At 40.9% G+C, this 288,358-nt stretch overlaps 1 long non-coding RNA gene and 1 pseudogene across 2 annotated transcripts; one reads left to right on the top strand and one right to left on the bottom strand.

Annotated features, from left to right (window-relative positions):
- Window positions 1-129,660: 129,660 nt before the first annotated feature.
- LOC114277309 (cytokinin dehydrogenase 1-like) lies at window positions 129,661-133,932 on the bottom strand (annotated as a pseudogene).
- Window positions 133,933-134,035: 103 nt separating this feature from the next.
- LOC114322585 (uncharacterized) lies at window positions 134,036-137,892 on the top strand. Of its 2 annotated transcripts, XR_014365675.1 has the most exons (4): window positions 134,036-134,300; window positions 134,410-134,511; window positions 134,887-134,945; window positions 135,212-135,259. It is a non-coding gene; the product is annotated as an uncharacterized LOC114322585 (long non-coding RNA). The 2 variants fall into 2 exon arrangements; XR_003650814.2 differs by lacking the exons at window positions 134,887-134,945; window positions 135,212-135,259 and adding an exon at window positions 137,648-137,892.
- The last annotated feature ends 150,466 nt before the right edge of the window (window positions 137,893-288,358 follow it).

The raw sequence follows: 288,358 nt of genomic DNA, 5'->3' as shown, positions 1-288,358 counted from the left end.
CAATCCAAAAAAAGTAGACTTGAGAGGCATTTTCCTTGCTCCAACTTTTCTTAAAGTGTTTTTTATCTGTCATCTCTCACTTATAACTTGTCCCTATAAATGAATTTTAAAGGAGAAATATTATATATTACCGATTATTTATTACCATTTTGTATCGCCAAATAGTTATGAATAGTTAATTTATTTGAAATTAATTATTAAAAAATTAATATAAATAAATGATATCTTGTCATGTATTTAGGCTCGTGATATTAAAAAAAAAAAAAGTGATATATAGTGGTCCTTATTAAAAAGTATTGCTTGTAATTCACATAATTTTTAAGAAAATATGCACCTATCTTTATATCATGGCAAAATTATGAATTTTTTATAGTAAAAGTCACATAATTTGCAAAGTGTCTTATGTCACTTTTTGTAAAAATTATGAATGAACGAATTTGTGATGTATACTTAAAGTCAAAGTTACAAATTATTGTGATTATATTGTGACTGATAAGATGTAAATGGTACGAATTATTTGAGGCATTTTGAGTAATTGATTATGACAGCCTTTAAGAAGTCAAGTCCTCATTGATGAGTAAAACACGTTATGGGATCAAGCTTTGTAAACATCAATGAAGACCAATAATATGTTTGACTAATGCCTATATATAATTGAAATTTTTGTTGTATAATTGTATTGTTTCACTCCCATTCAGGCATTTTTGCGAAGTAGAACAAGAAACTTTTTATGGAGTGAATGATTGAATGAGCCAAAAAACAGTGTCAAGCAAAATGTGAGATGACTTGAAAGCAAACACTGATACTGATGCCACCACGAGGATATGCAATTTCTTCCGCGAGGATACGCAATTGCCACCAAAACAATAAAAAATATATAAAAATGAATAATATTAAGGATCATAAAAAATATATGATAAAATGTATTATGAAGATTTTTCATTCTTTAATTAGTGTGTGGTGTTTTATTGTGAATAATTCAAAGATTAAGAATCTTTTATAATAATTTTTATGAATTTTTTTTATAATCCTTATTATTATACTTTGAGGTTTTGACACTTTGACGTTTTCAAGGAGTAAATGAACGACAAATGGAGCATATGTCGCTTTGTACTATGACTGTGACATCAATCCGTGGACTCAGTCACTCCACAAATCTCACACTTTGACGTTTTCAATGAGTAAATGAACGACAAATGGAGTACCTGTACATGTCGCTTTGTATTATGACTGTGGCATCAATCCGCGGACCCACTCACTCGACCAACTTCTACAGTAGTTCAAAAAAAATCCTCACGCCCAAACAACCACCCTAATGTTCTAGAGTAATGTTAGAAAATTAAAAGTTGGATTTCTAAATTTATTTATAATGATGTAATAAGAGAGGAAGATCTTATATAATTGAATATATGACTAATTAAAAATTAATATATATTTTGTTACATCATTATAAATTAAATTGTAAAGAGTTTTTTATTATTATTTATGAGTATTAAATATTTTCCTATTTTAATACCAGCTATGACATCAATCTGTGTTTGACTCACTTACTTCACACACTTCTAAATTATGAAGCACATGTATTCTAAAAATATTATCGTACAAGTATTAGATATTCACCGAGTGATGATACTTATACTGGTATGACTACATGTGCACTGGGCATGCCGTATACGAATTGGGAAGTTGGGTAAGCCATGGGTACGCGGTGGGTACTCCATGGGTACTCCATGGGTACTCCACAGCCGCTAATTTATTTATTTTAATTTCATTACTACAAAAATAGTTAAAGATCACACTTTGACAAAAAAAAAGATCTCACTTTTATTGGAAGTGTGATAAAAAAAATTAGATCGATATTTTAATCACACTTAATTTGATTGAGTGTAATAATATTTATTTTTTATGTCACTTTTCAATTAAGTGTGATTATATATATATATATATTTTTAATCACACATTCTAATTAAAGTGTGATTATATATACACTACTACTATATATATTTTAATCACACATTCTAATTAAAGTGTGATTATTTATATCTTTTTTAATCACACCTTCTAATTAAAGTGTGATTATATATACACTACTACTTTTTAATCACACTTTTTAAATAGGTGTGATTATATATATATTTTTTAACCACACATGCTAATTAAAGTGTGATTATTTATATATTTTTTAATCACACCCTCTAATTAAAGTGTGATTATATATGCACTACTACTTTTTAATCACACTTTTTAAATAAGTGTGATTATATATATATATATATATATATATTTTAATCACACATTTTAATTAAAGTGTGATTATATATACATTACTAATTTTTAATCGCACTTTTTAAATAAGTGTAATTATATATATATATATATTTAATCACACTCCCTAAATAGGTGTGATTGTATAAAATATTTCAATTTGATTTTTATATAAAATATACAATTCCCAAATGGGCACCTCTATTCTACCCATGAATGATAGAGACGACTCACTACTAGAAAAGGAGGCTTTAGACACGGAACTTTTTCACCCATTTTTTCATCTTCCTATCTCTCTGTCTTTGTCTCTCTTCTCTCTCTCTCTCTCTCTCTCTCTCTCTCACTCGTCACTCTTCTCTGTCTGTCTGTCTATCTGTCTCTCTCTTTCTCTCTGTGTCTCTGTCTCTCTTATTTTTCTCTCTCTCACTCATCACTCTTCTCTGTCTGTCTGTCTCTTTCTTTCTGTGTCTCTCGTCCATCTCTTTTTTGTCTATCTCTCTCATCTCTCTTCTCTCTCTGTCTATTTTCTATATCTTTTTTCTCTTTATCTCTCTCGCTCATCTCTCTCTGTCTCTCTCTCGTTTATCTCTTTTCGCTCTTTTTTTTCTCTCTCTCTCTTTGTCTATATCTTTTCACCCATTTTTTCATCTTCCTCTCTCTCTTCTCTTTCTCTCTCTCACTCATCACTCTTTTCTTTCTGTCTATCTGTATTTCTCTCTCTGTGTCTTTCACGCATCTATCTCTTCTCTCATCTCTTTTCTCTCCTTGTCTCTTTCGCTCATCTCTCTTCTCTCTATCTCTCTCTATGTCTTTCTCGTTCATCTCTCTTCTCTCTCTGTCTCTCTCGTTCATTTCTCTTCTCTCTATGCATCTCTCTTTCTCTGTCTCTCTCACTCATCTCTGTTTTCTCTATCTCTCTCTCTGTCTCTTTCGTTCATCTCTCTTCTCTCTATGTCTCTCTCGCTCATCTGTCTTCTCTCTCTCTCTCGTTCATCTCTCTTCTCTCTCTGTCTCTTTTTCTGTCTCTCACTCTTTATCTCTTTACCTTTTTGTCTCTCTCTCTTTCTCTCTCTCCCCTACTGTGTTCGTGTTGCTCACTCTTTCCCTTCCGTCTTCTCTATTTACTGAGCTCCCTCTCAATTTATCTATCCACTATAAGAAAATGCACTTTTAGCAACCACTTTGTCTATCTCTCGCTCATCATCACTCTATCTTTGTCTCTCTCTCTCTCTCTCTCTCTCTTTCTCTCCTCTATCTGTCTCTCTTTCACCACCCATCTCTTTTACTACCTTCACCACTACTGCAAACGCCATTCCACTACCACCATTACTACCATTGTCGCCACTTCACCTCTACGATTACCATTCCTACTACCATTGCCACCACTACCACTACTGCCACTCCTACTTACATTACCTCTCCTTCACCCTTGCCACTTCAGCTACTCTACACTACAAGAAAAGTGGGCTTATGAGACGGAACTTCTTGCGACGGCACATTTGCCGTCGCAAAAAATATGACTTTTTAAGACAGCACAACTTGCTGTCGCAAAAAATGTGCCTTTTTGAGACGGCACAGCTTGCCGTCGCAAAAAAAAATGTGCCTTTTTGAGACGGTACAACTTGCCGTTGCGAAAAATGTGCCTTTTTGAGACGGCACAACTTGCCGTCGCAAAAAAATATGACTTTTTGATAAAAAAAAATAATAATATTTTTTTTCATTAAAATAAAAATAAAACAAATAAATTTTCAATCTATAACTAAAAAAAAAAAGATTTTTTTAAAAAAAAATTCATTAATTCCAAAAAAAAATTTATTTTAACAAAAAATAATTTTTTTTTTTGCGACGGCAACCCCTGTCGCAAAAAAAAAAAAAAGGTTAAACCACGTTTTGTTGTTTAAATTTCATTTGTGACCGAAATTTTTTTTTTTTTCATTCTCGCTATGTTTCCCCCCATTTTTTTTCCATTCCCGTTCTGTAACCCCCCCTAACCCAAACAAAAAATCCTCAATCTCAAACCACCCCGCCCAAAACCAAAAATCCCTAATCTCTTCTTACCCCCCTCTCTGTCTCTTTTCACCAATTTTTCATCTTCCTCTCTCTCTTCTCTTTCTCTCTTTCACTCATCACTCTTCTTTGTCTATCTGTCTATCTATTTGTCTCTCTTTCTCTCTATGTGTCTCTCACTCATCTATCTCTTCTTTCATCTCTTTTCTCTCTCTGTCTCTTTCGTTCATCTCTCTTCTCTCTATCTCTCTTGTTCATCTCTCTTCTCTCTCTGTCTATTTTTCTGTCTTTCACTCTTTATCTTTTTCTCTCTTTGTCTCTTTCTCTCTTCGCTTTCTCTCTCTAACTCATCATTATTCTCTGTCTGTCTGTCTCTGTCTCTTTCTCTCTTTGTCTCTCGCTTATCTCTCTTCTTTCTATCTCTCTCATCTATCTTCTCTCTTTGCCTCTCTCACTCATCTCTCATCTCTCTATCTCTCTCATCTCTTTTCTCTCTATGTCTCTCTCGCTCATTTCTATATATCTCTCTCTTGCTCATTTTTCTTCTCTCTCTATGTCTTTCTCTCGTTCATCTCTTTTGTTTTCTTTCTTTCTCTTTTTGTCTATCTCTCGCTCATCTCTTGTTTCTCTCTATTTTTCTGTCTCTTTCTCTCTCTCTCTCTTTCTCTCTCTGTCTCTCTGTCTCTCACTCTCTTTCACTCATCACTCTTCTCTCTCTCTTTTTCTCTCTATCTGCCTGTCTATTTGTCTCCCCCTCATTGTGTTCACCTTGCTTACTCCCCTCTCCATTCTTTTCTATTTACCAAGCTATCTTTCGATTTATCGAGACACTACAAGAAAATGCACTTTTGGTGACTACTTTGTCTTTCTATCGCTCATCACTCTGTCTCTGTCTCCATTTCTCTTCTCTATCTGTCTTTCACTCATTTCTCTCTCACCACCCATCTCCTCTACCACCTTCACCACTACTGCAAATGACATTCCACTACCACAATTACTACCGCTGTTGCCACTCCGCCTCTACGACCATTATTACTACCACCATCACCACCACTCCACTACCACCATTACCATTACCTCTCATCCACCACCACTACTCTATCTCCTCTACCACTACCACAACTTCACTACTAATCTCATTCGCTATCACCACCACCACCACTATCACCTCTTATCCACCACCTTCACCACTAATTTCATCGTTCATCTCTCTTATTTCTCTGTCACTTTTTCTGTGTCCCACTCTCTATCTCTCTTTCTGTTTCTCTTTCACTCATCACTTTTCTCTATCTGTCTATCTGTCTTTGTCTCTGTCTCTCTCTCTTTCTCTCTTTGTCTTTCGCTCATCTCTTTTCTCTCAATCTCTTTCTATCTCTCTTCTTTCTCTATCTCTCTCGCTCATCTCTCTTCTCTCTATCTCTGTCTTTGTCTCTCTCGCTTATCTCTCTTCTCTCTCTGTCTCTCTTTTTTTCTATGTCTTTCTCTCGATCATCTCTTTTCACTCCCTTTATCTCTCTCTTTGTCTATCTCTTGCTCATCTCTTATTTCTCTCTTTTTTTCTGTCTATCTGTCTCTATCTCTCTTTCTCTATATCTCTTTCTCTCTCTGTCTCTATTACCTTTTCTCCACCACCGCCACTCAATCTTCTCTACCACTACCACAACTTCACCACTAATCTCCTTTGCCATCACCACCACCACCATCACCTCTTATCCACCATCTTCACTACTATTGCCGCTCCCTCTTCTCTACCACAAAAAATTAGCTCTTGATTTTTAATAAAAAAAAAAAAAAATGGGTCACAAAAAAATATTTTTCATTGACCATAAAAAATTAAATTTATTTTCACAAAAAATATTTTTCATTAAAATATTATATCTACTTCTACCAAATAAAAAAAAATTATTAAAATAAAAATAAAACAAATTTTCCTTTTTTTCACTGACTCACCCAACGGCCCCGCCTAAACTTAATTTCCCTCATTTTTTTCCCTCCGCCTTTCCCCCCATTTTTTTCATTTCCTTTCAAGTTTGTAGAGCCCTTAGTTTCACAACATTGTTTCAAAACAGTGAGCAAACCTTAATCTGAGAGAGAGAAGATAGAGGGTTTGAAGAGAGACTGGGGTTGAAGGGGAAAGGTTTCAATCGGCGACAAGACTGGTTTAGCAGCGGCGAGACTAGTTCGGTGGCGAGACGGTACGCTTCTTTTGACTCTTCTTTCGACTCTCTCATTCCAGTCGGTTCCTCTATCGACTGGGTTGAAATGGTTCCTCTATATCTCTATGTTGCCCCCACCGCCATAGCTATAGCAGCTTGTTAGTGGTGGTGGTTGTTTTCTGCGAGCATCGGTAATGTCGCAGAAGCGGCAGCAAGAGGACTCCAAGGGTTGTTCGGAGGGCAATGGGTCCGGTGAAAAGCGTCGCAAACATCCTTCTTTCAGAAGGTCTCTCTCTCTCTCTCTCTCTCTCTCTGTGAAACAAATTGGAACATCATTATGTTTTGGATCATGAGACTCTGGGGTTGGGAAATCCAATATTCTCTCGAGATTTACCCGAAATGAGTTCTGCTTGGAGTCCAAATCCACGATCGGTGTTGAGTTCGCTACCAGATCTCTTTAGGTGAAGTTTCCCCCTTCTCTCTGATGCCCTCACTTTTTTTTTTTTTTTGGTCAATCGGGCTTGAATTTGATCTATCTAATTTGAATGTTTGTTTACAACATCTGACATTTCTGGGTTTTTTAATTTAATTGTTTGGTCTTAGTTTTTTTTTTTTTTTTTTGTGTGTGTGTGTGTGTGTGGATCCTCTGCACTTTGTCCTGCTGCAGCTATCCCACAAGAGATTTTCCAAAAATATGTTTATGAATATTGCACACATATGTATATAACTTTGTGCCTATGTTTATCTCACATTAAATTCTTTTTAACTATTAGTTGTTGCAAACTTGCAGTATGGCTATTTTCATTCATGTAGATTTACATCTTACATACTTCAAGTTTGAAATTTAATGCTGACACCATGTTGGTTGTAAGTTGTAGCACATTAGGTTTTGGTTTATTTGTTTTTAATAATCGGGTTTCCGGGTAAAACCCAACTAATCCCGAGACCCATGCAAAGTGCGGCCCCTCCATGTTGGTCGGCAAATCTTGGGCAGAAAAATAGAGCGGGTTTAGGGGTCAGTGAGGAAAAATTGCAAGTGTGAAATTCTAGTACTGAATGTCAAGAACTCAAGTAGAGTCTTTGGATGGTAAGTTCCACTTTAGGCTTAGATTCCTAAAGTGGAATTCTAGTACTGAAAATATTCCACTTTAAGTGTGAAATTCTTAAAAATCATGTGTTTGAAATTTATTTTTAATAGAAATTGTATTATGTTTAATTGTGATTTTAAAAATAATTGTCATGATACAATCAGGAGGGATACATGCCCTTAAATTTTAAAATTCTAGTATAGTTTTTTAGTTTCAAAAATATTTTCAATTTTGCCTTTTAAAATTTTATATATGTGCTCCCCTTAATTTTTCTTATTCTTCTTCCAACAAACTTGACACACCATTAACTAGAACACCGACACAATTGACTTCATATTTGTTCCACAGATAAATCAAAGAAAGTTTTTCATTTTTTTATCATGTGTTGTTTATTGGCATTTTCATTTTTATTTTTATTCCATTTCTTATTGCTTGAGAGTTGTATAGATTTGAATGCTATGATGTTTTGTATTGATATATATAATATTGGAATAGGTTTGAAATATTCATAATTGGTTTTTTTATTTTTATTTTTTTTATTATTAAAATGTCAAATTGAGCCTTGTGTCCCAAACCTACTGATCCGATAATTTATCTTAGTATTTGCTACCCTCAATCAAAATCGAGTTGTGCATTAGCTGGTATTAGTCGAGTTGTGCATTAGCTGGTGTGGACACCCGCTTATCAAAACATAATAATAATATATTGTCGGTAAATTTTTATTTTTTTATCCTATTCGAAGAAAATACAATGCTTTTAAAAATAAAAAAAAAAATTGCCCAAAGAAATAAAGCATAAAATGAAGTTAAATGTCTTTCCCTTGTGATTATGCATCAAGGACCTCTTTATGTTAGATACTGGATGTCTCAAAATGATGTGATGAGCTGTTGAGGTATATACTTCATGTTTGAAAGCACAAAATGACTGTTGAGACATTTTTGCTTCTAAAAAAAATGACAAGCCACACACACACACACATGTTACTTCACTTTACAAAGCTTATAGTATAATCTCTTTCTTATAGTTTGTACACAGCTACAAATATCAATGTATATAATACCCTTTTCATCACATTCAAATAGTGAAAAAGAAAAGAAAAGGGGAAAAAAATCATATATATCATAGTGTATGATAAACAATGTAGCAAAGGCAACAAAATTGCAAAAAAGCTTGAAGATGGTCGGTAGTGATAGTTCACATAGTGTATGATAAACAATGGAGGTTTCACCCTTGCTGCTATATACCCATCATGTTCCCATAGCAAGGCGTTAGTTGAGCTCACTTGTCTTGATTTACTATTTTTTCATATGTAGTCATGCTTGATATAGGCTGTGTTACTATTTCTCTTAATTGCTGTTTAATGAGACAGCAAAAGCATATCTAATCACTGTTTCAGATACTGGCATACATAATGGGAGGCTTTGCTTTATTTTTATTCATTCCATTATTATGAGGTTGGATGGATGACTAACAATTTCTATGTCGATGCATTTGGCAAGTCACTAACAATTTCATTACAAGATTTATTCTATATGACTAATATATTGGTTAACATAAGTTGGTTTCTGAGCTAGAAGCAAGAGGTTTGATGCAGAAATCTTATAAGAAATAAAATAAGGCACATCCAAAAGCAATTACAATTAGTTTCTCATGTTTCACAGGCTTGCTAGAATTGTCATTGTGAGCTAAGCATGTTGCATCAGAACAATTTAATTGACGATTTTGAGTAATTAGGACTGACCTTCTATTTTCAGTGACATAAGTGATATGTCGGGGTTTTAGATTGGTGTATTTTGTTGTCAAGAATTATTCCTAATGAACAGGAGAACATAGGCTCACTATTTAGAATGAGCAACAAAAGCTAATCACACCAGTTGATTCCGAGACAGCAGAAGGAAAATCCATAATCCCTCCTTCAACAAATAACTGAAAATAATCAATTACCGCAGATACTCGGTTGTTTGATCATAGCTATATTTGTAACTTGCTGGTTTTTAATTAGCGAAATCAGAAGCATGTACTTCTAGAACTTGTTTATGAGCATCAGAGTATTAGCATCCTCCCAATACATAATTCTTTCGGGATTAGAATTCCCGATGCAAATGACTGATGGTGGAAAGATTCTTGTGTTAAACTGTATGTCTGCTTGGTTGTGGGTTCAACATGTGTTTGTCTCTAGGAAGCTGAAGATAAGCTTTGTCTTCCCTTTGTTAACTTTTCAAATTAGTTTCTTCTTTGAGTAACTGATCTCAGGAAATGAAACGTAATTAGTTTATCACCATCACGCTTAAAGCCTTTTGAACATGTAGATTGAATCTGTGTTGTGTGCAGAATAAGCAATACTGCTATAGATAGAAGAAAGAAAAGCAAGTATGTAGCAGGTGAAATTATTCAAATATATGTCACAGACATATTTCAATTTCTTGGCAAGCGTGTCTGAATAAAAAAATCTGAAGGAAGTGGAAACTAGAGTGAGATAGAGATAGAGAAATACCATTAAGACCCAAAGTTGTTATTCACTTAATTTGATGTGTGTGATGTCTGTTAAAAATTGAATACAATGGTAAACCAGGGAATGTCCTTGTTTAGCAAATATCTTAATCCTTTCCATATGTTTTCATCTAATTCCTTAATATTCATAGCACTCTCTGTATCTCATATTAGTAACTTTGCATCCTTGTTCTCATCTTCATCATAGTCATCGTCATCTGTAAATTAATGCACTGCAGGAAATTTTTGTCATCCTGGTACTTTGATTGTTTCCTATCCTGTCTTCAGATTCATGGGCATGAGAAGTAGTCTTCCTTTTTTTTTTTGTGTGTGTGTGTGTGTGTGTGGCTCTTTTGGCTATTTTTTAACTTCCCAAACTTACCCTAAATATGACTGGCATTTGTGCTCCCCTGTTGCATGAGATGGATATTTAAATCTTAACAAGTAAATTTCTGTTTTGAAGTTGACCTAATTTCACCAATTGGGCCACATGCCACTAGTTCTATGACTCATGCTTTGTTAGTTTCTATGTGAGCACTGAAGAATGCATGTTGTTTTAGATATTCTACTGTAGCCTGTACATGATTTGTTTTGTCTATGGGCTTTAAGAAAAATATTTGGTTCCGTCATTGATCTTCTACTCCCCTAACTGCTAATTATATCCGGATTGCGAATCATATATCATTCATGTTCAATTTTACAATTAAGCAAATTTGCAAAATCCTTTCAGATTCTGTGTTGGGGTGAATTTACCTGAAAATATAATCTGTGTGATTGATCCATACGAGTCACAGGCTTAATGATGCGTCTCATTTTATTGTTCATGTTATTTCTTTTTTTAGGTTGATTTGCTCAGAGGTTAGAAATCAGATAAAGTTGATGTCACATTACAACGAGAAGAGTTGGAAGTAATGAACAATGTCTTGGCCAGGTATTTTGAGATAATAATGTATTTCCTTTATGATTTTTCATACGCTTGTGCCACCTGTTAGTGTTTGCACTTATTTTCCATGTGTCATGAACTTGTTCAGAAGCTTTGATTCCCTGTGGTGATGTGTCGTATTAGATCATTTATTTTTGGGGGGACAAACTTCACTTCAACACCCCATGGTTAATTCTACTTGTGGTTTACCCCTCTTGATATTTAGAAATAAGCATATAACCTTCCTATGATTTGGTGCACCATCAAAATTCCATCAAAATTAATAGCTTATGTGAAAACATGTGCTTGGAATGCGAATGGTTCTGTTAAAACACATTTCATACCCAAAAAGATGGCAAAAATGCCCGTAGTTTGCTCAATATTAAGGCTACTTCATAGGTATTTTGATCCTTTCACTAAAGTGTATAGACGGTGCACTTTAATCTACGAACCATAGAGGGTTATATGCTTATTTTAAACATCTGAGCGTAAACAACACATGGAGTAAACCATATGGGGTAAAGTAAATTTTGCCCTTTTTTCATTAACTTTTTTTAGTACTCTTTTAGGACTAAATGAAGGGCTTGGGTGTTTGTTTGAGCAAGGAGGAAATGACTTTGAGATATATGACTTAGAGAGAACAGTGGGTTATACAGGTCAGCTTTATATTTCAGTTTCTTATTGCATTATTAAATACCATGGACTTTTCTATTTCCATGGCATCTAGAGAACCAAATGCATCATTAGTATAGTGTCATTGCAAAGAAAGCTCCAATCAGACTGGGATGATTGCAAAACAGAATGGATCCATTTTTGAAAATAAATATAATTGGTGATATTCTCATACAATGCTGTAAATGATTTTTTTACATAAAATAGAGTACTTGTTTTAAATGCTATGGAAAACAAAATGGAAAAAATGTTGCAACTTCAAAAGAAATAGTTTCATTTGGATAATGCTGTAAAACAACATATATATACACATAATCCTCGTTTTAAATGATGCAATTGGGAGTTTCTAAACCCACCACACACCCGCCATGTTCATCTCTACACCTATATCCACAAATTTTTCTTCGTAACATAGAAGATATACAATGCATATAGTGAGTGTAGAGAGAAAATAAGCAAGTGTATTTAGAAGCTCCAATGAATTCTTTTCATAAATGCAGCCTCTGCTTCTCCAAAACCTGCTGCTGCTAGTGATAGTAACTGCAATGTATGTACTCCCTCCCTAAAAAAAAAAATGGAGTAAATTCTTGAGTATTTATTTATTTATTTATTTATGGGTACCTAGAATTATGGTTCAACAGTAATAATAATATACATTCACAAAAAGATCGTACACAAGCTGTATTGAGATTTATCATTTTTAAATACTGTGCTCATTAGTGACCTCCTAATTATAATGTCATTGACACTGAGCTACTATGGCATCTAATTGTTAACAGGGAAGTTACTTCCAAAAGGATTAAGATCAAGCAGAAATGATTAATATTCCTATTTTGGTTTGTTGAATTAACTTTTTAGTTTATTCATATGCATCAGCGGTTTCTGGATTTATTTGTGTTTTTATTTTTCAGGTCAGCAATTTTTTGGAGAGATGCAAAATATGGTCCAAGAATTAAAGAACTTAGTTTTTTAAGTTTTTTCATTTTTTTAATATATGTAAGCACAATTAATTTTTTTATTTAATTCCTTCGTATATGCTTTTGAATATTTAATTTTCATTTATGAAATATATGACGTTATTCCATTCAATATGTGGTTATGATTCAAAACATAGTATATAGTGTGTATTACATTTTTCAAATGTGCATACAAAAATAATATTGATTATTTTTCAAATATGTCGAACCCTTTTTTTATTACAGATTTTATTAGTTATTAATCACACTTAAAAGATGTGATCAAAATGTTATTAATCACACTTAAAAAGTGTGATTAAAAATGATCCTTTTTAATCACACTTAAAAGGTGTGATCTAAATGTTATTAATCACACTTAAAAGGTGATTAAAAATGACCCTTTTTAATCACACTTTCAAAGATCACACTTAAAAGGTGTGATCTAAATGTTATTAATCACACTTAAAAAGTGTGATTAAAAATGACCCTTTTTAATCACACTTCCAAAGATCACACTTAAAAGGTGTGATCTAAATATTTTTAATCACACTTAAAAAGTGTGATCTAAATGTTAATTAGCACACTTAAAATGTGTGATTAAAAATGACCACTTTTAATCACACTTCCAAAGATCACACTTTAATAAAATTAAAAAGGTGTGATTAAATAACATACATCACACAAAAAAAGTGTGATCTTTATCTATTTTTGTAGTAGTGTTTATTCTTTTTCAGAAGTTGGAATTTGATGCATTCCTATATGTCCTTATTCCTCTTTACTCACCTTCAAAAAATTTAGATAATTTGGAACCACCCACTCTTTATTGTCATTGAGTAACATTGCCTTCTTCTTCTTATTGTTGTATACGTAGTGGACAATTAGAATAATATATATATATATATATATATATAAATTATGTTTATATGAAAATTGAAAATTATATTGATGTTTCATTGTTACTTTCATAATATTGATCTTTTTAAATTGTTATTTGAATATTTTAAAATTATATATACTTGAATGAAGTGAAAGGATTCACAAATTATTGTCTTATTGGTTATAAGTGTTACGCCCCAAATTTTATTATCTGGATACATTACCAAAACCTTAAATTTTAGTTCAATTACATGACATGTATTGGAATAATAACTACACTTGAGTAAATAGAAAGTATTCCCTCTCGAATAAATACAATAATTATATGCCCAAGGTTTACATTGAAATATTTCAAAATAAATAATTACATGAGAAGATACTCATCAATCCCTAATCACAACATATCTTTCATCTATGCTTTATATAACAAATAGACACAAAGGACAATAGACTTCCTGAATCTTCAAACTGGTATTTTTTTGACTCTGTTTCTAAAAATGGTAAAAATAATGTGAGATGAACAAATATGTCTAGTAGGAATCTATAATGACTCTCAACAATAAGATCGATGGATATATGCGATCATGAATGCTAAAGAGTGATACATAGGTAAATAATGCACCTTTTATACTCAAAATAAAGTACACTTAAATAATACATTTCTCAAAAGAATCTGCTAACTTTTCTAACAAAACTCATTCTTTTATCTTCTTATCCTTCTTGCTTGATTCACATGTTCATATACTTACATTATAACGTAAACAAAACTTGCTTGTACACATTAACACAACAATTCATATCTCATGTAACCACATGGTCTCAATGCATACAAGCATTTACTTATCAAATGGATGTACCTTAAGTCTTTTCTAAACACCTTATGGCTCATTTGGATAAGTGTGTGAGTTATTAACTCGTACTCTGATACCACTCTGTCATGACCCATACCTGTTCCTATAGGATAATAACCGGTCAGTAATCATGAGATTACCTACGGCCTCAAACTAAAATCAACTCATATTTACTAATTGGGGGCCAGAAGTGGAAGGAGATTAATAAATTTTGTCCCATGAGCTATGCATATATGGCAAAATAAAAACCTTTCACATATATATAATAACTAACACATCACATACATAATCAAATTATACATGTCAAGGACCATTTAGAAACTGACAAACCAAAAACCAATGTTTATATACAGACCTGGTCTTACATGACCATCAAAAGTAAACAAGAGAAAATCAAAACAAAAGCCTCGTGCGTGAGGCAACCTTGGCTGACTCCAAAATCTCGGTACTCTTTCACAATTTCACTAAGGCTAGGGCTGGGCATCCCGCTGCTCACTTCCATACATATAAATACGGAGTGAGTTAATACCCAATGAATAATACCAAAAGTAAAAGGGTTATATGAATGAGATTTGAATATAAAGAAATTGTACTTATATGTACACATGTAATAGAACACAACGATCTCGGGTCCAATCCATTATGCTCAAGGCACATCCAAAGGGAAAAATGACATTGTGTCCAATATATTTATTCATAATCTGACCTTAGGTATAATGGATCCATACACAAATGACCACCGGTCCTCCATAACATATGTACTAAACGACCTCGGGCCCAACATTTCCATATTCTTGTTTATGCGCATATTCAAATTCATGATCATCTCACATTTAATGGATCCATACACAAATGACCACCAGTCCTTCAAAACATGTGTACAAAACAACTTTGGGTCCATAATTTCCAAATTCATATTCATGTGCATGTTTATATTCATGATTATGTTCACATTTGTATTCATATTCAAAACGACTTTTGATCCAATTAATTTTGCATTCATAATGACCTTTGGTCCATTTGAACAAACGTACAAAACGACCTTAGGTCCAATTCATATATGAAATGACCTTAGGTCCATCTTATCAATATGCTAAATGGCCTTGGGCCCATACCGTATTCATACCAAACAAACTTCGGTCTAATCATATAGTTTCGTACTTATCAAACACCTTCATGGATCAAACAGATAGAATACTCATTCATAGTACAAGCTCATGAGTTTAGAAAACTTACTACATAGGTAGTATTTAGAAAATAACATGGATGAAAATATCTATACTAAGATATTATTCACAGTGTTCAAATGCTTGGTTCACCCTCGTAGTTGACTTTACACAATTCATAACACATACAGAAATCGGGTCACAACATTATTCAATTCGTTCCATAACTTGTTTAATTCTCTTAGGTTTCTTTCTAACTTTTTAATTCATTTAGAATGTATGCCTAAGAATTCTCAAAAATGAAAAAGAACGAAAATCAAAACATAACATAACTTTTCAAAGTTTCCTGAAATAGGGTACTTCGCTCAAGTGCAACATTGGTCACTCGAGTAGACTGTAAAAGTATTGGATGCATGCAAAGTGTGTTCGAGAAACAGATTGCTCACTCAAGCGGTAAGGTAGAATTTTAGAATTTCCAGAACAGAGTTAAACTTCAAACACAGTTTCAAATCGTGAACTTGCATGGCTTATCCACAACTTCAAAGAACACTTAGGAACTCCTTCAAAAACATGGATTACAAGGTTCTTGCTCAAAGGATGAAACCCAATGTTCAAACCGAATGAATATTTCCTCTCTTTCCTATTCATTTACTTATGTTGTTTCTTAGCTTATTAATCCTTAATAAGTTATAATTCACACTGTAGACACCCCATTTTTGACCGTCCTCAAGACTTGGATGTTCTTGCAGGTACATCCGGTGATGAGTTTGATTGCTTGTCGAACGCTCGAAATCAGCGGTGGAATGCCACAGGTTTGAGCTTTCTAAACCCTGCATCCATTCTGTCTCATCTTTGGACCTTGTGTAGGCCCTTTTAGCATGTTGTTGTTCATGCACTGCCGGCCATGTTTGGGCACTGCCGGCCATGGATTTTGTCCTGTCGGCCATTGATGTGGCCTGTTGACCATCAATGAGCTCCTGCCGGCCATCATTGATGGCCGGCCAACCACCAATGTATTAGTAGATATTTTTAGATATTTTGTGCCAGCTGTTTGCACAGATTGAACCATCTAGTTGCACATGTATGGCTGGATCTCTTTGAGGGGATTTTGTGTCTTCTATATATAGAAGCCTTCCTCTTGCATGTGGAGGGTTGGAAATTTTGAAGACAAAAAAATTTCTTTGTCTCTCTCTCTCTCTCTAGAATCCTCTCTCTAAATATTTTGTGCCTTATAGCTTGAATTCTCTACACTCTTGCATATAAGCTCTTGATCAAACTTGATCACCATTGAGTTGAGGTTGCTTGAGGTCCTATTTGAGCTCTAGAAGAGGGTTTTGGCTTGGTTTGGCCTGATTTGGTGCTTAAAGTGTATCTTGTCTTCAAGAGGTAGAACACTTGTGTTTTAAGCTTATTTTAAACACTTGTTTTGCCATCTTTGCATATTGTTTTGAGGCTGGTTTGACCTTTGAAATCTGTATTTTTATGCACTAAAATGATGGTTTGAGGTTTGTTTGGAGTTAGGGGTTATATACCCTTCTTGTAGCGTACTTGTTAAATTGTTGTGCTATCTTTCAAAGCTTTCTAAAACAACTTTTTTGGCTCTTTTAACCACTGAATTCCAGGGGATTTTCAGTGGTAAAAACAATGTTTTGAGGCCCAAAATAGGAGGGGGTAGCCTCCCCTTCTTATGTCTTATTTGTAAGCCTAGATAGCCTAGCATGTGAGCATGATTTTCTAGCATTTGGTACCATAATATCAGCATGTTTTTGCTACTTTTTTGACTAACTTTAGCTCTGTTTTGAGCTGGTTTGGTCACTTGAGGCTTGCTTTGTATGCTTGTAGTGCAATTGTGCTTGCTAGTCTAGTTTGAGCTATGTGTTGGCCTCATTTTCTAGCTATTTTTAGCTTACTTCAAGCATGTTTTAGGACTCCTCTTAGACTATTTTAAGACTTTGTTGGAGTGTTTGTACCTTTAAAGCTTTGTATTGCATGCTTATAGTGTTGTGATCTTCACTAGTTTGGTGTTTTTGGCTTTTAAACATGTTTTGCATGAGTTGCTTGCATGTTGTAACATCATTTTGCATGCCATTTCAGCACTGAAATCTCTACAATCTCCCTCTATTCTTCACTATTCCTTTTGTTTTGAAAGTGGCTTTGAGCCTCTTGTTGGTTTGAGTGTGGAATTGAGGCCATCATGCCTAATGGTTTAATTCCTTCGGGAGTTCATTTCCAACAGCATGAGGCCTCTTTCACGCTCAAGGTACTTGTGGCTTAAGTTCTCTTTCCATTAGAGGAGTTTCACCATGGACTTAACCGGTTAAAGAATAGATCGGTAATTAAAATGTGTAAATAAAACATGACAAGTAAAACTGGAGCAAGTTAAGCATGTTATATTGCATTGCATGTGTTCAATCGGATGTTACATTGAACACAAGGTAGATTGGAGCATTTCATACTCAAAGTGATGAAATGAGCCAATCTCCTTGGTCTCCATTGTCTTTGATCATCCATGACATGGTAGTGGTCTAGAGTCTTGTTTTTGTGCATTTATTGAAATTGTACTCCTTGGATCTTTGGCCATCATGCATTGAAAATGCTTGATTGGTGGTGTAACAAGTCCGCGAGGGACCCCGCTACAGTTCGGACTCGATTTGTGTCACGGTTCTTAATCTTGAACCAAAGAGTCCAAATCTGGCAAATCGTTTTGAGAAACAGATTTTGAAAAAGTAGTGCCAAACATGGACTGCTTTGCCAAATACAGAGTCGCCACCTAAATATTTTTTTAAAACGGGGAAATTTAGGAAACCCTGACTCGGTGCCGAAGGCCACATGTCCGTCATCACCGGAGTTGTCTCGGCTCGGGAGCTTGGGTACGATCGGGGAAGGTCAGCTATGAGCACCCCCTTTCGCCCGGTCCGAAGACCGGCCTCTACTAACCATGATATCCGATTTTGAAGACGTTATGTGTTCTTATTCCATTTATTAGCCTAGAATTACTATGTTATGCGCGCAGCAAACAAGTATAGACTAGATTGCCTAATTTGGAAATAAGCATTGCATATCCGTTCGATTTTGAAAAGCGCTTTGGAATTTGATACTCGCAAGTAGGCTAAAATACGGATTTCAACGAGTTTTTCCAACTCAAACAATCCACCCTTCACCCACAGGCATTCAAACAGTTTAACACATAAGCACCTAGCCACATGGTAAACATACTGTTATGGTAGCATTCACACGCATGCGATATACTAAAGCATTAAAATACTTACATAGTACTCCGTGCCAATAAACTAGTTAGCAAACATGCATGTCCTAGTTCATGTTCAAAAATGGCTAATGCATCACATGCAAAAATGTAATTAGATAGGCTCGGCTAATCCTAAACATGGCATGTGAAATGCAATCAATCGATGCACGTATTCAATTTGGAATTGAAATACAAATGCAGTTAGCGTGATGTACCGAGCCTAATGCATGTAATACAAATGCATGGATGTGCGCATGCATAGCATAAGGTATGCTAAATTAAACGTGCCCTAATACTAACCATCAAAGCAGGTAAGTAAAAGGGAAGAAAGAAGTGGGGATTGGAAAACATACACACCACTCACACACACTTATTACAGATTTGCCTTCACTCGGAGGGACCGAATAAATATTACAAATTAATTAACTACGCAAGCTAATTAATGTTACAAATTGCCTAATTAATTAACAAATTAAATAAGCTAAGAAAAGTAGTAAATCGCCTCGGGAAACGTGCCACCATGCATGGGCTGCCTCTGTTTTCCTTCCTTCACTCCTCTGGAGGCTGTCAAAACCTCAGGACGGCTCCTCTGGACAATGAGGAGTGCCACCGGCTGAATGGAATTGCCACCGGCAGTGTGGTATGGCCATCGGCACAAAATGAAGCTGTCAGCAGAGAAATCATTGCCGGTCGGCACTTTACACTGCCGGTCGGCAGAGTGTTCCTGCAGAATCTGCAAATGACAGCAACAGAGGGCAAGACAAAGCATGGCAGCACAATTCAAGGCATATATGCACCAACCATGTCCCTTATCATGGTAATGACTCAAAGGGGCATGTGCCTCGATTCTCGGACCACCAATCACACATTTCCATGCATGATGGCCCAAGGAATCAAGTATGCAACTTTGATTTCAAATGCATGCAAACCAAATCAAACCAAAGTCCTAATCCCTATCACCAAATCAAGGGGCAAGGAATGCATGTTGATGCAATGCAACCTAAGCATGTTATCATTCATGCAATATGAACAATGCAATGTACTTATGCAAAGCATACAAGCAAACATGCAAGGTAAGCATGCAAACCAAATAGAGATGGTCTTAAACATGGTTTGGGCAGCTCTAATAAGGCCCAAAAACAGTGGCCAAAATGCCCAAAAATGGAGGCTAAACACACATGCACACATACACATGTTATGGTCCAAGCCTCAAGCATTAAACAAGCAACATTCAAGCACACTTGAAAAGAAATTTCATGGACAATTAGTATGCAACATGAGCTCTAAAATCATGCTATAAAATGATGCCAAATCATGTTAAACAAGATAAGCAAATGCATGCAAGCATGGTCCAAACACTTGAGGCAAGTCATGAAGCTTTGAAGCACATTTAGCACAACAATCATGGCGTGCATTAAACAACTAAAAACAGATTTTTTAGCATGTTAAAACAAGGCCAAAGGACTACTTAGATGGCATCTAAGTGACTCAAAACTTAGAGGCATGCACAATGGTCAAAACATGGAGCATACAACGCATGCTTCCAAAGCATTAAAGAGGCATGCAAGGCAGTCACACAAGCATGAAAATGGGACTAAAATAACATGTAGGATGATCCCAAATCACCAAATCAATGCAAAGATGCCATGCTATACATGCACACACTTAAGGCCAACAAGCCAAAATGCAAAGGGGCTATATGATGCATGCCAAAGCTGACCCAAATAACCTAGGACAGACCTAGAACATGGCAAAATATGCACATAATCTTCACAAGACTAAGCCTAAAACATGCTCCAACAAAGGCTAACAACCTAAGGCATATTAAGGCATAAACAAGGCATTACATGGCAACTATGCTAAGCATGCATGGAGTACCAAAACCAATTTAAAATCATGTTATATTATGGAAATATAAGCATGAAAAAACAGTCTACACATGCTCAACAAACACTCAAAGATAGGCTCCCTTTAGAGGCCAAAACATGCCCTTTTCAAGGACAACAAGGAGAGGGGGTGGCCCTCTCCTTCTAGAGACTTCAAGGCACCATCTCCACCACTGAAATCCCTCAAGATTTCAGTGGTGAAGAGGCCCAAACACCAAAGTCCCGAAACTAGCACAAAATAGCACAAAATGAGGCCTTTCAAGGCCTAAGAGGGGTCAAACACCCTCAAACCACAAAACACTCTTAATAAACAATAAAGAGGGCCTAAAAACAGAACTTTTTTGTATTATACACCAAGCTTAAAAATGAATTTAAGACAGGTAGAAATAAGGTGCAAAAATGGGGAATAAAGGAATGAAATTCTTACCCTTGAAGACCCCTTCACAAGTGATGCTCCAATGGCCTTCCTTGGCTTGAATCCAACACCAAAACTTCAAAATCAGTCCCTTAGAAGCTCAGTTTCAAGAGGAAGGTGAAACACTAGGTGTTTATGTGCAATAGTAAGACACAAAACACCTAGAGCACAAAAGAGAGGGAAAGAGAGATAGGATGTGTATGTAACTCAAACCCTAAAACCAGAGCTTAACAATGGCTGTCTAAGCTCTCAAAATATCCTAAGTCTCTAACCTAAGTGTCCCCCTTGCAACGAGAGAGAGAGCTTCTCTATATGGAACTTCTTGTCTTGTAAAGCTTACAAGACAAGCTTCATAAGAGGGAGATCCCTCCATACACGTGTATGGAGGGGAGCAAAAGCAAGACAGCTGTCTTAAAATATCTGCAAAAGCAGATGCACAGTAATCGGCCGGCCAAAAATGCTATTTTGGCAAAAAAGAGTGCCGGCTGGCAACAAACAGTGCCGACCTGCAACAAAATGTGCCGACCGGCAACAAATAGTGCCGATGGCAGCAAAAACCAACCGGTGGCCTCTAGCCACTGCCGGTGATGAGTGGGGATGCCTCACAAGGCATTCCCTGCCCCTCCAAGGCAAAACACAAGTGTTTGGTGTGAAACCAGACACTAAACGGTCGAGTTCGGAGATCTTGAAGCAAGGCGCGCGAGCCGATACCTCCGGGAACTCCAAACGAATACAAACATGGATAATCACCGAGTGTTCAAACGGTGACGTCCAAGTCTTGAAGACGGTCAAAAATGGGGTGTCTACAGTTGCCCCTCTTTGACAGAACTCGAAAGTCATAACAATGACGGGAGTGAATGTCAAAGCCCAGAGACGACCCATTTTTGACAAGGCCGAAGACTCAGACAAACATGCAAGACAAACAAGATATGCGCCCGAAGGCAGGGGCAAAATGCAAGACAATGCACGGAGCCGAGCATAACTTATGATCATGCAAAGAAAGCTGTAACGAAGCACACATGCGACAGTTTTAAGCTAGCATACACCAAACTACACTACAATGCAGAAAGGATGTAAGAGAATTATGCAATTCTCGATACGTCTCACTCGGAGGATACAATACCTGTGCGGCTCGTCTGGTTGCACCAGCCTCAAATGAACCGTACATACAATATTGTGCCTATGCGGCTCGTCTGGTTACACCAGCCTTAAATGAACCGTACATACAATATCGTGCCTGCAAAGAAAACAACTCAACAGGTACGATGTATATTAATGTATTTGAAAATGCGTGAAAACGCAAAGCAAGTGGGAAACATAACAATGTTGTGAAGGCACAGTGATGTGAGCGGAGCACGCGGTCTACGCGGGCAACGAAATTGGTCATAAACATGCGGTCTACGCAAGTAATGATATTGAACGTAAGCGTGCGGTCTACGCAGGTAATGAAATGATTACAAACATGCGGTCTACGCAAGTGATGTAATTAACATGCGGTCTACGCAAGTAAGGAAATTGATTACAAACATGCGGTCTACGTAGGTAATGTAATTAGCATGCGGTCTACGCAGGCAACACATGCGGTCTACGCAAGTAATGAAATAAACATGCGGTCTATGCAAGTAAAGAAATTGATTACAATTATGCGGTCTACGCAAGCAATACATGCGGTCTACGCAGGTAAAGAAATTGAACAATAAATATGCGGTCTACGCAAGGAAAGAAATTGATCAATTATGCAGTCTACGCAAGCAATACATGCGGTCTACGCAGGTAAAGAAATTGAACAATAAATATGCGGTCTACGCAAGGAAAGAAATTGAACAATTATGCGGTCTACGCAAGCAATACATGCGGTCTACGCAAGTAAAGAAATTGAACAATAGATATACGGTCTACGCAAGGAAAGAAATTGAACAATTATGCGGTCTACGCAAGCAATACATGCGGTCTATGCAGGTAAAGAAATTGAACAATAAATATGCGGTCTACGCAAGGAAAGAAATTGAACAATTATGCGGTCTACGCAAGCAATACATGTGGTCTACGTAGGTATTGAAATTGAACAATAATGCGGTCTACGCAAGGAAAGAAATTGAACAATTATGCGGTCTACGCAAGCAATACATGCGGTCTACGCAGGTAAAGAAATTGAACAATAAATATGCGGTCTACGCAATCAAAACATGCGGTCTACGCAGGTATTGAAATTAAATATGCGGTCTACGCAAGTAAGGAAATTGATTACAATTATGCGGTCTACGCAAGCAATACATGCGGTCTACGCAAGTAAAGAAATTGAACAATAGATATGCGGTCTACGCAAGGGAAGAAATTGAACAATTATGCAGTCTACGCAAGCAATACATGCGGTCTACGCAGGTAAAGAAATTGAGCAATAAATATGCGGTCTACGCAAGGAAAGAAATTGAACAATTATGCGGTCTACGCAAGCAATACATGCGGTCTACGCAGGTATTGAAATTGAACAATAAATATGCGGTCTACGCAAGTAAAACATGCGGTCTACGCAGGTAATGAAATTAATATGCGGTCTACGCAAGTAATGAATTTGAACAATTATGCATGACAATGCAAAAGTGGATGTGAGACAATGCAGGCCGTAAGGAATGTAAGACAATGCAAACGAGGCACACATGCCAATGCAAATGAGGCACGCATGCCGATGCAAATGAGGCACACATGCCGACGCGAATGGGGCACACGTGCCGATGCAAATAAGGCATACTTGCCGGTGCAAATGGGGCACACGTGCCGATGCGAAATAAGGCACATGTGCCAATGCGAAATAAGGCACACATGCCAATGCGAAATAATATAAATGAAATAAATGAGACACGCATGCCTTATAAGAAGCAAAATGATGCTCAGTGCGACACGTATGCCACACGGAATGTAAAAGGACTAAAATGCGTAACAACGCACGTGTTTTGGAATGCATGACAATGCATGGAATAAAAGTGCAATGACAATGCATGAGAGATGTTCATGACAATGCAAGGGGTGCGTGTTACAACGCATGTAGTATGTGCATAACAATGCAACTGTGAGGCGCATGACAGCGCGATGTAATGCACCGAAATAATGCGATGAACGTGTGCAACGCACATGAGACAACTTTTGAATTTAAAAGGATACAAAAAGGATACACCTTGCACAAATTTGAGTGCCACGCACAGGAGACACGACCCGAGGTCACAACGGAGGCCGGTTGAGCGTCGGAGATGCACTTTCTTGCACTTTCTTGAGATATGAAGACCACAAACTACTCATATGGCCTAAACAAGGCTGTGGGAACACCACCGGCCGGAAGGGGAGGCCACCGGCTGCAAAATAAATCCATCGGCACAATATACTGCCGGCCGGCACAATATACTGCCGGCCGGCACAAAATATTGCTGACCGGCAAACAGTTGCTGAGTCGGGGCAGTTTCGGCAATTCACTTCGGGTGTTTTAAAATAGGGTTTCACACCCTATTTCCTCACTTCCCCACTGCCGAAAACTCTCACTCTCTCTCTCTCTCTCTAGAGTGTTTTTCCCTCATTTTTCGCCCGCTTCTTCGCGTTCTACGCCCGTTTCGTCGTCGGATTCGCGATTTTCTTCGCGTTTCGGACATTTTCAACCGATCACATCTTTGTTTCGGTGCCTCGTTTGGCGTTCCCGCCTTTTCGGGGTTTGTTCCCCTTGTTTTCCTCTTCATTCCCGTGCCTTTTCACATTCCGGCCTTCCCGGCCATTTCCGACCCTCTCGGGAGTTGACTTTCCGGTTGACTCTTCGTATTCCGGCCCGGTTTTCCTTTTTCCGGCCATTTTCCATCATTCTCTACATGGCGGATGACATTCCACGTGGCGGGACTCCCCCGAACCACGAGATGGATCCCGGGGTCGAGCTCCTACCGTTGAGCGAGCGCCCGTTCGACCCGGCGACCTACCGACCGGTGGTCCATGTTCTGCCCCCCGACAGTCTGCGCCAGTTCCGGAGCTTCGAGAGGCACGTGGCGCCCGAGCTATTGCTGCGCGAGCCTACCTCCCATCTGTCATTCAGCACTTCCGAGGTAACTCTTCGTCTTCTGCTTTACTTTCCGCAATGTAGGATACAAAACTGCCGTAGTTAGTTGTACTCTTTAACTGCTTGAATCTGATATACCGTAGACTGTAGTTGACTGTAAACATACATACAACTGACATCTGTTTGAGATTGGCACATGCACACACACTGCGCTAACCCCGAATCACTCAAACACACGGCACACACTGTTTTTTTTTTTTTGCAAGCACACCGGTACCCGGTATTTGTCTGAATCTGTTAAATTTGCATACATGCTATATCTGTTCTGAACCCTTCAAACATGTTGACGTATCACACACTGTAGTTCACTGTAAGTACACCGGCACCTGGTATTTGTTAAAATCTGTCAAACTTGCACGCATGCTTTATCTGCTCGGAACCACCCAAACACGCTGACACATCACACGCTATAGTTCACTGTAAGCACACCGGCACCCGGTATTTGTCAAAATCTGTCAAACTTGCACACATGCTTTATCTGTATGCTTTTCAAAACTGCATTTTGAATGTTGCTTTGCAATTGTTATTTTCTGTTTGCAGGAGGGTTCCCATACCATCCGCGGGTATGGGAATACTGGTGCTCGGGAGTGGTATGATGAGCTCCCTGACGCAGTCCGATGTATAGTGGACCGAGCGGGCTTCGGCGCCTTCTGCCGAGGGCTCTCTAGGCTGTCCACATGCAGACCTCTCCTGGCCGCTCTGGCGGAGAGGTGGTGGGACACCACCGATTCTTTCCACTTTTCCGCAGCAGGGGACATGACGATGACCCCTTATGACTTCTCGATGCTCACAGGCATCGGGGTAGGGGGTGATCCGATCCCTTTTGACATAGATATGGACGAGTGGACCGTCGCTCAGGTCCATCTACTGGGGGAGGCCCCACCTCTTGCTCGTCCAGGCTTCGTGCGGTACTCCTGGTTCGAGGTACAGTTTAGGGTCCAGCCCGTGTTAGAGGAGGAGGCTCAGATGACCCCGGAGGACATGGAGAGGTACGCCCGCGGCTTCCTGATGTTCTTGTTCGGGACGACTATCTTCGCCGACCGGGCGAACACCGTGCCTCTCTGTCTTCTCAGCGCACTGGTGGACGTTCGGGACATTTTGCACTATGATTGGGGTGGCGCCGCTCTGGCCACCCTCTACGGGTACATGAGCTCGGCTTCGCGCGGCAGCGGCCAGCTCCTTGGAGGCTACTGGCGGGCTTGGGAGGTACATTTCTTCTTTGCTTTTCATTTCTGTTCTATCTTTTCTGTACTCTGTACACTGCACACACTGTAGTCTGCTCTATACTTGCTGTATACTGTACACGCGGTACACACATACATTCTGCTTCACACTGACTGCACACTGCTCACACTGTACACTGCACACAATACACTGCACAACACACGGCTCTGCCATTTCTGCTTTATTCCGTATTCTGCTTTTTCTGATGGTCATACTGACATCTGTTTTGCAGTTATGGGTTTACGCCTACTTTCCTAGGCTCGCACCCGTACCAGTTGCAGAGACCCCTTTGGTCGTCCCCTTCTCACGGCGCTTTGACAGGAGATGCACCCGGCGGCCGCGGGAGACTTTCGGCTTCTTCCGCCGGTACTTTGACACCATTACCTCGGCCGAGGTATGTTTTAATTGCAGTTTATTTAAGCTTCGTCTTTCCACTGCATATTTCAATAACAGTAGATAACAGACTGTCTGTCAGTTTCAGATCACTTGGCGGCCGTGGGCTCCATTGCCGGCGGTGATGCGGGACCGATTTACTGGCGCTGAGGAGACCTCACGTTTCCGGATCCTACTGGAGGGCCCGGTCTGTCGGGCTTGGTACCTGGGGGAGCGTTTCCTACGCCAGACCCTAGGGTTACCTGAGCAGATAGTCCCGGTTCACCCTCCTGCGGACATGAGGGAGACCGAGAGGCTCACCGCCGAGCAGCTGGATGATTATACCATCGGCTGGGAGGAGGTCGGCTTCTGAGGCACCGGCGACTATCGGGAGTACGTGCAGGCGTACCCGATGCGACCCCTGAGCTGTGGCCGTCGAGTGGAGGGGGCCAGGCCTGCGGCGCCAGCGGTTGGGGCTGGATCGGGGGCGGGAGCTGGATCTTCGAGGAGGGCCCGCGTCCGTGGCAGGGGCGGAGCTCAGGGAGGACGGGGGGCTGGTTGGCCCGCCCAGCCTGCTGTACTGACCTTCCAGGGGCAGGGTGGGGCGACCTATCAGATCCCCTTCGCCTCTCCGCCAGCTGATCACGAGTTCGTCGGTGTCCCCGACTTACCTCCGGTATGTATTACTGCATTTTTGTACAGTCATTTCATTTCAGTTTATTCGCTTATTCCATAGAATATTGACGCATCTGATACTTTTGTAGGCTTCTTCTGAGTACACCCGTCAGTCGTTGGCGATGAATGCCTCGATGATGGGGATGCTTCAGCGGACATTTGACCTCCTAGCCCTCTACAGCATACCGGTATGTTTTTCTGACACTGGCCTCAAACCGTTCATATACTGCTTTGCATAATCTGATTCATGGCACCACACCTGATACACTGATCTCACAGCATCTGATACACTGCATACACTGCATTCTGCACTGTTAAACTGCTCACGGCATCCACACACTGTACTCATACACTGCATTCTGCACTGACAAACTACTTTCAGCTTTCTCACACTGTACTCATACACTGCATTCTGCACCTTTAAACTGTTCACAATATACTGATGCATTTCCCTTTTTATGTACTTTTCAGCCTCCTTTCCAGATTCCTATGGCGGGAGGTACTCCAGCGGGACCTTCCGTCCCTGCCCGAGGGAGAGACGAGGAGGGCAGGATATTTCCCCGTACCAGGGGAGGGCGTACTCATGTCGGGAGTAGCTCGCGAGCTCCAGTCCCGGATGATGATGATGACGAGGAATCAGAGGCGGAGGCAAAGGCGGAGTCCGAGTCATCGGAGGAGGAGACCGGGGGCGGTTCTAGCTCGGGCTCCGACGATGACGCTGATGATACTCCTGGACCCTCGTCCAGGAAGAGGACCAGGACAGACTGATGGCCCTTGGGGTGCTCGACGCAGATGTGGATTTTTGTTTATTTTTTCTTTCCTTGTACTTTTCCTTTTTGATAGTTAGGGTACTTTGTACTGCCGCAGGCGGATTTTGTTTTCCTCAAAACTTTGTATTTGAAAAAGATTATGAAATGAACAGATTTTTGCTTAAAAAGTGTTACATTTACATATCTTGTGTATTGCATTGCATTCCATCGTGTTACACCTCAATGTAAATGGAATTGATTGATTGTCTGAAAATTGAACACTTGCAGTGTAATAATCAGATAACTAAACAGCCAACAGCAAAATATCCCACTTCCTGATTCTGGACACACAGCCCTTACTCTGTTGGGGATTAATCTGCATACAGCCCATAGCACAACATTCGATTCATTCTGCACACAGTAAACTTTAAACAAAACAGCCCAATCTGACAAGATGGAACTCAAAGACGGAACCGGTTGGGGTTGAATCATGCTCCAATGTAGAGAATGGCACAGCACTCTGAGTGCAAATGATTTTTGAAATTGAATGAGGGTTTTTCAAACCGGGGTATCGAGCCTACAACTGAACACAGTGAAAAAGACTCAATAACGAAAAACAAAAGGTAAACAACCTAAACACAACGAGACACGCTCGGAACCGACTCAAAGCAAGAGTTAAGGTAAACAAAACAAAAGACACGACACACAGACGCGTTATACGGAGACGGGGGACCTCAGACCACGAGGAGCCAGTTCAATCTGGGTATTGTTTCCCACCCCCTTCTGATTTGTGATTCTCACATCACTCGACTCTCAAGCTCGGATTTTCTCTCAAAACCCTTTTCCTCACTTTTCTCTCAACTTACACCTCTCTATTCTTCATTCTCTCATTTTTCATCCCTCCCCGGGGTGATTGATGGGTAAATAGAAAGGTGTGGGTTCATGCTCAACACCGTTAGCTCACGGCTATTTCTTCTGGCAGGTAGAGCGCTCTTCTGGCGAGTACGTTGATGACGGGGGAAAGACAGAACGCCTGACTCAACTGTGCCCCTAGTTCATCATTTTAACCATTCTTTTCGTTCTGGTTTTCTACTAAAACAAGTTTGATCAAAATGAGAGTCGGATTAACGTACTTGTTCGATTTTTGATTTGAAAACCGTGCAAGTCAGGCTGTAAGCACTGAAAATTTTCCTTTTTTTTTGGGTCCAAGACAATGGTCCAATTTTGGAAAATGAAATAGTTTTCGAGAAAATAGTCAACCTCAGTAAAAATTTTCAAAAACTATTTTTCAAACAGTCAATGCTCAACGAGCATGGAACTTACTCTTTGAGATGCGCAACCCCGGGTCGGAGGCAATGGAAAATTGCCCCTGGTTTGAAGGGGGGGACGGCAACGGAAAGTTGCCCCTGGTTTGAATGGTGCCTCGCGACGGCTCGTGGCAACGGAAAGTTGCCCCTTGTTTGGATGATGCCGCAGCAGTCTGCAAACAGTCTCCATTGGTGGTGGTCGAGCTCTTGGACACAGAGATGACGAAGACGGTCACAAAAAATATATGGACACAGTTGCCTTGGAAGCGTTGGCGACTAGACTTTGGGATGAAGTTGAAACCATTACATGGACTGAGGCGCTACGAAAGCGTTGGGGGCTGGACTTCATGATGAAGTTGCCTACGTATCCCAAACATGGGAATCAAGCCTTACGTAGTTCCGGTTAAGGTACACTCGGGTATTTTAACCTTCACTTTTCAGGCTCTAACTTTTGCTAAGGCGCCCGATGCGGGTTTTCGACCTTGCGAGCTTCTTTTCATTTTCTTTTTTTCTTTTGTTCATTTATTTTTTTTTTCTTCTTCTTCATTTTCTTTTTGCTTCTTTTGTATTTTTCTCTTGCTCTAACTTTTGCCTGGGTCGCCCTTCCGGGTTTTCGACCCAGCGAGCCTCTCAAGGGTAAAAGTGTAACAAGTCCATGCCAAATGGTTCTTGAAGTTGAAGCCTCTCTGTGTCTAGGAGACGGCTATTGCAATGTTTTGCAGGAGAATCCATCCCGGTTGCTCCACAAGCTTCTTCCGGCGAGATCTACTCTTTCTGATTCGGCTTGGGTGCCTCTTGCTCGAAGGCTGCTTCAGAATTGGCCATATAGACCTTACATGACGTTTGACCGTTGAACTTGCTGAACGGGTTCAAGGTCTGAAACAGACGGGTTGAATCTTGAGGCTGAGAGCGATCCTAGGCTACGCAATCTCAAGAGCGGTTCTACACAAGTCTTCACAGGGCCGTGTAAAACGTTTGTTTTTGAAAGTTTTTAAGAAAGCGACGAGTCGCTCGTGCCGAAGATAGTGTGGAACCAATCTGGATCAAGCAAGGGTCCTTCCCAGTACTCATGCCGACAAGCGTGGTTTCATTCATTTAAAAGGCTTAGCACGCCTCTCTCTCTCTCGAAATGATCAAAATTTTGAAAAACCCGAGGAATACCTTCCTCTTCGTTTTTATCACCGCAGTGCTCAAAAGAGGTTTCTGAAAAACTTAGGTTAATGCAATGAGTTTGGCGCGCAGGAGAGAAGGCGAGATGTACTGTCAGCCCAATCAAATCCTCTGACACTTATGTTGAAAGCAAGCATGAAAGTGAGATAGCAACGGCTGTTTCATTCAGGTTTGTGGATGTAACTGGCTCCACAGCAGAGACAGACTAAAAAAGATAGCAAAAAGGTTAAATACAAAACGGTGTTTCGAGGCAACAACCCCGGAATCACTCGACATCCTATACAATGGAACTGACTCGGTAGCACAAGACAGACCCAAAAAATAAAAACAAAAAGACTGACTCAAAGCAAAGAGGCAGACTCAAAACAAAACTGAGAACTGGCCCAAAACCCCAAGCCAGAAGCTACAAAACTGCATTTACGAATGCTCAAAAGGTGCGTGCCAAACGCCACATCTGAAATACAACGAGCGCCACCCGCAGGTGGTCCAACCCCCGATCACAAATTTGCAGTATCCTCGAAGTCCAACAGCTCAGTAGTGACGGAATTTGCCGAGGTAGGTGGAAGAATGACCTCATTATCGATCAGATCCTGCACTTCATGACGAAGGCGAAAACAACCATCGGTGCTGTGCCCTGACTGTTGGTGGTACGCACAGTACAAGGTAGCATCGTGCGTGGCGGGGAGATTCTTTGGGAGTGGCCGAGGCTCCAGGGGTTTAAGGTGCCCCTTTTTAGCCAATATTAGAAATGCCCTAGACAAAGGCATGTAGAGGGCGTGAAAGGCTCTGCGTCCTCGAGGCAGATACTTTGAAGTTTGAGGACTCTTGCTAGATGTGCTAGCGAAAGGGTCGGCTGGCACTGCCTTGGCTTTTTGATCTTTCCCGGGCGCAGGAGCGGGAATGGGAGGAACTGTCTTGGCATGACGGGGCCTATCCCGATTTTCTGGCTGGCTTGAACTACCCTCAGGTGGAGTGGGGAAAGCATCCTCCACAGCTTTGGCCACGACCGCAGATACATGTTGCTTGTTCATCCCCCCGGTTTTCAAAGCCTGGACTGCCCACAGCAGCTGTTCAATGGGATCGTCATCTGCCTTCATTTTGTCTTTTCTTCCGGCCTCAGCCTGGTCAAGGGTTTGGGTTGCTACTTCAGAGCGAAGCCCGGTTGTTGCTGACATGTCGTGGCTGTAGCTGGAAGCCACCTCTGGCTGACTGAGCTCTATCGCAATCTGCCCCAGCAGCGGGGGCTCCTGTGGTATGAAATTCCCGGCATATGGTGCCGCTGGGGGCGAAGCTGACATCCCATAGGCGAGATCCGCCACAGACCTTTGGAGATCACCTATCATCCCCATCAGTTCAAAGGTAGTAGGCTCGCGAGCCTGGTATAACTGGGGAGCCCAACACGGGTGTATAACAGGCGACCTAGGTGGATGTGACACATCAACGCCGGCCTCACCTTGCGGGGTGATCCCTTGCTCTAATGCAGTCGTCATAACTACAATCTCTTCTGAATTCTGCGTCATCGTTAGCCCCGCTGCGGCAAGGGAGACACTGACTATTCTGTACTGGCTCTGGATACTTTGAACTGAAAGGAGAAACAAACAACATTTCAGTTCAAAATGGATCAAACACTGGTGTAGCTGAACAACTGTACTCCATTGCTGATCACTGTTCCCAAAAATTACTGTCCCAAAACTGAACCGGATACCCACAGATAACTGATTCTCATAACTGACACTGATGCTGGTGCCCTCAGGTTTGATACTCAAACTTGTAAACTGATATATACTTTCCTTGTAGAAATACATTCTAAAAGCACATAGCAAGTAAAGAGAACCAAAACACCCCTATGTTGGGGTAGGGTTTCCTTGTCCTATTTTGTCAGGAGCTAGGGTTTCACTACGCACACAGCGGTTTCAAACAACTTAGCATCGGGTAAGCAACCTGTCCTAACTTGGAATGGTCACTATGGATCCGAATATGCACTAGGTCGAATGGTCGAAAAGGGTGCCCCGGTAAAACCGGGGTTTGTGTTCCCATGCTGTCAGAGCCTATAGCCGGTCAGCCTTATGGACATGCCTTGACAAGACAAGCCTCCGGCAAACCGTTCAGGAATGGCAGATGGCAAACACTGTGTTCCTAGGCGCACCAATGCACATGCAATGCAAAGAAACACATAAGTGTAATCAAAACAGGATATCACGAGTTCGAGTCAAGCTCTCTAATACTCCCCAGCAGAGTCGCCAGAAACTGTAACAAGTCCGCGAGGGACCCTGCTACAGTTCGGACTCGATTTGTGTCACGGTTCTTAATCTTGAACCATAGAGTCCAAATCTGGCAAATCGTTTTGAGAAACAGATTTTGAAAAAGTAGTGCCAAACATGGACTGCTTTGCCAGATACAGAGTCGCCACCTAAATATTTTTTTAAAACAGGGAAATTAAGGAAACCCTGACTCGGTGCCGAAGGCCACATGTCCGTCATCACCAGAGTTGTCTCGGCTCGGGAGCTTGGGTACGATCGGGGAAGGTCAGCTATGAGCACCCCCTTTCGCCCGGTCCGAAGACCAGCCTCTACTAACCATGATATCCGATTTTGAAGACGTTATGTGTTCTTATTCCATTTATTAGCCTAGAATTACTATGTTATGCGCGCAGCAAACAAGTATAGACTAGATTGCCTAATTTGGAAATAAGCATTGCATATCCGTTCGATTTTGAAAAGCGCTTTGGAATTTGCTACTCGCAAGTAGGCTAAAATACGGATTTCAACGAGTTTTTCCAACTCAAACAATCCACCCTTCACCCACAGGCATTCAAACAGTTTAACACATAAGCACCTAGCCACATGGTAAACATACTGTTATGGTAGCATTCACACGCATGCGATATACTAAAGCATTAAAATACTTACATAGTACTCCGTGCCAATAAACTAGTTAGCAAACATGCATGTCCTAGTTCATGTTAAAAAATGGCTAATGCATCACATGCAAAAATGTAATTAGATAGGCTCGGCTAATCCTAAACATGGCATGTGAAATGCAATCAATCGATGCACGTATTCAATTTGGAATTGAAATACAAATGCAGTTAGCGTGATGTACCGAGCCTAATGCATGTAATACAAATGCATGGATGCGCGCATGCATAGCATAAGGTATGCTAAATTAAACGTGCCCTAATACTAACCATCAAAGCAGGTAAGTAAAAGGGAAGAAAGAAGTGGGGATTGGAAAACATACACACCACTCACACACACTTATTACAGATTTGCCCTCACTCGGAGGGACCGAATAAATATTACAAATTAATTAACTACGCAAGCTAATTAATGTTACAAATTGCCTAATTAATTAACAAATTAAATAAGCTAAGAAAAGCAGTAAACCGCCTCGGGAAACGTGCCACCATGCATGGGCTACCTCTGTTTTCCTTCCTTCACTCCTCTGGAGGCTGTCAAAACCTCAGGACGGCTCCTCTGGACAATGAGGAGTGCCACCGGCTGAATGGAATTGCCACCGGCAGTGTGGTATGGCCATCGGCACAAAATGAAGCTGTCAGCAGAGAAATCATTGCCGGTCGGCACTTTACACTGCCGGTCGGCAGAGTGTTCCTGCAGAATCTGCAAATGACAGCAACAGAGGGCAAGACAAAGCATGGCAGCACAATTCAAGGCATATATGCACCAACCATGTCCCTTATCATGGTAATGACTCAAAGGGGCATGTGCCTCGATTCTCGGACCACCAATCACACATTTCCATGCATGATGGCCCAAGGAATCAAGTATGCAACTTTGATTTCAAATGCATGCAAACCAAATCAAACCAAAGTCCTAATCCCTATCACCAAATCAAGGGGCAAGGAATGCATGTTGATGCGATGCAACCTAAGCATGTTATCATTCATGCAATATGAACAATGCAATGTACTTATGCAAAGCATACAAGCAAACATGCAAGGTAAGCATGCAAACCAAATAGAGATGGTCTTAAACATGGTTTGGGCAGCTCTAATAAGGCCCAAAAACAGTGGCCAAAATGCCCAAAAATGGAGGCTAAACATACATGCACACATACACATGTTATGGTCCAAGCCTCAAGCATTAAACAAGCAACATTCAAGCACACTTGAAAAGAGATTTCATGGACAATTAGTATGCAACATGAGCTCTAAAATCATGCAATAAAATGATGCCAAATCATGTTAAACAAGATAAGCAAATGCATGCAAGCATGGTCCAAACACTTGAGGCAAGTCATGAAGCTTTGAAGCACATTTAGCACAACAATCATGGCGTGCATTAAACAACTAAAAACAGATTTTTTAGCATGTTAAAACAAGGCCAAAGGACTACTTAGATGGCATCTAAGTGACTCAAAACTTAGAGGCATGCACAATGGTCAAAACATGGAGCATACAACGCATGCTTCCAAAGCATTAAAGAGGCATGCAAGGCAGTCACACAAGCATGAAAATGGGACTGAAATAACATGTAGGATGGTCCCAAATCACCAAATCAATGCAAAGATGCCATGCTATACATGCACACACTTAAGGCCAACAAGCCAAAATGCAAAGGGGCTATATGATGCATGCCAAAGCTGACCCAAATAACCTAGGACAGACCTAGAACATGGCAAAATATGCACATAATCTTCACAAGACTAAGCCTAAAACATGCTCCAACAAAGGCTAACAACCTAAGGCTTATTAAGGCATAAACAAGGCATTACATGGCAACTATGCTAAGCATGCATGGAGTACCAAAACCAATTTAAAATCATGTTATATTATGGAAATATAAGCATGAAAAAATAGTCTACACATGCTCAACACACACTCAAACATAGGCTCCCTTTAGAGGCCAAAACATGCCCTTTTCAAGGACAACAAGGAGAGGGGGTGGCCCTCTCCTTCTAGAGACTTCAAGGCACCATCTCCACCACTGAAATCCCTCAAGATTTCAGTGGTGAAGAGGCCCAAACACCAAAGTCCCGAAGCTAGCACAAAATAGCACAAAATGAGGCCTTTCAAGGCCTAAGAGGGGTCAAACACCCTCAAACCACAAAACACTCTTAATAAACAATAAAGAGGGCTTAAAAACAGAACTTTTTTGTATTATACACCAAGCTTAAAAACGAATTTAAGACAGGTAGAAATAAGGTGCAAAAATGGGGAATAAAGGAATGAAATTCTTACCCTTGAAGACCCCTTCACAAGTGATGCTCCAATGGCCTTCCTTGGCTTGAATCCAACACCAAAACTTCAAAATTAGTCCCTTAGAAGCTCAGTTTCAAGAGGAAGGTGAAACACTAGGTGTTTATGTGCAATAGTAAGATACAAAACACCTAGAGCACAAAAGAGATGGAAAGAGAGATAGGATGTGTATGTAACTCAAACCCTAAAACCAGAGCTTAACAATGGCTGTCTAAGCTCTCAAAATATCCTAAGTCTCTAACCTAAGTGTCCCCCTTGCAACAAGAGAGAGAGCTTCTCTATATGGAACTTCTTGTCTTGTAAAGCTTACAAGACAAGCTTCATAAGAGGGAGATCCCTCCATACACGTGTATGGAGGGGAGCAAAAGCAAGACAGCTGTCTTAAAATATCTGCAAATGCAGATGCACAGTAATCGGCCGGCCAAAAATGCTATTTTGGCAAAAAAGAGTGCCGGCCGGCAACAAACAGTGCCGACCTGCAACAAAATGTGCCGATCGGCAACAAATAGTGCCGATGGCAGCAAAAACCAGCCGATGGCCTCTAGCCACTGCCGGTGATGAGTGGGGATGCCTCACAAGGCATTCCCTGCCCCTCCAAGGCAAAACACAAGTGTTTGGTGTGAAACCAGACACTAAACGGTCGAGTTCGGAGATCCTGAAGCAAGGCGCGCGAGCCGATACCTCCGGGAACTCCAAACGAACACAAACATGGATAATCACCGAGTGTTCAAACGGTGACGTCCAAGTCTTGAGGACGGTCAAAAATGGGGTGTCTACAGGTGGTTTTGGACCCAAGAGTGCCACTCCTTTGATGTTTTGAGATGACAAGGAGGGGCACAGGACAAACATACCCTTGGAAAACTCTCAATTTTCCTCTATTTGTGCTCTGTTGCAGTGTGATGACTCAGTGCATTAGTGGCCGACAGTGGCTTATTGTTGGCTGGTAGTGGTTCATTCTTGGTCGGCAAGGAACATTTTTGGCCGGCAGGGGGCCGGCAGCAAGCATTCATGGCTGGCAGGCCACTGGTGCAATCCTCAGCATTGATTTAGTAAGGTGGAGCAGAAAGATCCTGGTGTGTGGTCAACTCAGCAAACAGAGCCTGTCAACAGCCAAACCGGAGGGCTTTTTGGGATGAAAACTGCGTGCGTGCATCTTCTACTTCCCGAAGTAGAGTTGTAGCAACATAGTTTAATATGTTAATTACTTAGTTAATTTGCATTGATTGTTGTAATAATTAAGTGGCTTAGCTTAGCTATTTCTTTATTTTGTGTTGTAATAATTAGTAATTAGTTTACTAGTTATTCATTTGACTTGTAATAATTAGTCTAATTAATTTAATTAGATTAGTTTAGTTAGCTTAGCTTAGTGTAGCTTAGCTTATTCATTCGGACCCTCCTTCGCGAGGGCACAATGTTGTAATAAGTGTGCATGCGCGTGTGCATGTCTTCCAACGCCACGTCTTTCTCCTTTTATTTAACTGCTTTTGATAGTTAGATTAAGGACATATTTCGCTTAGCAAATCTTATGCTTGCATGTTTGCATCATTCATTTGTCTTGCACGCACCGAGGCTCGGCACATCATTCAAACTGTATCGTATTTCAATACACTTACTTGTATATGTGTTTATCGCATGTTGTTCAAGATGAATCATATGCCATATTAGTAGCCGAGCCTATTAATTGCATTATTGCATGTGTTGCATTAAGCATCTTGTATAGTTAGGATCATGCATTGTTTCTAACTAGTTTTTGTTTTGCCTTGGAGTACTCGGTGAGTTTTATGCTTTAGCATACTTGCATGAGTGCAATTGCAACGTTGCCATGATAGCATGCTTTCCATAAGGCTATTTGTTTAAATGATTAATTGCATGAGTGCTTGTGGATGAAGGCTTTGTTGCTTGAATTGGAACAATTCAACGAATGCGTGTTTTAAGCTCACTTTGCGAAGTGGCAAATCATGTTTTCATCCCACTATGTTTGGTGGCAAATCCATATTTCTAAGCCCACTTGAGGGTGGCAAATTCAAACCATTTTTGAAAGCAAACATGAGTTGAATTCGTTCCAAGTCTTGCGACTTAGTCTATACTTGCTTATGTGCGTGACATAGTAAAGTTAGCTAATAACCAGAATAAGAACACATGAGGTTTATAAAACAACATATCATGATTAGTAGAGGCCGATCTTTTGATCGGGCGAGCGGGGGTATTTATTTCAGGACCTTCCCCTCTCATACCCAAGTTCCCAAGCTGAGTCAACTTTAGTGATGATGGATAGGTGGCCTTTGGCACGATTCAGGGTTTCCTAAATTTCCCAAAATAAGATATTTAGGTGGCGACTCTGTAATCTGGCAAAACAATCCAGTTTTGGCATTTTTTGATTCAAAATTGATTTTCCAAAATGATTTTCTGGATTGGACTCTTTGGTGTTTATCAGTTTCACATTGCACTTATGAGACTAGATAACAGGAGTCCAAACTGTAGGACCAATTCGAGTTCTCTGAAAGGGGGCGAGAGAAAGGTGAGTCCACACACACCTAAGAATGTCTGGAAAAAGATGAGAATGAAGATATGAACTCAAAGCATCTTTTGAAAACATGTTCAAAATGAGCTGATGGATAGAGCAAACTTTTGGTCGCTATAGCCATCTGAAGACATAAACTAAGTTCGTTCGAGCCACCATTTGGTCGCTCAAGCCAACTTTCACAGAGTCAAAAATACTGGGAGCTCGCAATGTTGGCTCGAGCCACCACTTGGTCGCTCGAGCTATCTATGAAATTTCTGGGTTTCAAAACAGAAAGTTTGGCTTCCAAACACAAATTCAAAGCCTTGAGTCATGTTTAGCTCATTCAAAAACACAAAATTACTTTAGAATACATATATACATGACGCCTTAAAAACCATTTGCTTTAAAATCTGATCAATTTGGGAAAATTGAACTTAAAACCCTCATGTATTCAAGATTTTCAAACTCTTTTTTCAACACTCAACTCTGAGGTGTATAAGCTTGCATGTTTGAACCAAACTCTTGAAATTACATGGAAATACGTATGTATGAGCTCAACTTGAAACCATGAGCTCAAAAGTGTTATGAATTGCCAAAATTGAGATCAAAACTTCTATACATGCATCAATTCAACTTCAATTCCCTTCCAAGACTTTTAAAACATGGAATTAATCTTCAAAACTTCATAATTCATGAATGCATGTAAGGTATGATCCTTAATTTAAACATAGATGACAAAACTCATACTTAAAATGATGGAATACAACAAAATTATGCATGCATACAAGAATTAATTCTAAATACACCATCTTTAGTTCATTTCTTGCGCTCAATCACAATTTCCTCTTGAATTCTCATAATTAATGACTTAATCTTAGAAATCAAGGCTCAAAACTTACCTAGAGGCTTTGATTAACACTTGTATTAAGAAATTCTTGAGCTCTTCTCCTTAAATCTTCAAGTCTCCTAGTAATTCCTTCAAGATTAAGCTCTTTCTCTCTCTACACTTGAGAGTCTCTCTCTAAAGTCTAAATTTAGAATTTTGAGTGTAAGGATGAGTTTAGACTTTCATCTTAACATATATATAGGCTCAATTAGATTATTTAGCTAACCTAAGCTTAAGCTAAATAATTAGAGCTTAGGTTAATTAATCCAAAGCTTATTTAATTGATTTAAATTTAATTAATTCAGTATGAATCAAATTTTAATCAAATTTCACAATAGGCTCTAAAAATTATGTTGATCACACTAAATTGATCAATTTCAGTTTCTATTGCCTCTACGGCCCCCAATTTTAGATTATAGCAAACATTATAATAGGTTTTTCTACAATTAACAAATAGGCATCCAAAAATCACATAGAACACATAATTAGCATTTAGATTCATATTAGGCATATAAACACATATACAATTAACGAATTAAAAGCTTAAAATGGGATAGGGTTGTCACATATATTGTGAGTTGGAATTGTCAATATTTGAAACATATTGGAAGGGGGTTAAATAGCGTATGAGTCCGGGTTGTGAGTCGGGTCTTCATTTGAGTTATGTTATGTATTTTGGTCCCCCGGGTAAGGAGTCAAGCTACCCAATTGCCCTATCTTGTGCTTATCACCAGATGAATGTGGGAAAGGTTTTAGGGTGTCCACGAGCCTGCCATTTTTTGGAGTTGATAAATGTGGAGGAATGAGGTCTCAGGTGCCCAACGTTTGCCATTTTTGGAGTCGGCAAATGTGGGATAATATTTTCTATATACTTATATGCACATATTTTTGTACTTGCAGTTTATGGCTCTCGTATTTGGACATCATATCGTATTTATACCCTATGATTCTGAAAAAGAATAAGTTAGTCATGAACAATGTTTAATCTGATCTCCAAAGTTTTACAAAGGAACAAACATGGTTTTTCTTATGCATTGCAAGGCATGATCATATATATATATATATATATGATCATGCCTTGCAATGGATAATTAATTATTAATTAATTAATTTGTTAATAGTATTTCCTACTGGGCCCAAAACTAACAACCTTTCAGGGAATGATATAGATGCATTACCGAAGTGATTAACATGGAAAAGTAATTGTGGATGGGAGTACAGAGGCTCATTTTTATGCTAAGTGATGAAGCCATGGGCTACTTTTGTGAGGAGTCAGAACTCCATCTTTTGTGTGTTCATGGAAAATCCTTGAAAGATGTAAGCTCTTAGGACATTTTGTTTGTATTCTCTCTTATGCTTTGAACTATTGATTCATTTGATATCGTGTTTTAAACCATGATGTAACCATATTTACAATTCAAGGGAGAAGAGAAGACTATGATGCACATAATAGATATTTATAGTTTTACTTTGTCCTTATTTGTCATGATATTGTTGAATTAGCATCATGAATGGTTGTGAAATATCAGGGCATTACAAATTGGTATAAGAGCTAACTGAGTTTGAATATCTAGAGCTCGTGGGATGTTGCTTATGCCATAATGGGTTTATCATGTTGGGATAGGACGTTTGTGTCATATGTTATGTGTTATGTGACTATGTGGGTATGGGATTAAACTTCTAGGACACAACTTATGCTTATCACATTCATCAAAGCCCCTTTGGAAAGGCACTTGATCAATGCTTTTTTCCATTTGGAAGCCCTTGAGTGTTGTGGGACAATTTGATGTCTTAGAAGGGTGATCTATACGTGCTCTATGTGTTTCTATGCTTATGTGGTTTGTCTTATGCAAAATAGATATATAAATAGGGTTGAGATTTTTGGGGTGTGACGTGTGGATTGACGTGTGAGTATATAGATTTCTTGTTAATCCTACTTTATCTTTACTCTTGTATAGGATGTCTAGATGTGGCAGAGGATATGGTAGACCTTGCCGGGGTGGTCGAGGAATTCCAGCTTAGCAAGATCTTCCTCTACAAGACGAAGGGGTAGGACAAAACAATGTGGCCGTACCTCCGACCCAAGATGCAATGGGGGCATTGGCTTGAGAAATGACAGGGGCTCTTTAAGAGTTCATGGACATACCTCGAGCCGAGCAAGCGGCAAGAATTGTGGAGTGGGAATCTATGATCTTCGTTTTGAAGAAGGAGTTCTTTGGTTCTAATCCCATCGAATTTAGTGGCGGACCCAAACTTATGAAGGCCGATGAATGGTTAGAGCGAATCCTTAAGTTTTTTGAAATCTTGGATATTCGCAAGGGAGAGCTTCAGGTGGCGTTGACAGCTTATCAATTAAGGGGAGAAGCCGATAAGCGGTGGAAGACGGTTAAACACCGAGTATAGCACATTTGGGAGGCATTTACTCAAGCCTTCTAGGAGAAGCTTTTGCCTCCTACTGCTAGGGAGAGGTTGAAGAAGCATCTTGAGGAGCTTAGATAGTTAGATACACCGGTGGCAGAATTCAAAGCCACTTTCACTAGCTTGTCTCATTTTGCACCCAAGTTTGTGGCGACCGAGGAGCGCCAATGCTTGGAGTTTGAGAAAAGATTGGGGCAAATTTTTTTGATAAAGGTGTTGGACAACATGTTTAGGGAATATGATAGGCTTGTTGAAGCTGCGGCACATGTAGAAATCATGTTGGAAGCTGAGGAGTCTAGGAAAAGACATAAGAGGTCGGGCTATACGGAGTCCCGATGCGGCATGGGATCCTCCAAGAAATTGAGGAGTTCTTCTTTTTCCTTCCAATCATTACCTTAGCAAGTCAAGTCTTTAGGGTCTGTTTCTCTGAAGAGTTTGGGAAGTACTGGTCCGAGCCGTAGTACTTGCTTTAAATGTGGCCTATAAGGTCATAAAGCTTCTAAGTGTAGGTGGAGTATGGGCCAGCAACAATCGGTTCATTTTCAGAGACAATCTATTGGGTAGGGATAGTCAGCTGCATGTTATCATTGTGGGAAGTTGGGGCATATGAAGAGGTCTTGCCCTTATCTAGCTGGGAAAGTCGATGCCTTAAGATCCTGACAGGTGGAAGGTTATCAGGCAGGCTAGGGTCAGAGACAGACTCATCAGCTAGGCTAGTCTGAGCAGGTATCAAGAGTGGTGCATGGGGCCACCTCAGCATAGTTAATACAACCGACCTACTTTTGGAAGGGTGATCGGAGAGAGCATGGACCACAGGGACGAGTTTATGCTATTACTCCATATGAGCAGTCGTCGGGACCATTAGTAGTGAAAGGTACTTACATTATTTTCAATACTTGAGCCAATGTGTTGATAGATACCGGAGCATCTCACTCATTCATATCATTTGCATTTGTATCTATTCTAGGATTAGAGAGTGAACAACTAAAGTCTTTCCTTATGGTAGAGTCATTTGTTGAGGGTAAAGTTGTCTTGAATCGGGGATGTTGTGGGTGTATAATTGAAGTCACTGACCATCAATTTCCTTGCAATTTTGTGTTATTAGATATGTCACGTTTTGATGTTATCCTTATCATGGATTGGTTATCCTCCTACTGGGCTATCATTGACTGTTATCGTATGAGAGTTACTTTGTACATGTCGGGTAGTGACTATTTCTCGTTTATGGGGGATAGAACTGATAGATTATTACCGCTATTGTATGACCTACGCTGTTGAGGCAAACTTAGCTCTCTTTTTGCGATTTTCATTGATGATGGGAATGGTATGACTAAAAGTGTATTTCCCATAGTGATTTGCTGGTATTCCGAAGTCTTTCCAGAGGACCTTACGGAATTACCACCTCATCATGAGGTTGAGTTTTCTATAGACTTGGTGATTGGCACATCACCCATCTCCATGTCCCCCTATAGATTTTGAAGGAGCAATTACAAGAGTTGCTCGTCTTGAAGGAGCAATTACAAGAGTTATTAGACAAAGGCTTTATTCACCCAAGTATCTCACCATGGGGAGCACCGGTTCTCTTTGCTAAGAAGAATGATGGTTCGTTGTGGTTGTGTATCAACTACCACAAGTTTAATAGAGTCACGGTTAAGAATAAATATCCATTTCCTAGGATAGATGATATTTTTGATCAATTTAAGGGTCCCACTATTTCTCTAAAATTGATTTAAGGTCAGGCTATTACCAATTACAGGGTGAAAGAGGAGGACATGCAAAAACGGCCTTTTGTATGCGATATGGCCATTATGAGTTTCTTGTAATGCCATTTGGTTTGACCAATGGCCCAACCACTTTTCATGGATCTAATGAATTGGTTCTTCTGAGAGCATCTTGATAAGTTCGTAGTGGTTTTTGTAGACGACATCCTTGTTTATTCATATTCCGAGAAGAAGCATGAAGAGTGCCTCCGTATTGTTTTGCAATTGCTTAGAGAACACCAGTTGTATGTGAAGTATGAGAAGTGTAAGTTCTGGCTATTCAAGATGAAGTTTTTAGTTCATGTTGTTTCTGGGGATGGGGTCATAGTAGATTCTTCAAAGATCGAGGCAGTGTAGAATTGGGAATGACCTAAGAATGCGATTGAGATCCGCAGCTTTTTGGGCCTTGTTGGTTATTATAGGCGATTTGTGAAAGACTTCTCTACCTTAGCCTCCCCATTGACTAAGTTAACCCAAAAAGGGGTGAAGTTTGTTTAGAGTGAGTCTTGTGACAAATCCTTTTTGGAACTCAAAACTAGATTAACCACTACACCGATTCTAATAATTCTGGAGAGAGGGTTGGGTTACACAGTGTACTGTGATGCTTCTAGGGAAGGTTTGGAGTGTGTTTTGATGCAAGAGGGTAAAGTTGTGGGATATGGTTCACGTCAGTTAAAGACTCATGAGAGAAACTACCCAACTCATGACTTAGAGTTAGTCGCAGTCATCTTTGCTCTAAAAGTTTGGAGACACTACTTATATGGGGAGAAATTTGATGTATATTCGGATCATAAAAGCCTTAAGTAGCTATTTTTTCAAAAAGATTTGAACCTATGTCAAAGAAGATGGATGGAGTTCATGGAAGATTATGACTTTGAATTACATTATCATCTAGGAAAGGCTAATGTAGTGGCAGATGCCTTAAGCAGAAAATCTGTGAGCACCGTTGCTAGTCTTGCCATGAGGGAATGGGAGATGTTGGACAACTTAGGCCAATTTGACTTACACCTTAGCAAGTCTCCAGAACATGCTACTTTGTTTACAATCCTAGCACAACCAATGCTCGTAACACAGGTCATAGAAGCATAATAGAGTGATCCAGAGGTGGAGGTAATCCGAGGGAAAAGTATCCCGAGGAAAGGAGGAGAAGGGTTTGAGAGTACATTCTGATACTAGTGTTTAGTATCTAGATTGCCTTTTTGTGCCAGAAACTTGTAGAGAAGACGTCCTTCGGGAATTTCAGCATTCATGCCTTATAGTGCACATAGGAGGCACAAAAATGTACCGTAACCTTAGTAATCAATTTTGGTGGTGGGGTATGAAGCAAGATGCAGTTTTATTTGTGTCCAAATGTCTAACATGCCACAAGTCAAAGAAGAACATCAGAAGCCAGCCAGGTTGTTACAACCTTTATCTATAGCTAAGTGGAAATGGGAACACATTACCATGGATTTTGTCTGAGGCCTTCCTAGAACACAGAGGGGTAATGACACGCTCTAGGTGGTGGTGGTGGATTGATTAACCAATTTGGCCCATTTTCTTGCTATGTGCATGGGGATTCGGTGGATTTCTTAGCTGAGCTTTATATTTGTAAGATTGTCCATCTTTACGAGGTTACGGTGAGCATTATCTTAGATAGAGACCCTCGCTTCACTGCTCGGTTGTGGCAGAGCTTACAAAATGTTATGGGTATCCAATTGACTTTTAGCACCGCTTATCACCCTCAAATGGATGAGTAGTCAGAGCACACTATCCAAATTGTAGAAGATATATTGAGAGCTTACGTTTTAGACTTCAAGGGTTCTTGGGAGAGACATTTGTGTCTAGCAGAGTTTGCCTACCATAATAGTTTTCAAGCTAGCATTGGGATGGCCCCTTTTGAAGCCTTGTATGGGCGCCCGTGTAGATCAACGGTATGTTGGGCCGAGGTGGGGGATTTACCTATACTTGGACATAAGTTAGTTCACAAGACCACTGAGAAAGTGGCTATCATTCGAAAAAGATTGATCACGACTCGGAGCTAACAGAAGAGTTGTGTCAATCGGAGAAGAAGACCTCTATCTTTCGAAGTGGGTGATCATGTGTTCTTGAAGATATCACCTAGGAAGGGTTTGATGAGATTTGGGTAAAGTGGGAAATTTTCACCTAGGTTCATCAGTCCGGTTGATATTATAGAACAGGTGGGAGAAGTAGCATATTGCCTTGCCTTACCGCTACGACTATCCGGAGTACACAATGTGTTTCATGTTTCAATGCTTCGTAAATGAACACGACCCTTCCCACGTATTAAATTGGACTAGCTTAGAGGTGGATGAGAATGTTGCTTATGACAAGAGACCTGTGAGGATCTTAGACTCTCGTGAACAAGTTTTGAGAGGCAAAACCATCCCTCTAGTCAAGGTGTTGTGGCATCATCACGGGGTAGAAGAAGCTACTTGGGAACGGGAAGCCAAGGTTCGTGAGAAATACCCAAATTTGTTTAACGATGTGTAATTTTGTTAATCTATTGTTTGTCTTGACATTATGTATTTTGGTTAATAAAGTAATGAAGAAGGGTGTTACTTTCTTAGAAACTCACACTTCCTATCATTATTTGAATTAAGACTGGTTTTCATTCTTAGTTAGTGTTTTTGTCATTATTGGAATCATTATTTCTATAGTATTTCCTTTCCTTTGGGTTGTGGAACTACTGTTGATAGGAATCACGAAATTTTGGGGACAAAATTTTGTATGTCGTGTAGATTGTAACAATCTATCCTAGGAGACCGCTTGAGCGGTTAATCAGTCGCTAGAACGGAGATGCGGAGCTCCTAGTATCTTGCTTTTTTGTAGGTGAGATTGCTCGAGCAGTGAAGTGGTCGCTCGAGCGGTGAAGTGGTCACTCGAGCGTAGAAATGAGGTTCTTAGTATTTTCATTGTAGCTCTGCAAGACTTCTAGGACCATGCGTTTATCGCTCGAGCGGTTTGTTTAGGATAGCACACTTAAAAGTCAATCCAAACACCTTTTCTCTCACTTTTTCCATATCTTCTTTCCTTCTCTCACCCATTTCTGAAACCCTAGCTCCTAAACACTTGATTCCTCTTGATTTCTACCAATATTCACCTTGGATCTTCAAAGGGGGTTGAAGAACAAGTCTAGATCTAAAGTTCTATCGATTATTTTCTCATCTTTTGAAGTTTGAAGTTGGATATTCACCATTTGCCTTCAATCTTGAGGTATGGGTACTTTTAACTTGTTATAACTTTGATTTGGGAAGTATTTGTGGTGTTTTTCATTATAGTTATATAGATATTTAAAAGTATGAGACTTGATGTGTTATCTATTGGATTTTGGTTAAAAAAGGGAGTGGGGGGAGGACGGGGTCACTCCTTGTAAGTTTCTTGGAGGATTTGTGTTTGGTGCTGATGATTATGTTATACGTGATGAGAATTGACCTTTAAATACCATCAAAGGAAAAAGCCCCAATTTTCTTAAAACCCTAGTTTTCAAAGTTGTTCAACAAGGGGATTTTGGTCCATTTGGTCTTCTAATCATGAAATTGGAGGTATTGACTTGATTATTATGTTGAAACATGAAATGTTGGGAACTGCTTACGAAATCTTGAGATAATGGTGGGTATGACATGAGGAATTACCTTAATTAAAAATGTTTAAATTGTTGTATTATTGTGAATTAAAATCACCCTAGGGGAAATTGAGATTTTTGAACTCATACACCATATGCATTCATTAATTATATCAGGACTTGGAATTGTCAATATTTGAAACATATTAGAAGGGGTTAAATAGTGTATGAGTTTGGGTTGCAAGTCGGGTCTTGGTTTGAGTTGTGTTATGTATTTTGGTACTCACATGGGGAGTCAAGGTGCCCAATTGCCTTGTCATGTGCTTATCACTGGACGAATATGAGAATGGTTTTAGGGTATCCACGAGCTTGTCATTTTTAGAGTCGGCGAATGGGGAAAACATGATTTTGGGTGTCCACGAGCTTGCCGTCTCTGGAGTCGGTAAATCTGGAGGAATGAAGTCTTGGGTGCCAAACGTCCCGTCATTTCTAGAGTTGGCAAATGTGGGATTGTATTTTCTATATACTTATGTGCATGTATTTTCGTACTTGCAGCTTATGGCTCTCGTATCTGGACATCATAGCATATTTATACCCCATGATTGTGAAAAGGAATAAGTTAGTCATGAATAATGTTTAATCTGATCTCCAAAGTTTTACAATCTTTCTCATCCATTGCATGGCATGATGATATATATATATATATATATCTCAATTAATTATATAATTTATTAATAGTGTTTCCTATTAGGCAATTGCTTACCCTAAAACTAACAACCTTTCAGGGAATGATGTAGACTCATTACCGAAGTGATTAACATGGAGAAGTAATTGTAGATGGGAGTACAGAGGCTCCTTTTTATTCAAAGTGATGAAGCCATGCGCTACTTTTGTGCAGAGTTAGAACTCCATCTTTTGTGTGCTCAAGGAAAATCCTTGAAAGATGTAAGCCCTTAGGGAATTGTGTTTCTATTCTCTCTCATGCTTTGAACTATTGATTCACTTGATATCGTGTTTTAAACCATGATGTAACCATATTAATAGAAGAGAAGACTTTGATACATGTAACAAAAATTTAAAGTTTTACTTTGTCCTTATTTGTCATGATATTCTTGAATTAGCATCATGAATGACGGTGAAATATCAAGGTGTTACAATCACCCCCAACCCGAGGAGTTTCCACCAACTCAAGACATGCTTCACTCGAGCCTCACCACTACATACAGGAGACTCAGCACTCGTAAAAAGCACAACAAGGCACTTCTCAAACTTAACTCACATCCAAACCATTCTAAAGTCATTATTTGTCACCCCAAACTCAGATATCAACCAACCGACTAACTAAACAATAACTCTGTCCCGTGCACTCAAACACCTATACGTTGTCCTGTACCATTTACTCCGAGATAGAGCTCTAGACACCATTACACACTTTGCTATAATCTCACCAGATTTCTCAAACATATGCTGCAGTAGCACTGTTTCCAATAATCCTTGTCACTCTTATGTCAATATGGCAACACTCCCTTTTTAGCACAAAAAAAGACTTTTAAGGTCAATGGCAATCCACCTACTCCGAACACACAAAATAATCATCACCCACACTATATCCGTTACTTGAGAACACAACCTGTACTTCCTCTTGAGAGACACTTCTAGCATATAACCACCATGTTCCCTTCACATTCATGAACCCTATACAAGCCTTGACCATGCCACTCAATACTTAAATACCGAAAACCTCTTTGCACCCCCGCATAGCTACCAACTCTCAACAACCACTACACAACACTACCCTCATCATTAGGAGACATAAATCCCTCATCCCTTCCAAGTAATTCCATAACCTACTATGTAACTCAAATAGATCTCATACAATCCGAAGTTCCACCTCGTCATAACTATGCCCTCTTTAGAACTACACAACTCTATTCTTGCGAAATTCCAAAACTGATCTCACCAACATATAGCTCCCGCTTCTTGACAAACACTAATTCAAATTAAGGCTCATAAACTAATACGCACTTCATTCAGGAAAATAATAATAGTTACACAACAAAGTCAAGATTACAAATTCTCACAACACCTTCTAACATTGGCAAGTTCCAAAATTAATTACATACCTACACTGTTGGGTCACAAAAACATATATATACATACACAACATTCGTAGGCACAACACCCTCCATAAAAGAGAAGTTACATCACAGTACTAAGGCACAAAAACTCCACCATCACATAGCATCACTATTGTCCCTGCCTGGACTATTGAGAAGTACTCTACTTATGCGAAGGGCAATGGCACCTAGCATGGCCCAATTACCTACATTTGGAGCAAAAATGTGGTCCTCTGCTCTGTGACCAACTCGAGAAAACCTGAGTCAGATTGGATCTTCGAAAGGATGAACTTGATGAGGTAAAGCTAGATTGAGGCTAAGACTGGGCTTGTGATTGAGATTCTACTCTCCTTTGCCTCTTACTAGGTCTGGTGTGCTCTTGAACCAAATAACTTGCCAATATGGTCCTTTCTCCATCATCTCGGTCAATCCCAAAATTGGTTGCTTCCATGTGAGCTGCCGTTTCCACTAGTGTGTGATAGGTCCTATACATGTTCCCAACAACCTTCCATCGAATATCATCAGATAACGTCTCTTCAAACTCAATACAATGATGCTCCTCAGTTGCTACCAACTCTAAAGAAAATCAAGACAAACTGGTGAACCTCGGCTCAAACTATGCCAAATGACTAGTACCTTGGCGCAACTCCACAAATTATTTTCTTAGTCTTTCCCAAGCAGAAGGATGAAAGTATTTGGCCCAAAAGGCCTCAGTGAATGTAGCCCAGGTGGTGCCTATGGTAGGGCTTATATACTTCCACTAATACCCAATATCTTTCTTCAGTAGAAAACTCACTAATGCCACTCTTAGCCCCTCATGCGTGACTCTGAGCATATCAAGAGTCTTAGTGACCTACTCCAACAAGTTTTCTGCCTCTAACGGTTTTGGCCCTCCTGTGAACTCTGGTGGGTTAAAGCGAAAGAACTCCTTAGTGATCTTAAGGGCATGAGACTCGTCTCCCTCATTATGAGTTAAAGCATCCCTTATAGCTCTTACTATCTTGTGTGCAATCTCCTCACCCACAGCTAGTATTACAGGTGCATGTACTACTGGAACTGTTGTGCCCTTACTGGAACTCCTAGTCCCAACACGACCTCTACTAGCTTTCCCTGACATCTTATTAATGGCAACATCAAGCTTAGTGAATGAAACTCTAACCTTTCCCGAAGCACTTACTCTACACACACTAAGTTACAAAAGCCGCCTAGTATATAATCACATAACACACTAGCAATTTAAACACCCAACCACACAATCAAGTCAAGCCTACAAGGATGACTACTTGTCCTGGAACTCCCAAGGAACTCTCATCAAAAACCACATTGATCAGACACGTTTCCAATAAGATCTCGAAGCAAGTTAACCAGTTACAAGCGTTATCCTTGAAACTCAACACCATGCCCACACAATGAAACACATAATTTCCTACACCTTATACTTTCTACATGCAAACATCCTCACCAAGCACAGCCAACACATTATGGTAAAACCACTTCGCACAAGCTCAAGGTTTTCAAACCCAGTTAGCTCTGATACTAAATTGTCGCACCCCAAATTTCATTACCTAGATACGTCACCAAAACCTTTAATTTAAGTTCAGTTACATGACATTTATTGGAATAATAATTACACTTGAGTAAATACAAAGTGTTCCCTCTGGAATAAATACAACAATTATACATGCCCAAGGTTTACATTGAAATATTCCAAAATAAATAATTACATCAGAAGACACTCATCAATCCAAAATCATAATCTATCTCTCATTTACACTTTATATAACAAATACACACAAAGGACAATAAACTTCTTGAATCTTCAAACCGGTGTTTCCAACTCTGTTCCCCAAAATGGTAAAAATAATGTGTGATGGATAAATATGTCTAGTAGGGATCTACAATGCCTCTCAACAATAAGATCGATAGATATATGCGACCATGAATGCTAAAGAGTGATACATAGGTAAATAATGTGCTTTTTATACTCAAAATAAAGTAAACGTAAATAATACCTTTCTCATCAGAATCTGCAAACTTTTCTAAGAAAACTCATTCTTTTATCTTCTTCTCCTTCTTGTTTGATTTCAACAATTTTCTTAAAGACCCTTCTTTAACAATACAAAAGGATCTTAGGTCTATTAACCATGCATTGCTAATGATCAAACATCCTACTTTTTAATTCACAATTAACCATCACCTTACCTGCAGGAACCAAACCTGACCATATAGGTTTAGCACCATGACCGGCCAATAATCTTGAGATTACTTACGACCTCAATAAACAAAATCAATTTCAATATATTTTACGGAGCTTAGCGGAAGCAATATGAAACATAAGGATGAACCATTGAGCTGTGCATACATGAAAAAAAATCAGATAATAGCTGTGCAACCACTCTTACATATGTACATTCATCCAACATGGTAAATCTTTAGCACTTAGTACATAATTCAAACATCCATAGATACATCCATAGATTTAAGTTCATAATAACCCGCAAATAACAAAACAAAAATACAAAGTAAAAAGTGTATCACAATAGGGGTTTTGTCTTGCTTGGTTCCACTCAAGCTAAAGCTTACTCTAACCATGGAGCTTTCAAAACGGCTGACACAAGGGTAGACTCCGAGGCTTCTCTATCCTTGATTCTCAGTTTGCTCTCCTATATATACATATAAATAGTGAGCTAGGGCCCAGTGAGTAATAACATAATAAAGGAGTTAAATGAATGAAGTTCAATAATGTTTCAATATAATTCCTATGTTAATTCTATTCACAATGATCCAATAATAGCACTATAGCAATAGTCTTTTCATATGATACATCCAATAGAGTAATAACATTTTGATATCAATGGGACCGCAAATGTCGATCAATAGGACCATGGGGGTCAATCAATGGGACCATGAGGGTCAATCAATGTTCCATGGTCAATGTAACCATGAAGGTCTAACATCAGAAATCTCTACGTTTTAATTATCCAATGAGCCCTGGTATTGTTTCCCTCGGGCGAGGGCCAATGGGCCATGTATTGTTTCCCCTAGGCAAGGGCCAATTAATCAACAGGTCATGGTATTGTTTTCCCTAGGCGAGAGCCAATTAATCAATGGGCCATGGTATTGTTTTCCCCAAGCAAGGGCCTCACTATTGGATGCCACAGACATAATTCAAAGAAGAACTTCATTCATTAAAGGAAAGCAACATTCCCAATAGACCAATCATAAAACCATTTTGAAAGTAAATATAGTTTGAACATATCTTTATAGAGTTATTACTCATAGTGGGTTAAATCGACGCTAGGCCTCGGATGTCCACCTATACAAAATGCATAGCAAAAACACATTGAGGTTCCATTTCGATTTAACGTTTAATCTCAATTCAATTTGCTTCTTGAATGTTTCTACATCAATTCATTATTATTGATGTCTTAATCAATGTCTAAGAATGCTCTAATAAGCATGAGGATGCAACAATGCACTTATGAAAGCTTTTTTTGAATGTTGCTAAAAACAGGGTTTTTGCTCGAGTGCACACTTTGTTGTTCGAGCGGCTCATCAATATGAAAAGGGTTCGCTCGAGCCATTTGTAAAAACAACAAAAGTATTGGATGCTCGATTTTCACGTTTGACAGTTGCTCGAGTGCACACTTGGTCACTCAAGGCATTGTGTAATTGTCTACAAAACTACTGGGAGCTTAAAATGTACGCTCGAGCTACACTTCCATTGCTTGAGCGAACTGCTCGAATTCTAGAATTTCTAGAATTATGTTTGAAGTTCAAACTTGCACCTTAATGGTTCAAACTTCGTATGGTTTGGTACAAAAACCTGGTAAATCATTTTAGAACATGAAAACATAGTCAATTTGGAACCAATTACTCAAAATCATGCTCCAAATTCCAAATTCAAACTTAAACTATATGGTTGAAATCATGCAGGGCATTAATTGCACTCTTTTCTTTTCAAAAATGTCAAATATAGCTTCATGCATGTGGAAAATTTCATGGGATTCAAACTCAAACTGGTGATTCATGCCTGCATGTATACAATTATGCTCAATTCTTCCAAATTCATGTTAAATCTAGCTCCCTCTACACAATTACATGCAAATGAACTTAGGAGCTTGATGAATTCCACTTTTATATGTTTCATTTTCAAAGTTTAAGGATGAATTTCATACCTAGAGTTGAATTCAAGTGCAATCCTAGCTTAATTCTTCAAGCCTTCTACAAATCTCCAAAATTCTTACCTTTCTCTCTCTAAACGTTGAATTCTCAAGTCTCTCTCTTTAGTTTCAGCTCAAGAGTTGAAGAAAATGAGCTTCTAAACTCAATTAACACATATATATACAAGTTGATTAAGCCTCACTAATTACATGTGATTAAGACTGAACAATGGGGCTTAAATCTAATCAGTTAAGATTATTTTATTATGATTATTTTGATCCAAATCAAATTTTAATTAAAGTTGTCGTAAAATTTTAACTATTCTAACTAGCTTATTGGGATAGCCAATTTCGATTTCTAAAGCCATTAAGGCTCTCAATTTCTATCTCTAAGTCGGAAATGCTAACAGGTATTCCATGAACAAACAGATATTCACATTTAAACATATAATTAAGCAATTAAACTCATGCAAATAATATAAAACAATGATGTACACGTTGGGGTTGTCATAGTCTCTCCCCCTTAGAAAGTTTAGTCCTCCAAACTTAAGTTTCCTTCGTACGAAAACAAATGCGAGTATTGTTGTCGCATCTCATCTTCTTTTTCCCAAGTGGCTTCTTTCCCATAATGTTCTCTCAATTCTACTTTCACCATCGAAATCGATCTATGGCTCAACTGTTTCACCTATCTGTTAATAATTAGCACCGATCGTTCTTCGTAGATCATATCTTCATCTGGAGCAATTCGGTGATAATCAATTACATGAAATGGATCTCTAAGATAACCTCAAAGCATAGATAAATGAAATGCATTGTGTATCTATTCCAGTCCCTGTGGTAAAGCAATTTGGTAACAAGACCCAATCTTTCAAGGATCTGGAACGATCCGATGTAATGAGGAGTCAGTTTTCCTTTTCTACCGAATCTTTTATGCCCTTTCATCGGTGTTACTTTGATTAACACATGATCTCCCACTTCATACTCTTAATCTCTTCTTCACTGATCTACATAACTTTTTTATCGACTTTGTGCAGTTTTGAGCCGTTATTGAATGATCTTTATTTTTTCAGTTGTTTGCTGCACAAGTTCTATCCCATATATAGCCCTATCACCAACCTTAGTTCAGCAAACTGGGGATCTACACTTTCTAGTAGACAGTGCCTCATATGGTGCCATACAGATACTAGCGTGGAAACTGTTATTATAAGCAAATTTAGCTAAGGGAAAATACATTTCCCAGTTGCCTTGGAATTCCAACACACACATATGAAGCATGTCCTCTAAAGTATGAATAGTTCTCTCTGTTTGTCCGTCAGTTTGCAAATGAAAAGTTGCGCTAAACCTTAGCTTTGTTCCCATTGCATTTTGTAAACTATGCCAAAATCTAGAAACAAATTTAGGATCCCAATTTCTTATAATGGACATTGGAACCCCATGTAAATGGATAATCTCATCAATATAAGGTGTAGCAGGTTGAAGGGTCAACTCCACTTCCTTCGAGCAGTTTATTCTACGTAATTTTTATTCATAGTCTAGTCTTTTAGTGGTTGTGATAGACTTGTCAGGTGGTAGTAGTTTTTCTTCTTTGGTGTGTTGGTAGGTTATGTATAGCTTCTGTTAGCGCCTGGGGCATGCCCCTTGTATTAGTGTAACCTCTTGTTTTTAATTTATTACTTATTTATCCAAAAAAAGTCTATAGGCATTGAATGAGGTTTTTACAGCAAGAAAATGAGAAGACTTTGTCAACCTATCAACTATAACCCAAATAGCATTCAAACCTTTAGATATTTGAGGTAGACTGACGATGAGGTCCATGGTTATATGTTCCCATTTCCATTCCAGAATAGGGAAGGACTAAAATAAGCCTGCCTGTTTCTGATGATTCACTTTTACTTGTTGACAATGTAAACATTTGGTGTTGAATTCGGCAATCTTTCTTTTCATATTGGGCCACCGATACACTAACTTCAAATCTTCATACATTTTGGTATTCCCCAGGTGCATAGCAAACATTGACTTATGAGCTTCTTCTAGAATTCTTCTTTTTAGTTCTGTATCATTAGGAACATAGTCTCCCTTGAAATTTTAATACCGAGTCTTCAATTGTGAATCCTGGTTTAGGTTTAGCTACAAACTCTTCACCAATCTTTTTTAGAAACTCATCATTCATTTGCTTTTGTTTGATCCCTTTGATAATTGCCGGTTGTGCAGACATCGCGACTATCAAACCATTTTGGTCAAAAGGTATCACTTCTATTTCAAGCTTTTCAAATTCTTATAGAAGTCCTTTCTGATTTGTAAGCAAACAGGCTAAACCTCCCACATTCTTTCTGCTAAGTGCATCTGCCACGATATTGGGCTTGTTCGGGTGGTAATGAATTTGTAGATCATAGTGCTTGATCAATTCAAGCCATCGCCTCTATCGCATGTTTAATTCCTTTGCGTGAAAATGTACTTCAAGCTATTGTGATCTGTGTACACTTCACATTTAACCCCATTCAAGTAATGTTGCCATATTTTCAATGCAAACATAATAGCGGCAAGCTCTAAGTCATGTGTTCGGTAATTCTTCTCATGCGGTTTCAACTGTCGAGAGGCAGATGCAATCACTGCACCATTCTGTATTAGAACACAACCCAGACCCTTATAAGATGCATCACTATAAATGACAAATCCTTCGGTACTTGAGGTTATGGTAAGGATTGGAGCTATGGTCAATCTTGTTTTTAGTTTTTGAAAAGCTGATTCCCTTTGTTCTGTCCATACAAATGGTTTCCCTCTTTGAGTCAACTGGGTCAACAATACAACAATTTTTGAGAAGTCTTTAACAAATCTCTGATAATAGCCTGCTAATTCCATAAAACTGCGGACCTCGGTCACATTAGTCGGGGAAGGCCAATCAATAATTGCTTCTATCTATTGAGGGTCAACAGAGATACCATCTTTGTCAATGACATGTCCCAAAAATGCAATCTTATCTAACCAGAATTCACACTTTTTGAATTTCCCATACAATTATTTTTCTCTAATTCTCTAAAGGGTCATTCTCAAGTGTTGTTCATGGTCATTTCTACTTTTCGAATAGATCAAAATTTCATCAATAACCACAACAATGAGTTCATCTAAAAAGGGTTTAAAAATTCTATTCATCAAATCCATGAATGTTGAGGGTGCATTTGTGACTCCAAAATGCAGGACTAAAATCTCATAATCTCCGTACCTGGTTCAAAAAGTAGTCTTTTCAGTATCTTCAGCCCTTACCTTCAAGTGATGATATCTCGATCTCAAGTCAATTTTTGAAAAATCTGAGACCCCTACAACTAAACAAATAAATCGTCAATATGAGGCAACGGATATTCATTCTTCATGGTTACCTTATTGAGTTCTTGAGAGTCAATACGTAGACGAAGAGTACCACATTTCTTTTTCACAAAAAGGATTGGTGCACCCCACGGTGATGTACTTGGGCGAATTAACCCTTTGTTAAGCAATTCCTGCAGCTGAATTTTCAATTCTTTCATTTCTATAGTAGACATGCGGTATGGAGTTTTAGATATTGGTTGTGTACCCGGTATTATATCAATTGTGAATTCAATCTCCCTATCGACTAATTATCCGGGTAACTTATCTAGAAATACATCAGAAAAGTCCCTCACCATTGGTATACTGTCTAGGGTAATTTCCATGGCTTGTTCAATTGTTGCACTACATAAATACCCTTGACAACCCTTACTAATCAATTTTTGAGCTTTCATCGTAGATATAAGATATGGTGGTGGAACTACACCCTTTCCCTCAAAGTAAAATTCATCTCATCTGGGAGGTTAGAATATCACTCGTTTTAAAGCACAATCAATGGTTGCATGGTATTTAGATAGCCAATCCATACCCAAAATAATATCAAAATGTCTTATGTCTAAAGGTATTAAATCAGCATACAAAACAACATTCCTGAGTAATAATTCACATGTAGCATATACAGATGAACATAACATAGGTCCCCCCCTGGGTGATTGAACACACAATATATATCTCAATGTTTCCATAGGTCTATTTAGAGTTTCAGCAAACACCATAGAAACAAATGAATGTCTAGACCCTGAATCAATTAAGACATATACAGGTTGATCACAAACAAAAATTGTACTTGACACTACTATCTCCGTGTTCTGAGTATCCCCAAGTACAATAGCAAAACCTCTTCATTGTCTCAAATCATTTTTTGTTGTGGACGGTGTTGCGGCTAGTTTCGCTATTGGAACAGACCCAGTAGAACTAGTAGCACCTCGGTTACCACCCTGACGTGGCTGTGTACAATCTTTTGCCATATGTCCGATTTTTCTACACTGATAGCAAGCCCTTGCAGTACGATAACAAACACCTTGATGCTTCTTCCCGCACACAGTGCAAGTAGGTATTGAGTTGCCACTTTGGTTTGACCCGGACTTAATGGAAGTCCCAGACTTTGACTTCTTGTTTGTTGACGTTGTTCCCTTACTAAAATTTTGTCTTTTGCCTCTCTATTCAAACTTCTGATTATGGTTGGCCATGTTTGCTTCTGACATCAATGCCTTATTTAGTACATCCATATATTTGGCAATTGGAGCACATTAATCCTCTGTAGGATTGAATCACATAGGCCTCCCTTAAACTTCCTTGCCTTTCTATAGTTAGTGTCTATCATATGTGGCGCAAAAACGGGCCAATTCTGGAAATTGGGCCTCATACTCTGCAACTGACTTGTTTTCTTGCTTTAACTATTCAAACTATGACACTTTTCTATCTCTGACACACTGAGGAAAGTACTTCTCGTAGAAGATTTCTAGGAATCGACCTGAGCTGATATCTCTATTTTCTTCATGCACTAACATCCACCAACGCTTTGCTTCATCTTCTAAGGTGAATGCAACTAACAAGACTTTATGAGTCTCAGTACAAGGAAACACCTCAAACAGTTTTTCTATTCCAAGTACCCAGGCTTCAGCTTTAAGTGGTTCCATCCCCCCATGAAACAAGGGCAGTTTCATCATCTTGAATTCCTTAGTCAACACAATAGTACAATCACCAGTCTGATGCCTCGGCACTGGAGGTGGCATAGGCAATGGCAGTGGTGGTGGCGGTTGTTGTTGTTGCCACTATTGTTGTTGTTGTTGTCTGAGGCTCTTGGCCATGTCGTGCATCATCATTTCCATCCTCTCCAACCTTTAGGATGTCGATTCCTCTAGCTCATCACCTCTTGTTCTCACCATTCTCTATATGAAACTTTGTATTATAACAAACACAATATACTCACACACTCAAATTCATATATTCAATTATGCACAAGTTATCTTACTCTAATATTCAAATGCACAAGAATGAAATCCTTAAGTCTTTCTAGACTCCCTATAGCTCAACGGTCAAGTGAGTGAGATGTAACTCATGCTTTGATACCATTCTATCAGGAACCAAACACATCCCTATAGGTTTAGTATCATGACCGGCCAGTAATCTTGAGATTACCTACGGTCTCAATAAACAAAATCAATCTCAATATAATTTATGGGGCTTAATGGAAGCAATATGAAACATAAAGATGAACCATTGAGCTATGCATACAAGAAAAACCTTATATAATATTTATGCAGCCATTCTTACATATGACCATTCATCTAACACAGCAAATTTTTAGCACTTAGTACATAATTCAAACATCTATACATACATCCATAGATTTATGTTCATAATAACCCCCAAATAGAAAAACAAAAATACAAAGTAAAAAGTGTATCACAATAGGGGTTTTGTCTTGCTTGGTTCCACTCAAGCCAAAGCTTACTCTAACCAGGAAGCTTTCAAAACAACTGGCACAAGGGTAGACTCCAAGGCTTCTCTATCCTTGATGCTTAGTTTGCTCTCCTACATATACATATAAATAATGTACTAGGGCCCATCAAGTAATAACAAAATAAAGGAGTTAAATGAATGAAGTTTAATAATGTTTCAACACAATTCCCGTGTCAATCTATTCACAATGATTCAATAATAGCACAATAGCAATTGTCTTTTCAAATGATACATCTAATAGAGGAACAATATTTCGATATCAATGGGACCACAAGGTCGATCAATGGGGCCACGAGGGTCAATCAATGGGACCATGAGGGTCAATCAATGTTCCATGGTCAATGTGACCACGAAGGTCTAACATCAGAGATCTCTGCATTTCAATTATCTAATGAGCCATGGTATTGTTTCCCCCAGGCGAGGGCTAATGGGCCATGGTATTATTTCCCCCAGGAAAGGGCCAATTAATCAATGGGCCAAGGTATTGTTTTCCCCAGGCAAGAGCCAATTAGTCAATGCGCCATGGTATTGTTTCCCCCAGGCAAGGGCCTCACTATTGGATGCCACAAACACAATTCAAAGAAGAATTTCATTCATTAAAGGAAAGCAACATTCCTAATTGACCAATCATATAACCATTTCAAAAGTAAATATAGTTTGAACATATCTTTATAGAGTTACTACTCACAGTGGGCTAAATCGATGCTAGGCCTCGGACGTCCACCTATACAAAATACATGCCAAAAACACATTGAGGTTCCATTTCGATTTAACGTTTAATCTCAATTCAATTCACTTTTTGAATGTTTTTACATCAGTTCCTTATTATTGATGTCTTAATCAATGTCTTAGAATGCTCTAATAAGCATGAGGATGCAATGATGTACTTATGAAAGCTTTTTTCGGAAGTTGCTGAAAACAGAGTGTTCGCTCGAGCGCACACTTTGTTGCTCGAGCTGTCTGTAAAGACTGCAAAAGTATTGGATGCTCGATTTTCACGCTTAACGGTTGCTCGATAGTCACTCAAGCCAAGTACTGAGTAAAACGTGGATTCGCTTAAGCGCACACTTGGTTGCTCGAGCCATTGTGCAATTGTCTGCAAAACTGTTGGGAGCTTAAAATGTATGCTCGAGCGACACGTCCATTGCTCGAGCGAACTGCTCGAATTATGGAATTTCCAGAATTTTGTTTGAAGTTCAAACTTGCACATTAATGGTTCAAACTTTGCATGGCTAGTACAAAAACATGGTAAATCATTTTAGAACATAAAAACATAGTCAATTTGGAACAAATTACTCAAAATCATGCTCCAAATTCCAAATTCAAACTTAAACTATAAGGTTGAAACTATTTATGACATGAATTGCACTCTTTTCTTTTCAAAACTCCCACGTATGAGATGAGAAGTGTTAGAACTATGAAGGATCTTCAAAAATGTAAAATATAACTTCATGCATGCCGAAAATTTCATGGGATTCAAACTCAAATTGGTGATTCATGGCTACATGTATAAAATCATGCTCAATTCTTCCAAATTCATGGTAATTCTAGCTCCCTCAACGCAATTACATGCAAATGAATTTAAAAACTTGATGGATTCAACTTCTATATGTTTCATTTTCAAAGTTGAAGGATGAATTTCATACCTAGTGTTGAATTCAAGTACAATCATAGCTCAATTCTTCAGCCTTCTACAAATCTCCACAATTCTCACTTTTCTCTCTGTAAGCTTGTTGAATTCTCAAGTCTCTTTCTCTCTAGTTTCAGCTTAAGAGTTGAAGAAAATGAGCTCCTAAGCTCAATTAACACATATATATACAAGTTGATTATGCTTCACTATTTACATGTGATTAAGACTAAACAATGGGGTTCAAATCTAATCAATTAAGATTATTTTATTCTAATTATTTTGATCTGAATCAAATTTTAATTAAATTTTCCATAAAGTTCTAAATATTCTAATTAGCCGATTGGGCTAGCCAATTTCAATTTCAATTTCTAAAGCCGTTAAGGCTCTCAATTTCTCTCTCTAAATCGTCAATTCTAACAGGTATTCCATGAACAAATAGATATTCACACTTAAACGTATAATTAAGCAATTAACCTCATGCAAATAATATAAAACAATAATGTACATGTTGGGGTCATCACACTACCATAATGTGTAAAGCTCCAATATATATATATATATATATATTTATCTATTACAACACATATCACATAACTAATCCATATAAACAAATCAATTCATTTCCACCTTGTCTCACTTACATAGTTCAATTCTCAAATTCCGATTATTACATTCACACATACAAGTCTCATTATAATCATTCCATAAAAGTTCTCAAATCAACAACCGGCTCCATTACCAAGCATACTAACAAGCCACACACTTTTCTGGGCGCTACTCTAGAAGGAAGGTGGAACCTTTATCAAACGCAACGCTTTATCGGTCACAATTCAAAAGGAACACGGAACCTCCATATATCTCAGAAGACTACATGCTTTTTTGGGCACTACTCCAGAAGGAAGATGTAACCTCTATTAAGCGCTACGCTTTATCGGTCACAAGCAGAAAAGAAATGGACCCTTATGTCAATATCATCATCTATCAATTCATCAAGTCTTTCATCGTTTCAATTAAAAAGTTAAACCAAAAGCACAATGAGTAAAACTCCAACTTTAGCATTCAATTAAATTTGTTCCCCACAATATTCTATACATCTCAACATTAATTCCTTTTTATTCAATTTATATATCCCAATTAACATCCTACACTCCAAATGTCATTAACCCAAGTTCCATTATCAATTTCTCTAACATAACCCTTATAAACCATAATCCTTTTCACAACAATTAATTATCATGATTTATACTCATCTTAACCAATCATAACCTTAATTTCAAGAATTTAAGGCCAATTTAAATAATTCATCATTTTAAAAATAAAATCCATAACTAGGGTTTGATAAAAATTAGAGCTTTTTATTTTAAGGCACAAAATCATGTTCCAATTGTCCAAAACTTCTTTAAATCCCATATATCATATAGTCAACTCCCTTGATTTGGAGAACCCTTACTTCATCTATATGCTTTTTCAGAACATCTGTCAAATAAGGTTTTTATGCAATACAAACATACCATTCATCTATGTATAAGAAAATATTGAAGAGAAGCAAAGAAATCCCTACCTCTAGCAAGAAGAGGAAGAACCCCAAATTTCCATCGTCGATGAAAACACAATCCGCTCAGATTGATAGGAAGCACTCGTCGTGCTTTTCATTTTTATATAAGGAACATGGATGAGAATCTTACTCTAAAGAGATGAAATTCAAACTTTTGTGAGCTTGGAACTCAACAATGGCTGAATGGTGAGAGAAAAGAGAAAAATATACATGATAAGAATGAAGAAAAGTGGACCAAGATGGCTTTTGAAGATGCTAATCCAGAATAGACCGCTCGAGCGACCAATCTTGCGCTTGAGCATCAAAGACATGACATTGCTTGAGTGATGAAACCTTCGCTCGAGCACAAAACTTACCCTCACAGAACTTAGACCTGCAAAAATATTCGAAGCTTAGCAAGACCGCTCAGGCGATCAGTCCATCGCTCGAGCGATAAGAAGAAAAGAAATTTTCTGAAGTGCTACAATAGGAATATGAGTTCATCAGGTTAAGGATTTTACTTTAGTATTGTGCTATCATATCACTCGTGCTATGTACGGGCCGAAAAAATAATTTTAAAACTAAGTAGTAATATAAAATTGATTTAAAATGTACAGAAAAATAATTTGGAATGAATTAAATTTTAACCATTTCATTATAATATATATATATATACATTGCAATTGTTATGTTATTAATTGTACATTTTAAATTCTGAATAAGGAATAAATGTTATAATTTAATTGGTAAAGATAGAAAAAAATAGAATAAATTACAAAAGTTATATTTAAATACATGTCGTCCTATAAGTTTTTCAATTTTATTGTATTCTATATTAAAGTTTGGCCAATTATATATAACTAAAATTTTGATTCATATTTTCTATTTAAATATTTTCAAATTACAAATATATAAATTTTATTTGGACTCTTTTTTTAAATCTCAAATTAGATACAGTTTGAATATGGTTAAATTTTTATTTTTTTATTTATTTTCCATCTAGAAATTCTTAAATTTTAAAAAATAATTAGATAAACTAATAAAGTTATACCATGTATATTTTATGTTAGGCATTTTTAATTTAATATATATATACACATATATATGTATAAGGTTTAGATATGGTTAAAATATAAATTTAAAAAATATTTGTTTCCAAACATGGCACATGTATTTTTTGATGTGTCATAAAAATTTACATTACATGTGTGCTTTTTTAATTTATGTTTATATGTGTGATGCAAAATTTCTTTTTTAATTAATAAAGGTGCTCTAAATATTTTTTGGACACCACACGTATTGTTTAGTTTTCAAAAATAAAAATATAAAATTTTGAAGTAAATATGTTTAAAATTTGAAATTATATAAGACTAAAATTATATTTAGAATTTCCTTTGAAAGATTTTTAAATTACAAATTAGATATGAGTTAGATATACATTTAAAAAAAAAGCTTTCTGTAAAAATATTTTTAAATTCCAAAACCATAGATGTGATTAGAAGGACTAATATTTTAGTGTCATTTTCTAAAGGTTCACAAAATTTTAAAAAATTTAGAAATTTAAATTAATAGTTTGAAAGTAATAAAAAAATATGTTTTGCTTAATATGTAGCATAGATATAGATAGATTAGTCAATTCTACATAAGGTTCAACATAAAGTAGGGTTCAATTTGATATAATGATTTTTTTTTTTTAAAAAAAAAATTCAAATAAACTCAATAAATATGTGGCATGTTGTCTCTAACTATGTCAGGATTTTAAAAACCCTCATCACAGAACATTTTTTTAATGAAATTTGAGATGTTGGATGATTATTTTATATATTTTGAATGATATACATTTTGAGGGATGATTAACTTAAAATGAAGATAGTTAAGAAGGATTTCAAGAACAAATTTTCTAAAATAGTAGTGTATGGAGGATCAATCAATTAACCAAAGTAAATTGAACAATAATTTGAAAGCAAATGTATGAATATATTTTATAATATATTATATATAATCAACATCAAACATATACGTACATACAAAATGTATAAATTTACACATGCAAATATATTGTCATCACGTACATATATTATTATTTATAAATATATTAAATATAGATACATACATATGATCAACAATATATGTAGATAGTCAAAAGAAAAGGTTTAAAGAGAGAATATTAAATGAAGAGATATTCAAATATTCATTTAAATGTAAATATTCCATTTTTCAAAAATAAAAAAAGAGACAAACATATGAATAAGTACAAAACTAACCTCTTCTAAAATTCATGTTGTATTAGATTGCTTGATTGTGTAAGATTTTGCCTTCTTCGAAAATTGTAAATCAAAGTATAAAGAATGCAGCGGAAAAATATTTAGATCATACCTTTAGATGATAGAATCTCGTGGGTAAATCACGTGCTTCCAGAGTCTGATAAACCAACCCAGCAGTGAAGTGATATCACAGATTGAATATCACCCATAACAAATCACAGTGCAAATGACTTGATCGTTGTTCTTTGGGAGAGAGTCAGTATATGGGTAAAACTCATATCATACGTTGTTTCTCTCTCTTAATCACCCATAACCCATATACCAGATATATAATATTTTATTATTATCTATCCATATCAGTAATGGAGATAATATCTGTATCCTGAGTGGTTATCCTAAATAGGTTTGAATTCAATTCAAAACCTATTTGGATAAGATTCAAATTTAAATTTCAAATGGTCATGCCACATGGGCGCCCATTACTAACATCTCCCACTCGCACATGAGTTGGCATGACACTGCCATATCTCTATCTCAATCTCCCAAAAATAAACAATCTCATACTAGCCACTGCACCGTGCGACTGCTGAGAACACCTGCATGTGGGAGCTCTATACTAGAAACTCAAAATGAGCCAGCATAGAGACATCAACCCAAAAAGAATAGAAATAGTGTCTCATATACCCCAGACCCATCTAATTACACCGGTCCAAAAAACATCTCTAATCCCTCAAAAGGAGCATGTTTGACCCTCTTAATTCTTGCAATATATTCACACTCAATTCGCCTCTCATACAGAGCGATGTGAGTTGCCGGTAGTGAATATACAACAGTGGTGTAATACTAGATGATCTTCCCTTTGCACTCATGCCATTTAGTTTAGGATTGACCGCTTTCCCAGTAATGTCCCTTAAGGCCGAATCATGCATGACCGCAGGCAACATACCAAAGTAGCAGAACATCAACCCCTTACCTTATGACATAGTCAAAAGTCACAAAAGGGTACATAAATGAAAGTCATATCAATAATGACACGTAAGACTCACATGGTGAGGAAGCAGGGATCCATTCTCTCACCTCATTACTCGGTCGCCAAGCACATATAGTATGAATACATGCTACGGTGGAGTAACTCTTCCATAAAGAGTGACGTCATACTCGATACACCGTACAGATATTAGTCTAGTCGCTTTCTAGCGCCTAACCCGAATTCTCTATTTGCTCGCCTTCTAGGCGCCAAATGAGATCTCGCATCTGGCTAATCATAACAGGCACAACATGGAAAGTGGGTACTAACATCCATGTTTGGTCCTTAACACGACCTCATCTTGGTTATAACCAAGGCGACATACATAGTGGATGATTTAAGCCTCTCTTGGCTTCAAATAAAAATAAACTACCAGTCTCATCCTTGCTCGCTCCCAAGCGCCAAGGGCGATTGCTCGTGTGAGTGAGCCAATCTTGCCTACTGACATCATCATCTGCTAATCATTATGACACAAACCATAATAGTGTCAACATCCCATCATCTCAAAATAAGTGATCGATTTTAAAAAAAAATTGACCACAGCTTGCGCAATTATAGATTCCAAACTTAAGCCTTATCAGCACCTCTTGCGATAAGTATATACAACGGAATCCACCATGTGCGCCTCACATGAAATGATTTAAGATCACTACCTCTTGCGCAATAACCTCTCTAAAGATATTTTTGGTGACCAATTTGCGTTCATTCTTAATGCGCCCAACTAGCGCATTGAATTTTACAAGGAGCAAATTAATATGCTTCTAATAAAGCATTTTATCCACAGTCTAATGAGCAAGGTCAATGTCTAAACAACTCAGTTGACCATTTACCAAAGATAACACTTATCATGCCGAATACGCCCACATAGCGTACTTTAGGCTCCCACAACAAAGAAAATCAAGGAATATAGGTCCTCCCAAAGACAATCCGAGGATTCACTTAATAGCTAAGGCTCTGGCTTTTACCGATAGGTAAGTCAATGGATTTGCAATTTTGTATCTAGAATCATTCTAGGATATTCTCTATGTAAGTCATCGAAGACAAACCGAGAATTTTCCTAAAAACAATCCCTAAGGGTTGTACATCCGAGCATATAAATTACATCACCCATGTCCATCATATCTAAAATAGAGGACTGCTCACCCTAGGTGGCGACAACCTTATAAATTCCTGGCTCATAATGACTAAGTAAGGAAAAACTTCTTTTGGACCATTGATCATGCCACAGTGGTCTTCATCGATCATCGTTGCCCTATCATGGCTTGATGAAATCTAAGAACCACTGTTTGGATAACTGCTTTAGGTTGTAAAAGATTTATTGGAACTAGCAACCTTTTTGCGCTCCTAACTTTTCACCATAAAAGCATAATGTAAATCCCAATGGATCTACTTATCCAATTCTCTAATGAGAAATCGGGTCACAATGTCCACAAATCAATGTTCCGAACTTATGTCAATCATAGCCTAAGTCAAAATAACCTCACTCCCCAGGAGGAAGTCTTCTCATGGTCTACACTTTCCTCAATGGTGCGACTTTTCGGTATCTAGCGAGCCTTATGTCTCAACAATGACTATCCAAATTACGCATAACTTTATAATAGTTTTGCGTCATAATGGAAAGTCAACCAAATTATAAAAAATGGTTAATCCTCAAAGACTTTGTCTTAAACTGCACAGCATTGATCCACTTTCTAAAAATAGGGGACTAGAGCCTTAGGCATTATCCTAGGCTCTTTATCATCTTGCGGAGCAATCATGAATGTTTCCCTCTCAATCACCCAGTGATGACGTGGAAAATTTTCACATTTGCTACCACGCAACTAAGAATGTAGAGTATTCTTCTCTAATGGAGTAATCCATTAGTAGGCACATCGCTCCCACTGTCCCTAGGATATTGGAAATTTCTTTCCATTCTCAACTAGGCTACATAGAGCGCTATGCTTGGAATTCTCCATCTTATAGAGTTCCGAAAACTCTATTCACGTCACCTTTACTAATAAAACTTTATGTGACTTAGTTACACTACCACAAAGCTGCTTACCTATATGCACATGACCCGGAAGGTTTGCATGACCGCATACAATAATGCGCCACACGACCCTTTGTGTTTACAAGACAGCATACAATAATGCGCTATAGAACCCTAGGTCTTAACTTCACAATCTTATGAGAAGTAACATAAAGATAAGCTGCTTAACGGTTACAGATCGCCCATAGATGGCTCTCCACTAACCTATTACTCAAAATTGGAGTGTAAAAACTGATGTGGAGGGCTCTTAGTTAGGGATATAGGCAACAAACTAGTGCAATTTCCAATTGGGAAATATTTTGCGCCATTATCCACCTAACATTAACAATATTTAATTCCTTATTCTCTACTACACCATTGTGTTGTTGAATACTAGGAATAATCAATTTTCTAAGCATCCATCTTTCTTCATAGAGTTTTCTAAAAATAACTCAAATAGATACTCGTCACCTTGGTCAAAACTAAAAGCACAAAAGCTCTTATCTAATTGATCTCAACCTCATATGTGCAATGCCAAAAATCATCTCAAAACTTTTGACTTATGGGAGATCAAATAGTCTTGACTCAGATGCGTATCGTGATCTATAAATGTGTCGAGATTGAGGCTTAGCTATCATACCCTTACACATATCTAGTCACAAATATCATAGTGGACTAAATGCGCCAAAACAAATGACCTTCTGCGGCTTTCCTACTTACTTGTGCGCACCCATTGCAAACAAAGTTACACATTCACATGAGAGCAGGATGTCATAAGCGAGTGGGCCCAAGAAGGCCTACTCAAACCATCGTGCCATCATCTCATTAATGTGATTAAGTATAATAAGCCACTGGTTCATGACCAATGTCATAAACTAATTCCAATCATCTTAATGTGTGAGTTCTCAAAGATAAGTTTAAAAGGTTTAGGCCCAACTAGGTAATGACTCAGGACTAATTCATATTCATTAGATCATAAAAGGATGTCATGGAGATATCAAATGCGCCTAAGTCGCAAATTTAACTAGTAAGTGCTAATCCCCTACACCTTCAAGTCAATTTTATTCTCCATACACTTTAATACATCTAGTTGAAAGATGACGATACTCCTTTTGCCATATCTATTTCTCGCTTCATAGTTACTTGCAATTAATTCTACTATCCACAAGAAGGAGAGAATAAGCTATCAACTATGACAGCTCTTGAAGTAACTTAAGCGCGAATTAGGCTAAATAGTCTAATTCAACACAATGCTCTTTCTCTCATGAGCGATGCGTCAAATTCTTAGAGTCATAACAACCTTGTCAGCCTTGACCTTTTCATTACTATGCTGCAACGTTTGCGCTTAGTGGTAAATGTTATTCAAAACGTTAGCCTAGTAAAGGAATCACACAAAGAAACACCTCATCCATGTTTCACACTCAAGTGTGGAAACAGTAAGTGTCCAGACTTAGACAAGTTGACAATGCTAATAGATTTTGCAGCCACAAAGCGCTAATCTTTTCACTCAGTGTTAATAGATTTTGCAGCTTCTAAGCGCTAATCTTTTAACTTCACGTGATATTTCAACGCACACTATTATAGTGCATGAAATTTCGCTCAATCCACTCCCAATAATTGGGTAGAGAGCAAAACACTGCTCGTACTGGCTACTCATCTTACACTTAATGACTAATTTATTTAAGCTCGCATTTCTTGGATGACGTGACTCTTGAATGTTACTTCATCCAATGATGTAACATTATTTACAAGTCAAATTACAAAGTCAATCCGCGCAGCTCATTAGTCAAGATCATATACAGATCTATTGAGGGCTTACTAATTTCATAACTCCAAAATTCGCCAACCAAAACTACGTAGCGTGCCGCTAACCATAGTGCACACATTAGTTTTTATTATGTCAAACAAGGCAACAAAACCACGGCGACTTTGAGTCATGTTTGCTTATTTTGGCTCAATTAAGACTTGACCTAAAGTCTTCAAGACTTTTGCTCATCTAAAGAATGGGATTGGTTTGTTCACATTTGAACATCTCTACTAAGTCTAGGTCAACCAAATTAACTTCCATAAGCTAAATCAATTTAGAGAGAAATTCGCATTGGGATTAATTTGATTAGAATAATATAATTTTGCCGCAAAAATCTAAATTAAATAGTGACAATATTACACAAGTCGCAAGATCGAAAATCCGCTATGCTCGTAATCATCTCTTGTGCCACATGTGACAATTATCCAAAATTTAATTTAATTTATGCGCAAAATATTGGTTTTCGGGAGTTAATCTACAAAGATTTCTCTCAACCGAATAACCTCCCACTGACTATGGCATATACAAAGCATGATAAATTCCATACAATAGCATCTTAATGTAAATTTATAAATAACTCATGCTATATTCATTTAATAATGGAATTCAAATAAATAAATAAATAAATAATCATGCTTTTCTAATTACAACATATTAGAAACTCTAAAAAAAAATAATATGCTGTATTAAATATTCAAATTATGCCATAACAGAAAGTACATCATCCTGAAATTTTCTGGAATTTTTCTGGAATTTTAAATAACTAATTAACGCACATAAAATTAGAAATAAATATTCCAGAATCTGGTAAAATGCTACAATTATACCAGTAAACAGTAAACCATAACAGTAGTGTACAATAAAAAATTCAGCCACAAAAACTTAATCATGCAACACCAGATGCATTTTAAAACAAAAATAATGCATTATTATTTCAGGAAAAATATTTTTTTATTTTCATAAAATTTTCAAAATTTTACAGAAGATATAAAATTTAATTCTGAGTTTAACGGTACCAACCATGCTTAAAACAAAGTTATAACGAATAAATTATGGCCAATTAACGCAATTCAGAATTAAAAACAAGCAAACAGAGCCTTAGAGCCAAGCCAGCGCGAAAAAAACGGCTCGGCTCAGCTCGGCTCGCCGCCGCTCAGCGCAACTCGGCGCGAGTCGGCTCAAGGAGCGGCTCGGCGCCGCTCGGCGCGCGGCTCGGTGCGGCTCGGCGCACGGCTCAAACGCGGCTCGGCGCTCGGCTCCAGCACGCGGCGTGCGTGCGAGGCGCGGACGGCGTGTGCGTGGACAGCGCCGTTGACGCGCGCGTGACGGCGCGTGCAGGCGCGTCTGTAGGGCGTCTGGCGCGTGGGGGCGCGTGGGAGCACGTGGCAGCGGGTCACGGCGTCAGGTGGCGCGTGCATACCACGCGCCGCCTTCCAGGGTGTTTTCTGGTCCGATTTTTGTACTGCCGGACTCCTTTTTTCAAAATAAAACCGTTTATGGTATGAAAAAAGACATTAATGAACATAAAAAAAATATTTATGCTCTTAATCTAATCAAAGTAGATTTTTTTTCTCCTTTACAAACATTCATGTATATAATGTAAACATACACATGTAAAAATATACACATGATTAAAGGAAACACGAAAATATCCATCAATGGCTCTGATACCAATGTAAATCAAAGTATAAAGAATGCAGCGGAAAAATATTTAGATCATACCTTTAGATGATAGAACCTCGTGGGTAAATCACGTGCTTCCAGAGTCTGATAAACCAACCCAGCAGTGAAGTGATATCACAGATTGAATATCACCCATAACAAATCACAGTGCGAATGACTTGATCGTTGTTCTTTGGGAGAGAGTCAGTATATGGGTAAAACTCATATCATACGTTGTTTCTCTCTCTTAATCACCCATAACCAATATACCAGATATATAATATTTTATTATTATCTATCCATATCAGTAATGGAGATAATATTTGTATCCTGAGTGGTTATCCTAAATAGGTTTGAATTCAATTTCAAAACCTATTTGGATAAGATTCAAATTTAAATTTCAAATGGTCATGCCACATGGGCGCCCATTACTAACAAAAATACTTCTCATGTTGAATTGCCATGCATTGCTTACGGTTTTCAAAATTCTATGGTTTTAATTTTACTTTATTTAGAAATGTGGTGAGTGAGACAAATATATAGGATATGTGTATTCAAGTCTCCTAATAGGAGACTTTATGTGGCCCATATACACATAAATTTTATAAATTATATAGTACGCATTATTTGTATATTTATCCTTTCATGTGTATTTATCTTTGAAGGTCGTGGGTTATAATTATTAAGGTTACCTAAATACTAAGAAGTCTAGTAGTTTGGCTAAGGCTTATCAATTTCCACTAATTGATAAGTTTTTTTGATAGAAGGAAACTAATAAGGTTTATCTAATAAGGTAGCTATCTGGTAAGGGTCCCTAGCCTAGCATCTACAAATAGGTTTGTGATTTTCCATCAATGAGGCATTCAAGTTCTGCATAGGTTAGGAGACACTTATTCCTATAGTGTGAGTAAGTAATATAATATTGAGATATTCAGAAGATATACACACATCACATAACTTAATCAACAATGGTTGGAGGAGGTTAGTGTAATTTTATTCCACTGTATATCTATACACATATGATTGTGTTATATATGTGTATGATTTTTTTTCCCCTTACATTATGGTATTAGAGTTTACCTCTAACTCTATGTTGTTCAGTATACACAGATTTATTATATATTAGAAAACATAACATTAAATATATAATAGGTTTATGTAGATAGTCAGCATGAATTTGTGTGTTTGCATCCGATTAAAATTATACTATTAAATTTAGTTTTTGCTGACGTGTTGTCATTTTGAGATGCCTTGAAATCATAACTTGTGTTATTTAAATATTTTATATCACAAACAAAATTGTTTGTCTTCGGAAAGTTGCTAGTTTGATTATATATTTATTCTTGTCACGCCCCAACTTTTATTACTCAGATCATATTACCTTTTTTCCCTTTAAATCAGTCCATTTCAATCATAATAAACATCAAAGATATTTGTGAAGAAATAAATTACAATGTTCTCTCTTGTGTACATATAATAAAATACAATACATGCACATAGGCGTTACGTCATCAATTACAAAATAACGGAATATATGAAAGGGATTAACCTTTTTTACAACAGATTGGCATTTTGTCTGCATTTAAAAGGCTCCATGGCCAACAATTAACAGACTTCAAGTCTTGAGCAACTCTTTACTCCATACCTGAAAATGGATTAGGAACATGGGATGAACACAAAGGTTTAGTAGGAATCCCAATAATCCTAAACAATAGCAACATATAGATAGTTATGATCGTGAATGCTCCACACACACATATATATATATATATAGGATATGTGACATTTCATTCTTCAAAATATATACTTACATAAATACAATTTTCCAAAAGATCCTCTTTAACATAGCAAGAAAAAAAGACCAGTTCTGCCATGACCTGAACTTGCCCATAAAAGTTTGAATCATAATTGGTTGGTAATCACTTGATTACCTTCGGCTTCAAACAAACACACAGAGTAATTATAGTAATGGGGCCAAAAGAGGAAGTATACAACAAAAGAATGAGTCCATTGAGCTATGCCAATATGAGCAAAAATGTAACACATCCATTGCATTTACATGCCCATGCAAAGAAAATATAAGTATCAAAGGAAATTTGTGCATAACGTTTACAAACCCAAGACCATATTAGCAAAACAAAATAAAGTCAAAGCATGATGTGAATCAAAGATAAAACTCCATCTCAGAGGCGTGACTCGATTGGGTCTCAAAAAGAATGGCTCTTGAGGCTGACTCTAGGGGTGTGCTCTATACTTCGGATTACCTACATGTGCATACATAAAATTGGGTGAGCGAAACTCAATGAGTAATAATACAGTAAACAATGTAAATAGTTAATAATTATAAGATTCTCACAATATCCATAATCATATAAACAAAACGGCCTTAGGCCCAATCGCATTTCAAAACGGCCTTGGACCCAACATATAACAAAACGATCTCAGGCCCAATAGTTATTAAAACGGCCTCGGGCCCAGCATTTAACAAAACAGCCTTGGGCTCACATTGCACATGCCATATGATATTATAGAAGTTTCTCATTTCATATAAATCACAATGTCGGTACCAATCACCATTCATGGTTCGAGGTACACCATAAAAAACATATATGTATGATATTATTACTCATAATGGGATCGATCTTGTGGCGTTTCCTCTGGCACATGACCTGCAGCAAACATGTTACTTACGTATTCGATAAATAATTCGTTCATATCATATACACTTTCTTTTTGTGATTCATAACCCTTTTTAATGGTTCCTAATCATGATTTCACTCCCAAAAGGGTTTAAATAAGGTTGGAAATGTGTTTTGGAGGTTGGGAGCATCAATACAAAAAACAAAATTTTTCCCTCTGCCTAGCTGCACATGTGGCCGGTCCAATCGTTCGAGCGGTCTGGCTCCGCACGTACGAAAATTGCAACCGCTCAAGCACACAGTGTGACCCAATTTTAGTTTAAGGCATGGGTCGCTCATGCGGAGTCTGTGGCCACACAAACGTTCTGGACACACCCAGACAGTCCAAAAATAGCTCAAAGAAGCAAATATTTTCATCTCATTCCCAAGCCCAAATCCATGTAAAAACAACTCAAAAACATGATATATAAGCATGATACAAGTGTAATTCCATATTAAACATATCAATTTTGCATCAATAACAATTCCATGGGCTCATCTTTTCACAATTTCATGGTTTACATACACAAGTTCAAAAATACATATGTTCCTGATTGAATTTTCTCACCAAAGTTGTTTGTATGAACCATCTAGGGCTTGTTTCATGGATCAATCACAAGAATGAACTCAAATCAAACAAAGATGAAGAGATTAGGGTCCAATTTCTTACCTTTGACTCTAGTCACCACACAACTCAAACCCTATCTCAAAATTCCTAAATTCTTCATGATTTCTTGACAAAGATGAGTTAAAGACAAAGTTTGTAAGTAAATTTCCGTACCTGAGCTCAAATCTATAGTTTTCCTGTTGATTCTCTTGCAATCCCTAGCTCTTCTTCTTCTTCTGTGTAGCAATCTTGGTTTTGACCCGACCCTTACTGTATCCCAGACTCGGGTTTACTAGTTTCATACTATTGTTTAAATCTTGCTTCCTTTATATCTCCTTAAATTTGCTTTGGGACTGTTGTGGTTGTGTTTGGAACAGGTTGGTCGCTTGGTTTTCAAACCTTCTATTGCCCAGTTTTTTGGTCCTCCGCTCGAGCGGCACTTCTTGTGCTCGAGCGAGCTTTGCAAACTTTCAATACTTTTACAGGTCTACAAAACTACTGGAAGAGTGTGTTTATGCTTGAGCAGCGTGTCTTATGCTCGAGTAGCCTTTCTTGTGCTCAAGCGTTGGTCTGTTGTCTACAAATTACTGGATGTGTGTATTCTGCGCTCGAGCATCACTTCTTGAGCTCGAGTGATAATGCCCTTTTTCATTATGTCTTAGCACTTGAGCGCCACTTCTTGCGCTTGAGTGAAACAACATTTTGTGTCTGACGCTCAAGCATCACTTCTTGCGCTCGAGTAGACTGTGCATATATTAGTTCGCGAAATTGACTTTTTACATCACTTTTTCAAATCTCTCTCTCTACTTTTTCAAAACCCTAGATCTAAAGTCTCTCTCTCTAAAACTCACATTCTCTCTACATTTTCACCTAGATCTATCGATCTCCGTACTCGTGTGCCTTTGTTAAAAATATAGAGCACTTTAAGAGCATCGTTTTGATCCGAATAAACTTTGGTTTTGGCATCTTTGGAGTTTCTCCTTTGCTTCGCTTGTCTTCTCTATTTGAGTTAGGGATTTTCTACACTTTTATATAATTTTTAACTAAGTCATGGATTGTTGTGTAAACATGGTGGAATTTGGGTGTACTATGAACAAACCTAGGGCTTAGGTATTAAATCAAAAGGGGAGGTTTCTAAGTGAACGAGTTATAAATAGTTATGGGGTTAAATAAGAGGTTATATTGTGACAAAATAGTTGATTTTGGCATTTGGATCAGTATTTGGGAAAGAAGGAGTTTGCCCTAAAATGTTTCTAACATTTATTTTGTATAAATAAATGGGATTGGGATTGGAAACGTGAAATTGAATGGATGTGGACATAAATGGTGGAGAAGAATATGCATTATCTCTTACTTATGAAATTTTGAATGCATTATCTGTCTTAAGATTGAATATCTATTTAGAAATATCTGTATTGGGCTATCGGTGAAGGATAGCTATGATTATTGTAGAAATTGCATGAGGATTAGGTGAATTGAAAATAATCTCTTGTTCGTTGTCATTGAATATGACTGTGTTTTAAATACATTGTGTATGTATAATGTTTGGGAGGAGAAAGGGGATGGACTCCAGTGAATTAAGTTGGCCTGTGTGTTTAGGGTGAAAGTCCCAAAATCGTGCGTATACATGGGTGTCGACTCCTGTAGACGAAATTTTCATAAAATGGCAGATTGAAGTGTTTATGTGATTTATGTATTGATTTGAGAACCACTGAGTTATAGTCTTAGTTGGGTTGTCTAGAAATTAATGAAATTGGCTCATGTGTTGAGATGAAACGAATTGATGTGGATGGGATTATGATAACAAGGATTGAGATATAAAACTTGGCATATTATGATTTTGTAAAACATGAATGATTTTACTACGGATATGATATATGAACACTTTATTATATCTTTGTTAAGACTCATATATTGTGTTAGATTGTTTCTACTGGGCTTTGACTCACCTTACTTGGGAAACCATTTTTCAGGTGTTGGTGATATGTCTCCGCCAAGATAGTAGCTTGGAGGAATTTGGAGCAAGCTCTTCTATTTTTGCTGTATCTATTTTGTATAGCCAAGGGCTTTAAATATGTAATTGAGTTAGGCTTACTTTTGTTGTAACCAAGAATTATCTTGAAAAGATGTAAGCCATTAAAGCGAATGAGTACCTATGTAACGTTCTTTTCTTCTTATATCTATCTCTCATGTATATCCACTCTGATGAATGAAGGCATGTTAATTAGATTTTATTTCAGCTTATGAAATGGGTTTGGTGTATTTATTTTGGGGTGTTACATTCTCTCTCTAACTCACTCTCTAGAGCTCTTCAACAAAAATGAAAAACACAAGAGGCTATGCTCATATAACTCATAAATCTTAATTAATCATTACGAATTATAATTTTTCAAAATCACACCAAAGGCTCAAAAAATCATGGTAATCATAGCTATGAAGTCGATTTTGTTTTGCAACAGATTTTCCTACTTTCAACAGATATTTTTCCAAATTCACATATTTTCCATACTTAAACTTGCAAATTCATATCAAACACATAATCACATACATAACTAAGCATAGTACTGGTTAGGTTATCACAAGTTCTTACCTTTCAAAACTTTTCATTTGCATTTAAAGAAATCTTAACCATTCATCATATTACCACAATCTCCTAAGATTGATCTAAACAATATACTCGTCCTACATTCTAACTCATTATGGCTACAAGGACAATTACTATATATTATGGCCTTAAGCACAAGTATAAAATAAACCTTCACAAACACATATATGTGTATATATATATATATATATAAGCAACAATAGACTTGTCAATATGCATTACCATATTCTTTTGGTCACATGCACGAAAAGCCAATTATGCATCCCTTTTCATCACAACACAAGTATGAAGTTACACTACGTGTAATTAACACATAATGGACTCCGGTTTCGTCAAGCCATAACTACCATAACCCACATTACTGGGCACAAGTTGGAGGCGAGAGGAACCATTTCAAAGCGCCAAACTTTATCGGACCTTGAGCCGGAGGGGAGAGGAACCTATTCATACTTTACCGGGCGCGAACTGGAGGGGAGAGAAACCCATGTCAAAGTGCCAAACTTTACCAGGCTCAAATCCGGAGGGAGAGGAACCCATATCAAGGCGCACTTTCATTCAACTCAACAATTGACACATTATTCCAAGTTTCACAAATTATTTAACAACATCAATACCATCCTCTACCAATGGACATCCTCATAAACAACAGGTACTAAGTCCATGAATTCAATTTCATCCTCTTGATTTAGATTTTATTAACATTTATTCATTAAATAACTTTCATCTTTCAACTCCAATTCATTCAACTTCCAATTCACGCCGTTTTCAACACTCATAATTAAAGTCTGTTCCATCACTACCATCCCATCTTTACAAGTAGTATTTCGTCACGAATACAATTATTCACTTGTTTTAAAGAAAAAAAAAAAAAGAATCTCCAGCTCCTCTTACTTCTCATTTCACAAAAGTATATAAATGTTTTATTGATTTCTAAATTTTGTTTTCCCTTCTCTCTAAACTCCCAATACCCACAACAAATCGTCACAACTTTCTCATTAATTATCAAAACTCAACTAGTAATTTATTTTCATAATCCAATACATATGTAACACAAATTAATCCCATCTCCCAAACAAATAAATAACCAAATAATTTGGGACTTTTCATCACAACCCACATAAACGAGATCAACCAATCCAAAAATCTTTCATACACACAACATTTACCAACACCCTTTTTATTTCTCTGAAATTTCAATTTTTTGACAATTATTACAACTTAACAATTATAAAATCATAGATAACAGTTAACACAAATTAAATTTCATGATGACTTTCTTTATTTTCTTACATACCCATTTTCACATTTGTAACACACAATACCCCATCTGGTTCAAATAAAATCAAATCATCAATTTTTCTCCTTTCTCATAATCCATAAACAATTAATTTGGGCTTTTTACTCTAATTCTCTTAAATATTTTCCTCAAACATACAATCTCATATATTGACAATAAAACATAAGATTTAACTCTATATCATAAAATTCTAACCCTCATCACATGTTGTGACAGTTGAGTTCTTTGAACCACTCAAGCAATCATTTGGTCACTTGAGCGGAGATTTTCAGCATCCAGTAGTTTGTTGTTTTGCAGGCGGGATTGCTCGAGCGATGAAATTGTCGCTTGAGCATAGAATTCATGCTCCTAGTATTTTGGTTGTAGCTCTGCAAAACTTCTGAGACTTCTCATTTTTCGCTCGAGCGGTTGAATGATCGCTCGAGCGATCCCTTCGTAATTGTGATGTTCACTCGAGCGAAGGAGGTTGCACTTGAGTGGTTAGTTGGGACAGTAGATTGTAAAAAGTTGATTCTTACTCATTTTCATCCCACTTTTCATACTCTCTCTCTCTAACCTTACTTTTTTGCAAACCCTCATCCATAAACTCTAGATTTCTCTAATTTCAACCTAAGATCCACACAAAATCTTCCAAGAAAAGTTGAAAAGAGACTTAGATCAACTTTTTTATAGATTGTTTCACGAGTTCATGAACATTTCAAGTGTGGTTCTCAAGCCTAGCTTCCTATTTCGACGTAGGGGTGTCTTTAATTTGATATATCTTCAATTTGAATGACTTATGTGGTAATTTCATTGTTATTCATGTAGTATATATATCTATATATCTATATATATGTATGTATGTATGGATTGTGCTGTTAGTAAATGATTTGGGAATAAGTGGAAATTATTTTGTGATTACGGTTATTAATGATGATTATTGTAGTTGATGGTGTAAATTAACCTACAATTTTTTTAAGAGACAAAACCCCAAAATTTTCCATAAACCGTAGTTTTGAGTCTTGTTCAATAAAGAGGGGTTTCGCTCAACTGGTTTCAAAAACATGAAATTAAACATATTTACTTGACTTTAAGGCTAAAATATCATATTTGAAGCTTTTCTCTATATACACCTTGAGTTGATAAGGATTGTTGATGAGGTGTCATTCTTTGTTGATGCGAGAAGTATGGAATTTCTATGGTTTAAAATCATCTTAGGGAAATTAAAGCTTTACAAATTCATGCATCATATGCATTTTAAATACCTGTTAACATTATGATGAGGAAGATTGTTGAAAAATTGAAGGGGGCAAATAGTCTACGTGTCCGGGTAGTGAGTCGGGCTGAGTTTAAATTGTGTAATGTAATGTGTACCCGTGTGCAAAGTCAAGGTGCCCAATTGCCCTGTCTGTGCATATTGTTGGACGAATGTGGGAAAATGTTTTTGGGTGTCCATGAGCCCGCCGTTTCTAGAGCCAGCAAATATGGAAAAACATGGTTTTGGGTGTCCACGTCCCCGCCGTTTATAGAGTCGACAAATGTGGAAGGGAAAATGTTTTTGGGTGCCCATCGCCCCTCCGTTTCTGGAGTTGGCAAATGTGGGACTATTTTTAGTATACAAATCTATATCTATGTAAGTACATTTTGAATTTTGGCTCTTTCTTGGGACGTCATAAATATTTACCACCTAAGCATATTGTGAAAAGATGAAACAATTTCATGTATCGCGTATTTTCACTCACATACGTAGATGCTTCTATATTACTTCATCTATGTATTTCAAATGTTGCATTGCATGATCATGGGTTATTCAATTGGCTACATAACTTGTTAAATTCATCACCTACTCAGCTTATGCTCACCCCAAAGCTAACAAATTTCAAGAAAAGAAGATGAAGCACCTACCAAGTGATTGTTTTGATAAGAAGGAACCTTTTTGGAGCTTGATGGCATGTCTTGTGATATTTTGTTGAGCTTGTTTTACAAGGGTTGTAATTATATGTTGATATTTTGAAGACGTACATTTTGTAAGGAGGTTGATTTGCAATTTAAATGTTGTAGACATTTCTTACTCTCTAAACTGTTTTTGTTGTGTTATGTATGTAAGAAAGTGACATTGTAAATTTTTGGGAAATAGTTCAATGGGAAAGTGATGTAAAGAATGTTATAATCTTGTTATTATGTATGTTTTCATTTTGTATGTGTTGTGTGGTGGCAATGCCTAGGAGAACAAGATATGGAATGGTTCTTTTCAGGGCATTACAAATTGTTATTAGAGCTAACCGGGTTTGAACACCCGAAACTCGTGGGAAGGGGCTTAGCCGTATAGGGGTATCATGTTAAGAGAGGATGTTAGATTGTCTCATCGTCTTAATTGTTTGTGTGATTATGTGGGTATAGAGTTAAGCTCCTAGGATATGACTTGTATCTATTGCAATATCTGAAATCCTTTTGGAAAGATACCTGATCAATGCTTTTTCCTCTTGGAAATCTTTGAGTGCCATAGTGCTAGTCAAAGTCTTGAGAGAGTAACTTTTGTGAGCTCCATGTGCTTATGTAAATATGTGGTGTGCTTCATATGATATAGGTATTTACAAGAGTATGGTTAACTCGCATGTGTCTTGTGTGGGTTGATGTATGGTGTATGGGTTGTGAGTTAAATCTTTATTTCGTACCTTTATATAAGATGTCGGGAGGCGGTAGAGGTCATGGTAGGCCGTGCAGAGGTCATCGGGACATTCCGGGACAACAAGATCTTTCTCTCCAAGAATAAGGGGTGGGGCAATCTGCCGGCCCAAGATGCTATGTGGGCATTAGCCTGGGAGATAGTGGCGGCTCTCTGTGTATCCATGGAAATACTCTAAGTCGAGCAAGTGACGAGGACAATTAGAGGGGAAAATAGAGTCTCTTTCTTGAAGAAAGAATTTTTCCATTCTAATCTTGCAAAGTTTAGTGGTGGGCTTGACCCAATAAAGGAGAACAAATGGATGAAGTAGATTATTAAGTCATTCGAGATTCTAGATATCTGTGACGGAGAACTTTAGGTGGCATTGGCGGCTTATCAGTTAAAGGGGGAGGCTGGTCAATGGTGGAAATTTGTGAAGCCTAGAGTGGAGCATACTTGGGAGGCATTCACTCACGCTTTCCAGGAAAAGTTCTTGCCTCCCACGACAAGGGAGAGTTTGAGAAAGCAATTTGAAGAACTAAGGCAATTAAACACACTAGTAGTAGAATTTGAATCCACTTTTACTAGTTTACCACATTTTGAGCCCGAGCTTGTAGCAACTGAGGAGCGTCGGTGTTTAGAATTTGCGAAGAGGATAAGACCCAAAATTCTAATGAAAGTGATGGGTAATATGTATTGAGAGTATGATAGATTGGTGGAGGTTGCAGCCCATGTAGAGATTGTGCTAGAAGTTGAAGAAGCGAGGTAGAAGCACAAGAGGTTGAGTTACACCGAATCTAGAGGTGATACACGGTCTTTTAAGAGATCCAGGGGTTCATTTTCTTCATCCTCCGGGTCCACACCCTAACAAGCCAAATCATCCGGGTCCATTTCTATGAGAAGTTCGGGTAGTGCAGGTCTCTATCGTGTTACCTATTTCAGATGTGGCCAACAAGGTCACAAGGCATCAAATTGGAAATAGAATCCTAGTTATTAACAACCAACTCATTCTCAAAGTCAAGCCCAAGGGAGAGGCCAATGCTTGTGTGCTACCATTGCGGACGATTAGGTTAGATGATGAGATTTTGCTCATAATTGGTTGGAGCGGGGAGTACTTTGGGGTCTCAAAATTTTAGGAGTAATCAAACAAGTCAAGGGAAAAGGCAAAGCTATCAGCCAATTCAGTCCAGGCAAACATTGAGGGCAGTGCAAGGAGCCACATCAGCACAGTTAACACGACCAGCCAATACTTCGAGAGGTGATCGGGATGACAAAGACCTTAAGGACGAGTCTATACTATTACTACTCCTGAATAGTCATCCTGGCCATTGGTGATGCGAGGTACTTATCTTATCTATAACACGTGGGCCAACATATTGATAGATGTTAGGGCATCGCATTCATTCATTGCATCTGCATTTGCATCCACGTTGGGCTTAAAAGTAAAATGATTAGAATCTTCACTTATGGTAAAGTCACCAATTGGAGGTCAAGCTGTTTTGGATCGGGGATGTCGTGGATGTATAATTGAGGTAGCTGAACATCAGCTCATTTTTAATCTCGTGTGTTAGAAATGTCAGGCTTTGATGTCATTCTTGGTATGGATTGTTTGTCCTCTTATCGTGCTATTATAAATTGCTACCATGGAAGGGTTATGGTGTGTACCACAGGAGGGGACTATTTTTATTTTCTAGGGGATAGAACTCATGGAGGGTTGTCACCATTGTATGATCCAAGAACTCAGGGTAAGCTTAGTTTCCTTCTTGCAACCATCGTAGACGATGAGAACATTGTGGTTTGAGAGATGCTTCCTAAGGTACTCTATGAGTATCCAGATGTTTTTCCTGAGGATCTCACTGAGTTGCCGCCTCAGTGTGAAGTAGAATTTTCTACAGATTTAGTACCGAGAACAACATCTATCTCAATGTTACCATATAGTTTTGCCCTAGTGGAGTTGCTTATGTTAAAGGAGCAGTTACAAGAATTGTTAGACAAGGGTTTTATACGTCCTAGCACGTCACCATGGGGAGCATCGACCCTCTTCGCTAAGAAGAAAGATGGTTCATTCTAGCTATGCATCGACTATCGTAAGCTCAATAGGGTCACAATCAAGAACAAATACCCTCAACCTCGAATAGATGATCTTTTTGACCAACTTAAGGGTTTTTGGTGTTTCTCAAAGATAGATTTGAGATCGGGTTACCATCAGCTATGGGTAAAGAAGGAGGACATTCCCAAGACAGCTTTTCGTACCCGATATGGTCACTACGAATTTCTTGTAATCCCGTTTGGTTTGACCAATGCCCCTGCTACTTTCATTGATTTAATGAATCAAGTCTTCTGAGATTATCTTGATAAGTTCGTGGTAGTTTTCGTAGATGATATCCTTATTTATTCGCCTTCTAAAAAGGAACATGAGAAAGACCTTCGCATTGTCTTACAACTCCTTAAAGAACATCAATTGTATGCTAAATATGAGAAGTGTGAATTTTGGCTCTCAGAAGTGAAATTTTTGGGTCATGTGGTTTCGAAGGAGAGAGTTACGGTAGATTCTTCTAAGGTTGAAGCGGTGCAACAATGGGAATGACCTAGAAATGTTTTTGAGATTCGTAGTTTCTTAGGTCTTGTCGGGTTTTATTGGCGGTTTGTGAAGGATTTTTCCACTTTAGTGGCGCCTTTGACCAAATGAACTAAAAAAGGGGTGAAGTTTGTTTGGAATGAAGCATGCGAGAAATCCTTTTTAGAATTAAAGGCCAGATTAACTATTGCACCCATCTTGATTATTCTAGAAAGAGAAAGAGGTTATACAGTCTATTGTGATGCTTCTAGAGAGGGGTTGGGATGAGTTTTGATGCCAGAGGGTAAAGTTATAGCCTATGGTTCTCGCCAACTGAAAACCCATGAGAAGAACTACTCCACTCACGATCTTGAATTAGCTGCAGTCATCTCCGCTTTGAAACTTTGGAGACACTATCTTTATGAAGAGAAATTTGATGCATTTTTTGATCATAAGAGCCTCAAGTATTTGTTTTCTCAGAAAGATTTGAACCTGTGTCAGAGAAGGTGGATGAAGTACATAAAAAACTACGATTTTGAATTGCACGACCGCCCAGGAATGGCAAACGTAGTTGTTGATGCCTTGAGTAGAAAGTCTATGAGTACGGTTGTTAGCCTTGCTATGAGAGAGTGGAAGATGATGGGTGACTTAAAAGAGTTTGATGTACAACTTGGCAGACCACCTAGTCAAGCTGCCTTATTTTCAATTTTAGCTTAGCCAACACTAGTCACACAAGTTTTAGAAGCACAACAAAATGATCTAGAAGTAGAGGCTATTATTGAGAAAATCTTACAAGGAAAAAAAGAAAAATGGTTGAGGGTGCATTCTAACGTAGGTATTTGATATGTAGATCGCCTCTTCACTCCCTAATCTTGTAGAGATGACGTACTACGAGACTCCCATCACTCCCGTCTTGATGTTCATCCTGGAGGTACAAAAATGTATCGTGACTTATGCTATTAATTTTGGTGAAGAGGTATGAAAAAGGATGTAGCTCTATTTGTGTCTAAATGTCTAACTTGTCAACATGTTAAAGTGGAACATCAAAGACCGGTCGGGTTGTTACAATCCTTACCTGTAACTGAATGTAAATAGGAGCACATCACTATGGATTTTGTTTCAGGTCTCCCTAGAACTCAGAAGGGTAATGACGCCGTTTGGGTCATAGTACACCGACTAACCAAGTTGGCACATTTTCTTGCAATGTATGTGGCTGATTCAGTTGACTATCTTGCAAAACTTTATATGTTAGGGATATTATTTGATTCATGAAGTTTCGGAAAGTATTGTCTTGGACAGGGATTCTCGTTTCACCACACGGTTGTGGCAAACTTTACAAATAGCTGTGGGCACTCAATTGACCTTTAGCACTGCTTACCATCCTCAAACTGATGGTCAATTTGAACGTATATTTCAAATTTTAAAAGACATGTTAAGAGCTTGTGTGCTAGATTTCAAAGGGTTAAAGGAGAAATATTTACCACTAGCTGAATGCATATATTTTTTTTGGGTGAATAGCCGAATGCATATATAACAACAACTATCAAACTAGTATTGGGATAACACCTTTTGAGGCATTGTAGGGTGTCCATGTAGATCACTTGTGTGTTAGACTGAAGTAAGAGATTCACCCTTTGTAGACACCCTATTTTGATAGGCTTTAAGACTTGGGTGCCTCACTCTGAACACTTGATGATGAAATATTACGTTGTGCAACTGTTCAAATCATCAGCAAAAGAATTTAGTTTTGAGCTTCAAATCCAAACCTTGCACCCCATTTTGACCAAAATGTTTTAGACCTTTAACAATCCTCTTTTTAAAAATTAGATTCGGCCGTGGGTGTTTGAGTTGTGAGTAGTTAGAAGCGGCCAGATCTCATAGGTAGCAAGACCAATTGAACCAAGCAGGCCACTTTTTTGGTCGGCTGGCTATGTTTAGCGCAGAAAGATATTTTACAGCAGCCAGCTGTCCCTTTGCAAATATTTCCAACATGAGATGTTGTTTTTCTATAAATACAAGGTCCCCTTCTCATGGTTTGGAGTTAGGAAAAATCGTCTAAGAGCCATAGCTTGTCCAATATACTTCCTTCCTCCGTTGCAATATACATACACCATAGATACACCATACAAGTTAAAAACTTGAGGCTTTTGTTGAGATTCTTGAACATAATTTTAGACATTTGAGAGTGTTGAGCTTCTGGTTTGTGAACTAAGAAGCTTTTCCTCTCTTTCATGAGGTAAACTTTGTGCTCTTTTACCATATTTTGTCTCTTTTTTTTTTGCCTTTCCATACTGATTTCAGAGCTATTTTAAGCTTAAAAATGTGATTAAAACTTGGCTACTAGTGAGTGAGCTAGCCACTCTTTCATTGGCTAGCTCACTAGTTATGTACCCCTTTGTTTTTCTTCCATTTTTTTGCTTTCTTTTCACTTTATTTAGTAAATTTCATTACCTTTTTAGCACTATTTTTAGTTTGTTTTTGTGTGATATTAAATGAATAAGGGCTTATAAAAGGGTCCTCATCCTCCACACTACTTGTGCTCTTACTTCCTATGCTTTACATATCATATTTGTGTTGTTGTGAGTCCTCTCGGATTTGGCTTGTTTAGGATATAGCGCCAATGCGTTAAGTTAATCGTTTTTATCTTTCATTATGTAACTTGGAACCTTGTGGTCATGGGAGGATTATAGCTTAGCCTTAGCCACCTTGCCACAAGTTTACTTATCTAGTGTAAATTTCTTGCTTTCATATTATTGTTGTCCACCTTGAAGCCAGGTAGTAACTTCTGTGTTCAAAGTGTTGAAAGACTTTATTATCCATCATTTTTGACACATGGAAATGGATGTCTCATCCTTGTTCCATGAAAAGAGGTGTTGTTAACAACTTTGATTAGTTGTGTGTTTAAGCTTTGATAGGTAGCTTGCTTTTTGTTTTTTTATCCTTCCTTGCTTTGTGTCTCCTAAAGAGCTCTTTCATGAAAAGGTTGAAAATTCTCTCATAGTTTCACTTTGAAGAATGGAAAGGGATGTTTCATCCGTATTCCATAAGTAGGAAGATGAGTTGACAACACTCTTTGAGTTGTCACTTTTGTTCCTCTTTAGTTGCTTTATAATCATCATGTACTATCTGGTGACTTGATGATTTGTGAGTTAAGCATACTTACCTCTTCCTTGAATAGATTTCATGATAGGAAGGAGGTAAGGCGTGATACCCCTGTTCCGTAATATGCTAAATTGGTCCTTAATTTGAATATGATTATGTGCTTAGCATGATTTTATGTGCCATTATGTGAATATGTGTGACTCTGCAATTCTATCTGTTCACCGTAGGAATATCTGTTTGAATAATCCGCTTTGGAAATTAAATTGAGGGCCTTATCGGCTACAAAACCCAAAATTGATTACGCCTTTGTGATTAGCGTAATTTTTAGAGCCTACGGTAAAATTTAATTGAAAAATTGATTCGGGCCAGATTAAGTCGATTTAATTGATGAATTAGTGCCCAAATATTTTATATTGAAATATTATGTTAGTGGGCCTTGTTGTATGATAGCATTACATTCCCCTCTAGCCCTTACGAACTCAAAATCTGAGTTAGACTATTGAGAGGAAGAGAGAGCCGGCTGTAGAGAGGAGGAGAGAAGAGAATTTAGCAAACTTAGCTCAAAGCTTGGGAGCTTTGAAGATTATTCAAGTTTTGAGCATAGATTGGGAGAATCAAGCCTCTAGGTAAGTGAATTCATGGATATTAAGTTGTAATTTTGTGAATTCAAGTTGAAATAATGGTCAAGAACATGACTTAGTTTGATTATAAGGAAATTGAAGTGGTTTGGTTGAATTGAAGGCCATTATGTGCATGCATGTAAGAAAGTATCTTGAATTTGCATGTGTTTGTATAATCCATGTATAATTTTAATTGAAGCTCATGTTATAATCATCATTTGTGCCATCTACGTTGAGGATGTGGCTAATTCATCACATGCACGTACAATTTGAGAAGACATGAGCTTGAATGCATGAGTTTGTTATGTTGATGTTGAGTTTGACATGTTGTGAGACATGCATGTAGATAAATCAAGAAATTGAGCTCCATAATGTTATAATCTTGCATTGGTACCATGTTAGTATGATTATATTTGAGATTTGAGCCATTGCATGCAAGTATTGAGGCAGAGATTTCGAATTGGAGCTCAAGAACTCAATCTGGAATTTCCAGATTTTGATGTCTGCTCGAGCGGGGAAGTCCACGCTCGAGCGGGGAGCTACGTAGGATGGACTTCCGCTCAAGCGTCCTAGGTAACGCTCGAGCGTAAAAATGAGACATCCAGAACTTTTTGCAGGCATGGCTTCCGCTCGAGCGGGTAAGCTCGCGCTCGAGCGGGGAGCCATGTAAAGAGGCCTTCCGCTCGAGCGCCAGATTTAATGCTCGAGCGTAAATTTCCTATATCCAGTACTTTTGCAGGCCCCAGGGGTCTGCTCGAGCGGGGAAGTCCATGCTCGAGCGGGGACCCCGTTTTCTGAGATTCTATTTTTGCATTCTGAGTTCTGTTTTCCGTTCCCTTTCACTTGTAAGCACTCTTAGGCATATGTTAAGCATTGTAAATGAATTAATGAGATATGAATAAAGCCTAATGAGGAACATATGAAGCAAAGAATGGATTGAACTGTTAGTGACCCTTTTGTGTTCATGAAATGTGTAGGGTCAAGCTCCAGGGCAAATCCACAAGCCGATCACTGTGAGTAATATCAATATTTGAAAGCTTGTGAATGTCCAATTGTTATTCCCTTATAAGCCTTATGAATTTGTTAATTGGGATAGTGGACAAAAGTCTGATACGAACAAATGAATGGGCCGAAGGCCGTTTTGACACAAATGAATGGGCCGAAGGCCGTTTTGATATAAATGAATGGGCCAAAGGCCGTTTTGACACAAATGAATTGGGCCCAAGGCCGTTTGGAGTATGTTGTTCTACGTATTGTTTATATGACTTCTGTATTTGATATTATTCACTGGGCTATCGCTTATGCTCATTCATGTGTTTGTAGGTGAGCCAAGGGAAGTCCAAACCTAGCCCCAGTGAAGTCTGCTAGGAAAAATACGAGTTTTGAGGAAGTCAGCCTTGCGTCTCACTCTTGAGAGCTATCCTTGCCTTTTTCTTATGTAATTATATTTTGTCTTGCCAGTAAGGACTTTATGTATATTTGTAAATAGTCTGTCATGGGTTGACTTAATTAGATGATCCTGTTTGTAAAGAGTTTTATGGTACTATACTTTTGACGTGGGTTATTAACGTATATGAGTTTGGTTTGTTTTGAAGTGCATATAAGCACGACTCTATGGAAAAAGTTTTTGATTATTGCTTCCGTTTGGCCCCTCTACTCTGTTGACTTATGTCTATTTTGGTTTGAGGCCGTAGGTAATCTCAGGATTACTGCCCGGTTATGTCCTTAACCCATGGGGGCGGGTTCGAGTCGTGATAGAGTGGCATCAGAGTACGAGTTAATAACTCACACACTTGTCCAAAAAGAGCAATAAGCGTCTAGATAAGGTATAGGATGCATTCATGTGATAAATATGAATTTGGAAGCATTGATTATATGCTTAAATGTTTTGATATGAACAATTATAAGTTATGAGTTGTGAATTACTTGCATTGCAAATTACCTGAATATGTATGCTCCTTGTTACATGCATCTTTGTGTACCTTTTGTATAAAATATAATGCAAGTTTAATCAGATGGTAAGAACAGAGGAGATGAAATAGAAGAGTCCTCAACTGCCAGAATGGACAGGATGGAAAGACTGATACAGGAAATGGCAGAAGCTTTGAGACAGCAACAGGAGTGGCAACAACAGTGGCAGCAACCACACCCGCCACCTCCACCTCCGGCACCACTCGTGCCAGATCATCAGAATGATGACCGGATTATAGCTCTCACTAAGGAATTCAAGAAAATGACACCACCACAGTTTCACGGGGGATTAGATCAGTTGAAAGCCGAAGCGTGGGTCCTCAGCATTGAGAAATTATTCGCAGCGTTCCCCTATTCAGAGACTTAGAAAGTGCTTCTAGCCACTTTTATGCTAGAAGACGAGGCAAGAAGATGGTGGATGTTGATGCGAGAAAATCATAGGGATGTTAACTGGGTAAAGTTTCTAGAAATATTCTATGACAAGTACTTCCCGCAGTGTGTCCGGGATAGGAAAGTGGCAGAATTCATGGAACTCAAGCAAGACAGCATGACTGTAGCTGAGTATGAGGCCAAATTCACTGAATTGGCCAGGTTTGCACCACACGTAATTGACACGGACTATAAGAAAGCAAGACATTTTGAAGGTGGGCTCCGTAATGACATCCTAGAGAGGGTGAATGTCCTGAAATTGGAAACTTACATTGGGGTGCTTGACAGAGCCATCATATCAGAGGCTAACATAGCCAGACAAGCTAAGCCAGTGACAGAATAGAAAGGCAACAAAAGACAAGGTTTCCTTTCGAAGAAGAAATTTCTGAAAAAGCAAAACACAGACTCCTCAAATACTTCGAGTTCTTCCCGAGACGCAGCTCCCAAGTGCAATATTTGAAGCAAAAGGCACCGTGGAGTCTGTTACCGTGCATCAGAAGCCTGTTTCAAATGTGGGAAGCAAGGGCACATAGCCCGAGAATGTAATCAGAACAGTGGGAAATTAGCAGCTAGTTCCACTGCATCGATCCCGAAGCCGGGGAACACTTTGAAATCTGCTACTGCTGGGGATACAGTGAGACAGGGGAGAGTCTTTGCACTTGTTCCGGGCGATACACAGAATGCCAATGCCGTTGTCTCAAGTACTATTTCAATATGTAATCAGGATGCCTTTGTATTAATTGATTCTCGATCAACGCACTTATTTGTAACATATACATTTGCATCCAGACTGAATAGACCCCTAGAGTTATTGCCATATTTGTTATGTGTGTCCGCTCCATCGGGGGAGTCTGTGTTATGTGATTATATATATATCGGTTTTGTGACATGCATATCGAGGATGCTACCCTATATGTAGATTTGTTGCCTTGAACTTTAGACATTTCGATATAATTTTGGGCATGGATTGGCTGACCAAGTACTGTGCCACCATAGACTGTGTGACAAAAAGGGTTGTATTTAACCTACCAGAACAGAAAGAGATTGTGTTTATGGGTAACGGGGTAGTGCCTCCACCTTATTTGATATCCGCAATGAAAGCATGTAAACTGATTAGGAAAGGGTGCCAGGGTTATTTGTGCTACGTGTTATCTGAACAATCTGAGAATGTTGAATTGAATAATATTCCTATTGTTAGAGAATTTCCGGATGTGTTTCCGAATGAATTACCAGGGGGATTGGTAGACAGGGAGATCGAGTTTACCATTGAAACTATGCCAGGCACCCAGCCTATTTCTAAAACTCCCTACAGAATGGCTACTGCCAAAATGAAAGAATTAAAGGAACAGTTGCAAGACCTTCTTGATAAAGGGTTTATCCGACCTAGCACTTCGCCTTGAGGTGCACCAGTGTTATTTGTAAAGAAGAAGGATGGTACTTTGCGCCTGTGCATTGATTACCAGGAATTGAACAAGGTAACGATAAAGAACAAATATCCCTTACCCCATATTGACGACTTATTTGACCAGTTGCAGGGATCACAGGTGTTTTCTAAGATTGATTTGAGATCCGGGTATCATCAGCTGAAAGTTAAGGCAGAGGATGTTGAGAAAACCGCATTCAGAACGAGGTATGGTCATTTTGAGTTTCTTGTTATGCCGTTTGGAGTGACTAATGCTTCGACAGCATTTATGGACTTAATGAATAGAATTTTTAAAACCTGCCTTGATGAGTTTGTTGTAGTCTTCATCGATGATATTTTGATATACTCTAAAGATAGACTTGAACATGAACATCATTTGAGGACTGTTTTACAAATACTTCAGGAAAGGAAACTATTTGCTAAATTAAAGAAATGTGAGTTTTGGTTGGATGAGGTTGTTTTCTTAGGGCACATGATCAACAAGGAAGGAATTTCAGTGGACCCGCAGAAGATAGAGGCAATTGTGAATTGGCCTACACTGACCAATGTGACAGAAGTTCGTAACTTCATGGGCTTGGCGGGGTACTACAGGAGGTTTGTGAAGGACTTTTCGAAATTAGCAGTGCCTCTTACCCAACTGACACCCAAGGGGCAACCTTCTGAGTGGAACGAAGAAAGGGAATCTGCCTCTCATGAATTGACGACAAGATTGACTACTGCACCAATTTTAACACTACCTTTAGGTACGGAAAATTTCGTAATCTTTAGTGATGCATCTTATAAGGGTTTGGGTTGTGTGTTAATGCAGAACGGAAAGGTTATTGCTTACGCCTCCCGACAGTTGAGGCCATACGAGAAGAACTACCCAACACATGACCTTGAATTGGCCGCAGTCGTTTTTGCTTTGAAAATCTGGCGGCACTATTTGTATGGGGCAAAGTGTGAAGTCTACACGGATCATAAGAGCCTGAAATACTTCTTCACGCAGAAAGAGTTGAATATGCGTCAGAGAAGGTGGCTGGAACTAATAAAAGATTATGACCTAGAAATTCAGTACCACCCCGGGAAAGCTAATACAGTTGCTGATGCCTTAAGCAGAAAATCAATGGGGAGTATGGCCTGTTTGCTTACTGAACAGAGAGAGATCTTGCAAAATTTTGAGAAGTTTGAAATTGAAGTGGTAATGTGTGAACAGGGCGGATTGATAGCCGCTATTACAGCCGAGCCGGCGATCATTGATGAAATTAAACGGAAACAGAAAGAGGATGAGTACCTCAAGAAAGTGATTGATGAATTCGAGGCAAGCCTGAAAGCAGAATTCAGTATTGAGAATGAAATGTTGAAATTCTGAAATCGGATATGTGTCCCAGATATCCCAGAACTAAAGAAAAGGGTTTTAGATGAGGCCCATACGTCCATATTTGCTATGCATCCGGGTAACAATAAAATGTATTGGGATTTGAAACAAACCTATTGGTGGTCCAAAATAAAGAAAGAGATTGCAGAATATGTGTCCAAGTGCCTACAGTGTCAGCAAGTTAAGGCTGAACATTAGAAACCAGGCGGCCTACTTCAACCTCTCCCTATTCCTGAATGGAAGTGGGAACATGTGACTATGGATTTCGTTGTTGGCCTACCTCGGACTTCTCGAGGTATGGATTCTGTTTGGGTTGTAGTTGATAGACTGACTAAGTCTGCACATTTTCTGCCTGTCAAAACTACATTTACTGCTTATAGATTGGCTACCATTTATGTTGATGAGATTGTCCGTTTACACGGAGTTCCAGTATCTATTGTATCGGATAGAGATCCGAAATTTGTGTCTAGATTGTGAAAGAGTTTGCAGGAAGCTATGGGAACGGAACTAAGGTTCAGTACTGCATTTCACCCACAAACAGACGGGCAATCAGAACGAACGATTCAAACTTTGGAAGATATGCTTCGCATGTGTGCTTTGGATTTTCAAGGAAGTTGGGAAGATTATTTGCCACTTGCAGAATTTGCTTATAATAACAGCTTCCACTCTAGCATCGGTATGGCACAATACGAGGCTTTGTATGGTAGGAGGTGTAGATCACCTATCTGTTGGACAGAGGTCGGGGATAGAGCGTTGCTTGGGCCAGAAATTGTGCAAGACACATCTGAGAAAATCAAAACTATTCATCAAAGGCTCAAAACAGCTCAGAATCAGCAAAAGAATTATGCAGATGTTCGGAGAAGACCTCTTGAGTATGAGGTTGGTGACCATGTGTTCGTCCGTGTTTCTCCGATGAAAGGCCAAGTCAGATTTGGGAAAAAAGGCAAGTTGTCGCCCCGCTACATTGGGCCATTTCAGATTTTGGAAAGGCTTGGTCTAGTTGCTTATAGAGTTGCCTTGCCACCGGGATTTGAGCAAATCCATAATGTGTTTCACGTGTCGATGTTGAGGGGTTACCTCCGAGACCCGTTTCATGTGATTGATTATCACCGGGTTGCTATTGATGAAAACATGGAATATGCTGAATGGCCGGAACGGATTGTTGACAGGCAAGTGAAACAGTTGAGGAGCAAATCCATCCCAATGGTAAAAGTGGAATGGAAAGAACACTATGGGACAGATGCTACATGGGAAAAAGAGGAGGAAATGCGACCACGCTACCCACATTTGTTTCCTGGCAAAGGTAAATTAAGTTTGGAGGACCAAACTTCCTAAAGGGGGGGAGACTGTGATACCCCTATTCCGTAATATGCTAAATTGGTCCTTAATTTGAATATGATTATGTGTTTAGCATGATTTTATGTGCCATTATGTGAATATATGTGATTTTGCAATTATATCTGTTCACCGTAGGAATATCTGTTTGAATAATCCGCTTTGGAAATTAAATTGAGGGCCTTATTGGCTACAAAACCCGAAATTGATTACGCCTTTGTGATTAGCGCAATTTTTAGAGCCTACGGTAAAATTTAATTGAAAAATTGATTCGGGCCAGATTAAGTCGATTTAATTGATGAATTAGTGCCCAAATATTTTATATTGAAATATTATGTTAGTGGGCCTTGTTGTATGATAGCATTACACTCCCCTCTAGCCCTTATGAACTCAAAATCTGAGTTAGACTATTGAGAGGAAGAGGGAGCCGGCTGTAGAGAGGAGGAGATAAGAGAATTTAGGAAACTTAGCTCAAAGCTTGGGAGCCTTGAAGATTATTCAAGTTTTGAGCATAGATTGGGAGAATCAAGCCTCTAGGTAAGTGAATTCATGGATATTAAGTTGTAATTTTGTGAATTCAAGTTGAAATAATGGTCAAGAACATGACTTAGTTTGATTATGAGGAAATTGAAGTGGTTTGGTTGAATTGAAGGCCATTATGTGCATGCATGTAAGAAAGTACCTTGAATTTGCATGTTTTGTATAATCCATGTATAATTTTAATTGAAACTTATGTTATAATCATCATTTGTGCCATCTAAGTTGAGGATGTGGCTAATTTATCACAAGCATGTACAATTTGAGAAGACATGAGCTTGAATGCATGAGTTTGTTATGTTGATGTTGAGTTTGACACGGTGTGAGACATGCATGTAGATAAATCAAGAAATTGAGCTCCATAATGTTATAATCTTGCATTGGTACCATGTTAGTATGATTATATTTGAGATTTGAGCCATTGCATGCAAGTATTGAGGCTGAGATTTCGAATTGGAGCTTCAGAACTCAATCTGGAATTTCCAGATTTTGATGTCCGCTCGAGCGGGGGAATTGCCGCTCGAGCGGGAAATACATGCTCCCAGTATGTTTTCTGCAACCCTTGATGTCCGCTCGAGCGGGCAAGTCCACGCTCGAGCGGGGAGCTACGTAGGATGGACTTCCGCTCAAGCGTCCTAGGTAACGCTTGAGCGTAAAAATGAGACATCCAGAACTTTTTGCAGGCATGGCTTCCGCTCGAGCGGGTAAGTTCGCGCTTGAGCGGGGAGCCATGTAAAGAGGCCTTCCGCTCGAGCGCCAGATTTAACGCTCGAGCGTAAATTTCCTATATCCAGCACTTTTGCAGGCCCCAGGGGCCCGCTTGAGCGGGGAAGTCCATGCTCGAGCAGGGACCCTATTTTCTGAGATTCTGTTTTTGCATTCTGAGTCCTGTTTTCCGTTCCCTTTCACTTGTAAGCACTCTTGGGCATATGTTAAGCATTGTAAATGAATTAATGAGATATGAATAAAGCCTAATGAGGAACATATGAAGCAAAGAACGGATTGAACTGTTAGTGACCCTTTTGTCTTCATGAAATGTGTAGGGTCAAGCTCCAGGGCAAATCCACAAGCCGATCACTGTGAGCAATATCAATATTCGAAAGCATGTGAATGTCCAATTGTTATTCCCTTATAAGCCTTATGAATTTGCTAATTGGGATCATGGACAAAAGCTTGATACGAACAAATGAATGGGCTGAAGGCCGTTTTGACACAAATGAAAGGGCTGAAGGCCGTTTTGACACAAAAGAATAGGCCGAAGGCCGTTTTGATAGAAATGAATGGGCCGAAGGCCGTTTTGACACAAATGAATGGGCCGAAGGCCGTTTTGACACAAATGAATGGGCCGAAGGCCGTTTTGATATAAATGAATGGGCTAAAGGCCGTTTTGACACAAATGAATTGGACCCAAGGCCGTTTGGAGTATGTTGTTCTACGTATTGTTTATATGACTTCTGTATTTGATATTATTCACTGGGCTATCGCTTACGCTCATTCATGTGTTTGTAGGTGAGCCAAGGGAAGTCCAAACCCAGCCCCAGTGAAGTCTGCTAGGAAAAATACGAGTTTTGAGGAAGTCAGCCTTGCGTCTCACTCTTGAGAGCTATCCTTGCCTTTTTGTTATGTAATTATATTTTGTCTTACCAGCAAGGACTTTATGTATATTTGTAAATAGTCTGTCATGGGTTGACTTAATTAGATGATCCTGTCTGTAAAGAGTTTTATGGTACTGTACTTTTGACGTGGGTTATTAATGTATATGAGTTTGGTTTGTTTTGAAGTGCATATAAGCACGGCTCTATGGACAAAGTTTTTGATTATTGCTTCCGTTTGGCCCCTCTACTCTGTTGACTTATGTCTATTTTGGTTTGAGGCCGTAGGTAATCTCAGGATTACTGGCCGGTTACGTCCTTAACCCATGGGGGCGGGTTCGGGTCGTGACATAAGGAGAATAGCTTTGTTCTGTGTTTAGTTAAGTCTTTTCCTTTTGCTTTCAAAGATCATCATGCAACAACCTTGTTATGGTTGATGATTTAGGAAGCAAACGTAATCCCTCCTTGAAAATCCTCTTGACATGAGGAAGCAGGGAGGATGCAGAGCTTTTCGAAACCCTCTGTCTTGCTCTATTCCAGTTCTGCTGCTGCAGGGTATTCTCTAGAAACAGTGGCTGGTCGACCACAATCTTATAGGACTGACTAGTTTAATACGCCATCCGGCTACTTTGTTCGGCAAAACAAAGTAGGCACGACCATATTTTGTTAGAGCCCACCGAGCCTCATTATAGGCCAGCTGGGCTTCATAATGGGTAAACAACAGTCTATAATTGGCAAAGCAGAACAAATCTTGAGGCCAAAACAGAAATATTTTCAAGTTGTAAACAGAGCAGCTTTTGGCAGTGAGTAGAGAGAGGTTTCTAGAAGATGTTCTTGGATGTGCGCGCGCGATTTCCCGCCTTCAATTTATTTCCTTTAGATTAGTATTTGTAATTAATTAGTTTCTTTCATTTGGATGTGTACTAATTAATTAGTTCATTCACTTAATTAGTTAATTAGGACATTCATTCGAACCCTTTTGTGCGATGGCAAACTTGTAATATTTGTATGTCTTCCAACCCCCATTTCTTTCTCCCTTTTACTTACATGCTTACCCTGGTTGCATATAGTATCATGTTTTTGTTTCATAACTTTGCCATGCTTTATATCCATTTTTGTATGCATTGGGTTCGGTTCATCATTCTAATATCATTGTTATTTTCGTACTTTCTTGAATACGTATGTTACTGCATGCTTTGGGTTGATCCATATGACATGATAAATAAGCCGAACCTAGTAGTTGCATTTTGTATGTGTTGCATTAGTCACTTTGCATATTAGGAGCATGCATTTTTTCTAATTATTTTCTTTTCTTTTCTTTGGCTTGCCTCGGTTGAGTACTAGGTGAGTATTTTTTGCTTTAGCATATTGCACGTGCATTTGTGTTGTCATATCATGCATATTACCATAAGGCTAAGTGCTTATTTGAAATAATTGTTTGAATTCCTGTGGATGAAGGCTATTTCGCTTAAGTTGGGATGACTTTGATAAATGCACATATGAGCTTGCTTTTCAGAAGCACATATGCAAAACTCTTTTCAAACAAACATGAAATCAAAGCTTTCCAAAGTAAGTGACACGGTCTATACTTGTTTGCTTCGCACATAGTAATGTTTAGCATAGTAATCAGAACATGAGCATATAATGTACATAAAAATCACATCGTGATTAGTAGAGGCTGATCTTTGATCGGGTGAGTGAGGTGCTCAATTCATGACCTTCTCCTCTCATACCTAAATTCTGGAGCCAAGACACTTTGGTTATGACGGATAAGTGGCGTTTGGCACAAGTCACATGTTTCCTAAATTTCTCAAAAATATTTAGGTGACAACTATGAAATCTGACAATGTAGTCCATTTTTGGCATCTCTGATGATAAATGGATTTTCTAAAGATTTGTCAGATTTGAACTCTCATTTGTGTTTTTTTTTTTTTTTGTTTGACATTGCACTTGTGAAACCAGATTTATAGCCATGGGAGTCTGAACTGTAGGGCTGTCATATCCGAAGAGACTAAACCCCTTTGAGGTGCACGAAAAACCCGATACAATTTCTGGCGACTCTGCTGGGGAAATTAGAGAACTTGACTTGAACTTCATGATATGAAATTTTATCTACATGTATATGTTCTTTGCATTGCCTTTGCATGGTGCTCTTAAGTCAATGTGTTTTCCATCTCCTATTCCTAGACGGCCTGCTGGAGGCTTGCCCAAAAAGTTTGCCAAAAGGCTGGTTGGTTGTGGGCTCTACCATGTTGGAAACATAACCCTTGGATCTGGATTATTGCTGTACTGCCTGATCCTCCTTTCACTTCTCGGTGTTAGGTATAGGAGGTATATTAGGTAATCTTGCTGAGGTACCCTTTTGGACCAATCGACCTAGTGCATGTAGTGAGCTCTAGCGATTATTCAAAATAGGACAGGATGTTCACCCCTATTCAGGATTTTGTGAAACCACTCGCTTGAAGTGTTGAATCCCTAGATCATGCCAAAGCTATGACAGGGTAACCCTACTCCCTCATAGGGGTGTTTCGGCTCTTTTTATCTGCTATGTGCTCTGTAGTGGATTTGTACAGGGGTGCTTCATATTAGAGGTTCACAGGGGTGCTTCATATCAGAGGTTCAATTATATCAAATAATTCAGTAGGGGAGTATAGTCATTCAGCTATGATCACATCTATTCTAGTGAAATTGGGTTAAGGTGTTGTCTGTTTTCTCTTTTGCTAGGTAATCCTAGAACCATAGTTCAGATGGCTTTGATATCCCCTAGGTGCTCTGGACTCGTGTTGATAAACTTTGTGCAGTCAGAGATTCCGTTTAGGGGCAGTCGGTGTTTGCTTCGATGTCACTAGTTGCAAGGCTAAGAAAGGTCAAAAGGGTTCACCAGTTCCATTGTTTTGGCAATCACGCCCCAGATCACCTGTACTCAGTTCACCCCAAGCACAATCACCTATTTTTAGAATGGCACAATATCTATTATTAGATCTAGAGGACTTGCTAACCTGTCAGCAGCAATCAGTCGACTCGTTTCAGCATGACTTGGCCCGTTAAACCGAGGTCACGAATAGGTTGCAACAACAACAATAACAGCCAGCTGTGACTTCTGCTTTGCATACACCTAACGTAGCTACTCCTATGCCCGGTACCACTGCCAATGCTGCTACAGCTTCGGATCCACTGGCAGAAGGGGGTTCCTATTCTTCCCATCCAGGCAGATCCAATTCCAGTTCAGATGTCTAGAGCTCCAATTCACCAAACTGAGGCACCTTTTGAGTTCAAGTTTGACCCAACCTTGCTCAAAGTTAACAAACTTGAAAACTGTTGAAGAAGGCGCAGGGGGTTAACTCTATTCTGGATATTGAGGACGGGTACACTAAGTCTGCTGTTACTCTTCCAGAGCGGTTCAAAATGCCGCATATTGACTGCTTTGATGGCTTTGGAGATCCAATGGTGCATCTGCGCCTTTTCTATGATATTATGTGATTAATGGGATTAACGAGACTTCAGAAGCTATCACTATTTGGCTGAACCACGTCTAGTATAGCTGCCATCTGGTATGCTAAATTAGAGGACTTTGTGAAATAGAGTTAGGAGGAGTTGTCCGAATCTTTTGTTGCCTAGTATTCCTACAATACACAGATCGAGGTCACAACTCGTGATCTCGAGGCAACGCATCAGGAATCGAAGGAAGGCTTCTTAGAGTTTGTGACTAGGTACAGGGCCAAGGCATCGATGATGACTACCCGACCCTCAGAAAAGGACCAAACCTGAATGGTTGTCTGGAATCTTTATAGAAAGTTGCTATAGAAGATGATCATTCTCCCATTGTTCACTTTTAAGGAACTTCATGAAATGGGAGTTCAGATTGAGGACGCCATGAAGCAGGGGATTATGATAGATGAGGAGGCGGCTAAGAAGCCTTTTATTTGTAGTTCCAATGCTACCAGGAGTAACACAGCTGCAAGGCCTTCTGAGGTTAGTGCTGTCACCACTACCAAGACTGTCGAACATTTCGTCAGTATAAGCCCACAAACAACCTACCCAGCCCGAGTCTAACTTATAACTTTCCCTTCCTGACCCACTCTGAGCTAAGCATGACCCTATCTAATATTGTACATACTATCAGCAACATGACCATCACATTGACCATTGCTTTCGCTTTTGTCATGAGATCCAGGATCTCATCGACAATAAGACTATAGCTCCACTTCAAAAACCAAATGTAGCTAATAAACCATTTCCCGCTCATGATTGCGTACCTCTTCTTCCTTAAAATCTGAACCTAGTCCATACACTACCGTCCACTTACAACCACAATATATGTGTCACCCTAGTCCATTTACTCAGACTTGAGGTGTTCATTCCAGCAAACACAAACTTGTGTATGATGGATGCAGTTGAACCCCAATCATCTCAAACCCTAAAACTTGAACTCTATAATAGCCCAATTCCAGTCCAACCCACTCCAAAGAACCCAGCCCAACCAATTCATCAAGTCTAAGTCGATTATAATACACTGTAAGCACTAATGCCTAAACCCATTACTTATGAGCTGTTGAGCATGATTGAAGATCTTCAGAGAATTGTGGCAGATTTAGCCTTTGGGATTTTGGCTCCATCATTGACCACATTATATGCCAAAAATTTCACGTCAAAAAGCTTCCCAATCTTGAGGTGAGCAGCAGTTGGAAATGGCTAACCCGAAGCTATCTCAAGTCTGGGTGATGGCATGTCAACAATGAATGGACCTTGTCCCAATATAGCCATCCAATCCCTTGGCATAGTTGAAGCAAGTGACAAAAACAAGGTTGAGGCAAGTATTGATCCCTATACACATCTCCAATGGGCTATTTAGGCTTTGAAGGCCAAAAGGTTGAACAAACAGTAAGTACTTGCAGTTGTTGCAAAGACTGTGGATGACACTTTTGTCACTCAGGTTGATGACATTTTGAACTAGGGGGTAAACCATGAAAAGGGATACTGAACTAGAAACACCCCTTTCAACTTCTATTCTACACCTGTAGTAGGAGGTCTCCAAACCCAGTCGACACCTGCTGACCCCTCTGTCAATACTTCCAGGACTGGCAACCGCATATTTAATCCCCTAACCTTATCTAATGCTCTCCAAATCCTCATAGGACAAGGTCATCTCAAACCCCTTGACTCTCAGCCTCTCCCTGATCGCCTTCTAGCTACTCATGATGCTGCTCAGTATTGCACCTTCCATCAACAACCCGTCCATGATACTAACCATTGTTTTTGTCTTCGCCATGAAGTACAAGGCTTGATTGGCGACAAGGTCATCGCCTCACCAGGTCCTACAAAGTCTATCGGTGCTGGATCAATGAACTTGGAGGATAATGTGGCTAGTTTTGTGATCAGGGATGAGCTACCTACTGAAGGCTCATTTTACTTTAGACATGGTGGATGACACACACTGATTTCAGCAAATTGAAAATGTTGTTTATTTGATTTTACTTGCTAATTTGGGTGTTGAGTCGATCTTGTCACATTAGAGGCTGGTGATTTCGGGGGTGTTACCTCGGACATCACTACCTTGTTCTGTTTGTCTTTTCACTCTTTCTTTTGAGTCTGTTTCAATCTTTGAGACATAAATTCTGAATGAAATTGCAGTATTTTTCACATATTTCTCTTTTAAATCATTACATTGACCAAAGTTTTTCAAAACATTTTCCAAAACTGTGATGAAAACAAAGAGGGAGGAATTCCTCGGGATTTGCAAAATTTGATCGACTGAGAGGAAGAGAGGCATGCTAAGCCCTTAATGAATGAGATAATGTCTGTTAATATGGGTACTGAGAAGGATCCTGGCTTGGTCCAGATTGGTTCTACATTGTCTTTAGAGGGGCATGAGTGATTAGTCCTTTTATTAATAGATTTTTAAAATGTTTTTGTGTGGCCCTACAAAGATATGTTTGGAATTGATCTTGAGATTGTAGAACATAAGATCACTCTCGGCCTTGAGACTTGACCTCTTTGCTTTCAAACTTTGAACCTTGATTCAAAATGTTCAATGATCAACCAAAATATGAGACCTGCATAGCCGAATTGGAAGTAGCTCTTGAACTAGGGGCAATAAGGTTGGATGTGATCGAAGGAAGTTTGCATTGCTGGATAAGAAACAACCCTTGAACTGGGGGCAAAAACTGTCAGATTTGATTGAAGATTCAAAAGTGGGTCATTTCTCAAGCCAATGGAGATCGTCAAGAAAGCTAAATCCCAGAATTTGAAAGAAGAAAATTTATTGCTGAAGGATAATCAAGTTCCCATCTATGACACTAGGGGAAAATTTAGACCCAATTGGATAGGCCCTTGCATGATCAAGACTATTTGGCTAGGAACAACGACTATTCTCGTGGATTTAGATGGCTTAGAGATCTCACAACCGAGCAACATAGACAAGTTAAATTTTTTTATCATTGAGAGGCTCGCTGGGTCGAAAACTCGGAAGGGCAATCCAAACAAAAGTTAGAGCAAAAAAAAAAAAAGAAAAAAAAGAAAAAAGAAGAAAGAAAAGTGAAAATAAAATATAGAGCTCGCAATGTTAAAAACCCAAAAGGGCGGCTTTGGCAGAAGCTAGAGCTCAAAAGGAGAGAGATCATACCCGAGTGCATTTTACTCGGGAACTACGTAAAGCCTGATTCCCATCTTTGGGATACTTAGGTAACTTCATCCTGAAGTTCGGCCACAACCATTTTCAGCATGCTTGTCTGATCCATGTTGATTGACTTATCTTTACTCAACTTGGCTATCCTATCCATGTACAATTGGCTTATCTTCGTTCAACTTCAGTTGTCCTATTTTGTTAAAAGATTCAGTTACAAGACAAATCATGTTTGGATTTAGGGTTGTGCATCTCAATAGTTAATTCCATGCTGTTCGAGTGGTGACCATTTGCAAAAACTGTTTTGAGGATTTTTAGTGAAGTTGACTAGTTTTCTCAAAACTTATTTCATTTTTCCAAAATCAGACCTTTTCTTAGACCCAAAAAAAGAGGAAAGTTTTAAATGCTCACACCCTGACTTACATGATTTCAAAACAGAAACTCAGACAAGCATGTTAATCTAAACTCTTATGTTAGTCAAAATTGTTTCAGTAGAAAGCCAAAAACAAAAAAAATATATAGTCAAAAAGATGAACTAGGGGCACAGTCGAGTCAGGTTTTCTGTTTTTTCCCCGTTGATAATACACTTACTAGAAAGGGCACAACTAAAGCTAGCAATAGGGGCCAAAATCTCCTCCTCCAACCAATGAGGTATCGAGCCAAGTGCGAAGCATGAACTAGAAATCGAGTTGGATATTCAACTCCCTCATAGTGTCCACAACTTCCAGCTTATCCATCAGCCACACTTGGGAAGGGATAAAAAAAAAAGAGAGATTAAAGAATAGAGAGATGTGTGCTGAGTAAAAAAGTAAGGAAAGGGCTTTTTGGAGAAAAAGAGATTCAGTGCCAAAGTGATGTGAGAACCACAAATAAGAATGAGTGGGAAACAATACCTGGAAAAGCAGTGGGCTCCCCGTGAACTGAGAGGTCTTCCGTAAGTGGAAAGCAAACATCCAAGTGTGTGTTTGTTGTTTTTGTTCATTTTGTTATTGTTTTGAGTCATTTCAATTTCAGTTAGGTCGTTTTTACTTTCTTTTTCCTTTGCTGAGTTGTTTTGTAGTGTGGTTAGTTCTAGGCTCAATACCCTACTAAGAACTCATTCTCGGGTTCAATTTAAAAAATAAATAATTTTTGTGCTCAGAATGCCGTGCCATTCCCAACATGATGTGCAAAATAGAATGCTTTCTTTCATAAACCATAGGGTCCAACTTTGATCAAAAGAGAGAGAAGCAAAACTAAGACCTATCTGAAGCTACATAGGTTCTAGACTACAATGCAAAATAGAAAAGGGAAAATCAGAGCATTTGAGTTTGTTTCGACTTCCGAATATTTCGAGATTGCATTCTGAGTACACTTTCTCAGGTCTCACTATGAGTGTAGCTCGACCTTGAGTTCAATTTTGGTTTAAGTCAGAATGGAGATCAAAAGTGCTCTCCCTGAACACCATTCCCCACCAGAGGCGTCTTGGTTATGTTTGCAATGAGTTCTTAGGAGACCAACTGCGACTGTGGAAACTAGAGTTTGAATGGCAATGCCTAGAATACAAAGGTTTGGAATTTCCAAGACTAAAGTACGGTTTGAATACCTAGGTTGTGTCCTCGACTTGAAATCTGTATGGCAGCCCCATAGGTTAATGAGAAATATTAATATTGAGAGAGAGAGAGAGTGATTGAAAGACTAAACATAGACTTTTTTATTTCAATGACTTAAGCCTTACAATGCTACTCCATTATATAGGAGGTTTATACAATATGATCAGATGGAGGCCACGAGGCCACGAGGCCAAAAACACAAAACACAAACAAGCAGGCCACGAGGCCACTACATATTTAACTATACATTAATATATATTATATCTATATCAGCATACACTCACCGAAAGCATATGAATTAAATAAAGCATATGAATTAAATAATCACCGAAAGCAGAAAAGGGCTTGATGCATATGGCATCTGATGTGGCTTGATTTTCAACACTCCCCCTCAAGCAACGTTGTAGATGTTAATCATGCCCAATTTGTCCGTCAGATCTTCGAAGTTAACTCGAGCAAGAGCTTTGGTGAGAATGTCAGCTTTTTGACAGTTTGTTGGAGTGTAGCTGACTTGAAAAACTCCCTCTTCAATCTTTTCCTTGATAAAGTGTCGATCTATCTCCACGTGCTTAGTGCGATCATGATGAACAGGATTCTTAGCGATACTGATGGCGGCTTGGTTGTCGCAGTATAAAACCATGGGATGCTCAGATGGAACTCGTAATTCTTCTAACAGTCTGTTCAACCAGATTCCCTCACAGATACCTAGGGCCATAGCACGAAATTCTGCCTCAGCACTACTACGGGCGACCACTGACTGTTTCTTGCTTCGCCATGTAACCGCGTTCCCCCAAACAAATGAACAATAGCCAGAGGTTGATCTCCGATCAGTTACTGAACCTGCCCAATCTGCGTCTGAAAAAATCTCAATTTTTCTATTTGTTGTTCTTTGGAAGAAGAGACCCTTTCCCGGTGTCTTTTTTAGGTACCTCAATATTCTGGTCACAGCAGTCATGTGTTTGTCGGTAGGATTGTTCATGAATTGACTGACCACACTAACAGAGAAGCCGATGTCTGGCCTTGTATGAGAAAGATAAATGAGTTTTCCCACAAGACGTTGATATCTCCCTTTATCACTTGGTGCACTACCGTCACTTTCTTCCAATTTGATAGTTGTGTCCATAGGAGTTTCTGCCGGCTTGCATCCTAGCATCCCTGTTTCATTCAGTAAGTCTAGAACGTATTTACGTTGTGAGACGACTATACCTTTCTTTGACCTAGCAATTTCCATTCCAAGAAAGTACTTAAGATTTCCAAGATCTTTAATCTCAAATTCCTTTGTTAGGAATGTTTTAAGTAAGCCAATTTCCTCTTCATGATCACCTGTTAGAATTATGTCATCCACATAAACAATGATAATTGCCAATTTCCCTCCTAGGGAGTGCTTCACAAATAATGTATGATCGGATTGACATTGAACAAAACCGTACCCTTTTACTGCCTTAGTGAACCGTTCAAACCAGGCCCTGGGAGATTGTTTGAGACCATACAAGGATTTTCGGAGTCTGCAAACTTTGTTGAAATTTGATGTCGTCTCAAGTCCAGCCGGAATGTCCATGTAAACTTCTTCCGCTAAGTCACCATTGAGGAAGGCATTTTTTACATCAAGTTGGTGAAGTGACCAATCGAGATTAGCTGCCAAGGATAAAAGTACACGAACAGTGTTGAGCTTGGCAACCGGAGCAAAGGTTTCTTGATAGTCAATGCCATAGGATTGGGAGAATCCTTTGGCAACCAACCGAGCTTTATAACGTTCCACATTACCATCTGCCTTGTGTTTTACTGTGAAAATCCATTTACATCCAACGGGTTTCTTACCTCTTGGAAGATCAGTAATTTCCCAAGTACCATTCGTTTCCAGAGCCCGAACTTCCTCAATGACTGCTGCCTTCCACTGAGGAGACTTGAAGGCTTCCTGAATATTCCGAGGAATGTGTATCTCCGTGATGCTAGAAGTGAAGGCACGGAACGAAGGTGATAGATTATCATAAGAAATAAAGTTCCCAATGGGATGCTGAGTACATGATCTAACTCCTTTTCTCCAAGCTATGGGCATATTAAGAATACTGTTTTCGAACTCAGAATCAACAGTACTATCTGTGGTAAGAAGATTGTTACCTGGAATGTTGCTTGGATTAGAACCCGGTTCAGCCTCATGGGATTGTTGAGAAAGTGCTCCTTCCTCCATTTCCTCTTGGATGTGTTCATTATCCCGCAAGGCAACAATGAACTCGGAATTTTCGGCAGGTACAGATGGATTCAATGACTCAGGAGGTGTGGGATTTTTGGTGGTGATGGATGGCTCACTAAATGACTCAGGGGTCCAAAATTGATATTCCTGGGTTGGAGTCTCCCCCTGAATATCAATTTTAGGGTAGTAAGACTGGGTTTCAAAAAATGTGACATCCATGGAAGTGTAGAATTTCCTAGTGACCGGAGAGTAACACTTATACCCTTTCTGATGTGACGAATACCCAATGAAGACACACTTGAGCGACCGGGGATCAAGTTTACCTCGATACTGTGGATGGACATGAACAAAGACAGAACACCCGAAAATTTTGGGTGGGATGGTGGAGATGAGGCGAGTAGTGGGAAAGGATTTTAGGAGAAGTTGACAAGGAGTTTGGAATTGTAGTACCTTAGATGGCATCCTATTGATAAGATAGGCAGCTGTAAGAACAGCTTCCCCCCAGAAGAATTGTGGAACATTTGTGGAAAACATGAGTGATCTAGCAACATCTAACAAATGCCGATTTTTCCGTTCAGCGATGCCGTTTTGTTGTGGGGTGTCAACACATGAACTTAAGTGAACTATCCCTTTGTCTGCTAAAAAATCTCCTAGAATTGAGTTGAAATAGTCCCGAGCGTTATCAGACTTTAGAATTTGGATTTTTGACTGGAATTGTGTCTGAATCATAATTTGAAAATTTTTGAAGATTTGGCTCGTTTCAGATTTGTCTTTCATGAGGAAGACCCAGGTTAATCTAGTGTGATCATCTATGAATGTGACAAACCACCTAGTACCAGTTACATTTTTTATTCTGGATGGACCCCAGATATCACTATGAATTAGTGAGAATGGACGAGACGCTTTATAGGATTGAATGGGAAAATGGGACCGTACATGCTTAGAAAATTGACAGATTTCACAATCAAAAGGTTTTGGATTTTTATTAAATAATGAAGGAAATAAATGCTTGAGATACATAACATTAGGATGACCTAAGCGATAGTGCCACAACATAATTGCTCTATCGTTATTTTGACACGAAACCGAAAAAGAACTACCACAAATTGCCGTTTGAGGTTGTTCTTGTGGATAGTGGCGTTCCTTAAGGATGTAGAGTCCAGAGCATTCCTCAGCATTGCCAATCATCTTCCCCGAATCCAAATCCTGAAATTCACAATGAGTGGAGAAAAAATTAGTAACACACCTCTTTTCCTTAGTGAGTTTACTAATTGACAATAAATTACAGTCCAAGTCAGGAACAAGGAGAACAGAGTTGAGAATAAGATTCTTAGACAGCACAACTGAACCTGTACCGGCAACCTTTGATAGTGAACCATCTGCTATTCTGACCGTTAAATTATTTTGACATGAGTTATATGTATCAAAAATCGTTGCATCTCCCGTCATATGATCAGATGCTCCTGAGTCCACAATCCAAGGTTTTTTACGTTTCTTACTAACAGTAAAGGCGTTCAAAGAATTACCTTTGTGAGCCAAGGTTCCGGATCCTATGATGTGGTTGGAAGACGAACCAGATTGTGACTGTAGTAGTTTCTGGAGCATCTCCATTTGCTCCTTGGTGAAAGGGCTTACTTCAGGTTGTGGTGATGGTTCATTTGTACCTACATGATTACCTCGTCCTTTTTTCTCAAGAGGCTGACGTGGTTTCCAATCTACTGGCTTTCCATGAATCTTCCAGCAAGTTTCTCTCGAGTGACCCGGCTTTCTGCAATGATCACACCAAGGCCTACCTCCTTTATTTTTCTGACGGTTGTCGATAGGAGCGAATTGAGTCTTAAGAGCCGAGCTTTCTGCCATATTCAGTTGTTGATGAGATCCCATCATGAGTTTTTTCCGACTTTCTTCGCGACGGACTTCAGAGAATGCCTCTCTAAGGTTAGGGAGCGGTTTTACTCCCATAATTCTTCCTCTGATTTCATCAAGATTTGTGTTCAATCCTAACAAGAATTTAAACACACGCTTCCCTTCGACAATCTTTTTATATAACAGACCATCAGTAACACACTGCCAGTTATGAACCTCAAACGTATCAAGTTGACGCCATAGACGAGTAAGGGTATTGAAATATTCAGTTACCGTAAGATTGTCTTGACGTAAATTGTGGAGGGAGCTTTCAAGCTGGATGATTTCAGATGTGTTTTCCTTGTCTGAAAACGTTTCTTTTGCCATGTCCCAGATCTCTTTGGCAGTATCAAATGACAGAAAATTTTCGCCAATGTCAGTGGTCATAGAGTTGACGAGCCACGACATGACCATATTATTTTCAGCTATCCACCTTTTGTAGGTTGATGCTGTGGTTTCTGGTAGCGCCGAGGCTCCGGTGATGTAGTCATCTTTCTCCTTTCCCCGTATAAACATTAACATGGATTGAGACCATTGCAAATAATTTTGCCCATTCAGTTTATGGGCAGTGATCGGAAGATGAGAGGTTTCCATTTGATGAGAGGATGAAGATGATGAGATGATAATATCAGAAGAAGAGGAGGATGAGTTGATAGTCATTCCGAAAGCTGGACCGTATTTAGTCATGCAATAGAAGGATATATTTGAGTAGAAGAGAAAAATTCGAATATTGACTGAAGAGGCGAAAATGACGAGACAAGATTACACATGCTCTGATACCATGAGAAATATTAATATTGAGAGAGAGAGAGAGTGATTGAAAGACTAAACATAGACTTTTTTATTTCAATGACTTAAGCCTTACAATGCTACTCCATTATATAGGAGGTTTATACAATATGATCAGATGGAGGCCACGAGGCCACGAGGCCAAAAACACAAAACACAAACAAGCAGGCCACGAGGCCACTACATATTTAACTATACATTAATATATATTATATCTATATCAGCATACACTCACCGAAAGCATATGAATTAAATAAAGCATATGAATTAAATAATCACCGAAAGCAGAAAAGGGCTTGATGCATATGGCATCTGATGTGGCTTGATTTTCAACAGTTAAGGTAGCTTGTATGTGCCTTAATTTTGGATACTGAATCAACCTAGTCTGTCACCCCGTTGGAGAATAGGGAAAGTTGTGAGTCTGATTAAGGAGAAAGCGGAATCCATGGCTTCTGCATGTAGATTTTACCTCTTTTTAGCATTCAAGGACCTTTTGAATTGTGACTTGAAGGTTAAAGTTTGAAAAACACAAGAGAGAGATCCCTGTCAGAATAGAGCAGTTCATCGCTGTTCGCCTCATGAGGTGCTTTCTAAAGCGCCGTTTTGTTTGTTTACTGCATTTCCTAAACATCATTCACTACATCACTTGACACATGTACTATATCATCTATCGCACCCATCGCATGCATTTGCATCATGTGTTATCTTGTATCATTTATCCTTCTAAACGCGTTTAGGATAATTTTCCCTCGAGCTTTTCTCAGCACATGTGAATCATAATCCTGAGCGGTTTTGCTTTTCTCGGGACGTGTGAAACATGTTCCCAAGAGGTTTTCTTTCCTTAGAACATGTGAGATGTGATTCCGAGAGGTTTTCCATCTCAGGGTATGTGATGGCATATCACTGTTCATGGTGGGGTGTTCCTTGCCATTTTCCCTATGAAGTGCTTCCGATGGCACCGCTTTGGTTCATTTTCTCTATTACGATGCATGGAACATGCATCACATCATATTTCATATCAATTACAACAACTGCATCATACTCATGTGTATCTTGCTTGTATCATCTTGTTACTTGCACCCTTGTTAAACCTTTATGTGCAATGCGTAGCTTGGCTAGTATCACTCACCCTTTCTACGTAATGTGTAGTTTGGCTTGTATCCCTTACCCTTTCTACGTGATGCGTAGTCTGGCTTGTATCTTTCACCCTTATCACACGAATGTGATTTGGCTTGCACTCTCACCATTTTTGTATTTCCTACGTTTAGGCTTGTATTTTCACCTTTATCACTCGAGTGTGATTTGGCTTACACTTGCACCCTTTTCACATTTCTTGCATTTAGGCTTGTAATTTTACAATTATCACATGAGTATGATTTGGCTTGCACCCTCATCCTTTCTACATGATGCGTAGTTTGGCTTGTATCTTTCACCCTTATCACACGAGTGTCATTTGGCTTGTACCTTTCACCCTTTCTACTTAATGCGTAATTTGGGTTGTATCTTTTACCCTTTCTACGTGATGCGTAATCTGGCTTGTATCTTTTACCCTTTCTACGTGATGCGTAATCTGGCTTGTATCTTTGACCCTTATCACACGAGTGTGATTTGGCCTGCACCTTTTATACCTTTCTGTGCGAAGCATAGTTGGCTTGTACCTTTTATGCTTTCTACGTAATGCGTAGTTTGGCTTGTAGCTTTTACCCTTTCTATGTGATGTGTAGTCTGGCTTGTATCTTTCACCCTTATCACATGAATGTGATTTGGCTTATGCCTTTTACCCTTTCTATGTAATGCATAGTTTGGCTTGAATCACTCACCCTTTCTACCTGAAGTGCAGCTTGGCTTGCATCTGCTTACTCTTTCTGCGTGAAGCGTAGTTTGGCTTCCATCTGTTCACCCTTTCTACGCGATACGTAGTTTGGTTTGTCCCTCATCTCATCTTCATGATGTTCGGGCGGTATGTTCGTTTGTGGTTTCAATTATTGCATTGCATTGATCTCATCTCCATGATCTTCGAGCAATATGCTCGTTTGTAGTTTCAACTGTTGCATTGCATATAAATATCATTTGTATCCTGCCCGTGAACTATGCATGGTTTGATTCCATGCAAAGGGATACATAGGCTACTCTCGGGTTTAACCAACTACCTCTGCATTTTGTTTGTCCGCCCAAGTCTTATAGTATTGTCAAAATGGGTCGTCTTCGGGCTTTGACATTCACTCATATCATTTCATGACTTCGAGCTCTGTCAAAGAGGGGCAACTGTGGACACCTTATTTTGACCGCACTTAACAATCCTCTTTTCATACTTTAGAACCGTCTATGGGTATTTGAGCCTGGTCGTGGGTAGTTAGATCCGACCAGATCTCATAGGTAACAAACCCAAAATTAGACCAGGTAGGCCACTTTTTGGGCTGGTTGTACAATTCATTGGTCAGCCGGCCATGTTTAGCGCAGACAGATATTTTACAGTAGCCAGTTGTCTCCATGTTTATGCTTTGCACCAACTGTCCCTTTGTAGATATTTTCGATGTGAGATATTGTTTTTCTATAAATACACGGCCCGCTCTCATGGTTTGGAGTTAGGAAAAAACCTCCAAGAGCCATAGCTTGTCCAACACACTTCCTTCCTCCCTTGCAATATACATACACCATAGATACACTGTACAAGCTAAAAACTTGAGGCCTTTACTGAGATTCTATAACATAATTTCAGACCTTTGAGTGTGTTGAGCTTGTGGTTTGTGAACTAATAAGCTTTTCTTCTCTTTCAAGAGGTAAACTTTGAGCTCTTTTACAACCTTTTCTCTCACTTTCCTTTGCCTTTTCATATTGATTTTAGAGCTATTTTAAGCTTAAAAATGTGATTAAAACTTGGTTGCAAGTGAGTAAGCTAGCTGCCCTTTCATTGGCTAGCTCACTAGTTATGTACCCCTTTGTTTTTCTTCCATGTCTTTTTCTTTCTCTTCACTTTATTTGGTAAATTTCAGTACCTTTATAGCACTATTTTTAGTTTGTTATTGTGTGATATTAAATGAATAAGGGCTTATAAAAGGGCCCTTGTCCTTCCCGCTACTTGTGCTCTTATTTCCTATGCTTTACATATCATATTTGAGTTGTTGTAAGTGCTCTCAGATTTGGCGTGTTTAGGATATTGCAGCCAATCCATTGAGTTGATCATTTTTAGCTTTCATTATGTAACTTGGAGCCTTGTGGTCATTGGAGGATTAGAGCTTAGGCTTAACCAACCCGCAACAAGTTTACTTATCTAGAGTAAATTTCTTGCTTTCATATTATTGTTGTCCACCATGAAGCTAGGTAGTAGCTTTTGTATTCAAAGTGTTGAAAAACTCTCCTATCGATCATTTTCGACATATGGAAATGGATGTCTCGTCCTTGTTCCATGAAAAAAGGAGTTGTCAACAACTTTGACTAGTTGTGTGTTTAAGCTTTGATAGGGAGCTTTCTTTTTGTTTTGTTTGTTTATTTGTTTGCTTTTTTTTTTTCCTTACGTGCTTTGTGGCTCCTAAAGATCTGTTTCTTGAAAAGTTTGAAAACTCTCTCATAGTTCCACTTTGAAGCATGGAAAGGGATGTTTCTCCTTTATTCCATGAGTAGGGAGATGAGTTTACAACACTTTTTGAGTTGTCACTTTTGTTCCTCTTGGATTGCTCTATGATCATCATGTACTATCTAGTGACTTGATGGTTTGTGAGTTAAGCATGCCTACCTCTTCCTTGAATAAATTTCATGATAGGAAGGAGGTAAGGAGAATAGCTTTGTTTTATGTTTAGTTAAGTCGTTTCTTTTTGCTTTCAAAGATCATCATGCAACAACCTTGCTATGGTTGATGATTTGGGAAGCAAACCTACTCCCTCCTTGAAAATTCTCATGACAGGAGGAAGCAGGAAGGATGAATAGCTTTTGGAAACCCTTTGTCTTGCTCTGTTCAAGTTCTACTGCAGTAGGGTATTCTCTAGAAACAGTGGCCGGTTGGCCACCACAAGATAGATATCATGCCTTGACGTTTGCTCCCTAAGTTCCTCCTTTAACAACACAGCGCCGACCGCCCAATCGGATACCACTAGATATGAGATGAGTGGATCGCCTGGCAATGGGGTTGCCAAGAGTGGCATTGAATGGAGATATGTTTTCAATTTCTCTAGCGTGGCCTAGCACTCAGGGGTCCACTAAAATGCTTTGCCCTGCCGAAGTGAGTGAAAAAATGGTTGGCAATAATCCGAGGAACGACTGATAAACCTATTGAGGGTGGCGGCCATTCCCATGAACTTCTGCACTTCTTTGGTTGACTGTGGTGAACTGAGTTCTATAGTGGCTGTGATTTGCCTCGGGTTGGCCTCTATTCTGCGATGGTTTATGATATAGCTGAGAAACTTATCGGATCCGATGTCGAATGCACACTTCGAGACATTGAGTTTCATTTTGTACTTTTAGAAAGGCTGAAAGTCATGGCTAAGTTGGTTAGATGAGCATGCTTTTCCTTGGATTTCACCACCATATCATCAATGTATACTTCTATGGTGCGGTCGAGTTGTTTTCTAAACATAGTGGTGACTAGCCTCTGGTAAGTTGCCCCCGCATTTTTCAGTCCAAACGACATGACCTTGTAACAATAGGTTCCTTATGGGGTAAGGAATACGGTCTATTCCTAGTCCTCTAGATGCATGGCAATTTGGTGGTAACTCCTGTAAGCATCCAAGAAACTCATGCGTTAGTGGTGCGCAGTTGCGTTCACAAGTTGGTCGATTCGAGGAAGAGGAAAGCAATCCTTGGGATAGGCCCTGTTCAAGTCCGTGAAGTCCACACAAACACCACTATCCATTTTTCTTATTTACAACCACGGTATTAGACAGCCACGTGGAATAAGTTACTTCACAAATTTCCCTGGCTTCTAATAGCCCGTTGATTTCGTCGACAATGGTCGAAGTATGCTCCATAGCCGACCGTTGACTTTTTTGAATGATTGGCTTAACTTTTGGGTCAACATTTAAATGGTGTTGGGCCATGTTCAGATACACCCCCGACATCTCATACGGTGTCCAGGAAAATACGTTGACATTGCCGAGTAAGAAGGAAACCAACTCTTGCTGTTTAGCTGTGTCCAGGAAAGTGCTAATCATGAAGAACTTGTCAGGTTATCCTTTGATTCCAATCTGATCGAGGTCTTCGATGCCTTGTCACTGGGAGTTTTTTTGACGTCCTCGAGGCTTTCTCAATCTGGAACTTCAATTGAGTTCATTTCCAGTTCCTTCGGATTCTTTGCCGCTCTAGTTTTGCCGATTTTTGAGAACCTCAAATTTGCTCAATGCCATGTTGCATTGGAAAGCGAAGTAACTGATGGTAGGTACTTGGTACAGCCTGCATTGCATGCAACTAGGTTCTCCCCGTGATGAGATTTTATGGTGATGCAAGTTTGATGACCAGAAAACTCCATGCCAACTGATTTGGTACCCACACGTACTGACAGCGTGATCTTGCCCAAAGGGTACTCGAGGTTGGCGTTGAAGCCGAAGTTGGGATACATTATCTCTATGGTGATTCCCTGATCGATCAAGATGTGTTCGACAATGAATCTGTTTACGCACAACTCGACGATAAGGGCATTATCATGGGGGAGCGTTACCCCATCAAGACCGGCGTCGTTGAAATTGATTTTGCCAGTCTCATGAGGCCGTTGGGATGGTGTGAGCAGCTTCGATAGGCTGAGTTGTAGCTGGATCGTTTGTACCTGAGTTGGTGGCGGTAGGCTATATATCATGTGAATCATACCAAGTGGAGGTGAATTCGAGCGTTAAGCTACCGTGTTTGGTGGATTTCCCTTTCGGACATGTTGTACTAGTCAGTCGTCTCGCACCAACTCCTCCAAATGGTCTTTCAGTGCATAACTGCTATCACTCTCATGACCATGGTCCTTATGATATTCACACCGCCTATCCCTTCATCTAGTGTCAAGGGGTCCAATCATCTTGGACGACCACTTAAAGAATGGTAGATACTGGATTTTGGGTAGGATCTTGCTGATTGGCTCTACCAACTCTGTATACTTCTTGTCCGAACGTTTGGGGCACCTACTATCCACTTGATACTGCTCGTTCGAATGGTGCAAACATTGTTTGCTTGACTGGCGTGAATCCTGCCGATTGTCTCATTTTTCCTGGCCCTACGGTACAGGGCTCCCTTGTGGTACGGCACTTATCGGCTGCACCAGACCAGATGGTGCTGATTTCAGGACTTTCTGTCTAGCCTTGACGCGAAGGACATCGTCTTCCACCTTTCAATACTCCTCAACTTTCTTCATTAGCACCTAGACTATTTTGGGAGGTTGTCTGGTCAACGAACTTCTGAAAGGACTATCGGGATGTAATCTCATTTTAAAGGCGGTGATGACCATGGAGCCATTTCAGGCATTGTCTACCAAGTTGAAACATTCACAGTAGCGCGCTGAATATTCACGGAGGGTCTCTTCTGGCTTAATTTGCATTGCCTAGAGAGAGTCAGCTTGCTTTGGCTAGACCTCGTTCGTGGTGACTCTTGCCCTGAAGCATTTTTGGAGCTAATGAAAAATTTTTATTGAGGCCACTCCAGTTTATAATGCCACCTGACGGCCAATGGTCTTAGGCTGCTCGGAAACATTCAGTAGATGGGTGCTTCATCATCAACATGTAATGTTATTGCTTGTTTGTAATGACAAATGTGATCCGTAGGGTCAGACTTACCATCATACAGTGTGAACGTTGGCGTTTTAAACGTTTTAGGCAGTACAGCCCTTGCAATGTGTCATATGAAAGGATCGTGTTTATCTTCTTCATCCAAACCATCATCTCATTTTCCTCGCCCATGTCGTACATACGGACTTCCCTTGAATGAGCTGGACATGTCAACTTTCCCCTTCTTCCTGGGTTCCTAAGATGATGAGTCAGAAAAACTGCTACTATCATGTTTCCGATGCTAACACCATCGATAATCTTTCCTCTTCTCTGGTGACCAACCCCGGTCATGACGTGGTGTGTTTTGTTGGGATTTGGCTAACTCGAGGGCCAACTCCTTACGTAAACATTCATTATTAGCCATATCTTCCAAACGTTGTTCGTTTCGTTTTGCTTGATCCATGATCGTCTACGTGGTTTCCTGCATCGAGGTTAAAGGCGAGGTTTAAACCACTGGGTTGAAGTTCAGGGCCCTTCGCACAGGGATATTCTCCGGACCAAGCATAGTTCATAGTGTAACATCATCTCTTGGTGGACCATCGTCAGTAACAAGTAAAGGATCATCTGTTACGTCTGCAATGAACGTGCTTGAGTTTTAACACAGACAGTGCCAATTATGGTGAAAGGGGTTTAGGGATGCTCTCTGATCCAAAAAGACGTTCCTGATCTTCGAAATGGTACCTAAAAGAGGAACAATTGCTCCGGACGGGGGTGCCGAAATTAGCCCTCCGACGAGCAAGTTAGTCCTTTTGTCTTTATGTTTACTTTTCATGTAAGTATTTTTCTATGTTTTCACATACCTTTCCTCGATCGAGGCTCCTCCTTTTATACTACTTCAGGGCCCATGGTTGGGCCCACAGTTGACCCTTAAAGTAATTACTTAGTCGGCCCTCATGCTTGGTCCTTTGGCTTCCATTCGGCTCTTTTCATGGCTGATTTATATACGTTGCATCGTGGGCATCTGGGTAGGGCCGATTTGTACACGGCTCCATTCTCTAATGGGCTTGATGTTGGGCTTTCAATCATGTTGATGAAATTCGGCCCCCACAAAACTCAAGAAGATAACCATTACACATGAGTTTTAATCACACAAAACCCAAAGATTAAGGCTCACTTTCTCATAATCTAACCCAAGTCAAGTAATTTCAAAAAAAATCAACTCTTAAATCAAACAAATCCAAGATATTCAAGTCCAATTTCATATATATATATATATATATATGTCAAGTAAGCGTAGAACTAAAAATGATGAAACCAAGTAATCTTCTCCTTTAGGGTTCTTACTTCAATTTACACCAATTTACACCATTCAACTTCTTAATTAAACCTAGATTATATGATCTCATGAGGAATACAACTTGTACTCATAAAATTAGAGGAACATGCTTACCTTAGTTGGCTAATTTGTTGTAGATTAACTTATCTTCAATGTTCTCTTCAAGTTTCCCTCTTCATTTCTCCTCTTTTCTTCTCTCTTCCTTCTTTTCCTTGAGCTCTCCCTCTCTTTTTTTCTTGCTCTAGAATTCTCTCTCTCTTTTCCTCAAATTTTTGTGTCTTAAATCAAGATAAAGATGAGCTCAAGTGACTTATATCACTTACATATATATACACACTTAAAGGTGGCACAACCACACCTTAACAAATCAGACGAAATAAATTTTTATTTAAACTTCCCAAATGATTCCAAAAATTCTAATTAACCTATCCAGGCACACCATTTCGGTTTTTGAGCCTATTTAGGCTATCAATTTTAGAGTCTGAGCCAAAATTACACAAGATCATTCATTCCGAATTAAAATTTTACCAAAATTCATATTAGACTCTAAAAATCATGCTGATCATATCTTTGTGGTCAGTTTTGGTTTATCGCGATTCTAAGGCTTTCAATTTTCAGCCCAAAGGGCGTAATTTCGATAGATTTTCTTATAATCGACAGATACAATTCCATAATCAAGTAATTCACACATTTAAACATATAATTTCACATCAAGCATATAATCACACAAATAATTAAAGACTTAAAGCATATGAGAGGGTCGGGTTGTCACAGTTGATGTGAGAAGTATGGAATTTCTATGGTTTGAAATCATCTTAGGGAAATTAAAGCTTTACAAATTCATGCATCATATGCATTTTAAGTACCTATTAACATTATGATGAGGATGATTGTTGAAACGGAAAGGGGTAAATAGTCTATGTGTCTGGGTAGTGAGTTGGGCCGAGTTTGAGTTATGTAATGTAATTGGTACTCACGCATGGAGTTAAGGTTCCCAATTGCCTTGTCTGCGTTTATCGCTGGACGAATGTGGGAAAATGTTTTTGGGTGTCCACGACCTTGCCGTCTATGGAGCCAAAAAATGTGGAAAAACATGATTTTGGGTGTCCACGTCCTTGTTGTTTATGGAGCCGACAAATGTGGAAGGGAATTTGTTTTACGTGCCCATTGCCATGCCATTTCTAGAGTCGGCAAATGTGGAACTATTTCAGTATACAAATTTATATCTATATATGTACGTTTTGAATTTTGGCTCTTACTTGGGACATCATAATATATTTACCACCTGAGTATATTGTGAAAAGATGGAACAATTTCATGTATCACATATTTTCACTCACATACATAGACGCTTACATACTACATCATCTATGTATTTCAAATGTTGCATTGCATGATCATAATTTACTCAATTGGCTATATAACCTGTTAAATTCATCACCTATTGAGCTTATGCTCACCCCAAAGCTAACAAATTTCAGGAAAAGAAGATGGGGCACCTACCAAGTGATTGTTTTGATAAGAAGGAGCTTTGTTGGAGCTTGATATGTCTTGTGATATTTTGTTGAGCTTGTTTTACAAGGGTTGTAATTATATGTTGATATTTTGAAGACATATATTTTGTAAAGAGGTTTATTTGGGATTTAATTGTTGTAGACGTTTCTCACTCTTTGAACTGTTTTTGTTGTGTTCTGTATGTAAGAAAAGGACATTATAAATTTTTGGGAAATATTTCAAAGGGAAAGAGATGAAAAGAATGTTATAATCTTGTTCTTATGTATGTTTCCATTTTGTATGTGTTGTGTGGTGGCAATGCCTGGGAGAACAAGATCTTGGATGGTTCTTTTCAGGGCGTTAGACATGCTTTTCAAAAATACCCAACAAATTAAATTTTTAATGCAATAAAAACTACCACATGTCTATCTATAATGAGATATTAAAAAGGAGCAAAGAAATCCGTACCTCAAAGAGAGAAGCGGAAAAAACTCAAAAAAAATTATCTTCACTGGAATTTAATCTCCACCAATCCAAATGTAGCCCTCTGTAGCTCGTCTTTTTCGTGCTCCCTTTCGGAAGTTTGAGAGAAAGCCCTATAGTTCGGACTCCTACTGTTTTGAATTTAATCTCACAAGTGCAATGTGAAATTGATAAACACCAAAGAGTCCAAATTCGGCAAATCTTTTGGAAAATTGATTTTGAATCAAATTGCCAAAAATGGACTGCTTTGCCAGATACAGAGTCGCCACCTAAATATTTTATTTTTGAAAAATTTAGGAAACCCATGACTCGTGCCAAAGGCCATGTCTCCGTCATCAACAAAGTTGCCTCGACTCGGGAACTTAGGTACAAGAGGGGAATGCCATGTATTGAGCACCCCGCTCGCCCGATCAAAGATCGGCCTCTACTAATCATGATATGATTTTTTATAAACATTATGTGCTCTTGTTTCGGCTATTAAGCTAGCTTTACCATGCCATGCGCACAAGCACGTATAGACTAGTTTGCTCAAGTCGGAACAATTCAACCCATGTTTGTTTATGAAAAAAGGGTTTGAATTTGCCACCTCAAGTGGGCTTAAAGTTTGCGAATTTGCCACTAAACATAGTGGGCTTAAAACTGATTTGCTACTCAACAAAGTGGGCTTAAAACAAACATTTATTGAATTGTTCCAATTTAAGCAACAAGCCTTCATCCACAAGCATTTAAGCAGTTTAGCAAGTAAGCATTTAGCCTCATAGAAAGCATGCTAAATATGGCAACATTCACAATCATGCAAGTATGCTAAAGCATTAAAAACTCACCTAGTACTCCAAGCTAAGAAAATATTCCTAACCATACAAAGTGTCTAACGCAACACTTGCGAAGAATGCAGTTAATAGGCTCGGCTACTAATATGACATATGATTCGATTTGATAACATGCGGTTAAACATGCATTCAAAGAAATATTGAAATAACAATATAGTTTGAATGATACGCCGAGCCTCGGTGCATGCAATATGAATGAATGGATACAAGCATAAGGTATGTTAATTGAAACATATCCCTAATCTAACCATCAAAAGCAATTAAGTAAAAAGGGAGAAAGATGTGGAGTTGGAAGACATGCACATTATTACATTTTGCTCTCATGAAGGAGAGTCCGAATGAATAAAAGCTAACTAACTAGCAACTAATTAGAGCTAAGCTAATTAAGCTTATTATTACAAACCAAATGAAATAAATAGCTAAACTAATCAACTAATTATTACAACACTTGAATGAATTAACTAGAAAGCTAACTAATTAATTTACAACACAAATGCAAGTAAACTAAGCATTAACATTTCTAACTATGCTGCCACTACTCCACCTTGGGAAATAGAAGATGCACATGCTCGGTTTCTACCCGAAAAGACCTCCATTTTGCTTTCGAAAGCCTCTGTTTGCAAGTTGAACATTTCCAAAACCATTCTAATCCGCCTTACCAAAATTCTACTAAGGTTTACATCAGTGGCCAGCCGGACATGGATGAATGCTACTGGCCATCTGCTGGCCAAGAAGGTGGCCTGCCGGCATTCTAAAGTGCACTGCCGGCCATGGATGGTGGCCTACCGGCCACTGATGCACTAGATCACCATACTGCAACAGAGTACAAACAGAGCAAAAAGATGGTTTTTCCAAGGATTATCTGCACAATTCACCTCTCCTTTCATGAATAAATCGAAGGAGTTGTGAACTCAAACCACAAACCACCAACTCAAGCAATTTCATTGCATGATGGCTTGTGATTCAAGATATGCAAGCTCAATAAGTGCAAAGAAAGACACTCAAGAACCATCACCCAATCATGCATGATCAAGGGCAATGAAGACCTAGGAAACTTGAGACATTTCATCACTTAGAGTATGAAATGACCTAATTTTCCTTGTGTTCAATTAACGTCCGATTGAACACACAACATACAAGTTATTATCTTGCTCAATTTCAGTCCCAAGTTATTAGTTACTCATTTAACTTACCAACCATTCTTTAATCCAATTAAGTCCAAAAAGTGAGTTAGAGTCCTCTAATGGAAAGAAGGCTCAAAACACAAGTTGCTTTGGGTATGAAAGAAGTCTCATACCATTGGTAATGAACCCCCAAAGGGATTAAACCATTAAGTATGAAACCGTAATTCCACACTTAGGCACACAAGTGACTTGAAACAACTTTCAAACTAAACAGAAAAACCAAGAAAGAAGGACGACTTTCCTCTACCGCACATCGATGAATTGGTGGACTTCATCACAGGTCATGCATTGCTCTCCTTCACGGATGGATTTTCTGGGTATAATCAGATTTTGATGGCACTCGAGGATAGGGAGAAAACCACCTTCACTACGCCGTGGTGAACCTATTGCAACAGGGTGATGTCATTTGGGTTGAAGAATGCTGGGGCTACCTATCAAAGGTTCGTAACCACAATTCTGCATGATATGATCCATAAACAGATCGAGGTGTACGTGGACGATATGGTTGTCAAGTCTAAAGAAAAGAAGGGCCATTACACCGCCTTGAAGAAATTCTTTCAACGGATCAGAGAATACAAACTAAGGTTGAATCCACAGAAGTGTACTTTCGGCAAAACAGCAGGGAAAATGCTGGGTTTCTTAATCACACAGAGGGGCATTGAGGTAAATCCTTCCAAAATCAAGGCCATCCTAGAAAATGCCACCACCAAGGACTAAAAAAGAGGTGCGAGGCTTTCTGGGTCAAGTGCAATTCATAATATGGTTTATTTCTAAATTAACCTAGACTTGTGAACCACTTTTTGGTCTCTTGAAGAAAGGAAAGAAATTCTGATGGGATGATCGATGTCAATTTGCTTTTGAGCCGATTAAGTACCTTCAGAATCCACCTGTGTTGTTGCTGCCAGAGCCGGGGAAGCCCTTGATTTTGTATTTGTCAGTAACAGACACAACAATTGGATGTATGCTTGCTCAAGAATCTGAGGATAGGGTGGAGAAAGCCATCTACTATTTGAGCAAGAAAATGCTGGATTATGAGACCCGTTACACCTTGCTGGAAAAAGCTTACCTAGCCTTGGTATGGGCTACTAGGAAGTTGAGGCACTACTTGTTAGCTCACTCTGTAATTTTGGTTTCGAGATTAGATAACATCAAATATGTAGAAACCATCGCTTACGAGTAGGCTAGCCCGTTGGTTGCTTCTCCTTTTCAAATTTGATCTGAAGTATGTTACTCGCAAGTCAGTCAAGAGGAGAGTTGTAGCGGAATTCCTGGTAGATCACCTAGTAGAAGGAGATGAAGCGGTAGAATACCTGTTCCCAGATGAAGCTATTCTGCAATGAGGAAGAGATTTGGACAATGTACTTTGATGGAGCATCTAATCAGTACGATTATGGGATAGGTGTGTTGTTGATAACACCCGACAATTCCCATATACCCTTAGCCTTCAAACTCCAATTCAAAGTATCCAATAACGAAGCAGAATACGAGGCACGTATTGCTGGTTTGGAAGCTACCTTGGAACTAGGGACAAAAAGGTTGGATGTCATCGGGGACTCAAACCTAGTTGTGTCTCAAGCAAAAGGAGACTGGAAGGTCAAAGAGGAAAAGATGAAGATCTATTATCAAACCCTAGACGTTCTGATTCCTAGGTTTGAAAAGCTGACCTTCACGCATCTACTAAGAGAGAACAACAGGTTTGCTGACGCCTTATCAACTCTATCTTCTATGATAGGCATCTCACTTGGAGTTCGGATGCGTCCGATCATCATTGAGCAGAGGTATATGTCGGCCTATGAGACTATTGCCACAATAGATGAAGCGCAAGATCAAAACCCTTAGTACTACGACATCTGGAACTTCTTGGAAAAGGAAGTTTATCTACCAGGGGCAAATGCCAAAGATAAGAGGGCAATACGGTGGATGGCCGTTCAATTCATCATTTGTAGAGGTAAACTGTACAAGAGGGGTCATTTGGGAATGCACAAGTTGTGTGTTGAAGCAAAGGAATCAAAATGCCTAATGGAGGCCATCCACGAAGGAGAGTACAGAGCGCACATGAACGGAGTAATGTTAGCTCAGAAGATTCTCAGGCAAGGTTACTGCTGGTCTACTATGGAGGAGGATTGTATTGGTTTTGTTTGGTGATGCCACAAATGCCAAATTCATGCAAATCGCATGAACATCCCGCCGTCAAAGTTGTACAACATGACTTCACCATGGCCTTTCTCAGTCTGGGGAATCGACGTGATCGACACAGTCACAAGAAAACGGTCAAATGGGCATGAATATATTCTGGTGGCAATTGATTACTTCACAAAGTGGATGGAAGCTTAGTCCTACGTAGTGTTGAAGGCAGTGCTTGCAGCTAAGTTCATCTGAAACAACATCATTTGCCATTATGGGGTCCCCAACGAGATCATTTTAGAAAATGCCTCATATTTCAAGAAAAAAGTGATCGACTTGTTAGAGAAATACAATATGGCTTTCCATAAGTCATTTACATATCGGCCACAAACCAACGGAGTTGTTGAGGCCGCCAGCAAGAACATCTAGCATATTCTGCAAAAGATGGTTGAGACTTACAGGGACTGACCAGATAAATTTCCATTTGCACTCTGGGGCTATAGAACTTCATTCCAGACCTCTACTGGGGCAACCCCTTACTCTCTTGTCAATGGGATGGAAGTTGTTCTACCAATCGAAATAGAAGTTCCGTCACTGCGGGTTATAGCTGAGTGTCAAATAGCAGAAGCAAATTGGCAGTAGAGCAGGTTCGAAGAACTCATGTTGTTTAATGAGAGAAGGCTGAAAGCATTGTACCATGTTCAAGGTTATCAACGCAGGATTGCCAGGGCTTTTAACAAGAAAGTTAAGTCCGGAATCTCAAAGAAGGGGATCTGGTGCTAAAAGACAGCCGAGCTCCTATCCATGACCTTAGGGGCAAGTTCAAACCCAATTGGACAGGTCCTTACATCATCAAAACTATCTGTTCCGGTGTGTGGACACCCTATTTTTGACTGCCCTGAAGACTTGGGCGCCACTGATTGTTTACTTGGTGATGAAAGTAGTGCAGTACAAATGCTCGATTTCTTCGGCAAAAGGAGCTTGAAATCCAAACCTTACACCCTATTTTTGGACCAAAACTATTTTGACCAAAATGATTTTGAGACCTTAAAACCCTCTCTTTCAAAATAACTTTTGAAAAATGATTCTACGATGCTCCGAGGCTCACATTTCGTTAAATGTTGCGCTTTTCGGTAAACCGAACAAGGACAAAGTGGAAATGAATGAAAGAGAGCTGAACTCTTTGAAAAAATCTTTAAAACATCTTATTTAAAGGTTTGGATTTGAAGAAAATTAGAGAGGAGAGAAGAAACCAAGTTGGAGAAGAAGTTGGGCATGAATCCGGGTAGAATCAAAACTGAGCAGTCTTCACTAAAAGAGGCATATCTTCTTTCACCATTAGAAAAAAGACTTCCAGGGCTTCAATTTGGGCTCAAGAACGACCTGCAAAGGAGTCCTGACGAAGGTGATATTGCCATTTGAAGCTGGGCCCGAAAAGCTGATTTTTCTGGCCAACCAGAGGTGGAGGTCACGACCCGAACCCGTCCCTATGGGTTAAGGCTATAACCGGCCAGTAATCACGAGATTACCTACGGCCTCAAACCAAATGAGACAAAACTCATCAGAGTAAAGGGGCCAAACGGAAGCAAATTTAAAACTTTGTCCATAAAGTTGTGCTTATATGCACATCACAACATTTCATACATACGTATATTAATAACTCACAACAGAAAGTATAGTAACATAAAGTTCTATACAGAGAGGATCATTAAGTCAGCCAAAACAAAGCTATATACAGACATACGCCAAAGTCCTCGCTAACATGACAAAATAACATAGAATGGCAGAAGGGAGAAGACGTGTCTCGTGCGCGAGACACAAGGGCTGACTCTTCAAAACCTTAGTTGTTCCATACAGACTTCACTAGGGCTGGGTTTGGACTTCTCTTGGCTCACCTACAAACACATGAATGAGTGTGATCGAAAGCCTAGTGAATAATATCAATAAAGAATACACATTGGAACAATATACACCAAACGGCCTTGGGCCCAATTTATATTTCTACTAATACATACATACATAGACATATGTAAGTTAAGTAACTACGGTTCCAAACACATCATACGGCCTTGGGCCCAATTCCTTAGTGTCAAACTGGCCTTTGGCCTTTTCAAACTTCCATATCAAACTGGCCTTTAGGCCTTTCAAACTTTCATTTCAAACTGACCTTTAGGCCTTTCAAACTTTTATTCATGTCAATCTGGCCTCTGGCCCATTCATGCATGTCAAACTAGCCTCTGGCCTATTCATGCATGTCAAACTTTCATTTGTGTCAAAACGGCTTTTGGCCCAACCATTTATGTCAATCGGCCTTCGGCCCACAATCATTTATTCTTGTCAAAACGGCCTTCGGCCCAATCATTCGTGTCAATCGGCCTTCGGCCCAATCATTCATATCCATTGGCCTTCAGCCCAATCATTTATATCAATCGGCCTTCGGCCCAATTATTTATATCAATCGGCCTTCGGCCCAATTATTTATATAAATCAGCCTTCGGCCCAATTATTTATATCAATCGGTTGTCCATAATTCAAACTAGCAAACTTACAAAGAAATAAGCAATTGGACAATTGACAAACTTCAGAACATCGATGTTACTCACAGTGATCGGCTTGTGGATTTGCCCTAGAGCTTGACCCTATACATCATATAACACATATGGGTCACAAATGATTCAATCCGTTCTTTAATTCACATATTCCTCTTTAGGCTTCATTCTTATCTCTTTAACTCAATTACAATGCTTAATGCATGCCTAAGAGTGCTTGCAAGTGAAAGAGAACGGAAAACGAAACACAAAACGATCATACAAAATTTTCAAAAACAGGGTCCCCGCTCGAGCGTGGACTTACCTGCTCGAGCAGACCATGAGGTCTGCAAAAGTACTGGTTATGCCATTTTTACGCTCGATCGTGGAACTTGGACGCTCGAGCGGAAGTCCATCTTGTATAGCTCCCCGCTCAAGCGGATATCATGGTCTGCAGAAAATACTGGGAGCACGAAATTCACGCTCGAGAGGCGGTTTCCCTGCTCGAGCGGACATCAAATTTCTGGATTTTCCAGAATGTGTTCTTGAGATCAAATTCGACATTCCGACCACATTCCTTGCATATTATGGCTCCAATTTCACAAATACTTGTATTAACATGGTACCAACACTAAAACACATCAACATGGAGCATAATTTCATGACTCAAACACATGCGTGGCTCATTTTCCACCAAACTCATTACCAATATAACAATTTCATGCATTCAATACTTACACCCTTGTAATTTGCACATGCATGTGGTATATTATTCTCATTCTCAACTTATATGATGAAGAGGTGGTCAAGAACATAATCTTTAACTAAAAACTCACATAGATCGTGCATTTGGTGCTCAAATACGCAAATTCAAAGCAACTACATACATGCATGCAACATTGACCTTCAATTCAACATGATCAACCCAATTTCATTTCAATTCTTGTTCTTGACCATTAATCAACTTTCAACACACAAGATTACACATTACACTCATGAATTCAAGAATCAATTGCTTACCTAGTGGCTTGATTTTTCCAATCAATAGCAAATTCTTGAATAACCTTCAAGATCACCAAGCTTTGAGCTAAATTGCACAATTCTCTCCCTTTCTCTCTCTCTACAGCCGACTCTCCCTCCCTCTCTTTGAGCCAAAATCAGCCAAATGATAAGAATGAGGGATTTGAGTGTATAGTGCCTTTTTACAACACTCTCCACTAATTTCATTATAATAATAATAACAATTGGGCACTAATTCATTAATTTAATCAACTTAATCTAGTCTGAATCAAATTTTCAATTAAACTTCACCGTAGGCTCTAAAAGTTAAGCCAATCAGGTTTTCTGGCTGATAAGGCCTTCAATTTAATTCCCAAAGCAGATAAGCAAACAGATATTCCTACGGTGATCAGATAGAAATTCAAAATCACACATTTTCACATAATGACACACAAAATAATATTAAACATATAATCAAACTTATAATAAGGACCAATTAGCTAATTACGGTGCAGGGTTATCACAGTCTTCTCCCCTTTAGGAAGTTTGGTCCTCCAAACTTATTTCACCTTTAGTCGAAAACAATTCGGAACGCTTTTCATTCAACGGTTCTTGTCTTTTTTGATAGCCATTACTTGGTCCCAAAATCAAGCAACACTCAGTTCTCAATCAGTCAGAGACTTACCTTTTTCTTCCATACAAGGCTTGTATGGTGCCATACCGAAACTAGAGTGCAAGCTGTTGTTGTATGCAGAGTTTGCCAACAACGAATAGACTTTCCAAATTCCCTGAAAGATCTGCTGATTATATTTGGAGCATTTCTCCCAAAAGTTCTTTCTAATTATACATCAATTAGCGGATGGAAGGTAACGCTGACTCATAATCTAGTTCTCATCGTCTCTTGAAGGCTTGTCAGAATTCAAACACATTTTAGGATCCCTGTCCAAACAATAGATACTAGGGTCCCATGCAAACGAGCAATCTTGTCGATGTAAACAGTTGCTAGTCTATAAGCATCACACGAAGATTTTACAGGGAGGATATGAACAAACTTAGTAATCCTATATACAATAACCCAAACGGGACTTACACCCTGGGTGTCCAAGGCAGCCCCACAATAAAATTCGTAGTCATATATCCCTATTTCCATTCCGAAATAGAGAGAGGTCGAAGTAGTTCCGCCAATATCTGATATTCGACTTTGACTTGTTAGCACCAAAAATATTTAGACACAATTTCACCAATTGCCCTCTTCAAGGTAGGTTACCAACATATTTATTTCGGATGCCAGCTAACTTTATCACAGAAGTTCGATCTATTCCCTTGTCACAAAAGTTCAATTCATTATTCAATAATTCCACAATTCACAATCCGATTCGGTATTTAGTTCAGTGACTCATCACAGTTATCCAAGGTTAACCAAAAGTCTTCAGGAATATGAAGTGGATCTAGATACGGATTCCCGAATCAACAAAGGTTGCATCGAAGCAATCAATTTCTAACACAATACACATGTCCTCAATTCATTCAACAATTTACGGTTTACAATTCAGTCTGCATTCAATCCCCTGTTCTATCGAGTCTGTCCATATTATCTGATAATCGTCAAAAGCATAAGACAATGCATATACAAATCCCCGTGATGTCAAGGACAATATCAAAGGAGTCAATCACATATTAAGCACAATTTACACATCCCCAGAGTCCCAATTACAGAATATAATGGCACTGAGCAGTTATTTACACAGAGCGTAGTCAATTCACACACTTTTGGATAATCAGGGATTTTCAAAGCTTCTTTGATGCTAATAATATCCACATAATACCAAAAGACGACATTCCGGACAAAACAAAGAAATAATCATTTCGGAATCAAAGCACACCCGTTCACGACCGTCGGTGGCCGGCTTACGAGCGATTAGACAAACCCACCCGTACAAAACCGTCGTTGGCAAAAGAGATATCTCAACAAGGGTGCTACATAGGCTTAATGTCCCCTAGCACGAAAGGACGCCGCAAGAATGTCAAATACAATACCACTCACCATAACCTGATTTCCCAAAATCTGATAACACTGAAGCAGACACATGAAACATATTCTGATTAATCGAGGATAAATATTCAGTACTGTTTCCAATCAAATCAATATGTTGTCATCGGCGTCCATAGCGTTAAATAAGCAAGAATACGACAATACACAAGCATTGTTCCTTAAGACACCCAATCGCTGGATTCGCACAGTTCAGTTCATTTATAACACATACGTCCTCAATAGTTGAGGGTTGGTTCTCAATGGTGTTCATGGTTAGATCAATCTATTGATAGCCCACAAAGGTCTTTCAAATAAGTCAAGTATTCCAAACGGATTCAAGTTTTCGATCTATCAGTCTTTCTGCCTCGAATAATCTGGCTACTTATTTATAAACAATTCTTAATTCCCATTAACAAAATCAAATTAGTTGGAGGGTCTTATCGATCAATCCAAGCAAAGGTCCTGTCAAATTAATCAAACAAAGATCCCATCAAATCGTATCCAATGAGGGTTCTATCAAGGCAATATCAGACAAAGGTTCTATCGGATCGAATCAGATAAAAGTCTTCCCAAATAGGGTACATGGTTGATAGTTTCACAACTGTCGTAAGTTCATCACACTACAACAAAAGTAACCTATGGTGATGAAAACTAGTGAAGAAAATCAGATTCGTGAGGAATTTCTAAATTTTGTCACATATAATAAAAAAATGAAAATGATAGGTGATAAAATTTATTTTCGTCAATAAATACTTCATTTTAAGTGAGGAAAATTTAAGTTTCGTCACCAAAAATTTTCTCGTTACTTTTTTTTTTTTTTTGTGGCGCCAAAATTTTGGGACTTTTGGTGAGAAAAAAATTTGTCACTAATTATAAAATTATTTGTGAGGAATATATTTTCGTCACCAAAACGTTTTAATATTTTTGATATCTTTTGGTGAGGAAATAATATTGTCACCAATTTTGGTGGGAAATTTTTGATATATTGAGCGGCAATTAAAAAAAACATAGGGTATTGATTTTTTTTACCCCTTTTCTGTTTATCATCTCTATCTTTCTCTCTCTCTCTCTCTCTCTCTCTCTCTCTCAAAATAGGGTATTAATTTGTCTTACCTCTTGCTCCTCCACCACGCCGATCGCCATTGTCGCCTCTATTAGCCTTGCCGATCGTCGCCACCACTAGTAGCCTTGTCGGTAACCGCCACATCTTCTTCGCTTGATGATTTAGTACGTGATTTCTCTTTGCTCTTTTTCTGGTGTCTCTTTCTCTTATTCTCTGTATTGGTATGGTAACGAAAATTAGTGAAGAAAATAAATTTCGTCACTAAATAAGAATAATCCATGGGGAATTATAAATTTTGTCATGTATAATAAAAATATTAAAATAATAGGTGACAAAATTTATTTCCGTCAATAAATACTTACTTTTAGGTGAGAAAAAAAAAATAAGTTTCGTCACCAAATATTTTTGAGATCTTTTGGTAAGAAAATAATGTTGTCACCAATTTTGGTAGAAAAATTTTAATGTATTGAGCAGCAATAAAAAAAAAGAAGAAAATATTAGTATGTTTGGTTTTAGTTTTCTAAAAACGGTGTGTTTTGTTTTTCGTTTTTTTTAGTTTTTAGTTAATATTTTTTAAATTTTAAGTAATTTTTTTACTTTTTTAGATACACCTTATTTAAATGTATCTAAATAGTAAAATATTTGTGAAAAAATATTTTAAAAAATTAATAAATACATAAAAATAAGAAAAATGTAATGAATTTTCATATATATTTTATATTTTTTGATATTTAGTGTATTTTTTAAATATTTTTTTCACATATATTATACTTTTTAAGTATATTTATATTAGGTGTGTCTAAAAATTAAAAAATAAATAAATAAATAAAATTTTCTGAAAACTAATTTCTAAAAACTGGAACCAAACAAGTTAATTTTTTTTTTATCCTTTTATGTTTACCATCTCTCTCTCTCTCTCTCTCTCTCTCTCTCTCTCAAAACACACACGTAATACCTCTCCGCCATAGCTCTTTCCCTCGCTACTCCACCTTCAACGACTACACTACCGTCGGCCTTTCCTGTATAAATAGGGCTCCACTTTCTGCATCAAACCCAGGTTCTTTTTTCTTTAGTTTTTCCTTGTAGTGCATCGATTTAATTGAATTGTTTCAAAAAATTTATGAGTTTCAATCTGCACATTTTTTTTAGCTTATAATCTGGCTTTATTGTTGATTTGGTAATAAATGTGGAATTGTTTTCTTTATTGAGCGATTTAAAAGCTTTGATTTATCATTTGGGTTTTCAAGTTTATATGTATTTTTTGGGTTTTTCTTGGTAGTTAATTGTTAGCCATCAATGCTCTGCTTAGGGATTAGATTTATAAAATAGGGATTCAATTCTGGTGATTTGTGCTTCGTTTCCTCATATTGAACAAAGATTTGGGGAAAAAAAATTATAGAATAAAAAAATTTGCTATTTTATTTGAACAAAAATTTCTTAAATATATTTGGGTTTACTTTATTTTTGAGTTAAGAAAGTGAAAGACATTGATCTTGTGAGTACAATGAAACGAAAATGAAAGAAAATGATGAAGATTTGAGGAAGAAAACAGAGAGAGTGAGTGAGAGAGAGAGAGAGAGTTGAATTTTGCTTTGGTTTCATTCTCTTCTTTGAAGAAGAAGACATATTTTATCCTGTGTGGGTGTGTTTTTTATGCAACTTAGTTAATTATTCATTGTGGTTGTGTCCTAGGATGATTGTTACATCCTAGTGAATTAGTTATTTAGTGTGGTTGGGTCTAAAATTATTTATTACATCCTAATTGATTTGAGACAATTAGATGATTAATTTTAGATCAGAAATTATCTTTTTGTTTATATACTGAAATTGATTTTGCAAGTTGTACCTGGAGAGTTAGTGCCTTGGTTGTTAGCATTCTTTGTAGTTTTTATTGTTTTATGGTGTTTGTGTTGTCACAAACAATGTTCCGATATACATTTTTGTTGTAGCTGAAAATCTCTGGAAACTATTCATTGATGATCTCCAGGGTCTGGACTCTGCTGCTTCTCATAGGGTGTGGGGTATTTTGGTATGTTTTATTGAAGTTGGTTTATTGGTTTGTACTCTATATATATATATATATTTTTTTTTTTTTTCTATTTTTGGAAGTAGATGAACTTGTTTGGAGAGCTGTAGGGCTATGACAATTATATTTAAACTGTTGGCATAAAGATTTGTAATTATTATTTACATCTACTTACATCCAGAAGATAACCTCGATTGCATAGCTGGAAGCTTGAAGGTATTTTGTTTTTGAACCTCTTTCTATAGATGTGTTGCCTTCACTTTATTCTTTCTAAAGAACATGTGCTTATATAAAACATATGTATATATACATGTATTATTTCTATATTTTATGGCCAAGATAGTTTATTACCCTATAAATCTAATTGTTCAATATTTTTTTCTTTCTAATAGAATGTTGCCAGGATAGTTTATTACCCTATAAATCTAATTGGTCAGGATAGTTTAATACCCTATAACCTCCATTGCTTGTATCTGTTAGAATGTTGCAAAAAACTTCTTCAGCAAAATTGTGTATTTTGCTTCTAGGAACGAAAAGATTGAGCCATGGGTGTGGAACTTCCCACAAGCCTTTTGATCTCAGACACATGAACTCTATCCAAGAATTCTACATATGAAACTTCTAATACGAAAAGTGTTGATGAGATATAGCTTAGTTGGGATAAGTTCTCAATTTCCTGCGCCAAGCAAGCAAGCAGGTATTAGAGCCATTGCGTTTATTTACTTCTTTACTAACTATAGTGGAGGATTGGTGGGTCATGACATGCCTCACCTAGTATATTATATCATCTTTTTCTAGGTTGATGTTTTTGGCCAATTCAAGACAATAAAGTGTTCTTCCATCTGATTGAAATTGGTTGGCTTGAACTGGGTCTTGCGGATTGAATGATGATCTCCAATTATTTAGGAGACCTGTCTTGTTTATTATCACAAATCCTTCAATGTAATTGAACGTGTTCTCTGCAGATATCAAATGCTCCTGGTCTCTGATGAATGCGGAGAAGTCTGAGTACAAAACTCTTATCCATTTTACCTGTTCGGAATGGCATGGTGTTATGAAACTTGTAAATTGTACTATACTGGAGCTTATTTTGAAGTTTACAAATATATGTGTGTTTTTGCCATTTTTGGTGCTGGTTCTAGAGAAATTCTTGCTCGTGTGATTATGCCAAACTGGCCAAGTCCTCCAAGGTCACCATAAAAGAGGTTTGCATTCCGCTTCTCTGAACAATTTACTACCTCCCCTTTTCCTACACAATTTCAGTAAATTTTGAATGCAAATACAAATTCTAAGAATGTGATGAACTCCTATTTAGTGACCGATGGTAATGTATCTTTTATGAAAACAGGGTCTGATTCTCGGACAATATGATGAGGAAAACTGGAAACTTCCTAGTCCAGTTTTTAATGAATGGAAAACAGGTGGAACAAAGTTAAAGTTGAAGTTGTTGTATGGTTTTTCCATCTTAATCTTACATGTGTCATATGTTGATCTAGTTCTCAAATTGTGTAATGAGCCTGTTTGGTGCAGCATTTTTAATGGTTAATTATTCCAAGATCCCCTAAAGTATTAGTGAATATCATCTTAATCCTCATCATCTATGAACTCTTACATATTGACCTCTTAACTATAAAAATCGTTCAATTGCCCCCTTTCTAAAAGGTGGTCTAGAGGGGGTGAAAGTGATACATTTTATAGTTGAAGGGATCAAAATGTACATGTTCATAGATGACGGGTAAGCTAATTTCTCCAAATAGTTGAGGGGATCTTAGTGTAATTATCCCTATTTTTTTATATTGAAAGTTGATAATCAATAAGCAGAAGTTAAAAACATCATTTCCTCAACTTTTTGATAGATTGCACCAAGCACAGTGGCACAGATTCCCAAAATTAAAAGAGTTAATAAATTGCACCAAGCAGGCCCATGCAATCTATGAACATGCGATGCTGTCCTGTTACAAATTTATTTATTTATTTATTTTTTGGGTACAAACCTGTAACTGCTTCCAACTGGTGGACATTACTGATCTGAAGACCATGACAGAATGCCTGCCCACTAATCCCTGCATTTGACAAAGTACCGCTAACTGTGAGATGTAGGTAATCTGTCCAAGACTTCGGTGCTAACCCATGTTTTAGGCTTTCATGCAGGATATTAATCCATAATTTGCCACCATAGACATCTACATAAGGATGTTTTCCAATGTAAACCTGCATTTCCATTCCACTGAATGATTCCATGTTGATCACGACTCCTCTGTGAGCTTATGCCTGGCCCTGAATTTCTATTCCACTGTGAGTTTTCTTAATTTGTTTAATTATTTTCCCATAACTCATTGAATTTAGCCAAAATTCCTTACCTTCTTTGTGGTGTATTTTGATTTCTTTTTCCTGATCATATTTTGTGGTTTTTGAATCAAAGAGGAAAGAGAGAGAGGTGGGGAATTCCTACTAAGTTTTTCACCTTTTTCTACTCGAAATCTGCTAAAATTGTTTGATGTAGTTATTAAAATTTTTGTAAGCAAGATGCTTGTTTAGTGGTTGAGTTCTTATTTATTCTTCTACCTAGTTTAAAATGTTAAATAAAATATTTTTCATATTAACTATTTGCTTATGAGCTTCAGGTTGAACAATTGAAGCGAGAGGTTGCTGAGCTTCGACATGCCCTTGCTGATAAGCAAGAACAAGAAAATGTCATGCTTCAGGTTTTGCATTGCTTTATGTTTGACAATTAAATATGTAAAAAATTGGTTCTTGTTCTCTCTTATGTGATAAAGATTTCTAACAATATATTGATTATGACTTATCTGATAGGTTTTGATGAGGGTAGAGCAAGAACAAAGGGTAACAGAAGATGCTCACAGATTTGATGAGCAAGATGTAGCAGCTCAGAGATATGCTGCTCAAGTGCTTCAGGTTTTACTTTTTGATTTAAACTTATTTTTTTAGTATTGCTTTACTATAATGTTGAATGCTTGTGTTAATAAGAAACAGCTTCCCGTCTCTCAGATTTTCTGTCTTATGCATAGCTGTGGTCACCTTTTTTGGAGTGTGCTTGATGCCTGTAGTGCATGAACTATATTGGTTTTTAAAGTATGGTATTTAGAGGACACTTCACGCGGATGAATAAACAGATTTGGCAGCCTAGTTGTTGCATTACCGTTTAACTAGTGTAGCTCTTGCAAACTCTCACTCTTTCTTTGATTTTTAATTTTGATTTTTTTGAGCACCCATTGCATATGATTAAGTGTGATATATTGCTTCTTTAATAAAAAGTTGTTTATTTTGCAGAAATTTGTTTAGATGGTGAGCAATGGAATGACGGGTTGTTAGCTACAATAAGAGAGCGGGTATTTTTCTATTGAAGGCTTTTGATGTGACTGGATTTTCCTGTTTGTTGTTTTTCTCCTTTGAGCATAGATTAGATGATTGAAATGGTTGATGACCGATAACCTACATATTCCTTAAATTGGTTAAATTACATCTTATTAAATCAAAAAAAATTTCCTCATCTTCCTCATATGCTGCTTCTTGGTTAAAAGCACTCTTATCTGTTCCATGCTTGCATTTTCTTGCTTCATTAAAATTATTGTGGTTGCTCTGGGGTTTATATCAGGTTCACATGGAGGTTGAAAGAAAAGCAATGCAGGGGGATGCAAACATTCTGCCAAGTCTTCATTTTCATGAAAAAATTACATATAAAGTTGGAACTAAGTTATCTATTACACTAGTAGATTTGGCTAAATGATTTCCTTATTCATCAACATTTGTTTCACACCTTCCAGAGGATCTATTTATATTTGTTCAGCAAAATACTGAGGCTGATAAATATGAGGAGTAAACAATTGCTACTTGCAGCTTGAATAAAACTTTACATGTGACATTGACCCCTTTGTGCATCATGAGGATTATTTGAGGTGAGGGTAATAGGAGATCTTTCCGTGGAAGCGAGAAGTGTATGTATAGCCTGAGGAGTGCCATAACCTGGATCAAATTTTGGATTTTGTTGATACAACCCATGCAAATTAGAGATATCATGCAAATCACAAGGTAAACAAAGCAAGTAAGCAAGCACAAGAATCCAGTTAGTCTTTTTCTTTTAAAAAAATAAATAACTAAAATTATAGGATGCAAAATACAAAAAACTAGATTGTCATGGATCTTATCTTCCCATTGGCATCTGAGCATTGAACATTGTTTTTTTGTGTATGTGGAAGATAGATCATATTAATAAAAATCACTTAGTATACCTACTATGGTCTAGTCCTATTTCATATTAATAGAAATCACTTAGCATATACTTATTGCACATTGGTCTGTTGATGTCCTTCTGGACATTGTAGTTATTTAAGTTGATGTCAATTGGGTCCTTCTGGACATTTTGGTTATTTAAGTTGATGTCAATACCTCCAAATGGACAATAGAGTGTTGGATTATTGAATGCATATACTTATTGCACATTGTTTTGTTGTCATGGGGAACATTAGATCACAACATATGTTAAATGTTAATTGTTGACTTGTAGACTCTGACTAAAGAAAACCTAACTTGATTTTTGTTTAATTCTTCAGAAAACATAGTTCAAGGTCAACAATAAAGTGTTAGATGGGACTCTTTCCTTTTGTTTTTCTTCCCATTCTTCCCTTTCTTGTCCCATGGTCTGTCTCATATCATTCTCTCCCTCCTCTCATATGACACCTACATAGCTCCTCTTGCCGTGAGGGATTAATTTATTTATAGTGATTTTTTTTTCTCAGTACTAATTTAAGTAGTCTATTGTTAATTGTTAGTAATTGCTTTTGTTCTAAACATAAAGTTTGGCTATAGTGATTGATCAATACACATCATTGGTTTAATGATTTTATTAATAACATCTTAATTGTTCTCAGCTTAGCTGTCTTAAAAAATGGCAATGTCTCTCCTCAGTCTCGTACTCAACTATATAGCATTTTCCCCTAAATTTTCTACCTCATTTTCATTTTCATTGTTTTTCTTTTCTTGGAGTTTTCACAGTTCAGAACTTAAAAGGTGATTCGTTGCCTTTAGAACTTGTGTTTAGAGCTTTCTGTTTTCAGGTTGTTAGAAGGAGATGAGTTTAAAATTTTACTTCCCTGCAAGGGAGAGAAAGATGAGAGGGTGAAATGTGCTTGTCCACTAGGTGTTAGGGTTGGGTTTGGCCATGCATGGTGGTGTCCTGGTGGACTGTGTCTTGCTAAGTCACCCAACCTAGGTGTTTGAGGAAGTGGATACTGGGTTTTGTTTTAGAGGTGGTTGATAGCCATTGTGGCCCATGAGGCTATTGGTTGGTGGTGGCATGTGAAATATAGGAGGAAGTGAGAAGGGGAATGGCGAGTGGGTCTGCTGCTATAGAAAGGAGGAGGAGGGAGAGGGAATGAAGAAGAAAAGAATAGAAAAAGGCAAATTGAAAAAGGGGCAAAAGTATCATTATATATATTTCTTAACACACGCTCAATTTAGTGTGTTAACGCATGGTTAACTTAACCAGAATTTGCAATGTTTGCACTTTACTCCAAATTTCAAGAGGGTTATGTGTATATTTTTAAACATGAAGGAGGTAAAGTGTTTTTGGACAAAACCATATAAAATATAATTAACCCAAACTGTTTGGAGGTCTAATTGTGTTTTTATTTCAATATCTATTAGTGTGTATTTGTTTTTGTTTTTATGTTTGCTTGCATGTGTGTTTTGACCTTTTATCTCGTTGAAGTTAAAAATAAAATAGGAACATATTTAGATTTAAATGAAAATGGTAACTCCTATAAAAACTACGGATTGATTAGTTTGTGAACACGTCATGTGATTCTCTTTGGTTCTTGTTGGCATTAGTGCTAGTGATACATGGTATTCTTGCAATCTTTTGTCATCTTCTGTTATCTGTGTTGCTTATCATTAAGGATCACTTCCACTCTTTGAAGTTTTGGATTGTTATATGCATTTCTATTAAATTGGTTTATAAAATAAAATTATTTAAATATGATTTTAGATGTAATTAATAATCTATTAATGTCTTTCTTATTTATTTTCTTTGCAGATTGGTTTTTGATGACGTTTGGAAGCATATTTGCAAATCAAGATCAAGTGTTGAATTATTTATTTATTTCCTGAACTGATACTTAGTTGTAGTTGCAAATCAAGATTGAGTGTTGATTTTTTTTGTGGACTCCACGTTAGTTCATTTTGGGATTTGCTTTGATGATTTTTTTATTATACATAATGGATTATTATTAAAGTTGTTTGATGGATACATTTTGATTTATAATATAATGGTTTAGTGAATTTTTGTGTGGAGTGGTGTATAATAGCTAGTGGATTTCTTAGTACAATTAAAAGGTTATTGGGATATGAGCAGGGATATTTGTGAAAAAATAATTTAAATTGAATATAAAATATGGAACAAGTTTAATGACGAATTTTTTCGTCATTTGTACTTGTTATTATGACAAAGTGATTATTCATCACTAACAAACTTTTTTTGTGACAAAATTTACTACAGTTTATAGATGAAAGTTTTTATTTATTTTGTTGTTTGGTGACTAAAAATTTCGTCATGTATATATATATTTCGTCACCCATGTATGACTTTTAAAGATGAAAAATTTCGTCACCTTTACATCTTATTATGACGAAATTATTTCCTCATCAATGATCAACATGCGTGATAAATTTATTTGTCAACTAAAGTTATAAATATGGTACTGAACAACTATTTGGTGACGAAAATGAGAATTTTTGGCGACAAAAAATTATGACTCTGAAGATGAAAAATTTCGTCACCTTTACATCTTATTGTGACGAAATTATTTCCTCATCAATGATCAACATGCGTGACAAATTTATTCGTCAACTAAAGTCATAAATATGGTACTGAATAACTATTTGGTGACGGAAATAAGAATTTTTTGCGACAAAATGTTGTTTTATTGGTGACAAAAAATTTCGTCACTGAAGTAATTTCATTGGTGACGAAATTATTTTTCGTCACGGTGGTTTTTAGTGACAAACATTCAATGACGAAACCGGTGACGAAAATATTTCCTCACAAATATCTATAGTGACGAAATTAGCTCTTTAAAGACAAAAAAATTTCGTCATTCAAGACCCAACTTGTTGTAGTGATCAGTCCTTAAAGTCATATCGGAGTCATTCATCACATCCGTTCATATCAAAGTATTTCAAGTCAGGTACAATATAGCCTTGTCCACATAAGTTCCAGTGTAGTTACATATACGTGCAATTATTCATATCAGAAGGTATGTATCATAATCAATATAGCAGTTCTCAAATAAGTCTTAGATGCAAGCACATGGTACACCGTAATGCATTAAACAAAGTTCTTCGATTACTCATAATATAGAATTTGTCACGTCGAGGTTCCAAATTAGTCACAAAACATAGATTGACGAGTCAAGCTTAATATAGTCACATAGTTCAGTCGATTCTCTACCAATCAAAATACATGGTCTCACAATTTTAGAGTTCGTCATTTAGGGTGCTCAACTCAGTTACACAATCACAAAGTCATAGTTCCAGTGGTTTAGTCATTAAAGACAGTAATATAACAAATCACCCTGAGCATAGGTTTGGATGTATATGTGCATATACAGAGTCAATCAATATCCCAATACGTATTTCACAATTTCCCAAATGGAGCACATATATATTCAATAAATACAGTCTCGAATCTTGTGGGTCTGACCAATCCAGACACGCAGGCAGCAAATATGAAAGGACATGCTGATCTGAATCAAATAATACCCCAAGCAAAGGTGTACATATGCACTAATTTAGAATTAATCACATATAGGCATTCGTTTATAAACAGTATAGATACCTGGAATAACAGTTGCAGCATTCTGAGTACTTTCTGAGACGAGTGCAATTACTGTATCTTGACTAGCAATTCCTACCATTGGTACGAATCTAGCTTAAGCAAAAGATTTATTCACATTTTGTTCAGTTCAGGGATAGTTCCTTACCATATGGTCCACTTTACCACACCTATAACGAGCCCCAGAGATTTGATAACAAACTCCTCGGTATTTCTTACACTGGTGGTGGCAAGGTTCTTCCCGTAGCAGCAACTGGCATTGTTGTCTTAAGATCTCGGCCATTTCTTGTACTATTCTTTCCAGTCTATCAAGTCGGGCTCTGGAAGAGCCTTCCAGCTCATATGCCCTTAATTTACCCACTCTCTACACAAACTCTTATTAAACCTTGCCAAACACTGGAATGCCCAATACAAAATTAAACACAGATACACATGCTTACATTCGCACATAGGCACATTTAATCACATACGTAACAGATGATTGCACACTTATCAGATATCACATGCTGAACATTTACTAAGTTGTTATATACTCAAATCATGTTCATATTTCACATAGACACCCATTTGCAGAGTCGAATGCACATAGGCAACTTTTCATTATTCATATGTTCATGTATGTGCATTATAACAAAACAAACTCGTTATACACGTTAGTGCAACAATTCATATCTTATATAATCACATGTTTTCAACATTTGATTAAACTTGCATTATGCTTTATACAAAAGATTCACAGGTATGCATATACAAAGGAGCATACGTATTCAAATATTTTGCAATGCAAGCAATTCGTAAACTTATAGCGCATAATCGTTCATATCAAAACAGTTAGGCGTATTCTCGATGCTTCCAAGTTCATACTTATCATATGAATGCATCCTAGATATTTTCTAGATGCTTATTGTTCTTTTGGACAAGTGTGTGAGTTATTAACTCGTGCTCTGATACCACTCTGTCACGACCCGAACCCGCCCCTATGGGTTAAGGCCATAACCGGCCAGTAATCACGAGATTACCTACAGCCTCAAACCAAATGAGACAAAACTCATCAGAGTAAAGGGGCCAAACGGAAGCAAATTTAAAACTTTGTCCATAGAGCTGTGCTTATATGCACATCATAACATTTCATACATACGTATGTTAATAACTCACAACAGAAAGTATAGTAATATAAAGTTCTATACAGACAGGATCATTAAAGTCAGCCAAAACAAAGCTATATACAGACGTACACCAAAGTCCTCGCCAACATGACAAAATAACATAGAATGGCAGAAGGGCGAAGACGTGTCTCGTACGTGAGATGCAAGGGCTGACTCTTCAAAACCTTAGTTGTTCCATACAGACTTCACTGGGGCTGGGTTTGGCCTTCTCTTGGCTCACCTACAAACACATGAATGAGCGTGAGCGAAAGCCCAGTAAATAATATCAATAAAGAATACACATAGGAACAATATACACCAAATGGCCTTAGGCCCAATTTATATTTCTACTAATACATACATACATAGACATATGTAAGCTAATAACTGCGGTTCCAAACACATCATACGACCTTGGGCCCAATTCCTTAGTGTCAAACTGTTATTCGTGTCAAACTGGCCTTTGGCCTTTTCAAACTTCCATATCAAACTGGCCTTTAGGCCATTCAACCTTTCATTTCAAACTGGCCTTTAGGCCTTTCAAACTTTTATTCATGTCAATCTGGCCTCTGGCCCATTCATGCATGTCAAACTTTCATTTGTGTCAAAACGGCCTTTGGCCCAACCATTAATGCAAATCGGCCTTCGGCCCAATCATTCATGTCAATTGGCCTTCGGCCCATAATCATTTATTCTTGTCAAAATGGCCTTGGGCCCAATCATTCATGTCAATCGGCCTTCGGCCCAATCATTCATATCCATCGGCCTTCGGCCCAATCATTTATATTAATCGGCCTTCGGCCCAATTATTTATATCAATCGACCTTCGGCCCAATCATTTATATCAATTGGTTGTCCATAATTCAAATTAGCAAACTCACAAAGAAATAAGCAATTGGACAATTGACAAACGTCAGAACATCGATATTACTCACAGTGATCGGCTCGTGGATTTGCCTGGAGCTTGACTCTACACATTATATAACACATATGGGTCACAAACGATTCAATCCGTTTTTTAATTCACATATTCCTCTTTAGGCTTCATTCTTATCTCTTTAACTCAATTACAATGCTTAATGCATGCCTAAGAGTGCTTGCAAGTGATAGAGAACGGAAAACGAAACACAGAACGATCACACAAAATTTTCAGAAACAGGGTCCCCGCTCGAGCGGACCATGAGGTCTGCAAAAGTACTGGTTATGCCATTTTTACGCTCGATCGTGGAACTTGGACGCTCGAGCGAAAGTCCATCTTACATTGCTCCCCGCTCGAGCGTGGACTTCCCCACTCGAGCGGATTTCATGGTCTGCCGAAAATACTGGGAGCACGAAATTCACGCTCGAGAGGCGGTTTCCCCGCTCGAGCGGACATCAAATTTCTGGATTTTCCAGAATGTGTTCTTGAGATCAAATTCGACATTCCAACCACATTCCTTGCATATTATGGCTCCAATTTCACATATACTTGTATTAACATGGTACCAACACTAAAACACATCAACATAGAGCTCAATTTCATGACTCAAACACATGCGTGGCTCATTTTCCACCAAACTCATTACCAATATAACAATTTCATGCATTCAACACTTACACCCTTGTAATTTGCACATGCATGTGGTATATTATTCTCATTCTTAACTTATATGATGAAGAGGTGGTCAAGAACATAATCTTCAACTAAAAACTCACATAGATCGTGCATTTGGTGCTCAAATACGCAAATTCAAAGCAACTACATACATGCATGCAACATTGACCTTCAATTCAACATGATCAACCCAATTTCATTTCAATTCTTGTTCTTGACCATTAATCAACTTTGAACACACAAGATTACACATTACACTCATGAATTCAAGAATCAATTGCTTACCTAGTGGCTCGATTTTTCCAATCAATAGCAAATTCTTGAATAACCTTCAAGATCACCAAGCTTTGAGCTAAATTGCACAATTCTCTCCCTTTCTCTCTCTCTACAGCTGACTCTCCCTCCCTCTCTTAGAGCCAAAATCAGCCAAATGATAAGAATGAGGGATTTGAGTGTATAGTGCCTTTTTACAACACTCTCCACTAATTTCATTATAACAATAATAACAATTGGGCACTAATTCATTAATTCAATCAACTTAATCTAGTTTGAATCAATTTTTCAATTAAACTTCACCGTAGGCTCTAAAAGTTATGCCAATCACAATGGCGTAATCAACTTCGGGTTCTGTGGCCGATAAGGCCTTCAATTTAATTCCCAAAGCAGATAAGAAAACAGATATTCCTACGATGAACAAATAGAAATTCAAACTCACACATTTTCACATAATGGCACAAAAAATCATATTAAACATATAATCAAACACATAATAAGGACCAATTAGCTAATTACAGAACAGGGTTATCACAGGTTTCTAGCCATGAATGGGATTTTCTGGCCATGTGCCGGCCATGAATGGCCATTGCCGGCCACCTGTCGTCCAAGAGTGATCTTTGCCAGCAAAAGATGGACATGAGCCAGCCATCAATGATCCCTTGGCGGCCATTGATGCAAAAAGTCAAATTTTTGCAGATATTTGTGTTCTAGCTGTTCCAGCTGTCCATTTTGGGATATTTTCGACCCGAGGCCTCATTCTTCTATATATAGAGAGCCTTCTCTATGGTTTTGAAGGTTAGAACAATTTAGGAAGAAGTTTGGGAGCCTCTCTCTCTAAAATCTCTCTCCCTGTACAATCCTTTCTCTCTAGATTTCTCTCTCTCTTGAGCTTTTCTGCTTAGAAGCTTGTATACTTCAAACTTTAACCTATCAACCCTTAACCAAAGTGGTTCATCTTTGGGCTGAGGTTTCTTGAAGCTCTCTTGGAGCGTCCTTTAAGCTCTAGAAGGTAGTTTTGACTTGTATTTGTGCCTAAAAGTGTGCTTGGTTTCAAGAGGTATAACCTTTACCCTTTAAGCTTGTTTTCAATACTTGTTTTACAATCTTTTTGCATTGTTTTTTACTTAGTTTTCCACTACAAAAACCTCTATTTTTGAGGCTTAAAAATGGTGGTTTGAGGCTATTTTGAGTTTGGGGGTGGTCCACCATTCTTGTCTCTTTGCTTGTTAAGCTTTTGTGCCATCTTTTCATCAATTTCAAAACAACTTTTTTTGGCCTTTTAACCACTGAATTCCAGAGAATTTTCAGTGGTAAAAATCATGTTTTGAGGTCCAAAATGGGAGGGGTTGGCCTCCCCTCCTTGTGTCTTGTTTGCATGTGTAGATAGCCTAACATGTGAGCATGTTTTTCTACCTCTTTGTGACTTGATCTTAGCACGTTTTAGCTACTGATTTGGCATGTTTAAGCTCTGTTTTGAGCTAGTTTGATCACTAGAGCTTTGCTTTGTATGCTTGTAGTGCAATTATGCTTAATTGCCTAGCATGTGCAATTATTTTGGCCTCTTAACATAGCTATTCTTAGCTTATTTCAAGCATGTTTTAGAACTCTATTTAGGATGTTTTAGGACTTTTTTGGACTGTTGGTCCCTTTTCAGCTTTGTATTGCATGCTCATAGTGTAATAGTCTTCACTAGTTTGATGTTTTTGGCCCTTGAACATATTGTGCATGAGTTGCTTGCATGTTTTAACATCATTTTGCATGTAATTTCAGCACATACTATCTCTGCAACCTCCCTCATTTCATCACTTTTTCATTTTTTTTGAGGGTTGGTTAACCTTAGGGTTGTGTTTAAGCTTGAGATAGAGTTTGTGCTCAATGGTTTTAATCATCTTTTGAGGTTTATACTAACCAAAGGCATGATCTCTCTCATGTCTTAAGTCACCCCTTGGTTGAAACCTCTCTCATTAGAAGACACTCACCTTGGACTTAACCAGTTAAAGAATGATTTGGTAATGTAAAATGCGTAAACAAAATTAGACAAGTTAAACATGAACAAGATAAGCATTTCGTGTTTGCATTGCATGTGTTCAATCAAACGTTATATTGTACACAAGGTAGATTGGTCCATGTCATACTCAAAGTGATGAAATTAGCCAATCTCCTTGGTCTCCATTGCCTTTGATCATCCATGACAAGGTAGTGGATTTGAGTCTTATTTGTGCATTTATTAAAATTGTACTCCTTGGATCTTTGGCCATCATGCAATGAAATTGCTTGATTGGTGGTTTTGGATCCAAGTGTGCCACTCCTTTGTGGTTTTGAGATGATAAGGAGAGGCACAGTACAAACATACCTTTGGAAAACCTTCCATTGTCCTCTGTTTGTGCTCTGTTGCAGTGTGATGACTCAGTGCATCAGTGGCCGGTAGTGCCTTATTGTTGGCCAGCAGTGCTTCATTTTTGGCCGGCAGGGGACCGACAGTAAGCAATCATGGCAGGCCACTGGTGTAATCCTCAGCAAAGATTTGGTAAGTTGGAGCAGAAAGGTTTTGAAGTGTACTCAACCCTGCAAACAGAGCCCCTCGGTAGCAAAACAGAGGGCTTTTCGACGCGAAAACTGTGTGCATGCATCTTCTACTTCCTGAAGCAGAGTAGTAGCAACATAGTTTAATATGCTAATTACTTGGTTAATTTGCATTGATTGGTGTAATAATTAAGTAGCTTAGCTTAGCTATTTCTTTATTTTGTTTTGTAATAATCAGTCTAATTATTTTAATTAGATTAGTTTGATTACCTTAGCTTAGATTAGCTTAGCTCTTATTCATTCGGACCCTCCTTCGCGAGGGCATAATGTTGTAATAAGTGTGCCTGTGTGTGTGTGCATGTCTTCCAACCCCACGTCTTTCTCCTTCTTACTTAACCACTTTCGATGGTTAGATTAGGGACATTTTCAATTAGCATACCTTATGCTTGCATGTTTGCATTCATTTATTTGTCTTGCATGCGCCGAGGCTCGGTGCATCATTCAAACTGCATCGTCATTTTAATACTTCTTTGAATACGTGTTTGAAAGCATGCTATCAAAGTGTTGCAAATCATATGCCAAATTAGTAGCCGAGCCTATTATTTGCATTATTGTATGTGTTGCATTAGGTGTTTTACATAGTTAGGATCATGTATCTTTCTAACTAGCTTTTGTTTTGGCTTGGAGTACTCGGTGAGCTTTACGCTTTAGCATATTGCATGAGTGTAATTGCTATAATGCCATGTTTCGTATGCTTGCTATGTGGCTATATGCTTACTTGCTAAACTGAATGAATGCTTGTGGATGAAGGCTTTGTTGCTTGAATTGGAACAATTCAATGATTGTGAGTTTTAAGCCCACTTTGCGAAGTGGCAAATCATGTCTTAAGCCCACCATGTTTGATGGCAAATCCGCGCTTTAGCCCACTTAAGGGTGGCAATTTCAAACCATTTTTGAAAACAAACACGAGTTGAAGTCGTTCCAAGTCTTGCGACTTAGTCTCTACTTGCTTGTGTGCGTCACATAGTAAAGTTAGCTAATAACCAGAATAAGAACACATGTGTTTATAAAACAACATATCATGTTTAGTAGAGGCCGATCCTTGATCGGGCGAATGGGGGTGCTCATTTTAGGACCTTCCCTTCTCGTACCCAAGTTCCCGAGCCGAGGCAACTTTGGTGATGACAGACACGTGGCCTTTAGCACGAGTCAGGGTTTCTTAAATTTTTCCAAAATAAAATATTTAGGTGACGACTCTGTAATTTGGCAAAGCAGTCCAGTTTTGGCATTATTTGATCTTAAATCAATTTTCCAAAATGATTTGCCGGATCAAACTCTTTGGTGTTTATCAGTTTCACATTGCACTTTGTGAGATTAGATTTAGAACTGTGACGGGAGTCTGAACTGTAGGACCTATTCGAGCTCTCCAAAAGGGTGGTGCGAAGAAAGTCGAGTCCACAGTGTCTGGCGACTCCGCTGGGGATTTAGAGACCTTGATTCGAACTCATGATATGTTGTTTCATCTACATTTATGTGTTTCTTTGCATTGCATTTGCATAGGTGTGCCTAAGTCACAGTGTTTGCCATCTGCTATTCCTGAGCGGTTTGCCAGAGGCTTGTTTGGAAAAGCGTGCCAAAAGGCTAACCGATTGCGGGCTCTGCCACGATGGGAACACAAACCTTGGATTTGAACTATCGCTATACCATTTGATCCTCCTTTCACTTCTCGATGTTAGGAGCGAGTGGTATATTAGGTGGTCTTTGGCGAGGCACTCTTTTTTGACCAATTGACCTAGTTGCATATTGGAAGCCATAGAGACTGTTCCAAACTAGGACAGGTTGCTCATCTGAATGCAGGATTGTATGAAACCACTTGCTTGAATAGCGAACCCCTAGTTCCTGACGAAACAAGGACAAGGAAACCCTACCCCATCATAGGGGTGTTTTGGCTCTCTTTAACTGTATGTGCTTTACAGTGAAACTGTGCAGGGATGTGCTTATTGTAGACACCCCATTTTTGACTATCCTCAAGATTTGGATTTCATCGTTTGAACACCCGATGATTGTGCTCGTTCGTGTTCATTTTGAGTCCCTAAAGGTCTCAGTTGAGTGCCTTGCCTTGGAGCCTCTTATCTTGTCTATTTTGTGCTTGGATGTGAACCAAAACCTTGGTGCCTCTTGCCTGGGGGGAGGGGAAGGCCTTGTCGGCCCCTTTTGGCACTTGTTGGCCACTTTTCCTCCTTGCCGGCTACTTGAAGTGGTCGGTTGGCTAGGGTAGGTGGCCGGCCGGCCATTTGAAGTGGCCGACGACCATTTGAAGTGGCCGACGACCATTTTTCTCCTTTTTCAAATATTTTCTTTGCCAGCTATGCCAGCTGTTGATCACTGATCGCCATCTCCATACACGTGTATGGAGGGATGAATACAAGCCTTTGGCTTGTATTTCTATATAAGTGGAGCTCTCTCCTCCATTTGAGAGGTTAGAAATTTTAAGAGCAAAATTTCTCCTTTCTCTCTCTAGAACTCTCTCTTTTTCCCTATTTTGGGCTTGAAAGTGAGATTTCTCTACATATTTGCACTAAGACCCTTGGCCAAACTCCTTCATCTTGGAGTTGAGGTTCTTAAAGGCCTTGTTTGAGCTCCTAAGGCTAGTTTTAACTCAAAGTTTTGGCTGTATTGTTGCTGTGCTTCAAAGGTAAAGCCTTATGCCATTTAAGCTGTGCTTTCATTACTTGTTTGGCCACCTTTGCATGCTAGTTTGTGGCTGGTTTTAACCTCTAAAAAAACTCTATTTTAAAGGTTTTAAATTGATGGTTTGAGTCTTGTTTAGTTAGGGGGTGGTTTCCTTTCTTTGCTCTTTGACTTGTGAAGCCTTTTGAGCCATCTTTCAAGGCTTTTGAAACACCATTTTCTTGGCCTTTTAACCACTAAATTTCAGAGGAATTTCAGTGGTAAAAAGTTGGTTTTGAGGTCCAAAATAGGAGGGGGTGGCCTCCCCTCCTTGTCTCCTGTTTGCACGTGTAGGTAGCCTAACATGTGAGCATGTTTTTCTACTTCTTTGGAACTTGATCTCAGTATGTTTTAGCTACTCATTTAGCATGCTTTAACTCTGTTTTGGGTGGTCTTTGTTATATGAGCCTAGTCTTGCATGGTTGTAGTGTAAATCGCTTCACTAGCCTTGTGTTTTAAGGCCTCCAACATGCTTTGCATGAGATGATTGCATGATATAATATCATTTAACATGTGATTTCAGGGCATATACCTCTATCACACTCTCACTTAGTTCACTCCTTCATTGCTTTTGAGAGTTGTGCTTTGAGTCTTGCTTGCGAGCCAACATGTGCGCATGATTTTCTTGCCTTTTATGCTTCCATCTCAGCATATTTTAGCCACTATTTTGGCATGATTTAGCTCTGTTTTGAGCTGGCTTGGTCATTTGAGCTTGATATTGCATGCCTCTAGTGTAATGCTCTTCACTAGTTTTAATGCTTTTGGCTTTTAACATGTTGTGCATGTGTTGTTTGCATGATCTTGCATGATTTAGTGTCTTTTGCATGCCATTTCAGCAATAAAAAAGTCTACAACCTCCCTCATTTCTTCATTTTTCTATTTGTTTTGAGGGGTGTTTAACCCTATGATTGTGTTTAAGCTTGAGATAGAGCTTGTGCTCAGTGGCTTTAACCTTCTTTTGAGGGTTCCTCCTAGCCAAAGGCATGATCTCTCTCTTGTCTTAAATCATCCTTTGGTTGGCCACTCTCTCACTAGAGGACTCTTACATTGGACTTAATCGGTTAAAGGATTAATCAGGAATTTAAAATGTGTAAACAAAATGAATCAAGTAAAATATGAACAAGATAAGCATTTGTGTTGCATTGCATGTGTTTGGATCGAACGTTAATCCAAACACAAGAAATGTGGGATGTTTCATACTTAAAGTGATGAAACGTCTCACATTTCTTGGTCACCGTCACCCTTGATCACGCATGATAGGATGGTGGGCCTTTGAGTTTTATATGTGCATTCATTGAGCTTGTACAAGCTTGGTTTTTTGGCCATCATGCATGAAAATGCTTGATTGGTGGCTTGAGAGCCAAATGCCATACTCCTTTAAGCTTGAGAAATGATAAGGAGGATGGCAATACACATATTTCCCTGCAAATACATTGCTTTGCCTTTGTTCCTCTCTATTGCAGCAAAAACAGAAGTTTGGAAAAACAGGTGGCTGACCGGCCACTTGAGGTAGTCAACCGGCCACTTATACTAGCCGACCGGCCAGTTAAGGTGGCCGGCAACCACTTTTTGTGGCCGATCGGCCACCAGTCCATTTTGGTGCAAAAGTGTTCCTGTTTTGGAGTAGTAGTTTGGAATGTTGGTTCGGTGTTCAGCGATCAAGGCGAGTGCAAACAGAGGCAACCGGTGGCAAGGTGTAGACGCGTTCCTGGCTTTAATGCTACAGTTCGGACTCAAATGTCACAGTTCTTAATCTGATCTCACAATGTGCGATGTGAGATTGATAAATCACCAAAGAGTCCAAATCCGGCAAATCGTTTGGGAAAACTGATTTTTAAGAAAGAAGTGCCAAACGTGGACTACTTTGCCAGATGCAGAGTTGCCACCTAAATATTTTATTTTGGGGAAATTTAGGAAATCCTGGCTCGTGCCTAAGGCCACGTGTCCGTCATCACCAAAGTTGCCTCGGCTCGGGAACTTGGGTACGATTGGGGAAGGTCATCTATGAGAACCCCCGCTCACCCGATCTAAGATCGGCCTATACTAAGCATGATATCTTGTTTTTGAAAACACATGTGCTCTTATTCCAATTAATTAGCTAGTCTTACTACGTGATGCGCACAGCAAACAAGTATAGACTAGATTGCCTAATTTTGAATAAAGCATCGCATATCCGTTTGTTTGGAAAATGGTTTGAAGTTTGCTACTCGCAAGTAGGATAAAACACAGATTTTAATGAATCGTTCCAATTCAAGCAATCCAGCCTTCACCCACAAGCGTTCAGGAAGTTATATCACATAAGCAATTAGCCACATGGCAAGCATGCTGTCATGGCAAAACTCACACTCATGCAAGATGCTAAAGCATAAACACTCAAAGTGTAATCCGAGCCAAAACAAAGAACTAGTTAGTAATCAATGCATGATCCTAATTCATGTAAAAATGGCTAATGCAACACAGGCAAAATGCAACTAGAATAGGCTCGTCTATCCTAAGAATGACATGTGAGAGATGACAAATTGGTACATGTATTCAAATAGGAATTGAAATACAATGCAGTTAGTATGATGCACCAAGCCCGGTGCATGCAATACAGATGAATGGTGCAAACATGCATAGCATAAGGATGCTAATTGGAATATGCCCTAAAACTAACCATCATAAGCGGTTAAGTAAAAGGGAGAAAGAAATGGGGGTTAGAAGACATGCATTACACACACGCACGCTTATTACATAATTACGCCCTCTCGACGGAGGGATCGAAAGAATAATACAGATTAACTAATTAACTAACAAACAAGCTAATTAATTATTACACAACACTTAACAAATTTCAACAAATTAATTAAGCTACGAAAAATCGTAAAGAGGCCTCGAGAAGAGGGACAAATGCATGCTCAGTTGGTTTCCGCCGAAAATCCGTTGCCATGCTTCATGTTGCCTCTGTTTGCATTGCTCTGTTCCTCTGAAAATTGTGCCAACTTCTGTGACACTTTTGAACCACCTCGTGTACACTGTGGGAGGTCATCGACCAAAGATAGGGCCATCGACCAGGGGAAACTGGTCATCGACCAAAACTAAGGCTCTCGGCCAAATGTTTGTTGCCGATCAGCATTAAATATGGTCGATCGACCATCTCTTCCTGTGAAAAGCTCCTGTTGCTGTAGCAGAGGACAAACAGAGCATGTCAATACATTTACAAGACAATGTTTGCACGACTGCACCCCTTATTATGTTTAAGACCCAAAGGTGTGTAGTTCTCGACCCTCGGACTGCCAATCACGCATTCCAATGCATGATAGCCAAAGGAGCCAAGTGTGCAATTCAATATCAAGTGAAATGCAAAAAACACATAAGGGGCCCCAGCCTCTATCATGCTTGATCAAGAGGCTGGGGAATGCACGCAAAATGCAATGCAACCTAAGCATGCAAGCAAGAATGCAAACAACTCAAGCATGATACAAATCTAATGCAACATGAGCATGCAACCATACAATATGCAATAGGCATACAACCTAAATATGCAAACATGCATAGCATGCAACAACATGCAAAATGAAACAAGCATGCAACATGGTAAGACAAGCATGCAACAACATGCAAAAATGGACTTAAACCAAAATGGGCTATTCTCAAACATACCCAAATTAGTGGCCAAAGTCATGAATTGGAAGCATGAAAATGCAAAGCAAATATGCACATGTAAATGGTTCAACACTTAGGCATAGGAGGGCAGCTTTCAAGAGCACTTAAAAGAGGATGAACATGGACATGTGACATACATTGTAAGCTCTGAAATCATGTTAGGAAAGGTGCCAAACCAACCAAACAAACACAACCAAATCATGCAAGAAGGCTCAAGGCTTAAGGCTAGCCAAGGGGTTCAAACCATGGCTATGTGAAACATGATGCAAATGGCCAAAGTGAACCAAAACAGTCCTAAAGCATGCCAAACTAAGCCTAAAACATGCAAGGAATGAGACCAAAACATGCTAGAAAGATGAGCATAAAACATGAAGCATGCAAAGCTACAAAAGGGGTGTTACACTACACCTATCAAAACCAAACATGGCATGACTTAAACCAATAAAATCAGAGTTATGGCATATCAAAATAAGCCCAAAAACCCACTTAGATGGCATCCCAACGACCTAAGCATGGAGGCATACACAACGACCCATTCATGAGGCATAAAACATCAACTCTTTAAAGCATTAAAGGAGTGATAAGTGCAAGTATATGAGCATACTATGTGGACTGAAATAACATAACAAATGATGCCAAATCATTGAAATGGTCCAAGTAAAGCATGCTAGTGACTTGGACACTCAAAGCTAACAAGCTAGATTGCATGGTAGCTATAGAAAACAATGCAAGCATGACCAAGACAACACAAATCAAACCTTAAACATGGTAAAACGTGAACAAAGTCTTCTCAGAGCTAAGCCAAAAGCATGCTAAAATGACATGTTACAACATGATGCATATTAAGGCAAATGAGGGGATTGCAAGACAAGTATATGGAGCATGTAAGAGGCCATTAATCCAACTTGAAGCAGAGGTATATCATGGAAAAATAAGACCAAATACTTGCTAAAATGGAGCTAAAACAAGCTAAGAAAACATGCTACCAACATAAGCCATTTATGCAAGCATATAAGACAACAAGGAGAGGGGATGGCCCTCTCCTATTTAGGACTCCAAAACCACATTCCCACCACTAAAAACCCTCTGGATTTTAGTTGTAGAAAGGTCATGCAAAGCTAAGAACAAGGGCCAAAAGGGATGGCATAAAACATGGCTTAACAAGGCCTTGGAGGGGGTAAACAACCCCAAACCAAAAGGAGACCTTAACCACAGATTTAAAGCACCAAAAAATAGAACTTTTATCAGTTAAGAGCTAGGCTTAAAACAATAAGAAAGAAGGTCTAAAAGCTTAAGCAAAAATGGGGTATTAAAAGCAAGAATGCTCACCCTTGAAGAACCTCTTCAAGAACACCACTCTAGCAACTTTCTCTAATCAAAATCACCTCAAGAACCCTAACACCAACTACTTAGGACCTCAGCAACCAAGGATGGTGTATTGCTACGTGTTTGTGTGCAATAGTGAGAACAAAACACCCTTTAGAGCACAAAAAACACACACAAAGATGCCAAGAGAAGAGATAGATAGATACAACTTCTCTAACCCTAAATTTCAGAACCCTGGAGAAGGGAGGAGGGCCTCCCCTCTTATAGAATTCCAAATTCTAAAGCTTCCTAAGCAAGCTAATCAAGGGGCAAATCCCTCCATACACGTGTATGGAGGGGAGGAATTGTGGATGCCAGCTGTCACAGCTGGCATAAAATATCTTCATAAGGCAAATGAACATGGTTCGACCAGAAAACATGGCCGATCGACCAACACAAGGGCCGATTGACCAAAACGAGTGCCGATCGGCCAACACTTTTGGCCGATGTCAAGAAAACAAGGCAGATGGCTTCATGCCTTGGCCGATGGGTTAAGGGGATGGCCAACAAGTCACCCTCTTCCCTAAGAAGCAAAAACACAAGTCCTTGGTCCACAACCAAGCACAAAATACACAAGTTGAGAGATTTTGAGGCAAGGCACGCGACCGAGACCTCCGGGAACTCAAAACGAACACGAGCATGGATGATCATCGAGTGTTCAAATGATGACGTCCCGGTCAAAAATGGGCTGTCTACAGTTGCCCCTCTTTGACAGAACTCGAATGTCATAACAATGACGGGAGTGAATGTCAAAGCCCAGAGACGACCCATTTTTGATGAGGCTGAAGACTTAGAGAAGCATACAAGACAACAAGATATGTGCCTGAAGGCAGGGGCAAAATGCAAGGAACATGCACGATGCCGAACATAACTTATGATCTTGCAAAGAAAACTGTAACGAAGCAAAACATGCAACAGTTTTAAGTAAGCGAACACAAATCTAACTACATTACATGTAGAAAGGATGTAAGAAAATTATACAATTCTCGCTACGTCTCACGCGAAGAATATACAATACCGTCCGGTTCGTCTGGTCGCACCAGCTTCAAATAAACCGTACATGCAATATCGTGCCAGCAAAAGAAAGAAACTTAACAGGTACAATAACGTTAGAAACTTGCATAGCAATGCAAGTGAGAAGTGCGTGACAACGCAAGTGAAGTGTTCATAACAATGCAACCTAAGTGTGACACATAACAATGCGGAAGGGATGCAAGACAATGCAACCTAAGTGTAACGCATAACAATGTGGAAGGGATGCAAGACAATGCAACCTAAGTGTGACGCATAACAATGCGGAAGGGATGCAAGACAATGCAACCTAAGTGTGATGCATAATAATGCGGTGAAAACAAGCATAACAATGCAATTGCAGTGTTCATGACAATGTAATGCACTAACAAGTGCAGGTAAGGTGCGCAGGATAGAGCGATACAATGCACAAAACAGTGTGATGCGCAAGATAGCGCGAATGAAATGCAATGCACAAAATAGTGTGATGAGGTACGCAAAATAGCGCGATGCGCAAAATAGCGCGAATGAAATGCAATGCACTAACAGGTGCATGTGAGGTGCGCAAAATGGCACGAATGAAATGAAATGCACTGACAGGTGCATATGATGTGCGCAAAATAGTGCGATGCGCAAAATAGCGCGAATGAAATGCAATGCACTGACAGGTGCATATGATGTGCGCAAAATAGCGCGATGCGCAAAATAACGCGAAATGAAATGCAATGCACTGACAGGCGCATATGATGTTCGTAAAATAGCATAAAATGAAATGCAATGCATTAACAGGTGCATATTATGTGCGCAAAATAGTGCGATACGCAAAATAGCGCGAATGAAATGCAATGCACTGACAAGTGCATATAATGTGCGCAAAATAGCGTGAAATGAAATGCAATATGCAGAATAATACAGTAGATGCAAAGGGTGACAAACTCCAATCATGTTGGAATCATGAGAAGAGAAAAAACAAATCCCAAACACGCCGAAAACGTATAAGGAATGGGGACACTCAAACTATGTTGAAATCGTGAGAGGAGGTCCAAAAACAACCCGCCCAGGCCCGCGTATACAACGCAACCTGAGATAAAACCCACCCGGGCCCGTGCTTCACGTGTCCTGAGATAAATTCCAAACACGCTGAAATCGTGTAAGGAATAGGACACTCAAACCACGCTGAAATCGTGAGAGGAGGTCCAAAAACAACATGCCCAGGCCTGCGTATACAATGTAACTTGAGATAAAACCCGCCCAGGCCCGCGCGTCACGCGTCCTGAGATAAATTTCAAACACGCTAAAATCACGTAAGGAACGGGACACTCAAACCACGCTGAAATCGTGAGAGGAGGTCCAAAAACAACCCGCCCAGGCCCACGCGTCACGTAGCCTGAGATAAAACCCGCCCAGGCCCGCGCGTCACGCATCTTGAGATAAAACCCGCCTAGCCCCGCGTGTCACGCTTCTTGAGATAAATTCCAAACACGCTCAAATCATGTATGGAACGGGAGGGAGAAACATAGGGACATATCCCCGTTGCTTCGGAAGGGTATAAGCATTGGAACGTATTCCAAAATGCTCTAAGCCAGAAAAGGAGAAACATAGGGACATATCCCAGTGTTTCGGGAAAAAAAAGGAGAAACATAGGGACATGTTCTCGTGTTTCCTGAAGGAAAGAGAAACATAGGGACGTATCCCCGTGTTTCCCAAAAAAAAAGAAAGAGTGCAAAATAATGCACAGCTCTCAGCGTATCACACGCAAGAGAGGAAAGGGTAAACCTCTCAGCGTATCACACGCGAGAGAGGAAAGGTATCCAAACGCGTGCCGAATGCGAGAGGAGGACGGTATCAGTCAAACTAAAACGAAACTTCTCTGAATGAACAGTACATAGAATACCGTGCATAAATGAGAAAGAAATTAGACAGGTATAATGCAACACGATGCATGATGTTTAAGGAATGTAATAAACAAACAATGCAGCGCTTCAGCAAGCACCTCACGGGGTGAGTGGCAACAAACCGCTCTACTCTGACGGGGGTCTCCCCTTGTGTTCTTTGAACTCTCACCTTCAACTTGCAGTACAAAGGTGCTGAAATGATGACAATGAGGAACATCTGCTGGGGAAACCATGGATACTGCTTTTCTTCCTGATCATATTCACAACTTTCCTTATTCTTCAACGGGGTGACAGGCTAGGTTTGTTCAGTATCCAGAATCAAGGCGCGTACCTGCTACCTCAACCTATGGGGCTTCCATACAGATTTCAAGCCAGGGATACACCCCTGGGTATTTAAACCAGACTTTAGTCTTGAAAATTCCAAACCTTTGTGTTCTAGGCAACAACCATGCGAACTCTAGTTTCCACCAACGCAATTGATCTCCTTAGAACTCATTGCAAACATAGCCAAGATGCCTCTGGTAGGGATTGGTACTCAGGGAGAGCACTCCTAATCGTGATTCTTATACTGAGATAGTCAACACAGTATTTGATTCACTTTGAACACACAGTTCGTACAGCACACTGCTCATTCTAAACACACAGCCCATAACACAATACTCCGTTTCTCTGAACACACAGCCCATTTTGAACACTGCTTATTTTGAACACACAGCCCATTCTGAACACTGCTCATTCTGAACACATGGCCCATAACACAGTACTCTATTTGTCTGAACACACAGCCCATAACACAGTACTCTGTTTCTCTGAACACACAGGATGGAAAGACAGAGCTTGTAGGAGTCGAAACAAACTCAGATGATTTGAAATTTTACTCTTTTCATTTGCTTTGCAACCTAGAACCTATAGCTTCAGATAGGTCCTGATTCTACTGCGTTGAGATGACCTGGGTTGAACCCTATGATTTTATGAAAGAACGAATTCTGTTTTGCACAAATGTAAAGAATGGCACAGCACTCTGAGCACAAAACGATTCGTTTTTGAAATTGTAATGAAAAAAGGGTTCTCAACCGGGTATTGAGCCTATAGTTGACCGCAGTCAAAACGACATAACAAAAACAAACAAAAGGTAAACAACCTAAACACATCGAGTAACACTCGAAATGAATCAAAACAAGAATCAAGATAAACAAAACAACAAAAACGACACTCAGACGTATTACAAAGGCGAGAGACCTCTCAGTTCGTGAGGAGCCAGTTTCTTCGGGTATTGGTTCCCACCCTTTCTCATTTGTGATTCTCACATCACTCGGCCCTCAGGTTCTGTTTTTCTGAAAAAGCCCTTTTCTTCACTTTTTCTCTCAACGCACATCTCTCTATTCTTCAATCTCTCATTTTTATCCCTCCCCTGGGCAGTTGATGGATAAACAAGAAGTTGTGGGTTAATGCCCAATCATTTTCAGCTCGCGGCTATTTCCTCCGGTGACGTCTGGTCGATGCCCGGATGAGGGAGTTGAGTATCTCGATCTATTCCAGTTCGTGCTTCGCACTTGGCTTGATACCTTGTTGCCTGGAGGATATTGAAAGCTTTCAGCCCTTTGTTTTTAGCTTCAGTTGTGCCCTTTCTGGCAAATACGGTGCCCTTTCCGGCAAGTATGTCAATAATGGAGAAAAGGCAGAACACCTAACTCAACTGTGCCTCTAGTTCATCATTTTGACCATTTTTTGTTTTGACTTTCTACTAAAACAATTTTGATCAAAATGAGAGTTAGATTAGCACACTTGTTCAACTTTTTGGTTTAAAATCATGCAAGCCAGGCCATGAGCACTGAAAATTTTCCTTCTTTGGGTCTAAGAAATGGTCCAATCTTGGAAAAAAGGAATAATTTTTGAGAAAATCAGTCAACCTCAATAAAAATTCTCAAAAACAATTTTTGCAAATGGGCACTGCTCAACGTGCACGGAACCTACTCTCGAGATGCACAACCTCAAATCCAAGCACTGTATGGCAATGGAAAATTGCCCCTTGTTTGACCGCAGCACATTACATGGCAACGAAAAGTTGCCCCTTGCTTGAACAGCACCGCAGCACATTGTATGGCAACGAAAAGTTGCCCCTTGTTTGAATAGTACCGCAGCACACTGTAACCAATTCTCAAAATGGTGACCACAACCAAATTCTTGGATACAGAGAAGACAAAGATGGTCAGAACCATTGCATGGACACAATCGATTTAGAAGTGTTTATGGCTGGACTTCAGAATGAAGTTGCCTACGTATCCCAAACATGGGAATCAAGCCTTATGTAGTTCCGGTTAAGGTACACTCGGGTATTAACCTCTCCTTTTACGCTCTAACTTTTGCCGAGGCCGCCCTTTCTGGGTTTTCAACCTTGCGAGCTTTGTTTTTCTTTTCTTTTTCATTTCTTTTCTTTTTTGCTTTGTTCAAAATTTTTCATATTCTTTTTTCTTTTTCTCTTTTTTCAATCTTTGTGTTTTTTCTTTTTCTTTTGCTCTAACTTTTGCCTGGGATGCCCTTCCGGGTTTTCGGCCCAGCGAGCCTCTCAAGGGTAAAATTGTAGTTGGTCCATGTCAAATGGTTTTGCGATCCTGAAGTCATCTGAATCCAAGAGAGTGGCTTCTGTTTGCTGATGATGTAGGAGTCCATCCAATGGGGGGCTAAGTTACCCCCAGTGCTGTGGATAGGAGCTCAATTGTCTTTCAACAATTCTTTCTTCTTTCCTTCCCTCTGGGATTCGGCATTCTTGCCGATCTTCATTAGCTTGAAAAATGTCCCCAATTTTTGACTCTTCGAGCACATCTGACATTTTTGTGCCCCTAGTTCAAGGGCTGCTTCTGATCTAGCTTCGCAAGCTTCCTTTTGATCATATCTGACCTTCTTGCCCCTAGTTCAAGGGTTGCTTCTGATCTGGCCATACAGGCCTCACATCGTGGTTGATCATTGAACATCCTGAATTACAGTTCAAGATTTAATGGCAAATGGGGGTCGAGTCTCGAGGTTGAGAGTGATCTTAGGCTGCATAATCTCAAGAGCGATTCCAGACAAGTCTTCGCTGGACCGCGCAAAATATTTTTTGAAATCTTTTAAGAAAACGACAAATCGCTCGCGCAGAAGACAGTGTAGAACCAATCTGGATCAAGCCAGGATCCTTCTCAGTACTCACATTAACAAGCATGATTTCATTCATTAAGGGCTTAGCACGCCTCTCTTTCTCTCAATTGATCAAATTTTGCGAAACCTAAGGAATTCCTTTCTCTTTGTTTTCATCACAATGTTCAAAAAGTTTTGAAAAACTTAGGTCAATGCAATGATTTGAAGGCATAGAAGAGCAGGTGAAATGCACTGTCGTTTCATTCAAGTTTGCTAGCACAACAGGCTCAAAACAGAAACAAGCACAAAAGCATGAAAACCACAGTTGTTTCATTCAAATCTTCTGGTGTAACTGGCTTCATGGCAGAAACAGACTCAAAAGAAAGCGAAAAGACAAACACAAAACAAAACAGTGATATCCGAGGTAACGCCCCCGGAATCACTCGACTCCTATGCAACAGGACTGACTCGATACAACAAGATAGACCCAACTGACATAGTATAAAAAGACTGACTATATACAAGACAACAAAACTAACTGAATACCCAAGTCAAAAAGTACAAAAACTAGCATTCGCAAATGCTCAAAATAGTGTGTGCCATACGCCACATCTGAAATAAACTGAGTACCGCTCGAAGGTAGTTCATCTCTTGATCACATCACATTATCCTCTAGGTTCACTGATCCAGTGACGATAGACTTTGCTGAGCTTGGTGGGAGGATAACCTCATTGTCAATCAAATCTTGTACCTCGTGGCGAAGACGGAAGCAATTGTCGGTGCTATGACCAGTTTGCTGATGGTACGCACAGTACTGTGTAGTGTCATGACTAGATGGAAGACGACTAGGGAGAGGTCGTGGCTCGAAGGGTTTAAGATGCCCCTCTTTCAGCAAGGATTTGAAGAGCCTTAGACAAAGGCATATAGAGGGTACGGAAGACCCTGCGACCACGGGGTAAATACTTCGAGGTTTGTGGATTTTTGTTGGATGAACTAGCAAAGGGGTCAGCAGGTGCTGGCTTGGCCTGTTGATCTTTCTCGAGTGTAGAACCAGGGTTGGGAAGAATAGTTCTGGTATGACGGCCCTTTTCCCAATTTTTCCCTTGGCTCGAACTGCCTTCGTTCTGAGTAACGAAAGTGTCGTCCAAAGTTTTTGTAACAACTGCGAGCACTTGCTGTTTGTTCAGCCCTCCGGCTTTCAAAGCCTCAACAGCCTGCAGATGTTGTTCATAGGGATCAGTGTCTGCCCCCACCTTCTTCTTACCACTAGCCTCAGCTTAGTCGAAGGTTTGGGTTGCTTCATCAGTGCGAAACCCGGTTGTTGCCGACACGTCATTGTCCAAGTTTGGAAAGGCTTCAAGTTGACTGAGTTCAATTACAATTCGCCCCAACAGTGGAGGCTCTTCCGGCATGAACTTCCCGGCATGTGACATGGTCGACGGTGGAGCCGATATTCCGTAGGCTAGATCAGCAATAGATCTCCGAAGATCGCCGATCATTCCCATCAGCTCAAAAGTTGTGGGCTCACGGGTTTGAAATAATTGAGGTTCCCAGATTGGATGTGCGGCTGGTGACCTGGGCGGACGTTGCATCTCAACATCGGTCTCACCCTGTATGGTGATTCCTTGGTTTAGTACTGCTGCCATGACCACAATTTCTTCTGAATTCTGTGTCATCATGAGTCTGCTGAACTGAACAAAGGTGATGTGACTGGTGGCTGACGGATCTGATGAACCGGTAAGCCTTGACTAGCCCTTTTCTGCCTTGCCTCAGCGAAGGAGAATACTGGTTGCTCTGAACCGAATCTCTGAACCCCCCTAAAAGAGAAAACAGGCAGCATCTTAGCCCAATTTCACCAGAACAAACATAAGCATAGCTGAATAACTGTATTCGACCACTGATCACTGTTCCCCAAATTACTACCCCAAAACTGAATCTAATACCTCCAGATATAACTGATTCTCAAAATACCGATGCCCGCAGGCCTGATACTTAGACTTGAAAACTGATACGTGCGTTCCTGTAGAAGCCAACTAAAAAAAACCACGTAGCAAGCAAATGAGAGCCAAAACACCCCTATGTTGGGGTAGGGTTTCCCTGTCCTATTTTGTCAGGAGCTAGGGTTCACTACGCATACAGCAGTTTCAAACAACCTACAATCGGGTAGCAACCTGTCCTAGTTTGGAATAGCCACTATGGATTCCGAATGTGCACTAGGTCGAATGGTCAAAAAGGGTGCCTCGGTAAAAACCGGGGTTTGTGTTCCCATCGTGGCAGAGCCTGCAACCGGTCAGCCATATGGCACGCTTTTCAAAGCAAGCCTCCGGCAAACCGTTCAGGAATAGCATATGGCAAACACGGTGTCCTAGGCGCACCAATGCAAATGCAATGCAAAGAAACACGTAAGTGTAAACATAACAAGATATCATGAGTTCGAGTCAAGTTCTCTAACTCCCCAGTAAAGTTGCCAGAAACTGTAGACTCGCCCTTGGGCTTCAATGCTACAGTTCAGACTCGAATGTCACATTTCTTAATTTCATCTCATAATGTGCGATGTGAGATTGATAAATCACCAAAGAATCCAAATCCGGCAAACCGTTTTGGAAAACTAATTTTTAAAAAAGAAATGCCAAACATGGACTACTTTGCCAGATACAGAGTCGCCACCTAAATATTTTATTTTGGGGGAATTTAGGAAACCCTGACTCATGCCTAAGGCCACGTGTCCGTCATCACCAAAGTTGCCTAGGCTCAGGAACTTGGGTACGATTGGGGAAGGTCATCTATGAGCACCCCCGCTCGCCTGATCTAAGATTGGCCTGTACTCAGCATGATATCTTGTTTTTGAAAACATATGTGCTCTTATTCCGATTAATTAGCTAGTCTTACTACGTGATGCGCACAACAAACAAGTATAGACTAGATCGCCTAATTTGGAACAAAGCATCGCATATCCCTTTGTTTGGAAAATGGTTTGAAGTTTGCTACTCACAAGTAGGCTAAAACACGAATTTTAATGAATCGTTCCAATTCAAGCAATCCAGCCTTCACCCACAGGCATTCAGGAAGTTATATCACATAAGCAATTAGCCTCATGGCAAGCATGCTGTCATGGCAAAACTCACACTCATGCAAGATGCTAAAGCATAAACACTCAAAGTGTAATCCAAACCAAAACAAAGAAGTAGTTAGTAATCAATACATGATCCTAATTCATGTAAAAATGGCTAATGCAACACAGGCAAAATGCAACTAGAATAGACTCGGCTATCCTAAGAATGGCATGTGAGATGTGACAAATTGATACATGTATTCAAATAGGAATTGAAATACAATGCAGTTAGTATGATGCACCAAGCCTGGTGCATGCAATACAGATGAATGGTGAAAACATGCATACCATATGGATGCTAATTGGAATATGCCCTAAAACTAACCATCATAAGCGGTTAAGTAAAAGGGAGAAAGAAATGGGGGTTGGAAGACATGCATCACACACACGCACGCTTATTACATAATTACGCCCTCTCGACGGACGGACCGAAAGAATAATACAGATTAACTAATTAACTAACAAACAAGCTAATTAATTATTACACAACACTTAACTAATTTAAACAAATTAATTAATCTACGAAAAACCGTAAAGAGGCCTCGAGAAGAGGGACAAATGCATGCTCGGTTGGCTTCCCCCGAAAATTCGTTGCCATGCTTCATGTTGCCTCTGTTTGCATTGCTCTGTTCCTCTGAAAATTGTGCCAACTTCTGTGACACTTTTGAACCACCTCGTGTACACTGTGGGAGGTCATCGACCAAAGATAGGGCCATCGGCCAAGGGAAACTGGTCATCGACCAAATGTTTGTTGCCGATCGGCATTAAATATGGTCGATTGACCATCTCTTCCTGTGAAAAGCTCCTGTTGCTGCAGCAGAGGACAAATAGAGCATGTCAATACATTTACAAGACAATATTTGCACGACTACACCCCTTATTATGTTTAAGACTCAAAGGTGTGTAGTTCTCGACACTCGGACCACCATCACGCATTCCAATGCATGATGGCCAAAGGAGCCAAGTGTACAATTCAATATCAAATGAAATGCACAAAACACATATGGGGCCCCAACCTCTATCATGCTTGATCATGAGGCTAGGGAATGCACACATAATACAATGCAACCAAGCAGCCAAACAACTCAAGCATGATACAAATCTAATGCAACATGAGCATGCAAGCATACAATATGCAATAGGCATACAACCTAAATATGCAAACATGCATAGCATGCAAAAACATGCAAAATGAAACAAGCATGCAACATGGTAAGACAAGCATGCAACAACATGCAAAAATGGACTTAAACCAAAATGGGCTATTCTCAAACATGCCTAAATCAGTGGCCAAAGTCATGAATTGGAAGCATGAAAATGCAAAGCAAATATGCACATGTAAATGGTCTAACACTTAGGCATAGGAGGGCAACTTTGAAGAGCACTTAAAAGAGGATGAACATGGACATGTGACATACATTGTAAGCTCTGAAATCATGTTAGGAAAGGTGCCAAACCAACCAAACAAAACAAGCAAATCATGCAAGAAGGCTCAAGGCTTAAGGCTAGCCAAGGGGTTCAAACCATGGCTATGTGAAACATGTTGCAAATGGCCAACATGAACCAAAATAGGCCTAAAGCATGCCAAAGTAAGCCTAAAACATGCAAGGATTGAGGCCAAAACATGCTAGGAAGATGAGCATAAAACATGAAGCATGCAAAGCTGCAAAAGGGGTGTTACACTACACCTATCAAAACCAAACATGGCATGACTTAAACCAATAAAGTCAGAGTTATGGCATATCAAAATAAGCCCAAAAATCCACTTAGATGGCATCCCAAAGACCTAAGCATGGAGGCATACACAACGACCCATTCATGAGGCATAAAGCATCAACTCTTTAAAGCATTAAAGGAGTGATAAGTGCAAGTATATGAGCATACTATGTGGACTGAAATAACATAACAAATGATGCCAAATCATTGAAATGGTCCAAGTAAAGCATGCTTGTGAGGCCCCTGACTTTTTTTTAAACCTTATTAGGTCCCTAAATTTTAAATTATTATAATAAAGCCCTTAGTTCGTCGATTAATCGCAAATTAAGCCCTAGGACTGAAAACGCATCACGGGCGAATCCATACAAACCCTAATCGATCTTGGAAGCTTAGAAATCACTTCTAACACTCTAATATTAATTACTTAACTCTCAAATTTTAGATTAATCGCTCTAAACCTTAACTTTCAATTTTTACAGTCATCGTTCGGTTATTTACCTTTAAATTCAAAGCAAGATAATACAAACTGAATTATTTTACACTTGGAATAGATACTTTGATTGAACCCAAGCCCTCACATTTTTATTAAATCACAAATTGACCCCAAACAAGTACTATTATATATTTATATATATATATGCACTTATACCCAAAAATCTTTTTTAATAATGTATTTTACAAATTCCAAGATTTGTACAAAATATATATATATATATATAACATGTCCATCAATTCACCATCACATGGCTAGCCATCATACCCCCCCTAGAGTATAATCATTGTACTTTAAAATCTCTTGAAATCTTGGAGCAATAATGACTTTGGTACCTATAAAGATTTGCTATATTTTTGTGTGTACTTCTAAGATATTTACATTAGTCCTAGACCTAACTAGATCATAATTAAATACATCATTAAGGTTCTAATCCTCCTCATTTCATTACATTTAATGTGAAGCCCCGGAAAAATGTATTTGAATTATTTCCTTAAAGCCCCTTAGTTTCCTAAATTATTTCGAATCTTGCCAGATAGCATTTTTAATTTTTATCGGAACAGGAATTACACTAGCCAGTTTAGGTTCCCTAACCTAATTTAATTTAATTCTATATAAGTAAGGTTCTAATACATGAGTTTAATTCCAAGCCCTCACTTCTTTATTTAAATTCTAAATTTACCCCAAACTAGTGCTTGTACCTTGTATGTTGGTATACCATCACTCTTGCAATATATATATAGGTATATATACGCCTTGAGGGATGTGCCTAGGACCAAAATTAATTAAAATAACAACCCATCACACTTCCCCAAGACTATGATTAAGATATTCTAGGAAATCCAAACCTAGTGACCTAGACCTAGGTTGCAAATCTCAAAACTAGTTACCTTTCAACTAAAGATCAACTAATTGATGCCAAAACCTATGATTTAGCACCTTAGTTACTCCTATCCCATTTGACACCAACCAAAATCCTAGCTTTCCCATCCATTTTCAACTAAATGGCTTTTATGTCCTTTTACACCAAAATTGCCTATATGTATACCACACCCCCTAGCTTACAAACTCACACAACACACTCACTCACACACACATTTTGGTTAGAAAGAGGGGGGAGAGCAAGGAAGAGAAGTCTAGAGGAGGAGAGGGAAGAAGAAGAGAATTTCTTGTGCAAAGCTAGAAGGTAAGCCACCAACACAACCTTCTCTTCATTTTCTTTTCTAATGCATGTCCTTTTAAAGATTTTAAGTGATGTTTCAGATCTGTTATTATCATGTTCTTATGTTAAAAATACCAAGATTTGAGTATTGTTTCCATCTCTCTTGTATTTTCCTCATTCTGGCACAAACCATCTTCTTTTTGTACAAATCTCTCAACTTTTCAAGGGCACTCTTTCAAAACAAATTTTCTGAGTTAAACATGTGATAGTTAGCATATTTTCCTCACAAAATAAATGAAACTTTCGCATGGTGGAACCCCCTTTTTATAAATTTTCTTGTTTTGGGCATTCCACCTTAAAACCTGTTTTTGCAGTCAACTTTCAAAAATTCCAGAAAAATGTACAAAAATATTCTGAACCTATATTTTATGTCAAAACCTTCCTTAAGGAGTTAGCTTTCAACTAAATTTTTTTTCATCGAAAAACATTAAGCGGTTTGCAGGAAAATCAAGTTTTCGTAACGGTCGACGGATCTGGACAGATTCTGGACAGCACTGGACTATTTTCTAAATAACTTAAAATCTGGAAAAGTAATCCCATTTCCGAAAAATGTTCTAGAAACTAGATCAAATTCTCTACGAACCATAGGAAGACCAAGTCTGGTGGAAGACCTAAAATAGCCCTTTCATTTTAATCTTTATGTGATGCTAAATCTGGAAAATTTGTTATGCATGGATGTTTTATGCCCTTGTATTCATAAAAATGTTTATTAGCTTATGGTCATATCTTGGCATGATATTGTACGTGTTATGTTATGTTCTTTATCTTCTTCACCATATGGATGCATGCTTGTGTGGACATTTTTATCTGGTTAAGTTGTCTAACCTTGATGTAAAATATCTAACTCAACGGGAAACCAAATTGGGAGGGTATTGGGTTTTCGAGCACTTGAGTCTTGGAAAGATGATAATATGTGATATATGGATTTTTGGGATGCGTTCCCTATTCGAAAGTTAAAGTCTTGTGCGAGTGATTTTCGGAACCCTTGAACGGAGCGGTTATATTCGGACCCTAGGTAGCTTGGTGTAAGGAGGGATTCGGGCAAGGCCCTTTTTTTACCGTCTCTTTTGAGGCCCTGCAGTTGGCGCTACGTGGTATATAACCGTTGGTAGGCATCCGAGGTTAGTTCTGCAACAAAGCAGCAAAAGAGGGGGCATACCGAATAATCCGCGTCTGATTCTTGTGGTTGGGAGGACGAAATCTCTTTGGGGGATTTCTAGTTTACTAACATCTGACCTAACTCTTTACTTATTTATTTGAATATCATGTTTTACTACTTGATGTTATAATTGTGACTGTGTATTGGAATGGGAAAAAGGGGTGGGGTGTGTGTGTGTGTTTACTGGGCATTCAAAGCTCACGGCGTATCATGCCAGGTGACGAAGAGGAACTCATAGCTGGAGACGTCGAACCTGAAACCTTTGAAGACTTTTGGCTATCCTAGAATATTAGAAGATTCCTTTGGATATTTTGTAAGACTCATTTGAAGTTTAAAACTTTCTTTTCGGGATGTAATGTAATGGAATGAACTTTTGTAATAAAGGATATTCATGGCTATTATGTTCTATATATTTATATGCATGAACCTTATCGTTGCTTATGAGACCTTGTGTCAATACCTTTTAAGATCTGTCAAAAGGGTAGTGCGCTGCCTAAGAAAGCTGGACTTAGAAGGGAGGCTATTTTGACTCCTCCGGCGATCTGGGATCTTACTTGGCTATTGACCATAGGACTCATTAGTGACTCTCCCTTGTCTGCAACCAATAGCGTAGAATCGGGGCGTCACAATGCTAGTGACTTGGACACTTAAAGCTAACAAGCTAGATTGCATGGTAGCTATACAAAACAATGCAAGCATGACAAAGACAACACAAATCAGACCTTAAACATGGTAAAACATGAACAAAGTCTTCTCAGAGCTAAGCCAAAAGCATGCTAAAATGACATGTTACAACATGATGCATATTAAGGCAAATGAGGGGATTGCAAGACAAGTATATGGAGCATGTAAGAGGCCATTAAACCAGCTTGAAACAGAGGTATATCATGGAAAAATAAGACCAAATACTTACTGAAATGGAGCTAAAACAAGCTAAGCAAACATGCTACCAACATAAGCCATTTATGCAAGCATACTAGACAACAAGGAGAGGGGATGACCCTCTCCTATTTAGGACTCCAAAACCACATTCCCACCACTAAAAATCCTCTGGATTTCAGTGGTAGAAAGGTCATGCAAAGCTAAGAACCAGGGCCCAAAGGAATAGCCTAAAACAAGGCCTAACAAGGCCTTGGAGGGGGTAAACAACCCCAAACCAAAAGGTGACCTTAACCAAAGGTTTAAAGCACCAAAAAATAGAACTTTTATCAGTTAAGAGCTAGGCTTAAAACAATAAGCAAGAAGTTCTAAAAGCTTAAGAAAGAATGGGGTATTAAAAGCAAGAATGCTCACCCTTGAAGAACCTCTTCAAGAACACCACTCCAGCAACTTTCTCTGGTCAAAATCACCTCAAGAACCCTAACACCAACTACTTAGGACCTCAGCCACCAAGGATGGTGTCTTGCTAGGTGTTTGTGTGCAATAGTGAGATGAAAACACCCTTTAGAGCACAAAAACACACACAAAGATGCAAAGAGAGGGAAATATAGTGATAGATAGATACAACTTCTCTAACCCTAAATTTCAGAACCCTGGAGAAGGGAGGAGGGCCTCCCCTCTTATAGAATTCCAAATTCTAAAGCTTCCTAAGCAAGCTAATCAAGGGGCAAATCCCTCCATACACGTGTATGGAGGGGAGGAATTGTTGATGCCAGCTGTGACAGCTGGCATAAAATATCTGCATAAAGTAGATGAACAAAGTTCGGCTAGAAAACATGGCCGATCGACCAACACAAAGGCCGATCGACCAAAATGAGTGCCAATCGGCCAACACTTTTGGCCAATGGCAAGAAAACAAGGCCATTGGCTTCATGCCTTGGCCGATGGGTCGAGGGGATGGCCAACAAGCCACCCTCTTCCCTAAGAAGCAAAAACACAAGTCCTTGGTCCACAACCAAGCACAAAACAGACAAGTTGAGAGATCTTGAGGCAAGGCGCGCGGCCGAGAACTCAAAACGAACACGAGCATGGATGATCATCGAGTGTTCAAACGATGACGTCCGCGTCTTGAGGACGGTCAAAAATAGGGTGTCTACACAAGGCGATGGATTTTCGTGAGAAAGCCAACCGAGCATGCCTATTTCCCTCGCCCGCGAGACCACTTTATTGGTTTATTAGCTAGTTGTAGCTAGTTAATCCAAGTGTTGTAATTAATTAGTTTAATCTGTTTTGTAATATTTTAGTTAGCTTAGCATAGCTAGTAATTTAATTGTGTTGTAATAATTGATTAGCTAGAATAGTTAATTAGCTGTTTTGTAATAATTAGCTTAGCTTAGTGTAGCTTAGCTTTATTCATTCAGAGCCTCCTTCATGAGGGCGCAATGTTGCAATAAGTGTGTGTGCGTGTATGTATGTCCTCCAATCCCACATCTTTCTCCCTTTTATTTAACAGTTTTCGATGGTTAGATTAGGGACATGTTTCAATTAGCATACCCTATGCTCGCATGCGTGCATCATTCGTTTGTCTTGCATGCACCGAGGCTCGGCGCATCATTCAAACTGCATCGTATTTCAATACCTATTTGAATACGTGTTTCAAAGCATGATATCAAATCGTTGCATTCATATGCCATCTTAGATAGCCAAACCTATTAGATGCATTTTTGCATGTGTTGCATTAGGCATTTTGTATAAGCTAGGTTCATGCATATTTCTAACTAGCTTTTCTTTTGGCTTGGAGTACACTGTAAGTTTTATGTTTTAGCATACTTGCATGAGTGTGAGTGATTCCATGATCGCATGCTTGCTATGAGGCTATGTGCTTAAATGCTAAACTGCATGATTGCCTGTGGATGAAGGCTTTGATTGCTTGAATTGGAACAATTCGATGATTGTGAGTTTTGAAACCCACTTTGAGAAGTGCAAAATCATGTTTTAAGTCCACTTGAGGTGGAAAATCCACGCTTTCACCCACTTGAGGGTGGCAACTTCAAACCATTTTCAAAAACAAACATGAGTTGATTTGTTCCAATTATTGCGATTTAGTTTATACTTGCTTGTGTGCATCACATAGTAAAGTTAGCTAATAATTAGAATAAGAATACATGAGGTTTATAAAAACAACATATCATGATTAGTAGAGGCCGATCTTTGATCAGGCGAGCGGGAATGCTCATTTCAGGACCTTCCCCTCTCGTACCCAAGTTCCCGAGCCGAGGCAACTTTGGCGATGACGGACACGTGGCCTTTGGCACAGGGTTTCCTAAATTTTCCAAAAACAAAATATTTAGGTGGTGACTCTGTAATCTGGAAAAGTAGTCTAGTTTTGGCATTATTTGATTCAAAATCTAATTTTCCAAAATGATTTGCTGGATTGGACTCTTTGGTGCTTATCAATTTCACATTGCACATTGTGAGATTAGATTCAGAACCCTGATAGGAGTCTGAACTATAGGACCTATTCGAGCTCTCTGAAAAGGGGGTGCGAAGAAAGTCAAGTCTACAATTATCGGTTGCCAAGTTGGTATCTGTTTTGGGGCAGAATTCAGTAGAGAGCACAGTCATTTAGCTGTGATCATATCCGTTGTAGTGAAATTGGGCTGAGATGCCGTCTGTTTTCTCTTTTGCAAGCTAGTCCTGGAATCATAGCTGCGGAAGGCTCCAATATCCCTTGGGTACATTGGACTTGTGTTGATAGAATTTTTCAAGTTGGAGATTTAGTTCAAAGAGCAACTAGTGTTTCCTTCACCTGTGGCAGGGCAAAGAAAGGCCAGTCAGTGCTCACTGATTCAACTGATTCGACAGTCACCAGTCACCAGTCACATCACCTTTATTCAAACTCAACAGACCGTGATGACACAGAATCTGGAAGAAGTTGTGACCATGATAGCAGCATTAAACTAGAGAATCACCATACAGGATGAGACCATGCTGAAATGCAACGCCCATCTGGGGCACCTACCACACATCTAGTCTCGGGACCCCAGCCAAACTTTGACCCACTTCCACCAACTGAAGATTCATACGGTCCGGATCCCCAAGAAAGGTTGGCTCAAGCTTGAGTTTTCAGACCCCTGGTGCAGCCTAATGAGAGGCTTTATCACCGTGATATTAATAAGCTCGACCCGAACTCATTAAAAATTTCTAACCTTGAGAAGCAATTCAAAAAGGCACAGGGCCTTAACTCTATTCCCGACATTGAGGATGGGTACACCGAGGCTACCATACAACTCCCAAAAAGATTCAAAATGCCACATATTGACCGTTTCAACAGGTTTGGAGATCCTATGGTACATATTCGGCTTTTCTTGGACGTCTTGAAATCGATGGGTCTGACTAAGCCGCAGAAACTCTCTCTATATGGAAGAACCCTGTCGGGCATAGTAGCCACTTGGTATGCCAAGTTGGAGGATACGGTGAAGCTGAACTGGGAAGAGTTGGTTGAGGCCTTTGTCGATCAGTACTCTTACAATACCCAAATTGAAATGACCACTCTATAGCTTGAAGCAATCCACCAGAACCACACACAGACTTTTGTGAAATTTGTTGCAAGGTGGAGAGCAAAGGCAGCACAAATGACAGATCGGCCTTCTGAGAGGGACCAAGTGCGGATAGTGGTGCAGAACCTTAAGCATGATATGTTGCAAAAGTTAATAGTCGCTCCACTATTCACTTTCAAAAGTTTGCATGAATTGTGGGTTCAGATTGAGAGTGCGTTCAACAGAGGGATTATTCCCAGAACAAGTGAACCGATAAAGAGGGTGATTTTCGAGAGTACCAAGGCTGGCGGTAGCACTATTCCCAAACCCACTGAAATCAATACAGTCGCCACAACTGACCCTTTTGCCAAACCAAGCCTGCAAACAGCCGACCTAACCCGACCTCAGGGCAGAACATTCACCTCCCTCTATATGAGCTTAGCCAGCGCACTAAAAGTCTTGATAGAAAGAGGGTATCTCAAACCCCTCGATTATTAACCTCTGCATGGCCCACTCCCTGCCAAACATAACCCCACTAAGTACTGTGTGTACCATCAACAGCGCGGTCATGGCGCCGATCATTTCTACCACCTTCGTCATGAGGTCCAGAATCTCATCGACAACCCGACGATAGCTCCACCAAAAGGACCTCGGGCTAGTACTGACCCGTCACATCCACTTCTCAATCTAATCCATATATTTCCATCCACCTACAACCCCAGCATATGTATCACCCCAGCCCATTTACCCAAGCCTGAAGTGTTTATCCCAGAAAGCACGGACTTGTGCATGATGGATGCACCCAATCCGGTTCAGGTATGCCAAGGACGCAAAATGAATGAACCCACTACTTCTAAGCTGATGAGCATGATTGTAGATCTTTAGAGAACAGTGGCAGATTTAGCTTTTGGGATTTTGGCTCTGTCGTTGACCACAACACATGCTAGAAATTTCAAACCAAAAGGCTCCCCAATCTTGGGGCGAGTTGTAGTTGAAATTGGCCAACCTGAAGCCATCCCAGGTCTAGGCAATGACATGTCGACAACAACTGGGCTTCGCTCTGATATAGCGACCCAATCCCTTGGCAAAGTGGAGGCAAATGGCTAGAACAAGTTAGGGGCATGCATTGGTCCCTATGAACATCTTCAGTGGGCTATTGACGCTTTGAAAGCTGAAGGGTTGAACAAACAGCAAGTGCTTGCAGTTGTTGCATAGACTGTGGATGACACTTTTGCCACTCAGGTTCAGGGCATTTCGAATCAAGGGGCAGGCTAGGAAAATGGATGTCGTGCCAGAAACTTTCCTTTCAGCTCCAAACCTACACTCGAAAGAGATCAACAAACCCAGTCAGCACCTGCCAACCCCTTTGCTAGTGCATCCAACACTCCACAAACCTCGAAGCACCAGCCCCGAGGCCAAAGGGTCTGCACCCCGCTTTACATTTCCTTATCCAAAGCCATGGGCGTGTTGATCAAAAAGGGCCATCTCAAACCCTTTGAGCCTCGGCCTCTTCTGGATCCCCTTCTAGCTAAGCATAATCTGGCCAAGTACTATGCCTTCCATCAACAAACCGGCCATGACACTGACCTTTATTTTCTTCTTCGCCATGAAATACAAGATCTGATTGATAAAGAGGTCATTGTCACACCAGGTTCTGCAAAGTCTATTGGCACTGGATCAGTGAGCTTGCGGTATAATGTGATCATTTGATCGGGGGATGAACCACCTGCTGATAGCGCTCAATTTACTCTAGATTTGGGGATGACATGCACTATTTTGAGCAATTTGCAAATGTTGCTTATTTTACTTTCTGACTTGGGTATTGGGTCAGTGTTGTTGCATTGTATTGAGTTAGTCTTTTTGTACTGAGTCAGTCGAGTCTGTCTTGTTGTATCGAGTCTGTCCTGTTGTGTTAGAGTTGGGTGATTCCAGGTGTGTTAACTCGGGCATTACTTTCTTGTGTTTTTTTTGTTTGCCTTTTACACTCTTTCTTTTGAGTCTATTTCTATCATGAAGCCAGTCGTGCCAGCAAATTTGAATGAAACGGTAGTGCTTTTCACCTACTTTTTTGTGCCTTGAAATCATTGCATTGACCTAAGTTTTTCAAAACTTTTCTAACACTGCGATGAAAACAAAGAGGAAGGAATTCCTTGGGATTTGCAAAATTTGATTGATTGAGAGAAAGAGAGGCATGCTAAGCCCTTAATGAATGAGATCATGTTGGTTAATGTGAGTACTGAGAAGGATCCAGCCTTGATCCCGATTGGTTCTACATTGTCTTCAACGCGAGCAACTAGTCGCTTTCATAAAAAATTTCAAAAAATGTTTTGCGTGGTCCTGCGAAGACATGTATGGAATTGTTCTTGAGATTGTGCAGCATAAGATCATTCTCAGCCTCGAGACTTGACTCCCTTTGCTTTCAAACCTTGAACCTTGACTCAAAATGTTCAAACGATCAATCACAACACAAGGCTTGTATGGCCGGATCAGAATCAACCCTTACAGTAAGGGCAATAAGTTCAGATGTCGTCAAAGGAAGCTTGCAAAGCTGGAACATAAGTAGTCCTTGAACTAGGGGCAAAAATGTCAGATGTGCTCAAGGATTCAAAAGATGGGTCATTCCGCAAACCAACGAAGACTGGCAAGAAAGCCAAATCCGAGAAACGGAGAGAAGAAAGTTTTGTTGGAGGACAATCAAGCTCCTATCCACAACACTAGGGGCAAATTCAAACCCGATTGGATGGACTCCTACATCATCAGCGAACAGCAGGCATTCCCCTGGATTCAGATGGCTTAGAGATCCTATGACCAATCAACATGGACAAAGTTAAACTTTTCTATCCTTGAGAGGCTCGCTGGGCCGAAAACCTAGAAGGGCCACCTAGGCAAAAGTTAGACCAACAAAAAGAAAAGAAAAGAACAAAAGAAAAGAAAATAAAGAAGAAATGAAAAGAAAAGAAAAACATAGCTCGCAAGGTTGAAAACCCGGAAGGGCAGCCTTGGCAAAAGTTAGAGCGCAAAAGGAGAGTGTCAACACCCGAGTGCACCTCAACCCGGAACTACGTCAGGCCAGATTCCCATGTTTGGGATACATAGGCAACTTCATCCTGAAGTTTGGCCCCAATCATTTTTAGCCTGCTCAGCTCATCCATGTTGATTGGCTTATTCTTGTTCAAACTCGGCTATCTTATCCATACGAAAATTGGCTCAGCTTCATTCAAAATAAGACTGTCCTATTCCGTTAGGAAGATTCAGCTACAAGGCAAATCAAGTTCAGATTTGAGGTTGTGCATCTCAAGAGTTAATTCCATGTTGGTCGAGTAGTGGCCATTTGCAAAAACAGGTTTTGAGAATTTTTAATGAGGTTGACTAATTTTCTCAAAAATTATTCAATTTTTCCAAAACTAGACCGTTTCTTAGATCCGAAAAAGGAAACTTTTTAGTGCTCACAACCTGACTTGCATAATTTCAAATCAGAAAATCGAACAAGCATGTTAATCAAACTCTCATATTGGTCAAAATTGTTTTAGTAGAAAGCCAAAACAAAAAATGGTCAAAATGATGAACCAGGGGCATAGTTGAGTCAAGTTTTCTATCTTTTCCACGTTGTCAACATACTTGCCAAAAAGGGCACTCTACTTGCTAGAAATGGGCGCAACTGAATCTAACAGGAGGGGGTTGAAAGCTTTCTCATCCTCCAAGCAGTGAGGTATCAAGCCAAGTGCGAAGCACGAACTAGAAATGGAGCTGGATATTCGACCCCCTCATCTAGACGGGTTTCATCTCACCCAAATTGGCATCTAACCCAGAATGGGGATGTAAAAACGTAATGTGTGAGACCAATCAATTGTATACCTGGCCGGTGGGACATGTTGTAACTCATCTCGGTCAAGCTAAGCAAAAGGCATCGTCAACTGATGACAATTGCAGATCTGTTGCACATCTAGTCGCACCACAAACCCTCTGTGGGGCAGCTCACTAGTTGTGAGCGAAAGAAGGAGAATCAAGTAGAATACTAGGGGCAAGAGCCCACAACTTCCTGCCTATCCATCAACCACCTAGCGGAGGGATAAAAAAATAAGAGAGATTGAAGAATAAAGAGATGTGTGCTGAGAGAAAAGTGAGAAACAGGCTTTTAAGAGAAAAAGAGATTGAGTGCCAAAGTGATGTGAGAAACAAAAATAAGAAAGGGTGGGAAACAATACCAAGAGAAGCTGTGGGCTCCTTGCAAACTGGGAGGTCTCCCGTCAGTAGCAAACATTCGAATGTTGTGTTTATTGTTTTTGTTTGTCTCGATTCTTATTTTGAGTCGTTTCGAGTGTCAATGTTTGTGTTTAGGTTGTTTTACCTTCGTTTTCTCTTCGTTGAGTCGTGGTGTATTGTGGTTAGTCGTAGGCTCATTACCCGATTAAGAACTCATTCTCACTCTCAATTTCAAAAATAAATCGCTTTGTGCTCAGAGTGTTGTGTCATTCTCAACATATGTGCAAAACAGGATTTGTTCTTTCATAAAACTGCAGAGTTCAACCCAGGTCATGTGAGAACAGTAGAACCAGGACCTATCTGAAGCTATATAGGTTCCAGACTGCAAAGCAAAAGAAAAGAGGGAAAATTTGGAGCATCTGAGTTTGTTTCAACTTCGGCAAATTCTGAGACTGCATTCCAGGTACACCTTCTCAGGCCTCGCAATTCCTCTGGAGTATAAGTGTATCTCGACCCCAAGTTTAAGCCTGCTTCAGGTCAGAATGGCAATTAAAGCAGCATGCAAATGTTACCTCTCGCCAATATAAACAGGATGTATCCTTTTTGAGTTGAGCATGTTGTAAAGTCCTCCGAGAGGTAAATCGGAGGCATCAAAGTACATATTTGCCTCCCTTCTATTGCATAGAATGTACACTTTCATATAGACTTCTGTTGCATGCGTGCTGCGCATCGTTTATGATTCTTGCATAGAATATGCTTTCAATGTTGCATAGAATATGCCTATCTCTTGCATAGAATATGCTTTCAATATTGCATAGAATATGCTCCTGTCTCTTGCATAGAGTATGCTTTCAATGTTGCATAGAATATGCCTATCTTTTGCATAGAATATGCTTTCAATATTGCATAGAATATGCTCCTATCTCTTGCATAGAATATGCTTTTAATGATGCATAGAATATGCTTTTGTATCTTGCATAGAATATGTTTGTTTCGTGCATAGAACATGCTTTCAATTAACATCATGCATCTATCGCATAATAATCTCACTCAGTACATCTATTTCACAATCTCATATCACTAGCACTGTCTTGTGCATTCTTTGGTCTAGGAGACCTTAAAATTTTGCATTTACTCTCACGTTTTCTTATGTATCGCACTTTTTTGTGCAGTTTACACTCGCGCTTTCCTATGCATCGCACTTTTTTGTGCAATTTACACTCGCGCTTTCTTGTGCATCGCACTTTCTTGTGCATTTACATTTACACTCGCGCTTTCTTGCGTATCGCACTTTCTTGTGCATTTGAATTTACACTCGCGCCTTCTTGTGAATCGCACTTTTTTTGCAATTTACACTCGTGCTTTTTTGCGCATTGCACTGTCTTCTGCATTTCATTACATACTCTCATCTTGCATAGAAAATGCTCGTATCTCTTGCATAGAACTTGCATCGCGCTATTTCTGCACCTTACCTGCACTTGTTAGTGCATTGCGTCGCGCTATTTTTGCGCACCTTACCTTCACTTGTTAGTGCATTGCGTCGCGCTATTTTGCGCACCTTACCTGTACTTGTTAGTGCATTGCATCGCGCTATTTTACGCACCCTACCTGCACTTGTTTGTGCATTGTATCGCACTATTTTGTGCATTTGCATTGTATCGCACTATTTTGTCCATTTGCATTGTTCACACTATTTTGTGCATTCACCTATGTTGCACTGTCTTGTGCACTTTGTATCGCACTGTTTTGTGCACCCTCCATTGCACTGTCATGTGCACCCTACATCACACTATTTTGTGCACCCTGTATGCACTATCATGTGCACCTTGTATTACTCATATTGTTTTGTGCACCTGTATAGCACTGTTTTGTGCATTCCTTTTGCATCGCACTATCTTGTGCATTTCACCCTTCATCGCACTATTTTGTGCATTTCAAATCACTCGCATTATCTTGTGAATTTCAACTTGCATCGCACTGTCTTGTGCACCTATATAGCACTGTTTTTGTGCATTTACTCTGTAACGCACTGTCTTGAGCATCCTCCCTGGTCTAGGAGACCTTAAATCTTTAAAGGTGCAATTCCTTTGGTGTTTGTCATACCCGAACGACTTCCGATGGTCAGGTATAGCCACCTGCCTGTGTTTGCGGTGAGTTCCTAGGAGATCAACTGATACGGTGGAAACTAGAGTTTGAATGCCGATGCCTAGAACGCAAAGGTTCGGGATTTCCAAGACTAAAGTCTGGTTTAAATACCCAGGGGTATATCCTCGGCTTGAAATCTGTATGGTAGCCCCATAGGTTGAGGTAGCGTGTATGCGCCTCAATTCTGGATAGTGAACCAACCTAGTCTGTCACCTTGTTGGAGAATAGGGAAAGTTACGACCATAACTAGAGAGAAAAGTAGTACTTGCGGTTTGGAAGCACAACCAAAAAAGAGGAAGATCCTCAACAGCATGAGGTGAGTCATTGCCAATTGCCCCTGTGAGGTACCTTCACTTCTTAGCTACTACGATGCATCTACTGCATTATCCATTTTATCGCATGCATCCTTTCCATGTTAAGCTTAGTCTGGCATGTGCTCATACGTTTCCTTTGTTAAAGCATGGTTCTGTGGTAATGTGTACGTGCCTATTCCACTAAGAAAATTGTGGTTTGAGGGTTTCGGCACCTTTTCTGTGTTAGACGTGGTCTGTTTTGTGTCCATACCTTTTTTGGTAAAATGTGGTTTGGCTTGCGTCCCTTATTCACTGCATCCATTGCATCGTAATTTGTTTTGTTGCATTTAGTATTTAGGATCATGATCTTTCCCAAGTAGATCATTCCTCACTTATATCATCACACCCAATTACTTGTATTCTTTCTGTGAAACACATAGTTCTGCATGTGTACACGCCTATTCCACTAAGAGAATTGTGGTTAGAGCGCTCTGGCACCTTTTCTATGTTAAACGCAGTTTGATTTTGCTTCTCCATCTCTTTATGATATTTGTGTTGTTTTGCACTGCTTGTGGTTTGATAATTCAATTACGTTATATGTCGTGCGAATTGTTTCATTGCATTACATATCGTCTATATTGTTTTGTTATATTGTGTATCATTTTTCATCCTGCCCCTGAACTACGCTGGTTTGATTCCTTGCAAAGGGATGCGTAGGCAACCTTCGGGTTCAACCAACTACATCTGCATTTTATTTATTTGTCCAAGTCTTCGGCCTTGTCAAAAATGGGTCGTCCCTGGGCTTTGACATTCACTCACGTCATTTCAGGACTCTGAGCTCTGTCAAAGAGGGGATACTGTAGACACCCCATTTTTGACCGCCCTTAAGACTTGGGCGCCACTGATTGTTTATTTGGTGATGAAAGTTGTGTGGGGCAAATGTTCGATTTCTTCGGCAAGAGGAGCTTCAAATCCCAACCTTACACCCCATTTTTGGACCAAAAATATTTTAACCAAAATGATTTTGAGACCTTAAAACCCTTTTTTTCAAAATAATTTTTGAAAAATGATTCTACGATGTTCCGAGGGTCGCATTTCGTTAAATGTTGAGCTTTTCGATAAACTGAGCAAGGAAAAAGTGGAAATGAATGAAAGAAAGGTGAAATCTTTGAAAGAATCTTCAAAACATCTTATTTAAAGGTTTGGATTTGAAGAAAATTAGATTGGAGAGAAGAAACCAAGTTGGAGAAGAAGTTGGGCATGAATCTGAGTAGGATCGAAACTGAGCAGTCTTCACTAAATGAGGTACATCGTCTTGCACACTTTGAATTTTGATGTGAGTCTGCCACCATTGGAAAATACTTCAAGGGCTTCAACTTAGGCTCAATAATGACCAACAAAGGAGTCCAGATGAAGGAGATATTCCCATTTGAAGTTGGGCCCAAAAAGCAGATTTTTCTGGCCAACTAGAGGTGGAGGTTTCTAGCCATGAATGGGCTTTTCTGGCCATGTGCCGGCCATGAATGGCCATTGCCGGCCACCTGCCATCCAAGAGTGATCCTTGCCAGCCAAGAATGGACATGTGCCGGCCATCAATCCCTTGCTGGCCATTGATGCAAAAAGTCAGATTTTTGCAGATATTTGTGTTCCAACTGTTCCAGCTGTCCATTTTGGGATATTTTCGGCCTGAAGCCTCATTCTTCTATATATAGAGAGCCTTCTCTATGGTTTTGAAGGTTATAACAATTTAGGAAGAAGTTTGGGAGCCACTCTCTCTAGAATCTCTCTCTGTGTACAATCCTCTCTCTCTAGATTTCTCTCTCTCTTGAGCTTTTCTGCTTAGAGGCTTGTGTACTTCAAACTTTAACCTATCAACCCTTAACCAAAGTGGTTCATCTTTGAGCTGAGGTTTCTTGAAGCTTTCTTGGAGCCTCCTTTAAGCTCTAGAAGGTGGTTTTGACTTGTATTTGTGACTAAAATTGTGCTTGGCTTCAAGAGGTACAACATTTACCCTTTAAGCTTGTTTTCAATACTTGTTTTACCATCTTTTGTCATTGTTTTTGGCCTGGTTTTCAACTACAAAAACCTCTATTTTTGAGGCTTAAAAATGGTGGTTTGAGGCTATTTTGAGTTTGGGGGTGGTCCACCCTTCTTGCCTCTTTGCTTGTTAAGCTTTTGTGCCATCTTTTCATCATTTTCAAAACAAATTTTTTTGGCCTTTTAACCATTGAATTCCATAGAATTTTCAGTGGTAAAAACCATGTTTTGAGGTCCAAAATGGGAGGGGTTGGCCTCCCCACCTTGTGTCTTATTTGCATGTGTAGATAGCCTAACATGTGAGCGTGTTTTTCTACCTTTTTGTGACTTCATCTCAGCATGTTTTACCTACTGATTTGGCATGTTTAAGCTCTGTTCTGAGCTGGTTTGATCACTTGAGCTTTGCTTTGTATGCTTATAGTGAAATTGTGCTTAATTGCCTAGCATGTGCTATTGCTTTGGCCTCTTAATATAGCTATTCTTAGCTTATTTCAAGCATGTTTTACAACTCTATTTAGGATGTTTTAGGACTTTTTTGGACTGTTGGTCCCTTTTGAGCTTTGTATTGCATGCTCATAGTGTAATACTCTTCACTAGTTTGATGTTTTTGGCCCTTAAACGTGTTGTGCATGAGTTGCTTGCATGTTTTAACATCATTTTGCATGTAATTTCAGCACATACTATCTCTGCAACCTCCCTCATTTCATCACTTATTCATTTTCTTTGAGGGTTGGTTAACCTTACGGTTGTGTTTAAGCTTGAGATAGAGTTTGTGCTCAATGGTTTTAATCCTCTTTTGGGAGTTTCTACTAACCAAAGGCATGATCTCTCTCATGTCTTAAGTCACCCCTTGGTTGACACCTCTCTCATTAGAGGACACTCACCTTGGACTTAACAGGTTAAAGAATGATTTGGTAATGTAAAATGTGTAAACAAAATTGGACAAGTAAAACATGAACAAGATAAGCATTTTATGTTTGCATTGCATGTGTTTAATTAGACGTTATATTGAACACAAGGTAGATTGGTCCATGTCATACTCAAAGTGATGAAATGAGCCAATCTCCTTGGTCTCCATTACCTTTGATCATCCATGACAAGGTAGTGGATTTGAGTCTTATTTGTGCATTTATTGAAATTGTACTCCTTGGATCCTTGGCCATCATGCAATGAAATTGCTTGATTGGTGGTTTCGGATCCAAGTGTGCCACTCCTTTGAAGTTTTGGGATGATAAGGAGAGGCACAGTACAAACATACCTTTGGAAAACCTTCCCTTTTTCTCTGTTTGTGCTCTATTGCAGTGTGATGACTCAGTGCATCAGTGGCCTGCAGTGGCTTATTGTTGGCCAGCAGTGCTTCATTTTTGGCCGGCAGGGGGCTGGCAAGCCATTGGTGTAATCCTCAGCAGAGATTTGGTAATTTGGAGCAGAAAGTTTTTGAAGTGTACTCAACCCTGCAAACAGAGCCTCTCGGGAGCGAAATATAGGGCTTTCGGGGCGAAAACCGTTTGCATGCATCTTCTACTTCCTGATGCTGACTAGTAGCCGCATAGTTTAATATGTTAATTACTTAGTTAATTTGGATTGATTGTTGTAATAATTAAGTAGCTTAGCTTAGCTATTTCTTTATTTTGTTTTGTAATAATCAGTCTAATTAGTTTAATTAGATTAGTTTGATTAACTTAGCTTAGATTAGCTTAGCTCTTATTCATTCGGACCCTCCTTCGCGAGGGCATAATGTTGTAAAAAGTGTGCGTGTGTGTGTGTGCATGTCTTCCAACCCCACATCTTTCTCCTTTTTACTTAACCGCTTTCGATGGTTAGATTAGGGACATTTTCAATTAGCAAACCTTATGCTTGCATGTTTGCATTCATTCATTTGTCTTGCATGCACCGAGGCTCGGCGCATCATTAAAACTGCATCGTCATTTCAATACTTCTTTGAATACTTGTTTGAAAGCATGATGTCAAAGTTTTGCAAATCATATGCCAAATTAGTAGTCGAGCCTATTATTTGCATTATTGTATGTGTTGCATTAGGTGTTTTACATAGTTAGAATCATGCATCTTTCTAACTAACTTTTGTTTTGGCTTAGAGTACTCGATGAGTTTTACACTTTAGCATATTGCATGAGTGTAATTGCTATAATGCCATGTTTCGCATGCTTGCCATGAGGCTATGTGCTTACTTGCTAAACTAAATGAATGCCTGTGGATGAAGGCTTTGTTGCTTCAATTGGAACAATTCAATGATTGTGAGTTTTAAGCCCACTTTGCGAAGTGGCAAATCATGTCGTAAGTCCTTCATGTTTGATGACAAATTCGCGCTTTAGCCCATTTTCGAACCATTTTCGAAAACAAACATGAGTTGAATTCGTTCCAAGTCATGTGACTTAGTCTATACTTGCTTGTGTGCGTCACATAGTAAAATTAGCTAATAATCGGAATAAGAACACATGTGTTTGTATAACAACATATCATGTTTGGTAGAGGCCGATCTTTGATCTGGCGAGCGGGGGTGCTCATTTCAGGACCTTCTCCTCTTGTACCCAAGTTCCCAAGCTGAGGCAACTTTGGTGATGACGGACACGTGGCCTTTGGCCCGAGTCAGGGTCTCCTATATTTCCCCAAAATAAAATATTTAGGTGGAGACTTTGTAATCTGGCAAAGCAGTCCAGTTTTGGCACTATTTGACCTAAAATCAATTTTCCAAAATGATTTGCCGGATCAGACTCTTTGGTGTTTATCAGTTTAACATTGCACTTTGTGAGATTAGATTCAAAACCATGACGAGACTCTAAACTGTATGACCTATTCAAGCTCTCCAAAAGGGGGGCGCGAAGAAAGTTTAGCTACAGGGTGGAGCTGTTATTCTCATGGACTTGGATGGCCTAGAATTTTCCCAACTGATTAACTTGGACAAGTTTAGGAAATACTATCCCTGACAGGCTTGCTAGGTCGAAAACCCAGAAGGGCAACCTAGGCAAAAGTTAGAGCACAAAAAAATGGAAATAAATAAAAACTGAGCTCGTAAGGTTTAAAATCCTAAAGGGCAGCCTTGGCGAAAGTTAGAGCGCAAAAGGAGAGCGTTAATACTTGAGTGAACCCAAACCGAACTACGTAAGGCCTGATTCCCATCTTTGGGATATGTAGGCAACTTTATCCTGAAGTTCGGCCATAAACACCTCCAACTCAACTATCCGGTCCATGTGTTGAGCATGTCATCTTTGTCTATTCTTTATCTGATTGTTCAGTTGTGATCCTTATTCTGAAGAATAATTGGTTACAATGTTGAGCAGTGCTATTCAGAAAAGGGGCATTTATGATTTTCAAATTTGGGGTTGTGCATCTCAAGGATAGATTCTGTGCGTGTCAAGTGGGTGATCCTTATTGAAAATGGTTTTGAAAAGTTTTGATAAAAGTTGATTTTTGCTCAAATTTTACCTTTTACAACTTAGACCATTTTTGGACCAAAAGGAAAAAATTTCAGTGCTCAGAACTTTAATTTCATTGATTTCAATAGAAAGTTCTCCAACTCTCGATACAAATTAAAGCTGCTTTTATTGCATTCACAAAACTTGAAAAGTAAAGATCAAAGCAATAAACTAGGGGCATAGATGCGTCAGGTGCTCCTGCATCCCCCGCTTGCACTTGTCGAAGCTTCTGATGCTAAAGTGGGCCTAGATTGTGCCTCATCTTTGAGTCAAGTTAGGCACTCGCCAGAAAGGGCGCAACTGAAACTAGGGGCAGGAGCCAGAAGTTCTCTCGTCTTCCAAGCAGTGAGGTACCTAGCCAAATGTGAACCTCGGACGGGGAACAAAACTGGGTACTCTACCCCCTCCTCTGGGCAAGTCTGATCATGTCCAAACTGACACCTGAACTAGAACAAAAAGTAGAATACACGGTGTGTCAGGCTAATCAGTTGAATACCAGGTTGCCGAGTCATGTTGTAGCTTATTTCAGTCAGATTAAGCCAGGGGCAACGCCAAGCAATGTCAGCAGCAGACTTGTTGCACATCCACTGACATCACCATCCCTCATTCGGGAAATCTACTAGCTGTTGGCAGAAAAAGTACGCTCAGGCTGAGTATGCAGGGCAAGAGTCTAGTACCTTCAGCTTGTCCATTAGTCATATCTGGGGAGGGATGAAAGAAAAGAGAGATTAAAGAATAAAGAGATGTATGTTGAGACAAAAGTGAAAAAAGGGCTTTGAAAGAAAAACAGAGCATGAGTGCCAGGAGATGTGAGAAACACATATTAGAAAGGATTGGAAACATTACTTGAAGAAGTAGTGGACTCCCTACGAATTTGTTTGTCTCTCGCCGATGGAAGACATTTAAGCCCATGAAAGTCTTGGCTAACACTAAGCCAATACATCTCTTGCCCTCTTCCAGGCCTTCTGCCACTTTAATTAGCCAAATTCTAGACCCTTCGAAACTAGGGACAAGAAGGAAATGAGCCAACATGCACAAACAAAGGGCGTGTTGCCGAAAACTTTGCCAAAGGAGATTACCTCGATCACCAACTTCAGAAAATCGATGGATCAGGCTAGGAATATCCAGCTCTCCATTGGGAACTAAGGATCGAGCTTCATATAAAGTAAGTCTGCACATCTTTCCCAAAGCTTGGATGTGACCAAAATGGGGTTGATGTATGATTTCCTCATTGCACCGAGATTCCATTAGCACTTGAAATTCTTCAATTGTTGGGCATACCTCTTCTCCACCGAAGCTAAAGACGTGTGTAATCGGGTTCCAACATCTACCTGCAACATGAAGGAACGGAAAACAAAGCTGAGAACGACTCAGCGAGAAAAGTGCATTTATGTCGAAATCCCAAAAATTCACCTTTTTCGAGCCATCTAAAGTTACAATCCAATTTGAGAGTTTTTCGACAAAAAATGGCTCCATTTGTGAAGAATTTGTAGCTGAAATGAAAAAACTACGAAGTCCAACCTTTTGTAGAAGATAAGGCAGTGAATGGAAGCTAGGTGTCAACAATTTGGAGGTCCTGCACATTGATGGCCGGCAAAGGACACAGGTGGTCGGCAGGCCACCTCACATGGTCGGCACATGGCCGGCAATCACCTCAGATGGCCGACAGTCTCTCCCTCTAACCCGCTATTTTCTTTATGCTGGAAAGTGCTAAAAGCATGTGTTTTGTTCTATTCTTTGTGTGTTTGAGTCTTGTTTTGAGTCCTGTTGGGCTTTAGCATATTTGTTGAGATCTATTCGTTTTGTTTGCTTGTCGAGTTGTATTGGTGTTGTTTTTGTTTGTTGAGTTGTATTTGTGTTGTTTTTGTTTATCGAGTTGTATATTGCTTTTTATTTCAATTGTTGGTCAGTTCATTACCTGATTAAGACCGTTGTGCCAATACAAGTGTTCAGTGTGAAATATCAAATTCAATCTCATTTCCATGCCAAGTTGTGCTCATGTTACAAAATACAACACTTTTTCAAATAAAAACTGGTTTCCATTTTTTATCATGGTTGTTTTTACAAAAGTGCAGTACAAATTTTTTAAGCAAAAAAAAAAAAAAATACAAAACAAAACAAAACCTGTCTGAAACTGTACAATGTGCTAAAGTTATAAGCAAAAAAAAAACTAAGCGAAAATACAATAAATCAGCGCTGGTCGCCTCAGGCCTGGGAAGCCCTCTTCGTCCTCTCCTTTCTGAGGTACTATCTTTGTTGGTGTCACTGTCTGAATCTAAACCAGAGTCTGAATTGGAGCCATCTTCGCTCTCCGCCTCAAAGCTCGCCTCGGCATCGTCTCCACTTCCGGAACCTGAGCCAGCGTCATCAGCTCCACTCTCAGATGACTTTGAATGCTGACTCGCTGCCTCTTCAGAGTCGCTCATCTCGGCATCATCATCACTCAAAATGGGCTCTGAAGGGCCGCTCCCGTCTCGGGTGCCTCTAGCTCTGCCTCGACCGTGTGCCAGAATCTGTCTCTCTCTCTCCTCCCTGCTACTAGAGGAGGTACTGCTGGTGCAGGTGTTGTAGCTCCCGTTGGCGCCATCGGCATAGGTGGGATCCAAAAAGACAGTTGGTGCGTATCAATTATAGCATGTGCATCAGATGCAAGTATAGTATATAGAATGAGTATATGTAGAAGTCAGATACAGTGTGTGAATACAGTGTGCAAGCGCAGTGTGTCATGTATGGTCTATCGATACAATGTATTAGTGCAGTTTGGGAAGTTTTCAGTTGAAATGTCAGTGTCAGTGTCAATGTGTCAATGGAAAGTTGATGCCTGGAATGCAAAACTAAAGAAATTACCTGAACACCGTAGAGATTGAGCAGCGTCTCTCTCCTCTGTATCATCCCCATCAGCGAGGCTATCAGCTCAAGGCCACCTCCTGTATACTCGATCAGTGCTTGCAAATGTATTTGAATGATTAGTATCTGCCATAGATATTTCTGAAATGAAATATAGAGTGCAAGTGCTAAAGTGTGGTTCATTACGGAGTCAGGCCTCGAACCCCGACAAGCTCATGACCAGCCGCTACGGGCTCAATGAGGACCTGGTAGGACTTCCTTATGTGTCGCCAGCAACTCATCGTGGTGGGGAGCTCTGGCCAATCACCTCTCCACCCCACTTGGGAAGCCCCTCTTCCATTGGCCCTGCTCGTCCGGGTCACTCTACGCCTTGCTCTCGTGGAAGGAGCCCCCGCCTCCTCATCTCCACGAACCCCCATAAGGGGCGGCATCAGATTTGTCAGGATGAAAGCCGCATAGTGGCCCTCTACTCGGAAGAAGTCAACGTCGAGGCCCACTATGAACTGGATAACCTCCTCAACGAATAGGCACTTTGTGGACTGCATCGACTCTGGTGGAGCCATCGGGACGACTGAGTTTGGCACACCCATATTCTGGCGCATGAAGCGCTCACCCAAGAGCCAGGCTTGGCATACTGGACCCTTAAGCAGAATGCGGTAGCGGTAGATGGCCCAGGCGCCGGCGAACTAGTCCCGCACCCCCCTAACATCAAGGCCCACGACACCGAGGCTCGGCGCATTATTCAAATTGCATTGTCAATTCAATACTTGAATACGTGTTTCAAAGCATGCTATCAAAGTGTTGCAGATCATATGTGTAGACGTCCCCGAACGCCCCGGGAGGATGAGGTCCCATTCTGTTCGTATTGGGCTCACTACAAGTTCGGACTCTCAAATTGTCACGGTTCTTAATCTGAACCAAAGAGTCCAAATCCGGCAAATCGTTTTGAGAAAATAGATTTTTTTTGAAAGAAGTGCCAAACATGGACTGCATTGCCAGATACAGAGTCGCCACCTAAATGTTTTATTTTGGGAAAATTTAGGAAACCCTGACTCGTTTGCCTAAGGCCACGCGTCCGTCATCCCCAAAGTTGCCTCGGCTCAGGAACTTGGGTACGATTGGGGAAGGTCACTTCGTGAGCACCTCCGCTCGCCCGATGAAAGATCGGCCTCTACTAACCATGATATCTAGTTTTGAAAACATTATGCGTTCTTATTCCGGTTATTAGCCTAGATTTACTATGTGATGCGCACAGCATACAAGTATAGACTGGGTCGCCTGAATTGGAACAAAACATTTCATGTTTGTTTATTTGAAAATGATTTGATGGTGCTACCCGCAAGTAGGCTAAGACGTGGATTTGCCACCCTCGGATGGGCTTAGAAAACATGATTTTGCCACTATTTAGTGGGCTTAAAACTCACAGTTGATGATTTGTTCCAATCCAAGTAACCCAACCTCCACTCACAGGCATTCAGAAAGTTTATATCACATAAGCACATAGCCTCATGGTAAGCATGCTATCATGGCAGTCACTCGCACGCATGCAAGGATGCTAAAGCATAAAACTTACCGAGTACTCCAAGCCAAAATAGAAGCTAATTAGAAATCCATGCATGGTCTTAACTATACAGAAATGCCTAATGCAACACATGCAAAATACAACTAAGATAGGCTCGGCTATTCTAAATATGGCATATGATGATGCTACAGCTAACACGTATTCAATTTGGAATTGAAATACAAATGCAGTTAGTATGATGCGTCGAGCCTGGTGCATGCAAGACAGATGAATGAATGCAAACATGCTATCATACTGTATGCTAATTGAAACATGCCCTAATCTAACCATCATAAGCTGATAAATAAATGGGAGAAAGACGTGGGGTTGTAAGACATACATCACACACACGCACACTTATTACAACATTGCCCTCCCGCAGAGGGTCCAAATAAATAATACAGTCCCTAATGAATAAATAATACAGTCCCGAATAAATACAGAATCCTAATTAATTAACAAATTAATCTAGGAAAGCAGTAAATTGGCACGCAAATCCATGGACCGCCTCAGCTTTGTTCCAAATGATGAATGATGCATGCTCGGGCTGCCTTGTGCGAAGAATCCCTTGCGATGTCCCGGTTTGCCTCTGTTTGCAATTATTCTTGGGATGCGTGCCAGGCTCCGGAAGGAAGTTGATTCTTGATTTGCTGCAACAGAGAGCAACAAAGGGGCATGGCAAAGTATTTTCACATATGTATGCATGACTACTCTTCGGGGAGTGTAGTCCTCGATCCTCGTGCCACCAATCACGCATCTCGGTGCATGATGGCCGAGGAGTCGAATTGTATGACTCAATATGAAATGAATGCACATGAAAACACAACAGGACCTAAACTCCATCATGGGTGATCTGGAGTGTCGGCGACCGGGAATTGAGACACGTTCCATCACTCGGAGTACGAAATGTCCCTCGTTTCCCGTGCTTGGGCTAACTCCTATCCCAAGCACAAGGCAATATGCATGATATGCATGAATGCAACCCTAACATGCAACCTAGCATACACAATGCTATGAAATGGCATACACAATGCACGATGTAACGAGGCATACACAATGCTCTAACATACAACCTAGCATACGCAATGCTATGAAATGAAACGGCATACGCAATGCATAATGGACTTACACTAACATGAGCGGACCTCAGCCACACTCACATCAGTAGCCATTGGGTGAAAATGAGACTCTCAAAATGCGTGCACGCATGGACGCAAATCGAGGACCGAACCTAAGGCATAACGTGTAACTCTAACAAGGCATGGCAAGGGATGCAAGATGGCATGCAAACTCACAAATTCTAGCACTAAAATATGATGTTAAACAGCCCCAAAACATGGAAAAATGGCACCCGATGCATGAGATGAACCCCGAAACTCGAAACTAGGCACATGGAATGACTTATAGCTATACAAAGCATGCATTATTTGATCATGAAGCATGAATACAGAGCCAAGGCAGTCCCAAAACATGGACATTTTCAGTTCAAAGCATGGCCAAAAGATGCTAGCAAGATGGACTAAAATAGCATGCAATTTTGACTAGCAAGCATGGTTTACATGGAAAGTATAGGATGCACATGGAATCTCACCAAACCAGCAAAAATCAGTGAATAAAACATATGAAAATAGGCCCAAATAACCACTGATATGCAACCATGGCATGCAAAAATGATGAGTTACTTTAGAGGGCCATGCAAGGAGTCATTAAGCACATGCAAGATAGACATTTGGCATGCCATAAAAAACTATAAAAATCAAATATGGTAGTCCCAAAACTCACCAAATTGACCCTGGAAAGTGACTCAAAAGCATGCAAGATAGGGTCTCTTTGGAAGGCCAAAATGACCACCAAACAAGTCAAGGAGAGAGGGGGTCACCCCCCTCTGGTTTGGAGGCTCAAAATAGTGTCTTAGCCACTGAAAATCCACTGGTTTTCAGTGGCTAGAAGGCCAAACAAAGCATGCAACAAGGGCTTAGGTGTAAGGCTCAAAATAGGAGACAATCAAGCATACAAGGAAGCATATGACCTCAAACAAAAATTGAACCTTAAACAAACTTTAAGATGAGATTAAAACAAGATATTTTTCAGTTTATGACAACTCTCAAAAAAAAAAACACAAGTAGGGCTAATCTATCATGCAAAAATGGCCCTAAAAGAGAGAATAGAGACAAGGGACAGCAGCTGGCCTCAAACAGTGAAGAGCCCTTCAAAAAAGTTGAAGAGGGGCTCAAGAAAAGGCACTTTACATTTTAGGTCAAGCTTCTAAAATAATCACAAGTAGGCCTAAAATATCATGCAAGGAAAAGGCCTAAAAGAGGGATAAAGAGACAAGTGGTAGCAGCTGATCTCAAATGGAAAAGATCCCTTCAATAAAGTTGAAGAGGGGCTCAAAAAAAGACATTTTACAGTTTATAACCAAGTCCAAAACAGCTCACAAATAAGCCTAAAATATCATGCAAAAAAAGGCCTAAAAGAGAGTTTAAACACAAAGGGTGAGGAGGAGACCTCAAATAGAGAAAGACACTTAATCAAACATGGAGATGAGCACAAAATATAACTATTTACTGTTCGGGTCGGAGCCCAAAAATGCTTTCAAGCAAGGCTTATAAATGAAGCAAAAAAAGACTAGTTTAGGGGAAAAGTGTGCTTACCCTTGAAGAGCAATGAACCAGCAGCCTTTGGACCAAGAAGAGGAGCTCCTAGCCTCTGGGAATCAGCCTCAAAAGGCTGGAATGGAGTGTGGATGTGTGGAGCTATGGGTTGGTGTGTAAATGGTGCAAGGCTTTTAGGGTTTTGACGCTTGGAAGAGAGGGAGAGGGAGAGATGTAAGCAAGGCTCTAAACAAGAATTTGTAACCCTCAAAAAATGGAGCTGGGGGTTCTGGTTTTATATAGGGAGGAGTGGAGGAAAAGGGGGGAGGGGAAACCAATTCAAATTTCCCCCCCAAAAGGCACCCCCCCGGATACAAAATCTAGGGGGAAACAAAGGGTACTGCTGGAAGGCATTTGGAGAGGGGATTCTGGCCGGCCAGGTTCAAAAGGTTCAGGTGGCCAGCCGACCACCCCCCCTGGCCGGCCGGCCAGGTGTCAAAAGGGTCAATGAAAATTGCTGGCCGACCACCCCAAAAAGGTCGCCTCCCAAGTGTGCATAACACAAATATGTGGTCAAAACCCAGAAAATGTGAACCAGGAGAGAGAAAAGCCAACCTTTTAGAGGGGTTCAAAAGGGTCAAGGACAATTACTGGCCGGCCTATACATATTGGTGGCGTCCCAGGTGTGTACAACACAAATATGGGGTTTAGGGCTAAAGAAAGTGGCCCCGGGGTGGTCAACATTAGCTTTTTAGTGAGGAAAACGGGCGACGAAGAGCGATGAAGAAATAAAGCTGGCTTTTCAAAACAATTGCTGGCCTCCCACCCTCCTACAAGCTTTCTAACAATGAAAATAAGGTCTCCACCAAAAATTAACCAAAACAGATGCAAAACGGAGGCTCGGGGACCGAAACGAGCGGCCTGGGGCCCCGAAAATGGGCTGTTAAGCACCGGAGGTGACATTCGACCACGAAGTTGGTCTCTTGGGCCACAGTGTCTCCCAAAAGGGAGTAAGTAAGATGTATACCAAAAACCGGAGCAAACGGAGGTGGTTAGGCAGTCCCGAACCGAGGCACACGGCCGTCGGCTCCGAAAAACCAAGAACCGGGCTCCAAATTGGGAAAATGGCCTATGACAACGAAACGTAGCCTACGGCCACTGAGAGATGATCTATGAGACCTCTCTCTCCCTTCGGGAAGAGAAAATAGAGAAAACAGAGCCTAGTTCGAAAACCGAGGCAAGGCGCGAAAGAGTCCGGAAGTCTGGAGGCAAGGCTTGCAGCCGGGACTCTGAAACTTCTGAACGAGCACAATATGCAATATCACCGAGCGCTCAATCAGTGACGTCTGAGTCTTAAGGTCGGTCTAAAATGGGGTGTCTACAGTTGCCCCTCTTTGACAGAACTCGGAAGTCATAAGTGACGGGAGTGAATGTTAAAGCCCAGAGACGACCCATTTTTGACAAGGCCGAAGACTTAGACAAATAGACAAGACAAACAGAGATGTGCCCGCAGGCACGGGCAAAATGCAACCGACAATGCAAGAAGCCGAAGGTAACTCAATGATCATGCAAATGCAGCAAGCTGTAATGAAGCACATATTCACAATAGATGCAATAGTTTTAAACAAGAATGCAAAGCAACAACTACATTTCATGCAGTTAAGAATGCGGAGAATTATTCAATTCTCGCCACATCTCACACGGAGAAGATACAATACCTGCACGGTTCGTCTGGTCGTACCAGCCTCAAATGAATCGTACATACAATATCGTGCCCTGAAAAGAGAGAGACTCAACAAGCACAACATTTGTTAACAACATGTTTTCAAAACGATATTGAATGCAGACAATCGCGGCGTCGATAGAACAGTGCATCGCAATGCGAGGAGTAACGCGCGTGACAACGCGGGTTAAGCATGACGGTATGACAACACCCGTGAAACGTGCACAATAGTATGGGTGGTGTGCATGAGAATGCAAGTGATGTGCATATCAATGCAGAATAAATGTGAACTCGAATGCGAATTTGTCGTAAAACGACGAGCAAAGAAATGCAAGTTTTTGATGAGGGCGACTCAATCGCGGCCTCCGGTTTACCTCCCGGAGGGGTCGCAACATGTTCAAAAAGGATACATCTCACTTTTGACGAGTAACGATGAGAAACGCATCGAAAGTTGAGGTTGAAGTTCCGGTAGAGCGATTTTGCGACGGAAAGTGCACTTCTCTTGTACTTTTTCAGGTCCCGGGGACTCCAATCCTCCCCAAAATTTGCAGAGAGCTTGGTGGGCACCTGGGGAACATCACCGGCCAGCTTTATTTCCAAGGGGAGGCCGTCAGCTAGGTTTTCGAAAAGGGAATGGCCGGCCTGCCAGAAAAGGTGGCCGGCCGGCCACTTTGCCAAAACCGTGGGGCTTTTGGTACTTTCACTCTCTTTTCTTTAAATCCATTCGGCCAAAGCATTTTTCCTCATAACTCCAGCTCCGAAAACACCTTCTCTACCTTCCTAGACCATTTTCCTCTTCAGATCTGAGCTCTATACGCGTTTTCCAACGCCCTACGCAAGTTGTTTTCGCGAAATCTTTCAGTTTTCGTCACTTTGGACCGATTAAATTTTGATTTCGGTGCTTCTTTTCTCATTTTCACCACTTGAGGTAAGTTTGTCTCAACATTTGGAAGATTTCCTCGGGGGTTGACTTTTGTTGACTTTTTCATTTCCCGAGAGTTGACTTTTGTTGTCTTTTTTCAATTTTGGCTCATTTTGCTCATTTTTGCAGATTTTCTGAAATGGCTAGTCATTTCCCTCTCAGTGGAGGTCCTCCGGGCGCCGGGGATGATCCCGATATCATGGCTCTGCCTCCGAGGGTGCGACCCTTCATACTCGGGAGGTACGACCCTCCGACACATGTGCTTCCCCAGGCAGTTTTCTACCATTTTACCGATTTCGATGATCGAGCACCCAGGGATCTTTTATTGCGGGAGCCGGAGTCCCACCTCTCGCATCAGGCACGAGAGGTATTTGCTTCACCTTTTTTACATTTCTTTAATGTATTCCGCATTTTTGTACGTTTCATGCCTCTTGCTATGCATATCTGCTCTTTTTAGCACGTAGCTTGTTCTGACGCTTAGCCCATGATACAGTATTCTGTTTGCATCTTGAACACATAGCTCAATCACTTGAATTTCTGAACATACACTCCATGAGTTGAAGGTGAACACACAGCACACACACTTGTTAGAAAGTTGAACACGCAGCCCAAACTTTGGATTTTCCGAACACACAGCCTGAATAGAGGGTGCACACACAGCACACACTTGACAGAAGGTTGAACACGTAGCCCAAACTTTGAATTTCTGAACACACAGCCCAGATTAAGGTGAACACGTAGCCCACTGATTTTGAAATTTGAACACATAGCCCAAACACTTGACTTTCTGAACACACAGCCCAGATTGAGGGTGAACACGCAGCCCACTGATTTTAAAATTTGAACACACAACCCAAACACTTGACGTCGAACACGCAGCCTGAATTTTGAGATGAACACGCAACCCACTGATTTTGAAATCTGAGCATACAGCCCAAATACTTGACTTTCTGAACATAGCCCAGATTGAGGGTGAACACGCAGCCCACTGATTTTAAAATTAGAACACACAGCCCAAGTTGAAGGTGAACACGCAGCACACACTTGTTGAGAGTAGAACACACAAATTTCTTAACACGTAACCCAAGTTGAAGGTGAACACGCAACACACACTTGTTGAAATTTGAACACACAGCCCAAACTCTAAATTTCTAAACACGCAGCCCAAGTTGAAGGTGAACACGCAGCACACACTTGTTGAAATTTGAAAACACAGCCCAAACTCTAAATTTCTGAACACGCAGCCCAAGTTGAATGTGAACACGCAGCACACACTTGTTGAAATTTGAACACACAGCCCAAACACTTGACGTCGAACACGCAGCCCGAACTTTGAGATGAACACGTAGCCCACTGATTTTGAAATCTGAGCACACAGCCCAAACGCCTGATGTTGAACACACAGCTCGATCTTTGAGATGAACACGCAGCCCACTGATTTTGAAATCTGAGCACACAGCCCAAATATTCAATTTCGCACGCAGCTCATTACATTGTATCTTTTTAGTTTGCACGCAGCTCATACATTTCATTTGCACACTGCTCATTTATTTCATTTTGAGACTGAACGTATGTATTCATTCTGAATACAGGTGACCTCCTGTATAGCACGAGGATATGGCTCTGTTGCGGCTAGAGAGTGGTATGCTGAGCTTCCGGAGGCTGTCCAGGATTTGGTTGACTTGGCAGGGTTTGGGCGCTTCTGCTCCGGGATATCTCGTTGTCCGGCTAGTAGGACACTGATGGGTGCTTTAGTGGAGAGATGGTGGGACACCACCAACTCCTTTCATTTCTCTGCTACTAGGGACATGACTATGACCCCATTTGACTTCGCCGTATTGACCGGCCTTGATATGGGAGGCTGGGCGATCCCATATGACGAGGACATGGGCCAGTGGGAGGCCGCTTGGATCTACTTGTTGGGAGCTCGCCCACCAGTTGACAGATCTTCGGGCAGGGTCCGATATACTTGGCTTTGCTCTCATTTCCGGAGGGTGGAGATGGAGCCTGAGACTCCTAAGGAGGTAGCCCAGTATACCCGTGGATTTTTTATGTTCCTCGTCGGGACTACTCTGTTCGCCGATAGGGGGAACACTGTCGGACTTTATCTGTTGAGTGCCCTAGTGGACCTATCACAGGTCCGGCGGTATGATTGGGGTGGCGCCAGCCTGGCCACTCTTTATTGCTACATGAGCACGACCTCCCGTGGACTGGGGAACATACTTGGCGGTTATTGGAGAGCCTGGGAGGTACTCTCTGCCCCCTTTGATTTACATTTCTTCTTTCATTCTCTGTACACTGCACACACGGTACACTTTACATTTTGTATCTCTGTACTCTGCCCTCAGCATTCTGTATTTACAATTTGCACTCAGCATTCTGTATTCTGATGGCTACTGCCCTGTTTTCCATAGTTATGGATCTATGCGTACTTCCCGACACTAGCCCCGGAGCTCGAGGTGGCGATGCCTCCCATGACCCCTTACTCGTTGGTATTTGAGGGCCCGTATCGGCCGAGACCTCGGGAGTCACTTCTCTATCTACGGCAGTACTTTGACACAGCACGGCCATAAGAGGTATTGCAGAACTCTCAGTTCTTCATGTTTCCAATCTTTGATTTATCTTGCGCATTTACGATTTCTGATCAGCTTATGCGTTGGTTACCCGCAGATCGCATTGCAGCCTTGGGCGCCTTTGGGTAGTGACCTCTGATTCCAGTTTGCTGGAGCCTAGGGTACCTCTCGGTACAGGATCCTGTTAGAGGGGCCGGTTGGCAGGGCCTGGTTTTTAGGGGAGCGCTTCCTGCGCCAGACATAGGGCTACCCCGTTCAGGACATTCCCTCAGCACCCCCTGACGACATGCGGACCGCTGATAGGCTCCCTCTCCAGGGTGTTGTCGACACCAGGTTGGGTACTGATGCATTTCGTCATCTAGAGCAGGAAGAGTATGCGACTTATCGTCACACATACTTGATGCCTTCATTGACGGGAGTCCATACCCCAACGAGGAGATTCGCTGGTATGCCCTCATCGGGCTGGGCTCGGGCTGCGGACGTCCCTTCCACTAGCAGGGCTGGCACATCCAGAGGTGGGGGTGGATTGGTTCCCCCGATTCCTCCGACTCATCATCATCCTGGGCGGCCAGACATGCCGATCGAGCTGACGGGATGGCGATTCGGGACTCCCTACTCGATTCCGATAGAGCCTCCCATGTCTGACCACAGATATGTTAGAGATCCTGATTCGCCGCCGGTATGCTTTATAGCTTTGATTTATCACTCAGACACTTGGACATTCATTCCTTTACTGATATTTTGCATTTGTATCTGCAACCTCCGGTCGAGTATATGGATGAGATGCTCGGGATGATGGCCGCACTCGAGGGCATGGTCTTACGGAGAGAGGCACAGTAGTCCGTCATGGGTGTCCAGGTACTCTTTAATTTTCTCGCATTTATCATACTTCCGATGACATGCTGAACTTGATCATTTCACTGTATTGGTAGGTTGCCTGTGTAGAGCACATCTGACACACACCACATTCTTATATTGTATCTGCATGCACCCTCATTTCATATAGTTTGCTTGCATCTGTATCTGATACACACATTTGAGCTGATGTATTCAAACTGCACTTTTTATTTTCAGATGCCTCCGGTTTATCAGCCACAGACCGGGCCATCCAGGCTTTCTCGGGGAGCTGGGCCATCTCGGCCTTCTCGCGGGGCTGGGAGAGGGGAGTCGTCCCGCAGACACAGAGCACATGTCGTAGAAGAGGAGCCCGATGAGGACGAGGAGGAGGAGGAGGCTGCAGATCGTCAGTCAGAGACATCCGCTGACAGAGAGGAGGGTTCCGACCCTGGTTCCGGGAGTGGAGGAGAGGCTGAGGAGGATCCCGAGGATTACAGTTCCGACTCAGATGGTGCTGGTGGTGCAGAGCCTGTTCCGTAGAAGAGAACGAAGAGGGCCTCTTATTCCTGCTCTTGAGAGCATTGGTGCAGCTGTTTCCTGCTTTATTTACCTTTTTACTAGTAGTTATAGCACATTGTACATTATTAGGCAGTTTTATTTTCTGTAAAACTTGTACCTTTGTTGTAAAATGTTGTAACAAAAGAAGCATGATGGAATGAAACAGCTTTTTGAAAAAGTGTCGTACTTTATATTCTCAACATCGCATCGCGTCATTTTGCACAAAAATGAGATTGAATGGTAAATGTGCATTGTGTATTTGCCAAGTCAGGTAGCGAACCGACATGACAAACTAAACAACCTAACTTACTAAGAAACAACAAATCCTCAGCAAGTTTACAACTCGATAAGCAAAACATAACAAAACTGATTAAACAAGGAGTAACAACCTTGACAAACAAAAACTCGATAGCTCGACAAAACTTAAAAACTCGATAAACAAGATGATTCAACAAACAAAACAACAACTCGATAAGCAAAACAATAACTTGATAATCAAAACAATGACTCGATAAGCAAGACTTAACAACAACTCGATAAACAAGGTGTATTTCGGACGATCTGGGCGACAGAACGCATCCAAAACTGAGGAAAACTCGCGCCTTCAACACTCCCGATACATGAAAATGCTAGTACTTCCTTCTAGAGGGTAGAACAAGGCCAAAGACACAGATTGCAGCATGGCCAACCACCTTTGGAAATTGGCCAACCAGCTTTTGCATTTGAGGGGAGAGGGGTGGCCGGCCTACCAGAAAAGGTGGCCGGTCGGCCACTTTGCTCAGGCACCACTAGTTTTTTGACACGTGTCCCTCCGAACAGTGCCTTATCCCCTTTAAAAGACCTAGCTCCGTGGTTGATTCATTTCATCTCAGTTTTGCACCAAAATGGAGGCGTTTCTCATCGAAAATCTCACAGCTTGGATAGCTTCTTTAGACGGCTCGGAAAAGTTAAACTTCCGGGGCTTCGGCTTGAATGCACTATTCACGCTGAGCCGTACTCCGCTACACCTTCCCTTCCTCCATGCCGCGGCGAGGTTTTGGAACCCGGTAACGCATGTCTTTACCTTCGGCGGGCAAGAGGTATGTCCAACTTTCGAAGATTTTCAAGTTTTGATGGAATCTGAAAGTTATGAAGAGATCTTGCCTCAGTTTCGCTTTGGTCACGCCCAAGCTTTAGGGCGGATGTGTGGACTCACCACGCATGACGCTTGGTCCCTGATCTGTAATGGGGAACTGGACATCCTCGGATTGATTTATCGCTTCTCTGACGTCGGTGACCGTGGCGACCATCATTGGGAAGGTTTCCGACAACATGCCCTTTGCTTGTGTATGCTATCTCACTTTCTGCTTGCGTCGGGCTTTGGTGGATCTAGGATTCGCCTGATTGAAGTTACTCAAGGCTTGAAGGATGGAAAAAGTTGTATTGCGATGACACTGGCTGAGACGCTGATGGGCCTGGATGCTTTCCATCGCCGGGAGACGACCAGATTTGCGGGGAGTCCACTACTGCTGCAGGTAATGTTTCCCACCCATTCTGACATATGTATTGCTCACATCACTCGGCCCTTAGGCTCGGTTTTTCTCACAAAACTCTTGTCTTACTTTTCTCTCATCGTACATCTCTCTATTCTTCATTCTCTCATTTTTCATCCCTCCCCAGGTATGGTTGATGGATAAATTGCAGGTTGTGGACTCTTGCCCAGCCTACTCAGCTCGCGGCTACTTCTTCCGACAACGCCTAATTGATGCCCTTGATGAGGGATGGTGGTTCAACTGGATGTGCAATTTGTCTGCAGATCGCATCGCCTGGCGCTGCCCTTGGCTCAATCTTCCGGCAATGAGCTATAGCATGTTTCGGCAGACCAGGATCCAGTTGGTTGGTCTGACTCACTGTGTATTCTATTTTCCGTTCCGGTTCCAATGCCAGTTCGGTCATGATCAGACTTGCCCGCCAGAGGGGATAGAGTATCCAGCTGCCTTCCCAGTTCGAGGTGCACAGCTTGCCCGATATGCCACAGCATGGAGGACGAGAGAACTCCTGGCCCCCGCTCCCACTTTCAGTTATACTTTCTCTGACGAGTGCTTGGATTGGCTCAATGAAGAGGCACAAATTGGGCCCAGCTTGGCATCAGAGGCTTCGACTAGCTCTGGGACGGGGTGTAGGAACACCTGACTTGACTATGCCCCGAATTTATTGCTTTATTAGTACTTTCAACTAGAAATAGGCTTGACTATTCTAGGATGGCATATGAAGTGCAACAATTGATACATGTATTCAACTTGGAATTGAAATACAATGCAGTTAGTATGATGCGCCGAGCCCGGTGTATGCAATGCAGATGAATGGATGCAAACATGCGAGCATAAGGATGCTAATCAAAGTATGCTCTAAAACTAACCACTAAAAGCAGGTAAGTAAAAGGAAGAAAGAAATGGGGGTTGGAAGACATGCATACACACACACACACTTATTACAACAATATGCCCTCTCAACGGAGGGTCCGAATGAATAACACAGACCAACTAATTAACTAACTAACAAGCTAATTAATTATTACATAGCCAAACTGAATAACAAGCTACAACTAATTATTACAAAACTTAATTAATTAACAAATTAACTAATTAAATTACAAAACCAAATGCTGATTAGCGAGTAAGGAAAACAGTAAACAATGATGTTCCAGCTCTGGTTGGGAGGAGAAGAGGATGCATGCTCGGTTGCCTCCCTGAAAAGCTCTTCGGTTGCTTTTTAGAGGCTCTGTCTGCAGGGTGTCCTCATGGAATTCCTGCTGAACCTTACCAAAACCATGCTGAAGAATGCACCAGTGGCCTGCCAGCCACGGGGAGCCACTGCCGACCCCCCTGCCGACCAAAAGTGGGCACTGCCGGCCAAGAATGAAGGACTGCCGGCCATCTGCAAGGCACTACCGGCCACTGATGTGCTGTGATACCAAGCTGCAGCAGAGCACAAAATAGAGAAAAGAGAGGGTCTCCCAAGGGTATGTATGCATTATGCCACTCCATATCACCTCAAAACATCAAGGGAGAGGCATTGCTAGATCCAAGACCATCAATCACGCATCCCGATGCATGATGGTCAAAGATCCAACTCGTGCAAATTCAATGTAAAATGAATGCACAAAAACACATAAATGCCTAGAACTCTGTCATGGATAATCAAGAGCGTCAGCGACCGAGAATTGAGACGTGTTTCATTACTTGAAGTATGAAACGTTCCTCGTTTCTTGTGCTCTGATCTAAGACTTAATCCAAACAACAATGCAATACAAGCATGGCATACACAATGCGACTCAAGCGTGCAAACATGTAATGCAATATGAACAACCTAACAAGGCTAATGGCATGTACAATGCTAATGCATGCAACAACTAAGTATACACAATGCAAATGATGGCATGCTCAATGCAATGTAACCTAAGCATACACAATGCGAAGTATAAGGCATAGACAATGCGATGTAATGCAAGCTTGCAAACACATGGCATACACAATGCTATGAACTACATGGAAACAATCATGGCATACTCAATGCTATGAACTACATGGCATGCTCAATGCTTAATGTAAGATAGCATTCTCAATGCAAGGTGACATGGCATACATAATGCTAAGTATGATAAGCATGCAAGCAACATGCAAGTGAACATGCTAAATGGACTTAAACCAAAAGGGGTAGACCTCAGTCATGCCCAAATCAGTGGCCAAAAATGCTAAGATGAAGGCACCGAAAACACATACAAGCATGCGTGCCAATTGGCTCACCAATTAAGGTATAAAGGTGCAACTCTCAAGAACACCTAAAGAGTGAAAAATGTGGAAGTGTAACAACACTAAGTGCACTGAAATGGGGTGAGAAATGATGCCAAATCATTTAAACAACACAAGTAAAGCATGCGAAGGTCTTTAAAGCATGGAGCTATCGAAGAGGACTACAAAGGAGGCATGCAATACAAGGCACAAATGTATGAACTAAGCATGGACAGAGCTCAAATAGGTCAAAATAAGGATCTAAACATGCTGATATGAGGGCCCAAAGACCTAGGCATGCAAGCATACAAGCTAAGCCATAAACTAGGCAACAAAGCACAATACTTGAAGGCACTTAAAGCATGATTGAAGTGGGAATATAGCAATGCTATAGGCTCTGAAATGTCATGTTAAATGATGCCAAATCACATACACAACACAAATGAAACATGCAATGGTGCTCAAAGCTTGAGGCAAGCAAGAGCATTTATACTACAAGTATACAAAACATGGAGCACATGGTTAAGGCAACCCAAAACAGTCCTAGAACATATTAAAATGAGTCTAAAACATGCATGGAAAGAAGCCAAAATATGCTAGCATGAAGGGCATAAGGCATGATGCATACAAGGCAAATAAGGTGGATTACACTACACCTATTAAGACCAAGCATGGGATGACTCAACCAACAAAAATCAAAGTTATGGCATGATAAAACAAGCCCAAAAACCCACTGAGATGGCATCCTAAGGACCTAAGCATAGAGGCATTCACAGTGATCCATTCATGAGGCATAAAACACCAACTCTTCAAGGCGTTGAAAGCATGACAAAGGCAAGTGTTTGACCATGAAACATGCACTAAAATAACATTTCAAATGATGCCAAAGCATTGAAATAGGCCAAGTGATACATGCTAGTGGGCTCAATGCATAAAGCTAACAAGCTAGCTTGCACTATGGCTATACAAAGCAAGTCATGCATGACCAAATCAACACAAATCAGACATTAAACATGCTAAAACATGAACAAAGTCTTCTTGATGTTAAGCCAAAAGCATGCTAACATGATATTTTAAAGCACGAGACACATTAGGCTAATTCATGGAAATGCTCTACAAGTGCATGGAGCATGCAAGGGCCAACCAAACCAAACCAAAGCAGAGTCATTACATAGAAAAACATCACCAAAAACATGCTGAAATGGACTCAAACCCAGCTATAATGACATGCTACTTCATGAAGCATACAAATCTAGTTTAAGAGATTTACACTACAAGTGTATTAACCATGCATGGAGTGACAAAACCAAGTAAAAATGGTGGCATGCCATGCTAAAATAAGCCCAAGTACAAGCTAAGATATGGCCAACATAAACTTACCAAAGGTGCTCACACATGAGTCATTCAGAGCAAGTAAACAAGACACAAAGGAGAGGGGATGACCCTCTCCTATTTAGAATACCAAAACCACCTTCCTACCACTGAAAATCCTCTAGATTTCAGTGGTAGAAAGGTCACGCAAAGGCTTCAACAAGAGCCTAAAAGGGATGGCTCAAAACAAGGCCTAACAAGGCCTAAAGAGGGGGGGGGGGTAAACCACCCCCAACGAAAAAGTGACCTTAAACAAAGGTCTAAAGCATGCAAAAATAGAACTTTTTTCAGTTGAAAGAAAGGCCTAAAACAATATGCAAGGATGGCCAAAGTGAGGTACAAATAAATGCTAAAAAGGGGAATATACTCACCCTTGAAGTTCAACTTCGAAAACAGCAAGCTCTGAGGCTAAAAGCCAAGTTTCAGAGCTCAAGTAACCCTCCCAAGAACCTCAGCTCAAAGGTGGTGGTGTACCTCTATGTGTTGTAGTGCAAAAGTACAAGAAAAATGGACTTTAGAGCACTATTCTATGCAATACAGAGGGAGAAAATGAGAAATATATATAGAGAGAGAGAGATACAACTGCTCTAAAAAATGGCTGACCATTGATAGAGAGGAAGGGCCTCTCCTTATATAGAAGATAAACAATGCAAATCTTGTTAAACAAGCTTGGAAAGGGGCTCATCCCTCCATACACGTGTATGGAGGAGAGATGAGTGAAAACCAGCTGGCTCAAAAGACCTGGCGTGAAACCTGCTGAGACAAGGGTTCTGCCGGCCATCAGTGGTGGCTGGCAGTGGCTCATTGATGGCCGGCAGGCCTCATCAATGGCCGGCAGTGCACCAAGAGAATTATGCTGGAAGGACCAACACATGGTTCAAAAATGTGACAGAAAGGATACAGGGTTTGGAAAGCTCAAACCTGTGACGTTCCGCTGCGAAAGTCGAGCATTCGACGAGCAATCGAACTTGTGGCTGGATGTACCAGCAAACACAACCAAGTCTTAAGGATGGTCAAAAATAGGGTGTCTACAACAGGGGGTGATGAGCTAAAGGAGGCAACCTCCTCAAGACTGGATAAACTGGAACTGAGGATGCAGGACATGGCTGAAGCCATAAGACAACAATAGCAATGGCAATAATAACAACAACGACATCTAACCCCACTTCCAATGCCTGTACCACCTCCAGCTCCAGGGTGTCAGACAGGGGACTGTACTGTTGCTTTAACTAGAGAATTCAAAAAGATGAAACCGCCATTGTTTCATGGAGAAATTGAGCCACTGAAGGCCGAAGCTTGGGTCTTAGGGATTGAGAAGTTGTTCGAAGTGTTCCCATGTACCGAAGCTCTGAAAGTACAACTAGCTGCCTTTACATTAGAAGATGATGCCAGGCGTTGGTGGATGTTGGTTCAAGATAAGAATAAGGATATTACTTGGGCTCACTTTCTAGAAATCTTTTATGAGAAATACTTCCCGCAATGTGTACGGGACATAAAAGTGTTTGAATTTATGGAACTCAAGTAGGGAAACAAATCAGTTACTGAATATGAGGCTCAGTTTACAGAGTTAGCCTGCTTCGTACCCCACATGGTAGATACGAACTACAAGAAAGCTAGATAATTTGAGGGAGGTTTACATGACCCAATCCTAGACAGAGTCAATGTACTTAAATTACCAACATATGTGGATGTGCTTGATAGGGCACTAATAGCAGAGGGAAATGTGGCCAACTGTAAACAGAATTTTGAATGGAAGGGCAAGAGACAAAATTTTAATAAGGGGACAACATCAACAAATAAGAAGTTGAAGTTTGGGAATTCTAGTAATTTGGGGTCAACCCAAAGTGGCAACTCAGTACCCACTTGCACCGTTTATGGAAAGAAGCACCATGGTGTTTGTTATCTCACTACCGGGGCTTGCTACCAGTGTGGAAAGGTGGGGCATATGGCGAAAGACTGTACACAGTCATGTCAGGGTAGTAACCGAGGTGCCACAAGCTCGATTGGATCAATTCACACAACAAAACCAGCTGTAACACTGTCTACCACAAGAAATGAACAAGTGCAAGGAAGAGTTTTTGCAATTGTCCCAGGGACACTCAAAATACTAAGGTAGTAGTGTCAAGTACAATCACCATTTGTAATAAACCTGCTTATGCTTTAATTGATTCAGGGTCTACACATTCGTTTGTTTTTATAGTTTTTGCACTACAACAAAAAAGGGTTTTTACGGCGTGCAATGCACGCCATAAAAACCCTTCTACGACGTGCAATGCACGTCATATTATGACCAGTCATGGAAAGTCATTCACTTTCAATGGCATGCTTTGTTCGTCGTTAAAAACTATTTAACGGCAGATTTTGTGCGTCATTGTTACTTTTTTTATGACAACTTTTGCACGTCGTTAATTGGTGAGACAAGTTGCGATGTCGATTGTGCGCCGTAAAATATGTAATACAACGACTTAATATGCCTGCCGTAGAATATGCAGTTTTTATTTTTTTATTTTTAATTATTTTATTTTATTTTATTTTATTTTAAATTCAACAGGTTCTATTTGAGCAATTTTGTACAATCTAACAAATATTATAAACAAGCATCACAAAACATTAATCAACTACCAAAATATTATTTGAAACATCAAAAAGAAACTATATCCATAAATCATAAACATTCAACAATTGTCTATACATTCCAAACATTCGAAAGCTATATCCTTAAGTTCTAAACTATACAAAAAGTTTAAACCACCCAAAACTATGCATATCTAACTTTCTAAACATATTGACAGCTATTAGGAGATTACCTAAAACTACCAACAACAGTTCCTATAACAGTTGCAGCTGCAACTACAGCTATAGTAAATCCACTTGTTCCTATCATAGGGACGAGGGTGCCCAATGTATGTGTTAAGGCACCTAAACCCGCGTGTAGTCTGACTTTCTGTACCCCCTTTCGATAGACGAATAAGCCCTACAGTATCAGACTCCCGCGGTTCTGAATCTGATCTGACAAGTGCAATGTGAAATAGATAATCGCCAAAGAGTCCAAATTCAGCAAATCTTTTGGCAAATCGATTTTGAATAAAAAATGCCAAAAATAGACTTTGCCAGATGCATAGTCGCTATGTAAATATTTTTGAAAAATTTAGAAAACCCATGACTCGTGCCAAAGACCACGTGTCTGTCATCACCAAGATTGTCTTAGCTCAGGAACTTAGGTACGAGAGGGGAAGGTCATGAATTGAGCACCCACGCTCGCCCGATCAAAGATTGGCCTCTACTAAGCTTGATATGAATCTTATTTACAATATATGTTCTTGTTTTGGTTATTAGGCTAGCATTACCATGTGATGCGCATGCATACAAGTATAGACTAACTTCCAAGAATTGAAACATTTAGCTCATGTTCGTTTTGAAAATTGTTTCGAATAGGTACCACTTGAAAAAAGTGATCACATATAAATATTACTCAAATTATTCCAATTCAAGCAATTAGCTTTTATCCACAAACATTCAAGAAATTATAGCATTTAAGCAATTAGCCTCATGGCAAGCATGCTAGATACGGCAACAATCACACTCCTGCGATTATGCTAAAACGAGTAAAGGCTCACCTACTACTCCAACCCAAAAACGAAACTAGTTATAAAAATACATGATTCCGACTATGCAATATGACTAATGCAACACATGTGATATGCATTTACTAGGCTCGGCTACTAATATGGAATATGAATCAATTTGATAGCATGCAGTCTAAGCATGTATTCAAAGAAGTATTTAAACTAACAATGCAAGTTAGAATGATGAACCGAGCCCTGGTGCATGCAATACAAGTGGATGCAAGGCATGAGAGATGCTAAAAGAAACATGATGCCCTAAACTAACCATCATAAGCAGTTAAATAAATGGGAAAAAGATTTGGGGTTGGATGACATACACATTATTACATTGCGCTCTCATAAAGGAGAGTCCGAATAGACTAACTAACTAACTAACTAACTAACTAATTAAAGCTAAGCAAATTAATTAACTATTTCAGACCCAAATGATAATTTAGCTAAACTACTTAACTAATTATTACAACAAATTAATTAACTATTCTAGCTAACTAATTATTACAAGACAAAATCAAACAACAAGTTTAACTAACTAACTATTTACGGCACTTTATAAAATTAACTAGCTACAACTAATTAAGTACAACATGAAGTAACCAAGTTAACTACTCTATTTACTCCTTCTCGGGAAACGAGGAATGCTTATGCATGTACGGACTTTCCACCCGAAAAAGTCACTGTTTCTGTTGCTAAATGCCTCTATTGCATAGTAGAACACTTGCACTGTCTTCCACCTCTAGACCAACTATGTTCTGCTTCAAAAGTACACTACTGGATTTTGCACAGGTGGCCGACATAGGGCCTACCGTCCGCTGATGATGACCTGTCGGCCACCAATAGTGGCCTATCGGCCATTGATGACTGGATTGTACTACTGCAAGAAAGAGCAAACAGACTGGGCACAACGTATTCTCAAGGCTGTGTTTGCACAATTTACCCCTCCTTATCATTTGAACAACTCAAAGGAGTAGTAAGTTTGATTCACAAACCACCAATGGATGCAATTTCATTGCATGATGGCTTATGAATCAAGTGTGCAAGTTCAATAAATGTAACAAAATACGACTCTCAAAACCACCTCACTATCATGAAGAATCAAGAGAAGTAGTTGACAATGAATCTTGAACCGCTTTCATCACTAATGAGTATGAAACGACTCAAGATTCAAGGGTTCAATTAACGTCTAATTGAACCCAAACAAAATTTTATCTTGCTTTTTTTTAGCCTCAATTTTATTACTTCATTTTAGATTACCATCCATTCTTTAATCAATTGAGTCCAAAAGTAATGATTAAGTCCTCTAATGGAAAAAGGGCTCAAACCAAGTGTTGCTTTAGGCATGAAAGAGATACCTTACCATTGGTAATGAACCCCCAAAGGGATTAAACCATTAAGTATGACACCTCAATCTCATGCTTAAACAAACAAATAGTTTGAAACCACTTTCAAAGCGAAGCAAAAGCGAAGAAAGGAGGGAGGTTGCAGAGGTGATTAAAGGTGATCACAAGTATGGAATGCCATAAATGAATGCAATAAACTCAAATGAGGTGGTGTCTAAGGCCTAGAACACCAAACTTATGAGGACAATTACACTACAAGGATGCAAAACAAAGCTCAAATGCAACAAACACTTAAAAACAATTCTAAAACAGTCCTAAAAAGTCCTACAACATGCTGGAATTATGACAAAAATAACTAGAATAATAAGCTAAAACACGGAACATGTGTAAAACCCAAATTGTGTGTAGGATTATTTTATTGGATAGATTAGTAATTAAATTAATTTATATGGGTCATTTATTAATATCAAAGAATTAGTTATGAGATGGCATTATATTTTCTATTACTTAGATGGGTAATTTTGTAACTTTGAGAAATTAGGTTAATAAGCCCACCTATTGTGGCTTTAAGTCTTGGGAAACAAACAAAATAGAGGCTGGGAATTGCTCCATAGGCGGCTAGGGTTTGAGAAGGTAAAAGAAAAATTAAAGAAAACAAAACAAAACCAAAGTGAAGAAGGAGGATTCATAGAGTGGTGATTTTTCTTTATTCATCACTTAAGGTAAGATTTATTTTATTGTATTCTTATCTATGATTTTGGTGTTAATATATCAATAGATGATTTTATGGGCATATATGATTAAATAGATATATTGATGTAGTCTATGTTGGGGGTCTCGATTTTGCTCAATTTTAGAGTGTATTTTGCATCCCGTTTGGGTGGTTCATATTTTGAGATTGATATGTGATGGGTTAAGTTTAATGGTGGTGTATTTGTGGGATACAAGATTGACTTCAAGCAATTACAAATTTTTACATGTATATAAACAACAATAGAATAATATAGATTGAGAATTTCCGAAGCCGTGATGGCTTTGTTTTGATGCCAAATTGCGGGAGTTCCTAATAGGCAATTGGGTTAATTTATTCTATTGTTGTTACAAGAAGAGAAAGATGGGTGCACATAATAATTGTTTATGCGGTGTAATATTTTATTAGGTTTGTGAGATTGAGGTGGATCTTGGTAATTTGAGATTAGCTTGGGAAATATTATTTTAGTTATTTGAGGTAAGTAACCCTCTATCACTGTTGGTTCATTTTTATTCCTACTGAATCGTTTAAAATTATAACTATTTATTTATAGCCTTCATGTTCTCTTAAAATAAAATATGGGTCAAGTATAAAACAATATCGAATATTATTATGAAAGTTATTTGAATATTTTGTGAAACTATTCTGAAAATTGTACCAAATGTTTATTTTGAAAATATCAAATATTTTATTTAAAAGTTGTGTATTGTTTGAATTTTGAATATCACTCTAGTCTGACTATGATTTGGACCCTAGCCAATGGGGGTTATTTATTGGCACAGAAACTAGTTTCTTTTGGGGCTTTACCACCGGCCTATGTGTGGTTTTGGGCCTTGTCACGGGCTAAGTGACCGTAGTCATTAAGACTTGGGTTTTGTGAATCAAATCATTGAACCATCTGAATATCGAACAATCTGAATATCGAACCATCGATTTGAACAACGAATTACTTTGAATTATCTTGTTGGCTTTTCGTTTAAAATGTATTGTACATTGTTTATTTTTAGCTATGAAACCACCTTACAAATAATTGTTCATTTATTGAACTGTAGAAAAAATTATATTTATTGGTTATCGATTTATTTATTTATTTTTATATACTTGGTTATTTACTGGGCTATCTAGCTTACCTTTATTTTTTTTTCAGATTCTGAAGAGTAGAGCTGCGCGGGATTTTTTCTACATGTGAGAGTGCCGAGAGTAGGACCATGACGTCTACACTTGGCTATCTCAACTACAATTTTGAACACTGACAACTAGTGTTCAACATCATTGTGCTTATTTGGTAAATACATAGCCTGTTTAATAGTAATACGTTTGAAATGTCTCATCATCTATTTAATTTTTCATTCTAAAATAGCACTACATTCATGAAATCTTTTTCCAACTATATATGTGATCTATATATCTTGTTACTTGTGCACAAAATGTTCAGGTGTAAAGTGTAGTTATGATGAATTTTAAATCTGTTTAAGGTTATATGGCTGGATTTTAGATCAATAAGTGAGTTTCCCAGTTTTTAAATTGGTTTTAAGATTAGCTTGTAAGTTATTGTAAGTTAAAGAGATTTATTTTTTATTTTTTATTTTTTATTTTTCATCCACCGAACAAGTCATAACTCATTTTTCTAGAAGGTTTATCATCATACATTAACTTTTTCTCCAAACTTTGCGTTGTGTTTTTTCTTTTCCCCTTGATCCCTTTCAGTTTCTCTCTCTCTCTCTCTCTCTCTCTCTCTCTCTCTCTCTCTCTCTCTTTTTGTGCAATTAGAACCATTGTGTAGCTCAACTTTTTTACACCCCTTTTCGGAAGGTTTGAAAAGAAAGCCCTAGAGTTCAGACTTCCGTGATTTTGAATCTAATCTCACAAGTGCAATGTGAAACTGATAATCACCAAAGAGTCCAAATCCGACAAATCGTTTTGCAAGTTTGATTTTGAATCAAAAAATGCCAAAATTGGACTGCTTTGGCAGATACAGAAGCGCAACTTAAATATTTTTTATTTTGGAAAAATTTAGGAAACCCTGACTTGTGCCAAAGGCCACATGTCTGTCATCACCAAAGTTGTCTCGGCTCGGGAACTTGGGTACAAGTGGAGAAGGTCATGAATTGAGCACCCCCGCTCGCCCAATCAAAGACCGACCTCTACTAATCATGATATGAGATTTTATAAACATTATGTGTTTCTTGTTGATTATTAAGCTAGCTTTACTATGTGATGCGTACAATCAAGTATAGACTAGTTAGCTCAATTTGAAACAATTCAACTCATGATTATTTGCGAAAATGGTTTGAATTTTCCACCTCAAGTGGGCTTAAAGATAGCGGATTTGCCACCAAACATAGTGGGCTTAAAACATAATTTGCCACTCAACATAGTGGGCTTAAAACACACATACATTGAATCGTTCCAACTCAAACAATAAGCCTTCATCTACAGGCATTCAAGAAGTTTAGCATTTAAGCACATAGCCTCATGGCAACCATGCTAGATATGGCAGTCACTCACACACATGCAAGTATGCTAAAGCATAAAACTCACCTAGTACTCCAAGCAAAGAAAATATGAGTTAGAAAAATATGCATGATTCCTAACTATATTAAGTGTCTAATGCAACACAAGCAATATGCAATTAATAGGCTCGGCTACTAGTATCGCATATGAAGCAATTTAAAAAACATGCAATTAAACACGTATTCAAATAAAATATTGAAATGGCAATGCAGTTTAAATGATATGCTAAGCCTCGGTGCATGGAAGACAAGATGAATGGATGCAAGCATGCGATATGCTAATTAAAATATGCCCCTAATCTGGCAATCAAAAGCGATTAAATAAAAGGGAGAAAGACGTGGGGTTGGAAGACATACACACACACACACACACTTATTACAACAATGCACCCTCGCGAAGGAGGGTCCGAATGAATGAGAGCTATCTAGTTATGCTAATTAAGATAACTAACTATTACAAAACTCGAAACTAAACTATCTTAGTTAACTAACTAATTACAAACCGAAATTGAATAACTAGTCAAACTAACTAATTATTTACAACTCTTAATTAGCTACAACCAATTAATTACAACACATATTCAAACTACTTATTTAGACGCTAAATAAGCTTGAAATGCAAGAGAGGCTCATGTACGTGCTCGGTTTCCACTAGAAAAGCCACTGCCTTGCTGCTGAATGCCTCTGTTTGCACATTTGATCATTAAAAATTATGCCCACTTCCAGAACACCTCTTCTCCATCTTACCAACGCACTGTGCAAATTTCATTGGTGGTCGACAGGGGGTCGGTCAGCTACCAATGGTGGCCGGTCGGCTGCCACTGCTGGCATGGACTTCCTTGCTACAACAGAGAGCAAACAGAGCAAAACAGTGTATTTTTCAAGGGTTGTTTGAACACTTTGCTTCTCCTTTTCATGGGGAAATCAAAGAGGGACAAAATTTGGTTCATGAACCATCAATCAAGAAATTTCATTGCATGATGGCGTGTGAAACCAATTGTGCAAGTTCAATAAGTGCAAAATGAAACCAAAAAGACCATCACCCTATCATGCATAATCAAGGGTAATGGAGACCAAGGAAAATGGTACATATCATCACTTTTAAGTATGAAATGTCCCGTTTTCCTTGTGTTTGAATTAACGTCTGATTTGAACACATGCAGTACAACACAAAGAGATGTTTATCTTGCCTCTTTTACTTGCCAATTTTGTTTACTCATTTTAATTACCAAATCATTCCTTAATCCATTGTCCATTGGTGAGTGTCCTTTAGCGGAAGGAGGGCTCAAACCACAAATTGCTCTAGGCATGAAAGAGGAATTACACTGTTGGTAATGAACCCCCTAAGGGATTAAACCATTAGGTGTAGTACCTCCATTTCACACTTGGGCAAAGAAGTGGTTTGAAACAACTTTCAAAGCAAAACCAAAAATTGAAGAAATGAGGGAGATTGCAGAGATTATAAGTGCTGAAATGAAGTGGAAAAAGCACTAAAACATGCAATCAAATACACAAATGATGGTTAAAGCCTTAAAACACTAAGCTATTGAAGGAATTAACACTACAACCATGGCACACAAGGCTCAAATGAAACAAAAAACCAAAAACAGAGGCAAAACAGCCCTAAATATGGTCTAAAACATGCTGAACTTAAGCCACAAAAAGCTAAAACATTAAGCTAATACCTGGGGTTAACTTGGCATGCAAACAAGACACAAAGAGGGGAGGCTAACCCCTCCAATTTTGGACTTCAAAATAAGTTTTTTGCCACTGAAAAACCTCTGAAATTCAGTGGTTAAAAGGCCCAAAAAAGTTGATTTGAAAGTGATGAATAAAGGCACAAAAACTTTACAAACAAGGGAGCAAGAAGGATGAACCACTCCTCAACTGAAAATGGCCTCAAACCAACACTTTTAGGCCACAAAAAATAGAGTTTTTTATAGTCCAAAGACATGCCAAAATAGTTGAAAAAGATAGGAAAACAAGTATGCAAAACAAGTGCACAAAACAAGTAAACTACCTCTTGAAGCAAAGGATAATTTTAGGCACAAAACGAATCTAAAACCACCTTCAAGAGCTCCAAGAAGACCCCAAGTAACCTCAGCTCAAAGGTAAGAGATTTGATTTAGGATGTGTATGCAAAAGTGTAGAGAAACTAAGTAGGCACAAAATTGTAAGAGAGAAAGAGAAATCTAGAGAGAGAGACATTTTTTGGTCTAAATTTTCTAACCCTCAAAAATGGGGGAGGAACCCCCCTATATATAGAAAAACAAGTCTTCAGCTTAGAAAAATCCTACTATACACGTGTAGGGAGATGCAGCTCAATGTGATAACAGTTGGCACAGCTATTAACAAATATCTGAAAAAAGAGACTAGTGGCCGTTGGCCACCACTGGCAGCCAACCGACCACCACTGATGGTCGATCGGCCACACCAGTGGCCGACAACCAAGGGCCATAGCCGACAGCCTCTGGTGGTGGCCGACAGGTCACCACAAGTTCCAAGAACCAAGTTGTGGTCCAAAACAAGGCACAGAAAGGACAAGGTCTAAAGGCTAAAAGACAAGGCGTTCGGCCGAGGACTTCGGGCACTCAAAACGAATAGATGCAATCACAATCATCGAATGCACAAGCGACGATATCCAAGTCTTGAGGACGGTTAAAAATGGGGTGTCTACAGTTATCCCTCTTTAACAGAACTCAGAAGTCATGAAATGATGGGAGTGAATGTCAAAGCCCAGAGACAACCCATTTTGACAAGGCCGAGGACTTGGACAAGCAAACAAGCAAGAGAAAAGCGGTTGCGCCTGCAAGCTGTCTATATATCCCTTTGCAAGGAATCAAACCAGCATAGTTCTAGGGCAAGATGCAAGTGATATGCATGATGCAAGAACATAACTTATGATCATGGAATAAGGTTGTAATGAAACATTTAGATGCAAATGCTATGCAAAGAAAATGCCACATTCAAACAAACCGAAACAAGGTATAGCAGCCTCAAATATGAAAAAAAGTGAGTAAACACGCCACACGTGGGAGTCATGAACTGAACCACATTTCATGCAGAAAGGATGTAAGAAAATTATGCAAACTTAACTACGCAATGCGCAGGAAAGACGAAGAGTGACTGTCGGGCGCACTCGAGGTCTCAATCGAAATCCTAATGTCTTGCACACGTGAGAAGGAAAAGGGTGGTGTGAATACCATGACGCACCCAAATGTGTTTAACCAAAAGAAACAATCCTAACGCGACTCACGCGCGAGGAGAAAAGGTGGTGTAAAAACCGGGATGCACCCAAATGTTTTTAACCAAAATGAGTGGTGCAAACACTGGTACGCACCCAAATGTTTTTAACCAAAAAGGAGTGGGGAAACCCTGAGATGCACCCAAATGTTTTTTAACCAAAAGGAGTGGTGTAAACACTAGGATGCACCCAAATATTTTTAACCAAAAGGAGTGGTGTAAACAACGGGACGCACCCGAATGTTTTTAACAAAAAGGAGTGGTGTAAGCACCAGGACGCACCCAAATGTTTTTAACCAAAAGGAGTGGAGTAAGCACTGGGATGCACCCAAATGTTTTTAACCAAAAGGAGTGGTGTAAACACCGGGACGCACTCAAATGTTTTTAACCAAAACGAGTGGTGTAAACACTGGGACGCACCCGAATGTTTTTAACCAAAAGGAGTGGTGTAAGCACCGAGACACACCCTAATGTTTTTAACCAAAAGGAGTGGTGTAAACACTGGGACGCATCCGAATGTTTTTATCCAAAAGGAGTGGTGTAAACACCGGAACGCACATGAATGTTTTTAACCAAAAGGTGTGGAGGAAACATGAGGACATACCCGAATGTTTTTAACCAAAAGGAGTGGTGTAAACACCGGTATGCACCCGAATCCTTTTAACCAAAAGGTGTCATCCTAACACGTTGCACACGAGAGGAGGGAGAGTAAAATGATTCAATCCGAAGGGTACCAATGATTTTACCTGGAATTCTTCTGAATGAATCGTACATACAATATCGTTTGATTGTGTTGGCTCCGCTCAATGAACAGTACATACAATATCGTGCTTGCGTACGAAAGAAACTCAACAAGTACAACAAAGCAAGGGCACATGTTCTATGCACGATTGCAATAATGTTAAGGCATGTTCTATGCAAATGTACCAAATGCATGTTCTATGCACGATTAACAGCATGTTCTATGCAAGATTAATTGGAAGCATGTTCTATGCAACAAAGGAGAGATGCGTATTCTATGCAACAAATGAGAGGTGCATATTCCATGCATGTGAATTAGAAGCATGTTCTATGCAACAAAGGAGAAATGCATATTCTATGCAACAAAAGAAAGGTGCATATTCTATGCATGTGAATTAGAAGCATGTTTGTAGACCGCCTGAACTCCGCTCCGCGCGCGAGGGCACGGATTGTAGTTCTAGCTACTACAGTTCAGACTCCTGCCATGGTTCTGAATCTAATCTCACAAAGTGCAATGTAAGACTGATAAATCACGAAAGAGTCCAAATCTGGCAAATTATTTTGGAAAATCGATTTTAATCAAGAAGTGCCAAACATAGACTGCTTTGTCAGATTTCAGAGTCGCCACCTAAATGTTTTGTTTTTAGGAAATTCAAGAAACCCTGACTTGTGCCTAAGGCCACGTGTCCGTCATCACTAAAGTTGTCTCGGCTCTGGAACTTGGGTACGAAAGGGGAAGGTCATGAAATGAGCACCCCCGCTTGCCCGATCAAAAATTGGCCTCTACTAACATGATATGTTATTTTTGAAAACACATGTGTTCTTATTCTGGTCTATTAGCTAACCTTACTATGTGATGCGCACAACATACAAGTATAGACTCAATCATGCGGATTGGAACAAAACAACTCGTGCTTGTTTTTGAAAGTGGTTTGAAAATGCTACTCGCAAGTAGGCTAAGGCCCGGATTTGCCACCCTCAAGTGGGCTTAGAAAAACATGATTTTGCCACTCCGCAAAGTGGGCTTAAAACTCACAATCATCGAGTTTCCAATTCAGGCAATCGAGCCTTCACCCACAAGCATTCATGTAGTTAAACAAATAAGCACATGGCCTCATGGAAACCATGCTATCATGGCAGTCACTTACATACATGCATGGATGCTAAAGCATAAACACTTACAGTGTACTCTGAGCCAAAAAATAAGCCAGTTAGTAATCAATGCATGACCCTAGCTATGTCAACAATGCCTAATGCAGCACATGCAAAATGCAACTAAGATAGGCTCGACTATTCTAAGATGTCATGTGAATGCAACTAGATAACATGTGTTCAAATTGGTATTGAAATACAATGCAGTTTGTATTATGCGCCGAGCCCGGTGCATGCAAGACAGATGAATGATGCACAGATGCATAGCATAAGGATGCTAATTGAAATATGCCCTAAAACTAACCATCAAAAGCTAGTAAATAAAAGGGAGAAAGACGTGGGGTTGGAAGATATTCACACACTCACGCACACATATTACAAAATTCGCCCTCTCGACGAAGGTTCCGAATAATAAGCTAACTAGCTAATCTAAGCTAATTAAACTAATTATTACAAATCAAAACTAATTAACTAATCCTAGTTAACTAATTAGTTATTACAACACAAATTGATTAGTTAAGCACGTTAACTAATTAAGTACAAAACCAAAGCATTAGCTAGCTAAGCAAAGAAGCTATGTAAAGCAGTAAAAGAGGAGCCTCAGGGCGAGAAGTGTATGCATGTTCGATCGCCTCGCTTGGAAATCCATCGCTATGCCCCAACTTGCCTCTGTTTGCATTTGATCTCAGAACACTGCACAAAGCTCCAGATAGCTTCTACCTCAACATGGAGACCTCCAGGAAGGTTGCCGACCACTTAATGGTGGTTTAGACCACCTATAGACCACTTACACATGCTGCAGACCAGAAAAAGTGGCCGGCCAGCCACCTTTATTGGTCTGCCGACCAAAAAATGTTGCCCAACTCCGGTTTGCTGCAACACAGAACAAGAAGGGGCACAGTAGTGTATTTGCAAGGTATGTGTCCACAACCACCTTCTCTATCATTTCTTAAGCTCAAGGGAGTGTGATACTCGACTCTCGGGCCACCAACCGAGCATCGTAATGCACGATGGCCGAGAAGCCAAGATTGCACAATTCAATGTAAATGAATGCACAAATAACATATAAAGGCTGTAACCTCTATCATGCCTGTTCAAGAGGGTCGACGACCGAGAAATGAAGCACGTTTCATCACTTCAAGTATGAAACGCTCCTCGTTTGTCGTGTTTTGATTAACACCGTATGCAAACACAATGCAACACAACATAAGCTTGATCAACCTATCAATGCTAATGGCATGGAAACACAATGCAATGCAACAACATACAAACAACATGCAATTCTACCAACGCTATTATGGCACGCGCAAGATTCTATCATGCAAACAATGCATACACAAGATTACACACGAGGCATGCAATACAATGCTTAATGGACTTAAACCGAATATGGATAGACCTATGAGGCTCCATAACAGTGGCCAAAACACTCTAAAATGATGGCATGAAAAGCAAGATAATGCATGCTCATGCATTGGCCCATCAACTAAGCATAACAGCACAACTCTCAAGCATGATCAAGAAGTGACAAATGTGAGAGTGTAGCTACACTATATTCACTGAAATCATGTATGAAATGATTCCAAACCACTCAATCAACACAAGTATAGGATGCAAGAGGGCCTAAGGCATAAGGCCACCAAGAAGGACTACACAAGAGGCATGCAATACATGCCACAAATGATTGAACCAGCCACGGACAGAGCTCAATTAGGTCAAAACAACGACCAGAACAGGTTGAGATGAGAGCTCACAAGTCTAGACAAGCATGCATACACATTAGGCCATAGGCAAGGCACAAAGGCATAACCCTTAAAGACACTCATAGAGTGAAAGAAGTGAGACTATGGCAATGCTATATGCTCTGAAATATCATGTTAAATGATGCCAAATCATGCACATGCCACAAATGAAGCATGCTAGGAGGCTCAAAACTTAAGGCTATCAAGACCAATTGCACTACAACTATGCAATACATGAACCATATGGCCAAGACAACCCAAAAAAGTCCTAGAGCATGTCAAAATGATGCTAAAACATGCATGGATTAGAGCTAGCACATGCTATCATGAAGGGCATGACGTATGGAATATGCAAGGCCAATAAGAAGGATTACACTACACCTACCAAAACCAAGCATGAGATGACTTCACTAACAAAAATCAAAGTTATGGCATGGAAAAAAAAAAAAACCAAAAACCAAAAACACACTGAAATGATAGCCCACAAGTTTAGGCAAGATGGCATACATAATGGCTCATGTTTAAGGCATAAGGCACCAACCCTCCAAAGCATTGAAAGAGTGAGAGATGTGAGGACATGGCAGTGAAACATGCTCTGAAATCACATATTAATTGATGCCAAATCATGCAAATGCTAGTGAGCAAGAATGCATTATGGCTATACAAAGCAAGGCATGCATGACCAAAACAATTTAAAATAGAGATTAATCACAGCAAAACATGAGTAACAGCTTACTGGAGTGGAGCCAAAAGCATGCTAGAATGATGGTCAAAAGCATGATGCATGTTCGGCTAGTGAATGGAAATGCACTACAAGTGCAAGGAGCATGCAAGAGGCTATCAAACCAACCCTAGACAGAGCTATAACATGCTAAAATGATTGCTAAGAGATGCTAAGATGGAGCGAAAATAAACTTAACAAACATGCTACTTTGATGAGCCACATGTAAGATTACACTACAAATACAAGAAGCATGCAAGGGGTGACCAAGATAGCCAAAAACAGAGTCATGGCAAGTCCAAAAGGTCACAAAAAAGTGCTCAAACAATGCTTCAAGAAGATAGAGCTACATGCTCCTCTGATGAGCCATCAACACAAACAAACAAGAGAAGAGGAGGGAGGACAACCCCCTCCTATTTGGGACCTCAAAACACACTTTCCACCACCAAAATTCCTCTGGAATTCAGTGGTGAAGAGGCCAAATAAAGGTGATCATAAAGGCCTAAAGTGATGGCTCAAAAGCCCAGCAAATAAGGTATGCAAGCGAGTAGACCACCCCCAACACTAAAGAAGCCTTAAACAAACATTTCAAGCACTTAAAATCAAAACTTTTTGCAGTTTAAAGTTAGGCCTAAATCAGCATGCAAAGGGGGCCGAAGGCTTAACCAAAAACAAAGCCTTAAGGGGTTAGAAACTCACCCTTGAAGAACAACTTCAAAGCTGCAACTCCAACAACTTTTTTGGACCAAAAACAATCCAAAAACTCCAAAACCAGCTTCAAGGTGCCTCAGCTCCAAAGGAAAGTTGTTTCACTATGTGTTTGTGTGCAAAAGTGTGAAGAAATGGCACTTTTGAGCACAAATATGAAGAGAAAGGAGCAATATAGAGATAGAAGTGTATGTCTATCTCTCTAAGCAATTTTCTGAACCTGAGACAAGACGGAGGAGGCTCCCTTTTATAGAAAAGCATGCATCAAACTTGTTGAGCAAGCTTGAAGCTTGAATCAATCCCTCAATACACGTGTATGGAGGATGCTTTCTGTGCCCAACAGCTGGCACAGTTGGCACGGAAAATATCTGTAGAAAGTGCAGGAAAGCTGCCGACCAGTTGAAGTCGTCGGCCGGCCAGAAGAAGTGGTCTGCAAGAATGAAAAGTGGTTGGCATGGGGGAGGAGTGGTCTGCACAAAGAAAGCAAGGTGGTGGCATGGCTGCCGACCACTTTAGGTCGTGCAAAGACCACCAAGACCAACTGGCCGACCAGAAAACTGGTTGGCAGGGAAGAAAAGTGGTCTTCAGGGAGAGAAAATAGTCTACACCCCTTATTCGACCCTCCAAGCTAGGAAAACAAGGTTTGGTTCAAAACCAAACCAAAAAGGACGCAAGACAAGAGTCTGCGGGACAAGGCACGCAGCCGGAAGCCTTAAAAACTAGTCTACGGGCGCAAAAAGTGGTCTAGGAGAGGGAAACATGGTCTACGATTGCAAAAAGTGGTCTACAGACCTCTGTTTCCCTCTAGGCCAAGGCAAGAAGGCATGGTCCGAAAACCAGGCCAAGAGGAGAATGTTAAGAGGTCCCGAGACAAGGCGTTCGGCCAAAGGCTCCGGAAATCGAAAACTAGCCTACAAGAGGAAAAAGTAGTCTACGACTACGAAAAGTGGTCTACAGACCTCTCCCTCCCTCCTGGCAAGGTCAACAAGGCATGGTCCACGAACCAAGCCAAAACACAAAGAGTTCAGAGGCAAGACACTCAGCCGAAAACCCCGGAAACTCAAAACCAACACAAACATGCGCAATCATCGAGCGCTCAATTGATGACGTCTGAGTCTTAAGGTCGGTCAAAAATGGGGTGTCTACAGTTACCCCTCTTTGACAGTACTCGGAAGTCAAGAAGTGACGGGAGTGACTGTCAAAGCCCAGAGACGACCCATTTTTGACAAGGCCGAAGACTTAGGCAAACAGGCAAGATAACAGAGAGATGCGCCTGCAGGTAGGGGCAAGATGCAAATGACATGCACAATGCCGAACATAACTCGTGATCATGCAAAGAGAGCTGTGATGAAGCAATTATGCAAAATAAATGCAACATTTTAAGCGAATGTTATGCAAAGAAATGCTGCAGCAAACTCGTACATAAGCAAGCAAACATGAACCAAACTACATCTCATGCAGAAACGATGTAAGAAAATTATACAATTCTCACTGCGTCTCATGCGGAGAACGCTAAAAGCGACTATCGAGAATACCCGGAGTCTCAAAGACAACACCTCTCAGCGTATCACACGCAGGAGAGGAGAAAACAACATCTCTCAGCATATCACATGCAGGAGAGGAAAAAGCAACATCTCTCAGCGTAGCACACACAGAAGGGAAAAAGGCGACACCTCTCAGCGTATCACCCGTAAGATAGGCAAAGGTACACCTCTCAGCGTATCACACGCGGGAGAGGGAAAAGTATGCCTCTCAGCGTATCACACGCGGGAGAGGGAAAAGCAACACCTCCCAACATATCACACGTGAGAGAAGGAAAAGCAACATCTCTCAGCGTATCGCAAGCGGGACAGGGAAAAGCAACATCTCTCAACGTATCACACGCAAGAGAGGGAAAGGTACACCTCTCAGCGTATCACACGCGAGAGAGGAAAGGTACACCTCTCAGCAGACCACACGCGAGAGAGGAAAGATCAACAGTGCAAGCACTGAGGAGTTGTATAAACATCAGAATACATCCCAATGCTTCTAACAAGGGTGACGCGTAAACACTGAGCGCACCGGGTGTTCCTAATTGAAACAAAAATGGACTCAAAGGACTGGAAAGGTCTCAACTGGAATTCCTTTGAATGAACCGTACATACAATATCGTCTGGTTACACCAGCCTCAAATGAACCGTACATACAATATTATGCCTGCATAAGAAAGAAACTCAACAGGTACAATAGAGTAGAAACACATGTTCAATGTTACATCAAGATACAATTCCAAAACGAGATAAACGCGTGCATATACAATGCAAGTGAAAAAGTGCATAGCAATGCAAGTGAAAAGTGCATAGCAATGCACGTGAAAAGTGCATAACAATGCAAGTGAAAAGTGCATAACAATGCAACTAAAACGTGCGCGGCAATGCAAGTAGTGTGCATAACAATGCGACGAGTGGTGTGCATGACAATGCGAGTAAAGTGTGCACAACAATGCGGGTAAAGTGTGCACATTCTGTGTACAATAACAATGCATTTTTAATGCAACAACGATAGCATGTTTGAAGCAAAATGCCGGATAAGGAATTGCATGCCTTAACGAGACCGATTCAAACGCAACCTCTCATTTACCTCTCAGAGGGGTCACAACATACTTAAAAGGGATACACCTTGCTCTTGACGAGTGACGATGAGCCACGCATCGAAGACTTGAATTAAAGTTCCCGCGGGGACAATTTGAGCCGAAAAGTGTACTTTTCTTGCACTTTCTTGACGGCCAAGGACTCCAATCAGCACAAAAACACACAGGGAGGACAATGGGACCCTGAAGACCACCCAAGAGGGCTGCCGACCACTTGTTGACCACCTAAGTGGCCGGTCGGCTAGAAAAACTAGCCGGCCGACCAGTTTACTAAAATTGGGGCAGTTCGGTCTTTTAAAGGTTGGCTCTTTAAATATACAACTCCATATCACTTTTGGTCTCACACCCAAGGCCGAAATACACTTCTCTTTGCTTCTAGGCACTTTTCTCTCTCAGATCCACACTTTATACACGTATTCCAACGCCCCCGCAAAGTTGATTCGCGAAAATTTTTTGATTCTCTTCGTTTTAAACGGATCAGAATTTGTTTTCGGAGCTTCTTTCCCTATTTTCACCACTTGAGGTATGTTTCTCTCGAATTTTAGTACCTTTTCCCGAGTTTTGACTTTCTTTGACTTTTTCTTTTCCCGAGAGTTGACTTTTGTTGACTTTTTGCAATTTTAGCTCATTTTGCTCATTTTTGCTCATTTTGCACCTTTTCTTAGATGGCTGACCACATCCCGCACGATGGGGGTTCTTCTTGAGTAGAGGATGCGCCTGACATCATGCCATTGCCGCCCAGGATCCGGCCTTTCGACCCGGAGAGGTACCACCCTCAGGAGCACGTACTACCGCCGAGCACCTTTCACCACTTCACAGATGTTGCGCGACGAGCACCCGCAGACTTGCTGCTACAGGAGCTGGAGTTCCACTTATCTCATCACGCACGCGAGGTACGTACTTCACTTTTACATTTTCTGCGATGTATTTTGCATTTCTTATACATTTCATGCTTTCGCTCTGTATTTTATCTGCTCGTTCTGAACACATTTACGTACACAACACTTCTGCCCATACTGAACATAACTCACAACATAACATCCTTTTCGTTTGGCACACAGCTCATACATAGCATTCTGTTCATTTGGCACGCAGTCCACAACAAAGCATTCTGTTTATTTGGCACACAGCTCACAACACAACACTCTGTTCATTTGGCACACAACTCACAACACAGTGTTCTGTTCATTTGGCACACAGCTCACAACACAACACTCTGTTCATTTGGCATGCAACTCACAACATAATATTATGTTCATTCTAAAACTGAATACATCTGTTCATTCTGAGCACATGTATCTTCCCATTTCACCCTGGGATATGGATCGATCATAGCGAGGGAGTGGTACATGGAGCACCCCGACGGTGTTTGACATATCGTTGACGAGGTAGGGTTTGGCCCATTTTGCACGAGGTTGTCGAGTCTTCAGGCGAGTAGGACCCTCATGGATGCACTTGTAGAGAGATGGTGGGACATCACCAACTCCTTCCATTTCTCAGCCACCGGGGACATGGCGATGACCCCGTACGACTTTTCGATGGTGACGGGCCTCGACGTGGGAGGTCGGCCGATCCCATACGATTTTGATATGGGCGAGTGGGAGGCAGCTTGGACTTATCTACTCGCAGCCCATCCACCGATCTACAGATCATCATGCATGGTCAGATACACTTGGTTTACAGAGCAGTACAGGGGGACTACGCCCGAGACCGTTGAGGCCATAGAGCAGTATGCCCGGGGATTCTTGATGTTCCTTTCCAGGACCACACTGTTCTCCAACAGGGGGAACACGGTCGGCCTATATCTTCTCAGTGCTCTGGTAAACCTATCACAGGTCCAGCACTTTGATTGGGGCGGCACTGGCCTGGCTACCCTTTACTGCTATATGAGCGCGACCTCCCGCGGGCGAGGAAACATAGTCGGCGGCTACTGGAGAGCCTGGGAGGTACTTTCTGCCCTCCTGATTTACATTTTTGCTTTACATTACCTGTACAGTGCATACTCTGCACATTGCACACATTACATTCGGTACTTCGCATTCTGCATTTTTTGTATATTTTGTATTTGCATTCTGCACTCAGCATTCTGCATTTTTTGTGTCATCTGTATTTGCATTCTGCACTCAGCATTCTGCATTTTTTGTGTATTCTGTATTTGCATTCTGCACTCAGCATTCTGCATTTTCTGTACATTCTGTATTCGCATTCTGCATTTTCTATACATTTTGTATTCTGACTACCACTGCCTTGTCTTTCACAGTTGTGGGTTTGCGCTTATTTCTCGACGCTCGCCCCAGATCCGGAGGTTGAGGCACCACTGGAGGTGCCATACTCGTGCAGATTCGAGGGTCGATGCCGGCCCAAGCCCCAGGACTCATTGCCATATCTCCGGCAATATTTTGACACAGTGCGGGCAACCGAGGTAATCCAAAGCTCTCAGTTTTTTATGCTTTCAGCTTTGGTGCATCTTGCATATTTGTGACATCTAATCAATTTATGCACTTGCTATCCGTAGGTCACCTGACAGCCTTGGATAGCCATGGCAGGGTATTCTCGGTTCCAGTTCGCTGGGGCATGTGGCGCCTCCCGATACAGGATTTTGTTTGAGGGACCAATTGGCAGGGCCTGCTATCTCGGGGAGTGCTTCATGTGCCAGACGATGGGTAATCCCGCTTAGGAGATCCCTTCGTCACCTCCAGCAGACATGCGGACCACAGAGAGTCTCTCCGCTCAGGAGGTTACCGACCTTATGTTGGGTGCTGACGCAGTCCTTTTCCTGGAGAAAGGGGAGTACGCGACATACCTCCACACATACCTGATGCCTCCACTGACAGGTGTTCGTACCCCCATAAGGAGAGCTGCTGACATGCCTTCATCGAGTCGTGCCCGAGCTACAGACATTCCCTCGACTAGCAGGGCCAGCACATCGAGAGGCAGGACCAGGGAGATGCCCCCCACTTGGCAGTGTGCTGGGTGGCCAGATCCTCCGACTGAGCTGACAAGCTGGCGGTATGGGACACCAAACCAGATTTCGCTGGAGCCTCCATTGCCAAATCATCGATATGTCAGTGCCCCTGACTCAGCATCAGTATGCTCCATAGCTTTCATCTATCATTCAGATATTTAGACATTCATTCATTCACTGATGACTTGAACTTGCATCTGCAACCTCCCAGAGGATATGTTCAGGGGTTGCTTGAGGCGATGGCCTCACTCGAGTTTATGGTTTTGAGGAGGGAGACGATACTGCGCTCCTATGGCATCCCGGTACTTTCCGTTTTCCTTGCATTTATCATACTTCTGCTGATATATCGAAACAGAACATTTCACAACACTGATTCACTACATATGTAGATCACTTCCGACACAACATATTCACATACTATATCTGCATGCACTCACTCCATGCACCATACTTCCATCTGATATACATACCCTGGCTGATGTATTCAAACTGCCTTTTCAGGTCACAACTGTACAGCCCAGGCCATCCAGGCCTTCTCGAGTAGCAGGGAGAGGGATCCCGGCACGCGGTCGAAGGAGGCGTTGAGTGCCTGCCAGACATGATGACGAGTCTGGCGAGGAGAAGGAGTCAGCACACCCTCAGTCAGAGACATCCGCGAGAAAAGGTGATGACACCGACTCGGGTTCTGAGGGCGGAGACGACGCTGAGGAGGATTCTGTGGATGGCGGCTCCGATTTAGACAAGGGTGCCGACGGCGGTGGTGCAGAGGCTGCTCAGCCGAAGAAGCTGAAGAGGGCCTCTCGATCTTGAGCTTGATAGCACCGCCTCAGATGTTTTTGCTTTGTTTTCTTTTTACTAGTAGTTATAGCACATTGTACAGTGTTAGGCAGTTCTATTTTCCTTAAAACTTGTACCTTGTTGTAAAAAGAAACAATGATGGAATGAAAATAGTTTTTTGTTCAAAAAGTGTTGTATTTTGTATTCTAAGCATCGCATCGCATCATTTTGTACAAAAATGAGATTGATGGAAATTGAACATCTGTGCATTCACCAAGTCAGTTAGTGAACCAACGTAACAAAAACAAATTCGATAAACGAATTATAACAACTCGATAAGCCACGAGCAACAACTCGATAAACATGTTGCAACAACTCGATAATCAAAGAGAAACAACTCGATAAGAAAATGAGCAACAACTCGGTAAGCAAAACTTAACAACTCGATAAGCAAATGCATATTGGACAAACAACGCAACAGGACGCATCTGAAACGGAAGGAAACTCAGACCTTCAGCTCCCTCAGCAGATAGGAAGGCTAGGAACTCTCTTCTGGAGACAAGGAGCAGTTGCAGACCACCTTATACTCATTACAGACCACCCAAAAAGGCTTGCTGACTACTTTTATGGTCTGCAGACCAGAAAATGTGGCTGGTCGACCAGAAAAAGTGGCGGGTCGACCTGAAAAAGTGGTCGGCCGGCCAATTAGCCTGGGGACCTCTAGATTTTTGTCACATGTCCTCTAAGCAGTGCTTTATCCTCCATAAAGGTTCCAGCCTCGTGGTTCCCTCATTCTAACTCAGTTTTGCACCAAATGGAGGCATTTCTTGTCCAAAACCATACAAATTGGATTGCTAACTTGGATGGCTCGGAAAAGATGAATTTTTTGGGCTTCGACATAAATGCACTATTCACGTTGAGTCACACCCCGCTGCGTTTTCCGTTCCTCTTTGCCGCGGCAAGGTGTTGGAATCCGGTAACCCATGTTTTTAGCTTTGGTCGAGAAGAGATATGCCCCACTTTCGAAGACTTCCAAGCTTTGATGGAGTCCGAGCATGAGGAAGAGATCTTGCCCCAGTTCTGCTTCAGCCACGTCCTAGCCTTAGGACGGATGTGTTGGCTTACTTTGCATGACGCTCGGTCATTCACTCGGGACGGGGAGCTAGCCATTTCGAGTTTGATTCATCAGTTTTCTGATGTCTGTGATCGCGGCGATCATGACTGGTAGGGTTTTCAGTGACATGCGCTTTGGTTGTGCATGTTGTCTCATTTCTTGCCTGCCCCAGGCTCCGATGGTTCTAGTGTCTGTTTGATTGAAGTTGCCGAGGCCTTGAAAGAGGGCAGGAATTGCATTGCCATGACACTAGCCGAGAACTTGATGGGTTTGGATGCTTTCCAATGCCGAGAGACGACTAGATTCGCGGGGAGTCCACTACTGCTACAAGTAATGTTTCCCACCCTATCTCGTATATATTTCTTACATCACTCGGCCCTCAGGCTCATTTATTTTTTCTTTCAAAACCCTTTTCTCACTTTTCTCTACACATACACCTCTCTATTCTTTAATCTCTCATTTTTCATCCCTCCTCAGACATGGTTGATGGATAAGTTGAAGGTTGTGGACTCATGTCCAGCATATTCAGCTCGTGGCTATTTCTTTCGGCGACATCTAGTCGATGCCCGTGATGAGCGATGGTGATGCGAATGGATGTGTAGTTTGTCCACAGATCGCATTGCTTGGCGCTACCCCTAGCTCAAGCTGCTGGTGATGAGCTACAGCATGACTCGCCAACTCGGGATTCAGTTGATTAGCCTGACACACTGTGCCCTTTATTTCTCATTTCGAATCCAGCGTTAATTGGGACATGATCAGACTTGCCTGGAAGAGGGGATAGAGTACCCTGCTGCATTTCCAGCCCGAGGTGCACAGCTAGCTCGGTATGCAATAGCATGGAGGATAAGAGAGCTCCTGACCCCCGCTTCCACTTTCAGTTGCACCCTTTCTGATGAGTGTATAGCTTGGCTTGATGAAGAGGCGTAGGTTGGGCCTACTTTGGCATCAGAGGCTGCCACAAGCTATGGGAGGGGGCGCAGGAACACCTGTCTATCCCCCGAGTTTATTTGCTTTAATCAGTACTTTCAAGTTTTTTTATGAATGTAATAAAAAGCAACTTCAATTTGTATTCAAAAGTAGGAGAAATTTGTACTGATATCATTGTAATTGAAGGTTGTGAGTACAAAAAAATATCCATTTGGTCCAAAAATGGTCTAAGTCGTAAACAGATTAATTTGAGCAAAATCAACTTTTATTAAAACTTTTCAAAACCATTTTCGATATGGATCACAACTGGACACGCCCGAGATCTATCATTGAGATGTACGACCTCGGATCCAAGCAACTGGAAAGTTGCCCCTAGCCTGAATAGCACTGCACTGGAGATCACAACCGAGCTCTTGAATGTAGAAAAGACAAAGATGGCCAACACGATCACACGGACAAAGTTGAATCAGAAGTGTTTATGGTTGGACTTCAGAATGAAGTCGCCTACGTATCCCGAAAATAGGAATCAAGCCTTATGAAGTTCGGTTCAGGTTCACTCGTGTATTAATCCTCTCCTTTTGCGCTCTAACTTTTGCCAAGGCCACCCTTTCTGGGTTTTCAACCTTGCGAGCTCAGTTTTTATTATTTCAAATTTTCTGTGCTCTAATTTTTGCCTAGGTCGCCCTTTCAGGTTTTCGGCCTAGCGAGCCACTCAGGGAAAGTATTTCTTCAACTTGTCCATGTTGATCGGCTGGGAGAACTCTAGGCCATCTAGGTCCATCAGAATGACAGCTCCTCCCGACCAGATAGACTTGATGATGTAAGTCCAGTCCAATTGCGTCAGAACTTGCCCCTAGGGTCGTAGATGGGAGCTCGGTTGTCTTTGAGCACTAGATCCCCCTCCTTCAAATTCCTGGACTTAACCTTCTTATTGAAAGCCCTGGCAATTCTTCGTTGATAACCCTGGACGTGATACAATGCTTTCAGCCTTCTTTCATCAAAGAGCATGAGTTCTTCAAACCTGCTTTGTTGCCAATCTGCCACAGCTATCTGATACTCAGCCAATACTCGTAATGATGGAACCTCAACTTCGATAGGCAGAACAACCTCCGTCCCATAAACCAAGGAATACGGAGTTTCCCCAGTAGAAGTTTGAATTGAAGTCCGGTAGCCCCAAAGAGCGAATGGCAGCTTATCTGGCCAGTCCCTGTAGGTTTCCACTATCTTCTGTAGAATGTGCTTGATGTTCTTGTTTGCGGCCTCAACTGCTCCATTGGTTTGCAGCCGATATGTAGATGACTTATGAAAAGCCACGTTGTACTTCTCCAACAAGTCGATCACCTCCTTCTTGAAGTGGGAACCATTATCCGAAATAATCTCATTCAGGACCCTATAGCGACAGATGATGTTGTTCCTGATGAACTTAGCAACATGCGATGCCTTCAACATAGTATAAGATTGGGCCTCAACCCACTTTGTGAAGTAGTCTATCGCTACCAGAATGTACTCATGCCCGTTGGACCCCTTCGGAGTGACAGCCCCAATTACATCAATCCCCCGGACTGAAAACGGCCATGGCGAAGTCATGTTGTACAGCTTCTACGGCAGAATGTTCATGCGATTTGCATGGATCTGACATTTGTGGCATCGTCGGACAAAGCCAATACAATCCTCCTCCATGGTTGACCAGTAATAACCCTGTCTAAGGATCTTCCGGGCTAACATCACCCCGCTCATGTGTGCTCTGCACTCTCCTCCATGGATGGCCTCCATCAGGCGCTTGGATTCTTCAGCATCAACACACATCTTATGCATCCCGAGATGACCCCTCTTGTACAGTTTACCCCCGCAGACGATGAACTGAGCAGCCATCCTTAGAATTGCCCTCTTATCTTTGGCATTAGCCCTTAGTGGATAGACCTCCTTTTCCAAGAAGTTCCAGATGCCGTAATACCAGGGATTCTCATCTTGTACTTCATCTATGGCAGCAATCATCTCGTAGGCTGGCATGAATTTTTGTTCGATGATGATCGGACGCATTCGGGCTCCGAAAGGAATGCCTATCATAGAAGATAGAGTTGCTAATGAATCAGCGAACCTGTTGTTCTCTCTTAACAGATGAGCGAAATTCAGTTTCTCAAACCGAGGAATCAGAACGTCCAAGGTCTGGTGATAGATTCTCATCTTTTCTTTTTTAACTTTCCTATCTCCTTTAACTTGAGATACAACAAGGTTCGAGTTCCCGATGACATCCAACCGTTTTGCCCCTAGTTCTAGGGCGGCTTCTAGTCCAGCAATACATGCCTTATATTCTGCCTCATTGTTCGACACTTTGAACCGGAGTTTGAATGCTAGAGGTATGCGAGAATTGTCGGGTGCTATTAGTAACACCCCTATCCGATATCCGTATTGGTTTGACACTCCGTCAAAGTACATCGTCCAGGTCTCTTCTTCAACATACAGAATGGCCTCGTCTGGGAACAGATACTCAACTGCTTCATCCTGTTCAACTGGGTGGTTGGCTAGGAACTCCACTACCGCTCTCTCTTTCACTGACTTGCGTGTCATGTACTTCAGATCGAATTCAGAAAGCAGAAGAAACCAACGAGCTAGCCTACCCGTACGTGCCGATTTCTCAAAAAGATATTTGATGGGATCTAATCTCGAAACCAATATTACAAAGCGAGCTAATAGGTAGTGTCTCAGCTTCCTGGTAACCCATACCAAGGCCAGACAAGCCTTTTCCAGCGGAGTGTAGCGGGTCTCGTAATCTAGCATTTTCTTGCTCAGGTAGTAGATGGCCTTCTCCACTTTGTCCTTACACTCCTGTGCAAGCATGCAGCCCATCGTCGTTTCAGTCACTAACAGGTACAGAATCAACGATTTCCCCGGCTCATGTCGGTTCTGTAAATATTGCTTGATCTGCTCGAAGGAAACTTGGGATCGGTCGTCCCACTGGAACTTCTTTCCTTTCTTCAGGAGACCAAAGAGTGGTTCACAGGTCAAGGTTAATTTTGCAATAAATCGTCTTATGAGTTGCACGTTACCTAGAAAGCCACGCACCTCCTTTTCAGTCCTCGGTGGTGGCATTTGTAAGATGGCCTTGATACCTCTCTGTGTGATCAAGAACCCCAGCATTTTCCCTACTGTAACACAAAATGTACATTTCTGAGGATTCAGCTACAACCGATACTCTCTGATCCGTTGGAAGAATTTCTACAAGGCGGTGTAGTGGCCCTCTCTTTCGTTGGACTTGACAATCATGTCATCCACGTACACCTCAACCTCTTTATGGATTATATCGTGCAAAATTGTGGTCGCAACCCGTTGATACGTAGCTCCAGCATTCTTCAGCCCAAACGGCGTCACCCTATAACAATAGGTTCCCCACGGGGTGGTGAAAGTATTCTTCTCCCGGTCTTCGGGTGCCATCAGAATCTGATTGTAGCCTGAAAACCCATCCATGAACGAGAGCAGTGCATGCCCAGCAATGAAGTCCACTAATTCGTCGATATGCGACAAAGGAAAGTCGTCCTTCGTACTGGCTTTGTTCAAATCCCTGAAGTCCACACAAACCCGAATTCTACTGTCCTTCTTCGGCACCGGAACTATATTGGCCAACCAAGTAGGGTATTTAGATACCAACAGGAACCCTGTGTCAATCTGCTTGGTGACCACTTCTTTGATCTTCAGAGCCTAGTTCGGGCGGATCCTTCAAAGCTTCTTCTTAACAGGTCGGGCCTCTGGGTCAAGAGGAATCTGGTGCTGTACAATCTCAGGATCAATTCCAAGCATGTCTTCATAGGACCATGCAAAAACATCTTTGAAATCTTTTAGTAAAGCGACTAAGCGCACGCGCTCCACTGAAGACAACGTGGACCCGATTTGGACTAGCCGTGGGTCCTTCTCAGTACCAACATTAATTGTGGTGATTTCATCAACCAACAGTTTTACAAACCTCTCCTACTCTTGATCAAGAAAATATTGCAAAACTGGAGAAATTTCTTCCTCGTTGTTTTCATCAAAATTTTGTAAATTCTGATTAATGAAATAAATTAAAGGCATAGAAAAGTACTCGGAAGCCACAGCCATACCATTCTGATTAATAACATCTAGTCCGGCTGATTCCTCCGTTACAACAGACTCAAAGGAAAAAGAAAAAGACGACCTGGACAGGACAGTGGCAATCGGGTTATCACCCCCAAGAATACCAGACTCAGACTCAAACGAGCTGGAACTTGATTCCGACTCCACAGACTCAGTGGAATCAGATTTCGGGTCACTACCTGACCCGTTGTTGCTCGATAAAAAGCCCTTCTCGTATTGCTAGATGAGGGAGGGTGCGATGGATGCATCCAGAATGTTTGAAGATGGGCTCATAGCCGCTTCGTTCCTGATCGTGGAAACTGAGAAGTTATCTCCCAAGCACTCCTATACGATCAGAGGATCTGAGAGTAGAAAAGCCAGTGCTACCCCCATCTCAATTTCTCTGCTCTCAAAATCCTCCTCCTTGCACTGCTCAGCTTCAGCTGGTGGGTTTGTCTGCTCTTTGGCAACGTCATCCCCGGACAATTACAAGTCAAAGAAAATCTCAAACCCCAGCAAGCGCCGCCTCTCTGCATTTAGCCATGGCTCTAGGAAGCCGGAGAACAGGAAGTCTTCCTCCTCCTGGACAAAGCATCCGTTCAGGGTCCCCTGGATAGGTTGGTGCATCAACTCATAATGCTTCTTGGCCTTCTTGGTTCTAGCTCTTTTGGCCATCTCTTTTCCTTTCCTCGCCCAATCCTCTTTGGTAGGCAGATAACCTAGGCCAAAGGTATATGGGTTGTGCGGCACTTCGGCCGATGCTGCAATGCCTTTCCAGCCACTTCGCCTTAATCCCATCCCGGGGATGTGCTGAAGCTTGTTCATAAGGTAGATAGACTGTGAGCTGATGTATAGCCCCTCATCAGTAGCTAGGACATTCTGTACAACCCGGGCCTCAGTTAGGGTGAACCTTGACAAAAACACATCCTCCGCGCCATGCTCAATCTCCAAAACTGGTGTAGAAACCTCTGGCGGCGGATGGATTGAAGAATTCCCAAAAATGATCGCCACCCCTTCCTGTGGGGGTACTTCAGCATTTGATGCAAGGTGGAAGAGACGGCCTTCACCTGGTGCCGCCACGCCCCCCCCCTCCCCCCCCAGAAGTAGATTGAAGGTGGCCGGGACATCCAAGACATGAAAGTCAATATCCTGTTGCCCCGGACCAACCTGAGTCCAAACCTATACAGTCCCCATCACCTCTCAGCTGGTAGTATCATAGACCCGTATCACCTGGGCAGTAGGCACAAAATCCGCGGGCTTCAACCCGATAGCATATGATGTCCTCGACGGACACACGTTGATAGCAGATCCTGTGTTAACAAGGACCACCGGTCTCTACACTCGACAGAGATGTAGAGTGGTTTGTTATGATTTGAGCCCTCAGGTGGCAGTTCCTTGTCAGTGAAGGTCAATGTCGGGGAAGCTCCTCCCGGAAAAACCAGCCCTACCAGCTATTCGGGCATGGTATCAATTGAAAGTTTCGCCTTGTCCATTGTAGAAAGGACAGCTTGTCTGTGAACTCTTGAGGCCATAAGTAGTCCCAAGATGGAGATGTCTACTTGAATTTTCTTAAGCTGTTTCAGTACAGCCTCTTCCTCGAGCAGTTTTTCTTTCTGCCTCTCCGCTTCTTTGTCCTTTACGGACGCCTCTGGTTGATCCAAGTGCGGGGACTTAAAGTACCGCCCACTTCTAGTCAATGTGGTCAACCACCTCAACATACCAGGTGTCATCCGGTTAATTCTGTCCCCAATCTTCGTCAGTGTGGGCAAGACGTAAGTCGTCGTCTTCCCACCACATCCCGTCGGTAACGAACATATAGCTGTCCGGTTCCGTTGTAACTGTTCCCGTGCGCACAGCACATTCCGCCCCCGCAGGGGCTTGGCCTTCCTAGCCCTCTCAAGATCTTCGATCTTTTCTTGCTCAAGACGCTTCAATGCAGCCTCCTATTTAGTGTCTACCATACTCAAACTACCTGGATCCCAAGAAAATTCCAAACACCGGTGCTCTCCAGCGATCCCTCTTGTTTCTCGGCCATTCCGGCCACTGCTGATATCCCAGCTTCTGATTGCCCCCATTCTGGCTGTGGTGCCTCAACAACATCTGGCTCATCGTTGAGCCACCCTATAGATTCTACTGACCCATCCAAGTCAAACCAGTTGATGTTCACATCCCCTGAGTCCTGCCCTTCAAAGAACTGTAGATTTACGATGTCTTCTTCCAGCTCTGCTAGGTCATCTAATCCCTGACTAGGTCCCTCCTCCCGAACCACACTAATCTCTGCCCTAACTGGTAATTCTACCCTCGGCTTGAGCTGATCTGTTGATGTGATATGACCACTCAGGTTGTATGCAAAGCTCGTAGACCCCTCAGGCTCTGAATCAGCATTCTCATCTGCCCCCAAAGTCATCACGGTTCTATTTTCGATGGTCACCACCACCGGTTCAGGTTGGGTTTGGGAGGTGGTCAACATACACAAATCCATGCTGTCCAGGATGATCACCTCCAGCTTGGGTAGGTGGGAGGGTGTGATATATATGCTAGGGTCGTATGGCACACCCCCAGTTTGGATCAGATTGATGTGTTTGGGTGGTGCAGCTTGGTTGTGTGGTGGGAGGGGGCTGGTTGTGACATTTAGTTTTTCTGGAGGTGCAATCACCTTATTGGCGATGAGATCCTGAATCTCATGACGAAGTCGGTAGCATTGGTCGGTGTCGTGACTAGGCTGTTGGTGAAAGGCATAGTATTTGGCTGGGTTATGGGTAGGTGTGAGGTTATTTGGTAATGGCCGCGGCTCTAGGGGTTTCAAATACCCATTCCTGATTAAAACCCCCAGGACTTTGGACAAAGGCATATACAATGGGGAAAAAGTCCTCTGACCCCGGGGTGGGTATTTGGCTGTTTGTGAGCTAGTACCGGACGTACCGGTGAATGGATTGGTTGTTTTTGATGTGGTGGTGGTTACCATGCCCACACCGGAAGTTCTGGCAGCTGCAGCATTACTCGTGCCTGCATTCGAACTGGGGGTGAATGCCCTCTTGGGCTGCTCTCTTTCGTGGTCAATCAGACCCTGCTTCATGGCGTCCTCGATCTATACCCCAATCTTGTGTAAATCCGCAAAGGTGGGAAGCGGTAAGACGATCATCTTTTGCATCAGCTTGGGTTGGAGGTTGCGCACAACCATCCGTATCTGATCCTTATCGACCGGTCTAATGGCCATCATAGAAGCCTTGGCCCTCAAACGGGTTACAAAGTCAGAGAAGCCCTCCTTTGGCGCCTGTGTGGTTGTCTCGAGATGACGAGTTGTGACCTCGATATATGTATTGTAGGAGTATTGAGCTATAAAGGCCTCAGCCATCTCCTCACAGCTGCTCTTGATAGAGTCCTCTAGCTTTGCGTACCAGATAGCCACAACGACAGGGTCTGGCCGAAGAGGGAAAGCTTTTGCAATCTGGAGAGGCCCATTGGCCTTAGGATATCTGAGAACAGCTGAAGGTGTACCATGGGATCCCCAGAACCGTCAAAACGGTCTATATGCGGCATCTTGAACCGGTCCGGTAAAGTGACCGTTTAATTGGTGTATCCAACCTCTATGTCCGGAATGGAATTAACGTCTTGAGCCTTCTTGAACAGCTTTTCTAGCTTGCTCACTTTCAGCGCTGTTGTATCCACCTCAAATTCAAACGGTGTATCCACTAGATTGGTGGGTGCTTTGGATAGTTGAGGTAGGATTGAGAGTGGAACTGGCCCCGTTGGGACGTCCGTATTTTCCTGGACGTTTGCAGTCTCCCTGGGTGTTGGAACCTTAGGTGGGGGAGGAGGTGGCCGTGAAGCAGACGCCCCGGCTTGCTGTGGTTGTTGCTGTTGCTGACGTCTGGCAATCAGTTTTTTCTATTGAGCCACATCCTCTACCTGGCGTGCAGCAAACTCTGCTTGACAGGCAGCATCCCGCTGCATGGCTTGCATAGTCTCTTGGAGCTGACGCATCATGTCCTCCATACTTGCCATAAGGTGCTGATCTAACTGAACAACAGGTATATCTCCCTCTGTGGTAGAAATGGAAACCTCAGTCCAACTACTCACTGGCGGGATGGATAAGGACCTTGGATCTGGTAACCGTTGTACTAATGAACTGCGCCTAACTGACCTTCATCTAGTAACTGGGGGTAATGAAAGGAACACTGGTTATCTGTCTACCAGATCCTCGAATCGATGAAGTCTTCGACCTCTAATCCAAAGTGCTTGGGGAATATCTGCCTAGTCGGAAGCAATTGTGCTAAACTACCTTGCAAAAAGTTAAATAAAGCATAATAAGGAAACAAACAACCAGAAAAACGGACAGCATAACGGCTTAAATAAAGACAACACACAGTTGGCATTTGTAAGCTGAACACACTGTTCTCAACATTGATCACTGTTCCCAAATCACTGCCTCAAATCTAATACCCTCAGGTAAAACTGATTCCCCCAAATACTGATGCCCACAGGCTTGATACCCAGACTTGCAAACTGATACATGCATTCCTGTAGAGACACACTCTAAAAGCACATAGCAAGCAAGTGAGAACCAAAACACCCCTATGGAGGGGTAGGGTTTCCCTGTCCTAATTTTGTCAGGAGCTAGGGTTTCACTATGCACGCAGCGGTTTCAAACAACCTACAATCGGGTATGTAACATGTCCTAGTTTGGAATAGTCACTATGGATTCCGATATGCACTAGGTCGAATGGTCAAAAAGGTTGCCTCGGTAAAAAATGAGGTTTGTGTTCCCACCGTGGCAGAGCCCGCAACCGGTCAGCCTTATGGCACGCTTTCCTAAGCAAGCCTCTGACAAACTATTCAGGAATAGCAGACTGCAAACACGGTGTCCCATGCGCACCGATGCAAATGCGATGCAAAGAAACACATAAGTGTAGACAAAACAACATATCATGAGTTCGAGTCAAGTTCTCTAAATCCCTAGCCGAGTCACCAGAAACTGTTGACCGCCCAAACTACGCTCCATGCACGAGGTCGCGGATTATAGTTCTAGCTATTACAGTTCGGACCCCTGTCACAGTTCTGAATCTAATCTCACAAAAAGCAATGTAAGACTGATACATTACCAAAGAGTTAAAATCCGGCAAATCGTTTTGGAAAATCGATTTTAATCAGGAAGTGCCAAACATGGACTGCTTTGCCAGATTTCAGAGTCACCACCTAAATGTTTTGTTTTTGGGAAATTTAGAAAACCCTGACTCGTGCCTAAGGCCACGTGTCTGTCATCACCAAAGTTGCCTCGGCTTGGGAACTTGGGTACAAAGGGGGAAGGCCATGAAATGAGCACCCTCGCCCGCCCGATCGAAGATCGGCCTCTACTAACATGATATGTTGTTTTTGAAAACACATGTGTTCTTATTCCAGTTTATTAGCTAACCTTACTGTGTGATGCGCACAACATACAAGTATAGACTCAATCACGCAGATTGGAACAAAACAACTCGTGTTTGTTTTTGAAAGTGGTTTGAAAATGCTATTCGCAAGTAGGCTAAGTCGCAGATTTGCTACCCTCAAGTGTGCTTAGAAAAACATGATTTTGCCACTCCGCAAAGTGGGCTTAAAACTCACAATCATCGAGTTGTTCCAATTCAGGCAATCGAGCCTTCACCCATAGGCATTCATCCAATTAAACAAATAAGCACATAGCCTCATGGCAAACAACCTATCATAGCAGTCACTTACATACATGCAACGATGCTAAAGCAAAAACACTAACAGTGTACTCCGAGCCAAAAAAGAAGCTAGTTAGTAAACAATGCATGGCCCTAGCTATGTCAACAATGCCTAATGCAGCACGTGCAAAATACAACTAAGATAGGCTTGGCTATTCTAAGATGTCATGTGAATGCAACTAGATAACATGTGTTCAAATTGGTATTGAAATACAATGCAGCTCTTATGATGCGCCAAGCCCGGTGCATGCAAGACAGATGAATGATGCACGCATGCATAGTATAAGGATGCTAATTGAAATATGCCCTAAAACTAACCATCAAAAGCTGGTAAATAAAAGGGAGAAAGACGTGGGGTTGGAAGACATTCACACACTCACGCACATTTATTACAAAATTCACCCTCTCGACGGAGGGTCCGAATAATAAGCTAACTAGCTAATATAAGCTAATTAAACTAATTATTACAAACCAAAACTAATTAACTAATCCTAGTTAACTAATTAGTTATTACAACACAAATTGATTAGTTTAATGCGTTAACTAATTAAGTAGAAAACCAAAGCATTAGCTAGCTAAGCAAAGAAGCTAGGTAAAGCAGTAAAAGAGGAGCCTCGGGACGAGAAGTGTATGCATGTTCGATCGCGTCGCTTGGAAATCCATCGCTATGCCCCAACTTGCCTCTGTTTGCATTTGATCTCAAAACACTGCATAAAGCTCCGATAGCTTCTACCTCAACTTGGAGACCTCCAGGAAGGCTGTCGACCACTTAATGGTGGTGTAGACCACCAGTAGACCACTTACACATGCTGCAGACCAGAAAAAGTGGTCGGCCAGCCACTTTTAATTGTCTGCCGACCAGAAAATGTTGCCCAACTCCAGTTTGCTGCAACAAAGAACAAGAAGAGGCACAGCAGTGTATTTGCAAGGTATGTGTAGACAACCACCCTCCCTACCATTTCTTAAGCTCAAGGGAGTACGATACTCGACTCTCGGGCCACCAGCTGAGCATCGCAATGCACGATGGCTGAGAGGCCAAGATTGCACAATTTAATGTAAATGAATGCACAAATAACATATGAAGGCCTTAACCTTGATCATGCCTTATCAGGAGGGTCAGCGACCGAGAAATGAGGCACGCTTCATCACTTCAAGTATGAAACACCCCTCGTTTGTCGTGTTTAGATTAACACCCTATCTAAACAAAATGCAACACAACATAAGCATGATCAACCTATCAGTGCTAATGGCATGTAAACACAATGCAATGCCACAAAATGCAAACAAAATGCAATTCTACCAATGCTATTATGGCACGCACAAGATTCTATCATGAAAACAATGCATGCACAAGATTCTATCATATGGACAATGCATGTATGGCATGTTTAAAAGCTAATGCATCAAAGCAAGTAAAACATGTTACACACGAGGCATGCAATACGATGCTTAATGGACTGAAACTGAATATGGACAGACCTATGAGGCTCCATAACAGTGGCCAAAATACTCTGAAATGATGGCATGAAAAGCAAGATAATGCATGCTCATGCATTGGCCCATCAACTAAGCATAAGAGCATAGCTCTCAAGCATAAGCAAGAAGTGACAAATGTGAGAGTCTAGCTACACTATATGCACTAAAATCATGTATGAAATGATGCCAAACCACTCAATTAACACAAGTATAGCTTGCAAGAGGGCCTAAGGCATAAGGCCACCAAGAGGGACTACACAAGAGGCATGCAATGCATGGCACAAATGACTGAACCAGCCTTGGACAGAGCTCAATTAGGTCAAAAGAAAGACCAAAACATGCTGAGATGGGAGCTGACAAGTCTAGACAAGCATGCATACACATTAGGCCATAAGCAAGGCACAAAGGCATAACCCTTAAGGACACTTAAAGAGTGAAAGAAGTGAGAATATGACAATGCTATATCCTCTGAAATATCATGTTAAATGATGCCAACTCATGCACATGTCACAAATGAAGCATGCTAGGAGGCTCAAAACTCAAGGCTACCAAGGCCAATTGGACTACAGCTCTGTAATACATGAACCATATGGCCAAGACAACCCAAAACAGTCCTAGAGCATCTCAAAATGATGCTAACACATGTATGGACTAGAGCTAACACATGCTAGCATGAAGGGCATGAAGCATGGAATATGCAAGGCCAATAAGAAGGATTAAACTACGCCTACCAAAACCAAGAATGAGATGACTTCACTAACAAAAATCAGAGTTATGGCATGGCAAAACAACACCAAAAGCACACTGAAATGATAGCCCACAAGTTTAGGGAAGATGGCATACATAATGGCTCATGTTTAAGGCATAAAGCACCAACCCTCTAAAGCATTGAAAGAGTGAGAGATGTGAGGACATGGCAGTGAAACATGCTCTGAAATCACATATCAATTGATGCCAAATCATGCAAATGGCCCGAGAAATGCATGCTAGTGACTTGGAAACTCAAAGCTAGTGAGCAAGAATGCACTATGGCTATATAAACCAAGGCATGCATGGCCAAAAAAATTTAAAATGGAGCTTAATCATGGCAAAACATGAGTAAAAGCTTGCTGGAGTGGAGCCAAAAGCATGCTAGAATGATGATCAAAAGCATGATGCATGTTACGCTAGTGAATAGAAATGCACTACAAGTGCAAGGAGCATGCAAGATGCTATCAAACCAACCCTAGACAGAGCTATAACATGCTAAAATGATGCCTAAGACATGCTAAGATGGAGCCAAAACAAGCTTAATAGACATGCTACTTTCATCAGCCACGAGTAGGATTACACTACACATAAAAGAAGTATGCAAGGGGTGACCAAGATAGCCAAAAACAGAGTCATGGCACATCTAAAAGGGCACAAAAAAGTGCTCAAACAAAGCTTCAAGAAAATAGAGCTGCATGCTCCTTTGATGAGCCATCAACACAAACAAACAAGAGAAGAGGAGGGAGGAACAACCCCCTCCTATTTGAGACCTCAAAACACACTTTCCACCACTAAAATTCCTCTGGAATTCAGTGGTGAAGAGGCCAAATAAAGGTGATCACAAAGGCCTAAAGTGATGGCTCAAAAGCCTAGCAAATAAGGCATGCAAGGGAGTAGACCACCCCCAACACCAAAGAAGCCTTAAACATACATTTCAAGCACTTAAAATCAAAACTTTTTGCAGTTTAAAGTTAGGCCTAAATCAGCATGCAAAGGGGGCCGAAGGCTTAACCAAAAACAAAGCCTTAAGGGGTTAGAAACTCACCCTTGAAGAACAACTTCAAAGCTGCAACTCCAACAACTTTTTTGGACCAAAGACAATCCAAAAACTCCAAAACTAGCTTCAAGGTGCCCGAGCTCCAAAGCAAAGGTGTTTCACTATGTGTTTGTGTACAAAAGTGTGAAGAAATGGCACTTTTTAGCACAAATATGAAGCGAAAGGAGCAATATAAAGATTGAAGTGTATGTATATCTCTCTAAGCAATTTTCTGAACCTGAGACAAGAGGGAGGACGTTCCCTTTTATAGAAAAGTATGCATCAATCTTGTTGAGCAAGCTTGAAGCTTGAATCAATCCCTCAATACACGTGTATGGAGGATGCTTTCTGTGCCCAACAGCTGGCACAACTGGCATGGAAAATATCTATAGAAACTGCAGGAAAGCTACCGACCAGTTGAAGTGGTCGGCCAGCTCCTTGCACTGGTCGGCCGACCAGAAGAAGTGATCTGCAAGAATGAAAAGTGGTCGGCAAGGGGGAAGAGTGGTCTGCACAAGGAAAGCAAGGTGGTGGCATGGCTGCCGACCACTTTAGGTGGTCCAAACACCACAAAGACCACCTGGCCAACCAGAAAACTGGCTGGCAGGGAAGAAAGGCGGTCTTTAGAGAGAGAAACTGGTCTACACCCCTTATTCCACCCTCCAAGCAAGGAAAACAAGGTTTGGTGCAAAACCAAACCAAAAAGGATGCAAGACAAAAGTCTGCGAGACAAGGCACGCAGCCGGAAGCCTCGAAATCTAGTCTATGGGCGCAAAAAGTGGTCTACAAGAGGGAAAGGTGGTCTACGATCGTAAAAAGTGCTCTATAGACCTCTATTTCCCTCTAGACCAAGGCAAGAAGGCATGGTCCGAAAACCAGGCCAAGAGGAGAACGTTAAGAGGTCCCGAGACAGGGCGTTCGGCCGAAGGCTCCAAAAATCGAAAACTAGCCTACAAGAGGGAAAAGTAGTCTACGACTACGAAAAGTGGTCTACAGACCTCTCCCTCCCTCCAGGCAAGGTCAACAAGGCATGGTCCACGAACCAAGCCAAAAGACAAAGAGTTCAGAGGCCCAGAGGCAAGGCACTTAGCTGAAAACTCCGGAAACTTGAAACGAGCACAAACATTCGCGATCATCGAGCGCTCAATCGATGACATCTAAGTTTTAAGGTCGGTCAAAACTGTGGTGTCTACAATGTTCTATGCAACAATGAAGAAGTGCATGTTCTATGCAAATGTAAGAAGTGCATATTCTATGCAGCTAGAGTAAGAGCATGTTCAATGTGATAGTATAAGTGGAATGCACATTCTACATACATAATGAAGGAATGCCTTGTCAATTTAAGAATGAAAGTGTATTCAAATGAAACAAATTCAATAGCAACTTTCCAATTTACCTGTCAGAAGAGTTGCGACAAGCAAAAAGGATACACCTCGTTCAACAAGTGACGAACAACGATCACCAAAAACACAATTTTAAGCTTCTACAGAGAGAATTTGAGCTCAAAAGTGACCTTCCCTCTCACCTCTCGGGAAATAGGGACAAACACAGCATCAAGACACAAAATAGGAGCACTGGGCACTGGACAACCTCAAGGGAGGGGTGTGGGCCACCTGTTTGCCACCCCTAAGCATTGTCGGCCACCAATGGGGCCTGTCGGCCACTAGCGGTGGCCAGTTAGCCACCAAAGGTAGATTGGGCCAAAATGGTCTTTTCACCCATGGGTCTTTAAGTATAGGTCATGGGACCTCATTTCCACACACCTCCATGTCCGAAATTCCATCCTCTCTCTCTCTAGACCTTTCTTCTCTCTAGATCCGAGCTTTATACCCGTTTTCCAACGCCCCACACTCATTTTCTTCACTAAACCCTCTTAGTTTACTCTGTTTTGAACCAATTGAAATTCAATTTCGGTGCTTTTCTTGGAGTTTCACCACTTGAGCCTTGTTCCCCTCAAGTTCCTCTTGGGTTTGGTGCCTTTTTCCTGGTTTTGACTTTTTCTTCCATTTTCTCTCTCCTAGGGTTTGATTTTTTCAAAGTTTACCCTGTTTTCTCTATTTTTTTTCACTTTTCACCGACTCTTCACCTATATTCCTGATGGCAGATGACATACCATATAATGGAGCTCCTCTAGAGGTGGAGTTTGAGGTGGAGTTCGATTCTGAGGCGGAGCCAGAGCCGTTACCACTGGGAGTGAGGCCTTTCGATATGGCAAGGTATCATTCCCGGACGCATATTCTGTCTGCTGGAGGCATTAGGCACTTCAATTATTTTGCTGATGCACCAGCGGATCTCCTACTGAGGAAGCCAGATTCCCATCTTTCAGTCGTTGCTGTTAAGGTACAAACTCTATTCATTTGAACATCTGATGTTCCTCACTTGCATTTATTGCGCTGTCTATCATCTGACTGTACTTTCATCACTGCCACCGCATTTGTTTTGCCCTTTCTTTTCATCTAACTATATTTACACTGGTTCACCTGTCCGTTGCCAAAGGGTGACTGTTGTACATACAGGGGCTATGGGGCCACGACGGCTACAGATTGGTAGGACAAGCTCCCTGCAGGAGTACGAGACAATATTGACGAGGCCGGTTTTGGCCTATTCTGCTATGGATTGACACGAGTTATAGCGAGTCATCCACTTCTTGGAGCATTAGTGGAGAGATGGTGGGCCACCAATAACTCTCTCCACATTTTCACTGCCGAAGAGATGACGATGACTCCTCACGACTTTGCCATGATCACAGTCCTAGGCGTAGGGGGTGATCCGATTCCTCTTGATCCTGATATGGGGAGTGGAAGGTTGCCTGGATTGAGCTTCTGGAGGCACGCCCACCTTTGTTCCAGACAGCTATGGTGAGATACAGTTGGTTTGAGAAGCAGTTCCGGGGGACTGAGCCAGAGATAGTAGAGGAGGTGGAGTAGTACGCTCGGGGTTTCCTGATCTTCCTCCCTGGTACCACCCTGTTTGCGAACAGGGCGAACACCATAGGGTTATACTTGCTTAGTGCACTGGTGGTCCTTCCCCGAGTGAGTTTCTATGATTGGGGCGGGGCTAGTGTAGACACCCCATTTTTTACCGTCCTTAAGACTTGGACGTCATCGTTTGAACACTCGATGATCATCCATGTTTGTGTTCGTTTTGAGCGCCTGAAGTTCTTGACGGAGTGCCTTGCCTTCGGACCTCTCAACTTGTCTGTTTTGTGCTTGGTTGTGTACCAAGAACTTGTAGCATTGCTTCTGGGAAAGAGGATGGCCTATTGGCCAGCCCAGCAACCCATCAGCCATAGCTTGTGCTCATTGGCCATCAGTGGTGGCCGGTCAGCCTCATTAATGGTTGGTCGGCCACAAATGATGGCCGATGGCCTTTTCTCTACTTTTTCAGATATTTTATGTGCCAACTATGCCAGCTGTTAAACACTGAAGGCCTCCACCATACACGTGTATGGATGGATTCAAACAAGCTTTTAGCTTGTTTTTCTATATAAGAGGAGCCCTCTCCCCCATTTTTGAGGTTACAAATTTTCAGAGTTGAAAATTCTCTCTCTCTAGAATTCTCTCTCTCTCTCTCTCTCTCTATATATATATATATATATATTGTGCTTGAAAGTGATTTTTCTTCACATATTTTCATACAACCCCTTACCCAAACACCCCTATCTTGGAGCTGAGATTTCTTAAGGCTTGTTTGGAGCTCCTAAGGTTGGTTTTGGCTCAGAAGTTGCTGGTTTTGCTGTTGTGCTTCAAGGGTAAGGTTTTACCCTCTTTAAAGCTTTATTTAGTTGCTTGGTTTGGCCACCTTTGTATGATGTTTTTGGCCAAGTTGTCCACTATAAAAACCTTATTTTTTAAGTGTTAAAAATGGTGGTTTGAGAGCCTCTTGGGGTTAGGGTGTTCCACCCTCTTTTGTGGCTTATTTGCTGAGCTTCTTGTCATCTTTTAAAGCCTTTAAAACAATCTTTTATTGGACTTTAAACCACTAAATTCCAGGGAAATTTTAGTGGTAGAAAGTTGGTTTTGAGGTCCAAAATGCGAGGGGGTGGTTCCCTCTCCTCATGTCTTGTTTGCATGTGTTGATAGCCTACCAAATGAGCATGTATTTCTCTCTTTTTGAAGCTTAGTTCAAACATGTTTTTGTGACTTTTTGGACTTGCTATAACTCTATCTTTGGCTGGTTTAGTCATTGGTTGCTTTCATCTGGCACTTGTAGTGTAATTTTGCTTACTAGCCTAGCATGTTTGATGCTTTAGCCTATCATTCTAGCATGTGTTAGCTTAGCTCCAGCACATTTTTGGTACTGATTTAGCATGATTGAGCTTTGTTTTGAGTGGTCTTGGTCATATGGGACTTGCTATGCATGGTTGTAGTGTAAATTGCTTTAACTATCTTCAAGTTTTAGGGCCTTTAGCTTGCTTTGCTTGTGATGTTTGCATGATATACCATCATTTAGCATGTGATTTTAGAGCATATATCATTGTCAGACTCTCACATATTCCACTCTTTCATTGCTTTTGAGAGTTGTGGTTTATGCCTTGTTTGTAAGCCAATACATGAGCATGTTTTTCCTGCTTTTAATGCTACCATCTCAGCTCATTTTAGCCTCTATTTTGGCATGTTGTAGTTCTGTTTTGGGTTGGTTTGATCATTTGAGCATTGTATTGCATGCCTCTAGTGTTGTGTCCTTCACTAGATTCATCATTTTGGCTCTTAGCATGTTGTGCATGAGTTGTTTATATGCTATAGTCTTGTTTGTCATGCCATTTCAGCACTGAAAGCATCGGCAATCTCCCCAATTTCTTCATTTTTCCTTTTGTTTTGAGGGTCATTTTGCATTAAACTTGTATTTAAACATGAGGTAGGGTTTGTGTTCAAATGGCTTTAACCCTCTTTTGAGGGTTCCTCCTAGTCAAAGGCATGATTCCTCTCATGTCTTAAACCACTCTTTTGGTTGACCTCTCATCATTAGAGGACTTTCACATTTGGACAAATCAATTAAAGGATTAATTGGTAAGCTAAAATGTGTAAACAAACATGAGTCAAGTAAAACATGACTAAGATAAGCATTTGTATTGCATTGCATGTGTTTGGATCGGATGTTAATCCAAACAGAAGAAATGAGGGATGTTTCATACTCAAAGTGATGAAACGTGTCACATTTCTTGGTCGTTGTCCCCCTTGATTGTGCATGATAGGGTGGAGGCCTTTCAAGTCTTATGTGTGCATTCATTAACCATGTGCAAGCTTGATTCTTTGGCCACCATGCATTGAAAATGCTTGGTTGGCACTTTGAGAGTCAAGTGCCATACTCCTTTGAGCTTGAGACATGATAAGGAGTGTGGAAGTGCATATATTTCCTTGCAAATACACTGCCATGCCTCTGTTTGCTCTCTGTTGCAACAAAATGAGGAATTTTAGGGAAGCAGTGGCCAACCGGCCACATGTCCTAGCCGACCGGCCACCAATACTGGCCGATGACCACCACTCATGGACGATCAGTTCATCAGCATGTTCCTGAGATGGATCAGAAGCAATCTGGTAGTTGGCACAATTTTTAGAGGCTCGAAAGAGTGCAAATAGAGGTATTTAGAGGCAAGGCGATGGATTTTTGGGAGGACGCAACCGAGGATGCCTGCCTCCCTCGCTCGCGAGGCTATTTTATTGCCTTATTAGCTAGTTGTAGTTAATTACATGTGTTGCATTAGGCATCGTTGCATAGTTAGAATCATGCATATTTCAAACTAGTTTTTTTTTTTTTTTGACTCTGAGTACACTGTAAGTGTTTACGCTTTAGCATCTTGCATATGTGTAAGTGTTGCCACATTAGCATGCTAGCCATGAGGCTACTTGCTTAAGTGTTAAACTGTATGAATGCCTATGGATGAAGGCTTTATTGCTTGAATTGGGACAATTCATCAAATGTGAGTTTTAAGCCCCCTTACCGAAGTGGCAAATCATCATGTTTTAAGCCCACTTGAGGGTGGCAAATCTACGCTTTAGCCTACTTGCGAGTAGCACTTTCAAACCATTTTCGAAAACCAAACATTGAATTGAGTTGTTCCAACTTAAGTGATTTAGTCTATACTTGTATGATGTGCGCATCACATAGTAATGTTAGATTAATAATCGGATAAGAACACCTGAGATTTATAAAACAACATATCATGCTTAGTGGAGGCCGATCCTTTGATCGGGCGAGGGGGGTTGCTTATTTCATGACCTTCCCCCCTCGTACCCAAGTTCCCGAGCCGAGGCAACTTTGGTGATGACGGACGCATGGCCTTTGGCATGAGTCAGGGTTTCCTAAATTTCCCAAAAGAAAATATTTAGGTTGCGACTCTGTAATTTGCAAAGCAGTCCAAGTTTGGCATTATTTGATTGAAAATCAATTTTTCAAAATGATTTTTTGGATTGGACTCTTTGGTGATTTATCGGTCTTACATTGCACTTTGTGAGATTAGATTCAAAACCGTGACAAGAGTCCAAACTGTAGTAGCATGGACCAATTCGCGCCCTCTCCGAAAGGGGGGCGCGCGGAGGATGTTCGGGCGATCTACAGCTGTCCTCACCACTCTATACGGCTATATGAGCTCGACCTCCAACGGGAGTGGATACTTGATCGGAGGCTACTGGCGAGCCTAGGAGGTACACATCTCAGTTCCCTCTTTACCCTTTACATTTTTAGTTCAGCATTTCTTGCTTTACATCTGTTCGACATATATACTTTCTACTTTACATTTTCTATATCTGTTCATGCACTGTATGCTTTCTACTTTGCACTTTCTGCATTTGTTCAAATTGTATTGAACACATATCTCTGCACTTTCTCCACAGCTATGGGTGCTTGCATACTTTTCGACTCTTGTCCCACAGCCTGCAATGGAGGTTTCGCTGACGGTTCCCTAGTCGTGGGTGTACGATGGTCAGCTTTACCGCAGGACTCGCGAGACCTTCACTTTCTTCAGGCATTACTCGGACACCGCAGCAGCCCATGAGGTAGCCTAAAACACAGTCATCATTTTACTCTACATCTGTTCTGATTCACATATTAGCAACTAACGACGGCTAATAATCTATTCATCTTCTATTTGTAGATCACGTGGCAACTGTGGGCCACGATACCGACGGAGGTTCGAGGTCGGTACACTGTGGCCTTGGGCATTTTGCTCTACCGTATTCTACTTGAGGGTTCGGTTTGCCGAGCCTAGTACCTAGGGGAGAAAGTCGTGCGTCAGTCTCTGGGTCTGCCTGTTCCGTTCATATTGATGACACCGCCATAGTCCATGAGGTCAGCAGACAGCATATCTGTTGACAAGGTTATCCAGTTCGTGGTGGGCTTGGAGGCAAAATACTTTTGAGTCAAGGGGATTACACGATCTGCATTCAGACATACCTTATGCCACCTCTGACCGATACTCTTGCAGGTGAGAGAGCGAGAGCTCCTACTGCGAGGGCGAGGCCTGGAGCGACCAGGGCAGCTAGGGCCTGTGGAAGAGGGGCTTCTCAGGTGAGGTAGAGGACCGGCTGGCAGGAGCTGTCTACTGCACTCATCTGTTGGCAGTATATTGGGGAGGCATATCGGATTCCGGTTGAGCCTGCCGTAGTGCGGCATAGATATATCAGAGGTCATGACGCACCCCCGGTATGTTCCATATTTTCAGTTTTTTTATCTCTTTCTGATATTTGTTCCTTCTAGACATTGATCATTCCCAAATGCATTTGCAGGCACCCGCAGGATACACTGAGGATCTGCTGGAGCTATTAGCCTCATTTGAGGGCATCATATTGAGGAGGGAGGCATTGCTCGACATCTACGGCATTCAGGTCATTTCTTCAGTTTTCTTACATTCCAATCATCAAATTTCTGCTGACACACTGAAACTGACATTTCAACTGAAAACTTCCCCACGCTGCACTGATACATTGCATTTGAAATACTACACATCCATACTTGTAGACACCCCATTTTTGACCGACCTTAAGACTCAGACGTCATTGTTTGTGCACTCGATGATTGCGCATGTTTGTGCTCGTTTTGAGTTTCTGAAGATCTCAGCCGTGCGCCTTGTCTTTGAACCTCTAAACCCTCGGTGTTTTGGCCTGGTTTTTAGACCGGACCTTGGTGCCTTTTCCTGGAGGGAGAGGGAGGCCTGTTGGCCACTTTTTGTAGCCGTAGGCCACTTTTCCCTCTTGTAGGCCACTTGCGGTGGCCGGTAGGCTAGTTTCCGAAGCTTTCGGCTGGACGCCTTCTCTTGAGGCCTCTTAGCTCCCTTTCTTTTGGTTTGTTTTTGGACCATACCTTGTTAACCCTTGCCTGGAGGGAGGGAAGGGCCTGTCGGCCACTTTTGGCAGCTGTAGGCCACTTTTTCCTCTTGTAGGCCACTTGAAGTGGCCAGTTGGCTAGGGGAAGTGGCCGGTCGGCCACCTTGAGTAGCCAATGGCCATTCTTCTATTTTTGCAGATATTTTTGGTTCCAGTTGTGCTAGCTGTTGGGCACATAAGGCATCCTCCATTAGAACAAGCTCTAAGCTTGTCAAACAAGCTTGAGGCTTGTAATTCTATTTAAGGGGAGGTCTCTCCCCCTTTCGAGGGTTGAGAATTTTTGGAAGACAAAAATTTACGCTCTCTCTAGAATTCTTTCTCTATATACATATATATATATTGTACTTAGAAGTGTATTTTCTTTGCATTTTTGTACACAATCCCCTTAGCCAAATACCCTACCTTGGAGCTGAGGTTTCTTCAGGTTTGTTTGGAGCTTAAAAAAGTTGGTTTTGGCTCAAAAGTGGTGCTGTTGTTGCTGTGCTTCAAAGATAATGCCTTAATCCCTCTTAAAACTTTATTTTGATCATTAGTTTGGCCATCTTTGCATGCTATTTTACGCCTAGCTTTCAGCTACAAAAACCTTTGTTTTGAAGTGTTAAAAATGGTAGTTTAAAGTGTTTTTGGAGTTAGGGGTGTTTCACCTTCTTTAGTGGCTTATTTGCTAAGCTTCTTGCCTTCCTTTAAAGCCTTTGAGATCACCTTGTTTTGGCCTTTTAACCACTGAATTCTAGAGGAATTTTAGTGGTAGAAAACTTGTTTTGAGGTCCCAAATAGGAGGGGGTAGTCCCCCCTCCTCTTGTCTTGATAGCATGTGTTGTTGGCCTATCAAATGAACATGTTTTTCTACTCTTTTGGGGCTCCATCTTAACATGTTTTTGGTCTTATCTTAGCATGTTATAACTCTTTTTGTGGCTGGTTTGGTTACCTCTTGCATGCTTTATACACTTGTAGTGTAATCCTACTTGCTAGGCTAACATGCTTCATGTCTTAGTGTATAATTCTAACATGTATTGACTCCACTCCAGCACGTTTTTGGCCATTATTTAACATGCCTTAACTCTGATTTTGGTTGGTTGGGCCACCTCTTGTTTGGTTTTTGCACTTGTAGTGCAATCATGCACATTAGCCTAGTGTACTTGGTGATTTGGCTTACCATTCTAGCTTGTTTTGGCTACACTCCAACATATTTTTGGCATTGTTTTAGCATGCTTTAGGACTGTTTTGAGTGGTCGTGGCCTCTTACGGCTTGCTTTGTATAGCTATGGCATAGTTGGCTTTGCTAGTCTTGTGTTTTGAGACCCCTAGCATGCCTTATTTGTGATGTTTGTGTGATATGGCATCATTTGATATGTAATTTCAGAGCTTATGTCTTTTCCATGCTTCCACTTAAATCACTCTTTCAATGCTTCTAAGAAGTTGATCATTACACCTAGTTTATGAGCCAATACTTGAGCATATTTTTCTTGCCATCTATGCTACAAGTCTAGCATGTTTTTGCTACTATTTTGACCTGCCTTAGGTTTGTTTTGAATGTTTAAGGTCATTTGAGCATTGCTTAGTATGGTTGTAGTGTAAAGGGCCTTGACTAGCTTTGAGTTTTGGGGCCTTTAACCTGTTGTGTATGTGATGTTTGCATGGTATCGCACCATTTGGCATGTAATTTCAGTGTATATAGTGTAGTCACACTCTCATACACTTCACTTCTTCATAGCTTTTGAGGGTTGTGTATCATGCCTTGCTCATAGGCCAACATGTGTGCATGTTCTCCTAGCATTTTGAGCTCCCATTTCTGCGTGATTAGGCCTCTGTTTTGGCATGTTTAACCTCTGTCTGGGGTTGGTTTGGTCATTTGTGCTATGTATTGCATGCCTCTTGTGTTATGCTCTTTGCTAGCTTCAATGCTTTCGACTCCGAACATGTCTTGCATGCATCATTTTCATGCTTTGATGTCATTTAGCATCCTATTTCAGTGCTGGAATATGTGCCATTGCATTCCATCTTTCAACGTTATATCACTTTCGAAAGTGGTCTTAAGCCCTTTGTTGGTTTGAGCTCGAAATTGAGGCATTCATGCTTAATGGTTTTAGCCTTCTCTTGAGGGTATCTACTAACCAACGGCATGGTGCTTCTTTCATGCTCAAGAAGCTTGTGGCTTGGTCTGTCTTTCCAATTAGAGGACTTCTCACTTTTGGACTTAACCGGCTAAAGGACTTATCGGTAATCTAAAATGAGTAAACAAAATGAATCAAAGTAAAAACATATCAAGATAACATGTTTGAGTTGCATTGCATGTGTCTGGATCGGACATTAATACAAACACAAGAAACGAGGGGTATTTCACACTCAAAGTGATGAAACGTGTCTCATTTCTTGGTCGCCGTCCCCCTTGATTGTGCATGATAGGGTGGAGGCCTCTTGAGTCTTGTGTGTTAATTGTGCATTCATCGACTTGTACAAACTTGGCATGTCGGCCATCGTGCATTGTCATGCTCGGTTGGTGGCCCGAGAGTCGAGTACCACACTCCTTTGAGCTTGAGAAATGATAAGGAGGGTGGTTATACACACATACCTTGCAAATACCTTGCTTTGCCCCTTTTTGTACTCTATTTGCGGCAAAATTGGATTGTGTAGAAGCAAGTGGCCGACCGGCCAGTGGAAGTGGCCTACAACCCCTTTAAGTGGCCGATGGTTCTCAGGCTCAGAGGTGGTCAAAAGTTGTTCTGGTTCTGGAGCAGAAACAACCTGGAGATTGGTTCGGAGTTCAGGAATCAAGGCAAATGCAAACAGAGGCAACCGGTGGCAAGACGACAGATTTTCGGGAAGAAGCCGATCAAGCAAGCATGCATCCCTCGTCCCGAGGCCTTTTAATTGTTTTGCTTAGCTGGTTAATTTGTTGGTTCTGTACTTAAATAATTAATGTGCTTAGCTAGTTATTCAACTGTGTTGTAACTAATTAGCTAGAATAGTCAGTTAATTAGTTGGTTTGTAATAGCTAGCTTAATTAGTGTTGCAAGTTAGCTCTCTTTCATTCTGACCCTCCATCGAGAGGGAAAATGTTGTAATAAGTGTGTGTGTGCGTGTGTGTGAATGTCTTCTAACCCCACGTCTTTCTCCCTTTTATTTATCCGCTTTTGGTGGTTAGATTAGGGAATATTTCAATTAGCATACCTTATGCTTGCATGTTTGCATTCATTCATTTGTATTGCATACACCGGGCTCGGCGCATCATTCAAACTGCATTGTATTTCAATACCTCTTTGAATACATGTATCAAATTGTCGCATTTCATATGCCATCTTAGATAGCCGAGCCTATTTAGTTGCATTATTGCATGTGTTGCATTAGGCATCTTGTATAATTAGGATCATGCATTGATTTTTAACTAGCTTTTGTTTTAGCTCGGAGTACACTGTAAGTGTTTACACTTTAGCATATTACATGAGATGTGTATGTTGCCATATTAGCATGCTTACCATGAGGCTATATGCTTAAGTGATTAACTGTATGAATGCCTGTGGATGAAGGCTTCATTGCTTGAATTGGATCAATTCATCAAATGCGAGTTTTAAGCCCACTTGAAGTGGCAAATCATCATGTTATAAGCCCACTTGAGGGTGGCAAATCTGCGCTTTAGCCTACTTGAGGGTAGCAACTTCAAACCATTTTCAAAAAACAAGCGTCAGATGTTTTGTTCCAAATCGAGTGATTTAGTCTATACTTGTATGCTATACGCATCACATAGTAAGTTAGCTAATAAACCGGAATAAGAACACATGTGTTTTCAAAAACAACATATCATGTTTAGTAGAGGCTGAACCTTTGATCGGGCGAGCGGGGGTGCCCATTTCATGACCTTTCCCTTTCGTACCCAAGTTCCCAAGCCAAGGCAACTTTGGTGATGACGGACACGTGGCCTTCGGCACGAGTCAGGGTTTCCTAAATCTCCCCAAAACAAAACATTTACATGGCAACTTTGTAATCTGGCAAAGCAGTCCAGTTTGTCATAATTTGATTTAAAATCTAATTTTCCAAAACGATTTGCCAAATTGGACTCTTTGGTGATTTATCAGTCTTACATTGCAGTTTGTAAGACTAGATTCAAAATTGTGACAGGAGTCCGAACTGTAGGACCTATTCGAAGCCTCTTCGAAAGGGGGGCTGTGAAAAAGTTGAGCTAAAATACCATATTCATCCACTGTACTTGACTTGTGCATATACTCATTCTACACATCATACTTGCATCTAATGCGCATACTATGGAAAACATATGACAACTGCTTTTTCAAGTTCCACCCATACCGATAGCATTAGCGGCAATTACAGTACCAGTACCAGCACCAGCGGTGCCCCCTCCGGCGATAGGGAAGAGAGAGAGACAGGCTCCGGTATGCAGCCGAGGCAGTGCCAGGGGCACTCGAGATGAGAGTGGACCTTCAAAGCCCATTCTGAGCGATGATGAGGCTGAGACTAGCGAGGTTGAGGAGGAAGTGATTCAGCATGCTGAGTCATCCGAGAGTGGAGACGATGACGCTGGTTCAGGTTCTGAGAGCAGGAGTGCTGCTGCTGAGGAGGGCTCCAAGGCGGAGAGTGGAGATGGCTCCGGTTCAGACTCTGATTCTGGTTTAGACAGTGGTGTCGATGGAGATAGCTCTGAGACCCCACCTAGGAAGAGGATAAAGAGGGCCTCTCAAACATCAGATAGCTGGAACTGATTTTCTTGTAGTTTTTTGGTTAGTTTCTTTTTGTTAGTAGCGTTGGCATATGTATAGCTTCAGACAAGTTTTATTTGCTTTTAAAAAAAAACTTGTACTACACTTTTGTAAAAACTACCATGATCGGAATGAAAACCAGTGTATTATTGAAAAAGTGTTGTAATTTGCATCATGAGCACCGCATTGCATGAAAATGAGATTGAATTTGATATTGAAAACCATATACTTGTATTGTCACAACAGTCTGAATCAGGTAACGAACCGACCAACAACTGAAATAATCAAAGTAATACAACTTGATAATCAAAATAACAACAACTCGATAAACATCAAAACAATTCGATATACAACAAAACGACTCGATAAACAACTCAATTAAACAAAACAACTCGATAAACAAAACAGAACAACCCAAATGCAACCCGACAAACTTGCTAAAGTTAAAAGGGGCTCAAAACAAGACCCTACAGGACATAAATAACAAAACAAAACACGTGTCTTCAACATTCTCAGCGCACAGGTGAACAGGAGGATAGGCAAAACAACCGTTGGTCATGGGTCAGCCATGAATAGAGGTTGTCGACCACCAGAGGTGGCCGGTCGGCTATCAAAGTGGCCTGTCGGCCATCACCAGTGGCCGGTCACCCATCAATGTGAGGAACCTCCAGAATGTTGGCACCTGGCTTCCACTCACTGCCTTATCTTCTACAAAAGGTTTGAACCTTGCATTTTCTTCAATTCAGCTGCAAATTCTTCACAAATGGAGCCATTCTTTGCCAAAAAACTCTCAAATTGGATTGCAACTTTAGATGGCTCGAAAAAGTTGAATTTTCGGGGTTTCGGCATAAATGCACTATTCCCGTTGAGTCGTTCTCCACTTCATTTTCCGTTCCTACATGTCGCAACTAGATGTTGGAACCTGATTACGCACGTCTTTAACTTCGGGGGGCAAGAGATATGCCCGGAAATCGAAGAATTTCAAGTGCTAATAGAGTCCCGGCGTGATGAGGAAATCTTGCCTTAGCCCCGCTTTGGTCACATCCAAGCTTTGGGATGGATGTGCGGGCTTACTCTACACGAGGCCCGATCCTTTGTTCACAACAAAGAGCTAGACATCCCTAGTCTAGTTCATCGATTTTCTGACGTTGGCAACCGAGGCGACCTTTTTTGGCGGGATTTTCAACAATGCGCCCTTTGTTTGTGCATGTTAGCTCATTTTCTTCTTGCCCCCAGTTTCAGAGGGTTTAGCGTTCAACTAGTTGAACTGGCCCAAGACTTGAAAGAGCAAAAGAGTTGTATTGGCTTGACATTGGCTGAGACTTTGATGGGTTTGGATGCCTTCCATTGGTGAGAAACAAACAAATTTACGGGGAGTCCACTACTGCTGCAGGTAATGTTTCCCACCCTTTCTAATATGTGTTTCTCACATCACTCGGCACTCATGCTTTGTTTTTCTCTCAAAGCCGTTTTCTCACTTTTTTTCTTAACACACACCTCTCTATTATTTAGTCTCTCTTTTCTTTCATCCCTTCCTAGATATGGCTTATCGACAAGATGAAGGTAGTGGATTCTTTCCTTGCGTACCCAGCACGGGGCTATTTCTTTCGCCAATGGCTAGTGGATTTCTCAAAAGAGAGATGGCGGTGCCATTGGATGTGCAACAGGTTTGCTGTTGACATTTCCTGGCGTTGCCCTTGGTTCGATCTGCCCGAGATGAGCTACAACATGACTTGGCAACCTGCCATTCAGCTGATTGGCTTGTCACACTGTGTATTCTACTTTCTGTTCCGGTTCAGCCGTCAGTTCAGACATGATTAGAATTGCCCAGATGAGGGGGTAGAATACTCGGTTTCATTCTCGATCCGAGGTTCACAATTCGCTAGGTACCCCACTACTTGGAGGACAAGACAGCTTCTGGCTCCTGCCCCTAGTTTTAGCTACGCACTTTCTGGTGAGTGCCTAACCTGGCTTGAAGAAGAGGCACAGACTGGGCCCACTTTAGCTTCAGGAGCTTCCACAAGCACAAGGAGGAGGCGCAGGAACACCTGACTCATCTATGCCTCAAGTTTTTTGCTTTGATTTATACTTTCAAGTTTTATGATGTAATAAAAGCAACTTTGATTTTTATCAAGAGTCAGAGAACTTTGTAATTGAAATCAATGAAATTAAAGTTGTGGGCACCGAATGTTTTCCTTTTGGTCCAAAAATAGTCTAAGTTGTAAAAAGATTAATTTGAACAAAATCAACCTTTATTAAAACTTTTCAAGACCATTTTCGATAAGGATCACAACTTGACACACATGGAATCTATCCTCGAGATACACAACCCCGAATCCAAAAATGGAAAATGGCCCCTTGTCTGAATCGCACTACACTGCATTGTAACCAGACAGGAGAGTTGATTTTGTGGTGTTTACGGCCAACCATGAGGATGAAGTTGCCTACGTATCCCCGAAGATGGAAATCAGGCCTTATGTAGTTCGGTTCGGGTTCACTCGGGTATTAACACTCTCCTTTTACGCTATAGTTTTTGCCATGGCCGCCCTTTCTAGGTTTTCAACCTTGCGAGCTCAGTTTTTCTTTTTTCCAATTTTTTTTTTGTGCTCTAACTTTTGCCTAGGTAGCCCTTCCGGGTTTTCAGCCTAGCAAGCCTCTCAAGGATAGTATTTCTTCAACTTGTCCATGTTGATTGGTTGGGAAAATTCTAGGCCATCCAGGTCCATGTGAATAACAGCTCCACCCGACCAGATAGTTTTCATGAAGTAAGGACCAGTCCAATTGGGTTTGAACTTGCCCCTAGGGTCTTGGATGGGAGCTCGGTTGTCTTTCAGCACGAAATCCCCTTCTTTGAGATTTCGGGACTTAACCTTTTTGCTAAAGGCCCTAGCAATCCTACGTTGATATCCCTGAACATGGTACAGTGCTTTCAGTCTTCTCTCATCGAGCAACATCAGTTCTTCAAACCTGCTCTGTTGCCAATTTTCCTCTGCTATTTGCCACTCAGCCATAACTCACAGCGACGAAACTTCTATTTCAATCGGCAGAACAACTTCCATTCCATAAACAAAAGTGTGCGGAGTTGCCCCAGTAGATGTCCGAATTGAAGTCCTATAGTCCCAGAGTGCAAATGGCAACTTGCCTGGCCAGTCCCTGTAGGTCTCAACCATTTTTTGCAGAATATGCTGGATGTTCTTGTTGGCGGCCTCAACAGCTTCGTTGGTTTGCGGCCGGTATGTGGATGACTTATGAAAAGCCACGTTATATTTCTCCAACAAGTCTATCACTTCTTTCTTGAAATGGGAGCCATTATCTGAAATGATTTTGTCGGGACTCCGTAACGACAAATGATGTTATTTTGGATGAACTTAGCCACATGCGCTACCTTCAACATTGCATAAGACTGAGCTTCCACCCACTTTGTGAAATAATCAATTGCCACTAGGATGTATTCGTGCCCATTTGACCATTTCGGTGTAACTGCCCAATGATGTTGTGGTGAAGGTGGTTTGGAAATACTCTTGGATCCTGAAGGACGTTCCTGATCCTCTGATTGCCACCTGAAAAAGGGATTAACACTCTAGTCGGTGGTGCCAGAATTAGCACTCCGACGGACAAGTTATTATTTGTCTCTCATTTACTTATGTCTTAAGTTTCTTAGGATTTTCTCACGTACCTTTCCTTGGTTGGTGTTCCTCTATTTATATTCACTAGTGGACCTCAGGGTTGGGCCTACTTTTAATCCACTATGTAATTGTTCACTTGGCTCTTTTTGTCGTGAACCAATTTCCACTTGGCTGCTAGCTCAACTAGTTCTATGGCCGATTAGGATGCTCGGCCTCTAGATTGTACAAGATGGGGCCGAATATATAATATACTTCCTGATTTTCCAAATGTATATTCGGCCTCTTTGCATCCCCGGATATTAGGCTCCCACAATTGCCCCCTAAACATCCAACTAACAACAGTTAGTTGGCATGTTTGGTTTCGAACTTGAAAAGTCAAAAACAGAAATTCGACGGCTAACCTCTTTCCAACATGAGTGTCAGAACGCATATGCTTTTCGATCATCATTACAATTTCCCGCTCCTTCGTACGCTTCTTTCAATTATTGTGATTTGAAACTTTGTTGTCCCTTCGAATGCATGTTTTTTGAATACTCAAAGTTCTTGGTTTTCCTTTCGATATACTTCCTCCATTTCGCGACCTCTGCAACCTTCTTTCGTTTCTCATTGTCTCCTCTGCTTTTTGTAAGTTCTCTTCTCCTTCTTTTCGAATCCCATTTCCTTGTTTGTTTTTAGTTTAGAGTACTCCTTAGACTGGCTAGGATGGAAAAACATTTGAAAGACCTCCTTTCTGCGAATCGAATTTCTGGTTTTTGATGCTATTTTTCCATCCCTGACGATATCCATCTGTCACTCGTGACAGACAGCACTCTTGATATGGAGAGGACTGATGAAAGTAGAATCGTATTCCCTCTCCTACCAATTGCTGAGGGCGGAGTCCATTTCCCCCTTCACCCATTTCTTAGGGCCATCCTTCGCCATTGGAATCCAATCCCTTCTCAACCTAATGTAATTTTTTTTCGAATCATAATGGGGATTATCGAGTTGAATCGACGCCTTAGGATCAATCTTGGCATTCCTGCTATTCGGCATTGTTATGCCTTGGCCAAATCTTTTGGCCGGCAGGGGCACTACTTTCTCAGGGCCAAGGATGCCGACCATCAATTGGTGACTATGCTTGCCATCTCTGGCAAGCGAGTTGATGATGTCATGGTCATTGTCTGAGGTAACTGGGAATTCGGCAAAGGCGAAGATCACGTAGATTCTGTGTCTAGATAGAGAGGCGAACCAGGTGGCTGCATAGCTCCTTACGTTTATCTACTTCATATTTGCTCGGCTTTCTTTCCATGCACTTATCGTTTTATTTGTGCAGGCAACGCTTTGAAGAAAGTTCTGGTTTCGGCTGACGACGCTGTGCTTGCAAAAATCAAAACCGTACTCCAGGTCTTCGGCCGTCCAAACCTCCAAAAGCAAGAGAGGGCCGCCCATATACTTCTAAAGTACGAGCCAACTTATACAACATTTTTGGCCGCGGACAACATTTTGATTCCACAGGGCGAACAACAGCTCACGACCCTTATCTTCCCCCATTTGAAAAGCCTTAGGCAAATTGGTTTAGAAGTTTTGAATTTGGAGCAGGCCGAAGAACCAGTAGCTGAGGAAGTCACCGAGCTGCCGAGTCAGTCCGTTTTGGAAGCCAAAGTTGTCAAGGCTCTAAATTCAGCTTTTCAAGAAGCCGGCCTTAGTCTGTCCAACCATCCCTCCCCTTTAGGTTGAGGGGTCGTCTCCTTCGATGACATTTTTACTAGTTTAGAAGATCTCCCCGGCTCGTATCTTGAGAACATGGCAGGGGAATTGCTTACGCAGCTGGCAAGGAGGAAAAATGCCGAACGTATGGCTACTCGGAGGAGGGCCGAGACCATCAGTTCTAAACCTGTTGTGGCGACTAAGTCTTCTTCGCCTGTTATTGTGGAAGAAATGTCTCAAATTGAGATAGCCAAGACGGCCGAGATGGAGCAGATGGTTGAACGATTGAGTTAGGAGGCCGATCAGAGTGATGAGAAGTGTCCCACCAAGAGTGAAACCGACCCTGAGGAATCGCTCACCAACAAACGGCCGTGTTTGGCGGAGTCAAACTTAGTCGTGCCGTTCATCATGCAACCAAGGGTAAAGAACGTGCCGATTGCATCTGACGCGTCGACTCTGAAGGATCTGGCCATGACCTTGACTATTGCTTCCTCAATTTCCTTGCCAGTTGATAGGGTAACTTTTCGTGTGGAGCCAAATCTGCCGTCAATAGCATTAGCCGCTCAATCGGTCCTATTGGTACATGATGTAATCTTATTTTCAGCCTTCCTTTTATGTGCATATAAACGTATATTATTACTTATTACTTTTAAACTCTAACTCCTTGTTTTGCAGACGGTGGGCAGGATAGCCGAGATCGGCCGCCGCCAACATGATGCTATTGAGTAGATCAGATTTTTGAAAGTCGATATTGAAAATGCAAAGAGCAAGGCCGAGGAGGCCTCTCAATAAGCCGAGTCCGAGGTGGCGAGAGCGGCAGATGAGTGCACAAGAGCCGTCGCCGAGGAAAAAAAGTTGAAGAGTTTTGACCAGCTCAGATTGACTACCGAGGAGAGGGCGAACGCGAGCGAAAACATGCTTAAGTTGGCCAAGGAGGTGATTGCCAAGCAGGAAGCCGACTTGGAAGAATCGAAGAAGGCGAAGGAAAAAGTCGACTCTGAGATATCCAAAGCATTCCAACCTGGCAAGGACGCCGCCTTGGAGAACTATGTGGGGGAAGTTCCCAAGCTCGAAAATTGGGGCTTCAAACACGGATTGCTAAAAGCCCTTGCTGCTGCAAATGTGACATTGGCCCAGCCGATTCCATTCGAGCAGGTGGACATTGAGCCGCTGGAATCTAAGCCTAAAGATTGACTAGGGTGACATTTTGATTTTTGTTAGTCATCTTCCATGCATGGTTGTAACTTTTTTTTTGGTAGATTTCTGTTAGTTTAAGGTAATTTTCATGTATAAAATGGCTGCAATCTGTACTCAATTTATTAATGAAAATTTCCTTTGTTTTTCACTATTATCTGTACTCAATTTTTGTTATTAATGAATATTTTTGCTTTTCACTACTTTGGATAAAATGACTACTGTCTATTGTGCATGCTAGCTATCGATCCGATAGGATGTAGGATCACGAGATGAGTAAATTAAACATCCCACTGAATAGTTGCTAATTAGATAACAATGTATCTTGGCAATTTAGCAATTTAGTCGTTGTAGACACCCCATTTTTGACCGACCTTTAGACTCAGACGTCATCGTCTGTGCACTCGATGATTGTGCATGTTTGTGCTCGTTTTGAGTGCCCGAAGGTCTCAGCCGAGCGCCTTGTCTTTGAGCCTCTGAACGCTCTGTGTTTTGTCCTTGTTTTTGGGCCGAACCTTGGTGCCCCTTGCCTAGAGGGAGGAGAGGCCTTGTCGGCCACTTTTGGCCCTTGTCAACCACTTATTCCTTTTGCTAGCCACCTTGAGTGGTCGGTCTGCTAGAGGAGGTGGCCGGTCGGCTTGGGGAGGTGGCCGGTCGGCTACCTAGAGTGGCCGACGACCATTTTTCTCCATTTTCAGATATTTTTGTTTGCCAGTTGTGCCAGTTGTTGGTCACTGAAGCCATCCTCCATACATGTGTATGGTGGGACGGAAACAAACTTTTTGCTTGTTTTTTTATATAAGGAGAGGTCCCTCCCCTTTTGTGAGGGTTCAGAATTTTTGGTGAGCAAAAATTTCACTCTCTCTCTAGAATTCTCTCTCTTTCTTTATTGTGCTTAGATGTGAGAAATCTCTACATATTTGCATACACCCCCTTTTAGAAATCTCTACATATTTGCATACACCCCCTTTTAGAAATCTCTACATATTTGCATACACCCCCTTAACCAAATTAGACTACCTTGTGGCTAACGTCCTTGGAGGCATTATTTGAGTTCTTTAAGGCTGTTTTGGGCTCAAAAGGTTGTTGTTTTGCTGCTGTGCTACAAGGGTAAGCATCTTTCCCTTTTAAGCTTATTTTTGTACACTATCTTGGCCACCTTTGCATGCTATTTTAGGCCTACTTTTCAACTACAAAAACCTCTATTTTTAAGGGTTAAAACTGGTAGTTTGAGGCCCTTTTGGAGTTAGGGGTAGTCTACCCTCTTTTGTGGCTTATTCGCTAAGCTTTGTGCCATCTTTTAAACCCATTAAAACAATTCTTTTTTGGCCTCTTAACCACTGAATTCCAGAGGAATTGCAGCGGTGGAAAGGTGGTTTTGAGGTTCAAAATGGGAGGGGGTGGTCCCCTCTCCTCATGTCATGTTTGTATGTGTTGATGGCCTACCATGTGAGCCTCTATTTCTCCCTTTTGGAAGCTTAGTTTAAGCATGTTTTAGGCTTTGTTTTGACCTGCTTTAACTTGGTTTTTTGCTGTTCAGGTCACTTGTGGCTTGATTTTGATACTTGTAGTGCCATCATGCTTACTAGCCTAGCATATTTGATGATTTAGCCTAATGATCTAGCTTGTTTTGCTTTAGCTCCAGCACATTTTTGCTACTATTTTAGAATGCTTAACCTCTGTTTTGAGTGGTCTTGGTCCTTTATGCTTTGCTTTGTATAGCTATAGTGTAAATGGACTTTACTAGCTTTGTGTTTTAAGGCTCTTGGCATGCTTTGTTTGTGATGTTTGCATGATATAGCATCATTTCTCATGTGATTCAGAGCATATATCACTGTCATACTCTCACATATATCACTCTTTAATTGTGTTTGAGAGTTGAGCCTTTTGCCTTGCCTGCGAGCCAACATGTGCGCATGATTTTCTACTCTTTTGTGCCTTAATTTCAACATGTTTAGGCCACTGACTTGATGTGTTTTAGGTCTGTCCATAGCTGGTTTAATCATTTGAGCATTGTAATGCATGCCTCTAATGTTGTGTCCTTCACTAGTTTCAATGTTTTGGTTCCTAACATGTTGTACATGAGTTGTTTGCATGTTATAGTCTTATTTGTCATACCACTTCAGCACTAAAAACATCTGCAACTTTCCCCATTTCTTCATTTCTTAATTTGTTTTGAGGGTCGTTTGGCCTTAAGCTTTTGTTTAAGCATGAAGTAGGGTTTATGCTCAAATGGCTTTAACCCCCTTTTGAGGGTTCCTCTTATCAAAGGCATAATCCCTCTCATGTCCTAAATCACTCTTTTGGTTGACCGCTCTCATTAGAGGACTTTCACATTGGAGTTAACCGGTTAAAGGATTAATTGGTAAGCTAAAATGTGTAAACAAAATTGAATCAAGTAAAACATGATTAAGATAAGCATGTTGTTTGCATTGCATGGGTTTGGATCGGACGTTAATTCAAACACAAGAAATGTGGGATGTTTCATACTCAAAATGATGAAACATGTCACATTTATTGGTCGTCGTTACCCTTAATCATGCATGATAGGGTGGTGGCATTTCGGGTCTTCTGTGCGCATTCATAAAGCTTGTACAAGCTTGGTTTTTGGGCCATCATGCATTGAGATGCTTGTTGGTGGCTTGAGAGCCAAGTGCCACACTCCTTTGAGCTTGAGACATGATAAGGAGGGTGGCAGTACACACATTTGCTTGCAAATGCATTGCCTTGGCTCTGTTCTTCTCTGTTGCAGCAAAGCTAGGAGTTTGGGAAAGGAGGTAGCCGACCGGCCAGTTAGAGTGGCTGGCAGCCACTTTTGGTGGTCGACCAGCCACCAGCCTATTTTGGTGCAAAAGTGTTTCTGTTTTGAAGCAATAACAGTCTGGAGATTGGCCCAATTTTCAGAGATCAAGGCAAGTGTAAACAGAGACAACGGACCGCAAGGCGATGCATTTCCGAGAACGACGCCAACCGAGCATGCATGTCTCCATCGCCCGCGAGGCCATTTCATTGCTTATGATTACTTTGTGTAATTAGCTAATTAATTCATTTTGTAATATTTTAGCTGGCTTAGACTAGTTAGTTAATTTATTCAACTGTGTGGCAAAAAGTTAATTAGCTAGAATAGTTAATTAGTTGATTTGTAATAATTAGCGTAATTAGCGTAGCTAGTTAGCTTATTTATTTGAACCCTTCTTCGAGAGGGCAATGTTGTAATAAGGGTGCGTGCGTGTGTGCATGTCTTCTAACCCAGTCTTTCTCCCTTTCATTTATCTGCTTTCGAGGGTTAGATTAGGGCATATTTCAATTAGCATACCTTATGCTTGTATGTTTGCATTTATTCATTTGTCTTACATGCACCGGGCTCGGCGCATCATACAAACTGCATCGTATTTCAGTACTTCTTTGAATACATGTATCAATTGTTGCATTCATATGCCGTCTTAGATAGCCGAGCCTATTTAGTTGCATTATTGCATGTGTTGCATTAGGCATCTTGTATAGTTAGGATCATGCATATTTCTAACTAGCTTTTGTTTCGGCTCGAAATACACTGTAAGTTTTACGCTTTAGCATACTTGCATGAGTGTGAGTGTTGCCATGTTTCGCATGCATGCCATGAGGCTATGTGCTTATATGCTAAACTACATGAATGCCTATGGATGGAGGCTTCATTGTTTGAGTTGGGACAATTCATCAAATGTGAGTTTTAAGCCCACTTTGTGAAGTGGCAAATCATGTTTTAAGCCCATCTTGTGAGATAGCAAATCTGCGCTTTAGCCCACCATGAGGGTGGCATTTTCAAACCATTTTTGAAAAAAAACATGAATTGCTTTGTTCCAATTCTCCCTATTTAGTCTATACTTGTATGTTGTGCGCATCGCATAATAATGACAGCTAATAACTGTAGACCGCCCGGAGCTCCGCTCCACGCGCGAGGGCGTGAATTGTAGTTCTAGCTACTATAGTTCGGACTCCTGTCACGGTTCTGAATCTAATCTCACAAAGTGCAATGTTAGACTGATAAATCACCAAAGAGTCCAAATCTGGCAAATTGTTTTGAAAAATTGATTTTAATCAAAAAGCGCCAAACATTGACTGCTTTGCCAGATTTCAGAGTCGCCACCTAAATATTTTGTTTTGGGAAATTTATGAAACCCTGACTCGTGCCTAAGGCCACGTGTTCGTCATCACCAAACTTTCCTAGGCTCGAGAACTTGGGTATGAGGGGGAAAGGACATGAAATGAGCACCCCCGCTCGCTCGATCAAAGGATCGGCCTCTACTAACAAGATATATTGTTTTGAAAGCACATGTGGTCTTATTCCGGTTTATTGGCTAACTTACTATGTGATGCGCACATCATACAAGTATAGACACAATCGCTCAATTTGGAACAAAACATCTCATGTGTTGTTTGTTTAAAAATGGTTTGAAAGTACTACTCGCAACTAGGCTAAGAAGCGGATTTGCCACCCTCAAGTGGGCTTAGAAAACATGATGATTTGCCACCTCAAGTGGGCTTAAAACACACATTTGATGAATTGTTCCAATTCAAGCAATAAAGCCTTCATCCACAGGCATTCATGCAGTTAGCCTCATGGCAAGCATGCTATCATGGCAGTCACTGACACTCATGCAAGGATGCTAAAGCGAAAACACTCACAGTGTACTCCGAGCCAAAACAGAAGCTAGTTAATAATCATGCATGATCCTAGCTATGTCAACAATGCCTAATGCAACACATGCAAAATACAACTAATAGGCTCGGCTATCTATAATGACATATGAAATGCAACAATTGATACACGTATTGAAATAGGTATTGAAATACAATGCAGTTTGTATGATGCGCCGAGCCCGGTGCATGCAATACGAATGAATGATGCATGCATGCGAAGCAGAAGGATGCTAATTGAAATATACCCTAAAAAAATAACCATCGAAAGCAGTTAAGTAAAAGGAAGAAAGACGTGGGGCTGGAAGAGATGCATCACACACACATGCACACTTGTTACAACATTTGCCCTCTCGACAAAGGGTCCGAATAAATCAACTAACTAGCTATGCTAAGCTAATTAATTATTACAAAACAAATCAAATGACTAGTTTACACAAACTGATCATAAGTAATGAAATGGCCTCGTGGGCAAGGAAGAAATGCATGCTCGGTCGGTTTCGCTCGAAAATCCACTACCGTGCCTCATGATGCCTCTGTTTGCACTCTTTTGGATTTCTGAAAATTGTTCCAACTTCCAAAATGCTTCTGATCCACCTTATGAACATTCTGAGGGATGGTCGGCCAAGAAGGATGACCATCGGCCAAAGTTCATGGTCATCGGCCATTTTGGGTAGCCGATCGACAGACTTGGTGGCCGATCAGCAGCTTTGATGGCTGGTCGGCCACGGCTTCCTGCAATTTCTCCTTTTGCTGCAACAGAGCACAAGCAGAGGCATGGCAGTATATTTGCAAGGTGCGTGTGCACAACCACCATCCCTGTCATTTCTTAAGCTCAAGGGAGTGCGGTACTCGACTCTCGAGCCACCAACCGAGCATCGCAATGCACGATGGCCGAGAAGCCAAGTATGCACAATTCAATGTCGATGAATGCACAAATAACACATAAGGGCCTTAACCTCTATCATGCATGATCAAGAGGGTCGGCGACCGAGAAATGAGGCACGTTTCATCATTTCAAGTATGAAACGTCCCTCGTTTCTCGTGTTTGGATTAACGTTCAACCCAAACACAATGCAATGCAACAACATTCCAAACAACATGCAAACAACATGAGCATGTCAAGTCAGAGTCCTAAAGCATAAAAATTAGTGAAGGATACAACACATGGGCTACGTAATGCAATACTTCATGGACCAAACCAGCCCCAAATAGACCTCATGCTTGCCAAGACAAAGGCCAAAATGCTCTGAAATGATGGCCTGGAAGGCAAGATGATGATGCTCATGCAATGGCTCACATACAAGGCATAAGGGTCAACTCTCAAACACAATCAAAGAGTGACATGCATGAGGATATGAAAATGCTATATACTCTGAAATCAAGTGTTAAATGATGCCAAATCACATAAACATGCAAGTATAGCATGCAAGAGGCCCTATGGCACAAGGCTACTAAATGGAACTACACAAGAGGCATGCAATTCATGGCACAAATGACTGAACCAACCATAGACAGAGCTCAAACAGGTCAAAAGAAAGACCAAAACATGCTGAGATGGGAGCTCAAAAGCCTAGACAAGCATGCATACGCATTGGCCCATAAACGAGGCACAAAGGCACAACTCTTAAAAGCACTCAAAGAGTGAAAGAAGTGAGAACATGGCAATGCAATATGCTCTGAAATAACATGTTAAATGATGTCATGGCAAGCAAACATCTCAAACAAAGCATGCTAGAGGCATCAAAACACAAGGCTAGTCAAGCCCATTGCACTACAGCTATGCAATACATGGACCATATGGCCAAGACAATCCAAAACAGTCCTAGAGCATGTCAAATCAAGGCCAAAAACATGTTCTAGTAGTGCCAACACATGTTAGGATAATGAGCTAAAACAACAAGCATGCAAGGCTAGTAAGTGAGATTTGCTCTACAAGTACAAGATGCAAACCACAAGTGGCCAAACCAACCAAAAACAGAGTTGTATCATGGCAAAATAACACCAAAATTACACTGATATGGTAGCCCAAATGCTTAGACAAGATGGCATGCATATTGGCTCATGTTTAAGGCATAAAGCACAACCTTCCAAAAGCATTGAAAGAGTGAAAGATGTGAGGGCATGGCAGTTAAACATTCTCTGAAATCACATATCAAATGATGCTAAATCATGCAAATAGCCCAAGCAATGCATGCTAGTGGATTCAAAACGCAAAGCTAATGAGCAAGATTGAACTATGGCTGTGCAAAGAAAGGTCCAAATGATCAAGACCACATAAAACAGAGCGTAAACGTGGCAAAACGTGAGTAAAAAAGCTTGTTGGAGTGGAACCAAAAACATGCTAGGATGATGGTTCAAAGCATGATGCATGTTAGCCTAGTGAGTGGAATTGCACTACAAGTGCAAGGAGCATGCGAGAAGTAACCAAACCAACCTAAAACAGAGTTATAATATGTTAGAAAAGTCACAAAAACATGCTAAGATAGAGCCTTAAGGAGGTAGAAAAACATGCTACTTTGATGAGCCATCAACACAAGCAAACAAGATACAAAAGGGGAGGGGGGACCACCCCCACCTATTTGGAGCCTCAAAACACACTTTCTACCAGTGAAATTCCTCTGGAATTCAGTGGTTAAAAGGCCAAGAGAAGGTGATCTCAAAGGCCTGAAGAGATGGCACAAAACAAAGCATAACTAGTCACCAAAGGGGCTAGACCACCCCTAACTCAAACAAAGCCTTGAACAGCCATTCTTAATACTTAAAAATGAAGCTTTTTATAGTTGAAAGCTAAGCCGAGAGAAGCATGCAAGAATGGCCAAGTACTTAAGCAAAACAAAGATTAAAAAAAAAAAGATATGAGACTCACCCTTGAAGAACAGCAAAACCAGCAGCTTTTCTAAGCCGAAACCAACCTTAGGATGCTAAAATAAGTCCTATGGAATCTCAGCTCCAAGGTCAAGAGGTTTGGCTAAGGGTTGTAGGCAAAATGTGTGAAGAACACTCACTTTCAAGCAATATATATATATATGGAGAGAGAGAGTTCTTGAGAGAGAGAGATATATTTGGTCTTATGCAAATTTTCAGAACCTCTGGAAAGGGAGAGGGACCTCCCTTCTTATAGAAATCCAAGTCTCAAGCTTGTTGAACAAGCTTGGTGCAATCCCTTCATACACGTGTATGGAGGATGAATTTTGTGCTCACCAGCTGGCACAATTGGTAAAGAAATATCTGAAAAAGCAAAGAAAAAGGCCTCAGCGAACAAACATGGCCGACCGGCCGTTAAAGGTGCCGACCGGCCAACACTGATGGCCGATGGAAAGAGTTCATGGCCGATGGGCAGGGGGCTTGGCCGATGGGTTAGAGGGCTGGCCAAAAGGCCACCCCCTTCCCTCAGAAACAAAATCACAAGCCCTTGGTCCACAACCAAGCACAAAATAGACAAGTTGAGAGGCTCCAAGGCAAGGTACACAGCTGAAACCTTCAGAAACTCAAAATGATCATCGAGTGTTCAAATGATGACGTCCAAGTCTTGAGGACGGTCAAAAATGGGTTGTCTACAGTTGCCCCTGTTTGACAGAACTCGGAAGTCAAGAAATGATGGGAGTGAATGTCAAAGCCCAGAGAGGACCCATTTTTGACAAGGCCGAAGACTTAGACAAACATACAAAATAACAAAAAGATGAGCCCACAGGCAGGGGTAAGATGCAAATGACATACACAATGGAGAACATAACTTATGATTATGCAAAGAGGGCTGTAATGAAGCATTTATGCAAAATAAATACAACATTTTAAGCAAGCGAATAAGAAACAACAGTCTCGCACATTCCAACAGAAAGGATGTAAGAAAATTATACAATTATCATTGCCTCACATGCGGAGAAAACTAAAAGCGACTACTAAGGATACCCGGAGTCTCAAACACAACATCTCTCAGCGTATCACACGCAGGAGAGGAGAAACCAACATCTCTCAACGTATCACACGCAGGAGCGGAAAAGGCACACCTCTCAGTGTATCACACGCAAGAGAGGGAAAAGCAACATCTCTCAGCGTATCACATGTAGGAGAGGGAAAGGTACACCTCTTAGCGTATCACACGCGAGAGAGGGAAAAGTAGCATCTCTCAACGTATCACATGCAGGAGAGGAAAAAGGAACATCTCTCAGCATATCACACGCAGGAGAGGGAAAGGTACACCTCTCGGCATATCACACGCAAGAGAGGAAAAATGAACATCTCTTAGCGTATCACACGCAGGAGAGGGAAAGGTACACCTCTCAGCGTATCACACGCAAGAGAGGAATGGTACACCTCTCAGCGTACCACACGCGAGAGAGGGAAAGGTACACCTCTCAGCGTATCACACGCCAAACAGGAAAGGTACACCTCTTAGCATATCACACGCGAGAGAGGGAAAGGTACACCTCTCAACGTATCACACGCGAGAGAGGAAAGGTATACCTCTCAGCGTATCACACGCGAGAGAGGGAAAGGCAACACCTCTCAGTGTATCACACGTAAGAGAGGGAAGGTACACCTCTCAGTGTATCACATGCGAGAGAGGAAAGGTACACCTTTTCACGTATCACACGCGAGAGAGGGAAAGGTAGCAGTGCAAGCGCTGAGGAGTTACGTAAACATCGGAGTTCGTCCCAATGTTTCTAACAAGGGTACAGCGTAAACACTGAGCCCACCCAGGTGTTTCTAACCAAAACAAAACGAACTCAAAGGACAAGAAATGTCTTACCTGGCATTCCTCTGAATGAACCATACATACAATATCGTCTGGTCTCACCAGCTTCAAATGAATCGTACATACAATATCGTGCCTGCATAAAAAAGAAACTCAATAGGTACAATATAGTAGAAACACATGTTCAACGTTATATCAAGATACAATTCCAATATGAGATAAACGCGTGCATATACAATGCAAGTGAAAAGGTGCATAGCAATGCGAGTGAAAAGTGCATAAGAATGCAACTGGAACATGCATAACAGTGCAACTGAAATGTGCATTACAATGTAAGTGAAGTGTGCATAACAATGCAACTAGATGTGCAAAATGATGCAACTGGGACCTGCATAACAATGCAACTAGAGTGTGCATACTCTATACAAGCAAGGTTAAAACGTGTTTCATGCAATGTACATACTCTATGCAATATAAACACGCATGCCTATTTGACACAATGCGCATATGTTATGCAAACGCGATGATGCATGTCCGATGCAAAAGTGAAAGAGGCATATAACGAATGCAAACTTCGTGAATGCGATAAGAACACTGTAAAGCCACACATTCAAAGATAATTTTTGTATCTGGCAATATGCAAAAGGATACGAAAAAGGATACATTTTGTGTATATCGAGCGCCGCACACGGAAAACACGGTTCAAGGTCACCACAGAGACTGCCTGAGCTTCAAAAGTGTATTTTCTTGCACTTTCTTGAGAGATGAGGGTACAAATCAACAGAACAACCCCACACAAGGGCATTGGAGGTCCATTGGCCACAAGAGGGAGCCATCGGCCACCCATCGGCCACCAGAAAACTCTATCGGCCAACACTTTGGCCGATCGGCCAAAAATGGCAGATTCGGGGCAGTTTTATCCATTCGCCTCGGGTCTTTAAGTATAGGGTTCCAAACCCTATTCTTTCACTTCTCCAAGGCCAAAAACCTTTCTCCCCTTGCTCTAGATCACTTTCCCCCTTAGATCCGTGCTTCAAACGCATTTTCCAACGTCCGAAAAATGTTTGATTCGCGAAGCCCTCGTTGTTTTACACACGTTGAACTGATTGAAAAGTGCCTTCGGTGCCTCTTTCTTGATTTCCACCATTTGGGGTTTGTTTCCCCCAAGTTACCTTTGGTTTTCGTGCCCTCTTCCGAGCCTTGACATTTTCTTTCATTTTTCACCCCTCGGAGTTGACTTTCGGTTGACTTTTGGCATTCTTGCCCATTTTCCACACCTTCGACCATTTTCTCATTCTTCTTGAGATGGCGGATGATGTTCCACATGGTGAGGCTCATGTAGGGATGGAGATGGTTCCTGAGTTCGAGCCCTTACTGGTTAGCATTCGGCCTTTTGACCCGGCGTCTTATTACCCTGACATATACGTATTGCCTTCCGATAGTATTCGCCAGTTCTGGAGCTTTGCGCGAGGTGCTTCGGAGGACCTCCTGCTACGCGAGTCGGAGTCACACTTGTCCTATGGCGCCGCTGAGGTATATCATTCCTCTTTACTTTCTTCAATGTAGATCATATGTCTTGGATAGCCAATATCACTCTTCATCTGATTAACCCAAACAAATTTGTATACCCCAACCTAGTTTATTCTGAGCACATTCATAAATGATACTTCTGTCAACTTGAACACATATACACATTGTATTTTTACCAATTCTGAACACATGCATACATTGTATTCCTAACACTGCTTCGCATTTGTTTATCTTGAACACAGGGAGATTCCGATGCCTTCCGGGGTTATGGGAACATCATTGCTCGAGATTGGTACATGGAGCTACCCGATGATGTTCACCACATCGTTGATGGGGTGGGTTTTGGCATATTCTGCATGGGACTCTCACGCCTCACTGTGAGTCGGCCTGTTCTAGGCGCCTTAGTGGAGAGGTGGTGGGACACCACCGATTCCTTCCACCTTTCTACAGCAGGGGAGATGACGATGACTCCCTTCGACTTCTCCATGCTCACTGGCATCGAAGTAGGGGGTGATCTGATCCCTTTCGACACTGATATGGGCAAGTGGGATGCTGCCCGGATCTTTTTGCTCAATATTCACCCACCTCTCTCCCGACCAAGGTTCGTGAGATATTCATGGTTCGCCGACCAGTTCAGGGGACAGACACCGACGACCCGTAATGAGGTCGAGCACTACGCCCGGGGTTTCCTCATGTTCTTGTTGGGCACTACTCTCTTTGCCGACCGGGCAAACACCGTTGGCCTCTACCTCTTGAGCGCACTGGTAGACGTGACTCGCATCCGGCACTATGACTAGGGCGACACAAGCCTGGCCACGCTGTATGGATATATGAGTTCCTTATCTCGCCGGAGCGAGCACTTGCTAGGAGGTTACTGGGAAGCCTGGAGGTACATCTTTCCCTCTTTCTTTACAGTTCTACTTTACACTATCTGTACACCACACACACTGCATAACACACAATCTTCTTTACATTGGTTGTACATTGCACACACTGCTCAAGACACTGCACACCATTCTCTAAGTTCTGCTTTATCTGCATACTGCTTTATTGATAAACATACTCATTATTACCCTTTCACATTCTGTAGCTGTGGGTATATGCCCACTTCCCTAGGCTTGCTCCAGAGCCAGAGGTAGAAATGCCCCCCATGGTTCCATATTCACATTGGCACGATGAGAGACGCGAGCAGAGGCCGCGAGAGTCTTTCTCATTCTTTCGCTGATATATTGACACTGTAGCCACAACAGAGGTATTTCAAACCTTACAGTTCATTTGAGCTTTGCTTTATATTGCACTTTCAATAGCAAAAAACAACTTGTATATCTGTCATTTGCAGATCACCTGACAGCCCTGGGCAGTGCTGCCTGATGCAGTTAGAGGCCGGTATATAGGCGCTCAGGAGACTTCCTGATTTCAAGTTTTGCTTGAGGGTCCGTTCTGCCGAGCGTGGCACCTAGGTGAGTGCTTCCTGCGACAGAGCCTTGGTTTACCCAAGCCGGTGGTTCCAATGCTGCCTCCTTCACACATGACGCATATAGCGATGTACACCCCTTAGGAGATGACCGATTTCACGATAGGTTGGGACGCCGACTACTTCCGACTTGAGGGCGACTGTACGGTCTTCATAAAGACATATCTGATGCAGCCTCTAGCCAGTGTTCGCGAGGTGAGAGAGAGAAACCTGCAGCCACAATAGGAGGAGCGGAGGATCAAGGGTGACTCAGGCCCATTGGATGAGGGGTTCCCGGAGGGAACAGAGAGCGAAGTGGCCAGACCTGCCCACTACCATGACATGTCGAGGGCGGGCTGGAGAGACTTATTAGATACCCATCGCTCCTCCCCCGGCTGATCATGAGCTCGTCAGAGTTCGAGGATCGACCCCGGTATATGCGATGTTTTACATTATGTGCATTCATTTCATTTCATTTGATATCCCACAGATTACTAATTACCTCAACACTTTTGTAGGCTTCTATAGAGTACACTGGGCAGGCTCTGGAGCTGTCGGCTTCGGTGATGGGGATGCTGCAGAGGAGCATAGACATGCTCAGTATTTACGGTATTCCAGTAAGTTTTTTTTTCAACTTCTATAGACGGGCCCGAACGTCCCGAGAAAAATCCCGTTTTGTTCGTTTGGGCTTACTACAGTTCGGAACTCAATGTCACGGTCATGTATCTAATCTCGCGGAGAGCAATGCAAGACTGATGAATCATCAAGGAGTCCAAATTCGATAAATCGTTTTGGAAAACTAATTTTTTAGAATGAAGTGCCAAACATGGACTGCTTTGCCAGATACAGAGTCGCCACCTAAATATTTTATTTTTGGGGGATTTAGGAAACCCTGACTCGTGCATAAGGCCACATGTCCGTCATCACCCAAGTTGCCTCGGCTAGGGAACTTGGGTACGATTGGGGAAGGTCACTTCGTGAGCACCCCCGCTCGCCCGATCAAAGATCGGCCTCTACTAACCATGATATCGAGGTTTGAAAACATTATGTGCCCTTATTCCGGTTATTAGCCTAGAATTACTATGTGATGCACACAACATACAAGTATAGACTGGATTGCCTAATTTGGAACAAAGCATCGCATATCCGTTTGTTTTAAAAAGGGATTCAAGTTTGCTACTCGCAAGTAGGTTAAAACACGGGTTTCGACGAATTAATCCAATTCAAGCAACCCAACCTTCACCCACGGGCATTCAGGCAGTTATATCACATGAGCACATAGCCTCATGGCAAGCATACTATCATGGCAGTCACTCACACACATGCAAGGATGCTAAAGCATAAACACTTACCGAGTACTCCAAGCCAAAGAAAGAAGCTAATCAGAAAACATGCATGAATCCTAACTATACTAAGAATGCCTAATGCAACACATGCAAAAATGCAGCTACGATACGCTCAGTTTTTCTAAGATGGCATATGAGATGCAACAATCGATACATGTATTCAACTTGGAATTGAAATACAATGCAGTTAGCATGATGCGCTGAGTCCGGTGCATGCAAAACAGATGAATGGATGCAAACATACGAGCATAAGGATGCTAATTTAAACGTGCCCTAAAACTAACCATCATAAGCTGGTAAATAAAAGGGAGAAAGACGTGGGGTTGGAAGACATACATCACACACATGCACACTTATTACAACATTGCCCTCCTTGGAGGGTCCGAATAAATAATACACAACTGAATGAATAACGAACTACAACTAATTATTACACGACATTAACTAATTAACAAACTAGCTAAGTAAGCATGTAAATTAAATGAATGTGACTGCCTCGGCTCTGTTTTGGATGACAAAGGATGCATGGATGCTTGAATCGCCATTGTCGAGAAATCCATCGCAATGCCCCCGACTCGCCTTTGTTGGCAATTGATTTCAGAAACTGGCATAAAGCTCCAAGAGGCTGAAACTCCACTCTGGAAGGCTGTGGGAAGGCTGCTGACCAGCCCTTGGCTATGGAGACCACCTACCGACCACCCTTTGTGGTGGAGACCCAAAAGGGTCGCCGGCCTGCCGACCACTTTCTGCCCCTGAATTCTGGTTTTTCTACAACAAAGGCAAGAGAGAGGCATAGCAAGGTATTTTCAACAAATGTGTGCACGACCACTCTCCTATCATTACGCAAGCTCAAAGAAGTGTAGTCCTCGACCCTCGGGCCACCAATCACGCATCTCGATACATGATGGCCGAGGAGACGAATTGCGTGACTTGATATGGAATGAATGCACATATGAACACATAAATGCCTAAACTCCATCATGTGTTTGTGAAGAGGGTCGGCGACTGGGAACTGAGGTACGTTTCGTCACTTTGAGTACAAAACGTTCCTCGTTTCCCGTGTTTGGACTAACTCCTATCCAAACACAATGCAACAGGTATGGCATGCAAAATGCGATTCTAGCATGCAAGCTAAATGCAATGCAACTTGGTCATGCAAACATGCAAAGGGGTGGTATTGCAAACATGCACCTAGCATACAAAGTGTCAATATGAAACGTAACATGAACAACCTAGCAAGGCTAATGGCATACACAATGCACAATGCTAATGTACACATACTCAATGTGAGGCAATCATAAGCATGCAAAAAAACGAGACTGGCATACACAATGCAAATATCAAATAACATACCCAATGCGACGAACTACATGGCATGCGCAATGCTAAATGGACTTAAACCGAGATGGATAGGCCTCATCCATGTCCCACTCAGTGGCCAAATCATGATGAAATGAAGCAACAACACTCATGCAAACATGCCCAAATGTAAGGGACCAAAACTAAGGCACCAAGTGCAACTCTACCAAGGCATGGCAAGCATGTAATATAGCATACAACAACACATTTTTCAGCTCTGAAATGACATACGAAAAGGTCCCGAATCATGCAAACACCTCACACAATGCATGCTAGATGGACCAAATACCGAAACTAGTGAAGTGGATTACACTAGAGGTATGCAAAGCGATGCTCAAATGATCAAACCACTCCCAAATAGTCCCTATGCAGACCAAAACAGTAGCAAATATGGACTAAAATGGTGGCTCAAACGGCATGGAAATGAAGCTCATGCAATGGTCCATAAATGAGGCAAACAAGCACAACTCTCAAATGCACTTAAGGAGTGGAAAACATGGAACATGGCACAAGTATGAGGTCTGAAATAACATGCACAATGATGCCAAGACATGCAAAAACCTCTATTCAAGCATGCAAGAGGCTATAAAACTCAAGGCTAGGCATGGATATTGAACTACAACCATGCATAGCATGCATCATTCGACCATGAGGCACAAAAACAGAGCTAAGGAAGTCCAAAACATGCACAAAATCAGGTTAAGGCATGGCCAAAAAGTGCTAGAATCAAGGGCCAAAACAACATGCAATACAAGCTAGTGAAGAGGGTTTACACTACAAGTATATTAACCATTCAAGAGGCCACTAAACCAGAAAAATTTAGAGGTATGACATGTCAAATAAAGCCCAAAAACTCACTGAAACATGGTCTACGCATGCAAGAATGAGATGCTCCTTTGATAGGCCATGAAGAGGGTTGTTGTACACATGCAAGATGGACACCCAATATGACAAAACCAATTCTGGATAGAGGTTATTCAATCCCTAAAACTCACTAAAAAGGGCCTGAAATGAGGTTACGAAGCATGCAAGTACAGGCTCCTTTGATATGCTATGAAGAGGGTTATTCTATACATGCAAGATGGACACCTAATATGGCAAAAATAGCTTTGGAAAGAGCTCATGGAGGTCCTAAAACTCACCAAAAATGGCCTGAAACATGGGTTGGAAGCATGCACACATGGGCTCCCTTGTTAGGCCGAATATGCCAGAAAACAAAACAAGGGGTGAGAGGGTCACCGCTCTCTGATTTTGGCTCTCAAAATAGTATGCTAGCCACTGAAAATCCATTGGATTTCAGTGGCTAGAAGGCCAAACAAAGCTCAATGCAAAGATCTAAGTGCATGGCTCAAAACAAGGTGAAAACAAGCATGCAAGGGGGTAGATGACCCCCAACAGAAAAATGACCTCAAACAAATATGTAAAGGACCTCAAAATAAGACTTTTTTAGTTTATGAGAAAGCCCAAATATGCTTGCAAGTATAGCTAAAAGATGAAGCAAAATAAAGGCCAAAAGAGGGAAAGAAGTGTTACCCTTGAAGCTCAGCAACTCCAGCAGCTTTGAGGCCAAAAAACTCAGACCTTAGGACCTATCAAGACCTTCCAAGAAGCTTAGGTTGGTGTTGGAGGTGTTAGGCTAAGAGGTGAAGTGTAAAGGTGCAAGAACAAGGGACTTTGGAGCTTGAAATAGAGAGATAGAGAGATAGAGAGGGGTGTATGTATATGCCTTAACCAAATTTTCTGAACCATTGCAAATGAGGGAGAGGGTCTCTCTTATAGGGAAACAAAGGTCCAAGCTTCTTCAAGAAACTTGTGCAAAGGTCCAAGCTTCTTGAGGAAGCTATAGCAAAAAAGGGTCAAGCTTCTTGAGGAAGCTAGAGCCAAAGGGTCAAGCTTCTTCAAGAAGCTAAAAATGGTTCAAGCTTCTCTTAGAAGCTTAGAGCAAAGGGCCAAGCTTCTTTATGAAGCCAAAACAAGGTTGCCAATCCTCCATACACTGTTTATGGGGGATGCAGTCTGTGCCTTCCAGCTGGCACACACTCATAGAGATAGAAAAGGGGGAAGTAGGCCGACCAGTTCAAGTGGTCGGCCGACCACCTGCCCTGGTCGGCTGACCAGGGTCAAAAGGTTCAAGCTTCAAAACCTGGTCGGCAGCCTCTAGGGGTGGTCTCCCAACCCAATGCAAGCTAGTGGTGTCGTAGGAGACCAGCAATTGTGGCCCAAAAGTGAGGGAGACCAGCTACTTGACAAGAAAACCAGCTGGAGGGAGAAAAGTGGTCTTCAAGGAGAAAAGGTGGTCTCCCAACCTTGTACCACCTTCCAAACAATGAAAACAATGTCCATGCGAAAAATGAACCAAGATGGATACAAAACGAGGGTTCGGGGGCCAAAACGCGCGGCTAGGGGCCCCGAAAACTGACTGTTAAGCATCGAAAGTAGCGTGCGACCACGAAGGTGGTCTCCTAGGCCACAGTGTCCCTCTAGAGAGAGAAAACAAGGTGTGTGCCAAAAATCGGAGCAAATGAAGAAAGTTAGGCGGTCCCGAACCGAGGCACACGGCCGACGGCTCCGAAAATCAAAAACTGGTCTCCAAACGGGAACAATGGTCTACGACCACGAAAAGTAGCCTACAGCCACTGAGAGATGGTCTACGAGACCTCTCCCTCCCTTTGGGAAGAGAAAACAGAACTTGGTTCGCAAACCGAAGCAAAGCACAAACGAGTCCCGAAGTCCGAAGGCAAGACTCTCAACCGAGACTACGTAACCTCAGAACGAGCACAACATGCGTCATCACCGAGCGCTCAATCGATGATGTCTAAGTCTTAAGGTCGGTCAAAAATGGGGTGTCTACAACCTCCGTCCTAAAACCCTCTATAATCTGCTCCATATTGATCTGATGCATCACATTATGAATATTGCACTTGATACACCACACTCATATATTACTCACGGCACCGATACACTGCATCTCATATGCTGGCCACGACCCTTATACACTGCAATCATTTACCGCTCACGGCGTTCATATGCTGCTCACAGCATTCATACACTGTAATCATACACCGCTCACGGAGTTCATATACTGCTCAAAACATTCATACACTGTAATTATATACTGCATTTGAAACCATACTCAGCTTTGCAAAACATAACTGATGCATTTGCCAAATTGTTCTTTCAGGCCCCATTCCAAATACCAGCCATAACAGGTGCCTCAGCGGGACCTTCAATGCCGCCCCGAGTAGCAGGAAGAGCGAGACTAGGGACTCTAGCGCGTAGCTGTAGCAGAGCTGGGCATGCTCATATCGGGAGTAGTTCACGGGTGCCTGCCCCAGATGATGATGAGTCTGACGAGGAGGCAGTGAGTCCACAGTCAGAGTCTTCTTAGGATGGAGATGAGGTTGGAGATGGCTCGGGTTCAGACTCAGGCAGCGGAGCTGACGGCGGCAGTTCTGGGCCTTCGTCGAGGGAGAGGACGAGGAGGGATTCCTGCTCTTAAGGCAACTGGCGCCGATTTAGATGTTTTGTTTGTTCTTTATTTCCCTTTTTTGCTAGTAGTTTTTGCACATTGTACTGCCTCATGCAGTTTGATGTTCTTTAAAACTTTTTACTTTTGCAAAAAGAAACCATGATGGAATGAAAAACAGCTTTTTGATTGAAAAAGTGTTACGTTTTACATTCTAAGCATCGCATCGCATCACACAACATGTAAATAAGATTGAACTTTGTTTGAAAATTGCACACTTAAATTGCATTGCCTTAATCAGGTGGTGTACCAACTGACAACTGAAAGAACAAAACAACTCGATAAGCAAAACCAGGACTTGACATGCTAACAAAATGTGAATACAACTCGATAAGCAAGACAAGAACTTAACAATCAATGCAAAATACAACTCGATAAACAAAAATACAACAACTTGATAAACAAATTGGAGTAACACAGGCGCGACTTCGCAAAATCATCACCGAAAGGCATTCGAAGTGGAACAAGACATAAGTTCTCAACACTTCCAAGACATGGATAGTTCAGAGAACAAAGGAAGGGGCCATCGGCCAAGGTGGGAGGTCTTCTGCCACCCATAAGAGCCATTAGCCACAAGAACTAGCTGATCGGCTAAAAAGATGGTCGGTCGGCCATCAAACTTGGCCGGTCAGCCATCAATGCAGAAAGTGCCCATATTGTTGACACATGTCTTCCACTCAACTCCTTATCTTCTACAAAAGCCCGAGCTTTATAGTTTCTCCATTTCAACTCAGTTTTTGCACCAAATGGAGGCATTTCTTGTCCAAAATCTCAAAAATTGGATTGCTAACTTGGATGGCTCAGATAAGCTAAATTTTCGGGGCTTCGGACTAAATGAACTATTTACGCTGAGCCGCACCTTGCTGTGTTTTCAGTTCCTCCATGCTGTGGCTAGGTGTTGAAATCTGGTAACTCATGTTTTTAGCTTTGGCGGACAAGAAATGTGTCGCACTTTCGAAGACTTCCAAGCTTTGATGGAGTTCGAGTGTTAGGAAAAGATCTTGCCCCAATTCCGTTTTGGCCACATCCAAGCCTTAGGACGGACGTGCAGGCTCACTTTACACGACGCTCGGCCTTTGATTCGCGATGGAGAACTGGACATCCCGAGCTTGATTCGTCGGTTCTCCAGCGTCGGCGACCGCGGCGATCATCACTGGCAGGGTTTTCGATGACATGCCCTCTGCTTGTGCATGTTGTCTCATTTCTTACTTGCCCTAGGCTCCGGAGGGTCTAGCGTCTGTTTGATTGAGGTTGCCCAGGGCTTTAAAGAGGGCAAGAGCTACATTGCCATGACGCTAGCTGAGACATTGATGGGTTTGGATGCTTTCCATCACCGAGAGACGACTAGATTCGCGGGGAGTCCACTATTGCTGCAGGTAATGTTTCCCACCCTATCTCACATATATTTCTCACATCACTCAGCCCTCAGGCTTGGTTTTCCTCTCAAAACCCTTTTCTCACTTTTCTCTCCACGTATACCTCTCAATTCTTGAATCTCTCATTTTTCATCCCTCCCCAGATATGGTTGATGGATAAGTTCAAGGTTGTGGACTCATGCCCAGTATACTCAACTCGCAGCTATTTCTTTCAGCAACGTTTAGTCGATGTCCCTGATGAGGGATGGTGGTGCGAATGGATGTGCAGTCTATCTGCTGTCAACATTGCTTGGCGCTGCCCCTAGTTTAATCTGTCGACGATGAGTTACAGCATGTCTCGCCAGTCGGGCATTCAGCTGATTGGCCTAGCACACTGTGTCTTTTACTTTCCGTTCTGATTCTGGCACCAGCTCGGACATGATCAGACTTGTCTGGAAGAAGGGATAGAGTACCTTGCCGCATTTCTAGTCTGAGGCGCACAGCTAGCTCGGTATGTCACAGCATGGAGGAGGAGAGAGCTTTTGGCCTCGCACCCACTTTCAGTTGCACCCTCTCTGATAAGTGCATAACTTGGCTCGATGAAGAGGGGCAGGTTGGGCCTACTTTGGCATCAGAGGCTTCCACAAGCTCTGGGAGGGAACGCAGGAACACCTGACTATGCCCCGAATTTATTTGTTTTAATCAGTACCTTCAAGTTTTCTTATGAATGTAATAAAAAGCAACTTCAATTTGTATTCAAGAGTAGGAGAACTGTGTACTGAAATCAATGTATTGAAGGTTGTGGGTACTAAAAATTTTCCGTTTGGTCCAAAAACGGTCTAAGTCCTAAAAAGATTAATTTGAGCAAAATCAACTTTTATTAAAACTTTTCAAAACCATTTTTGATATGGATCACAATTGGAGACGCCCAAGATCTATCACTGAGATGTACAACCCCGAATCCCAGCAACTGGAAAGTTGCCCCTAGTCTGAATAGCACTGCACTAAAGATCACAACCGTGCTCTTGAATGCAGGATAGACAAAGATGACCAACATGATCACACGGACAAAGTTGATTTGGAAGTGTTTATGGCTGGACTTCAGAATGAAGTTGCCTATGTATCCCAAAGATGGGAATAAAGCCTTATGCAGTTCAGTGTTAAGGTACACTCAGGTATTAACATTCTCATTTTGCGCTCCAGCTTTTGCCAAGGTTGCCCTTTCTGGGTTTTCAACCTTGCGAGCTCAGTTTTTATTATTTCAAATTTTCTATGCTCTAACTTTTGCCTAGGTTGCGCTTTCGGGTTTTCAGCCTAGCAAGCCAATCAGGGATAGTATTTCTTCAACTTGTCCATGTTGATCGGCTGGGAGAACTCAAGGCCATCTAGGTCTATCAGAACGACAGCTCCACCTGACCAGATTGACTTGATGATGTAGGGACTAGCCCAATTGGGTTTGAACTTGCCCCTAGGGTTGTGGATGGGAGCTCGGTTGTCTTTGAGCGCTAGATCCCCTTCTTTCAAATTCCTGGACTTAACCTTGTTGTTGAAAGCCTTGGCAATTCTTTGTTGATAACCCTGGACGTGATACAGTGTTTTTGTCTTCTTTCATCAAAGAGCGTGAGTTCTTTGAACTTGCTTTGCTGCCAATCTGCCTCAGTTATCAGACACTCAGCAAATACCTGTAATGACAGAACCTCAACTTCGATAGGCCGAACAGCCTCCATCCCATAAACCAAGGAATACAGAGTTGCCCCAATAAAAGTTCGAATTGAAGTCTGGTAGCCCCAAAGAGCAAATGGCAGCTTATCTGGCCAGTCCTTGTAGGTTTCCACCATCTCCTGCAGAATGTGCTTGATGTTCTTGTTGGCGGCCTCAACTGCTCCGTTGGTTTGTGGCCGATATGTAGATGACTTATGAAAAGCCACGTTGTATTTCTCCAACAAGTCGATCACCTCCTTCCTGAAGTGGGAACCATTATCTGAAATAATCTCATTCGGGACCCCATAGCGACAGATGATGTTGTTTCTGATGAACTTAGCAACATGCGATGCCTTCAACATGGCATAAGATTGAGCCTCAACCCACTTTGTGAAGTAGTCTATCGCTACCAGAATGTATTCATGCCTGTTGAACCCCTTTGGAGTGACTGCCCCAATCACATCAATCCCCCAGACTGAAAACGGCCATGCCGAAGTCATGTTGTACAACTTCAACGACGGAATGTTCATGCGGTTTGCATGGATCTGACATTTGTGGCATCGCTGGAGAAAGCCAATATAATCCTCCTCCATGGTTGACTAGTAATAACCCTACCTAAGGATCTTTCGGGCTAACATCACCCCACTCATGTGTGCTCCGCACTCTCCTCCATGGATGGGCTCCATCAGGCGCTTGGATTCTTCAGCATCGACGCATAACTTATGCATCCTGAGATGACCCCTCTTGTCCAGTTTACCCCCGCAGACGATGAACTGAGCAGCCATTCTTCGAATTGCCCTCTTATCTTTGGCATTTGCCCCTGGTGGATACACCTCATTTTCCAAGAAATTCCAGATGTCGTAATACCAGGGATTCGCATCTTGTACCTCATCTATGGCAACAATCAGCTCGTAGGCTGGCACAAATTTCTGTTCGATGATGATCAGACGCATCCGGACTCTAAAAGGGATGCCTATCATAGAAGATAGAGTTGCTAATGAATCAACGAACTTGTTGTTCTCCCTTGACATATGAGCGAAATTCAGTTTCTCAAACCGAGGAATCAGAACGTCCAAGGTCTGGTGATAAATTCTCATCCTTTCTTTTTTAACTTTCCAATCTCCTTGAGCTTGAAAAGGTTCGAGTCCCCGAAGACATCCAACCATTTTGCCCCTAGTTCTAGGGCAGCTTCAAGTCCAGCAATACATGCCTCATATTCTGCATCGTTGTTCGACACGTTGATCCGGAGTTTGAATACTTGAGGTATACGGGAATTGTTGGGTGCTATCAGCAACACTGCTATCCCATACCCGTATTGGTTTGACGCTCTGTCAAAGTACATCATCTAAGTCTCTTCTTCAACATACAGAATGGCCTCGTCTGGGAACAGATACTCAAATGCTTCATCCCCTTCAACTGGGTGGTCGGCTAGGAACTCCGCTAATGCTCTCCCTTTCATTGACTTGTGCGTCATGTACTTCAGATCAAATTCGGAAAGTAGAAACAACCAACGGGCTAGCTTACCCGTAAGTGTTGGTTTCTCGAAGAGATATTTGATGGGATCTAATCTCGAAACCAGTATTACAGAGTGAGCTAATAGGTAGTGCCTCAGCTTCCTGGTAGCCCATACCAAGGCCAAACAAGCCTTCTCCAGTGGAGTGTAGCGGGTCTCATAATCCAGCATTTTCTTGCTCAGGTAGAAGATAGCCTTATCCACTTTGTCCTCAGACTCCTGTGCAAGCACGCAACCCATTGTCGTTTCAGTCACTGATAGGTACAGAATCAACGGTTTTCCCGGCTCAGGCGGTGACAACACTAGTGGGTTCTGTAAATATTGTTTGATCTGCTCGAAAGCAACTTGGCATCAGTCGTCCCATTGGAACTTGTTTCCTTTCTTCAGGAGACCAAACAGTGGTTCACAAGTCAAGGTTAATTTTGTAATAAACCGTCTTATGAATTGCACTTTGCCCAGAATGCCTTGCACCTCCTTTTCAGTCCTCGGTGGTGGCATTTTTAAGATGGCCTTGATTTTGGAAGGATCAACTTTGATGCCCCTTTGTGTGATCAAGAACCCAGTATTTTCCCTGCTGTAACACCGAAAGTACATTTCTGAGGATTCAGCCACAACCGATACTCTCTGATCCATTAGAAGAATTTCTACAAGGTGGTGTAGTGGCCCTCTCTTTCCTTGGACTTGACAATCATGTCGTCCACGTACACCTCAACCTCTTCATGGATCATATCGTGCAAAATTATGGTTGCAGCTCGTTGATACGTAGCCCCAGCATTCTTTAACCCAAATGGCATCACCCTATAACAATAGGTTCCCCACGGGGTGGTGAAAGCAGTCTTCTCCATGTGTTCGGGTGCCATCAAAATCTGATTGTAGCCGAAAAACCCATCCATGAACGAGAGCAGCGCATGCCCAGCAGGGAAGTCCACTAATTCGTCGATATATGGCAAAGGCAAGTCATCCTTCGGACTGGCTTTATTCAAATCCTTGAAGTCCACACATACCCGAATTCTGTCGTCCTTTTTCGGCACCGGAACTATATTGGCCAACCAAGTAGGTTATTCAGATACCAATCGGAACCCTGCGTCAATCTGCTTGGTGACCTCTTCTTTGATCTTCAGAGCCTAGTCTGAGCGAATCCTTTGGAGCTTTTGCTTAACAGGTCGGGTCACTGGGCGAATCCTTCAGAGCCTAGTCTGAGCGAATCCTTCGGTGCTGTACAATCTCAAAATCGATTCCAGGCATGTCTTCGTAGGACCACGCAAAAACATCTTTGAAATCTTTTAATAAAGTGACTAAGCACTCGCGCTCCTCCAAAGAGAACATGGACCTGATCTGGACCAGTCGCGGGTCCTTCTTAGTACCAACATTAATTGTGGTGATTTCATCCACCAAAGGTTTTACAAACCTCTCCTGCTCTTGATCAATCAAACGTTGTAAAACCGGAGGAATTTCTTCCTTGTCGTTGTCATCAAAATTTTAAAAGTCTTGATTAATGCAATAAATTAAAGGCATAGAAAAATACTCGGAAGCCACATCCGTACCATTCTCATTAATAACATCCAGTCCGCCTAATTCCTCTGTTACAACAGACTCAAAGTAAAAAGAAAAAAACGAGCTAGACAGGATAGTGGCATCCGGGTTATCACCCCCAAGAATACCGGACTCAGACTCAGACGAGCTAGAACCTGATTCCGACTCCACAAACTGAGTGGAATCAGATTCTGGCTCACTATCTCACCCGAAACGGCTCGATAAAAAGCCCTCCTCGTATTGCTAGACGATGGAGGGTGCGATAGATGCATCTAGAATTTTTAAATATGGGCCCATAGCTGCTTGATCCCCGATCATGGAAACTGAGAAGTTATCCCCCAAGCACTGTGGTACGATCTGAGGATCTACGAGGAGACAAGCCAAAGCTACCTCCATCTCAATTTATGTGCTCTCGGAATCCTCCTCCTTGCACAGCTCAGCCTCAACTGTTGGGTCTGCCTGCTCTTCGGCAACTTCATCCCCGGGCAACTGAAGATCAAAGAAGATTTCGAAGCCGGGCAAGCGATGCTTCTCTGAGTTTATCCAGGGCTCCAGAAAGCCGCAGAATGGGAAGTCTTCCCCCTCCCGGACAAAGTGTCCGTTCAGGGTCCCCTAGATAGGTCAGTGCACTAACTCATAATGCTTCCCAGCTTGCTTTGCTTTGGCTCTTTCGGCCTTTCCTCGCCTAATCCTCTTTGGTAGACAGATAACCTAGGCCAAAGGTATGTGGGTTGCGCAGCACTTCGGCCGATGCTGCAACGCCCTTCCGGCCACTTCGCCCTAATCCCATTCCGGGCATGGGCTGAAGCTTGTTCATAAGGTAGACAGACTGTGCACTGACAAAAACACATCCTCCGTGCCATGCTCAATCTCCAGAACTGGTGTAGAAACCTCTGGCGGTGGATATATTGAGGAATTCTGAAAAACGATTGTCACCCCTTCCCATGGGGGTACTTCAGCATTTGATGCAAGGTGTAAGAGACGGCTTTCACCTGGTGTCGCCACGGCCGCCCAAGGAGTAGATTGAAGATTGCGGGAACATCCAAGACATGGAACTCATTGTCTGGTTACCCTGGACCAACCTGAGTCTTAATCCGCACGATCCCTATCACCTCTCGGCTGGTATTATCATAGGCCCGTATCACCTGGGCAGTAGGCACAAAATATGCGGGCTTCAACCCGATAGCATATGCCATCCTTGACGGACACACGTTGATAGCAGATCCTGTGCCAACAAGGACCACCGATATCCATTTCTCTCTACACTCCACAGAGATGTAGAGCAGTTTGTTATGATTTGAGCCCTCAGGCAGCCGTTCTTTGTCAGTGAAGGTCAAGGTCGGGGAAGCTCCTCCCGGAAAAACCAGCCCTACCAACTGCCCCGGAGTTGTATCGATTGAAAGCTTGGCCCTATCCATGGCAGAAAGGACAACTTGTCTGTGAACTCTTGAGGCCATTAGCAGTCCCCAGATGGAGATGTCTTCTTGGATTTTCTTAAGCTGCTTCAGTACAACCTCCTCCTCCAACAGATTTTCTTTCTGCTTCTCCGCTTCTTTGTCCTTCCCGAACGCCTCCGGCTGGTCCAAGTGTGGGGGCTTGAAATACCGCCCGCTTCTAGTCATATGGTCAACCTCTTCAACATACTAGGTGTCATCTGGTTAGTTCCGTCCCCAATCTTCGTCAGTGTGGGCAAGACATAAGTCGTCGTCTTCCCACCACATGCCATCGGCAACCGACAGACAGTTGTTTGGTTGCGTTGTAACTGTTGTGGTGCTCACAGCACATTCCGTCCCCGCAGGGGCCTCGGCTTTTCTAGCCCTGTTGTCATTATCAACCTTCTCCTAGTCAAACCGCCTCAGTACGGCCTCTTGCTCTGTGTCTACTATAGACAAACTGCCCTGATCCCGAGCACAATTCTTCGCACCGGTGCTCTCCGGCGATGCTTCCTGATTCTCGGCCATTCCGGCCACCGTAGATCTTCCCGTTTCTGAATGCCCCTATTCTGACTGATGCTCCTCAACAACATCTGGCTCATCACTGAGCCACCCTATAGCCTCTGTTGATCCATCTGGGTCCAACCAGTTGATGTTCACATCACTTGGGTCCTGTTCGTCAAAGAACTACAGATTCGCGACATCCTCCTCCAGCTCTACTGGGTCATCTAACCCCTGACTTGGTCCATCTTCCCGAACCACACTGATCTCTGCCCCAACTGGCAATTCTACCTTCAGCTTAAGCTGAGCTGTTGATGTGATATAACCACTCGGGTTGTATACCTCCTCAGTAAAGCTCCCAGACCCCTCAGGCTCTGAATCATCATTCTCATCTTCCTCCAGAGTCAACCCGATTCTATCTTCGATAGTCACCACCACCGGTTCAGGTTGGGTTTGGGAGGTGCTCAACATGCACAAGTTTGTACTATCTGGGATGAACACCTCAAGCTTGGGTAGGTAGGAGGGTGTGATGTATATGCTTGGGTCATATGGAATGGCCGCGGTTTGGATCAGGTTGTTGTGTTTGGGTGGTGGAGCTTGGTTATGTGGTGGGAGTAGGTTGGTGGTGACATTCGGCTTCTCTTGAGGCGCAATCACCTTGTTGTCAATAAGAACCTGGATCTCATGACGTAGTCTGAAGCACTGGTCGGTGTCACGACCATGTTGTTGGTGAAAGGCACAGTATTTGGCTAGGTTATGGGTTGGTGGGAGATTACTTGGCAGTGGGCGAGGCTTGAGGGGCTTCAGATGCTTTTTTCTGATTAAAAACCCAGGGCCCAGGGCCTTCGACAAAGGCATATACAACGGGGTAAAAGTCCTCTGGCCCGGGGGTGGGTAATTTGCTGGTTGAGGGGTGGCACTAGATGTGCCGGTAAAGGGTGTAGCTGTAGTTGATGTGGTGGTGGTAACTATGCCCACGTCAGAAGTTCTGGCAGCTGCAGCATTACTCGTGCCTGCGTTCGAATTGCGGGTGAATGCCCTCTTGGGCTGCTCTCTCTCGTGGTCAATCAGACCCTACTTCATGGCATCCTCAATCTATACCCCAATCTCGTGTAAATCAGCAATGGTGGGGAGGGGTAAGACGATCATCTTTTGCATCAGTTTGGGTTGGAGGTTGTGCAAAACCATCTGTATCTAATCTTTCTCGACCAGCCTGATGGTCAGCATAGAAGCTTTGGCCCTCCAACAGGTTACAAAGTCAGAGAAACCCTCTTTCGGCTCCTGTCTGGTTGCCTCGAGATCATGAGTTGTGATCTCGATCTGTGTGTTATAGGAGTATTAAGCTATAAAGGCCTCAACCATCTCCTCCCAGCTTCTCTTGACAGAGTCCTCCAGCTTTGTGTACCAAATAGCTGCAACACCCGACAGGGTCCGGCCGAAGAGGGAAAGCTTTTGCAGTCTGGAGAGGCCCATTAGCCTTAGGATATCTGAGAACAGCCGCAGATGTAACATGGGATCTCCAGAACCGTCAAAGCGGTCTATATGCGGCATCTTGAATCAGTCCGGCAAAGTCACCACCGAATCGGTGTATCCATCCTCTATGTCCGGAATGGAATTAATGCCTTGAGCTTTCTTGAATAGCTTTTCTAACTTGCTCACTTTCAGAGCGGTTGATTTCATCTCAGATTCAAACGGTGTATCTGTTGAGAAGGCCGGTGTCTTTGAAATCTGCAGTAGAACTGGTGGCGGGACTGGCCTTGTTGGAGCGTCCGTATCTTCCTGGATGTTTGCAGTATCCCCGAGTGCTGGAACTCTAGGTGGGGGTGAGGGTGGATGCGAAGCAATGCTCCGGCTTGTTGTGGTTGTTGTTGTTGCTGAAGTCTGGAAATTAGCTCTGTCTGTTGAGCCACAACCTCTGCCTGGCACGCGGCAAACTCTGCCTGGCGGGCAGCATCCCGCTGCATGGCTGGCATAGTCTCTTGGAGCTGACGCATCATGTCCTCCATATTGGCCATAAGTTGCTGATCTGACTAAACAACAGGTATATCTCTCTCTGCGGTAGAAACGGAGACCTCAGCCCGACTACTCACTGGTGGGGTGGATGAACACCGCTGATCTGGTAACCGCTGTACTAATGAACTGTGCCTAGCTGACCTCCGTCTAGTAACCGGGGCTAATGAAAGGAGCACTGATTGTCCATCAACTAGATCCTCGGATCGATGAAGCCTTCTATGTCTAACCCAGAGTGCGTTGGGGGAAACTGCCTTTTCGGAAGCAATGATGCTAAACTACCTTGCAAAAAGAGAAATAAAGCATATTAAGGAAACAATAAGCAGAAAAATGGACAGCACTTCGGCTTAAAATAAACACAACACACAGTTAACATTTGTAAGCTAAACACACTGTTCTCAACATTGATCGTTGTCCCCAAATCACTGCCTCGAATCTGATACACTCAGGT

The sequence above is a fragment of the Camellia sinensis genome, chromosome 4, assembly GCF_055761805.1.
Source record: "Camellia sinensis isolate YWXY chromosome 4, ASM5576180v1, whole genome shotgun sequence".
Lineage (NCBI taxonomy): Eukaryota > Viridiplantae > Streptophyta > Magnoliopsida > Ericales > Theaceae > Camellia > Camellia sinensis.
Note: the sequence above shows the minus strand (reverse complement) of the source record. Positions and strands in the feature narration are given on the sequence as shown.